Here is a 288358-nt window from a genome sequence, read left to right on the forward strand (position 1 = left end):
GACGCTGGTGGTCAGACCGGACGCTGGTGGTCAGACCGGAACACCGGGGTCAGACCGGGACACTGGTGGTCAGACCGGACACAGGAGTCAGACCGGGACACTGGTGGTCAGACCGGACACCGGGGTCAGACCGGCGGCCGCTGCTTCACCACAATCATCGCCACAATTCATTTGCTATGATGAGACGGAGACTGAACAGAAACCTCCGGAGAAAGTGAACTTTCTGGACAGAAACGTCTTGTATAGGAGGATGGGAGGAGTCGTGGTGGCGGTGCATGGTTGGGGGAAGGTTTTCTTGGTGCACCCTGGCTCCTATGGAATGATGATGACCCTTCCTGTCAGGCTGCTGGAGGTTCAGTGATGTGGGGGGAAGGTTTTGTTGGCGCACTGTGGTCCCTTTGATACCTGTGGATGGATGAGCCCTTCCTGTCAGGTTAGTGGAGGTGCACTAACCATGGGGAGGTTTTCTTGGTGCACCCTGGCTTTTCTGAAACTGTGGCTAGATGGCTCCTACCTGTCAGACTGATGATTGAGTAGTAATCAGGGAAGGTTTTCTTTGTGCACCGTGGCTCCTGTGGATGCATGACACTTCCTGTCAGGCTGGTGGAGGTGCATTACTGGTGGGGGAATGTTTTGTTAGTGCACCGTGGCTCTTCTGACCCCTGTGGATGGACATTGGGGCAGGGTCATCCTGTCCTGGCAGCTGTCTGTCGTATGACAGATGGACCATGCCCCATGGCACAGGGTTGGCAGAGTGATGGATTGCTTAATCCTGTAGAGAATCTCTGGGACGAGGAAAAGCAGGCCTTTCCCATCATGTCAGCGCCTCCATCTAGTCATGCTGTCGGCACAGGCCGATATTCATCACCTCCATGATTGTCATCACCTCCCTGATTGTCATCACCTCCATGATTCTCATCACCTCCCTGATTGTCATCACCTCCATGATTGTCATCACCTCCCTGATTGTCATCACCTCCATGATTCTCATCACCTCCCTGATTGTCATCACCTCCATGATTGTCATCACCTCCATGATTGTCATCACCTCCCTGATTGTCATCACCTCCATGATTGTCATCACCTCCATGATTGTCATCACCTCCATGATTGTCATCACCTCCATGATTGTCATCACCTCCATGATTGTCATGCCTTTGTAATATTGAATTGTAGCCTGTTGATAACATTGAATCACTGTGTTGTGATAACTTATCCACCAGAGCCATCTGCTGACAATGTTCTCATTACAGCTTTACTTTCTGCTTCATTGCAGTTAATCTTTGCTCATCGAGGCTTCCGTAGTTTCCCATCAGCCTCTGCATTAGCCCTGCCCCTTCTCCTCCAGCAGCCATCTTGGCCTCATGGATGCTGATCATCTCTCCCTGATTTTCAGCCCACCTGGTTGTTTGCCTCCACATAGCAGTCGGTGAGTTATTATGTCCCCTTGTCAGAGCTCACCATATTGTCTGATGTAGCTGCTCTGTTCTATATTTTCTTCTGCCATGTGGTGTCGTTACGCTGTGTCCTGTACCATACATAATGCTATGTACTTTAGATGCGTTGTGTGCCTTGTACTGAGTACTTTTAGTTTTCTTGTAGTTTTACACTGAACCTATCAATAAAAGATGTAAAGGACCCCCTGCGTCTACCTCAGTGCATCGATAGGAAAAGGTTTGGCTGTCCGTCAACTCGCTTTTCTTAAGCACAAAGTTGAGGGTACCCGAACAATGATGTCATCACCTCTGAAGGACAGAGAGGGTCCAATGTGCAGCGCCAGGAACCCCGATACCTGACCATTCGGTGTACGCTGTTCCTCTACTGGGGTCCTTCCCTTCTAAGTCGCGCAGCACCTAGTGCAGTCACTTCTCATCCCCACATGGCAGCTTCAGGTGTTTTCTCTTTGATGTCCCGACCCACAAGAAAACAAGCAGCTCATGCCATCATCCGCCTAAGCTTGGCATTTACTGTATATAAAGCCTGTCATCAAACTGCGACCGACTACCTGTACAGCGGTCGTGGCCCTGGAATATGGGGCAAGGAGAACGTGAGTTTGCTTTATAAAAATACATACACTGAGGAACAGCAAGGGGTTAACTGTCTATAGGAGCAGCGGGGCCATCAATGGTCTACAACAGTGGAGAGGCTGAGGGCCTGAATGTGAGAATGGAGCCCCTGTAATGGGGCATCAGACGAGGGCCCCAGCACTGACCCACCGGGAAGTTATAGGACCATATCTGGAGGTGTTTTCCAGGCTGAGAAAAACCAATGCATTATAAGCAGACTGGCCGCCCCCCACGCATCCCTTTAACCCAAGGATCAGCAAGATCACAAGTCTCTGCGCTTCGCCAGAATCGATAGTCTTCGGACCGGTGGATGATGGTGTCGTGAAGGTTTCGTTCTGTCGTGGGAATGATGGAGGGGAGATGAGCGTCTACTTGAGCTCTGCGTCCTGGTGTCAGCAATACGTTTACTTATGGAAACCCTAAGTGTTCTGTACTGGGAAGGGTGAGAAGCCAATGGTGGGGGCTGTGTGCGTGTCATGGCGGCTAGTGAGGTCTTCTCTACACCCCTAATCTCTCTGTTGGTTGTGTTACAGTCCTCCTTCCAGGAGGCAGTGGGACAGCGCTCCACGGTACCAGGCTCTGGAGTGGGAGAGCGAGAGAGCAAAGCCCATAACAGGGTCTGAAATAGAAGAAATTTGAAGATTAAATGATCGAAAACCCAACAACCAAACACAAGGCATCACGACCTGGATCAATGCTCCAGCCACATCCAGAGCTGCGCTTATAATTCTGCTGCGTCAGAGCTGAGCAGGCGGCAATGCAATGTAGATACGACTATGCTGCACATAAAATAAAACAAGAACGCAGAAACCACAGAAGAAGGAACGTGTCTTCAGTGACGTCAGATGCTCTGAAACGCGTTTCCTCACAATGTGCTCGTCTGTCCTTAGAGGAAAAACTTGTGTAATTCTGATTCATTTGTTGTGAAATGAATCGAGGTCTCCGGCTGGAAGAAACTGTCCGGATCATGATGTTCCTGGGTGACTGCAGGCGTATTGCAAGAGAGCGGCGCCCGCACGTGAACAGGTGACGGCACGTTGTGTTTGTCAGGACAGGATATTTGAGTAAGATTAAAAGGGTCAAGAGGCCACTGTTCACACAAGCCACCTTCCCAGCAATCACAACAGCAACACACAAAGATCATAGTGAGAAGAGAACGTCATCCATGGCCGACAACCCTGACCACATCCACACGTTATGTAAATGAGAGGTTGTCAGCCCCGCGCCCTGGCAATGACATTACTGATATGATATGATCAGACATGAGACCACTCACCTTATACCACAGCATCAGCTCCTCATCTGTCACTGCTGACAACCCACCTGTCTACATGTGAGAGGTTGTCAGCCCTGCCCCTCTCACATCTGTTATTTTCTGTTTTAAGTGGAGATCCCTTTAAAGGGGTTGTATAATCTGTTTTACAAACGCGATGTAATCTTACCCACTTGATATGATGAGACAACCCCATTAAAGGCATCGAGCGCTTTCTGTTACTGTGGAGATTTCCATGGACAACGGACCCTGAGGAATGCTGGATATTGGCACAGGATCTTCTGTGTTCTCACCTCGTTAGAACAGGCCACAGTCCTTCAGGTTTTCTTTGATGATGATGTCTGTGACGGCGTCAAACACAAACTTGACGTTCTCTGTGTCCGTGGCGCAGGTCATGTGGCTGTAAATTTCCTTTACGTCTCTTCGCATATTCAGCTCCAGGAACTGAGTCTTGATGTAGTTCCCAGCATCTTCATATGTGTTAGGACCTGGGTAATGACAAAGGCAAAGACATGAAGTCTTCACCACTCCACCGAAACCGCACTAACCAAAATTTCTAACGCGTTACTGCCAAAGCTGACAGACAATTCTCTATTCTCCTCCTTGTAGTCCTGTCCTCTTCCTTCAACACAATCAACCGCTCCCTCCTGCTACAAATCTTCTCTTCCCTCGGTATCACAGATCTTTCCCTCTCCTGGATCTCCTTATACGTTTCTAACCACACATTTAGCATCTCCCACTCCGATAACCACCTTCTCATCCCGTTTTCTTCACGTTGTGTCCCTCAAGGCTTTGTCCTGGGACCCCTTCTCTTGTCACTTTACCTTTGGCCTGGGTCAACTCAAAGTCTCATGGCTTCGGGTACCATCTACATGCTGATGACACTCAGATCTACCTTTCTGGCCAAGACGTCACTTCTCTGCTGTCCAAAATCCCAGAGTGTCCATCAGCCATATCCTCCTTCTCTTCTCATTTCCTAAAACTCAATCAGACCAAACCTGAACTCATTGCCTTTCCTCCATCTCACCTAAACTGAAAGTGAGAAAATACAGATTAGGTATTATAAAAAAAATTTTGACAGCAAGGCAGTGGGGCTGATCACTGAGTGGAACAGGCTGCCACGAGAGGTGGTGAGTTCTCATTCAATGGAAGTCTTCACACAGAGGCTAGACAGACATCTGTATGAGATGGTTTAGTGACTCCTGCAATGAGAAGGGGGTTGGACATGAGGACCCTGGAGATCCCGATGACCCTGGGGTTCCCAATGACCCTGGAGGTCCCTTCCAACTCTAACATTCAAAATTTAAACTTGCCTACCTGATCTATCATAATAAATTCCATCACACTTTTCCTTTACTAGAAATCCACTGCCTTGGAATAACCCTCAACTCTGTCCTTCACACCGCACAGCCAAGCTCTCGCCACCTCCAACTCAAAAAGATTTCCAGAATCTCAACCCTCAATCTACAAAATGTTAATGCAACATCCTCCTCTGTGGCCTACCTTCTAACACTCTCGCTTCTTTCTAGTCCGTCCTTAACTCCGCTGCCCGACTAATTTACCTCGCTCCTCTCTTCAAATCCCTTCGCTGGCTCCTAATTCCCCAACGTATCTAGTGCAAACTGTTAACATTGACCTACAAAGCTGTCCAAAATCTGTCTCCTCCAAATATCTCTGAACCAGTCTACCGCTATCTTACAATATGTAATCTCCTTTTCTCACAAAACCTCCTGCTATCCTCCATACTTATACGTTCCTCACTCAACTGCCTCCAAGACTTCTCCCTAATTTCCCCCATCCTCTGGAATTCTGTGCCTCAACATGTCCAATTGTCCACCACATTCGGAACTTTCAGATGGAACTTGAAAACCCATCTCTTAAAAAAAGATACAGCCTGCAATGACCCCACTGCCACCTCAACACCACCGGATCAGCCACTTCACCACCACCAGAGCTGCCACCTCACCACCATCGAAGCTGACACTTCACCACCACCAGAGCTGCCACCTCACCACCACTGAAGCAACCACTTCACCACCACCAGAGCTGCCACCTCACCACTATCGGAGATGCCACTTCATCACCACCAGAGTTGCCACCTCACCACCACCAGAGTTGCTACCTCAACACCAGTAAAGCAGCCACCTCAACACCACCGGAGCAACCACTTCACAGCCACCAGAACTGCCACTTCAACACCAACGGAGCTGCCACTTCAACACCACCAGAGCTGCCACTTCAATACCACCAGAGCTGCCACCTCACCACCACTGAAGCAACCACTAACCACCACCAGAGCTGCCACTTCACCACCACCACCAGAGTTACTATCTCACCACCACCACTAGAGCTGCCACCTCAGCACCACCAGAGCTGGTACCGCACCAACACCAGAGATGCTGCAATCTCTCTAATCTTCTGCCTTTCCCCATTACTCTGCAGACTGTAAGCCCATAAGGGCAGGGTCCTCTCCGCTATGTACCTGTCTATCTTTGTTAGTTTGTCCTCTGTAATTTATATTTCTATTTTGTATGTTACCCCTTCTCATTTACAGCAGCGGGAATCAATGGTGCTATAGAAATAAATAATAATAATAATAATAATAATAATAATAATAATAATAATAATAATAAAGTAGTCAGGTTGTGATTGGGGTGAAATGTGCTGAGCCCTCCATGCACTCCCCTCACCATCATAGTCTGGGAAGCAGATGCTCAGATGGGCCTTCTTGATCTTTTCTGTGAAGACATCTTTCTTGTTCAGGAAAAGTACAATGGAAGTTGTGGCGAAGTAACGGTGGTTACAGATACTGTTGAAGAGGTGTAGGCTTTCATGCATTCGGTTCTGCAAGAGAAGAAAGGAAGAAGCATCCTGAAGACACTGCAGATGTTCCACAAGTATCTAGAAACTAAAGGGAAATACCACGTGGCCAATCTTTCTCTCCACAATGTCATCTGTGCCATACCCTGTAAATGGCTGGCCAGTCTTGCCAAAGACCAAGGGTCTGGATGACATCTAATGTGTATGAGGCCATTACTCTTTGCTGATGTTTTATGAGGCATTGGATTTCTTACTTAAAGGGGTTTTGTCTCTTGTAGTATGGCCGTTTGCAGAAATCTGAAGTTGTGAGAACAAATGTGATCATGAAATGATGATGGATGGCATTTTAGGAGGCCATTCAGTAGACACTACTATTTCCCTGGTATCTCTATTAGGCCTGTTTCACACTTCCGTTTTTTCAAATCCGTCAAAATCCGTTGTTTTCCGTAAAAAAACGGATCCGCCATTTTTTGCAGGATCCGTTTTTTTGTCCCATAGACTTCCATTACGGTTACCGCGGATCCGTCAAAAAAACGGATCCGTTTTTAAAAAAACGGATCCGTTTGCATCAGTTTCCGTCAAAAAAACGGAAACGGATCCGTTTGGCGGACACAAAAACGGAAGTGTGAAACAGGCCTTACACTATAAATATAAGTGGATTTGACACATGGACAGGTTCACAGTAACATTGACCGGTCATTTACCACTTCGTCGTCTTCCACCAGGACCATATCGTACGCACTGAGAGCAGCAATAAATATTATGCAGGTGACACCTTCAAAGCAGTGGATCCACTTCTTGCGCTCGGATCGCTGACCTCCCACATCAAACATCCTGCAACAAAGAGGCACATGTAAGGCGGTCCAAGTGTGGGGAAGGTGACTTGACGGACAGGCGTGACTGGTAGAAGGAGGGGACGGTTTGTGCACTAGTGACAGAGATTGACAGGTTAGAAAGGTAACAGCAGGGAAAGACAGAAAAGGGAGTGCAGTACCGCAAAATGACCACAAGATGGCAGGGGAGAGTAGTACAGGACTTAACATTAGCTTAGGGCTTAGGAATCCGCTTAGTCATGTGGGGTGGGGAGATAGGAGCCCGGGTGGGAAATTCCCCTGTGAGAGAGGGGATAAATAGAAGAAGGCGGGGCTCCAGGAGAGGTTTAGTCCGGGAGAAGCTCAGAAGAAGACGGAGAAAGTGAGAAGAGCTCGGCCAGGAGGACGGACAAAGGAGAGACAGTCAGGGGGGGGTGGCCCTGACCCGACGGACTGCAGGACAGCAAGGAGAAGAGGCAGCCAGGGGGGAGACCCTGACTCGACGTACCGCAAGACAGACGAGGCCCCGGGGGTACCGATCGGAAGACGACCTCAGGCAGGTGACGCGCTGGGGGTAGATTGGTCTAGGACTGCCCCCAGTGAAAGATCCGCGAGGTGCGTTACTGCGACTGGAGCTGAAGAATAGGTACCCGGGCCTGGCGATACAGTGGTGTAAAGAAGCTGCGGTGCGTGTTTGGTGGTCGTCAGGAGGACGACAAATAAATCCGGAACTGTTACAAGTGGAAGCTGTCTCCGTCTCATCTTTGCCTCGTCTGGTAAGCAGTGGCCCACCCCCCTAGCCCGGCCCCCTACCACATTTGACGTAGTCGGCAGGATCGCCGCCGCTAATACGACACCTTCCGCGGCAGGCCTGCGTTTGAGGAACCTAGAAGGACTTGGACTGTTCCTCTGTGGATTACAAGTGCCTGTGGATTACAAACACCTGTGGATTACAAATCGCTGATCTGTGGATTAAAATTTGGAAACTGTGTTCCGGATCCTTGCTTGTCATCGGAGGATCTGGGGTGGTACGAAAGCCAGACAACGGGCGGAGAGGAGGAGCGACTGCGGGACCGCGGGAGCGGCCGCTGAAGACATCGCCAGGGAGCCTCCCCGCGGGATCCCCCATCCTGGAGGCTAGCCCCGCCTGACGGCAGGGTGAAGAACGGAGGCTGCGGGAAGAGCCGTGGGATGACGTGTTGGAGGCCGCAGTGCTGGGGAAGGTGAGCGTTCCCCCGGCTCTGCCGGCAGCTCCGCATGCGGCCCCCACCACCCGGCCGCACCGCGCGGCCTCCTGTACTCCTGGAGGCTCGGCCGCAGAGGACTCGGTGGCCTCCGCCAGGCTGATCGATGCCCCTGCTCCCGTCCCAGAGCCACCCTGCCCGGCGGCGCCATGTCCGGTGTCGCCGGTGCGGAACTGCCACGTCCCCGAACCACCCCGCCCGGCGGCGCCACGTCCGATGTCGCCGGTGCGGATCCAGTCCGCGGCCGACGCTGCTGCGTTCCCCCTTTCAGCAGTGGCCCCGTCCATGAAGCCGGCCGCTACTCCGGCCCCATCTGCAACTCTGGTTGCGGACTGCTCCGCAGCCGCCCCTGGTTCAATCGCAGCACTGGCCGCGGCCTACCCGGTGGCACCCCCCACGGCCGCCTCTGCCTTGCTCATGGTTCCAGCTGCGGCCTGCTCACCAATGTCCGCGGCCGCCTCTGCTGCACACCATACCGCGGCTGCGTCCTGCCCATCAAGGTCCCCGGCTGCTCCGGATTGCGGCTTCAGCCGGGTCATCCGGCTCCGCCGCCTCTGCGGAGCCGTCTGCTAACCACGCTAGCAGGCCCCAGCTTCGCCGCTCCGCTTCTCATTGGTCCACGACCCCGGTCCCTCACCTGCGGTTGGAGCTGCAGGAGCTGGGGGCCGGACGGAGCGAAGCCACCACATCGAAAGAGATGAGTGCGTCCGCGCCGCCACCAGTGGTGGACTGCTGGTTCCCAGGTAGAGAACTGGCACGGAACGCGCGCCGTGGAACCACTTTCGGCCCCTTCTATCCCTTTTGACTCATCTCTCAGGAGGGAGATGGCCCCTGAGCCCTGGGCAAAAAAAAAAAAGCACTCAGGGCTCGGGAACAGTCGAGACATCCCGGGAACCTCACGACTGTGGGGTTCCCCTGCTGGACTGGCGCAACATCTGCCGTCAGGAGATGGCCCGGACTGTTGGGATTTCGTTGCACCGTTGTGCAGGCCTAAAGAGGACAGTTATGCGTCCAAAGTTGAGGAAAAGGTTTATTGTTTTCTCCTGATACAGCGGGGATGTGGGAAAAAGTGCTAATGTTAAAGGGAGGGGGAGTAGTTCCATTTTATGTTTGAAAATAATGTGTTTAACGAAGGAGTTAGGGAAAAAAGAGAGAAAGGAAGAGAAAGAAAAGGGGGTTGCTCCGGTTGAGTAACTCCTATTGTTAATAGAATAGTGGTAATCATATATATGGTATGTTAAAGTTGATTTAATAAGTAGTGTGTTTAACAAAAAATGTATGTAACAGGTTCCGGGTACGAGGTAGTTGTGACGAAGACGCCGACCATGACTCTTTTAATGAAGGATGAGGAGATGAGAGATATCGAACCAGACAGTGGTCCCAAGTCAGATCCCCGACACCACGGACACCCCAAAAAGGAAGAAATGGTTGAAGGTAGTGGAAGGGGAGAGCAGTGGGAGGTACACGCCGTAGAGTAGTCTGGGTGGACCTCGCCAACCCAAAAGAAGTTGTCACGTGGCGTGCGCGCTGGCGGGTAGCAGTAGGCTGCTCGGAGCATGGTGCTCCTAGTTTAGTTCGGTCCCCGTGGTGGGTGTGGCCCAACGACCGTTCCAACAACAGACTGTGGATAAGATTCAGAACGACATAGGTAGAACGTACGATTGTCGGGACGACAATGGACAAAGGGTGGAGGAGTGTGGGGAAGGTGACTTGACGGACAGACGTGACTGACACAGATTGACAGGTTAGAAAGGTAACAGCAGGGAAAGACAAAAGGGAGTGCAGTACCGTGAAATGACCACAAGATGGCAGGGGAGAGTAGTACAGGACTTAACATCAGCTTAGGGCTTAGGAATCCGCTTAGTCATGGGGGGCGGGGAGATAGGAGCCCGGGTGGGAAATTCCCCTGTGAGAGGGGATAAATAGAAGAAGGCGGGGCTCCATGAGAGGTTTAGTCCCGGGAGGAGCTCAGAAGAAGACGGAGAAAGTGAGAAGAGCTCGGCCAGGGGGACGGACAAAGGAGAGACAGTCGGGGGTGGCCCTGACCCGACGGACTGCAGGACAGGCAAGGAGAAGAGGCAGCCAGGGGGGAGACCCTGACTCGACGTACCGCAAGACAGACGAGGCCCCGGGGGTACCGATCGGAAGACGACCTCGGGCAGGTGACGCGCTGGGGGTAGATTGGTCTAGGACAGCCCCCAGTGAAAGATCCGCGAGGTGCGTTACTGCGACTGGAGCTGAAGAATAGGTACCCGGGCCTGGCGATACAGTGGTGTAAAGAAGCTGTGGTGCGTGTTTGGTGGTCGTCAGGAGGACGACAAATAAATCCGGAACTGTTACAAGTGGAAGCTGTCTCCGTCTCATCTTTGCCTCGTCTGGTAAGCAGTGGCCCACCCCCCTAGCCCGGCCCCCTACCACACAAGCAGAGGTGACAGGGTCCTACCCTGATAACAACCCAGTGTTACCTGTCCATCATCATCACCATATGGCCAACATACCTAAAGTTCAGATCTTTAAAACCAAATTGTGTTTCAATGATACCAGTGGTCTTCACTCGGGACCTGAGGACATCTTGTTCAGTGGGGACATACCCTGGGGTCACCAGTCTTTCCAGGTCATTCAGATAACTGAAAAAGAATTAGGATACTCTTTATATATGTCTACGTGTAATACCCGACAGTGAGCAGACCAAGTCACTGGAATGTCAACCACTTTGAGTGAAATCTGCCTGGTCAACCAGCAATCAAGAACTATGGAGAACTTAACTGCCAATCTACTAAAATACTTACTATCCTGCTGAATCATTGAGCTGATATTCAGATGCACGATCGAAGCACGCCTGGATACCCGTATCTTTCCAAAGGCGTCCGATGATGTCCGACATCTCTTTCGGCATGGCGCCTTCATCGATGGTGTCTGCCAAGTGCATGAGTTTTCGGGAATCATCCTGGAAACAAGAAGCACTGATAATCCTTCGTCTTACAGCTTTGTGATGGTTTGGAGGGAGCTGAGCACCGTCTCTACTGTCTGGGGACAGTGGTATAGCCTAAGCCCTTGTACACTGAGGACTCTTAGTGGCCACTTTATGGCTATGGATGATTTGTCGTGTAATGTTCTGTGCTTTCAGCAACGTTCAAGCTCTCTGCTGATGCCTCACCTGTCGCGCAGGGTCACCATATTGGATGTTCAGTGTGTTCATAGCTCTGACGATGGCCAGCATCGACTGAAGCGTGTTACCATAAATAATGGAGATAAACTCCAGGCATTCTTCCAGGGAGTAACCATCCTGATGAATAATTCTGAAGGAAAAAGAACAACACATATAAAAGTGTAATAAAACAGAGGAACTGAAGGAACAAGCCTGTCACCGAGTCTAGGAAGAAGGTGGATGTGTAGAGATAGACAGATATTAGATGGACAGGAGATGGCTTGAGGCTCTCGTCTGCTGCACCTACTCCATCATCTCTCACTACCATCCTACCTGAGTTTTCCATTCTTCCACTGACTTCTTGGTGCCCAAATACATTAGACTGTAGTTGATGGAAATGGACAATTTCAACCATATTGAACATTTAATTTAACAGTGAATAATTATTTTTGCAGACTAATCCCGGACCACCACTGTTCTGAAATGAAATCAGCAGTTTCCATTTTTCGTCTGATTGTCCATTGAAACCATTTTCATTGAATGAAAGATCTTACATCCATTAACAATCTTACTTCGATAGAATATTTCCAGGCTGATCGTTGGTCCATCGCCCATTGTCACAGAAAGTGTATGGGAAGTTTGACCAAATTTAAAAGCCAGCATGGATTTAAATGTGTGAAGACCACCAAGCATATTATTGTCGGCCGAACCTGCCAATATTGATGGGTACAAACAATATTGTGATATTGGTATCCCCCACAACAGATGTCAGGAGAGATGACGATCAGACATGTCTGATGTCGGACCGCCAATAACTTTGTTCTCTTAACACGTAAGTCACTGACAGAGATGTCTGGTAGCAACTCTGATAGAGAATGCAGGAGCTCAGCAGAGCGAGTGCTCCCATGTATGGAGAAGTTAAGAAGTTGGATGAGATCGCTGCGCCCCACCCCCCAACCATCATTCACCAGAAGTTATCTATAATTTATGGGGGGGCTAAAGGCTCAATCTGCATCAGACCCTTTACCAGAAGATTGTTTGATCAACGACTGCCATCGATCAACTTGTATGGATATGGATATCTTAAGCCTAAAGCTGGCCACACACATTAGAAGCATTGTTCAGCAGACAGCCATCTTCACCTTCTTTCCCATAGAGAGGAGCACTTGTTTGGCCAAACTCTCCTGCGTTCTCTGTGAGAAAGCCAGCGACTTACACAATGGCCAGCAGCTCATCTCCGGGTGAACAATGCGATCAGTAGACCAAAATTGGACTTGCACGATCAACATCCTTTCTGACCATCAGTCAGCTGGCGACCCATACACATTAGACCCTTGGCTAAACCATTTGTGTATGGGGGCCATAACATCCTCCATAATGTGATTCTTCCACTTCTGTCCGCAACTCTCCTCTCAACTTACACCAGTTTTCTGAGATGCACTACCACAGACAGTCAGATTATTTACCGACATCCCCAGTGCACCCTAAAGCCACAATATGCGCCAGGACTATACTAACGCCACCACTACTGAGTGTATAACTGTAATGGCTGGTTGTCTGTACACCTGACCTCTGATATGTACAGCGCTGCGGAATATGTTGCTGCTATATATGAGACAGATCACTGTGCATCGTACTCACTTCATCTGTTTTACAATGGTGCTTTTCCCAGATTCTCCAGCTCCTATAATATGAAGAATAAAAACATGTCAAGCACAGTTTGCTTCTCTTTTTCATAATCATAGATGGTGGGTGAGATCCCACCTGATCCTTGGGTGTGGTGAGATCCCACCTGATCCCTGGGTGTGGTGAGATCCCACCTGATCCTTGGGTGTGGTGAGATCCCACCTGATCCTTGGGTGTGGTGAGATCCCACCTGATCCCTGGGTGTGGTGAGATCCCACCTGATCCTTGGGTGTGGTGAGATCCCACCTGATCCCTGGGTGTGGTGAGATCCCACCTGATCCCTGGGTGTGGTGAGATCCCACCTGATCCCTGGGTGTGTTGAGATCCCACCTGATCCCTGGGTGTGGTGAGATCCCACCTGATCCCTGGGTGTGTTGAGATCCCACCTGATCCCTGGGTGTGGTGAGATCCCACCTGATCCCTGGGTGTGGTGAGATCCCACCTGATCCCTGGGTGTGGTGAGATCCCACCTGATCCTTGGGTGTGGTGAGATCCCACCTGATCCCTGGGTGTGGTGAGATCCCACCTGATCCCTGGGTGTGGCGAGATCCCACCTGATCCCTGGGTGTGTTGAGATCCCACCTGATCCTTGAGTGTGGTGAGATCCCACCCGATCCCTGGATTTGGTTACTGTATGGATTTCTTGCAGATTTCTGCACCACAGTCTCGTGCATGATGGGATTTTCCCTGTGTAACCATTTGTTTGCGCCTGTGATTAGCGGCGTCAGAATCTGAGAGCTTCATGCTAAGAACATGGCGGCTTAAGCCCCCCTCATACTCTTTAGATGTCTGTTGGCTGAATGACGTATCGGTCGATCGTTCGGAAGCAGCCATCTCGTTTGGCCGAGTGCTCGTGTTCTCAAGGAGATAAGCACCGGTGGACATCTCTGCCGGCAGCTTATCTCGGTGTGAACCAAATGATCAGCAAAACCAGCCATGCTATGTCGCCATGTTCCCTGGGATCACTTGCCGGTGCCCTCGTACACCGTCTAATGTGTGGGGTCTGGAGGAGCGCACATTAGTGTGGGTGTCGGGGTGACAGCGGCCTCATGTCTGCAGGTTGTTTGTGGCTCTGAGTGTACAATGTTCTGTAGCTTCAGGACATATGGAACGGACATGCAACCTCAGCAGCTGCACCGGGGCCACCGCCACGCCTCTACTACATTGTAAGGGGCCGAGATGACGGAGCGGCTCACAATTATGGGGGATTGTTACTCAGATGTAGGGGCTTGTGGCGAGCGAGGGTCTGTACACTGTTCTGCCATGCCAGCATGTCTCTGATGATGACTAAGGGCCACATAGGGCTTACCGATGGCACGTATCTGCGATTACTGCACCGACCTTCTACTTAATCTTAAGATTTTGTGTCTAAGGTCGGAGCAGGTTTAATGGGATAGAAGACTTGTATCCAGGATCAGCCACCGGGTATCCCCCCCCTCCACCCGATTATATGGTGAGACGACAGGGCTCAGAGCCGACACGAGACGGCTGGAGCGGTAATTATAATGCCCCCTAATGTAATGGAGGAAGCACCTAAACATCTGCTATTGTGCAGACTTAATCCCATGCAGGGTCGGACGGGACGGCACAAGCCCAGCAGGTTCATTGACTCTGGGCCTCTGGTCAGATAGATACTAATATTCTCTCCGCTGCTTCCATGTAATAACTTTGTAGTTTGTTGATTGAGAAGCTGCAGCCCCAGGGGTCCTCCGGGGGATTGTCCTGGGGGCCAGTCCGAGCCTGACCCCATGTATAAACTGCCTGCCTTTATAGATGAGCAAACCTGAATTTAACATTAGGGGTCCATACCGGTCACTCAGAGTCTGGTGTAAAACTCCGAAGAATGTTTGGAGGTCCGGGGGAGTACGGAGAGAGATTCTCTCGAAGTTCAGGTCTCCATTGTTATCAATGGGGTTCTGGTTCAAGTTCAGGAACAATTCTGGTACCCGAACCAAACTTTAGACTAAAGTTTGGGTTGGGTACCAGAACCCGAACTTCCACGGGTCCACTCATCCCTACCCTCCTTGTATCCTCTTCAGTCTGGGATTTCTCACCAATTTTCCCATTTTCTGTTTCTTCATCACAATCTCAGGCTCTTTAGCTCAGCTCTCACTTTGAGCCTCAATCATCATGAAACTGGGAGTATCATAGCCAAAACATCGAGCCCTGGCTTCCGATGACAACTGTGGATCCACACTGCACCATGGCTTCCGTTACAGACAGACAATGCGGTGCTAGTTTGAATAGAGCCCTAGGGTCAGTGTCAGTCCGGCCCATAGTTATTGAGCCCTCCATCATTGTCAGCATTTCCATAGGAGGAGGATTCAGAAGACATGGCTGCCCCAACCCTGGATTGTGTGTTCCCTAAGGTCTACCATATTATGCTTCTCACTAGATGACCTGCGTCGCGCTGCGCTGCTATCTCTCAGGAAGTCGTGGTCGGAGGCGCCATGTTTGACTGTTGGGGTAAGCACTGGCGGACTCGCTGATCCTTGCTTTCCCATCCGCTGATACGGGGGGTCAGTGCTGTGGGTGTCACTCATCTGTGTTGGCAGCTCCTGGCCACAGTGGGCATCTGCTGACACTCGTCCAGTGGGTAAGGCCATGTTATATGACTGTGGGCCTGGAATGGCCCTGGTTGCGGCCTCTGCACTATTATATGAATGCACATAGTAATATAAGGACAGTGTAACAACCCTGCTGGCATCACTGCATGACCTCCCAGCCCCCGCACACCAACTCACTTTCTCCTTCAAACCATGCTGTGAAATCTGTCTGTTGCCAGCCCTGAGCTCCAGGTGCTATGCCTCTTGTTTTCCTGCTTGCTCTCCATGTTTCCTGTGTGTATAGGGGGCGGCGCCTGAACTCTCTGGTGCTTATGCAGTCTGGGTGCACCTGGCTAATGGGTCCCTGACCAATCACCTAGAGCCCTGGACTATTTAGCTCCGCCACAACCTCTGAAACATTGCCTGTGCAATGTCTAAACTCAGTTAGCTCCTTGCTGCTGAGCCAGCCAGGCCCTGTCCTATGTCTTGCCTTCTCTGAAGGCTCTTACTGCGTACTCTTGTGTCTTGGTACCTTGCCCAGCATTTCTCTGTCCGCCTGCCAGGAGGCAGAATATCCTGGCCCTTGAGTCTTGTTCCCAGTGCCTTGTCTGTTCTCTGTCCACCTGCCAGGAGGCAGAATATCCTGGTCCTTGTGTCTTTGTCCGTGTCTCTGTCTGAACTCAGTCTTACCTCTGTCTGTCAGTCTCCTTGTTTGTGGTTCCTTCTCTGCCGTGTCTTTCCTTGTGTCCTCCCTGTCTGTGCATCTGCACCCTCGCAGCTTTATCTGTGCATCTGCACCCTCGCAGCTTTATCTGTGCATCTGCACCCTCGCAGCTCTGTCTGCACAGCTCCCTAGCCGCTCTGCCTGCTCCGCACTCCTGCGGCTCTGCCTACCTGCACCTCCTGTGTGAACAGGTCCAAACCTGTTCCTTCATATACCACTCCTTCCTGCCTATATCCATACCTGCACCTCCTGTGTGAACAGGTCCAGATCCTGTTCCAGCATACACCACTCCCTCCTGCATACACCTGCTGTGTGAACAGGTCCCTACCTGCTCCTTCTCATACCACGCCAATCTGTCCTGTGTCTCCAAGCCGTGCCCGCCTGTCCTGTGTCTCCAAGCCGTGCCCGCCTGTCCTGTGTCTCCAAGCCGTGCCCGCCTGTCCTGTGTCTCCAAGCCGTGCCCGCCTGTCCTGTGTCTCCAAGCCGTGCCCGCCTGTCCTCTGTCTCCAAGCCGTGCCCGCCTGCCCTGTGTCTCAGCCGTGCCTGTCGTGTCTACCTGCCTGCCTGTTAGTCACACCTGTCAAAGTGACTTGTCCCCGAGTGGGACCAGCAGCCACAGCCAGACACCACCCTGGAGTGGCACCCGACAGCTATCTGCCGCACAAGCCTGACCTCACCATCAGAGGCTCCAGTGAAGACCGAGGTAGCTGCCGTAGTCACGCCCCTTCCAGGGTGGTCTGGTTTGTGGCACAGTGGGACCACAACCCCCCCGGCTCGCGCCATTCAGCCAAGGCGCAAGCGTGACAGACGGGATTTATATAAAATAAATATCAAAATCCACCAGCAGCAAAGCAAGAATGGGAAATGTTTGATCCCAGCGATATCGGGGCCAATAATGCAACAAGGTGTCGTCAGCAAAGCAGCGTCTCCCTGGCTGCAGTCAGACATCTAACAGCCCTGCACATATGTGTATCACCCCCAGACACACTTGTACCACCCCTACATATACATGTCCCACTCCTAGACATGCGTGTGCCACCCCCAGAAACATGTACCACCCCTACACGTACATGTCCCACCCTGCACATGTGTGCCACCCCTGGACATGTGTGTGCCACCCCTGTACATACGTGTACCACACCAACACATACGTGTCCCACCAGGAAATGCATGTGCCACCCCTACACATACGTGTGCCACCCCCCAGACAAACGTATACCACACCTACTCATAGGTATCCCACCCTGCACATGCGTGTGCCACCCCCAATCACACTTGTACCACCCCTACATATACATATCCCACTTCTGGACCTGCGTGTGCCACCTCTGCACATACGTGTGCCACCCCTAGACACACGTGTCCCACCCTGAAAATACGTGTACCACCCCTGGACATACATCTACCACTCCTGCAGATACGTGTGCCATCCCAGGACATACGTGTATTTCCACTGCACATATGTGTACCACCCCTGCACCGGCATGTATAATTTCTGCAGCTAATGCTGTGGCATCGATGATTGTAATGCGATCAGATTACTGTCCTCAAGGTGCCACATCCACAACATTGGGCTCTTCTGTCCTTAATCTGTTTGTAAACCGAACGCTAAGCAGAGGATTAATTTCCTCACCCAAATCCCAGAGCCGAACACCTGCGAGCAACAGCGGGGGCACAACCCGCAGCCCCAGAAATGGCTCCTACCGGCCCATCAGCCAGAGGACAGATAGATGAGCAATAGATAACAGATTAATAGATAATGGATTATTAGATAATAGATAAATAATAGATAGATAATGGATTGATAAAGAGATAATAGATGATACGTAATAATACGTAGATATCTTATAGATAAATAGATTATTAGATAGTAGGTAGATAAATAGACAATAGATAGATAATGGATAGATAATAGATTATTAGATAATAGACAGATAATAGGTAATTGATAGATAGATTCTTAGATATTAGAGAGATGATACAACAGTCAGACAGGTGACAGTGCTGGATACTGGCAGGACGGGTATCACACGGGGAGAGACACTGGTCGATGCTCTGGTCCGTCCTGCGGAGCGGCCACTTTCTCCTGCAGACAGGACATGGCTCCATGCACAGATGGATTGGTCGGATAGGATGGATATGAGATCACAGATGGATTGGTCGGATAGGATGGATATGAGATCACAGATGGATTGGTCGGATAGGATGGATATGAGATCACAGTTGGATTGGTCAGATAGGATGGATATGAGCTCACAGATGGATTGGTCGGAGAGGATGGATATGAGATCACAGATGGATTAGCCGGATAGGATGGATATGAGATCACAGTTGGATTGGTCAGATAGGATGGATATGAGCTCACAGATGGATTGGTCGGATAGGATGGATATGAGATCACAGATGGATTGGTCGGATAGGATGGATATGAGATCACAGTTGGATTGGTCAGATAGGATGGATATGAGATCACAGATGGATTGGTCGGATAGGATGGATATGAGATCACAGATGGGTTGGTCGGATAGGATGGATATGAGATCACAGATGGATTGGTCAGATAGGATGGATATGAGATCACAGATGGATTGGTCGGATAGGATGGATATGAGATCACAGATGGGTTGGTCGGATAGGATGGATATGAGATCACAGATGGATTGGTCGGATAGGATGGATATGAGATCACAGATGGATTGGTCAGATAGGATGGATATGAGATCACAGATGGATTGGTCGGATAGGATGGATATGAGATCACAGATGGATTGGTCGGATAGGATGGATATGAGATCACAGATGGGTTGGTCGGATAGGATGGATATGAGATCACAGATGGATTGGTCGGATAGGATGGATATGAGATGGAGTTTATTCTTGGTTTTGTTGCCCGGTCGCTGCCTCCTGCGCTTCTCCAGCGCTCTGGTCTATGATGGTGCCATGTGCAATATATGATTATTTGCGTTGGTGTCACTCACCCAGTAGGAGCAGTTTCACCGTCCTGGCGTCCTTCTCTGCGTCTTCCCTGAGTTTCTTCTCCAGTTCTCGGGAATGCTTCTCCTCGGCACTGGCTCCGGCTCCCATTATTCACGTGGCCCAATTCAAACCCTAGTGGAGAATATTCCTCCTTCCTCTGACGATCCTCCTTATGGGCCCGAGATTGGCAATCTGGCTGCGTGACCACCACTAGGACTGGCGAGGAATGAGTCCGGTCCCGCTGCCCTCCCTCCAAATCTCATCTGCTCTAATTCGCAATAGGATTTTACAGCCAGTGTGACTGTCGGGGGCCTATAGCGGCCAAGGACAGGTAACGCAGTGAGACAGGTGTATGTGTTGCTGAGCTCAGCTGAAGCCCATAGCTCCGAACAGAAGTGTCCTTATCCAGGGAAGAGGTTTATCTTAAATCTCTGTATACGCTGAGTCCAGGGAGGAAAGACTTACCCTGATCCTCCTGCACCAGCAGGTCCACAAATAGCACACACCTACGCCTTCTGTCTGCTGGCCAGCCATACACCCACTATATATCCATACATCCCATGTATATACATGCATCTAGTCTATATCAAGACACGTTGAATGTCTATACATTAAATATTAATCTCATATATGTCCATACATCCCAAATATTCCTATATATTCCATAACTGTCCAAACTTCCCACATCTATACATCTTATATAATGTATGCCCATACTATTCATACACAGTTGTGCTCAAAAGTTTACACACCCCGGCAGAATTTTTGTTTTCTTTGCCTTTTTTTCAGAGAATATGAATGATAACACCAAAACTTTTTCTCCACTCATGGTTAGTGGCTGTCACGCCGTGCTCACCTGGGGGCGGGACCTCGGTCCCGACGTCATCTCTTCCGGAGCTGCGGTCACTCCGGGGGTCCCGTAGGGTGCGCACGCGCAGCTCTCGTCCCCGGGTCTCCTCATACATGTCACATTTGCGCTTGCACGCTCCTGTCAGTGCTGTATAGGGCTCGGTCCTCTCTATGGTAATGGAGGACCTGACCCGGAACCTGTAGTGGTCATGTGCTTTCTGGCTAGGTCCTGACCCGGAACCAGTAGTAGTCATGTGCTATATCAGACGACCTCCCCCTAGGGGAGGTGCCTGATTATTGTTGTGCTTCCTGGCTTGGTCTGCCGTGTCCCTGCCTGGCTGTGCGCTGTACTCAGGTCCTCTGCCTTGCACTCTGTTGTGCCTCTTGGCACACGCTCTGAATCTGCACTCTGCTTTGTACTTGGCTGTGCCTCCTGGCACACGCTCTGACCCGGTGTTCTGTCTCGTACTCGGTTGTGCCTCCTGGCACATGCTCTGACTCTGTACTCTGTCTCATACTCGGTTGTGCCTCCTGGCACACGCTCTTACCCTGTACTCCGTCTTATACTCAGTCGTGCCTCCGGGCACACACTCTGATCCTGTACTCAGTCTCTTACTCTGTTACACCTCCTGGCACACCTGCTGCCTGACTCAGTGCTCTGACGTGCTCCTTGCACGCTTCCTGCTTCACTCACACCCGGACGAACGAAGTCTCTGTATACCACGTGTTCCCGTGTCCACACTTTACACGTTCCTGCAGACACTCTCACCCACTCGTGTCTCCTGTGAGCCGGCCGCCTGGTGCCAGCAGTCGTGGTGCCTCACCCCCTGGGGCTTGCCCCTGACGCTCCCTGTATAGGGGGTGGTCTTCACTAGGTCAGCTCGCCCTGGGAGGGTTGGTGTCACGACCCAGAGGGTCCACTCCAGGAGTCGTCACAGTATAATCAGGCCATGGACCCCGCTGGTGCCACCACCTCCATCCAAAAGGAACTGGTGTTCCTACGGGAGAGTCAGACCAGGATTATGGTCTTTTTGAAATCCATGGAGTCTCGTTTGTCGGCCATACAATCCGTTTCTGCCCAGTCCTCGGCCCCGCACCCGATGCCGCGCCTCGGCAAGCCACCCCGATATAGCGGGGACCCTAAGTTTTGTCGAGGATTTCTGAACCAATGCCGGTTACATTTTGAGCTTTTGCCGCAGCACTATCCCACTGAGCGCGCCCAAATTGCCTTTATTGTTTCACACTTAGAGGGGGAGGCATTAGCATGGGTGAACCCCCTCTGGGAGAGCAATGACCCACTCGTCTCTCGGCTTTCCACCTTTTTGGACACCTTCCGCAAGGTCTTCGACGAGCCGGGTCGGCTGGCCTCTATCACCGAGTCCCTCTTTAACCTCCATCAGGGTACGCTACCGGTAGGACAGTATGCCATCCGTTTTCGTACCTTGGCCTCCGAACTCGGTTGGAACAACGAGGCTCTCGTAGGGATCTTTTGGCGTGGCCTGTCCAGTCGGATCAAAGACGTACTGGCAGGTCGGGATACTCCCACCTCTTTAGAGGATCTGATCTCACTGGCGACACGCATCGACCTGCGGTTTCAGGAACGTGCCCGTGAATTAGCCAGAGAGAGGAGTTCCTCTCACCTCCTCCGTTCCTGCTCCAAGAAGCCGGGAAACTTCTCCGCCTAGGGTTAATAGGAGAGGCCTCCCTAGGTGTACGTGATTCCTCTCCTCCCCTGCTCGTGTCCGTATTATTGAATCTCGGTGCCAAGCGTTATTCTGAGGAGGCTTTCCTGGATTCTGGCGCGGAGGGGAATTTTATCACACTCGAGGCGGTTAAAAAATACCGGATTCCTGTCAGATCCCTGGAGACTCCTCGGTCGATTGTTTCGGTCAATGGTACGTCCGTGCTGGAGTCCGTTACCCAGGCCACCGAAGAGATCGAGCTACAGATCGGAGCCCTGCACCTGGAGAAGATCTCCTTCCTCGTCTTGTCCACCATGTCTCACGCACTTCTTCTAGGCCTCCCTTGGCTACGGACTCATGAGCCAACCCTGGACTGGCGGTCGGGCGAGATACTCCGGTGGGGACCGTTCTGTCAGGAGAAGTGCCTGTTGCCCGTCCGTCTGATGAACTCTGCCGGTCCATCCCCGGCACCTACAGGTCTGCCGTCGGCTTACTGGTCCTTTGCAGATGTCTTCGACAAGAAGGAGGCCGAGACTCTGCCCCCCCATCGGCCATATGACTGTCCGATTGACCTCATTCCTGGTTCCACGCCACCCAGGGGTAGGATATACCCGCTATCCCCTGCTGAGACCCAAGCTATGTCTGACTATATCCAGGAGAACCTTGCTAGAGGTTTCATCCGTAAGTCCTCCTCGCCCGCGGGAGCGGGATTTTTCTTTGTAAAAAAGAAGGACGGCTCCCTCCGTCCTTGCATAGACTACCGAGGCCTGAACAATATCACGGTCAAGAACAAGTACCCATTGCCATTGATCCCGGAGCTCTTTGACCGACTTAGAGGAGCTTGAATTTTCACCAAACTGGATCTTCGTGGGGCCTACAACTTGATCCGCATTCGTTCCGGGGATGAGTGGAAGACCGCCTTTAACACCAGAGACGGTCACTACGAGTACTTGGTCATGCCCTTCGGCCTCTGCAATGCCCCAGCGGTTTTCCAGGAGTTTGTGAATGACGTCTTCCGGGATATGCTGTACTCCTGCGTGGTAGTCTATCTGGATGACATCCTCGTTTTTTCTCCAGACCTCTCCGCCCACAGAAAGAACGTGCGTCAAGTCCTCCAGCGCCTGAGGGAGAACCGCCTTTATGCCAAGCTCGAGAAATGTGCCTTCGAGCAAACGTCCCTGCCATTCTTGGGGTACATTATCTCAGAATCAGGTCTATGCATGGATCCGGCAAAAGTGTCCGCCGTCCTCGATTGGCCACAGCCCCATGGGGTGAAGGCAATCCAACGCTTCCTTGGTTTTGCGAACTACTACCGACAGTTCGTTCCTCATTTTTCCTCGTTGGTTCGCCCCATCTCGTCCCTTATCTGCAAGGGAGCTAACCCAAAGGCTTGGCCCTCTGAGGCTGAAGAGGCCTTCCAGTCGTTGAAACAAGCCTTCGCCGCTGCTCCGGCGCTTCACCGACCTGAGGTTAGTAGACCTTTCACTCTCGAGGTAGACGCATCCTCTACTGGGGCTGGCGCAGTCCTTCTGCAGAAATCCTCTTCTGGACGTTTTGTCACCTGTGGCTTCTTTTCTAAAGTATTTTCCTCCACTGAGCAGAACTACTCCATCGGCGACAAAGAGCTATTGGCCATTAAGTTGGCCTTGGAGGAGTGGAGGTACTTACTGGAGGGTGCCATACATCCATTCAAGATCTTCACAGACCATAAGAACCTGGCGTACATCCAGTCCGCACAGAGGCTCAATCCTCGGCAAGCCAGGTGGTCCCTATTCTTCGCCCGCTTTGACTTTGAGCTACATTTTCGGCCCGGCGATAAGAACGTTAGAGCGGATGCGTTGTCAAGATCATTCCTGTCGTCTGATGCAGAGGAAGAACCCTCTCATATCATTGATTTATCCAAAGTAATTACTGTGGCTCCTGTCAAGTTAACCACGTTACCTCCGGGAAGAACCTTTGTGGCTGAGAATAACCGAAAACGAGTGCTAAATTGGGGACATTCGTCCAAGATTGCCGGCCACGTTGGTGTCAAAAAGACTTTGGACTTAATCTCTCACCATTATTGGTGGCCTTCACTCTCCCAGGATGTTAAAGACTTTGTAGCATCTTGCCCGTCCTGTGCCCAGAACAAGATACCCAGACAACCACCCTCCGGTCTTCTGTTCCCGCTTCCCATTCCGTCGGCTCCATGGCAGCACATAGCCATGGATTTCATTACTGATCTGCCTTGTTCTTCCGGTTGTACTGTGGTCTTGGTGGTTGTAGACCGATTTTCAAAGATGGCTCACTTCATTCCTCTTCCCGGACTACCCTCTGCTCCTGACTTGGCGAAGATCTTCATTTCCCATATCTTCAGGATTCACGGCTTCCCCCAGCACATCGTGTCGGATAGAGGGGTCCAATTCACCTCCCGGTTCTGGAGAGCTCTATGCGGACTCATGAAAGTGTCATTGGATTTCTCCTCCGCCTATCACCCCCAAACCAATGGGCAGGTGGAACGTACCAACCAGATCCTTACATCCTATCTCCGGCATTTTTCTAATGCTCATCAGAATGACTGGGTCGGGTCTACTTCCTTGGGCTGAGTTCGCCTACAATAATCACTCCAGTGAATCGTCTACCAAGTCTCCTTTTTTCATCATCTTTGGACAGCATCTCAATGTGCCTCTACCGGTACTTCCTGTCTCGGGGGTACCTGCTGCCAATTCTCAGTCTGTGGAGTTCTCCAGGGTATGGCAGGAGACCAAAACTGCTCTCGAGAAAGCACGGGACAGAATGAAATTACACGCTGACAAGAGGCGCCTGGACGTTCCTCCATTTCTCCCTGGTGACAAGGTGTGGCTCTCCACCAAATACGTCCGCCTTAAGGTACCATCTTACAAACTGGGTCCCCGTTACATTGGTCCTTTTGAGGTCCTCAGGCGGATTAATGATGTTGCTTACAAATTGAAGCTGCCTCCTTCACTCCGTATTCCCAATTCCTTCCATGTGTCTCTCCTAAAACCTGTGGTTCTTAACCGATTTCATCCTTCTCCAGGCCACACACCCCAGCCTGTTGGCTTGGGGGATGAGTTTGAGGTGAATGACATTTTGGCCATGAAGAAGGTAAGAGGGAGAACCATGTTCCTGGTCGATTGGAAGGGTTTTGGCCCCGAGGAGAGGTCATGGGAACCCAGGGAGAATATCCACGCACCCCAGATTTTGTCTAAGTTCCTCTCCAGTTTTAGAAAGAGGGGGCGTAAAGGGGGGGGTACTGTCACGCCGTGCTCACCTGGGGGCGGGACCTCGGTCCCGACGTCATCTCTTCCGGAGCTGCGGTCACTCCGGGGGTCCCGTAGGGTGCGCACGCGCAGCTCTCGTCCCCGGGTCTCCTCCTACATGTCACGTTTGCGCTTGCGCGCTCCTGTCAGTGCTGTATAGGGCTCGGTCCTCTCTATGGTAATGGAGGACCTGACCCGGAACCTGTAGTGGTCATGTGCTTTCTGGCTAGGTCCTGACCCGGAACCAGTAGTAGTCATGTGCTATATCAGACGACCTCCCCCTAGGGGAGGTGCCTGATTATTGTTGTGCTTCCTGGCTTGGTCTGCCGTGTCCCTGCCTGGCTGTGCGCTGTACTCAGGTCCTCTGCCTTGCACTCTGTTGTGCCTCTTGGCACACGCTCTGAATCTGCACTCTGCTTTGTACTTGGCTGTGCCTCCTGGCACACGCTCTGACCCGGTGTTCTGTCTCGTACTCGGTTGTGCCTCCTGGCACATGCTCTGACTCTGTACTCTGTCTCATACTCGGTTGTGCCTCCTGGCACACGCTCTTACCCTGTACTCCGTCTTATACTCAGTCGTGCCTCCGGGCACACACTCTGATCCTGTACTCAGTCTCTTACTCTGTTACACCTCCTGGCACACCTGCTGCCTGACTCAGTGCTCTGACGTGCTCCTTGCACGCTTCCTGCTTCACTCACACCCGGACGAACGAAGTCTCTGTATACCACGTGTTCCCGTGTCCACACTTTATACGTTCCTGCAGACACTCTCACCCACTCGTGTCTCCTGTGAGCCGGCCGCCTGGTGCCAGCAGTCGTGGTGCCTCACCCCCTGGGGCTTGCCCCTGACGCTCCCTGTATAGGGGGTGGTCTTCACTAGGTCAGCTCGCCCTGGGAGGGTTGGTGTCACGACCCAGAGGGTCCACTCCAGGAGTCGTCACAGTGGCTAGGTGAAGCCATTTATTGTCAGACTACTGTGTTTCTTCTTTTTAAAACATAATGACAACCCAAAACATCCAAATGAACCTGATCAAAAGTTCACATACCCTGGTGATTTTGGCCAGATAACATGCACAGAAGTTGACACAAACGGGTTTGAGAGGCTACTAAAGGTAACATCCTCACCTGTGACCTGTTTGCTTGTAATCAGTGTGTGCATAAAAGCTGAGTGAGTTTCTGTGATCCAGACAGACTCTTGCATCATTCATCCAGCCACTGATGTTTCTGAATTGTGAGTCATGGGGAAAGCAAAACAATTGTCAGTGGATCTACGGGAAAAGGTAGTTGAATTGTATAAAATAGGAAAGGGACACAAAAAGATTTCCAAGGAAATGATAATGCCAGTCAGCAGCATTCAAACTGTGATTAACAAATGAAAAATCAGGGGCTGTGTAAAAACAAAACCACGGTCAGGTCAACAAAAATTTCATGCACAACTGCCAGGAAAATTGTTTGGGATGCAAAGGAAAACCCACAAATAACATCAGCTGAAATACTGGACTCTCTGAAAACTAGCGGTGTGGCTGTTTCAAGATGCACAATAAGGAGTCACTTGAAGAAAAGTGGGCTGCATGATCGAGTCGCCAGAAGAAAGCCATTACTGTGCAAATGCCACAAAGTATCTTGCCTACAATACACAAAACAGCACAGAGACAAGCCTCAAAACTTCTGGAACAAGGTAATTTGGAGTGATGAGAACAAAATTTAACTTTTTGGCCACAACCATAACGTTACATTTGGAGAGAGGTCAACAAGACCTATGATGAAAGGAACACCATTCCTACTGTAAAGCACGGAGGTGAATCACTAATGTTTTGGGGATGTGTGAGCTACAAAGGCACAGGAAACTTGGTCAAAGTTGAAAGAAAGATGAATGGAGCATGTTATAGGCAAATACTGGAGTCAAATTTGCAATCATCAGCCCAGAAGCTGCGCATGGGACGTACTTAGATGCTCCAACATGACAACGATCCAAAACACAAGGCCAAGTCAACCTGTCATTGGCTACAGCAGAACAAAGTGAAGGTTCTGGAGTGGCCATCCCAGTATCCTGACCTCAATATCACATACCTTTTTGGCAAGGCACATCAGCTCTATGTTCACAGATGGAAAAATGAAGCATCTCAAGAAAAGAACACATTGTCCCTACTGTGAAACATGGAGGAGGCTCTGTTATGTTCTGGGGCTGCTTTGCTCCATCTGGCACAGGGTGTCTAGAATCTGTGCAGGGTACAATGAAATCTCAAGACTATCAAGGAATTCTAGAGAGAAATGTGCTGCCCAGTGTCAGAAAGCTTGGTCTCAGTCGCAGGTCATGGGTCTTGCAACAGGATAATGACCCAAAACACACAGCTAAAAACACCCAAGAATGGCTAAGAGGAAAACATTGGACTATTCTGAAGTGGCCTTCTATGAGCCCTGACCTAAATCCTATTGAGTATCTTTGGAAAGAGCTGAAACATGCCATCTGGAAAAGGCGACCTTCACACACGAGACAACTGGAGCAGTTTACTCTGGAGGAGTGGGCAAAATACCTGTCGAGAGGTGCAGAGGTCTCATTGACAGTTACAGGAATCGTCTGATTGCAGTGATTGCCTCAAAAGGTTGTGCAAGAAAATATTAAGTTACCGGCACCCTCATTTCTGTCCAGGCCGATTTCATCAGTTTTATTTCTTTTAAATTCTGTGGACGCATGGCTGAAAAGCGATGTCTGACTTTCATTTGTTCATTTTCATATATTTTTGATTTATTACTACTTTTGTCAGATTCAAGTTATTTCTGTGACCATTGTGGGTTTTTCTGTCATTAGACGAGGGTACCAACAATTTTGACCACGTGTGTATGTGAGTGTCCTACAAGAGGAGTTACTCTGTACACTCCAGTACTATGGGTATGAAAAGGACGACATAGTGTTCCAGCAGGACAAGAACACAAAGCATACAGCGAGATTGGCGCAGAAACAAGTAGAGGTGCTGGATTGTCCCCAGACCTCAACCCAATCCAACACTTGTGGGTAGAGGTGAAGAAACAGCTGTATACAGAGCCAAGTGAGGCGACCAGTGTGTACCAACATGGGGAACGTTGAGAAGAGACCTGAGATCAGATTTTGGTGGAGACATGTTTTAGTTTGATCGAGAGCAGCTCAGAACATTCAGGCAATGATGAAAGCCAAAGGTGGATTTACAAAATACTGACAAAATAGTAAAAATTATAATTTAGATCTTTAGAAGCAAATCAGTAACAATGCAGCGACATAACAAGAATCTGCATAAGTAATTGTATGCTAATTAGATGCAAGTCACATTTATGTGTGAGATAGCCGAGAGAATTGTCTATAAGATGATGGCGGTCTCACGTGAGAAGCAGTAGGGGACGGTGAGATATGGAGCCTGAGAGTCAGAACATTGTTACCCTCCTGCTCACCAGTGAATGTCCGTGCATCCTACATTAACACTCTGCCTATTGTAAGGCAGCGGCTCTCACATCAGGTCAGTAATGAGGCAGTGACCTGGGATTGTTCAACTTAAATTTCTTTATTTGCCAATTTACAAAAATAAAGACAAAACGTTATCATCTAGTTCACAGTTGGAATATCTGTATCAGTCCATTGCCGGGGGGACTGCTCCATCGTTTAACTCTTAGATGCGGTAACGGCTTTGCTCTCTCTGGCTAAAGGGGGTTTTACACTAATAGATATCGCTATGTGTGATAGTTACCAACGACCCGCTCCCCCGCTGTCCATCGCTGATCGCGCGAGATTGGGCGGCTCCATTTCTCGTCGTCAGCTTCCTGCTGTGACGACGAGCGAAGAGTGGACGCGGGCGGGAGGACGTCAGGATCGCTGTGTGTGAAAGGTGAGTATCGTGCGCTGCGTCGCTGCTGCATCGCTGTGAGATCTGCCTGTGTGGCAGCTCACTAGCGATCATTTAGCGATGCACCGGCGATCCTGACCGGGTCATATCGCTGGTCGTATCGCTGGTGCATCGCTAAATGTAAAAGGGCCTTAAGGCCCATATCAGCCTCACACAGACCTGCCATACTCCCGACACACCCAACCCTTATCTACAGGATTAAGTGTGAATGGTGGACATGGACCACTATCAAGACCTGGAGTGAAGGGAGAGATCCGTCCCACTGCTTTCCGACAGATCTCTCCAAAAATAAAAGCCCATGTCAGGTTTTCCTAAATCTGACTTGGTCGAATAGCTTGACCCAGTCCACACTTTTATTTTTCACTGTTACCACAGGCATGGCTGTAATCACAACGCTCTGCAGAGGGTTCAGTATGTGACTCCCATCACTGCCTCACACCATACATCCCACATACATCCTACAGTGTGTACAGAAAGTATTCAGACCCCTTTACATTTTTCACTCTTTGTCAGTCATTTGTTAAATTCTAAAAAGTTCATTTTTCTCAGTAATATACCTCATCTTCACTGAAAAGAAACAGAAACGTAGAAATTTTTGCAAATTTAATAAAGAAAAACTGAAGTATCCCATGGTCATAAGTATTCAGCCCCTTTGCTCAGACACGCATATGTAAGTCACATGCTGTCCATTTCCTTGTGATCCTCCTTGAGATGGTTCTACTCCTTCATTGAAGTCCAGTTGTGTTTAATTAAACTGATAGGACTTGATTTGTAAAGCCGCACACCTGTGTATATAAGACCTCACAGCTCACAGTGCATGTCACACCAAATGAGAATCATGAGGCCAAAGGAACGGGCCAAGGAGCTCAGAGACAGAGTTGTGGCAAGGCACAGATCTGGCCAAGGTTACAAAAAAATGTCTGCAGTACTCAAGGTTCCTAAGAGCACAGTGGCCTCGATAATCCTTAAATGGAAGAAGTTTGGGACTACCAGAAGTCTTCCTACACCTGGCCGTCCAGCCAAACTGAGCAATCATGGGAGAAGAACCTTGGTGAGAGAGGTAAAGAAGAACCCCAAGATCACCGTGGCTGAGCTCCACAGATGCAGTAGGGAGATGGGAGAAAGTTCCACAAAGTCAACTATCACTGCAGCCCTCCACCAGTCGGGCCTTTATGGCAGAGAGGCCTGATGGAAGCCTCTCCTCAGTGCCAGACATATGAAAGCCCACATAGAGTTTGCTAAAAAACACATGAAGGACTCCCAGACTATGAGAAATAAGATTCTCTGGACTGATGAGACGAAGATAGAACTTTTTGATGATAATTCTAAGGCCTGTTTCACACATCCGTTTGTGTCCATCAGTCAAAATCCGCCGTTTTGCAAAAAAAAACGGATCCGCCATTTTTCTTGGCGGATCCGTTTTTTCCCATTGAGTTGCATTACTGGCGGATCTTGACGGATGGCCATCCGTTGGATCCGTTTTTTTTGCGGATCCGCCAAAATTTTGACGTCCGCCGACACGCCCGAACGAACCATGCAACGTTTTTTTGGCCGGCAGGATCCGCACTGCGCATGCCCGAAAGACTTCACTCAGCCGCAAATTTAACCCTAAACTGTGTTCTGGCAGCTGAAAATCTCTCTCTCACACTCTCTCTCTCCTCATCACCTGCCCAATACAATCCCAACAGTGAAACGTGGTGGCAGCATCATGCTATGGGGGTGTTTTTCAGCTGCAGGGACAGGACGACTGGTTGCAATTGAAGGAAACATGAATGCGGCCAAGTACTGAGATATCCTGGATGAAAACCTCTTCCAGAGTGCTCTGGACCTCAGACTTGGCCGAAGGTTCACCTTCCAACAAGACAATGACCCTAAGCACACAGCTACAATAACAAAGGAGTGGCTTCAGAACAACTCTGTGACAATTCTTGACTGACCCAGCCGGAGCCCTGACCTAAATCTAATTGAGCATCTCTGGAGAGACCTGATATCAAGAACCCTTCTGCAGACGTAAGGTACTGTCACACTTAGCGATGTACCAGCGATCCCGACCAGCGATATGACGCGGTCAGGATCGCTGGTACATCGCTAAGTGGTCGCTAGTGAGCTGCCACATAGGCAGATCTCACCAGCGACATCGCTGGGGACGGGGGTCGCTACTTACCTGTCACACCAGGCGATCCTGCGTCCTCCCGCCCGGCTCCACGCGTCGCTCGTCCTCACAGCAGGAAGCGCCGCAGGAAGCTGACGACGAGAAACAGTCCTGAACGTTCTTGCGCGATCAGCGATAACCAGCGGGGGAGCCGGTCGTAGGTAAGTATCAGACACAGAGATATCGCTAGCAATATCGCTATAACGTCACTAGTTATAGCGATATTGCTAGCGATATCTCTTAGTGTGACATGCCCTTTACAGTTTCACTAGTAGGATTTTTTATGGATTAAAACGTGCGCTGCCAGACCATCACTCCTCACAAATTGTGTGCTTAATATATTTATTTCCCAACGCGTTTCGAGGTCATAAAACCTCTTCCTCAGGGGATGACATGTACAGGCAGGTAAAGACATTGCCAGTTTTATACATACACAGTTCAAATATTGGCGCCAAGAGTCACATGTTGGGAAAGGGATAAAGGTCAGAGGTCATCAGTGTAAATGACCTCTGACCTTTATCCCTTTCCCAACATGTGACTCTTGGCGCCAATATTTGAACTGTGTATGTATAAAACCGGCAATGTCTTTACCTGCCTGTACATGTCATCCCCTGAGGAAGAGGTTTTATGACCTCGAAACGCGTTGGGAAATAAATATATTAAGCACACAATTTGTGAGGAGTGATGGTCTGGCAGCGAACGTTTTAATCCATAAAAAATCCTACTAGTGAATCTGAAGATTTATGGCCACAGCGTGGTCATTTGGATGTGCAGCAAGCTGACCGCGTTTCTTTATGCCTGTTACTCTCCTATATACGTTGAGTATAAATTATTGTTTGATATCTTGGTTTTCTCAGATAAGACCCTATTGCGCTTTTTTCCTTGCAGTTTCAATTATGCCCTTTACAGTAGGAGTCTGTGCACGAGATACAGAAGGACATGGTGAGAGGGGAGCGCTGCGGTGAGCTTACCTGCCAGAGCTCAGGGCCTGAAACACGTGACCACTGGGGAGTGGCTGGAGGCGGAACCAGATGCCGAGTAGCGGCGGTGACCGGAGAAATCGGAGAGTAGTATGATCGTGCCAAAGTCAAGCCAGGAGGTCGATGAAGTGCCAAAGAGTGAAACGCTGAGAGTGGTCAGGACTTAGCAGAAGGTCAGGTAGCTGAAGATAGCGGTGCAGCACAAACGGGGCAGAGAGGAGATTAGTAAGAGTACCAAGCCGAAAGTCAGAGCCAGAAACAGACATTAAGCACAGAATCACAAAGCAATGCACAGAACGAGAAAACGGACCGGATCATACAAGGCAAACAGACAACACAGTATGTAAGCACACCAGGGGGATAAACACAGCCATAACAGATGTATCACTGACAAGGATCCCCAGACAAAGGCGGGTAAATATAGCCCTCCCCAAACCAAAAGGAAGCCATACAAAATTAACACTGAGAGGCAGTGGCGTAACTACAAAGTTATGGGCCCCGGTGCGAACTTTCAAATGGGCCCCCCATGCCAAAATATACGCACATCTCCGCTCTGTACATCTCGTTCACGCGCAGCTCAGCTCCGTACATCTCGTTCACACGTAGCTCCGCTTCGTACATCTCGTTCACACGTAGCTCCGCTTCGTACACGCACATCTCCGCTCTCTACACCTCGTACACACGCGACTCCGCTTCGTACACGGCTGCGCTCCATACACTTCGTACACACACGGCTCCTCTCCGTCCACCTCGTACACACGCGGCTCCGCTCCTTACAGTTCGTACACGCGGCTCCGCTCCATCCACCTCATACACACGCAGCTCCGCTCCGTACACCTCATACACACGCGGCTCCATACACACGCGGCTCCGCTCTGTACACCTCGTACACATGCATGTAATGAACAGGTCACAGAGGAGGATGGCAGGAATAGGCTAGGCCACCAGGAAACCAGAAAGGTTAGTCACTTAGCGAATTGCAGACCCATAATCCTAACAACACAACTAACAGTAGTCGTGGAGCGTACCTACGATGCCCTAGATGCCTCGACACATCTCGTACATCTCGCTCATGCGCGGCTCCGCTCGGCACACCTCGTACACACGTGGCTCCGCTCTGCACACCTCGTACACGCACATCTCCGCTCTGTACACCTCGTACACATGCGGCTCCGCTTTGTACACACACGGCTCCGCTCCGTCCACCTCGTACACACGCGGCTCCGCTCCGTCCACCTCGTACACACACGGCTCCGCTCCGTCCACCTCGTACACACGCGGCTCCGCTCTGTCCACCTTGTATACACGCGGCTCCGCTCCGTACACCTCATACACACGCTGCTCCGCTCCGTACACCTCATACACACGCTGCTCCGCTACGTACAGTTCGTACACACGCGGCTCCGCTCCGTCCACCTCATACACACGCGGCTCCGCACACCTCGTACACGCACATCTCCGCTCTGTACACCTCATACACACGCGGCTGCACTCCATACACTTCGTACACACACGGCTCCTCTCCGTCCACCTCGTACACAAGCGGCTCCGCTTCGTACACCTCATACACGCGCAGCTCCGCTCCGTACACAGGCGGCTCCTCTCCGTACACCTTGTACACACGCGACTCCTCTCCGTCCACCTCATACACACGGCTCCTCTCCATCCACCTCATACACATATGGCTCTGTACACACGTGGCTCCTCTCCGTCCACCTCATACACACGCGGCTCCGCTCCGTACACCTCGTGCACACGCATGTAATGAACAGGTCACCGAGGAGGATGGCAGGAATAGGCTATGCCACCAGGAAACCAGAAAGGTTGGTCACTTAGCGAATTGCAGACCCCTAATCCTAACAAAACAACTAACAGTAGCCGTGGAGCGTACCTTCGATGCCCTAGACGCCTCGACACATCTCGTACATCTCGTTCATGCGCGGCTCCGCACACCTCGTACACGCACATCTCCGCTCTGCACACCTCGCACACACGTGGCTCCGCTTCATACACACACGGCTGCGCTCCATACACTTCGTACACACACGGCTCCTCTCCGTCCACCTCGTACACACGCGGCTCCGCTCCGTACACCTCATACACACGCGGCTCCGCTCTGTACACCTCATACACATGCGGCTCCGCTCCGTACAGTTCGTACACACGCGGCTCCGCTCCGTACACTTCATACACAGGCGGCTTCTCTCCATACACCTTATACACACGCGGCTCCGCTTCGTACAGACATGGCACCGCTCACCCCGTACACACATGGCTCCGCTCCGTACACACACGGCTCTTCTCCGTCCACCTCATACACACACACGGCTCCTCTCCGTCCACCTCATACACACACGCGGCTCCTTTCCGTCCACCTCATACACACGCGGCTCCGCTCCGTCCACCTCATACACACGCGGCTCCGTACACCTCGTACACACGTGGCTCCGCTCCGTACACCTCGTACACACGCATGTAATAAACAGGTCACCGAGGAGGATGGCAGGAATAGGCTAGGCCACCAGGAAACCAGAAAGGTTTGTCACTTAGTGAATTGCAGACCCCTAATCCTAACAACACAACTAACAGTAGCCGTGGAGCGTACCTACGATGCCCTAGACGCCTCAACACAGCCGGAGAACTAATTAGGCCTAAAAGCAAGAAAGGTGAAATCTAAACTGCCCCGGAGTAGAACCCCAAAGAAATAGATAGCCCCCAAACATATATTGTCGGTGAGACCAGATGAGGGACAAACACAGGCAGAAAATAGAGTAAGCAAATGATGGGGCACAAACTGTCTAAATAGGATAGGAAAGGAAAGACACTGTCTGCAATTACGCAAAAACCCTAAAAAATCCAACACGTCTGATGTACAAAAAAACCCACTGAGGTCTCACGACCTCTCCCCCACTATATCAGCATTCTGGTGTAAACTGGCAGTAAAGCAAAAGAGACTAATATAACAGGGGACTGAACAAACTGACACAAGCTGTAACATATGGAGCGGGGTTCAGCACGCTGAACCCGCACAGCAAAGCAGAAAGAGGCAAAACCAGATCAGATGCAAAGGATTTGCAAATAGACAACATAACTGAAAAATGCAGGATCAGGCAGGAGACAGCAGGCCTCAAGTTGCACAGGAAGAACTAATCACCAGCAACAATTGAGGGAAGCCTGCTCACTTAAATACTCTCAATCAGTAACCCCAGATTTCCAATCATCATTGTCAGGTGGCAGACCTCTGTCAATCCGGCCAGCTCCACTACCCACAGTAACCACCAGAGGGAGCCCAGACTCAGAAGTAAGAGAATTCTTACACGGCTCCACTTTGTACACACGTGGCTTCTCTCTGTACACGCGTGGCTCCGCTCCGTACACCTCGTACACACGCGGCTCCGCTTTGTAAATACACAGCTGCGCTCCATACACTTCGTACACATATGGCTCTGTTCCGTACACCTTGCACACACATGGCTCTGCTATATCCACCCTGTAAACCCCTCACATAAACCTACCCTCATCCAGCACCATGACAACCAGCACAGCAGAGTCCTGCATACACTCAGGCCCCTGATCATGTGACTCGATTCCTCCCCTCCTGTGACCTCATCATAGGTCCTGTGCGCACAGAACAGCCATCGCGTCAGGCCAATTGCAGCCTGGCAGCTAATGAAAGCACAGCGCTGCACAGCCAATGAGCGGCTGCAGCTCCGCCATCGGGCCCCTAAGCACTCCAGGCATCGTTGCAGCTGCGACCTCTGAGACAGTGGTAGATATGCCCCTGCTGAGAGGACAGGGAAGGAACCCTGTCCACAACCATGACACCTGACGGAACTGGAGAGGATCTGCAAGGAAGAATGGCCGAGGATCCCCAAATCCAGGGGTGGAAAAACTTGTGGCATCATTCCCAAGAAGACTCACGGCTGTACTAGCGCAAAAGGTGCGTCTACTCAATACTGAGCACAGGGGCTGAATACTTATGACCATGTGAGATTTCAGTTTTTCTTTTTTTAATAAATTTGCAAAAATTTCTACATTTGTTTTTTTTTATTCAGGATGGGGGGCAGAGTGCACATTAATGAGAAAAAAATGAACTTTATAGAATTTACCAAATGGCTGCAATGAAACAGAGTGAAAAATGTAAAGGGGTGTGAATACTTTCCGTACCCACTGTATATATGTCCATACACCTTATATAGATATATATATATAGATACCTCTGATTTGTAGGACCCGTCCCGTCTGAACGGGGATGTTCCTGATGATGGGAGAGTGGCCATAGGAAGGGAAGTAGAGAAGAAGCCAGTAACTATTGGACACTTGGCAAAATTTCTAAAAATGTTATAAGTGAGCGCAGTTCGAGAGACCTCACCTAGAAAAAGAGATACAAGATGAGGTACAAATGGTGGCAGGGGAGACGTACGTAACTGTAATGGCGGCCCCGGACCCCAGGTGCATGTGACAAGTGCCCTCCAGGACACTTTGCCTTCTGCGGGCTCCTCCTCGTCATCTTCTGCGGGCTCCTCCTCATCATCTTCTGCGGGCTCCTCCTCGTCATCTTCTGCGGGCTCCTCCTCATCATCTTCTGCGGGCTCCTCCTCATCATCTTCTGCGGGCTCCTCCTCATCATCTTCTGCGGGCTCCTCCTCATCATCTTCTGCGGGCTCCTCCTCATCATCTTCTGCGGGCTCCTCCTCGTCATCTTCTGCGGGCTCCTCCTCGTTATCTTCTGCGGGCTCCTCCTCATCATCTTCTGCGGGCTCCTCCTCGTCATCTTCTGCGGGCTCCTCCTCGTCATCTTCTGCGGGCTCCTCCTCGTTATCTTCTGCGGGCTCCTCATCATCATCTTCTGCGGGCTCCTCCTCGTCATCTTCTGCGGGCTCCTCCTCATCATCTTCTGCGGGCTCCTCCTCGTCATCTTCATCATCTTTGTGATTGCTTCCATCGTGTCTCTGCTCTTCTTAGCAATGTTTTCTCCAGGGGTTTGTACTTCTCATGAGACACCACCATAAGACGGCAGCATCATCCATCTCATGCTCTCGTATTTTGTTTTCAGGATTCTTCAACATCAAAGCTGAACAGAGACCAAACTTTTGCTGCCATGAATCTCCTGGGCTTCCACAGAGGCCACAGATGGAACAATGGTGTCCTGGCATCTACATGGATGTGGCACGTAATGTTCGGGAGGAGACAGAGCAATCCAAACCCCGGATAACAGGATGGACTGATGTCTGGTCCAGAGGATGAAGCCCATGAGTCACCAGGGAGGATGTTGGGTTGGGAAGAGTCTTCCTCATTTCTACAGTCCTGATGGACCAGATAGATCCATTAACCCTGAACATGCAGATTTATCATCTAGTCGTGGAGCTGTAGTTCCTCGGATCAGCACCAGGAGGCAGCAGAATCTTTCGTGATTTCTCAGCATAAGGTTTGATTATAACTTAACAATGAGAAAAAGAGAACTGACAACAGACGGAGATACAGAGCAGGAAGAATCTGTGGACTTGTTCGCGCCGCTGATTATTGAAGACGACAATTTTAGAAGGTTACATAAACCTGCGGTTTTATTTGATGCCTTCCTCAGTATAATACACGTCTTACTTGGTAAAATACCCAGGTCTATTAACCTTCTGAAATTGGCGTCTTCAATAATCAGCAGCGCGAACAAGTCCACAGATTTTTCCTGCTCTGTATTGCAATTGAGATCAAGTAAAAAAGAACCTTAATATCACAGGCGATAATATAAATCAAAATTGTTGCCCCGATAAGCCCTACATCAAGGGGAACAGGGGAGACCACTCAGAAAAATTCTCTTTAGAATAATGTATTTTATTAACAAAATTATTTTTAAAATGAAACATATAATTCAGTAAAGTCGCAGGTGCTGGTTAAGGTATATGGCAGACTGATACATGATATTGTCATTATAAGTACATTTTTGCATTGCCTGTGGATGGTAAGATGGAGTGACCGTGATGCAAACTGCAGCAAGGTCTATTCGTGCCTCCCTCTGCCCCGCCGCGCGTTTCGTGAACACTTCCTCAGGGAAGTGTCAGGGTGGGGATGCCAGACATTAGAAATGCTTCCCTATCCAATAAGTGTTGGAGTAGCGTATCAAGATTAATCGTGGACTGCCCAGGTTCAGGAAAGTATACAGCAGTGCACAACATCATGTGTGTCCCAGTTCTTTCACTGAGGCCCATATACTGTTCTTGCACTGAGGCTTATATACCGTTCTTGCACAGGGGCCCATATACTGTTTTTGCACAGGGACTCATTTACAGTTCTTGCACAGGGGCCCATATACCGTTCTTGCACAGGGGCCCATATACTGTTCTTGCACAGGGACTCATTTACAGTTCTTGCACAGGGGCCCATATACTGTTCTTGCACAGGGGCCCATATACTGTTCTTGCACAGGGACCCATTTACAGTTCTTGTACAGGGGCCCATATACCGTTCTTGCACAGGGGCCCATACACTGTTCTTGCACAGGGGCCCATATACTGTTCTTGCACAGGGACCCATTTACAGTTCTTGCACAGGGGCCCATATACTGTTCTCGCACTGAGGCTTATATACCGTTCTTGCACAGGGGCCCATATACTGTTTTTGCACAGGGACTCATTTACAGTTCTTGCACAGGGGCCCATATACTGTTCTTGCACAGGGGCCCATATACAGTTCTTGCACAGGGACCCATTTACAGTTCTTGCACAGGGGCCCATATACTGTTCTTGCACAGGGGCCCATATACTGTTCTTGCACAGGAGCCCATTTACTGTTCTTGCACAGGGGCCCATATACTGTTCTTGCACAGGGGCCCATATACTGTTCTTGCACAGGGGCCCATATACTGTTCTTGCACAGGGACCCATTTACAGTTCTTGTACAGGGGCCCATATACCGTTCTTGCACAGGGGCCCATATACTGTTCTTGCACAGGGACCCATATACTGTTCTTGCACAGGGACCCATTTACAGTTCTTGCACAGGGGCCCATATACTGTTCTCGCACTGAGGCTTATATACCGTTCTTGCACAGGGGCCCATATACTGTTTTTGCACAGGGACTCATTTACAGTTCTTGCACAGGGGCCCATATACTGTTCTTGCACAGGGGCCCATATACAGTTCTTGCACAGGGACCCATTTACAGTTCTTGCACAGGGGCCCATATACTGTTCTTGCACAGGGGCCCATATACTGTTCTTGCACAGGAGCCCATTTACTGCTCTTGCACAGGGGCCCATATACTGTTCTTGCACAGGGGCCTATATACAGTACTGTTCTTGCACTGAGGCCCATTTACTGTTCTTGCACAGGGGCCATATACTGTTCTTGTACAGGAGCCCATTTAGAGTTCTTGCACAGGGGCCCATTTACAGTTCTTGCACAGGGGCCCATATACTGTTCTTGCACAGGGGCCCATATACTGTTCTTGCACAGGGGCCCATATACTGTTCTTGCACAGGAGCCCATTTACTGTTCTTGCACAGGGGCCCATATACTGTTCTTGCACAGGGGCCATATACTGTTCTTGCACAGGGGCCCATTTACAGTTCTTGCACAGGGGCCAATTTACAGTTCTTGCACAGGGGCCCATTTACAGTTCTTGCACAGGGGCCCATTTACAGTTCTTGCACAGGGGCCCATTTACAGTTCTTGCACAGGGGCCCATATACTGTTCTTGCACAGGGGCCCATTTACAGTTCTTGCACAGGGGCCATATACTGTATCTGTAACCGATTACTTATTTCTAAGCTTTATTGTTAAATTCTGCGAAAATAAGTAAAAATGAAGACCAAAAATATGACCCCTGAAAGAGGTGCGGAGAAGCAGTAAGGACTGGGCGACTGTATCATTACTTGTTCGCCATGTTGCGCGCCCTTGTGCGGTCACTTGTTGTTTCTGCACAGTATGGGGTCCGTCATGGGCTGGCGGTGGATGGACTTCCCTCTGTCAGCCGGCAGGAGCAGGTGTTGGGCACCGGTGCAGGCCCACGTGGAGCACAGTGTCAGGGGTGCTGAGCGTCGCCCCAGTACATTGGGCAGAGAGAGCAGAAAAGTGAGAAATGGAGTGAGTGTAATGAGACCACATGGCCGGAAACCAGGCAAGTGCTGAGCAGAGCTGCGGAGCCTCGTAGGGCCGTTGTATGCGGAGACATTATTAACGGAGGAGAATAAAAGTGACTTGTTCAATCACAGAATTCTTCATCTTTTCTGATACAGGAAAGATGTATATCTTTGTACCGTGTTAGCCAGTAGATAGAAAAATATTCAGAATTGAGAGTCCTCAGTGGTTGATACCTTTTAATGGCGAACTGAAAAGATGGTGACACATTGCAGCTTTCCAGACTCCTCAGGTCTCTTCATCGGGCATTGACTAATACAAAATCTGAAGAGTCACATATTTATGCACAATACAACACAGAAAAAATGCAATAGATAAGACAAGTGACGTGAAGCAGAACTATCAATATGGGAGAGGGAGAAACATAAATATTGGACCAGTACATAGATAAGGAGTCCGGATGTTTTATGGTCCTCTGATTGGGGTCTAGTTCTGTGTTGTGATGCCCCCACCAGGTCTTGAAAGCAAATTCCTTAATTGATGTAAAAAGACATAAATCCATGCAACACATTCATTCCAGCACTGAGAGTGTCAAAGGTCGTCATAAATTCGTACTCCCAAACTCGTCTCTCTCTCTGACATGTGAAGTTATCTTTCAATACCAGTAATTTCATATCCACGCTGCTGTGATCAGGGATACAGAAATGTTTGGCCACAGGTAGATCCATTCTTTTTTCTCTTATTGTGTGATGATGAGCATTCATCCTTGTTCTAAGCTTTTGCCCTGTCTCCCCCACATAGAGACCCCCAGTTGGACATTTAGTACAAATAATTAAGTACACCCCATTAGATGTGATGCAGCTGAGAGTACCTGGGATCTTGTAGTCCTGATGAGTTGGGGATCTTTATCTTGTCCGTGGTCATTATAAATGGACAGGTTTTACATTTTTTCTGGTTGCAGGGAAAGGTTCCTGCAGCTGTTGGTGAGGACAGGGGGCTTCTGACAATGATGCTTCTTAGATTTGGGGGCTGCCTAAAGCACAGCAGTGGGGGGTCTGGAAATATGGATTGTAATCGGGCATCTTTTTGTAGTAAAGGTTGTAATTTCCGTGCAGCTCCCCTTAGCACCTCCAGATTTGGGTTGTAGGTGACCACTAGAGGCACTCGGTTATTTTCTTCTTTAGCTTTGTAATGTAGCAGGTGATTCCTTGACATTCTGGTGGCTCTTGTAATTTGGTTTTCAATTGTTCTTGGATGGTAACCCTGATTCATAAGGTCTTTTTGAGGCGACCAAGGTGTTTGTCTCTATCCATGGGGTTGGAACATATACGATTGTATCTGATGGCTTGGCTATAGATAATAGAGTTCTTTATGTGTTACCATCTTTTCAGTTAGCCAATAAAAGGTATCAACCACTGAGGACTCTCAATTCTGAATATTTTTCTCATCTTTTCTGAGCGATTTTTACAAATCTGTTCATTGTGAAGTAATTCTGCTTTCTTGCCACTAGGGGGCACCATCCACCGGATGAAACCGCAGTCAGGATCGATCATCTGGTGCAGCAGAATTAGGTGCGGCTCCAAGGCAAACAGTCTAGAGCTTGTTTTACTTACGTCACAGAAACTTCTGGTTTTTCAGCAAATGTGGTTTCAGGTGACGTCCGATCGTCCGCCACATCTGTAATCGTCTCTGCTCTTCGTCCGCCACATCTGTAATCGTCTCTGCTCTTCGTCCGCCACATCTGTAATCGTCTCTGCTCTTCGTTTAGTCTCCTCTAGATCGTCCCGAGGTGATGAGAATCTCCTGAATATATGAGAACAATGATGAGCGGAATATCTTATGTGCATATCACAGAAGAAAATTCCTTCTTATTGAAAAGTTCAGCTACTATAATAATTATTTCTATAGCGCCAACATATTCGGCAGCGCTTTACAATGCAGCAGACCATACACAACAGTCATAAGTCACAACGTCAAAGATAATACAATAATTAACCCTTCTGGTGAGAGCCACAATCTACAGTGAGGTGGGGGACACTGAGTGCAGGGGCTTCTTTACAGTGGTGGTCCGGCCATCATGAGGGAGTGGGGGGCAGATAAAGGCTGCACGGGGCGCTCACCAGCCAGTATGTGTGGTGCTGTTGGGTGCCGTGGAGTGTGATGGAGGACTATGATCAGAGACGTAGAGAGAGGACTATATATAAAAGGACTTTGATTAGGGAACGTGAGAGGCCGCCCTGAACAGATGTGTCTTTAGGGAGCCCCTAAACCTGTATAAGTTGTGGTCAGTCCTGATTTCTTGGGGTAGAGGATTCCACTATCTCATAGTTTTATGTGTCAATGTTTCTGCTCATTGTCAGTGAATGGAAACATGGTTATGGAGGGAATTCTGTGCAGGATTCGGCCTCCTTTCCTCAGTAGAGTCCGTTTCTCTCCTCAGTTGTGTGTTATTCCTTGGAGGTCGTTGGTTCCATTCTTGTTCTGTCGCTCATTAAAAGTCCCTGTGTTCCTGCACTGAAGGTCCCTCCGTGTCGTGGAAGGTGACCTGGTTGTGGTTTTCTGCCATCTGGACTTGACCAGTCACTTTCCATCCTCGGTTTACCTGGTGTCCACCAGTCACTCTCCACCCACAGATTATCTGGTGTCCATCAGTCACTTTCCACCCACGGTTTATCTGGTGTCCACCAGTCACTCTCCACCCACAGATTATCTGGTGTCCACCAGTCACTTTCCACCCACGGTTTATCTGGTGTCCACCAGTCACTCTCCACCCACAGATTATCTGGTGTCCACCAGTCACTTTCCACCCACAGATTATCTGGTGTCCACCAGTCACTTTCCATCCTCGGTTTACCTGGTGTCCACCAGTCACTCTCCACCCACAGATTATCTGGTGTCCACCAGTCACTCTCCATCCACAGATTATCTGGTGTCCACCAGTCACTTTCCACCCTCGGTTTACCTGGTGTCCACCAGTCACTCTCCATCCACAGATTATCTGGTGTCCACCAGTCACTCTCCATCCACAGATTATCTGGTGTCCACCAGTCACTTTCCACCCACGGTTTATCTGGTGTCCACCAGTCACTTTCCACCCTCGGTTTATCTGGTGTCCACCAGTCACTTTCCATCCACAGTTTATCTTGTGTCCACCAGTCACTTTCCACCCACGGTTTATCTGGTCTCCACCAGTCACTTTCCATCCACGGTTTATCTGGTGTCCACCAGTCACTTTCCACCCTCGGTTTATCTGGTGTCCACCAGTCACTTTCCATCCACGGTTTATCTGGTGTCCACCAGTCACTTTCCACCCACGGTTTATCTGGTGTCCACCAGTCACTTTCCACCCACGGTTTATCTGGTGTCCACCAGTCACTTTCCACCCTCGGTTTATCTGGTGTCCACCAGTCACTTTCCATCCACAGTTTATCTTGTGTCCACCAGTCACTTTCCACCCTCAGTTTATCTGGTGTCCACCAGTCACTTTCCACCCACGGTTTATCTGGTGTCCACCAGTCACTTTCCACCCACGGTTTATCTGGTCTCCACCAGTCACTTTCCATCCCCAGATTATCTGGTGTCCACCAGTCACTCTCCACCCACAGATTATCTGGTGTCCACCAGTCACTTTCCATCCACAGTTTATCTTGTGTCCACCAGTCACTTTCCACCCTCAGTTTATCTGGTGTCCACCAGTCACTCTTGACCCACAGATTATCTGGTGTCCACCAGTCACTTTCCATCCACAGATTATTTGGTGTCCACCAGTCACTTTCCATCCACAGATTATCTGGTGTCCAGCAGTCACTTTCCATCCACAGATTATCTGGTCTCCACCAGTCACTTTCCACCCACCGTTTATCTGGTGTCCACCAGTCACTTTCCATCCACAGATTATCTGGTGTCCACCAGTCACTTTCCATCCACAGATTATCTGGTATCCACCAGTCGCCGTGCTCCCAGTTTATCTGGTTCTTCTCTGGACTATTCGGTGTGTCCTTCATCTTGTTTGCCATCTGCAGCGGGCCGGGAGGTCGAGTTGTACAGACCTGGCTCTGATATTATGAAGTTGCTGCATTCACATGAGGTTTGTTTTTGCCCATAGTCTCTGGTCTGTGGTGACTTCGTCTTCAATCAATGTCGCGTCTTATCCACTGATTCTGCACATTAATCCCATTCTCATCCTCCCGTCCAATCATCGGCTGACTACAGTATAGAAGGACAAGAAGAGTCTGTGTCTCAGGTAGGACAATCTAGCCCCTTTCATCCCTACGTCCCCGGCCTGAGCCTGCAGTCGTAGTGAGGTCCACTCTAGTGGGGGGAGAAGTTAGCTACTGTCAGGCAGAGCAGAGGGGGGTCCTAATTCACAAGTAATAGAGAAATCGCCCCTATGAGACCGATGGATGATAGAAATTGTCAGCAGTCACATCTAGTGACGCCTCCGGGCCTTGTATTCAGTGCCGTCCCTGGGTGGCGCAGCGGTTCCTTGGCCTCTGATCACATTGGACCTTAGAGGGCAGGTGAAGGATCTGTGCAGACGTTGTGACATCCGCCGCTGGCTGCGAGCACAAACCATCACATTTATTTTCCTTCCTTATTTATAGACTTCTGATCATTACGTCCAAGAACAATAATCAGAATTCCCAGTATGAAGTCTCTCCGTACAATCATCAGCAGCGGCTCACAGCCAGCGTCCACCTCCCGGCCACCGCATGGGAACGTCAGGGGCCGACACAAAGTAACAAAAGACAGACAAACCTCAGGTGCAAAAACCAACGCGGCACAAGTAGATCTACCCTTGTAGGGTCCGTGGGCACAGAGGGGCATCTAATCCTATCATAGGTGGTACCATCTGCTGAGCTGCTGTATCTAAGCCTATCATAGGTGGTACCATCTGCAGAGCTGCTGTATCTAAGCCTATCATAGGTGGTACCATCTGCTGAGCTGCTGTATCTCAGCCTTTCATAGGTGTTACCATCTGTTGAGCTGCTGTATCTAAGTCTATTGTGGCTGGTACCATTTGCTGAGCTGCTGTATCTAAGCCTATAATGGGTGGTACCATCTGCTGAGCTACTGTATCTAAGCTTATTGTGTGTGGTACCATATGCTGAGCTGCTGTATCTAAGCCTATAATGGGTGATACCATCTGCTGAGCTGCTGTATCTAAGCCTATCATAGGTGGTACCATCTGCAGAGCTGCTGTATCTAAGCCCATCATAGGTGGTACCATCTGCTGAGCTGCTGTATGTAAGCCTATCATAGGTGGTACCGTCTGCTGAGCTGCTGTATCAAAGCCTATCGTGGGTGGTACTGTCTGCAGCGCTGCTGTATCTAAACCTATCATAGGTGGTACCATCTGCTGAGCTGCTGTATCTAAGCCTATCATGGGTGGTACCATCGGCTGAGCTGCTGTATCTAAGCCTATCATGGGTGGTACCATCGGCTGAGCTGCTGTATCTAAGCCTATCATGGGTGGTACCATCTGCTGAGCTGCTGTATCTAAGCCTATCATAGTTGGTACCATCTACTGAGCTGCTGTACCTAACCCTATCATGGGTGGTACCATGTGTAAAGCCTCCATATCTAAGCCTATTGTGGGTGTTACTGCCTGCTGAGCTGCTGTATCTAAGCCTATCATAGGTGGTACCATCTGCAGAGCTGCTGTATCTAAGCCCATCATAGGTGGTACCATCTGCTGAGCTGCTGTATGTAAGCCTATCATAGGTGGTACCGTCTGCTGAGCTGCTGTATCAAAGCCTATTGTGGGTGGTACCATCTGCTGAGCTGCTGTATCTAAGCCTATAATAGGTGTTACCATCTGCTGAGCTGCTGTATTTAAGCCTATCGTGGCTGGTACCATCTGCTAAGCTGCTGTATCTAAGCCTATCGTGGCTGGTACCATCTGCTGAGCTGCTGTATCTAAGCCTATCATACAGTTGTGGCCAAAAGTATTGACCCCCCTGCAATTCTGTCAGATAATACTCAGTTTCTTCCTGAAAATGATTGCAAACACAAATTCTTTGTTATTATTATCTTCATTTAATTTGTCTTAAATGAAAAAACACAAAAAGAATTGTCCTAAAGCCAAATTGGATATAATTCCACACCAAACATAACAAAGAGGGTGGACAAAAGTATTGGCACTGTTGGAAAAATCATGTGATGCTTCTCTAATTTGTGTAATTAACAGCACCTGTAACTTACCTGTGACACCTAACAGGTGTTGGCAATAACTAAATCACACTTGCAGCCAGTTGACATGGATTAAAGTTGACTCAACCTCTGTCCTGTGTCCTTGTGTGTACCACATTGAGCATGGAGAAAAGAAAGAAGACCAAAGAACTGTCTGAGGACTTGAGAAACCAAATTGTGAGGAAGCATGAGCAATCTCAAGGCTACAAGTCCATCTCCAAAGACCTGAATGTTCCTGTGTCTACCGTGCGCAGTGTCATCAAGAAGTGTAAAGCCCATGGCACTGTGGCTAACCTCCCTAGATGTGGACGGAAAAGAAACATTGACAAGAGATTTCAACGCAAGATTGTGCGGATGTTGGATAAAGAACCTCCACTAACATCCAAACAAGTTCAAGCTGCCCTGCAGTCCAAGGGGACAACAGTGTCAACCCGTACTATCCGTCGGCGTCTGAATGAAAAGGGACTGTATGGTAGGAGACCCAGGAAGGCCCCACTTCTTACCCCGAGACATAAAAAAGCCAGGCTGGAGTTTGCCAAAACTTACCTGAAAAAGCCTAAAACGTTTTGGAAGAATGTTCTCTGGTCAGATGAGACAAAAGTAGAGCTTTTTGGGCAAAGGCATCAACATAGAGTTTACAGGAGAAAAAAAGAGGCATTCAAAGAAAAGAACACGGTCCCTACAGTCAAACATGGCGGAGGTTCCCTGATGTTTTGGGGTGGCTTTGCTGCCTCTGGCACTGGACTGCTTGACCGTGTGCATGGCATTATGAAGTCTGAAGACTACCAACAAATTTTGCAGCATAATGTAGGGCCCAGTGTGAGAAAGCTGGGTCTCCCTCAGAGGTCATGGGTCTTCCAGCAGGACAATGGTTTGAGAGAAAGCACTGGCGACTTCTAAGGTAGCCAGCAATGAGTCCAGACCTGAATCCCATAGAACACCTGCGGAGAGATCTAAAAATGGCAGTTTGGAGAAGGCACCCTTCAAATATCAGGGACCTGGAGCAGTTTGCCAAAGAAGAATGGTCTAAAATTCCAGCAGAGCATTGTAAGAAACTCATTGATGGTTACCGGAAGCGGTTGGTCGCAGTTATTTTGACTAAAGGTTGTGCAACCAAGTATTAGGCTGAGGGTGCCAATACTTTTGTCTGGCCCATTTTTGGCGTTTTGTGTGAAATGATCAATGTTTTGCTTTTTGCTTCATTCTCTTTTGTGTTTTTTCATTGAAGAAAAATTAAATGAAGATAATAATAACAAAGAATTTGTGTTTGCAATCATTTTCAGGAAGAAACTGAGTATTATCTGACAGAATTGCAGGGGTGTCAATACTTTTGGCCACAACTGTAGGTGGTACCATCTGCTGAGCTACTGTATGTAAGCCTATCATAGGTGGTACAGTCTGCTGTATCTAAGCTTCCTCTGCAGTCATTATTGGGGATTCGTCACCTGCTTTCCACGCACAGAGGATCATCTGCGCTGACACACGTGACGCATCCTCAGCTGTGAGCAGCACATGGTCAGACAGGTTACATTAAGGAAGCGCAGATCCTGGGATCTCTGAATAGCTGCATTACCCCAGATGGCCACTACACGGCGCATGGAGCTCGACTCTGACAACTGCGGGACTTGCAGGCAGCGGGTGGTGCCGGTTGTCAGAGCCCTGTCTGTCCTTGTGCTCTCTGTGCTGCACAATGCTGGGATCGATGGCTCCGACCACAGAGCGGCGCTGGGACAGCAACCTCCACGTACGAGACGACAGACATAGCCGCATCCGTGAGTGTGAATCCCGGGAGCCGCGGACACGAGGAGGAATCCACATCCGACCTCCGGGGGGCTCCACGGGATGGGACCGAATCCAACCCTCGGCCCGGCTCTAACCTCCGACATCTCAGGGCAAACACCGTGAATGAAGCCGTCCTCCTGGCCACTCAAGTCTGTATGAACCAGGAGGCTCAGGATGAACGTTCCTATTAGCCTCTACAGAATATGTGGAGGGTTAGAGTAGTAAGGGTCTCTGCCAGTGTCGGACTGGGGTGCCAGGGGCCCACCAGTAACATTAACTTTGGGGGCGCACACTTTTCACCTGCATACAAACATTACACTCCCCTCGTTCACAAGTTTACCTCTATATAATCATACACTGGGTGGTCAATGAAGGATGAGATGTTACTTTTTCTGTACAGATCTGCACTGATGTCACTGTCTGGTATCCTTTACACCTTCCTCCAGTGGGTGAGCGTCCATGTCAGTGGGGCAACACACACCGTGACAGCAGCTCATGATCACGTCAGGTCCCTGCCAGAGAGTCCGTGTGAAAACAGAGATGTCTGCTGCCCGGTGAGACACCGCAAATCATCGCCACTACTGCCGCTGATAGATCAGTATAATATATCCGTGTCGAGGACTCCATATAAAGGAGAACGCACAGCGGCCAGAGAACCGTATGTCCGCGCCGAAAAGATCTCATCAGCAATATGGGGCACAAAGACAGCACAGTCACAAGTCTACAGGCGCCCTAACCCGTCACTTCTGATCCTGTATAATCCTCCAGAGCTGTACTCCCTATTCTGCTGGTGCAGTCACTGTGTACATACATTACATTACTGATCCTGAGTTACATCCTGTATTATCCTCCAGAGCCGCACTCACTATTCTGCTGGTGCAGTCACTGTGTACATACATTACTGATCCTGAGTTACCTCCTGTATTATACTCCAGAGCTGCACTCACTATTCTGCTGGTGCAGTCACTGTGTACACACATTACTGATCCTGAGTTACATTCTGTATTATACTCCAGAGCTGCACTCACTATTCTGCTGGTGCAGTCACTGTGTATATACATTACATTACTGATCCTGAGTTACCTCCTGTATCTCTTTTATTATAAAAATATCAAAACACAATACATAATACATAAGACAGACAAAAACAACATTCCAGAAATCAAAAACCACGATACATGAACTAAAATAAACCACACCGACATACAAAAACTTGTGCAGATATGCTAGCTTACGACAGTCCGTCTCTGAAGAACATAGTGCAGTGTCTCCAGGCTTTGCAGCCTGAGGGACCCCCAGCAGGAACCTCCTAAAAAAAAAAGAAAAAAAAGAAAACAAACAAAAATCCATTCCTTCACATTCAACCCCATTCACACCTTCACTCATGCTCCCGTTCATTCCTATATACAGGATTTAAAGCAGGAAAGTAAACACTTTTTCTGGCCCACTGCCTTAAACAAAAAAACAGCCATCTTGGCAGACCCTCAACTACTTCCCCTCAACACAGCAAGAAACCCCCCCCCCTTTTTTTTTAATTTTTTTATTTTTTATTTATTTATTTTTTTTTCCCTCCCTTTCCACCACCCACACCACAGGTCCACAAGTTCGTAGCCTTTTCCACACCTAGGGCCATGAAAGTTTATGGCCTCAGAAAAAAAAATACAGCACTTCAGGGTCCAAGAAAGTTTATGGCCCGTCTCTACGTTTCCTATATTTCACATGGTCCTTGGTGTAGTTCCCAGGCCATCTTCCTTTTCATCTTCGGCCCTTGATTTCTCAGGGTCCTTTCCAGGGTCCAAACTTCCCCCCTCCCCCCCGCAAGAAACCCCCACCCAACCTGACTGTACCCCTTCCCCCTTTCCTAACTATAATATATACATTTTAAAAGCACCATCCTAACAACATACATACAATACTACATATGCACATACACAAAAAGAACATACTACACTTGTAATGCACCTAAGATACGACCTGCTATAACCAGCGATAATATTACCCAAACAATAAGTATTAACCACATTTCCAAAAACCTTGCCACAGGCCCAAGTTTGGTGCCTGCAAGCCCAATATCCATTAAATTTCACGCTTCCAAAACAAAAAGCTAAAGTGACATGCACCAGCCCAACACCAGGAAAGGAGTTCTGGAGGCCCCATCCCTCACTAACACATTCACCCTGTCCCTCAACAACTAAGACTGTCCCTACTTCTGTCCCTAAAGAAACTGTCCCTATCTGTCCCTACCTGCCCCTACTCTACCTAACTTATCATAACTAACTCTATCTGTCCCTCAGTGCCTGTCCCTCCCTGTCCCTATCTGCCCCTACTTCTGTCCCTAACACACCCAGTGAAACTTATGCTATCCCTACTCTCATTCACACGGAGCTAGCTCTCCCTTGAGTGCGTTTTTAAAAGGAGAGGCCTCTCCAAAGCCAAGAGGCCTTCCTCACACCCAACCTTTCGAACTCCAAAGAACGGACCTTCACCAGGTCACCCAAGATGTTTCCTACCACCTCATCCCTTGGGAGGGTTTTTTTCCACGTCAAAACTAGGCACCGTGCATTCCAAGTGTAGAACCTAACCACTACACTGACTAGGAATAAAGTGCACGGGTCCCGGCCACCCAGGGATCTGAACGCTCCATAGGCTCACTCAGCGTAGGAGAGGGACACCAGCCGCGGCCAACGTATGGAAGCACCCACCCTGTTGTAAACCTCTGCATTAAAGGGACAATGAAGCAGGAAGTGCTCCATGCTTTCCAGCACGTCGCCACACTCCTCACAGGGACAACCTCGATCATCGGATTTCCTGCACTTCAAGTTATCCTTTACATACAGCCTCCCGTGGAAGCAACGCCAGGTCAAGTCCCAAAACTTCATGGGGATCCGCTTAGAATTTAAAAGCCCCAGCCCGACCTCCGGATCCTGGCCTGGGCAATCCTTAAGGGCCAGGGGCTTCTGGAAATGGGTCAACAGGACCCTCCTGTCAAGGCATTGCCTCGACATGGTCCTGATTTCCCACATTCCCAGACCCCACCGGCGGATCACCTTCAGAACCGGGGTAGCGTAAGCCGAGAGATGCCCATGAGGTGTGCGTAGGTCCTTCACCTGCCCTCCTGTCTCCCATTCCTGGAAGAAGGGCTGAAGCCAACTCTTGCAGGAGACTACCCACAGAGGAGCCCTCTCTAGCCAGAGGTTGGAGATGTTAGTCTTAAGAAAGGTGTTTACTAGAAACACCACCGGGTTGACCATACCCAACCCGCCTAGTCTCCTCGTACGGTATGTAACCTCCCTCTTGATTAGGTTAAGCCTATTCCCCCATAACAATTGGAAGAACAGGCTATAGACCTGTGTGCAGAGAGGTTCCGGCAAGATGCACACACTGCCCAGGTATATCAATAAAGGTAGCAGAAAGCCTTTAGCCAGGGCAACCCTTTCCCTCAAGGTTAAAGACCAACCCTTCCATTGGTCCACCTTTTGGGCGGCGATCTTAAGTCTGCCCTCCCAATTTTGCTGGGGGTAATCCCCGGGGCCAAATTCGATGCCTAGAATTTTGGCGGTGGCCTGGGGCCCTGGAAGGGTGTCCAGGAGATCAAACCTGGGATCTCCCCCTCCCAGCCAGAGACTTTCACACTTATCCTGGTTGATCATGGACCCGGATGCCTCCGAGTAGCGCACTACCTCTTACATGACCCAATCCGCCTCCCCTCTCGAGGACACGAAAAGGGAAACATCATCGGCGTACGCCACCACCCTCAGAGAGGACCCAGAGCCCGCCTGGTCCATCCCGACTCCCGCCAACGGTCCACGATCTACCCTCCTTAGGAAGGGATCGATCGCGAACGCGTATAAAAGCGGGCTCAGCGGACAGCCCTGACGGACCCCAGAACCCACCTCAAAAGGGCGACCTGACCAACCGTTCACCAGCGGAAAAGTCTCAGCCCCTTGGTACAAGATCTCTAACCATTTTACAAACCTCCCAGGCAGACCATACCTCAAAAGGACAGACCAGAGGTACTCGTGGTTGACCCGGTCAAAAGCCTTCGCTTGATCTAATGACAGCAAGTACCCCTTCCAGTGACCTGCCCTACCCTGCTCCACTGCCTCTCGGACACCGAGCACAGCACTAAAAGTACTGCGGCCTGGAACAGAGCAATGCTGGGCCCCTGAAAGGAGCCGGGGTGCAAACTTCACCAGCCGATTAAACAGCACCTTGGCCAGAACCTTCCGGTCCGTATCGAGAAGCGCTATGGGACGCCAATTCTCGATACGGGACGGATCCTTACCCTTTGACAGAATAATGAGGGCTGACTTCCTCATTGAGTCGGGAAGAGTGCCCGAGGAGAGACATTCATTAAATACCCCTGTCAAGAGGGGGACCAAGGAGTCCCTAAAAGTCTTATAGAACTCGGATGTTAAGCCATCCGGACCTGGCGATTTCTTGGGCCGAAGCCCATCAATGGCCAGTCTCACTTCCTCTTCCCTGATTTCTTCTGCCAAAACACCAAGAGAGGGATCACCCCCTGGCTCAGGGACGGTTTCAGCCAGGAAAGCCGACATCCCGTCCCGATCCAGATCTTTCTTCTCCAAGAGGTGTGAGTAGAAGGATCTGACCACCTCCAGGATCCCTGATTTGGATCTGTTCAGGGACCCCGTACTGTCGATCAGTCCTGTTACCATCTTACAATTCACTGACATCTTACAGTTTCTGTAAGGGTCGGGCGAGCGGTACTTCCCGAAGTCCATCTCAAAAACCAAAGATGTGTGCCTATCATACTGACACCTCTTGAGTAAAGATTTCACTCTGGAGATTTCCTCACGGTCACCTCCAGTCGAGACAAGCTGCTCGAGTTTCCTCCCCAGAGCCTGATACAAGCGGTGCCTGTTCAGACTTCTGAGGTTCGAGAGCTGACGGAAGAACCCTGCCACCCGCTTTTTGAAGATCTCCCACCACTCTGACTTACTACTACAGAGATCCAACAGCGGTACCTGGCTCTGAAGAAAATCCTCGAAGGATTGTCTCACCTCCGCTTCTTCCAGCAGGGACGAATTGAGCTTCCACAGCCCTCTTCCCATCCGAGGAGTCTCTGCAACATTCAGAGAAAACAAAATTAAACAGTGGTCGGAGAACTCCACCTCAACGGCGGACACAGCAGAAAAGATGGCGTCCTCCTTCAAAAAAAACCTGTCTATTCTAGACCTACTGCTACCCCTATGGTAGGTGAAACCCCCCATGACCTGGGGTGTGCCGGATGTGGACATCCACCAGGCGAGCTTCACTGGCTATGCTATTCAACGCGACGCTATCATAAGCCAGGCGATCTCCGGGACCCCCCCGGTCACGGGACCTCGTTACGGTGTTGAAGTCCCCACCGAAGACCACCTGCCGGCTCGTAAAAAGAAAGGGCTTGATCCTCAGGAAGAGACATTTGCGGTCCCACTTGGACTGCGGGCCGTAGATGTTGATGAGCCGGAGCTCTTGTCCCCTCATGAAGACATCTAGGATCAGGCACCTCCCCATTTCCAACTCAGTAACCCGTCGGCATTCAACAGCTGCAGTCTTAAAAAGGACTGCCACCCCACTATACGGCTCGGCCGCAAGAGACCAGTATGAGGGCCCGCACCTCCACTCCCTCCGTGCTTTATAGATGGCCCCCATGTCTGTTAGTCTGGTCTCTTGCAAGAATAAAATTTCTGCCTCAATCCGGGAGAAAAAATCAAAGGCCGTGAAGCGAGCTGCATCTGACTTTATGCTGGCAACATTAATAGATGCCAGCGTCAACGGGGCGAGTTCCGCCATCATGGGTGATCAAGTTGGATGGCCAACTTCTTACCACTGCTATCACCTCCACCTGGGGAGGGGTCGGACACCTTCCTTTTCAGGGAAGCTCCCGTTGTGTCCATCCCACCCCCCCGGTGTCCTCGCCCCCGGGTTCCAGGTCTGTCCCCCCCCCAGGAGGAACACTGCCCCCTGAGGGACGGACCCCACCATCCCCCGAAGGACCCTCCGGTGGTACCCCCGGCCCAGCATCCTCGTCTTGCGGCCCATCATCCGAGCCTCCGAGGACGCTGAACCGGTTGGAGAGATCAATGAGAGGGGGGTCAGCGGGCCCTTCCGTGCGCACCCTGGTGGTCGGGGGCGGGGGAGATTTTGAAGGCTTGCCAGCCTTCTTCCCCCCCGATTTGTTACGATTGGCACGTTTGCTTTTGCCACCCGCTGCTGTAGGCTGCTCCTGGACCTCCTCATCAACACTTTCATACTGTGAGGACCCGTCCGAGTCAGCCGCTTTATCCTCCCTCTCCATCCTCCTGATCTCCTCTCTCACCACACTCTCCCTCAGGACCTCAGAGGCTTTTGCCACGGGCCTGGAGGGAGGAGCAGGCATCGACCCGGTTGCCCGAGACTTCACCTGCCCCCCACCCCCATGGCGTTTTTCCTGCCTCCGCACGTACGCGGGGCCCCTCGCCTTGGCATTGCCCTTCCTCACCGGTCCCTCAGCCCCTTCCCCTCCGCCACCACCTGCCACAGCTGCAGGAGCGCCGCCAGAGGTTTCTCCCTCACGGACTCCTCCCGCTGGGCCTGCAGCGGCATTAGAAAAGGAGCGAGGGCAGCGGCTGAGAGGGTGACCTAGGTTACCACACAGGTGACACCGAATGTCCTTACACTAGGCGGCCAGATGACCTACCCCACCACACAAGGCACATTTCTGTACCTTGCAGCTAGCGCTGAAGTGAGTGGGGTCGCCGCACTTGTGGCAGACCTTCGGCTGCCCCTGGTAGAAGACCAGGATCCTGTCCCTTCCCAGGAACGCCGAGGAAGGGATGTGGGTGACCGTGCCGCCGGAAACCTTCAATTTAACCATGAAGGTCCAGCCCCCCGACCAGATGCCGAATTCGTCCCTGTTCTTTTTGGGGACCTCGGTGACTTCCCCGTAACGGGAAAGCCACGTCATAATGTCCACGCCGGCAAGTGACTCGTTACAAGTGACCACGGTCACTCGCTTGACGGAATTTTGGCGAGACACCGCTTGCGCAACGAAGTCTCGCCATCCGGGCTCTTCCCGCACCAGCTCATAGTTAGACCAGAAGAGCTCAAGCCCCTCTGGCCGCACAAAGCTGACGTCGAAGAAGCGAGACACCGAAGGATGTATCAGGGCAAAGATGTCATTCGCCCCAAAGCCCATCTTAAGGAGGAGCTCCACCACCTTGCTCCTAGGTGGACAAGCTTCACTGCCCCCCCACCTAAGACGGACCACATTCCTCCTTTGCGGCCCCTGCCCGGCTGTGGGGAGAGACCAAACAGTCCCTCCCTCCCTTTGGTTTTGGAAGGCAGCAAGGCCGTGTCTCTCTATCCAGAAAGACAAGTCCACTGTCCTCCCCTCTACCACTATCGACCTTTCTCCTTTTTTGAGGGCCTCCAGGAAACGGTGGTGCAAAGCGCCGTCCCTGGAGCCCGGAGGCGAGGAGACCCCCCCAGGACCACCTCGACCCCCAGCTGCGGCCCCCGCATAACTATGTCGGGGTCTTGCGGCCAGGGGGGCAGACGGGCCAGCCCTCCCACCACTACCACCACTTGTGCCAGCACCCTCATTCGTCCTCCCACTCACTCTCCCATTCACTCTTTTATTATTTGCATTCACCCCAGCATTCACTCCAGCACACTCACCCACATTCACAGTAGCACTCACTCTCTCATCCATGTCACTCATATCACCATTCACTTCAGCAAACATCTCCTCAAATATGTCCACTCCACTTTCGTACTCACTCTCACTCGCACAATTGGTGTACATAGCAACATTATTTACATTACTTACATTTCCTGAACCTGTGCAGTTCCTCTCTTTGCCTGCTGGGGGCCCTGAGCTCTCTTGCTGGGAGCTACTCCAGCTCCTGTCCAGGAGCGCCGCTGCCCCTTTAAATGCCTCAGTGCTGATGACATCATGCACTCCCTGGCTGGGCCTAGGAGCAACAGCAGCTCCTGGTTTCAGCTCCATTTTTTTTTCTTTTGCCGAGTTTTCCTTGCTCTGGGCAGGGACGGCCACTGGCACCGCTCCCTGCCCTGCACTTTTCTTAACCCCCGCTGCCGGCCTGCCAGGGAGCGCCAGAGTCCCCGCACCCTCAGATGAAGGTAGGTGGGCCGGGGACCCCGACAACTCCCCGCCAGCTTTTGGGGGCAGCACAGCATTACTTGGAAGGGTGGGTGGGACAGAGGGCAGTGGGCCCGCCGTGGCCACGCCCCCCCCGCCGGTCGCAGCCACCCCAGGCAGAGCCGCGGCCCCCTGTGAGGCCACGGCCCCCCCGGGTGATGCGAGCACAGCGGGCGGAGCCGTGACCGCTGAGGCCACGCCCCCCGCCAGTCACAGCCACCACGGGCAGAGCGGCGACCCCTTGCGAGGCCACGCCCCCCCGGGTGACGCAGACGCAGCGGGTGGGACGACGGCCGAGGAGGACATGCCCCCTCCGCACGCCGCAGCCTTTGCAGGCCGGGCAACACTCGGGGAGGCCACGCCCCCCTCACGGACCACCGCCGCCACCCCATGCCCACCACTTGAGACGGGCAAGGCCGGCCACTCCCCCTCATCGCCCAGCGGCGGCGGAGCCCCCTGCACGGACCCCTTTTTGGGTCGACGTGCCGGAGACCCCGCTCTCACCACAGGCGCCGACATGGGAGCGACCAGCACTTTGCACCGCCTCAGCTGCTGCTTGATGTTCTGTTCGCCCTTCCTAGGCTTCTGGACCCCCACTAGCGATCCAGACTTAGCGGATCCGTACGTGGGGGGTCCAGAAGCCCCAGCACTCCCCGCCGGAGGTGCGGCCCTGGCTGTACCAACTTTACCTGGTGCCAAGCCAGCCCCCCCTGCCACTGAGGGCTGAGCCTGGACACCACCACCACAACCAGCACCGACCTCCATGTCGCTGCGCTGGTCTGAACTGTCACCAGATGCGACAGTCAGGTCACAACAGTCATCTCTCTCCCCGCTCCCTCGCTGCGGACCCACCACAGGGCCCGAGCCGGGGTGGGTAGCAGGTTCCACACAGCGGGACAGAGGGGCCCCGGGAAGAGGAGCAAAAACCAGTTGTTCCTCCACGCCTTCAGAGGCCTTACGCCTGCGCCTCCTGTTTCTCCTCTTCCCGGTTGCCTCATCCTCCGGGCAGACTTCATACCCAAACAACAGCGTGCCAAACCGTGCTGGGGATTCCGTCTGCCGTACTTGTTTAAGGATGAGGCAGCCCCCCTCAGAACTACTCCCGCTCCCTCCATCCTCCCCCTCGCTCCCGCTTTCCTCCGCGTTACTGGAGTCCAGCGGGAGGGCCACCTGCTCGGGGGCTATCCCGCTGCATGTTACCTGACTCACGCTGGTGTCCGCCAGGTCTTCAGGTGGAGGTGGCCCGGATGTGGTGTGGGCGCCATCTTGCTCTTCCTCCTCCTCGCTTTCCTCCACCTGGATGGGGACTCCTGACCCCCCAGGAGACCCACCGGCCATGGCCCTGAACCGGTCCTCGTTCTGCAGCTTCTCCTGGAAGGGGCCGCTGCCGGCCATGATGGTACTTCGCCGGTCCTCCAGGGCCCGAATCTCCCCTTTCAGCCGCTTGACCGTGGCGGTGACCTCCGCTCTCTTTGAGGCAGGGAGCCTGTTTTTACTGATGACCCGGGCTCCCTCCAACTCCCCCCGGAGTCTCCTGAGCTGCTTGCCGGCCTCCTCGTACTCGGAGAGGTGGGCATGAAAGCGGGAGGCGTAGGTGGTAGCTGGCTCTCCCGCAACCTTGGAGCCCCAGATGTTAAGAGGGGCCCCGCCTCACCTCTGCCGGCTGCTGCACCTCCGGGGAAAGGGCCCGCCACAGCCTTCACTTCAGGGGTCCCGGACCCTGGAGCCTTGCGGCCCCCTGGGGTCCGCTTTTTCCCCATCCCTGGGACTGTCTGGCTGTGCCTTGGGCCTCCTGGTGGTGGATGAGGCCCCCCACCCCCAGCTGGCTTGCCGGAGGGTGGGAGCCAGGGGCACAGCCCCGGCGCTCAGTCCCAGGGAGAGTCCTCTTTCCTGGGAAGGGGGCAGATGGAAAGTCCTTGCAGGAAAAAAAAACCTCCCTTCCCAGGAGCTTAGCAAAACCCCAGCCTGCAGACGCTCAGCTGCGACGCTCCTCCTCTTCTGGGGTGTGTCCAGAGCTGCACTCAGTATACTGCTGGTGCAGTCACTGTGCACATACATTACATTAATGATCCTGAGTTACATCCTGTATTATACCCCAGAGCTGCACTCACTATTCTGCTGGTGCAGTCACTGTGTACATACATTACTGATCCTGAGTTACATCCTGTATTATACTCCAGAGCTGCGCTCACTATTCTGCTGGTGCAGTCACTGTGTACATACATTACTGATACTGAGTTACATCCTGTATTATACTCCAGAGCTGCACTCACTATTCTGCTGGTGCAGTCACTGTGTACATACATTACTGATCCTGAGTTAGATCCTGTATTATCCTCCAGAGCTGCACTCACTATTCTGCTGGTGCAGTCACTGCGTACATACATTACTGGTCCTGAGTTACATCCTGTATTATACTCCAGAGCTGCACTCACTATTCTGCTGGTGCAGTCACTGTGTACATACATTACTGATCCTGAGTTACATCCTGTATTATACTCCAGAGCTGCACTCACTATTCTGCTGGTGCAGTCACTGTGTACATACATTACTGATCCTGAGTTACATCCTGTATTATGCTCCAGAGCTGCACTCACTATTCTGCTGGTGCAGTCACTGTGTACATACATTACTGATCCTGAGTTACATCCTGTATTATCCTCCAGAGCTGCACTCACTATTCTGCTGGTGCAGTCACTGCGTACATACATTACATTACTGATCCTGAGTTACATCCTGTATTATACCCCACAGATGCACTCACTATTCTGCTGGTGCAGACACTGTGTACATACATTACATTACTGATCCTGAGTTACATCCTGTATTATACCCCAGAGCTGCACTCACTATTCTGCTGGTGCAGTCACTGTGTGCATACATTACATTACTAATCCTGAGTTACATCCTGTATTATACCCCAGAGCTGCACTCACTACTCTGCTGGTGCAGTCACTGTGTACATACATTACATTCCTGATCCTGAGTTACATCCTGTATTATACCCCAGAGCTGCACTCACTATTCTGCTGGTGCAGTCACTGTGTACATACATTACTGATCCTGAGTTACATCCTGTATTATACCACAGAGCTGCACTCACTATTCTGCTGGTGCAGTCACTGTGTACATACATTATATTACTGATCCTGAGTTACATCCTGTATTATACCCCAGAGCTGCACTCACTATTCTGCTGGTGCAGTCACTGTGTACATACATTACTGATCCTGAGTTACATCATGTATTATACCCCAGAGCTGCACTCACTATTCTGCTGGTGCAGTCACTGTGTACATACATTACATTACTGCTCCTGAGTTACAGCCTGTATTATACTCCAGAGCTGCACTCACTATTCTGCTGCTGCAGTCACTGTGTACACACATTACTGGTCCTGAGTTAGATGCTGGTGTGTGGGGGTCGCAGTCCTGTGTAGGTTATACTGATGCACCGGATCCTCCGTGGCTGAAATGGTAGAGGGGGGCAAAGCTTCGTCACCGCTCATTGGCCGGCTCACTTGTTGCTCGCAGACAGGACCTTCGGCGATGAGCCCGTTATGAGATGTAATTGCCTTCCTCTACTTTTGTAATAATCTGTGACCTGTTTCCCCCCATCTCGGCCTGACTGTGATTCATTACGGGACTGGTGGGAGGGGGGGGCACTGTTTGAGACACGAGGGTCTCCACTGTCTAGGATGGCGGCAATATACGAAGAGGAGGAGGAGGGCGCTTCTGTAAAGCTGGCATGTTCGCCACAGTTCCTGACAACCAGTGTAGCTCCGTGGCTGTTGCTGGAGTCGGCCCGGCACGTGCTTGTATCCAGCACACCTTGCCGTCGGTGATGGCCGCTCCCCGGTGTCGTTACTCCTCAGAGAAGCTTTCAGCACTCGGCAGCTGACAGATTCTCTGTACAAATAAATATTTGCGAGAGACGAACGCAGGAAACGATCCCTCTCCGGGGCGTAAAATAAGTAACAAGAACAGCGGGAAACCACAAACATTTATAAGGGAGCAGAAAATGGGGTCACCCACAGGATGTGAAGCAGCGGCTGGGACCCGCAAGGTCAATGTCCCCTTGAGGTTATTCCTCGGGGCGATGGCGGCACTGAGCGGAGAGCAGGACGAGGTGTCAATCATCTCCCGAGTGACTCCGACCTTCTGTGAGAACCTGATTATACAGAGGGGCAGGAAAGTGTTGGCTGAAGACTCGGCCATGGAGGACACATCTCATGGTGGCGTCTAAGAAGCTCGAGATCTTTGGAGGAGTCTGTGGTGGAGGAGATGGAGAAGGATGCAGAAGATGGAGCCTGGAGGGGGTCCACCCGCTGATACATGTAGCTGAGGCGGACATTGGGGGATCAGAGGTGGAGGGTCCATCGATCACTTTATGCGTGTGCCCGCGACTCCCATAATTGGTGGAGTAAGGTTGAACTTGATGGACCTCGGCCTTTGTTCGGACTGTGTAACAACTCTATGACTCTTATAACTTGACCCCAAAGTGTGTGCGGTCCGCGGCTCCAGACCCCTGACACGTTTCCATCCTGGCTCCTTGTTTTTGGATGGCGGAGGGGGAATCAAGGAAAGGGAATTTCAGAATTTGGCAACTTTGAGTGAAATGAATGGAGACAGATGAGTGGCCGGGGTCGGGGGGTCAGATGTCCTGCGGACCTCCCGCGTCTTGTGCTTTGTTTGGCCTCCGTCTGCAGGACTCGTGCTCTGTTTACAACTTGCGCTGATTTCTGCTCCGGATCGTTTTATTTTATAAATATTGGGAATATTTTGTGACTTCTTCTCCATCTGCTTCCAGCTCGATTAACCCCTTCCTCAGTGGTCTGCCCGGTTTAATGAAACATGATATTATTTTGGGAACTTTCCGGCAGGAGGCGACACGTCTCCTATAAATCTCATAGGACATATGTGATGAGGACGCATGGTCCTGGAGTCCACATGTGGCCGGTCTACGGGGGAGGGGAAGCCTTCGTGTTGTGTAATCTGTGACGTTCATCCACTTCTGTAAATAACTGACTTTTCCCTTTTCTTTCTCCGCTTCTAATAAAGATGGGAATTTACAGATGCAGTAAATGAGATGGAAGGAGGGAGGCCGGGGGTCCGCAATTCTGGGAAACGCTCAGATACCGATAGGCGTATTACCACCCCAGCTCCATATATCTGCGGGCCATTATTTATAGGCTGGGAAACCCATTGTTCACCTTTTAGCAGCCTTCAGGTCAGGTCAACAAACCGCGCCGTGCCATTAAGGATTATTACTATGTTACTCCATGAAGCTCGGCCGTCCCGGCGGCATCGGAGCTCACAATCTGAATTCCTGGTTACAGGCAGCAATATGTGTGCGGACACCATACATACAGGGGATCCTTAAAGGGACAGAATGGGCCCACGTGTCAGACACGGGCCTTCCTATAGGATATTCGTGGATCCCCTTCTACAACTTACGATGTTGTTCCAGAAAAGTCTGACGTGTGCCATGCGATTACAGTGCAACGTTTCTCACCCGTCAGCAGTATGGCGTCAGTATACAATGCGTTCTTAACATCAGCTCCTACCTCCAGCAATTCTGTCATTTCAGGATAGTTTAGCAACTAATAAAACTGCCTTAGATACAGATCTAGATACATGGATGAGATCTATAATCAGGGCAGCTTACTGTACATGTATTTAGCTCATAATTAAATACGTAAAAGAAAAAAATGGCGTGTGGTTCCCCAAATTTTTAATAACCAGCTGAGGGAAAGCCGACAGCAGGGGGCTGATGTTTACAGCCTGGGAAGGGGGTGATAAACATGGAGCTTCCCAGGATATTAATATCCCACTATAATTAATAACCATCAAAGGCTAGGCAGACAGCTACAGGCTGATATTAATATTCTCCCCATCCACTGAAAATCAGCCCTCAGCCGTCCCAGAAATGGTGCACGAACTTTGGCGCTTAGCCTCGCTCTTGCCCTGGTGCGGTAGTATTGCACCACTTGTCCTGGTGCGGTGGCAAGTGGGGTGATAGTCTTGTCTTCCAGCTGCACACAGGATGCAGGACGCGGCTGATGTTCTGACATTTCTGTATTTCTCACGCTTCTGTGATATGAGGAAGAATAAGAAAGGAGTGAAGGATGGAGCAGGGACATCGCCGCTCTGCATTTTCTGTGTTCAGTCTTTATTTGCTCATAGATGGAGATCATGAGCGGTGATGGGCCCGAGATCAGAGGCCCTGGTAAACACTGGGGTCAGCACCGGACCCTCTCTGTCCTAGTGATTCAGCACGTGTAGGCTTCCTGTTTATCAGCCGCTTCCTCCTCGTTACTTATGTGGAGATGTTTATTCCATACATTGTCGCAGTGTTTACACAGCAGCAGATTCTCGCCATGTGCTGCGTCCGTGTAATCCCCACGGGAGAAAGTGATACCCTGTAACGGATCAGGAGTGGGCAAAGAGCGTGGATACAAGTAACTGCAGTGATGTCACCAGGATGTGGTCACCAGGACGATGTGATGATGTCACCAGGACGACGTGATGATGTCACCAGGAGGACGTGATGATGACATCACGGGACATGTCTTAAGTATCTCATTCGTAGGTGGCTCATCATAAAAATACAATTAATAATGCTCCAAATATAGAAATGCAGGCTGAAGCCCCCACCATGAGTGGCTGCGGCCCCCCTCCACCCTGACTGATTGTATGGCGTCCCCCACAACTGCAGACTGTGTGGCCAGAGGCAGAGCTGCAGCATCGAGGTCAATGTTCTGCCCTCATCTGGTGTCTTGGTACCTTGGCCCAGTGGCTTGTTGGTGCCCCCCAGCCTCCTGGGAGACGGGCTCGAGGCCTGACTGCACCTATAATATATTGGCAGAGCATGTAAACTTGGGGAGTCCCAGGGCCAGTTGAGTGAGATCAAACTTTTTCCCATTTTTTTGATACCTGGGTCAAGTTATTGGTGTCTTAGGTTGGTTTCCTACTAGCGTTGAGGGCTGCGGATGGCGGCCCACTGCCTCCGTGAAGCTTCGCCTACCGCCGCATGCGTCCAGCGTTTCCCTGCATACCCATCTTTAACACTGGGCATGCAGGGACATGCGTTGTATGCGAATGTGTCCGCATGTGGTGATGTGATGTGTGCGGCGACCGCACAGAAATGCAAAATTTTGAATGATTCTGTGCTGCCCCATGTAGCACAAGGATAAATATGGTCCGATAGCGCGTCCTATGGTGGAGCCGGGGATCGCTGTATGCTGCAGGTGACGTACTGGGATGGCACTCACACAGCTGATGTCCCCTGCAGTGTGGACAGGGGGTCACACACCACGCGCCTGCCCCTACCAGTGCCGGAGCACTTTACGCCATAAGATCTGAAGAATGAGCGGTCGGAATTATCATTAGGATCTGCAGTAAGTACATGGCCAATAACTGGCTCTAAACTAAGAGGCATCAGCTAGTTTCCATCAATGGAAAGAGAACGAGGTCTCCAAGTTTACGTCCTTGGGTAATTGAACTGTGTCTTCGTAATCTATTGTGTGCTGCACACAGCGACCAGGACATGTTTAGTTAGTGCACCCCGCTGTCGGCCGGCTCGGGGCGCTTGTCTGGAAACACTTGGTCTTTGTAACATTGACATTTTCGCTGGGTTTATATACTTAATTACAGATAAGTTTTCATGTCCCCATTTCGCTATAGCGGATCTTTACGATATGGGTGAGATATAATTCCCTGCGTTACATTGGTGCCCCCCACCCTCTACAGATGCCCCCTCACTGGAGGCCATGGGCGAGTCTGGAGGCGACCAACACTGACCCCACTGCTACCTCGCCCCATCCTTGGCCTCATGAGGAGTCCTTAAGTTATTTGGGGTACAGTCTGCGGGAGATTAGATCTGACCTGCTCCTCCCCAGACCCCCAGGGCCGATCACTGCTGGCAGCTTTATTGGCTCTTAGGGCTGCTCAGGGATCATCTATCAGGACATTAAGGGGCCGCCAGACTTAAACCCTTCAGGGGATCCTTACGTGCCACATTAGGAGCGTGTTGCTACCAGGTCACAGGGACGGCACATAGAATTTACCTGCACTGATACATTGTAGCAAAGTATGAGAACAGGACAGGGGATGATCCACACCAGTGGACTCCAACTACAAGTCCCAGAATGCTCCAATAGCCACAGTGAGAGTCGTGGAGGCGGCAGGAGGCTGAACCTTAGCCATGTCCTCATTCACGACGTCCGGTGAAGGATATGGAGCTTTTCCCTATATGACCCCCGTCTGCTCCGCACCTTTAATTATGGCCTCATAATCAGGTTTATATCGGGGTCTGGCTCACAGGTTTGGGGTTTCTTCTCCGTGGTCCTTTATGTTGTGATCCTGCAGGAAGAGTCTCCGCCGCCTGAGGATGGTGGTACGGGGGGCACTGGTGACCACGGGGTCCCCTCACCTGGTATTTATGAGACCCTCGTCTTTGTGTCTCATTAATGTCACAATTCCCCACATTCTGCGATCTCTGCCCTCATGTGGTGCCCGGGACAAACGAGGGCCATCTGGGCCGGCGTCATATGGGGGACTCATGCTGTGGGGGCTTCTGCTGGGATCACTGGAGGAGGCAGCGGCAGTCTGTGCAGACCCTCAATGTAACACCCCATCCCTGCCACAACACTCCAAGATCATTACTCATGTTCTTCAAACTTCAAGACATTTTTAGCTAAACTACGCACATCAGCTGCTGCAGAACCTCTTTTGAACGTTATATTGCCATTTGCATAGAAGGAAATTGTTGGATAGCGCTTGTAAAAACAAACATTTCTGCATTTTATGGCTTATAACAATTTGCAGCCGTTCTTAAGATATTGACACTTTTGTTACTGCTCGTTGCCTTGGAGACCGACCACCAGTCTGGCATGTAACTGCTGCGCATGTTCTGATGTCTAGCAGTGGTGGTCGGTCTCCAAGGTAACAAGCTGGACATTTTAATAAACGGTAAATTGCAGAAGTGTTTATATTTACCAAGATGAACGTAACCCCTGGAAGCACCATCAGCCGACAACAGCCTTTAAGTGCATGCTGGGAGTTGTAGTCTTACAGCTGGAGCCCAGTTTTATGCAGAAATCACCGTCCTTTATGGAGCTGCAGTTTGGGGTCAGACGGGTAAAATCAGCAAAACTGAGCACAGGCTGGGATGGGGCACGGAGGGACGATGGGGGAAGTAGTCGGACGGTCGCATCCATACCTTGCGTCGTGTCCAGGAGCTTCTCATTTCCTCTCAGTATCTTCTCCGTGTGCTGTGGATATCACATTGGCCTCAGGTTATGTGGCTCTCTGTGGAACTGATGTGGATCTGTTGTGGCTCTCCGTGGATCTGTTGTGGCTCTCCGTGGATCTGCTGTTTCCACATCGTCTCTGCCAATTTACTTTTATTTCTACTTTGATGATGGTAGATGGGAATCAGGTGAAGAGCGGCGTCCTGTGAAGATAGTGGCCGTCAACGGTGCTCTGAACTTCTCAGATGTTCGCTGGGTCCAAACATGGTGAAGGGAAGGGCCACAGCAACGATTGAGGACCACAGTGCCCCCACAATTGGGCATCGGCTGCAGAACCCCCACAACAACAACTGAGGGTCACAGCGCCCCCACAAGAACTGATAGTCACAGCTCCCCCACAACTGAAAACAGCACCCCCACAACAACGGAGGGTCACAAAGCCCCCACAACAACTAAAGATCATAGTGCCCCCACAACAGAGGACAACAGCAACAAATGAGGGTCACAGCTCCCCCACAACAGCAACTGAGGACCAAAGTGCGCTCACGACTGAAAATCAAGTGACGCCACAATGACAGTCGGAGAGCCCCCACAAAAATGTTGGAGAATTACAGCACCACTTAAAAATGACAGAAAGCACAACAAGAACGATGGCTAAGGGCTGCACCCCCACAATGACCTAGCGCTGCAGTGCCCCCACAACGAGTGGGGGGCAGATGGAAGATCAGGATTGTGCTGGACATGAATCTTCTCGCTTTGATGGTAGACTTAATTGAGCTGCGTGCGGCAATGGAAGGGGCCAGACATCAAAGAAGAATGCAGGAAGTTTACAGTTGGGGGGGCTGTATACAGGGGGCCAACATTGTCCTCGCATGCACAGCTGCATACCGCATGTTCTGGGCACAGGGTATATTATATACAGATGGATCCGCAACATTTACATTGGAGAACGACGCTCATTAGTGGGAGACAGTGGATTGTGAGCTCCTGGGGATGATGAGAGTCCCCGATACATGGCCGGAGGTCCGCACCTCCCTATAGGAGCATTGTAAGACCCCGGCTGCCAGAGAGTCCATCCAAGATGGGGCCTCCTCCCACCGACTGCTCCTCACACCACCATTCTGGAGTTTTTTATTTGGTGAATTGTTACACAAATGAGCAACTTTTTAATGGACTTGTAACTTGGCACTAAAAAGTTTGAAAAACCGATTGGAAACAATAAAGAGTATTTTTTATTTGGTGCCAACTTCATGAAGTGCCTGCGACATTTTGAAGAATTTGATGCAAAAACATCAGTGAATACAAGACAAAAAAAGAAAAATGTCTTCAATAAATCAGAAACAATAAATTGAAGCCAAAGTGTTTAAAAGAAAAAAATACTAATGTTTGGAGGGTGGACAAGCCCCGAACCGTAGGACTATGCTCACATGTCACGGTCTGTGTTGCAAAAAACGCAGCAGTTTACTGCCCCAGCAAAGTGAATGGGATTCCTGACGCCCGTGCACATGCTGCAAATTGTTTCCTTGCAGATTTGAAGACGTTTCTTATCAGCAGCGTAAATTCTTTCAGTGTTTTTCATTGAATGGGAAAAAACACATAAAAAAATCACAGTCAAATAAGCGTCAAAAAAGTGTTTTTCGTGTAGAGTTTTTCCAGCCAAGAGACACATTTTTCATCCATAAATGTCTGGATAAAATACTTAGTGTGCACAAGGCCCTAAAATCAACATGACGGTGTGGAATTTTATCAAGAAATGAATAAAGGGCATCTAGTGCACTATACGACCTACAATGGTGGAAGCAAAAAATACAATCTGTCCTGGAAAAAAAAAGGGGCGGAAATGAAACAGAACACCCGGGGGTCTTTACCAGGGGTCTCATTGGAGGCGGCAGCTCTGCTGCTCGGACACATCTCTAAGGTCACCGCATCTCCATTACTGGCAATGGCCGATCAATGAGCGGCTGCACATGAGCTCCGGCCCAGAAATCCATCACCGCTGTATTGAGAGCAATCGGCACCTTTGTCAGCGAGCAGATTGTTGGCGGCACGTGGCCTTGTCCGTACGAGCGCCGCCATATGTTCACTGCGCACAGAAAATATGTTTCCTCATCTGTAAAAGACGCGGATCCCGATCTCCAGGGGAAATCGAGAAGATTCCTGAAAGATGAAGGAATCTAGAAGTTAGAGGCTCGGAAACTTTCTCATTAACTTTGGATTTAGGTTCCTCACTGGTTTCATGATCTCTGCTTGCGGTCAGTGAATGTGAACACCTAGAGCATAAAATCCCATCCTGATGTAGTCTTGCTTGTGTATGACTGACTGCTACAATGTATCAGCAAATACAATAGTTTACCCACTAACCAGCAGATGCACAATTCTCTCTCCTACAATACCGCACCATTACATGGATACCGCCCCTTTAAGTTGTGCTCGCCCGCTGCAGACTTTTCAATTTTTGGTCGTCGTTCTCATGGGTCTCTTTAGTGAATTTATTGAACAGACGGTCATCCCAGTGTCACTGTCCACAGAGACCTCAATTTCTACGAGTATCAGTGGCCTCCGTTCCACGCCGAGAGTAAATCACTGGAGTCATAATTGTAAATAATTGACATCCGGCCTCCAGGTCAGGGCTGTAGCCACCCTGCTGGCGTCACTGCATGGCCTCCCATTCCCCGCACATCAACTTACTCACTGCTCCGGGTCATGCTGTGAATTCTGTCTATTGCCAGCCCTGTGCCTCTGCTCTCCTGCATGGTTCCTGGCTGTGTGTGTGTAAAGGGAGGCGGCGCCAGAACTCTCTGGTTCTTATGCAGTCAGGGTGCACCTGTCTAATCTGTCCCTGACCAATCACCTGGAGCCCTTGACTATTTAGTTCCGCCACTCCCACTGAAACATTGCCTGTGCAATGGCTATACTCAGTTAGTATCTTGCTGCTGAGGAAGCCAGGCCCTGTTCTGTGTATCTCCTTCTCTGTAGGAATACTCTTAGCCTTGCTTTGTACCTTGTCTGCCTGCCAGGAGGCTGAATATCCTGGCCCTTGAGTCTTGGTCCCAGTACCTTGTCTGTACTCTGTCTTACCTTAGTCTCCCTTTCTCCTTGTCTGTGGCTTCCATCCATGCTGTGTCTTTCCTTGTGTCCTCCCTGTCTGTGCATCTGCACCCTAGCCGCTCTGCCTGCCCAGCTCCCTTGCAGCCCAGCCTACTCCGCACTCCTGCGGCTCAGTTCCTAACCTGTTCCAACATATTCCACTCCTTCCTGCCTGTATCCATACCTGCACCTCCTGTGTGAACAGGTCCAAACCTGTTCCTTCATATTTCACTCCTTCCTGCCTGTATCCATACCTGCACCTCCTGTGTGAACAGGTCCAAACCTGTTGCTTCATATTTCACTCCTTCCTGCCTGTATCCATACCTGCACCTCCTGTGTGAACAGGTCCCAACCTGTTCCTTCATACAGCGTGCCTGCTTGCCCTGTGTCTCCAAGCCGTGCCTGCTTGCCGAGTGTCTCAGCCTGCCTGTCAGTCACACCTGTCCAAGTGACATGTCCCCGAGTGGGATCAGCAGCCACAGCCAGACACCACCCTGGAGTGGCACCCGACAGCTACCTGCCGCACAAGCCTGACCTCACCATCAGAGGCTCCAGTGAAGACCGAGGTAGCTGTCGCAGTCACGCCCCTTCCAGGGTAGTCTGGTTTGTGGCACAGTGGGGCCACAACCCCCCCGGCTCGCGCCATTCAGCCAAGGCGCGAGCGTGACAAGGGCTCTGGAGTCGGTAACCCAGACCTCCCACTCCACTCCAATCCACCGGTCACTGCCAAGCATGGACATAATGTGCAGCACAGATTCATCTCCACTAAAAGTCAAGATCCCCAGATCAAGAGCATAACACTCCATGTCCTATCACTGCTCCAGGTGACTAACTGCTTCACTCATGTCCGATCCCTGCTCCAGGTGACGACCTTCTCTTCTCATGTCCCATTCCTGCTAAAAGTGACAAGCAGTTCAACTCATGTCCCATCACTGCTCCAGGTGATGAGCTTCTCCTCTCATGTCCCATTCCTGCTCCAGGTGACGAGCTGCTCCACTCATGTCACATCCCTGTTCCAGATGACTAGCTGCTCCACTTGTGTCCCATCACCTCTCAGTTTCCATCCCTGCTGCAGGTGATTAGCTGCTCCACTCATGTCCCATCCCTGCTCCAGGTGACAAGCAGCTCAACTCATGTCCTATCACCTCTCCACTCATATCACATTCCTACTCCAGGAGACGAGCTTCTCCTCTCATGTCCCTTCCCTGCTCCAGGTGACAAGCAGCTCAACTCATGTCCCATCCCTGCTGCAGGTGACGAGCTGCTCCACTCATGTTCCATCCATGCTGCAGGTGACGAGCTTCTCCCATCACCTCTCCACTCATGTCCCATCCCTGCTGCAGGTGACGAGCTGCTCCCATCACCTCTCCACTCATGTCCCATCCCTGCTGCAGGTGACGAGCTGCTCCACTCATGTCCCATCCCTGCTGCAGGTGACTAGCTGCTCCACTCATGTCCCATCCCTGCTGCAGGTGACGAGCTGCTCCACTCATGTCCCATCCCTGCTGCAGGTGACGAGCTGCTCCACTCATGTCCCATCCCTGCTGCAGGTGACGAGCTGCTCCACTCATGTTCCATCCCTGCTGCAGGTGACGAGCTGCTCCACTCATGTTCCATCCCTGCTCCAAGTGACGAGCTGCTCCACTCATGTTCCATCCCTGCTGCAGGTGACGAGCTGCTCCACTCATGTCCCATCCCTGCTGCAGGTGACGAGCTGCTCCCATCACCTCTCCACTCATGTCCCATCCCTGCTGCAGGTGACGAGCTGCTCCCATCACCTCTCCACTCATGTCCCATCCCTGCTGCAGGTGACGAGCTGCTCCCATCACCTCTCCACTCATGTTCCATCCCTGCTGCAGGTGACGAGCTGCTCCACTCATGTTCCATCCCTGCTGCAGGTGACGAGCTGCTCCACTCATGTTCCATCCCTGCTGCAGGTGACGAGCTGCTCCACTCATGTTCCATCCCTGCTGCAGGTGACGAGCTGCTCCACTCATGTTCCATCCCTGCTGCAGGTGACGAGCTGCTCCACTCATGTTCCATCCCTGCTGCAGGTGACGAGCTGCTCCACTCATGTCCCATCCCTGCTCCAGGTGACGAGCTGCTCCACTCATGTTCCATCCCTGCTGCAGGTGACGAGCTGCTCCACTCATGTTCCATCCCTGCTGCAGGTGACGAGCTGCTCCACTCATGTTCCATCCCTGCTGCAGGTGACGAGCTGCTCCACTCATGTTCCATCCCTGCTGCAGGTGACGAGCTGCTCCACTCATGTTCCATCCCTGCTCCAAGTGACGAGCTGCTCCACTCATGTTCCATCCCTGCTGCAGGTGACGAGCTGCTCCACTCATGTCCCATCCCTGCTCCAGGTGACGAGCTGCTCCACTCATGTTCCATCCCTGCTGCAGGTGACGAGCTGCTCCACTCATGTTCCATCCCTGCTCCAAGTGACGAGCTGCTCCACTCATGTTCCATCCCTGCTGCAGGTGACGAGCTGCTCCACTCATGTCCCATCCCTGCTCCAGGTGACAAGCATCTGAATTCATGTTCCCATCGCCGCTCCACCCTGTGTTCTGGCAGCTGTTATCATAGGGACGCTGACCCCTATACACGGTCTGAACAGAATGGCCCCAGCGTGACGATCGCACACTGCACTGCAGGAGAACATGGACCACAGGGTGAGGACCACACTGTCGGACTGAAGGAGCCTGGAGGTCGATGGTCAGTGCATAAGGCCATGAGCACACATTGCGGATTCTGCTGCAGATCCGTAGTGTTTTTGTCTCTGCGGACCCGCTGCAGATTTAGCTGCATTGTACAGTACCATTATTTTCAATGGTAAAATGAAAAACGCAGTGCACATGCTGTGGATTTTTCCACGCGGATTTGCTGCGGGTTCAAATCCGCAGCATGTCAATTCTTTGTGCGGAATCCGCAGCGGTTTCACACCTTCTCCATTGTAGAGGTGTGAAACCGCAGGTCTTTTGACCTGCGGATTTACCTGTGGATTTTTCCAAATCTGCAGCACCTAAAACTACGTGTGCACATAGCCTTATGGTGCATGGGTCTACCATATACCAGCTGCAGGCAAAAGATCCGCATTTTCCAATGCTGGGGTCCCAGCGCAGCTCGTGTAAGAGGAGCCATTTACCGCAGGATTCCCGAACCTTCCCTGTTTGTTGCCACTCGGCCCCATCAGACTGACACAAAATCTTTCAGCAGATAAAAACAAATCATATCTGCTAATGCTGAGGTTCCTGCTGGGCGGGCGCAGCCCCAGCAGACATCGACCTTCAGCCGTCACGTCATCTGGAGCTCAATGACGAGGATGATACCCAGGACTGAGCCGTAGCTGGTGCACAACTCCCAACATTCCCTAGTGCCAGCTAGAGAACAGAAGTTCGCCGCACTCCAGAATCACTTCCCAATCATCAGCTATGGGGTTTTCTTCTGGTGAATTACAGCATGTATTCAGCAACCTGAGCCCTCAGAGCAGCACTCCTCTTACAGTAAAATTCCTTTTCTCCAGAATAATCTGCCACAAACCTGCAGGATAATGTGGAATCTGCTCGGACCAGAAGCGGAAACGAGACAAGACAATCCCCAAACCTGGGGTCACAGGTGTCATGCAGATTCACAAATAATGGGGCCAGTCTGATAAATGGCGCAGGTGCAGCTGCCAGAAGCAGGAGCTGCTGATAAACACAAATGTGAGGATTCTGCCCAATGTCGTGAAATCAAAGGACAGACGGACCCTCAATGTGGAAACCTATCCCTGTGACTGGTGCAAGATTGGAGACAATTGATGGAGCTGATACCAGCGCTGGTGTGAGCAGTCACTACATGAAAAAAGGGTTTGCTTCAGCGATATCCAGAAAGAAATGTTACCATGATGAACAGACCCAAATACATCATCTGATATAATGCATGTTATGTGTACAAGACTATACAGACATACATGACATCCTGTCTGCAGCTACCATTAGGGGGAGCTCCCTGCATACAGATACATAAGATCCTGTCTGTGGCCACCACTAGGGGGAGCTCCCTGCATACAGATACATAAGATCCTGTCTGTGGCCACCACAGCTCCCAAGGGGGAGCTCCCTGTATACAGAGATACATGATAAGATCCTGTCTGCAGTCACCACTAGGGGGAGCTCCCTGTATACAGAGATACATGATAACATCCTGTCTGCAGCCACCACTAGGGGGAGCTCCCTGTATACAGAGATACATGATAACATCGTGTCTGCAGCCACCACTAGGGGGAGCTCACTGCATACAGATTCTTACAGTTCTATGTAAATAGATTATAAACATAATGACATTTTCGTAGGCTTTTGATTTTGGGGTCATTTTGAGGTCTGCTTCCCAGAGTGAATGGAAGCACTTTACATCCAAATTACAAGCCCACGCCTGACATAGTCGGAGATTGTGACATTGTGTGGTCCTGGTCTCCAGACCGTTCCTCACCTGAATCCAGAGTGATTTGTGGCTTCTGCTCACAAACATTTGTTTACTCGGACAAATCTCACAAGTTTTTATTGTCAGTGAATGTAAACAATGAAGGTTCATATTCACTGACAAGCAGCAATCTTAAAAAATCCAAGAAAGGAAGGTCAGAGATTATCCGGACGGCTCATTCCTCAGCGTTGGACTGGATGAGGGATAAGTTTGTGGTTCTCCAGTCATGTTCCGGGGGATCCAGGCCTACCATGATTTCTGGCAGCACCCATCCCCCATCACAACCCCAGTCACATTGTATAAAACAGGCCAGTGTTTATTGTATTGTGTCATCCACAGGAGATAATTCACCGCACGTCTCATTTACATCTATTTACAGACAATCAATATCTGGCGCAGCAGCGAGGAGGGCAGCACCAGCAACAGAGGTCCTCGCCGTGTCCGTCCCCTGCGAGATACTAGAGCAGCACATCGCGGGCGTAGGAGGCTCGGGGTGCACCAGACGGCCCAGCACAGGTGCATTATATTATCCACCCAAACAGACAAGCCCCTCAGACGCGTGGGTTCCCGGGCCTAGACTGAATCTGTGCAGGTGGCATCGGGGCACATCTTTCTGCTGCGGATGGCCAAATACAGATGTTAGTACACAGGGGTCTATCAAATGCTATGAAGCCCTTCACCCTCCAGTGATTGCACACAGTCCTATAGGGTGACGTTTACATGTTATCACAGTGTAGATCACCATGGACCTTTTCCACTCCACTTGGTTCATAGATTCCAGGTAATCTTACCGACAATAACAAAAAGGAAGACTTAAAGGAAGCTGAGACCCCGCACCCTCAATCATAGCGTGCTCACACCAAGGTCGATCCTGGAGGCAGAGACCCCGCACCCCCCGACCATAGGACATTCACCCCAAGGCTGATCCTGGAGGATGAAACCCCACATGCCCCCTCCCAGAGCACATTCACATCAAGCACAATCCTGGAGGCCGAGACCTCACGTCTCTAACCATAGGGCATTCACACCAAAGCCGATTCTGGAGGCTGAGACCGAGCACCCCCCGACCATAGCATGTTCACACCAAGGCCGATCCTGGAGGCTGAGACCGAGCACCCCCCGACCATAGCATGTTCACACCAAGGCCTATCCTGAAGGCTGCAGTCACTGATCCGACTGTGCGCAAACCAAAATCATGGAGGCTTAAAAGACACCAGTCTGTGTGGCCACCAACGTCGTGTGGTGGGCTGTGCCATGCAAAGGCCGCTAAATATATGTACATCAAGAAGGAGCGGCGGCAGAGTATGTCACAAGCAGTTCACTGTGCAATGGTCTGCAGATCGGTTGGACCTCGCAGGTCAGAAGAGGAATGCTCTGCGTGCCGTGCAGTGGTCATAGGATGAAGCAGAAATGTCATTCTGTGGTCTGATCATGGAAGGTGCAATATGCTGCAGTGCACCAAGGCTGCAGCGCTCGGCAGAAGCCCAACACATTCCATATAATGAAGTTGTTCACATGCTGAATTGTCAGTAACAAAGCGAGCCTCCAAACTGGGAATCTCTGCGGCCCCCAATAAATAAATTCTGAGAGACCATGAAAGGCGACTCCTCCAACGTCCATATATTTATAGGTATTTATATATTTATAGTTTTTACTTATTAAGAAAAAGTTTTGGGTAAAAATAAAATAAGGGCAAGTCTGTGGGGAAAGCAACATTTGTGGTCAGGAGGCTGGAAGAAAGTCCTGCAGCAGCTCACGTCCCCTTCATGTCTGCAGCTCCTCTGTAGCCGGGTGGTTCCGTCGATTCCTCGCTCGTTTCTGGTCTTGGAGGTCTTTTGCATCACTGTGAGAGGAGCCCGATGGGCGCCAGTATCCTTGGCAGTATTGGTTGATGAGTCCCATCTCAGGCTGGGAGAGCAGCTGCACTAAATCATCGTAGGCCCCAGGGGGGCCAGCCTGGTGCGAGGACAAAGGAGCTGGAGCATCGGGGTGAAGCAGAGCGGCAGTGACGGCCTCGGCGCTCAGGACGTGGAGTCGGACACGCATTACTGTGTGCTTGAAGTTGTTCTCGGTGGCGGTGCAGTGGTAGATGCCGGTGTCGGACAGCTGGAGAGACCGGATGAGAAGACCCTGCTCCGTCTTCAAGAAGCGTCCTTCTGAGCGCAGCTGTGGAAGAAGATCACAGTTACACTAATATTTAAGGGGGCGTCCAGGACTGCAATAATGAACAATGAAAAGTTCTCTGCTTGCTGTTACTGAATAAAAGGTCTGTGGAAACCGAGCACAGGCACCCAGTGCAACCGCGGGGCGGAGAGACACCACTACATGTTCACCACCCTCCATGCACTCATCTCTTGCTCTATAAAGACAGAGCTGTCAATCGTGGGCGGAGGCCGGTGGAGATCGGTGTGTACATTGGATCCTCTTCTCCGCAGCGCGCAGGACGGACTGTGTACAGGTAGAGCTGAGCAAAGCATTCACAGAACCAGAGCCCCCCAACCGCCTCCTATCTGCCGGCATGATGTCGTGTGGGCCTAATAAGAAATGGTGCTGGCAGATACAAGTCGTTTGGGGGGGCTCTGGTCCAATGGCCTTAGACTTCTGACATGGCCTCTGACCTCCAACTCAACTCCAATAGTGAGGAATTGTTGCACTGGTTATGGAAAAAAGCAACCATCAAGCACAACCACCATCATGTATGGAAAACTGGGAACTTCTTCTGAGGAAGGGTCATTAGTATCATCACCGGGGACCCTCTTACCTCTTTCTTGCGCTCCGAGTTGTCTTTCTGTAAAATCCATTTGATAGAGGCCTGCGGTGAACGAGCCTGGCATTCCAGGAAGGCAGAACTTCCCTCCACCCCGTACTGCGTGGCGTCCATCCCATTCTTATTGGCTGCAGAAGACATTTAATGTTGTATGGAAAGGAAAATGGGTTCATACTCCAGAGTTGCACTCACTATTCTGCTGGTGCAGTCAACTGTGTACATACATTACATTACTGATCCTGAGTTACATCCTGTATTATACTCCAGAGCTGCACTCACTATTCTGCTGGTGCAGTCACTGTGTACATACATTACTGATCCTGAGTTACATCCTGTATTATACTCCAGAGCTGCACTCACTATTCTGCTGGTGCACTCACTGTGTACATACATTACTGATCCTGAGTTACCTCCTGTATTACACCCCAGAGCTGCACTCACTATTCTGCTGGTACAGTCACTGTGTACATACATTACTGATCCTGAGTTACATCCTGTATTATACTCCAGAGCTGCACTCACTATTCTGCTGGTGCACTCACTGTGTACATACATTACATTACTGATCCTGAGTTACATCCTGTATTATACCCCAGAGCTGCACTCACTATTCTGCTGGTACAGTCACTGTGTACATACATTACTGATCCTGAGTTACATCCTGTATTATACTCCAGAGCTGCACTCACTATTCTGCTGGTGTAGTCACTGTGTACATACATTACATTACTGATCCTGAGTTACATCCTGTATTATACCCCAGAGCTGCACTCACTATTCTGCTGGTGCAGTCACTGTGTACATACATTACATTACTGATCCTGAGTTACATCCTGTATTATACCCCAGAGCTGCACTCACTATTCTGCTGGTGCAGTCACTGTGTACATACATTACATGAACATATTGGCAATCTGCAGTGTAGCTTTTTTTTACGTCTCTGTGTCAGCAGTCGGGTCCTCCGGGGTCTCCTACCATAGAGTTTCATTGCATTCACATGTGAACGGATAGCTTACTCTGACACTAATACACCCTGCTGTAGGACAGCTTGGATTTCTTTGGACCTTGATTGGAACTGCTTATCCACCATCCGGACTATGCTGCGTTGCAACCTTCCATCAATTTTTCTCTGTCATCCAGGGAGGATTAGCTACAGCGCCATGGGTTGTAAACTTCTTGATTATGTTGCGCACTGAGGACAAAGGAACATCAAGATCTCTGGGGATGGACTTGTAAAACTGAGATTGTTGATATTGTTCAGAAATTTTGGTTCTCAACTCCTCAGACAGTTCTCTTCTTCTCCTTCTGTTCTTCATGTTTAGTGTGGCACACAGATACACAATGCAAAGATTGAGGCAACTTCTCCCCTTTTTATCTTGTTTCAGGTGTGATTTCCATGTTGCCCACACCTGTTACTTGCCACAGGAGAGTGTGAACGAGCACCACATGCGAGAAACAAATTTGTTTACCCACAATTTTGTCCAGGCCCATTCTTGGGATTTTGTTTGAAATTATGTCCAATTTGCCTTTTTTCCCCTCAGTTTTTTTTGTGTTGTTCCAATACATGAAGGAAATAAACCTGTGTATAACAAAACACGTATAATGGCGATAATTCATGAACTTCATGTTCTGGAACAATTTCAAGGGTGCCAACACTTTCAGCCATGACTGTATGGGGGGGAATCTTCTACCCAGCTGTTACTTTGGTTGATCCGCTGATCGGATGCTCGGGTTCGGCTCTTACCGTTGGAGTTGTACCCGCGGCACTGCCTCATAGGGTTCCCATGTCTGACATCCTGTCGCCGGCTTCGCCTGTGAACAACAGCAGAGAGAAATGGAGAGAAGAGGAGACGGCGGGGAAAGGTGTTAGATGGATGTGGCTGTGACGTGGGTTGGCTGTATATGAGAAGGTTTCTCTAGAATTAAACCCGGGCCTCACCCCTCTGCGTACCGCTTGGAGGACGCTGAATAGCGTGAACACGTTTTCCCATCCCACGCGCAGTAAGGGTCTCTGGCCAGGCAGCAGTCGGCACACGCCTCTCCGTACACATCACAACGATGGAGGGCGAGATGCGTCACCCCGGACATCGACGACACGTAGAGCTGTTGCTGTGATGAGAAACGATGAGTTATTGATCTGGATACAACAGATTACACGAAGCGACCTTCTGGGACCACCGTCATGGCAGAATCCCCCCGAGAAGTGAATTACCCTGTGGTGTGGACAGATGGAAACAGATTCTGCTGATTATCGGGGGGTGACAGATGACAGAGACCCCTGCAGTGGCAGCCTATGTGGATACCCAATGCCCGAAGCATCAACATCATCAATATTAACAGGTGACTGATAAATCCTGACTGAGGCCTCACACGTCCAATGGCCATGGTCTGAGTAGTGATGTACGGACTGGATCTGAAAGGGTCACACTCGTACACCACCAGTCTCATATGCCGCCAGTCTCTACTCAGCCCAGAATATGGGAAGCGTGACACTGGCCTCATCTTACTTGCAGTCCTTGTTAGGAGGATGGTCGGGAGCTGCCGATACCAGACACTTACTCGTTTTGATGAAATTTTCATGGATTTGATAGGTGCTGGGATCTAAGAGAAAACACAGAGTCAGGAGGAGATGCAGTATATGGATGCAGCGCTGCGATGAGTCCGGTATGTGGCACCCAAATGGGGCGTCAAATTAAATAAGTCACTGTCATGATTTGTAGTCTTGCCCTGTCCTGTATTTTGTATAATATGTCATTTAACTTTTCTCTGGTTCATTTGCTGTAAATTAACCATGTCTCCTTCCCCAATACTTTGCAATGTCTTGTGATGTACCTGGACCATAATCTAATTTAGGCTTGTGTCAACAGCTAGTGGAACTTTGGCTATTGATTTCCTAAGCAGAAGATAACCTACAATACACACCCTGTAGACTCAGTGGAGCCCTTACATTTCTAGAATCTTCTGATGGACCAAACCATTGAATAGTAGGTGTGACCCCTACCCCCCTTCAGATGGGCTGATCCCAGGAGCCCTGACAATACATTCTTGTTTTAAGATCAGATGTGAGTTGGATGCTAAAAGAGAAGGACGAGGCTGTCTGAGGAAGCTTCGGCCTCTGTGTGATCGTGGTGGATTTCTGGGACTCTTAAAGGACTATGGTTTTGTGATCTGGCACAAGGATTGTCGGGAGGTGCCCCCGAATCAGTTTCCTGTGGACTTATTTTGGGACTCTGCAAATTACCTTCGTGTTGTTCCTGTTTTCTGGTCAATAAATCTGTTGGATCGTTCCCAGGCCTGTTGTCCCTCCTTGCTCTGGAGAATACTCCCGTCACAAACTGGTTGGCAGCGGTGGGATCGGAGCAGAATGAATGGAGGAGAACGGCCCATCAACATCGGGAATCAGCACCGCAGAGTACAAGAACTGGACTGCGGTGAACCTACAAACAAAGGCCCGTGAACTGGGAGTCAGCTACAAGGGACTCTCCAAGGAGCAGCTGATTGAGACTTTTGAAGCAGTTCGCCTGCAAGATGATGCTGAGGAAGGATCCTCGAGGCAAAGAGAGGAAAGACGGCAGCCGGAGGTAAATACCCAAAAAAGTCAGTGGGTTGTGTGGTACGAGGAGGAGATGGCCTTGCTGGGAGAAGAGGTCTCCATAGAATATAAGATGGAGGTCATGCGCAGAGCCGAGGAGAGGCAGCGCAGGATGGAGGAGAGGGCATTGCTGGAGGAGCAGAGGGCAATGCTGGAGAGGGAGATCGCTTTGGAGGCAGCGAGAAGCTCCAGACAGACTGTACCCACAGCATCCCCCATGAGGGAACTCCCCAGAGTGTCCCGCAAAGACTTCAAGCCGTTTAATGAGGCTTCCGGTGACATTGAGGGCTTCTTCCAGGACTTTGAGCATCAGTGTCGATTAATGGAAGTCCCGGAAAGGGAGCGCGTCCGACATCTTGTGGGGCTCTTAGAGGGTGGAGCTGCCGCAGCCTATAGAGCTATGGACCCTCGGTTGAACTGTGAGTATGCGGAGATTAAACAGACTATTCTAGAACATTATGCTGTGACCCCAGACACTTACAGGACTCAGTTCCGTACTTTAGCCTGTGATGAGGAAGTGTCCTTCAAGATGTATGCTCACAAACTCAAACATATATGTCATCGCTGGCTGTAGGCAGAGAAGGCCATAACCTGGGAAACGTTCCTGCAGGTCATCCTAAAAGAGCAGTTTTATTTTAAGTGCCCCGCTGAGATACGGGAATGGGTGCGTGAAAGGAGACCAGCAACAGTGAAGGAAGCTGCAGCTCTAGCTGATGAGGCTCTCACCATCAAGCCTCAGTGGAAAAAATTACTACTCAGGGAGAAAAACACTACCAGCCCCCCAACGCTGGCGGCCCCTGGTCCTTCTGCCTACAATATTCACCATCCCACAAGACCATCAACTCATGGTGACTGTGACATCGGCGGTTATGCCCGCCGATGCCCCTTCTGCTGCGACGGCCGCTGCAGCATCCCCTCACCTGCGCGCTCCCGCCCGGTCACGCGCCCGCCGTCAATTCCTCCTTATGTCGGCTCCTGGTTCCCGCCCCCTGGTTCGCGCTCGCCGCCTTCCGCTCTCTCTCTCCTGCGATGGGCGGCGCTGAGGGGCGGGCTTGGGTCTCCCCTGCGATGGGCGGCGCCGAGGGGCGGGCTTGGGTGACGCACATCCGGGGGTTGCTGTACTTCAGGCGTCCTCGCAGTTAGGAGGACGCCTGATGATTGTGTAGTTTTCCTGCACCCTCTGGCCTCTACAGTTCTCCTGTAGCTTAACCGCTTTCCGCCTGACTCTCCCTGTCGCTCCCTGTCTCCTGCTCCCTTCCCTCCCAGCCTGCCTGGGCGCTGTCTTCCATCCCCGGTGCCGTCCTCCGTCTTCAGTCCGCCCAGGTCTTTCCACGTGCCTGTCTTCCGTATTGGTTCTGTCCTGCTCCTCTGGTCCCTGCTCGTTCTTCGTACCATTGCCTTCCCTGTCCTTCTGTCCGTGGAGCCGTCCCTCTTGGTTCCGGCTGTCGCGCCTCCGTCCTCTGTGGTCCTGCCCCAAACGATCCCTGTATAGGGGTCGGTCTTCACCTGGTGTGCTCGACCCTGGGGCTCCGGATCCGCGATCCAGAGGGTCCACTCTCTAACTTAGGTTCCCTCTAGCATTACAGTATCATCAGGCCATGGACCCCGCCGGTGCCGCGGCTGCCACTCAAAAGGAACTGCTCTTCCTTAGAGAAAATCAGACCCGTATCATGTCATTCATGAAGTCCATGGACACCCGGCTCTCCGCTCTTCAGACCGCAGACCCAGCACACGCACCTCTCTTAGTCAGTCTCCAGCAGGAGCTCGCACAACAGCGCGATGCTCAGTCTCACATTTTGGGGTATATGGCGTCCGTGGATGATCGGCTGCTTTCTTTGCAGTCCTCTGCGGCCGCTTCCACCCTAGCCCGGGACACCGTCTCTTCTCCCCCCCCCCCCGTCTCGGTAAACCGCCCAGGTACTGTGGGGACCCAAAATTGTGTAGGGGATTTTTAAATCAGTGCAGGTTGCACTTTGATCTTTCGCCCCAACAGTATCCTACGGACCGTGCTAAAGTGGCCTTTATAATCTCCCACCTAGAGGGGGAGGCGTTGGCTTGGGTGAATCCATTATGGGAGAGGGATGACCCGGTGGTGACCAACATCCAGTGTTTTTTGGAGACATTCCGTAAGGTTTTTGATGAACCTGGACGCCTTGCTTCCTCCACAGAGGCCCTTTTTAACCTCAGCCAGGGGTCCCTTACGGTAGGGCAATACGCCATCCGTTTTCGGACCTTGTCCTCGGAGCTGGGGTGGAATAATGAAGCCCTGGTTGGTGCGTTTTGGAGAGGACTTTCTGGTAAAATCAAAGACGAGTTGGCCGGGCGTGACCTCCCCACCACCCTGGAGGATCTCATCTCCCTGGCTACTCGTATTGACCTGCGTTTTCAGGAGCGCGCCCGAGAGTCAGCTAGGGAGAGGAGGCCCTTTAGGTTATACCAAGCTCCTATTCCGCGCACCGTTGCCCTCCCTAGTAACACCGCCCCTGAGCCCATGCAAGTTGATCGCATCAAGCTGTCTGAACAACGGCGTAGGGAGAGAATGACCAAGGGACTTTGTCTCTATTGTGGAGGGGCCAATCACTTCATACGCACTTGTCCTGAGAGACCGGGAAACGCATCCGCCTAGGCCAGGTAGGAGAGGGCCCCCTAGGTGATTCGACCCCCTCTCTTCCACTTACTGTTTCAGCTCTACTTATTTCAGGTCGGGGGCGTAGCTCTGTGGAGGCGTATGTGGACTCGGGCGCGGCAGGCAACTTCATCCACCAGGAGGAGGTTGACAGACTCCAGATTCCCGTGGTCGTCCTAAGTAATCCTCGAGCAATCACCTCCGTTGACGGCAAACCTCTTCCTGGGCTCATCACCACGGTAACCACTGAAGTAAACCTGCAAGTTGGCGCACTTCACTCTGAAAAGATTGCCTTTTATGTCCTGCCTCAGTTATCCCACGCCATTCTTTTGGGGCTACCTTGGCTTAGGCGGCATGAGCCTGTTATCGACTGGCGCTCCGGAGAGATCCTGCGCTGGGGGCACGCCTGCCATGTAAGCTGTTTACGTACCCTGGTCCGTCCCCATCCTCAGCGCAAGCCTACAGACCTCCCTGGCCTTCCTGTGCCATATCACGCCTATGCTGATGTTTTCTGCAAGAAAGAGGCGGATTCCCTGCCTCCGCACCGGCCTTATGACTGCCCCATCGACCTGATTCCTGGAGCGGTTCCTCCCAGAGGTAGAACATACCCTCTCTCTCCAGCCGAGACCGCTGCCATGACGGAATATATCCACGAAAATCTGTCCAAGGGGTTTATCCGAAAGTCCTCCTCTCCTGCAGGCGCGGGTTTTTTCTTCGTCCGGAAGAAAGATGGATCACTGCGGCCTTGCATTGATTACCGGGGCCTGAACAAAATCACCATCAAGAATCGTTACCCTCTTCCGTTGATTCCGGAGCTTTTTGACCGGCTGAGAGGAGCCCGGATCTTCACGAAGTTAGACCTGCGGGGAGCCTACAATTTGGTCCGAATCCGTGCTGGGGACGAGTGGAAGACGGCCTTCAATACCCGTGACGGGCATTATGAATACCTAGTCATGCCATTCGGCCTTTGCAATGCCCCCGCTGTGTTCCAAGAATTTATCAATGAGGTATTCCGGGATCTACTCTATTCTTGTGTTGTCATCTACCTGGACGACATCCTCGTTTTCTCCCCCGATCTGCCCTCTCATCGCAAGAGTGTACGCTTGGTCTTGCACCGTCTTCGAGAGAACCAACTCTACGCCAAGATCGAGAAATGCCTTTTTGAGCAGTCGTCACTACCCTTCTTGGGATATGTCGTCACCGACTCCGGTCTAAGCATGGATCCCGAAAAACTCGGTGCGGTACTCAAGTGGCCTCGTCCAGTGGGGATTAAGGCCATCCAGCGGTTTCTTGGGTTCGCAAACTATTACCGTCAGTTTGTGCCTCACTTTTCTACGGTTACCAAACCCATCACGGATCTGACCCGTAAAGGAACGAAGCCCAACAGCTGGTCCCCTGAAGCGGAAAACGCTTTCCAAACTCTGAAACGTTCTTTTGCCTCAGCACCCATTTTGCATCGGCCTGTGACCAGCAGACCCTTTGTCCTGGAAGTGGATGCCTCCTCCACTGGAGCTGGGGCGGTCCTGTCCCAGCAGGCTTCGTCCGGACGGCTGGTTCCATGCGGCTTCTTCTCTAAAGTCTTTTCACCGGCGGAGTGCAACTACTCCATTGGAGACCGTGAATTACTGGCCATTAAGATGGCCTTGACTGAATGGCGGTATTTACTCGAAGGAGCTGTACATCCCTTTACCATCCTCACAGACCACAAAAACCTGGCCTATCTGCAATCCGCCCAAAGGCTCAATGCCCGGCAAGCCAGGTGGGCCCTGTTTTTTTCCCGCTTTGACTTCCAACTTCACTTCCGACCGGGTAATAGGAACATCAAGGCCGATGCCCTTTCCAGGTCGTTGCAGTCTTCAGAGAGGGAGGAAGTCCCATCCTGTATCATCGAGCCTTCTAGGATGATCACCGTGGCTCCTGTGAATTTTGCTACCCCTCCGCCCGGTAAGACCTTCGTCCCTCCAGGCAAACGTATAGAGGTGTTGTACTGGGGACATTCCTCCAAAATTGCTGGACACGTTGGGACCAAGAAGACTCTCTTACTGCTTTCCCGGTATTATTGGTGGCCCACGCTTCGCCAGGATGTGATGGACTACGTGGCCTCTTGCACAATCTGTGCCCAGAATAAGGTGGCTAGGACTTTGCCCGCCGGTCTTCTTCACCCTTTGCCAGTTCCTGAGGCCCCCTGGCAACAGATCGCCATGGACTTTGTGACTGACTTGCCCCGCTCGGCCGGATGTACCACCATCTTAGTCGTGGCAGATCGCTTTTCCAAGATGGCCCATTTCATTCCCTTATCGGGACTACCGTCCGCCCCGAAGTTAGCTGAGATCTTCATCCACCAGGTCTTCAGGCTGCATGGTCTTCCTCAGCGGATTCTGTCGGATCGGGGGGTCCAGTTCACCTCCCGCTTCTGGAGGGCACTCTGCCGGCTTATGGGTACATCTCTCGACTTTTCCTCCGCATATCATCCTCTGACCAACGGGCAAGTGGAGCGAATTAATCAGGGGTTAACCACCTTCCTACGTCACTTCACCAACGCTCATCAAGACGACTGGGTTGCGCTCTTACCTTGGGCTGAATTCTCGCACAATAATCATCCCAGTGAATCTACCACCAGGTCACCTTTTTTTGTGGTAACCGGTCAAAACCCAGGTATTCCGTTGCCTTTTTCCACCTCTACTGAGGTACCCGCAGCCGATTCTCTTGCTAAAGAATTCTCGCAGATTTGGAGAGAGACCAGGGATGCGCTCAAAAGTGCCAACGACCGAATCAAGAAGCATGCAGACAAAAGACGGAAGGACGTACCCCCGTACCATCCAGGTGACAAGGTCTGGCTTTCAACTCGACATATCCGTCTGAGAGTTCCCTCTTACAAGCTGAGTCCTCGGTACATTGGACCGTTTGAAGTGATTGGACGTATTAATGCCGTGGCTTACAAACTGAGGTTGCCTGCTTCGCTCCGGGTGCCCAACGCTTTCCATGTCTCGCTCCTGAAACCCGTAGTCCTGAATCGGTTCCAACCAGTTTCCATCGTCCCTCCTTCTCCTGCCATCTCGGATAACGTCTTCGAGGTCAAGGACATCTTGGCTATGAAAAAAGCTCGGGGTAAGACCCTTTTTCTTATCGATTGGGTGGGTTTTGGTCCCGAGGAGAGGTCCTGGGAGCCTCGGGAAAATATCAACGCCCCTCGCATTCTAAAAAAGTTTTTGGCCAATCTCGGTAAGGGACGCCGTAAGGGGAGGGGTACTGTGACATCGGCGGTTATGCCCGCCGATGCCCCTTCTGCTGCGGCGGCCGCTGCAGCATCCCCTCACCTGCGCGCTCCCGCCGTCAATTCCTCCTTACGTTGGCTCCTGGTTCCCGCCCCCTGGTTCGCGCTCGCCGCCTTCCGCTCTCTCTCTCCTGCGATGGGCGGCGCTGAGGGGCGGGCTTGGGTCTCCCCTGCGATGGGCGGCGCCGAGGGGCGGGCTTGGGTGACGCACATCCGGGGGTTGCTGTACTTCAGGCGTCCTCGCAGTTAGGAGGACGCCTGATGATTGTGTAGTTTTCCTGCACCCTCTGGCCTCTACAGTTCTCCTGTAGCTTAACCGCTTTCCGCCTGACTCTCCCTGTCGCTCCCTGTCTCCTGCTCCCTTCCCTCCCAGCCTGCCTGGGCGCTGTCTTCCATCCCCGGTGCCGTCCTCCGTCTTCAGTCCGCCCAGGTCTTTCCACGTGCCTGTCTTCCGTATTGGTTCTGTCCTGCTCCTCTGGTCCCTGCTCGTTCTTCGTACCATTGCCTTCCCTGTCCTTCTGTCCGTGGAGCCGTCCCTCTTGGTTCCGGCTGTCGCGCCTCCGTCCTCTGTGGTCCTGCCCCAAACGATCCCTGTATAGGGGTCGGTCTTCACCTGGTGTGCTCGACCCTGGGGCTCCGGATCCGCGATCCAGAGGGTCCACTCTCTAACTTAGGTTCCCTCTAGCATTACAGTGACCTTCGTGTGACTGTGCCTCGCATTACTCCTGCTCCACCTTTGGGACTACGACGTGGAGGAAGAATCCCAGAGCGCAGATGCTATGGATGTGGGCAGCCCGGGCATATGCAATTCCAATGTCCAGGTGTACGGAGGCAGAACACCTACAGACCGCCTTTGCCTGTTCATTATCTACAGACCCCCTCACCTGGAGAAGAGATGGATTCAGTGCCTGATGACTTGCCAAGTGACTCTGATATCCTGGCTTCCCTACCAGGAGTCTATGGGGTGCGAGCCCAGGCACCTGTTCTTCTGATCTTCAGCACAAACATCTACAGGAGGTCGTGCTGGATGGTCAAAAAGTTGTTGGCTTCCGTGACACTGGGGCTTTTCTCACCATAGCCGATCCCCGAGTAATTCAACCAGAAGCAATTCAAAAGGGACCAGGAATTGCCATTGAATTGGCTGGAGGTACCCAGAGATATATTCCAAGAGCGAGTGTGACCTTGGATTATGGCTTTGGGGCCAAACAATGCATGGTCGGTGTGATGAGCGGCCTCCCTGCAGACGTTCTTCTAGGAAATGATGTGGAGAATCTTCATTGCCACTTTGTTGGTGCGGTAACCCGAAGTCAAGCCAAGAGAGCAGCAAATGTGGACGTGTACAACCCATCCATGGAAATGAGGCCACCAGAACCGCCGTCACAGCCGGTGAGTGATTCTTCTTGTGGGGATAATATGAATGTTACCTGGGATAAAGTTCAGTTTAGACAAGAAGTGGAGACTGACCCCACCCTAGCTAGTTTTAGAGCTCGAGCTGAAATAGGGCAGCTAGGGGAGAATGGAGAAAGAATTATCAGAGAAAATGGACTTCTGTATCGGGTTACCAATGCCGACTCCCTAGATAAGCCCTGGACTTATAGCAAACAGCTGATTGTTCCTCAGAAATACAGAATTCCCCTATTACACCTTGCTCATGATATTCCTACTGCTGGCCATCAAGGCAAAACCCGCACCGAGAGGCGATTGACTCAATCTTTCTATTGGCCTGGGATTTCCCAAGCAGTGGCGCATTTCTGCCGAACTTGCGACATATGTCAGCGTAGAGGGCGACCCGGAGATCACCCAAAGGCACCCCTGCAACCGCTCCCTATAATAGAAGAACCCTTTCAAAGAGTAGCTGTTGATATCATTGGACCTCTGGCTAAACCAAGTAAATCTAGAAAGCAGTACATCCTCACTGTTGTGGACTATGCCACCCGATATCCAGAAGCGGTGGCCTTGTCAAGTATTTCTGCAGCCAAGGTGGCCGAGGCCCTGATTACCATTTTCACCAGAGTAGGATTTCCCAGTGAGATCTTGTCGGACCAAGGCTCCCAGTTCATGTCAGAGCTGGTCCAGTGTCTGTGGCGCACCTGTGGAGTACGAGCGATCCGCACGACCCCGTATCATCCCCAAACAAATGGACTTTGTGAACGATTCAATGGCACTCTGAAGAATATGCTGAGGGCCTTCACTGACAGAGATTCAAACTGGGAGAAGTACCTACCCCATCTCTTGTTTGCCTATCGGGAAGTTCCCCAGGAGTCCACTGGGTTCTCCCCCTTTGAACTACTCTATGGAAGAAAGGTCCGAGGACCCTTAACCCTGCTCAAGGAATACTGGGAGGGGCAAGTTGAAGATACAGGGGCCCCTGTTGTCCCTTATGTCCTAAAGCTGCGAGAAACCCTGGCCCAACTTGCTAGTTTTGCCCAGAGTCATGTGCGGATGGCTCAAACCAGACAGAAGACATGGTCTGACCGTAAAGCACGCTACCGGGAGTTTGTAGAAGGACAACAGGTCTTAATGATTGTTCCCCATCGGCAGAATAAACTGCAGACAACATGGGAGGGTCCCTTCCGGGTTCTCAGAAAACTGAATGACACCAATTACCTTCTTGCTTTAGATGATCAGGGGCTAAGACAAAAGACTGTCCATGTGAATATGATTAAGGAGTACCATGACCGGACCCTTCCAATGATAGCAAGCTGTCGGCTAGCTTCAGAGGACGGTCAAGAGGATGAGGACTCCCTACCTGATCTCGTGGAAGCAGCGAGAGCCCCATCCACTGTGGAACAGGTTCCTCTGGGAGATCACCTGGATTCCTTACAGAAAAAACAGATGTTGGGAGTGCTTCAATAGAGACGTGCTGCTTTCTCATCCCAACCAGGTCGAACCACCGTCACCCAACATCATGTGGACACTCAGGGCATCCGTCCCATACAACAGGCTCCTTACCGGGTACCTGAATCAGTTCGAAACACCATGCAGCACGAACTGGAGGAGATGTTACAGCTTGGGTTAATCCAGGCCTCCCATAGCCCTTGGGCCTCTCTTGTGGTGTTAGTACCCAAGAAGGATGGGAGTACTCGATTTTGTGTGGACTATCGACGACTAAACGACCATACCGTCAGTGATCCTTACCCAATGCCTCGTATTGACGAACTTCTAGACCGACTGGCTGGATCCCGATATGTCACTATCTTTGATCTCAGTAAGGGATACTGGCAAATCCCTCTGACGGAGGAGGGGAGAGAACGGTCCGCTTTTATAACCCCCTTTGGTCTGTATGAATTCCTAAATATGCCCTTTGGAATGAAGAATGCCCCGGCCACCTTCCAGAGAATGGTGGACCAGATCCTCCGGGGATGTGGTGACTTTGCTTGTGCCTACTTGGATGATATCGCCATCTTCAGCCAGACGTGGGAGGAACATCTGAACCAAGTAGCCATTATTCTTGACCTGATTCTTGCAGCAGGCCTAACCATTCGACCAGATAAATGCCAATTGGGGATGGGTGAAGTCCAGTACCTAGGGCATAGAGTAGGAGGAGGGAAGCTCCGTCCCGAACCTGCCAAAATCCAGGCTATTAGAGACTGGCCTATACCCCAAACTAAGAAACAAGTTATGGCTTTTTTGGGCACTGCCAGTTATTACCGAAAATTTGTTTCTCATTTCAGCACTGTGGCCAAGCCTCTTACCGACCTGACCAAGAAAGCAATGCCCCGGCTGGTGATCTGGACTCCAGCCTGTGATGAGGCTTTTAACCAGCTGAAGGACGCTCTGGTCTGTGACCCTGTTCTGGCTGCTCCAGACTACAAGAGGAGATTCATTGTGCAGACGGACGCCTCTGCTTATGGACTGGGAGCTGTACTCAGCCAGGTGAATGCAGCTGGGGACGAGCACCCCATTGCCTACCTCAGCCGGAAACTGCTGGACCGAGAAGTGGCCTATGCAACTGTTGAAAAAGAATGTCTGGCTGTAGTGTGGGCCCTTAGGAAACTAAGGCCGTATCTGTATGGACGAGAATTCACTGTGGTTACTGATCACAATCCCCTCACCTGGCTGAACAGAGTCTCTGGGGACAATGGACGCTTACTACGATGGAGCCTGGCACTGCAGCCCTATAACTTTACCATACAGTATAGAAGAGGCAGCCAACACCAAAATGCAGATGGACTGTCCAGGCAAGAGGAGCCCTGAGTCCTGTCAGCCATGCCTGTGTGTACTTAACCAGTGACCTGTAGAGGTCCCTAGTACGTACACAAATTGGGAGGGGAAGGGATTGTCATGATTTGTAGTCTTGCCCTGTCCTGTATTTTGTATAATATGTAATTTAACTTTTCTCTGGTTCATTTGCTGTAAATTAACCATGTCTCCTTCCCCAATACTTTGCAATGTCTTGTGATGTACCTGGACCATAATCTAATTTAGGCTTGTGTCAACAGCTAGTGGAACTTTAGCTATTGATTTCCTAAGCAGAAGATAACCTACAATACACACCCTGTAGACTCAGTGGAGCCCTTACATTTCTAGAATCTTCTGATTGACCAAACCATTGAATAGTAGGTGTGACCCCTACCCCCCTTCAGATGGGCTGATCCCAGGAGCCCTGACAATACATTCTTGTTTTAAGATCATATGTTGTGTTGGTTGCTAAAAGAGAAGGACGAGGCTGTCTGAGGAAGTTTCGGCCTCTGTGTGATCGTGGTGGATTTCTGGGACTCTTAAAGGACTATGGTTTTGTGATCTGGCACAAGGACTGTCGGGAGGTGCCCCCGAATCAGTTTCCTGTGGACTTATTTTGGGACTCTGCAAATTACCTTCGTGTTGTTCCTGTTTTCTGGTCAATAAATCTGTCGGATCGTTCCCAGGCCTGTTGTCCCTCCTTGCTCTGGAGAATACTCCCGTCACAGTCACCCACCCCTTGTAAAGTGTTTCCTGATAAATACGTCCCTTGGGCTGTGATACAGTGTGAATCCACAGAAATACAGCTCAATGACAGATTCAGCTCTGCTACATCTGTACTTGCAGCCCCTGAAATCCCACCTTGAACACCTCCACCTCCTCCAGGATCAGCTCCTCCGTCTCCAAGTCGTCTTTTGGAAGGACGATCACTTTCTGCACGGTGCCCTGATCTGGGAAAAAAAAAAAAAAAAACACAGGAAGAATTATGGGAGCAAGAAGTGGAATGACGACCGTTTAATTGTTCTTCTATGATGCGCAGAACGCGTTAACATTTCATGAAGTGGTGTGGAGAATTTGTGATTGATGGCACGCGGTGTGCGAGATGCTCCTTCTCGCCCACGTTGTTTGTCCTGTAATATTCTGGATAATCAGCCGGACACAATCAGGAGTTGCCGCTGATTCCTGTCCTCATATTACCCAGCACTCCATCATAATTGATGGCTCATTACCTGTGCCCAAGAAGAGAACCTCATATCTTCCATCAGACGCGTCCACTTGGTCCACAGCGATGCTGGTGAATCTGTAGTGGACATTGGTGCGGACGAGCAGGGGTTGGCGGTGCACAGGGTACACGGTGTTGTACATGACCGGGTGTGTCCTCATGAAATTTATTACTTCATCTGGGTAATCCTTAGTGGACTTCATGGATGGCGTGAAGGTGCCTCCCGGACACTGCACAAGCACAAGGTGGCCGTTATACATCTGTGTGCCATTTATATATATTCCTATATACCCACACACTGACCACGGGGGGGCGCTCTTACCGTTCCAGGGCGGGGATACGGGATCTTTCCTGTGTACGGCATCCACTGGTAGTTGGGTCCCTCCTTGTGAGCAAATGGTCCATTGAAGACCATGCGTATGTCGGCCATGGAGTAGACGCACACGGCCGATCCTTTAAACACGGAGCTACACAAGAAGGAGGGAGATGATAGTGGTAGTGATGGACCGACACTGCACCATCATCAGGGATGAGATGTGAGACTTACCCGGAGGCGGAGAAGACGGCGTAGATAACGGGGTTCTTATTATCCTGCGTCTGCTGAATGAAGACGTCCTCTATAAGAACACATGATATACTAATGATTTCCTGATCCTGCAGTGTGCCCAGGTGAGACGCAGTATCGACCCCCAATCCAGATACATACGCAATTCATCAAAATGAGTCTCGATCCCGTCTGCCCCCGGCACAGAGCATATGAGCCGCGCTTTCAGGAACGTGCTCCATTTATTCACCAGGCAGCAGTGACCTCCATCATCGTTCTAGGACAAGCACATGGCACAAGAGGTCAGTACATTAGCTCCTCTGCTTGCTAGCAGTGAATGGAAACATTTTATATCTAGAGGCTGAGAACCTGTTCTGGTCACAGCACAGGGTTTGCTACAATGTATCCAGTCATCTACGACCCACAGATCCTAGATGTCAGTCTCATACCCCTGACAAGTCGCGGCATCAAGGGTCCGCTCAACTGTGGTGTGCGGCTGGTGACCATGCGAGGTTCACAGTGGGTACGATTACAACGCGTCTTACCAGGCAGACCCTTCCGATGCGGGAGTATATTGTCGGGCTGTGGGGGGAATCTGTGGACTTTTCCCGGAAGAAGAAATAAAGTTTATCGTCATTTCGCTCCAAGCTGTCGGGAATCAGCTGTACGTGGACGAACGCAGGGTCTGCGGAGAGAGCGGCCATTATCCGAGTGTAGAGATGAAGAAGGATCATCTACCCATCATCCGCTCACGCTGCACAGTGTATGACTGGAGTCTTACCATTCAACCAACGGGAATTGTACTGGTCCGTCCTCATGGCAGCTTGTTTGCCCATCGCTCTGAAAATGGCAGCATCGGTGCCCATGAAATCTATGTAGACCCCAGAGTAGAGCTCCTCGTCTGTAAAAATCAAAACAAGCGGGTGAAGATAGAACTTAGAGAAAACACCTGTGACGCCATTCGAGGGGGTCGGAGTGGAGCGACTGTGCAGCCAGAGCGGCGGTGCACAGAGATGTGGATTTGGAGCGACTGTGCAGCCGGAGCGGCGGTGCACACAGATGTGGACGCGGAGCGACTATGCGGCCACAGCGGCGGTGCACAGAGATGTTGACGCGGAGCGGCAGTGCGGCCGGAGCAGCGGTGCACACAGATGTGGACGCGGAGCGACTGTGCGGCCGGAGCAGCGGTGCACACAGATGTGGACGAGGAGCGACTGTGCGGCCAGAGCGGCGGTGCACAGAGATGTGGACGCGGAGCGGCTGTGTGGCCGGAACAGCGGTGCACACAGATGTGGACGCGGAGCGACTGTGCGGCCGGAGCAGCGGTGCACACAGATGTGGACGCGGAGCGACTGTGCGGCCAGAGCGGCGGTGCACAGAGATGTGGACGCGGAGCGACTGTGCGGCCGGATCAGTGGTGCACACATGTGGACACGGAGCGACGTTTATCTCGTTGGCTTCCAGCCCAGCAGCTGCTCCTGATTAATTAAGAAAGTCTCGACCTCAGATTGCAAGGAAAGTCCCTCAGGTGGAGGCCGATTGGAGGGGGTCACATGGCGCTGCTTCTCGGGGGGGCAAACGGATTAGCGGGAAGGAGATCTGGCAGTCTTTTCTTATTCACCCCAGATGGACCTGATCTCTGGACCCAGCAGCTGCTCACAAATACTGTCTGTATTTTAATCTCGAGCTCATGGCGCCTGAGGGGACGACTGTGTCAGGGTGTACTGGACTGGTCACACACGGGGGCTTCACTTACTGATGAGGGCAGACACGCTGTCCAGTTTGGGGTCATAAGCGCATTTTCCTTTCCCCGACTCCACGCGGTCCGGGTCCAGGTAGAAAACATAATCCTGAAAAGGGAGAAGAGGCAGGAGGTGAGAACGAGACCCCCGCAGTCGGCGGCACACTCGGATAATCGGCAGCGTACACCACTAGTACTGGGACCATAGTACAGGGGATGCCTGACCCATGAAGACAAAGAAAGCTCCTCGGAGGAGGTGGAGCGGACACAATATGGAGGCGGAGTACTGGAGTTAGGACAATGGGACGGTGGACAAGCTCCTCCAGCACACACAGCGATGAGAGGCCTGAAGGCTGCATCCTCCACACCACGTGCACAGCCTCAGCATGGTGGCCTCAGCATGGCGGCCTCACCATTTACAAAATCTCTGCTTGCTGCTGGTGAATGGAAACAGTCCCTGGCTTCTCTCTGCTGGGCTGGACTGCAGGCCCATAGTACTTACCAGCCATGACATACTGTAACAAACCCTCAGCAGTGTGACAGGACTACCTCACAACTGTTCTCAAGCCTCTAGGGTGTTCCCAGGGCCTGACAACAAGCAGAGATCTTAGAAATGGTGGGCAAGTTACAGAAACTACTCATTGCTGATCAGACTGGGCCCTGGCACTCTCGATATCAGGGGTCCTGGACTGCAGACTATGGCGGGACCACAACCCCTCTTGAGAAGCGCAGACGTGTCTGGAGCGACGCACAAGACATGCTCTACATAACTGTGCATCGGACAATGAGTGTGTTAAGAGCGGCCATGATGTACGAGGAGCCATGATCTTTAATGTCATGCGACAATCCTCGCCAGGCACAACACGGCAGGAGATACCGGGGCCCGGAAGTCACAAATCCCGCCTCATGTTAGCAGAGACCCCGTACACACGACCATGCAATGTCTCGTGTGTGGGCCGCTCATTAGTGTAGGGGATCTGGGGTCTCCCATCACAGAATGAGGCGCTTCTCCTGTGTGGGGGTGTCATGGACTTCGGCTGAGGGGGCCGGTGTCTGCACAACACTAACCTGTGAGGAGAAACATACAATTGTCTTATGTCACACAGTAACAAGGGCTGTAGATGTCACGGCCCCAGTATCAGGATGGGGAGGGGGCTCTGCGGCCCCTGGGACTGGCCCCACCTTGTGCTCTGCTGGTGCTGGGCTGGGTGGATAATCTGCTGCTCTGCTCCCTCTTCCTCCTGGGGGCGCTGTGTGATCTGAGGCCTGAAGAGAGGAGCAGGGCAATAAGAGTTAGAGCTGAAGGCGGCTCAGGTGAAAGGCAGAACGGGGGACACCGCCAGGACGGGTTGCGAGACACGACACGGATGGTGAACACACAGGACACAGATGGAGGCCACCCCTAGACCTACTGTTAGTTCTGGATGCAACTCTGCAGACAGAAGACGTGGAGCACACGGAGACATGGGACAGGGCGCAAGGAGGAATGCATGCACGGCTACGCTGCGGCACACACGTGTTACTGGCATGCAGGTGGCATGTATGAAATGTTAGAGCACATGGACACTGGAGACTCAGTCACGTGATGGATCATGGACAACACAGAACAGAAAAATCACATCCAAAATCAGTGATGACCGTCACTCACCTCCAGGGGAACAGTGCTGACACACTGACGCCACGAGCACCCTAGCAAATCCCCCACGTCTCATATCATGTGTAATTAGATTACTCCGATCACCTGACGCCCCTATATACAGCTGTATACTAATGTACCAGGAGATATAAGAGTTACCCCAACCTACACGGTTCTGCACCTTCACCACATACACCAGCTGTATGTACCGGCAGAGCGTCACCATGGTAGGTTAAGGAAAACTGCACCCAAGACATTTTCAAGGTCTCTTCACAAAGGATCCATGAGAAGAGCGGATGATGGGAGGAGGTTGTTCTCTACGCCCATCATCTCCAGCAGAGCCCGGGTTTTGGTTTGGGCGACTTCCATTGTGTCCTCGCCCCTTTCATTGCGGAGGTGACCTCCTGGTATAGTTTCCTATACTGTCCTGAATGTGTAGTGTATATTATTATTATTATTATTATACATGGCACAGGGCATGTGCAGAGCACGTCTCCTGCTCACTTACTATTTTGCAGGCATCATTTTCTCAGTACAAAGGAGAAGGGCCCTGAAGCTCGCCGCTCCATCACTCCCAAGAAATGTCATTTTTGCTTCAGTGGCTTCTGAATGTGACAAATGACCACTTGAACCCGCGGCTGCCATACAGAGGAGCCATCATATCGGGTGACCAGAGGACGGGCCGATATCACTCTGACCACAGCGGCTTCATGCACTTCTACATACAGTTGACTCCTCATTATTACTTGCACTCCTCCAGGACTCGCTGTGTGCACAGCAGCCTCCATCACTGCCACCCCCATCGTGTACATGAATGATTGAGGATGGTTATGTGGATAACACCCTGCCCGGACTGTAATAACTGCACCGAGCCTGATGGAGAACACGTCCTGGTGGCACCGGTGAGCAGAGCGGCTCACGTATATGACTGGTGGCTAGTAACTTGCTGGGCCGTTTTGCCTTCTCTACGCCCATGGAAGCTCGCGTTCACCCCAGCACTATCACCTGTAATGTAACGCTCTGCAGTGGAGCAGGGTTCCTGATTTTTATGTCTCCCAGCAAGAGCAGTAAGGGGAACGCAGCCTGCAGAGCATCGCCCCTCACACTGCATACAGAAATGCAGAGCATTGCAGGTCGTATCCCCCTGTCATTACACATTACTTGGCTGCTTGCACACTACCGCACCTCCTCCGCGTTGCAGATCATTGCTCTCAGTACCTGAGCTTTGCGTCCACGGTTGATGTATGTGCACACAGGATTATACGCTCCTGTCCCGCACGCGTACAAGTGCGTCCTGTTCCAGGGTTGGATGAGACGAATAAAATTACCGCATTCTCCCTGTGAATAACAAAAGGTTGGAATAGAGAGAAGAGAAAGGCAAAGCGATGGAAATCCACGAGATCAGAAGGGAGAAGAGGGAAAATACAGAACACAGAGTTAATGACATGAAATCCGAGCAACCTGCCCTCCTCCTCACTGGATATTGCACAGCAGCAGCAGCCGGGGCGCAGACATAAGTAATCACCTGTATAACAGCCTAGACAAGCGCTGCTCCGGGACTTACAGCCACTGAGGAGAGCAGCTTTACAGGGGTCATCACTTGATGATCATTGGGGGTCTGACCACTGACTTTGGCACCAATCGGCAGAAAAGGCACCTTTATCCCTGCAATGATGGAGCGGCAGCACACGCTCGACCGCCAAGCCATTCATGGTCTGTGTGGCAGCCAAGCGCTTTCCTGGCCCATAGAGAATGAATGCAGCACGATCGGGCGATCGATTAATGGGACACCCACTGATCGGCAAGTCCTCCCCTATCCTGCAGGCTAGCAATGACCGGCTGACCCTGGACAATCCCTTTATGCTGTAGGTTGTACTTGCCCTAAGAGCTGACAGCTCATTGACGTCCTCTGGTCATACTCACATTGATATCTTTACCGGATAAGACACATTCATCGATTCGCTGTTGCTTTGCTGGCCAGTGAATCTGCAGAGAATAAAGCGGATTAATGGCGAAACTGCTGTAAAAATGTGAGAACACACACAACATGACCCCCACCCCCTTAATCCAAACAGGGTATTTTGTATGTCGCCTCTGTCCTGGATAATATACGGTGCACGCGCCTCTCTATACATTAGGAATGTCGGCGCCTGCGGCTGTCCTGTTCTCACTGGGATTGTGCTGCATGTTCAGGACCCCGGAGCAGTACAGGACCCCGGAGCGCAGCACGTGCAGGACCCCGGAGCGCTTCATTACTGACAGTCCTTACGCTGCAGTGCTGTGCGATCATCTGCTGCGTACAGGAGCCTGCACCCGGGTGAGAGGAGCTTATCGCTCATTACTGGATGTTGTAGGTGTGTGCCGAGTACCAGACAAGCAGTAACATTTTAAAGCGCAGTCATGAGACATCAGGAGAGATGTTACCAGCCACCTTCCGTAGTCTCACATGCCCTGCAGCAAATATCACACAGGAAACGAGTGTCCATAGACAAGCTGTATTGGGGATTGGAGTTATGGATGATTATCTGCCCTTATAAAAGGGTCCGCAAGGAGCAAAATGGTCTTATAAAGTGGTAACTACAGTGTAAGCAACTGACATCCGGCAGCTGTTGCTCCTGGGTGGGATTCATACCGAGGACCCTCATGATGTGGTCACTATATGGCACAGCCGCCATCACCCGCGTGCTCTTACTATGAGAGGCTCCCGGTTGATGTCCTGCAGGTCCAGGGACAGGATGTAATCCTTGCTGCCCACGTACATCCGGTCGTGATCTTCATCCTTCAGCAGAATCCGATAGTCCGTGGTGTTCAGCAGGAAGTGCAGGAAATGTGCGGTGCTGGAGGCCTTCAGTTCTGCAAGGAGATACAGCAATTATTAAAGACACAAACACCAGCATAGTTCTCCTGGGCTGTGGGAGAACTACAAATCTCAGCACGTTGTGCCAGGAGCTGCATCATGATACAGGAGACAGAAAATACTTAATCCAAAGAGCAGACAACGTCCGAGGAAAGAAAGCAGCTTCCTGAATGACGACACAATGAAACCTCCCGATATGTCAAGACATCGGGATCACGGATGATACAAGAGACAGCACAGGGTTAAACGAGACTGACGCGAGCCGTCTACAGGTGCACCAGAGGCTTATGGGTTAATTAAGTTTAAAGCCCTAAAGAGCGACCCCGAGGCCGGGACACGACTAATGACATCAGCTACCGGACTGAAGAGCATTACTAATAAGTCACAGAACAGCAGCCAAACCTCAGACATCACAAGGAGACAACGACCCGAAAACCATACCCACATTACAGGACGCATCTAGAATCAGCCTCTATATACAGTGCAGTCACAGGGTACATACACTACTTATCACAGCGACTGCACCAGCAGAATAGTGAGCGCAGCTCTGGAGTATAATACAGGATGTAACTCAGGATCAGTAATGTATGTACACAGTGATTGCACCAGCAGAACAGTGAGTGCAGCTCTGGGGTATAATACAGTATGTAACTCAGGATCAGTAATGTGATGTATGTACACAGTGACTGCACCAGCAGAATAGTGAGTGCAGCTCTGGAGTATAATACAGGATGTAACTCAGGATCAGTAATGTAATGTATGTACACAGTGACTGCAACAGCAGAATAGTGAGTGCAGCTCTGGGGTATAATACAGGATGTAACTTAGGATCAGTAATGTAATGTATGTACACAGTGACTGCACCAGCAGAATAGTGAGTGCAGCTCTGGAGTATAATACAGGATGTAACTCAGGATCAGTAATGTATGTACACAGTGATTGCACCAGCAGAATAGTGAGTGCAGCTCTGGAGTATAATACAGGATGTAACTCAGGATCAGTAATGTAATGTATGTACACAGTGACTGCACCAGCAAAATAGTGAGTGCAGCTCTGGAGTATAATACAGGCTGTAACTCAGGATCAGTAATGTATGTACACAGTGACTGCACCAGCAGAATAGTGAGTGCAGCTCTGGAGTATAATACAGGATGTAACTCAGGATCAGTAATGTAATGTATGTACACAGTGACTGCACCAGCAGAATAGTGAGTGCAGCTCTGGAGTATAATACAGGATGTAAATCAGGATCAGTAATGTAATGTATGTACACAGTGACTGCACCAGCAGAATAGTGAGTGCAGCTCTGCAGTATAATACAGGAGGTAACTCAGGATCAGTAATGTATGTACACAGTGACTGCACCAGCAGAATAGTGAGTGCAGCTCTGGAGTATAATACAGGATGTAACTCAGGATCAGTAATGTAATGTATGTACACAATGACTGCTGTCTTACACCACAAGCCCATATACTAGGAGGCGCCTGTCTGTATCCTGTTCATTGAGACATTGTTCACATGTTCAGGTTTTAAATACATTAGATAGGGACTGCTTCATGAAGGGTTACCGTGACGTGGTGAAGCAGCTTGGCATACATTTTTTGCAAAAAACGTATCGTATCGTACAGTGATTCCTAAATTAGATGCATCTGGACTAGTGATGAAGCGAGTATACTTGTTGCTCGGGTGTTCTCCGAGTATTCTGGCGTGCTTGGAGATTTAGTTTGTGTTGACGCAGCTGCATGATTTGCGGCTGCTAGACAGCTTGAATACATGTGTGGAATGCCTGTTTGTTAGGGAATCCCCACATGTATTCAGCCTGTCTAGCAGCCACAAATCATGCAGCTGCGTCAACACAAACTAAATCTCCAAGCACGCCAGAATACTTGGAGAACACCCGAGCAACAAGTATACTCGCTCATCGCTGATCAGGACCAGTAACTAAGGATTTCTAGGTGTCGGTCTCAGAGGTCTATGTATTTTCAGAATTCTGGGAGATGTAGTTCCATGATCGCTGAGCACCACCAGTATTAGAGCCGCTCAGATAAACAGACGTGTGTATTATAGATGCTGATCTGTCCAGACCCCAGCAGCCCATGAACCCTTCACTGATGAGACCTTTATATGAAGGATATAGGGGAATTGTGGAGCTTCTCGCCTCCAGGATCGGCTGCAGAACCCCACTGGTAAATGTAACCTCAGTCGTCTCTGGGGGACGCGAGACATCCCAAACATCTTCATTAGATGTGTGAAGGGGCCGAAAGCCCACGACAGCTGTGTTGGGTGATGTCATGCAAACATGGCGGCAATGATACCGCCAAACCCGGACTTATGGTCTAATTATTTTACAGTGTAGCGTTACATTACAGGTGGTGCTTGGCGGTGGAGCGCGCTCACACTGGGGTGTAACACGCGGGATAGATCAGCCAGGGCTTGTAACGCTCGGCTCAGTGACGGGATGTGCAGTGTGTGCTCGGCCCCATCATGACATGCAGTACACAGCCGGCGCTCGGCCCCATCATTATACACAGTACACGGCCGGCGCTCAGCCCCATCATTATACACAGTACACAGCCGGCGCTCAGCCCCATCATTATACACAGTACACAGCCGGCGCTCAGCCCCATCATTATACACAGTACACAGCCGGCGCTCAGCCCCATCATTATACACAGTACACAGCCGGCGCTCGGCCCCATCATTATACACAGTACACAGCCGGCGCTCAGCCCCATCATTATACACAGTACACGGCCGGCGCTCAGCCCCATCATTATACACAGTACACGGCCGGCGCTCGGCCCCATCATTATACACAGTACACGGCCGGCGCTCGGCCCCATCATTATACGCAGTACACGGCCGGCGCTCGGCCCCATCATTGCATGCAGTACATGGTCCGTGCTCGGCCTCATCATTGCATGAAGCACACGGTCAGCGCTCGGCCCCATCATTGCACGCAGCACACGGCCCCATCACTGCAGGCAGTACACGGACCATGCTCAGCCCTATTGCGACACGCAGCACACTGCCCTCGCTCGGCCACATCATTATATGCAGCACACGGCCCGCACGCGGCCCCATCGCGACACAGTACACGGCCGGTGCTCGGCCCCATCATTATACGCAGTACATGGGCGGCGCTCGGCCCTATCATTATAAGCAGTACACAGCCGGCGCTCGGCCTCATCATTGCACGCAGTACACGGCCCGCGCTCGGCCCCATCATTGTACGCAGTACACGGGCCCACGCTCGGCCCCATCATTGTACGCAGTACACGGCACGCGCTCGGCCCCATCATTGCACGCAGTACACGGCCCGCGCTCGGCCCCATCATTGTACGCAGTACACGGGCCCACGCTCAGCCCCATCATTGTACGCAGCACACGGCCTGCACTCGGCCCCATCATTGCACGCAGCACACGGCCCGCGCTTGGCCCCATCATTGTACGCAGTACACGGCACGCGCTCGGCCCCATCATTGCACGCAGCACACGGCCTGCACTCGGCCCCATCATTGCACGCAGCACACGGCCCGCGCTCGGCCCCATCATTGCACGCAGCACACGGCCTGCACTCGGCCCCATCATTGCACGCAGTACACGGCCCGCAGCTCGGCCCCATCATTGCACGCAGTACATGGCGACATGCAGCACACTGCCCTCGCTCGGCCCCATCATTATATGCAGCACACGGCCCGCACTCGGCCCCATCGCGACACAGTACACGGCCGGTGCTCGGCCCCATCATTGCACACAGTACATGGGACCGCACTCGGCCCCATCATTGTACGCAGTACACGGGCCTGCGCTCGGCCCCATCATTGCACGCAGTACACGGCCCGCAGCTCGGCCCCATCATTGCACGCAGTACATGGCGACATGCAGCACACTGCCCTCGCTCGGCCCCATCATTATATGCAGCACACGGCCCGCACTCGGCCCCATCGCGACACAGTACACGGCCTGTGCTCGGCCCCATCATTGCACACAGTACATGGGACCGCGCTCGGCCCCATCATTGTACGCAGTACACGGGCCTGCGCTCGGCCCCATCAATGTACGCAGTACATGGCCCCATCATGACAGTCTCTGTTTTCCAGTGATGGCTGCTATGTGCACTCCCAGTACACGTCTTATTTTCCAGTATGTGGAGCTGGTTTACATAAAGGATTTCACAATCAGGGCGCAAGAAGTCCGGCTCCGTGGATCTGGGATCATTTTGCTGTTGACGAGAAACAATAGTTGGTAAAGATGGAGCAGATGAGGGGCATCCGCCCACTGCGAAGCTTTCATGTCTGCTTTGATGTGGACGCAGAGTTACATCCCGGGTGCAGTAGCAATAGCTGATGATTGACAACAGATCACGTATGTAGCGGAGCACAGGAAGGATCAGACATGCAAGGCGCAGGACGCTCACTGCACACAAACAGCCACACTATGCAGGGGAGCTGACAGATACGATACACAGGACAGTTACACAAGAGCCAGAAACGAGCACATCCTCACAACCTCAATCTCATCATCATCACAGGCAGGAGGACACCGACATACAGACAATGCATGGTCACAGCTTACCTCCTCCATGCACAATCACCTATACAGAGATCACACAGCATGGCCACCATCTTCTCCCATACAAGTCGATAGAGAACAGTGGTAGCAGAGGCCTCCACTGATTTCTATGTTTCCTATTCTGGACAGGACAGTATATGAAAGCAAATCAGTAAGAGTGCCGCAGAACAGGACACTCAGGCTCTTCCTAAAAGTGGATGGGGGGTGAAGGACTTACAGGCTCTCTCTAAAACGGGGAAGGGGATGGCCTCACAGGCTCTCTCTATTGGAGGGGGAAGCAAGACTCACAGGCTCTCTCTATAGGACTCACATGCTCGCTCTATAACAGGGTGGAGATGCAGGACTCACAGGCTCGCTCTATAAGAGGGCAGAGATGCAGGACACACATGCTCGCTCTATAAGAGGGAGGAGATGCAGTACACGCATGCTCGCTCAATAACAAGGCGGAGATGCAGGACTCACAGGCTCGCTGTATAAGAGGGCAGAGATGCAGGACACACATGCTCGCTCTATAAGAGGGCGGAGATGCAGGACACGCATGCTCGCTCCATAAGAGGGCAGAGATGCAGTACACGCATGCTCGCTCAATAACAGGGCGGAGATGCAGGACTCACAGGCTCGCTCTATAAGAGGGCAGAGATGCAGGACACACATGCTCGCTCTATAAGAGGGCGGAGATGCAGTACACGCATGCTCGCTCAATAACAGGGCGGAGATGCAGGACTCACAGGCTCGCTCTATAAGAGGGCGGAGATGCAGGACACGCATGCTCGTTCCATAAGAGGGCAGAGATGCAGTACACGCATGCTCGCTCAATAACAGGGCGGAGATGCAGGACTCACAGGCTCGCTCTATAAGAGGGCGGAGATGCAGGACACGCATGCTCGCTCCATAAGAGGGCAGAGATGCAGTACACGCATGCTCGCTCAATAACAGGGCGGAGATGCAGGACTCACAGGCTCGCTCTATAAGAGGGCAGAGATGCAGGACACGCATGCTCGCTCCATAAGAGGGCAGAGATGCAGTACACCCATGCTCACTCAATAACAGGGCGGAGATGCAGGACTCACAGGCTCTCTCTTAGAAGTGTTTACACCGATTTTTTAACTTGAATGCATAGAGATCATGAAATAGATCACGGAGCTCGGCGTCTTTTCTATTTTATGCTGCCTTTAAATAAGGGAACTTGGAAGACCTCCTGGATCAGCTTTAGAGTTGAACTCTCACCGCATTGCTTACTTGTTCAGTGCCTGCACATCGCTTGCTAAGTGATTTGCATCCTGGGTGGTGTCTTTACATCAGAGTGCCCTACATGTCACAGACCCATGCAGCTCCTCGGAACTGTGGTGTTTGGTAATTGTGCCATTTCCAGGGAAGGATCGCTGCAGAACAGTAAATGTGTCGGCGCGCCACAAGTTCTTTTCCAGGATTTTTGAAGTGCAGATAGGTTCCCTGGTATGAGAAATAAGCCTCGCCGCAGTCTGAGCCATCACCAGAAAAACTACCAGGATGCCGGTCCATGCTACATGGAATAGAGGATACAGTGTGAACGTAATGTCACAGGATAATGCTGGGCAGAACCTCCAGAGCTGTAATCCTACACACGGGACAAAATAACCCTTACAGATGAGGCGCCATGTCCAGCGTGGTGACATGACCGCATATAGGAGCCCCCCTCCGGCAGCATGGACTTCTCACAGTCTCGCCTCCAGTCTCATATTATTCCTCATTTCACCCCTGGAGTTAAAGAAACACTTCCAGAATTTCAGGCATTTTGGGAGTAGAGACGATAAGGTCTCCAGAAACGAACCAGAGGTTATTAACCCCTGCATAACTGATAGCGGCCTGGCTGGGACCAGACTATGGGTTAATGGCTACAAAGCAGGTCAAATTCCAGGAGGAGACAAGAGTCTAAAACCGAAGGAAGTACGGGGGAGACGTCCGAGATACAAAGACGGCAAAACCACCACGATACCAGAAGATGGAGAAACGTGCGCTGCTAGGACGACTGCGGGACGTGCGAGGGAGCGGAAAAAGCAGCACAGAGGGGAGGAAAGACGAGCGCCATTGTTGTCCCTGATCTGATACATATAATGGAGTAATGAACAAAAAAGCGCAAGAAAACGGACAAATATCTGATGGCTGCCCCAACATGTACAGTCAAACACTGGCCACACCGGGCTCTCCATAAGGCAGCGAGTAGCATCTCGTCAGTGGTCCCATTCACATTATGCCATGTGCGCACTTAATACATCACGTACTGCACACAGTATACGGGCGCTAATGGAGGATCAAGCCTGTGCCGGAGTCACCAAACCTGAGAATGCCGCTGCTCTCCTGAAAATGGAGAAAGGTTTAGAGAAAGAGAAAATGATATCGGCCCCATCTCTTCTACAGCGGCCATGAGGCGGAGGCTGGATGGGCCCTATCCGCTGGTGCGGAGCAAACAATCTCAGCATTGTTGTGGTGTCCCACAGCACCAAGAATGGGTGCCCGACGACCGTTCCGGCACCGGGGGATGGGTGTCCCCCGACTGTCCCCGCACCGGGGAATGGGTGGTCTGACGATTGCCATTGTATCGGGTGATGGGTGACCGCTGACTGCTCCGGGGAAGGGTGCCCCCGACCACCACGGCACCAGGAGATGAGTGACCGCCCCGAGGGATGGGTGCCCCCGACCGCCCCGGCATCGGGGGGAGGGATGAGTAACCTCTGACGGCCAACCACAACGGCACTGTTGGATGGGTGACTACCAACCACCCCAGGGATGGATGCCTGCACAGGTGACGACGCATCTCTCCTGTAACAGCTGGCGGCCCTGTCCTTTTGCAGCACATTTGCCGATGACCGCGCCACTGAAGTCCCCACATTGGTGAAATGACATTAATTAGTGTGAGGACGTCAGGAGACACGTCCTGTGTGCAGCGGCGGCTCTTTGAGGAAATTTCTGGCCGCTGACCCCCAGTTGTAATTACAAAGCTCAGACCGTCCGCCACTAATTAGGAAGCAGAAAAGAAATTCCAGGCCTGGGAGGAAGATGAGCAACTGCTGCACAAGAACTTGGCGCCATCACAGACCGCAGGTGCCGCCTCCTGCCCAGAAAGTGCTCACTGCAGCCAAGCTCCAAAACGTGTCCCCCTCCATGTGTATGTACAGCCCAATAATGTGTCCCCCTCCATGTGTACGGCTCAAAATTGTGTCCCCCCCTCCACGTGTACGGCCTAACAATGTGTCCCCCCTCCATGTGTACGTGCACACAGAACAATAATCATTCAATACACCCACCAGGCTCATATTCCTCGCCAGTCGTTATATAGCGATGCCTCTACCTTGTGCCAGTCATTACACTGGCTACCCATCCACTCCAGAATTCAGTATAAACTCATTACCCTCACCCACAAAGCTCTCCATGGCTCAGCACCACCCTACATCTCCTCCCTTGTTTCAGTATACCACCCTACCCGCGCCCTCCGTTCTGCTGATGACCTGAGGTTAGCATCCTCAATCAGAACCTCCCACTCCCATCTCCAAGACTATACACGTGCTGCGCCAATTCTTTGGAATGCACTTCCCAGGTCAATACGATTAGTCCCCAATCCCCACAATTTTAAGCGTGCCCTGAAAACACATTTATTCAGACTGGCCTATCGCCTCAACACATTAACCTAATCTATCCCTGTGTGGCACAGCCAAAAGTTTTACCATAACCAGGTTCCCCGCATCATGTTCCCACATGCTTTATGCATCTATTAGCCCTCTGTGTCTGTACTGTTACACACTTAACATTATGGCTGGTCCATACAATCAGGGCAACTGTTACCACCCACCTTTCGTGTCTCCCTCTTTCCTCATAGACTGTAAGCTTGCGAGCAGGGCCCTCATTCCTCTTGGTATCTGTTATGATCTATGTGATTATTGTTATGCTGTAATCTCTATTGTCTGTACAAGTCCCCTCTGAAATGTAAAGTGCTGCGGAATATGTCAGCGCTATAGAAATAAAATGTATTATTATTATGTGTACGGCTCATATTATGTGTGTGTCCCCCCCTCAATGTGTACGACCTGACAATGTGTCCCCCCCCCATGTATACGTGCACACAGAACAATAATCATCCAATACACCCACCAAGTACTACAGGCCTCTCCACCCACCTGAGAGTCCTCCAAGCCCTAGAGCATCATGTCACAAGGCCTGCCAAGCACTAGAGCTCCCACCATAATTCAGGCCTGCCAAGCACTAGAGCCCCCACATATACTCTGAGAAGCACTATTAGTCTAGCGGAGCACTACTGGACCCAAGTGCGCAGGTTGAGCACTCAAGGCTGCAGACGGCTCCACTCTATCAGGCTGGATTCATAGACATGGCAGCGCTGGCTCTCCGCACATGTATACGGACTGATCACTTCAGGGCATTACGGGGGTCCGTGCACCTGACGCTTCTCCTAATCTCTGGTCCCTTGGCCTGGTATATATAAGGGTCAGTGTGACCCATGTACGGCTGGACACATGGCCCGGATTACAGTGAGCGGCTGGGCACACCTGGACATGGGCGCACTCCAAGTTGCTGCCTAACCAAAGCCATCATTGTGCACCGGAGACCACACACACGCAGCAAGAGTGTTTCCTTAACCTCCCCAGGGGGTCACACAGCGCACACACAAGCCTCATTCATAGCAGCCGGGCCTGGTACAAATCATACACACACATCCTAACCGCAGACCTGGAGAGGGGAAACGTCGCTTCTCAGCCGCCCCCAGCTGCACGCCGCAGCCATAATGGTTACCCAACTAACCCTGCAGAACGGCAGGCAGTCAAGACTGCGCAAGAACTGCGCCACCGGCTGCTAGTCTCCTCCTCACAGCGTCTGATCAGAAGCGTGCACTCAATGATCACTGAAGCCGTCAGGAGAAATGGTGCAATCTGCAGGAAACACCATGCCGCGCACCACGACGGAGCAGGGGGATCGGGCACAATATGGAGGGGGGGATCACTTCTGGGAAGATGCCAGCGCTCAGACGGAAGGAACAATAAATGGGCTGATTCAGAGGAAGAGTTTATTTTTTAATAAGGAGCAGAAGGAAACGAGGCTCAAAAAAGTCACAGCGGCACGGTACTTACGTCAGCGCAGCCAAGAATAACACGGGCATCCCAGTAGTATTGTGCGCTGGCAGGGACGTTATGTGGGGGATGGGGCAGATGGAGGGGCTGCCGAGCGTCAGACCCGATCATGTATCTGACCGAGCAGCTACACACCGTGCGCCCAGACACGGACATCCTGCACTACCAAGCAGGAAAAGAAGCGCAGCAAGGGTGGAGAGACCAGAAGCCAAGAGCTCCAGGGCACGTCCATCACATCCGCTAATGGATCAGATGGCTAGTAGACCTCTATTCACTCAGGCCGATAATCGGGAATGAGCGCGCCTAGGAACGGGCAGTTTAACAGGCGGAAATCACCCAACAAGCGAGCAAAACGCTTGTCTGGCCAATGAGAGGAGTTTTAAGTTTGATTGACAATCATTCTCGGCAGCACATTTCTTACTGTTAACAGGAGATGTGCTGCCGAGAAACATCTAATTACCAATCCTTATGTGTGCATGGTTAAACCATATGACCGCTTGCAAAAAGCCATTCATCGGTCGCTTACCTGCGATTGTGTGAATGCACTGAAGGGTCCATTCACTTCGGACACTGTATGTGTCAAACACGCAGGGGCCATATGCACCACTCCGGTATCTGTCAGCCTACCTTCTTTAATGGGGCAGTCAGGAAATACACCCCATCTCTGACCCCAGGAGCTCACAATCCAGCCTCCATCAGCGGTCGGGTTCACACCAACATAGGAAGGGTTAATGCAGAACATGGACTGGGATTTACTGGCCCTGACAGCCCTTTTGTTTTAGCGGAGGCCTCGTCACAATGTATCAGACGAGTCCGTCCTCTCGGCCGATCGCTCTTACAATATCTGTGGATGTGAACGGTTAATAACCCAGATCGGGCAATCTGACCTCCGCACAAGAGATGTGCAGAGCAATGGCACCTGCCTCCTGTGTGATTGGAGCACGGGAAAACAAAGGATCCGTCCTTGTCATCAGCTTTTCCAGCTGCTTTTTTATTTGTTCTGCCATCAATTGTGGAGAAAACAAAACTAAGAAAACGCAGCAAGGATCATGGCGGCACCGGGGACGTGAAACAATACTGCAGAAATTATCTGTACAAGAAAAGCACTCACCTGCTGCGCTGCACGTGACAGGACGAGCCGCAGTGCCGCACTCTGACCATGGACACGAGGGGCGCCGTTTCTAGCTCTGCTCCATGACCAGCTCCTCAATATTGCTCCAATCCATGACTAATGTCAGGACGTTTGCTGGCTGTCATTGAACAGTGCTGGGTTTGTTACAGTGTCTCGGTGCAGGCATCAGTCTGTGTAGCTCACAGATGGCACCCAGCGTCTGTCCGCTGTATTAGCAGGACCAGTCAGACTTTACGCCTCTGGATTCCCGCAGATTTCCAATTACACAAAGGAAACCGAGGCAAACAAACAAGAAGTGGCCGGCCGTCCACCCGCAGCGGTGACGCCTTGTCTCACATGCCGCACTTTATTGTCAGTGCGGTATATCCTGCGCCAGTTTGTCATTTTTTTTAAAGTCACTTTTCTTTTTTTGAGGTATTTGTTGTCAATTTTTTGCACAAAATTCATCAAAACTGCAAACGTCGTTCATTAACTTTGTGCAATCTAAAAAAATGCTCTGGAATTTTGTATTTAATATTTTTTACAACATTTTTAGTGCAAAAAGTCAGAAGTTTCAGAAAAAATATTGCACAATTTGTGCACAAATTCCACACATACAAAGGATGACTGTGGGTGGACTCATTTGTGACTTATCTATTTTTTTTTTCTATAACTTGCAATTGATGGATCAACTGAAAACACCCGGAAAACAGAAACGTCGCAACAACGACAGACAGGCGAACACATAAAGACAATTCAAAAAGGTGAAAATGAAACAGGTGGAGAAAAAAAATAAAAAGAGAAAAAGGTTGCAGTGCAATAATAAATGGGCCCTGAGTCTTCCGGTGTACACTCCCTGACAGAAGTTCTGTCGCTTATCCATATTATGTAAATAAACGCTTACAACCTGACGTTAAATTCATCCATTGGTTGTATCAATTATTCTTTTGAAAGCTGAAACCCTCCGAAATGTGGTTTAGGTTAAGATAATAAATTGGCATCAATGCAGAAATATTGATCATTTAATGGACACAGAATGGTCAGATTTTGGCAAGACAAAAGTTTTGTCGCCTGGTCATATAATGCACCCAATCCTAGTTTACATCCTCACCTGTGCTCAGGAAATGATCGGTTAATTAGTGGGTGTGTATAAAAAGAAACCCAGCACCCCAGACCTTCACTTGAGCTGCAACTTGAGCTCTGACAACATGCCTAAAATTCACTCTGCGACCAAAGCATGGATTATCAAGAGGCTGAAGACCAGATCCACTGCAGAGGTGGCTGGCACCTTTAATGTGGCTCAGCGACAAGAACAAAGAAGTAAAAAAGATTCGAAGAGACTTGGAGATGTGTTTGACAAGCCCAGGTCCGGCAGACCCCGCAAGACAACTGCTCAGGGGGAACGTTTGTTGGTTAGAAAATCCAAAGCAAGCCCCTCTTCCACTGCAGCAGAGCTCCAACAGGCCTGGTCACCTCAAGTCCCTGTGTCAACTAGAACAGTTTGTAGGATTCTGTCTGGAGATGGCCTCCATGGTCGAATCAGTGCCCAGAAGCCAGCACTAAACAAAAGGCAAACAAAAGTCCCACAGCCTGCTAAACAAATGAACGCTGGAAGAAGGTGGATTTCTCTGATGAATCTTCAGTAGAATTACACCACAGCCGCCGCAAATGCTGCAGGAAACCTACTGGAGCCTGTATGGATCCAAAATAGACCCAGAAAACAGTTAAATTTGGTGGTGGAAAGATCATGGCCTGGGGTTACATTCAGTATGGGGGTGTGCAAAACATTTGCAAGGTGTAAGGCAATATCAATAGCCTAAAATATCAAGAAGTATTAGCTAGCTCTTATATTCCAAATCATAAAAGGGGTCAAATTCTGCAGCGGGATGGTGCTCCATCTCATCCATCCATCTCTACAACAAAGTTCCTCCAGGCAAAAAAGATCAAGGTGCTCAAGGACTGGCCAGCCCAGTCACCAGACATGAACATCATTGAGCATGTTTGGGGTAGGATGAAAGAGGAAGCTTGGAAGACAAAACCAAAGAATCTAGATGACCTCTGGGAGGCAGGTGAGACTGCATTCTCTGCTATTCCTGATGACTTCATTAATAAATTGTATGAATCATTGCTGAACCGCATGGATGCCGTCCTTCAAGCTCATGGAAGTCACACAAAATATTAAATATGACTCTAATAGCACCACAAGGTCATTCACCAATGTTATGCAACATATATTTGTATTTTAAGTTATTTCTTTGAATATCACATTACTTTCTGTGGTCGACAAAATTTTCGTCCTGCCAAAATTTGACCAATCTGTGTCCATTAAATCATCAATATTTGTGCATTGATGCCAATTTATTATCTTAACCTAAACCACATTTCGGAGGGTTTCAGCTTTCAAAAGAATAATTGATACAACCAATGGATGAATTAAACGTCAGGTTATGAGCTTTTATTTACATAACATGGATAAGCGACAGAACTTCGGTCAGGGAGTGTAGGACACCAGTGACATCACGGCTCTCCTGGACTGATGAAGTGAGCGGTGATGTCAGCAGTGAACAGCAAAGCTTTATGTGATCGACGCTCTGAGAGAACATGCGATCCATGGGTGTCACACGGGTCAGTGATCAGGAATATACCGCAGCATGGAGTGAGGGAAGCCACATAGTGTGGGGCCACCGCGTGTAACTACCGGAGACGAGTGGAGGGAAGGCGAAAGACGCGCAAGTGACAAATGCTGGATAACCAGACGATTCCTCACCATAGATCTCCAGCCAGCGTTCTCCGGGATCAGCGCTCACATTACATTATTCCTGCTCCATAGGAGCTTACGCTCCAGCTCTGGGTCACACACTACTGTATGTCCTTTAGTCCAGGGATTTGATCTCCGCAGTTACACAGCAGCGGAGAGGGAACGACTCCTAGACTGTGCGACCCCGAGATTCCTCACATGCAAAAACTGGCAACATTTCCTGCAAATTGTATTTGATGGAAAGCGGAAGGAGCTGGACACCTGGTACAGCCCCGAGTGCGACACTTCAGCCACATCCCGTGTCCCGGACTCCATACCCAGGATTAGATACACAGCACGGCTCAGCCGAGTATCACACACCGAGGATTAGATACACCGCACGGCTCAGCCGAGTATCACACACCGAGGATTAGATACACTGCACGGCTCAGCCGAATATCACACACCGAGGATTAGGTACACTGCACGGCTCAGCCGAGTATCACATACCGCACGGCTCAGCCGAGTATCACACACCGAGGATTAGATACACCGCACGGCTCAGCCGAGTATCACACACCGAGGATCAGATACACTGCACGGCTCAGCCGAGTATCACACACCGAGGATTAGATACACCGCACAGCTCAACCAACTATTACTGGTCTCGGGTGTATAAGACATAGCTGAACTGGAGCGGGTGCAGAGAAGAGTGACGAAGGTTATTAGGGAACTGGGGGATCTACAATACAAAGACAGGTGATTACACTTGGGGTTATTTAGTTTGGAAAATCGAAGGCTTAGGGGTGATCTGATTACAATGTATAAATATATGCGGGGACAGTACAAAGACCTTTCTAATGATCTTTTTACTCTTAGACCTGTGACGGGGACAAGGGGGTATCCTCTACGTCTGGAGGAAAGAAGGTTTAATCATAATCACAACTCTCTGCCGTGGGTAAAACACATGTGGAATTCGCATACGTTTTCCCACAAAACACTAACGCTTTGCAAGCGTTTTTAGGTTGCAGAACGCTAGCGCTTTCCAAGTGATTTGAAGCATCGCTTGGAAAAGTGATTGACAGGTTGGTCACACACAAGCATAGTGCTTGACAAGTGTGACCAACTTTTTACTATTGATGCTGCCTATGCGGCATCAAGAGTAAAAGATAGATTGTTAAAAATTATTAAAAAAAATTAAAAATATGGTTTTTCTAACCTTGTGACGGCCCACGATGTCCTCAGCGGCGCTCCCGGTACGTTCCGTTCCCAGGCGTGCTTTGCGCGAAGGACCTTTGTGATGTCACGGTCACGCGACCACAACGTCATCTCAGGTGATTCGCGCAATGCATCCCTGGGAACGGAACGTACCGGGAGCGCCGCTGAAGAGATCGGGGGCCATCAGAAAGTGAGAATAACCATATTTTTTATTTTAGTTCTGTTTTTACATGAATATGGTACCCAGTGCCTGGAGGAGAGTCTCCTCTTCGCACATGAAGTGCTCACTTTACGCATGGTGGGCATAGTCACATGTGTAAAGTGAGCGTTTCAATGCAATCCTATGATGGCGGAATCACCACAATTCCACAGATTTAATGGACATGCTACGGATTTTACCACGATGCAATTCCGCAGTGGTAAAATCCGCAGCATGGGCACAGCAATTGCAGAATCCCATAGGATTGTATGGGAATGCGTTTAAGCATTTCCGCTGCAGCAAAAATGCTTATAAAACGCAACGTGGGCACACAGCCTAAGAGCAGTGAGACTATGGAACTCTCTGCCACATGATGTTGTAATGAGCGATTCCCTACTAATGTTTAAGAAGGGCCTGGATGCCTTTCTTGAAAAGTATAATATTACAGGGTATATACACTAGTTTCCTTAATATTGCGTTGATCCCAGGAGCTAGTCTGATTGCCGTATGTGGAGTCGGGAAGGAATTTTTTTCCCCAATGTGAAGCTTAGGCTGTGTGCACACGCTGCGGATCCGCAGCGGTTTTGCTCTTGCAGATCCGCAGCAGTTTTTGCTGCGGTGTACAGTACCATTAAAATTAATGCAAAATGAAAACTGCTGTGCAGACAGTGCGGATTTGCTGCGTTTTCAAAATTGTAGCATGTCAATTCTTTGTGCGGATTCCGCTGCGGTTTGGCCCCCGCTCCATGGCAGGTGTCAAACCGCAGGGGAAGCCCGCAGGCTAAACCGCAGAAAAACTGCAGATAAACCGCAGGTCTTTTGACCTGCGGATTTACCTGCGGTTCTTGACAAATCCACGCGGATAAATCTGCAGCGTGTGCACACAGCCTAAGGGTGTGTTCACACGTTGCGGTTCTTGCTGCAGCTTTTTCAGCAGAGAAACCGCTGGGTGAAATATTCCTGCGGATTCATAGTTTATGTTCAGCGGATTTTATGCAGGTTCTCGTGCATTTTGGCAGTGCGGGTTGGAGAGAGGGGAGAGATATATTTTATATATATATCTCCATATCCCGGAATGCTGCTGCGGTTCTGCAAAAAAGAAGTAACATGCTGCGGAAAAAAAAACCGCAGCGAATCTGCGCGGAATTTTCCGCAGCGTGTGCACAGCGGATTTGGTTTTCCATAGGTTTACATGGTGCTGTAAGCCGCATGGAAACTGCTGCGGATGCGCAGGACCAAATCCACTGCGGATCCGCAGTAAAACCCGCAACGTGTGCACACACCCTTACGGTTTGCCACATGGGTTTTTTTTTGCCTTCCTCTGGATCAACATGTTAGGGCCGGTCAGGATAGGATATGGGGTGAACTAGATGGACGCAAAGTCTTCCTTCAATCTTAACTATGTTACACAGTTTCCCGTAGCAGACATGATCACACTTAAGGGCATGTCACACTAAGAGATATCGCTAGCAATATCGCTATAACTAGTGACGTTATAGCGATATCTCTGTGTCTGATACTTACCTACAAACCGCTCCCCCGCTGGTTATCGCTGATCGCGCGAGAACGTCCTGGACCGTTTCTCGTCGTCAGCTTCCTGTGGAGAGACTAGCGACGCGTGTAGCCGGGCGGGAGGACGCAGGATCGCCTGGTGTGACAGGTAAGTAACGACCGCCGACCACTGCGATGTCGCTGGTGAGATCTGCCTATGTGGCAGCTCACTAGCGACCACTTAGCGATGTACCAGCGATCCTGACCGCGTCATATCGCTGGTCGGGATCGCTGGTACATCGCTAAGTGTGACAGTACCTTAACACTGACGAGCAAAATGTATGTTCTGACTCTCAGGCTCCATATCTCACCGTCCCCTACTGCTTCTCACGTGAGACCGCCATCATCTTATAGACAATTCTCTCGGCTATCTCACACATAAATGTGACTTGCATCTAATTAGCATACAATTACTTATGCAGATTCTTGTTATGTCGCTGCATTGTTACTGATTTGCTTCTAAAGATCTAAATTATAATTTTTACTATTTTGTCAGTATTTTGTAAATCCACCTTTGGCTTTCATCATTGCCTGAATGTTCTGAGCTGCTCTCGATCAAACTAAAACATGTCTCCACCAAAATCTGATCTCAGGTCTCTTCTCAACGTTCCCCATGTTGGTGCACACTGGTCGCCTCACTTGGCTCTGTATACAGCTGTTTCTTCACCTCTACCCACAAGTGTTGGATTGTGTTGAGGTCTGGGGACTGTGGGGACAATCCAGCACCTCTACTTGTTTCTGCGCCAATCTCGCTGTATGCTTTGTGTTCTTGTCCTGCTGGAACACTATGTCGTCCTTTTCATACCCATAGTACTGGAGTGTACTCTCCACTGAGACCACCATCGATCTTGGTCAAGTAACCAACCTCTGGCTGTGTACCATATCATCAGGCTTCCTCCACCAAACTTCACAGTTCCTTCAGCTTCTCGGTCCGTTAGCTTCTTTCTCCCTTGTGTCTTTCAGACCCATTTGCACCCATCAGAGCAGTCTATTGACTTTCATGTCAACACTCCAAATCCCCCCCCCCCCCGTTTCCAATCTTCTCCTGTCCACTTTTTGTACTTGTTTGCAGACGTGAACCGACGCTTCTTATGACGATATTGAAGTTAAGGCTTCACCTTTTTTCGGGCCATAATTCCAGACTTGTGTAACATGCATAGAACGGTGCTTACATAGATGTCTTTCAGCTCACTATTACAAAGCTTACGAGCCTCCTCCACTGCCGTGTTTGTCGTGCCAGGACTCAGACCGTGTGATGATCCAACTTGCTGACTCCGATATTTTGCATGGACGTTCACCTCTTGGCTTCTGAATGGATGGATGGACTTTATTTAGTACTAGCTGAAGAGCCCGGCGTTGCCCGAGCATAGTAACTAACTGTGGCTAGTTATAACAGATTATAGTGATTATATTGCACATATAAACATTTCTCATCTACAGATTTGCAACACAAATTAACTAAACGATTACCCAAGTATTGATAATATTTTATTTTCAACTCATTCAAGAGCCTTTCGAGAAACAAAATTTTTGGCTTTTCCTTCCGATGCAAAGATGAACAGATTTTTGGCAGCTCCAACTCTTGAACAGGCCATGTAAAGTTGACCAAGAGAAAGGCATGGAGATTGCAAATCGATCCCTGCTACTGTCAAGGACTGTCCCTGAGCCTTGTTAATGGACATTACAAATGCCAGTTGAAGTGGAAACTGGAGGCTTTTAAAATCAAAAGGCAAATCAGATGGAATGAGTGGAATTCTTGGAATGAAAAATGTTCTCTCCTTTGGCACATCCTATTTCTGAACCATGTATCTAATGCTATACTATGTGATACCGTCAGCTGAGCTGTGTATCTAATTCTGTCCTGTGTGATACTGTTTGCTGAGCTGTGTATCTAATCCTCTCCTGTGTGATACTGACTGCTGAGCTGTGTATCAAATCCTCTCCTGCTGAGCCGTGTATCTAATCCTCTCCTGTGTGATACTGACTGCTGAGCCGTGTATCTAATCCTATCCTGTGTGATATTGTCTGCTGAGCCGTGTATCTAATCCTATCCTGTGTGATACTGACTGCTGAGTTGTGTATCTAATCCTATCCTGTGTGATACTGTCTACTGAGCCGTGTCTAGTCCTATCCTGTGTGATACTGTCTGCTGAGCTGTGTATCTAATCCTCTCCCGCTGAGCCATGTATCTAATCCTCTCCTGTGTGATACTGTCTGCTGAGCCGTGTATCTAATCCTATCCTGTATGATACTGACTGCTGAGCCGTGTATCTAATCCTATCCTGTGTGATACTGTCTGCTGAGCTGTGTACCTAATTCTGTCCTGTGTGATACTGTCTGCTGAGCTGTGTATCTAATCCTATCCTGTGTGATTCTGGGCTCCCCCTGCAGTCTGTGTCAGAGGGTGGTCTGTGTCGGCACAATAATAAATTGGGTTATTTCCAGCTTTACAGAAGGACGATAACACCATAGAAATAATAATAGGCAACTGTATTACAGGGAGAACTGTTGCTTATAGCAACCAATAACAGCTCAGCTTCTTTTAAACAACTCTGGTGAAATGAAAGATGCTTAGTGATTGGTCACTATGTGGAGTGGGCGTGGCTGATATATATATATATATATATATTTATTATATAGATGGATAGATTCTTCCAGCTGTCATGATGATCACATGATGCAGTTTTCTTGGCTGAGAGCCAGCCATCAATGATGAGTTGGATGATGCGGTTTCTCTTTACTTTGGAAATCTTCATGGCGGCTCCTCGATTCGCACCAGTGACCTTTCACTTGGGAATCATCCTAATAACACACTGAGCTAATAGGGAACGTGAGAACAGGCTGTGATATGTAACATTCAGGAAGAGAAAGATTATTCCACCACCAGGAGCAAAACAGCAACAATGCAGCGACATGACAAGAAACTGCACAACTGATCATATGCTAAACAGCTGCAAGTCACATTTATGCATGAGATAGCGGAGATGATTGTCTATAAGAGGATAGCGGTCTCACGATCAAAGCTGTAGAGGAAGGTGAGATATGGAGCCTGAAAGTCAGGTCAGAGCATTGCTACCCTTTTGTTTTTCACTGTAGACACACACACTTTCCTGTGGCAGGCCTGCACCCGATCACACACTTTCCTGTGGCACAGTGGTCCCCAACCTTTTTGACCTCGAGAGCCACATTCAGCACCAACAGAGGGTCGCGAGCCACATCCAGCTCCACTCACAGTAGTGTCAATCAAACCCACATTACAGGTATAATGATAACCAAAGCAGTACACGGAGACCCAGGGGTTCCCACAATCCCTCCAATCAGTATTCTCCCATCAAGGACTCCCAACACATTGTCACATCCAGCTTTGAGCACCTCCTCTAACAGGTAGTATCATCCTGTCTCTAGTGTACCAGGCCATCTCTACACCACTAAGACCAGTAAATGTGCATCCAGATCTGCTCTTCTGTGCAGGGCTACTCACACAATTCACCATTTTGAGATGTGCTCCTCATACCTGTTTGCTAGATCTGCAGCTAATGCACCAAGCTGGCAGACAGCCGCGAGCCGCAATTCATGGGACCGCGAGCCACAAGTGGCTCCTGAGCTACAGGTTGGGTACCTCTGCTATGGCAGGCCTGGACCCGATCACACACACACTTTCCTGAGCCAGCCCTGGGCCTGATCACATACTCACGCTTCCTTGCACACACAAACACGATCCCTCCTGGCAGGTAATTATCTTTTCAGGCCAAACTCCTAGATAATCAGCACACGCTGAGGAGACGGGGAATGTGCAGCACAAGAAGAGCAGCTCTGGAAGCCGCACGTCAACCAGAGATGGCAGAATGGTGGCGCCATCACATCTGTTCAGTGTTGTGGGGTGTAAAGTTTGTGTCCCCAAGGAGTAAAAGCCTTCCTGGAGTTTTGAACCCCAAGTCTTCTTTCACATGGAGCCTTCTCTCTTTAGTCACTTCTAGATCATCCACCGTGTGTGGCAGCCAGTAGTGGCCATCACTAGGATACAATCACAGGTGTGAACGTGTACCAACAGTCAGTCCTGACGCTCAAAACAGATGTCCGCAGTCCATTTGTAGTGTAGGGCGCCCCCTCTGCCGTTCTGGTAGTCAGTGTAATCTGTGAAGTTCTCGGCACTTTTTAGATTAGACTTTCCTCCCTCCTTCACACAGAACTTCTAAAACGTACCTGGTTCATGTATCCATCAGAATTACGAAGGCTTAAAAAATCGGCCCGACGGCAGGATCTGATGTCTATAAGAAATGATTACTCAGCCCCATGTAACCCATCCTGCCACGCTCACCCCCTGACCCCGCAGTAATGTGACCTTACACAGCGGGACAGGGAGCCGGGGCCTAGACAACGATGCTGGATAAACACCATTACTTATCCACCGCGGAGCAGTCAGAGCCGGGACCAGCTGACACCCCTCTTACTGATCAGTATCTGGCAGAGCCATGAATGCGGGGGCACCAGAATGTGGTCATCACGGTATGCCCCCTTTAACCAGCGCTGTACAGTCCACACAGGGCAACCATTACACCTGTGGGGCCACCTCCGCACCCGGATAACTATTACACCTCTGGGGTCACCTCCGCACCCGGGAAACTATTATACCTGTGGGGTCACCTCCGCACCCGGGAAACTATTAGGCTTGGTCCGCACGTTGTGGATTGGCTTGTGGAAATTTCTTCCTCTCTTGGCAGAAAACGCAGTTGAAATTGCACGCGTATTTGTTGCAGATTTTCATGCATTGTTGTAAGCTAAATAAAGATATATTATGAAAATAAAATAAAAAGAATTGAGATGGCATTTCCTTGTTCAACCTCTTCTTTTTCATTCACCATTGAAGACCAAGATACCATTACATACCGTGTGTGTGTGTGTGTGTGTGTGTGTGTGTGTGTGTATATATATATATATATATATATACACATGCACACACACAAAGCTCAAAAAATAAAAGGAACACTTAAGCAACAGAATATAACTCCAAGTATCATATATACACGCGTATAAGTCGAGATTTTCATCCCATTTTTTTTGGGCTGAAAGTCCCCCTCTCGGCTTATACGAGAGTCATATACCAGGGGGTCGGTGGGGGAGCGAGGGTGTCAATTCATACATACCCCCCGGCACGGTCTGAGCAGCCCCCCTGCTTCACCCACGGTCTTATCTCCTTCCTTCAGAGGTCATGTGGTACCGTTCATTAAAGTCATGAATATGCACATATTTATGACTTTAATGAGCGGTACCGCATGAACGCTGAAGGAAGGAGCCTGAGACTGGGAGAAGCGGGGCTGCCGAGACCACGCCAGGGGGGTAAGTATATGCTATATTCACCTGTCCCCGCTCCATCGCTGCTCTGTCCTCTCCTCCGTCTGTGATGTTCAAGTCAGAGGGCGCGGTGACGTAGTGTGCGCCGCGCCCTTTGCCTGAACGTGACTAACAGAGGGACCTGGCAGACAGAGCGATGCGCAGCCATGGAGTGGGGATCAGTAAATATCGCCAGTACCGGGGTCCTGAGCCAGCGGTGACACCGGCAGCTGGCCCCGCCTGCTCAGGACACCGGCACCGAGCCCCCAGCGACGAGAGGCGATTATGTCTTTTTTTTTTAGTTGCAGCAGCAGCAGCATATTGGGGCAAAAATCTATGGAGCATCTTAAGGGGCATAATCTATGGAGCAGCATATGGGGGCATAACCTATGGAGCATCTTATGGGGGCATAATCTATGGAGCATCTTATGGGGGCATAACCTTTATGGCAATAACCCAGCAGCAGGACTGCTACCTCAGCCTTTGTGCAAGGAGGAGCACTGCCATAGCCGTGCAAAATGACCTCCAGCAGGCCACAAACGTGCATGCGTCTGCACAAACAGTTAGAAACCGACTCCATGAGGATGGTCCGAGAGCCCGACGTCCACAGATGGGGTTTGTGCTCACAGTCCAACACCGTGCGGGACGCTTGGCATTTGCCACAGAAAACCAGGATTGGCAAATTTGCCACTGGCGCCCTGTGCTCTTCACAGATGAAAGCAGGTTCACACTGAGCACATGTGACAGACATGACAGAGTCTGGAGACGCCAAGGAGAGCAATCTGCTGCCTGCAACATCCTTCAGCATGACCGGTTTGGCATTGGGTTAGTAATGGTGTGGGGTGGCATTTCTTTTGAGGTCCGCACAGCCCTCCATGTGCTCGCCAGAGGTAGCCTGACTGCCATTAGGTACCGAGATGAGATCCTCAGACTCCTTGTGAGACTATATGCTGGTGCGGTTGGCCTTGGGTCCCTCCTAATGCAGGACAATGCCAGACCTCATGTGGCTGGAGCGTGTCAACAGTTCCTGCAAGATGAAGGCATTGAAGCTATGGACTGGCCCACCCGTCCCCAGACCTGAATCCGATAGAGCACATCTGGGACATCATGTCTTGCTCCATCCACCAACGTCACGTTGCACCACAGACTGTCCAGGAGTTGGCGGGTGCTTTAGTCCAGGTCTGGGAGGAGATCCCTCAGGAGACCATCTGCCGCCTCATCAGGAGCAAGCCCAGGCGTTGTAGGGAAGTCATACAGGCACGTGGAGGCCACACACACAACTGAGCATCTTTTCCTTGTCATGAGGCATTTCCACTGAAGCTGGATCAGCTTGTAATTTGATTTTCCATTTTGAGTATCATTCCAAATCCAGACCTCCATGGGATATTCATCTGCTCAGTTTGTGACTATCCACCATTTTCTTGTAGTGTTCTGGCTGCTGGTCTTTTTCCCCTGGTGCTGGGTTTGCCTTTGGTCAGGTGATTGTATCACCCTTTATTACCCTACACCTGTCTCCCATTCCTTGCTGGACAACAGTTTTAATCTGCTTGTAGTCTGGCTTGGAGCCTTGCCTTGCTTTCTGTGTATTTAATTGATGCAGTTCTGGCACCTCTGGTTCTGCTAGTCTCGGTTTCTGTTTTCAGTTTGCTTCTGCAGCCTTCTTTGTGTTTTCTGTTAGGAGGTGACCCGTTTTTGTACTCAGCCCTTATATCTTTCAGGGTCCCCCTTCCCCCTATCTATAGGTCTTCGCTTGAGATTAGCCTAGGATCGTCGGTGGGTCTATTCACAAGGAATGGGTCGCCCACTCCATCGTAGGGCATCAGCCTAGCCACAGTGCAGGGTCAGTTTTCCTCCTCCTACCCCAGTCCTGTGCTGCAGAACTGTAAGAATATTTCATTCAGAGATATCTAGGATGTGGTATTTTAGTGTTCTCTTTATTTTTTTTGCGCACACAGCTCTGGCAAAAATTAAGAGACCACTGCAAAATTTTCAGTTTGTCTGATTTTTCTCTTTATAGGTATCATTTTGAGTAAAATGTAAACTGCTCTTTTATTCTATATACTGACATGTCTCCGAATTTCCAAGCAATAAATTTTGTATTTATTTTCAGAAAATGAGAAATGGTCAAAAGAACAAAAAAATGCAGCGCTTGCAGACCTCAAATAATGCTAAGAAAACAAGTTCATAATCATTTAGAAACAACATACTAATGTTTTAACTCGGGAAGAGTTCAGAAATCAATATTTTATGGAATAACCATGATTGTTAATCCCAGCTTTCATGTGTCTTGGCTGCTTTCCACCAGTCTCTCACACGGCTTTTGGGTGACCTTATTCCACTCTTGGTACACACATGTAAGCAGTTTTTTTTTATGGCTTTTGACTATCCATCTTCCTCTTTATTACATTACAGAAGTTTTCAATGGGGTTCAGGTCTGGACATTGGGCTGGCCATGGCAGGGATTTGATGTGGTGGTCCTTCATCCACACGTTGATTGACCTAGCTATGCGGCTTGATTCACACGTCCTTCGCAAAGAATAAACTGCCCAATTACAGCCTTGCTGAAGCATCCCCAGATCATCACCGATCCTCCTCCAAATTTCACAGTGCGTGCAAGACACTGTGGTTTGTTCACCTCTCCAAGTCTCCATCTAACCATTAGACGACCAAAGGCAAAGCTGAAAATTAGACTCATCACAGAAGATTACCTTACTCCAGTCCGCTATGGGCCAATCCTTATGGTCTTCGGCAAACTTCAGCCTGGCTCTCCTTTGCTTCTCATTGATGAAAGGCTTTTTTTCTAGCTTTACATGACATGAGTCCTGCCTCTAGGAGCCGGTTACGAACTGTTCTTGCCGTGCACTTCACCTCAGCTGCCATTTGCCATTCCTTTTGTAGGTCACTTGATGTCATCCTGCGGTTGCTGAGTGACATTCCAGTAATATGACGGTCATCCCGGTCAGTGGAGAGGCGTTTTCGCCCTCTGTCGGTCTGTAGCTTTGTTGTCCCCAATGTCTGCTGCTTGACCTTGTTGCCGTCTTAGAAATTTTAAAGGATGGAGGCAACATGGCGCTCACTGTATCGCTCTGCTAGTAAAGCCAGAATTGAGCCCTTCTTTTCCTCACTCAAGACTTTTCTTTTTAACTCCTTTGGCATGGTTATTTTTTTCATTCCTAATACTTTTGGGATATTACTAGCACTTGTTTTGCCATACAGCTTGTCCACACCACAGCAGGGTTTTTTTTTTTATACTTTCCTTCGTTAAATAAGATTTGGTTCAGGTGATCACCTAATCAGACGCACATTAAGTAGAATGAGGTGTATTCTGGTTGGAATTCAACTGACATTGGAATGGAATGGCTGTCAGACATATAGAGAAGCTGATTTTTATAAAACTGTGCAGTGGCCTCTTAATTGTTGCCAGAGCTGTATGTAATATTATAAATAATAATAAATAATATATTCAGCCAGATACCCTCATTAATAAAACAGTACATAAAGCGTTGGAGAGACACACAATCTGCGTGAACTGCAAAATGTGTGGGCTTCCACATAATTTTCATAACCAGCAGAGGGGAAGCCGACGGCTGATGTTAAAATTCTGGGAAGTACCCAATAGCCATAAAGGCTCCCAGGCTATTAATATCAGCTCACAGATGTTTGCTTGGCCTTTACTGGCTAGTTTACGGGGGAACCCCAGAAAACAATTGACATGGGGTCCCCCTATAAAATCAAACCAGCAAAGGCTAGGCAGACAGCTTCAGGTTAATATTAAAAGCCTGGGAAGGGGCCATGGATATTGGCACCCCCCCAGTCTAAAAAAACATCAGCTCTCAGCTGCCCCAGAAATGGCGTATCTTACAGGTGCACCAATTCTGGCACTTAGCCTCGCTCTTCCCATTTGTCCTGTAGTGGTGGCAGGGGGGGGGGGGGGGGGAGATTCCGGTTCATATTTGTGGGGTTGATGTCACCTTTGTATTGTCAGGTGGCCTCAAGCCCACAGGTTAGTAATGGATGGAGAGGCTTCTATAAAAGACACTTATCCATTGCTAATCCTATAGTTATATGGTAAATAAAGACACAGCCAGAATAAAGTCCTTTATTTGAAATAATCACACAGACTCCTTTACTGAATCTTACAATTACCATACTTACTGAACACCTAATCCCAGACTCCCTTGTCTCTTGCAACAAAAATAAAATAAACCAACATATAATACTCCCTGTCTGACGTAGTCCATTTGCCAGGTGTCCCACAGTGATCTCACGTGTATAACAGTCACATCGACTGCTCTACCCGGCCTCTGACGATACACTGACAGGAGGTGATCGCACCCACAGTATATCACTGCACTGCCTGAGAGTTCACCAGCTCCGATGCACTCACTTACGGCACTACTGCTTATGGCACTACTGCTATGTGAGAACTTTCCCACGCAGCGGTGCCATAAGTGAGAGAACCAGAGCTGATCAGCTGATGTACTCTGGTGAATTCTCACGGCAGCTCAGTGATACACGGACAGGAGGTGATCTGTCATGATCTCATTTTCTGCTCCACCAGTTGAGTTCCCCTTCCGTTCTCCCTTTGGTGGTGACAGGAGGTAGTGCGGTTGGTTTGAGTGGTAGTGATCTGCCACCTGATGAGGAAGATAACAATTGGATCTCTGGAGTATCAGACAGGATATAAGACAGCCGACGCCCTATCCGGGTGCTGGTGATTCAGTCTGCGTCTCAAGTCCTGTACTTCAGCTCTCTTCCAGTGTTCTCAAGTTAAGTTTGTTTTTTGCTAATGTTCACACTTGCGCTTGTTGGTCAATTCAGTTTTTTGTGTAATCAGCCTGCCCCTGCTGTGGCTATGCTGAAATTCCACTCCTATTAATCAGTATTTGCCACTCTGCTTTTTGTCCCTTATTAGATTGGCCTCTTTTTTGCTCTGTCTCAGAATATTTCAGAGTGCTGATATAGGTTTAGAAGTCTAGTGACTTCAGGGTTAATTTTGCTATCAGACGTGTTGGACAATATTTTTGTAGTTTTTTTTGGGCAGATTGCAGACAGTGTCTATCCTTTTCTGTCCTTTTTAGTTAGCTGGTCCCCATCGTTTGCTCAGCCTATTTTCCTGCCTTTGTTTGTATTTTAATCTTGTTTCACCGTCAATACATGCGGGGGGGGGCTGTCTTTCCTTTGGGGTCTGCTCTGGGGCAGTTAGTTTTCCTCTTTTCCTGCTTTAGGCTTATGTAGTTCTCCGGTTGTGACGAGGCGTCTAGGACCAACGTAGGAACACTCCACAACTACTGCTAGTTGTGCTGGTAAGTTCAGGGATCTGCATAGTTACCAACTTCTCTGGTTTTCTAAGACTTAGCTTGTTGTCTTTTTTCCTCCTCGGGTTCCATTCATAACAGTGATCGCAGTGTATCACTGGAGGCCGGGTAGAGCAGTCGGGAGATGTGACTGTTCTATAAGTGAGATCACCGTGGGACACTTGGATTTTCTGGACTACGGCAGACAGGGAGTATATGTTGATTTAACACAATCCAACATATTTGGAAACATCAAAACACACTCAATCTGTGAAAGATGCCAAATTACACCTGGAAAACAGGACAACTCCCATCATAAATGAATCCTATAGAGAATTAACGGAGTATAATGCCAATATAATGCCAAAATGCCATTATGAAATAATTCCTTTATAGACTTTATTTAAATCAGTACCAAAAACATGAAAGGATTCAGTAATATTGCTCATTATATAGTGAAGACACAAAAGACACAGACAGCATGTGACGAGCGTCAGCTTACACCGAGTCTTTTCATTTTTAGAGTGGACCCTCTGGGCCGTGGCACCCACCCACCTAGGGCGAGCTGACCTAGTGAGAACTCACCCCCTATAGAGGGAGTGTCAGGGGCAAGACCAAGGGGGTGAGCCACCACAGCAGATAAACCAGACAGCCGTCTCAGGGAGACACTATTGAGTGTCTGGCAACAGGATGGACATGATAAAAAACATAAAGCGAAGTCACAGGGTTTCTTCAGCAAACGTGGTTACACACTTTACTCAGGCGCAAGGCATAAACAGGGAATCAGGTGCAGGGCACAAACGGTGAAACATGGCAAGGTGTGTACAGGGGTACGCCAAATGTTCTAGACATAACATGTGCAGAAAACATACCAGGGTCCCGGGCAGGGTACGTGTTAGGGTTCACACCAGAGTTCCTAGGAAGGATGCGTGCCAGGACACGCTAGAGTCCAAGACAAGGTGCGTGCTAGGAGACACGCCAGAGTCCAAGGCAGAGTGCGTGCAAGGAGACACGCCAAGGTCTAAGACATGGCACGTGCAAGATGGTAGGCAAAGGCACGCTGGCATCGGACTCCGGACATCTGGCAACGATCGACATGATCAGGGCATCAGGCTGCGGACATCAGCTCCGGACATCAGGCCGCAGTTATCAGGCTTACGATCTCTGGCAGCGATCGGCAGGTTCCGGGCATCCGGCAGACAAACCAGGGTTCCATGCAAGGAGACAAGACAAGTTAGCAACACGATGCGTGTTAAGGAACACGCCAGGGTCAGATTCAAGAATAGAGGCCTGCGCGTGCAGAGGGACACGCCAGGGTCAGGCGAGGCAGAGTCCTGCGCCTGCAGAGAGGCACGCCAGGGTCAGGCTTCAAGGACAGGGTTAGGACCTGTGCGTGCAAGAGGGCACGACAGGGTACATGCCAAGACCTGTGCATACTTTTACAGAAGCACGGGGAGGTATGCCAGGGAGCAGGAGAGGGCTTGCACGTGCTTTAGAGAGCACGTAAAGCGCAGTGCAGAAACAGCGTGAGGTGCAAGGGAGCACGGCTGGGGCACTGGCTAGCTGATTGGGCTGCGGCACTGACAGATGGGCAAGACTCCAGCGAACCTGGCTGAGGCATGGCAGGCGGCACAGCTGTCACTGACCGACGAGCACAGCTGAGGCACAAGCAGGCGGGCACAGCTAGGGTGGGCATGACTGAGGCACAAACAGGAGGCTAGGAAGGCCAGGCGCATGCAAAGGGCACACGGAGCAACAAGGCAAAGCAAGGCACGAAACTAGGCAGAGCTTAGGCAGAGTACGGAACCAGGAACGGAAGTATAGGCTGAAACACGGAATCAGGTCAGAGCAAGAACAGAGCTAGCAGCGGAGCTTAGGCCGAAGCCCAGAGCCAGGCCAAGGCAGAGCCTTGGGACTAGACATAGAAATGTGCAAGAGAGCACCAAAAGGCAGAGACAAGAGACATGAGAAGTACTACAAGGCTCAAAATAGCAAAGACCAGACATGGCAAAACAGGCTAAGGCAGAGAACAGCAGAAGTACTACAAAGCGAAGCAAGGACAAACATGGCACGAGAGACAACACACTAAACAAGGCACGGGACAAGAGACGGAATACAAGCACAGAACATGTGCAGAGACGCACGACAGAGCAAAGTGCAGGGGCACAGAATAGAGGGAGCGACCCAGCAGACCAAGCAGCCATGTAGGGAAGCAACACAATACTCAGGCCCTGAGCATAGGGAGGGGCGGTCTGATATAGGGCAATAGCACCTCCACTTCCGGGTCAGGACCAGGGAAGAACTTCCAGTTTAGATCCTCCAGGATCACAGAGAGCGGTCACATGATCAGGGGTTTCAGACATGCAGAGATGATTGTTGAACCAGACAATGCTGGTACCCAGGAAAAGTCACATGATCAGGGGTTTCAGACATGCAGAGATGATCACAGAAGGCAGAGCAGAAACGCAGGCATCTTGCAGCCCAACAGTCATGAGGTGAGTGTGCACACTGCTCTAGGGAACATTCAGGATAGCAGACATGGCGGACAAAACAGACATGGCGATCATGACACAGCAGTAACATACTATGCTATGTTAGCAAAAAGTAGCCAAACTCCCATAGATACACAGTACATATCGCTATGTCTAATTTTCATATATCAATGCTGTACATAACACCAGCCCAAAAATAACCAAGATTACAGCTAAATTGACAAGGAGTCACTGTAGTAACAAGAATCCCGAATTTAATGGTGCATTAATAACAGTCAGACAGATATGTCCTGAAAAAATAAAGTGCCAAGTGCAATAGGAGAAAGTGCTACAAGCCAACGCTTAACCATGTGGGGCATTAGATACTGCACACCGGGTCCTTAGCCCCAACGCACTGGGCTTCGTCGGGGGCTTGTGTGAGTATATGTTGGTTTATTTTTTGACATTATTTCTAGGAGACGAGGGCGTCAGGCATTTGGTGTGAGGCGAGTATAATGGGTTTTTATTTTTATGTGACTATGTAATTTTACTGTGAGCACAGGCGCTGGCAGATACTATTCTCCCATCAGCGGCATCTGCTATCACTGTTATCAGTGACAGCAGACACAGCCCGATGGGAGCAGTAGTCTCATCGGCCCACGCCTGCTTTTTTACCGCAGGTCACAGTCAGCTGCGGAATCACGCTGACATCTGCCAGCATGATCCCGCAGCGCTGTGACCAACAGTACCGGCAGTAGCGTTACCGCATACAGTCGCACACACATGCAGACACCCGCAGACAGACACCCAAATATTCTCCGCCCACACACTCTTCCTCCTTCTGACATCAGTTCCTTCTCTGCAGCGTTTTTTAGCAGCAAATCCACAAATCTTTTTACACCTGCGGTTTTGCTGCAGATTTGACTGACTCAATGGAAGTCAATAGGTGCAGAAACGCTGCAGATCCACAGAAAGAATTGACCTGCTGCAGAAAATTAAACACTGCAAATAAGGAGGGAAATTGCCTTAGCATGTGCACAACAATTCAGGAATGCCATTGATTAACATTGCTTAAGTAATCACTTGCGTTTTTGGAGCATTTCCGTGTGGAAAAATGCTGCGGAAGCCGGAAACGCAACAAGTGCACATAGCCTTACACCTGTGGGGTCTCCTCTGCACCCGAGTAACAATTATACCTGTGTGGTCACCTCTGCATCCGGGTAGCAATTATACCAGTGGTATAATAGTGACACCACAGGTATAATAGTTACATTATAGTTACATTCGGACCCGACTTCCTGAGGGAGAGCTCGCTGCATTACACCTTATTAATTTGCTGGCTTTGCATTTCCCTTTGTGTCTTCCGCCATCTTTCTCTTTCGCCATTATAGGGGATGTTTGTGTTGCGGCCAGGGGTCACTGAAGCGGCAGATAATACACCAGCGCTGTCCCCTCCAAGCCGGAGTCAGATGCGATTATGTAGCACTTCATCACTTCGGACCCGACAGCCCCCCAGAGGGGGTCATTCACCGAATCCCATCCCACCCACTCTGACTGGCAGGTCTCTGCTGTAAGCCAGGCACACTGTGGGTGACAAGCCTGACAGATGGGTGACACCCACTCGCTCAACCTTTTCTCGCAGATCACCCCTTTGATGTGACACAATGCTGAGGGACGGATGAGCTGCAGGGTGACTGGCAGCAGTCACTCCCATCACTCTCTACAGAGCCACGGTCCTGTGTATGGGGATTACTGAGGATGCTGGACGGCAGATAAAGCCAAATTGTGACCTCTGACCTCTCCCAGGTGCTCATCCGCCGGAGGCACAAAACCAGGCGAGATGTGCAGCGTCCACAAGCAGAAGCCATGAAAAAACTTCAGCGTGTTAGATATCGTGTCCATAAACAGAAAGTCCTCGCCTCTCTAGGAATATAGATCTGTGTATACTGCAGAGGAGCGCCCGTCCCGGACACCGTGTGCACGACTGCTATGTACGGCACCACCAGTTACCCACATATTTTTTGGAACGGGACGGACAACAACAGCACCAAGCGGTGAACATACGAGGGCCTCCACCTCAATGAGAAATATATGGTGCCAGTTGTCAGACTGGATGAGGATCCTTCTATCTGAAAAATGGCTGGTAAATGCACCATGACGAAGCCACTCTCGACGACCTTGGTAGTGAAGGGTTAACAGGTAGTGCAGCTCCTGAATTGAACTGGTTAACAAGCACCGGGGATCAGCACAGTCCTCATTCCACTGGTACCCATAGGAAATCATCGTGCCAGGAAAAGCCATTAGCATCCTTGTCTGTGTCAATTAGCTTCTAATTATGGCGGTGTAATGCTCGGGAGATAATTAACATGTAAATGACATTAGTGTTTATAGTCAATAATCCCTCCCTGGGGCTTCTGCTGGAGGCAGCGGTACCACCGAACGGCAGAGAGGGCCGGCGTCCAGAAAAGACGATGGAAGAGTCTGCCCTGCACCCGCCTCCGGCAGGAGGGAGCGCAGCCGCTGCGACTACTAGAGAGGTAAAAAACCAAAAAATACACCAAAGAAAAATAACAGCGAAATACGGCCGTGTGACAAAACGCAGGGAATCGGCGCACAGGTAGGATTTATGCCGCACCCCGTCACAAGGAAAGGGTTATTGGGGTTTAGGGTACAGAGGGGCTCAATGTACAGAGACAGGTATGTTCCGCGACAGGTATGGCCGAGCGGGACTGAATGGACGGGGCTCCCAGAGGCGGCCCGGCGGGGCATTAGGATATATATATATGGGGTTATTGCCATATGCATCCCATTACTGCCGCACATGTGGAGCCTTATAGCTAAGCCCAGTCCTCCGCCCCACATGCAGAGCCTTACAGCTAAGCCCACTCCTCCGCCCCGCATGCAGAGCCTTACAGCTAAGCCCACTCCTCCGCCCCGCATGCAGAGCACTAGGACAAGTATTCCGGAGTAGTATCCCCAGCATTGTCACGGCACATGTGGAACGTTACTTCTAGGAATATGACAGCATATGTGCATCATTTCCTAAAGGGATATTACAGCATATGCAGCAAATTACCTCTCAGCATCTAGCCATATGCCTGGGATTACCCGCAGGAAGATCACACCCTGCGCCATACACACACACATACGGCGCCATATGTGGGGGCTACCTGGGGACGTGGAGGACTTCACCTGTAGATAGAACATGCCCATGGCAGGAGCAGCCACGGCTCGTTTTATGGGGATGGAAGAATGGGGGTGGGGAATAGGTAGAGCACTGGAAGGAGGAAACCATGGCACGATTCAGGGGGAGAGACTAGAAGAGGGAGATGGGGAGTAAAGGCAGAGGGAAGAAGGCGGCTGTGAAATCACATGGCCCTGCCGAGATGCTGAGTTACCAGGAATCTTGGAAAGGGACCAAGTGAACAGAAACATTACTGGGGTGGAGCACAGTGTGTGAGGTGAACGTGGAAGCCAGCCAGGACACATCTATACAGCGTAGATATGGGGCACATGTATAATGCACCACTGCCACTAACGAGCTGCTGGATCACACAGCGAACCGCGCTCACCGCGGCCGAGAGGAACCAACGTGCACACTCCAGTATTTGCCTCCAACTGAGAGATAAGACGACGCTGGGAGGAATCAGAGCCATTTACCTGGGCCCAACGCTGCAGATGCAAATGTGGGAAAGCTCTGGGAAGAGACGGCGAGGGGAGGGGGCTTCATTTGCCTAATATCAGGTTGGGGAGGCTGGTGAGCCACAAGAAGCTCTTAGAGGAGAGAGAAAGCCCCAAGATTGGCAGATAATTATACCTGCTCGTACCGCGGCTGTCAGGGGACCCCCTACACTCAGTCATTACCGGAGCGGGAGGGATGCGGCGGAGAGGAGCTGGAAGATGAGGAAGCAGGGGGTAAAGAGGATACGGAGAGAGGAGGCGGACAGACAGCAACGGAAGGGACTGAGCAGACAGAGGAAGCGCAACAGAACGGGGGGCGCATCGTGTAACCAGCACTGCTCCAGGGGTCGGTGCCGTGTAACCAGCGCTGCACCAGGGGAGGGGCACACCGTGCAACAGCGCTGCACCAGGGGAGCGCACCGTTTAGCCGTAACTGCACTGGGGGGGCACCGTGTAGCCGGAACTGCACCGGGGGATAGGGGTGTATGTCTTGTGAACGTAAATTAAAGTTATTATGTCATGATGACTGGAGACAGACAATAAACCATAACACGTGTGCTCCATGATCGGACATCAGCGAGTGTCGGACCATGTGGTGAGAGGAGAGTGGAATATCCTGGGCCATACAAGATGGGAGACGGCTGCGATTCCCCACAATGTGGAGGAGGTCAGAGCCTTATTTCCTCCATTCTGCACATTCATGACGCAGCGGGGAGGCAGCTCCAGCTGGGGTGTAGCTAATCCCCCCCCGTTCTGGCGTCACATCAAACTCCAGTACTCGCATAATGGCGGACGGTACAACAGTGACTGGTCATCTCTTACAGACTGTGTGCACACAGGGAGGAACGGCTGCGGCATCTGCAGCATATTACAGCAGTAAAACCTATCCATGAAGAAAATGAAAACGGCAGCGACATTCAAGAGAGCTGCAGATTATAAATGCAATGCAGAGCGCAAGATGTACAGCCGATTTGCAGCCGTTACACAGCAAAATCCACAGTGACTTTTGCGGCTGTGTATTTCCCGCCTTGTGCACATACAGACGCCGCAGGCGATTTTATTCATCTGAACGGGTTCTCAGGATTCATGTGCTTGATACAGATACAAACCCAGTGACTGGAGCAGGATGGACGCAGAAATGTCTAAAATCAGCTGCATGTAACCTCCCCCCCCCCCGCAGCAAGGGCTACTGATCTTAATATAAAGGCTTCACTAAATAACATGGAGGCTCGGTGGCCGGACACAGTTCTGATTTTTGCGCCTCCCTTGTCACAGGGCTGGATCAAGCAGTGAAACATAGCAATGTTTGACCACATGGTCCCAGCTTTGTGCTACGATCACGTTCCACCCGCAGCTCCAGCACAGATTTCCTCATCACTACATTAAAAGTGGGGAAATCTGCATCAGAAGGAGAATGAAGCAAGACGTGAATCACGGTAAAACCTCCTCCATTCATCTTGTGATGTAACATGCTGTGCATTTTACCTGCACAAATCCACAGGTGAAATCTGCATCAAATCTGCCACATGTGAATTCAGGCTTATGAGGACTAAGTCAATACAACAAGTGCATAGTAAAACCAGAGTGATGGTAATCTATGAGCCGGACTTAGATGTGCTCCTACCTGGCAGACAAGGTGTTAACGCCACAGCGCACTCGACATGACAGACAGGGCTCTCCTGATTTCAGTACCTGCATTGATTGCACGGACCCTCCCTCCTATAATCGCCCCTCTCCTCCCGGAAAAACTCCCGCAGAGCGGCTGAGAAATGATCATAACAAATGGAGGATTAACCTCCTCAGAGCTGGAAAAGATCGCGTCTTACCTCGGAAGGAGAGCTGCACGCGGGGGGTCGGAGGGGTGCTGTCCTTCGCCACAGCGTAGTACAAACTCAGCAGGATGCAGGAGAGTAGCCGCGGGTCCAGAGGGGGCATGGCGCAAGGAGGGATCCTGCCAAGAGAAACACAAAAAGGATGAGCCCAGGAAATAACCAAAGACGTGACCGCTGCCCCGTCTCATCGCGCCATTCACTCATCTACGAGAAGATCTATCAGTCCATCCATGCACTCCGCTCACAGAACATGGCCGCCTCTCACCGCACGGCAGATATTTGTGAGGGTGAGACGGTTCCTACACCTGGGACAACTAGGCTCAACCAGAGTCGCATCCAAATCGGCAGGAGGAGCTCAGAAATATGCGACAGGCACCATCGGTTAACAACTGAGAAACGCAAAACATGGCGAGGCGCAGAGGCAGGGCCGCCTTGTGAGACGCAGCGTCACTAAGGCTGGAGTCACACATAGCGACTCACCAGCGATCCCGACAACGATATCAATGTGTCAGGATCGCTGGTGAATCGCTATGTGATCGCTGTTGAGCTGTCAAACAGACAGCTTCACCAGCGATTAGCACAGCGACGCCGAGCGCCCGGCGTCGCTGTGCAAGTCAGTAACCAGCGCGCTGATGCAGGAAGCTGGTAACTAACGTACACATCGGGTATCCAAGGGACGCACGTCCCTTGGATACCCGATGTGTACATTAGTTACCAGCAGATCGCTGGTCTCCCGCCTGTCACACGCAGCGATGCGTGGTGGCCAGCGGGAGACCAGAGACCAAAAAAAAAAAAAAAGTCCTGGCCTTTCCTGCAGCGATCAGCGATACCGGCAGGGGGGCCGGTCGCTGATCGCTGTCACACAGGCTACGTTCACATGCCCAGGAATCAGCCATCAGAAATCAGTGACTCATGCAAACAACTCTTTTTTTCCCACCTGAATCAGTTTTTCTTAGCACTGAAATCTATGGAAAACAGATCCGTTTTCTTCCATTTGAAACTGATCCAGTAAGAAAAACAGATCCTTTTCAAATGAAAGAAAAACAGATTTCGAAGTAACGGATCCATTGTCCATAGACTTCAATGTTACATAAACGGGATCAGCTGAAATCAGTTTTTTTCTGGAGGACAATAACACGTTGTGTCTGCAGAACTCACTGATCGCTGCTGGATCGGTTCTGATGGAGGATTACTGCACATGTGAACACGACCTTAACTCATCACAGCTCATGGTGTCCGCAACCATCACACAAACATACAGGGCAGGAGTGGGGGAAGAGGGGCTGACCACCTCACATAGGACGTACAGGCTGGTTGTCAATAGTGGGGACAGCTTCCTCGGAGATGCTCTGCAGTACAGAGCCCGGCGGGGGCGCTCTAAATTGCAGGCGGTATCACCCTGTCACTAAGACGGCTGTACGCTGGAGGGCTGCTCACCATCTTTATTAATAAAGTGTAGAATGAGATCCTGATGACATTTCCTCCGGGTAAAATGCTTCATAATTGGATAAGTGAACACCTGTCATCTGTTCACATCAACCTTTCCAATCATCGCTCCACGCTCAGTCAGGAACATCGGAGCACAAGGAGCGAGGATTTATGAGGGCAAACACTCAGCTGTGACATGGCCGGGCGTGCCGAAGACAATAGATGGCGGACATTAGCTGAACTCGTCTCAAAAGTAACCAAGTAATTAAAAGCTTAGAAGCAACACAAGAGTCACGAGTGGCCAGGCCTGTAAATGACGGCTGACACGTCGGATCAGCACCCAGGACCTCAAACCGTGTACCTCCAGGGCATCCAGTCAGGGGCACAACCGGGTCCCAGCATGCCTCCGCCAGGCACCTCCAGTCAGGGGCACAGCCGGGTCCAGCATGCCTCCGCCAGGCACCTCCAGTCAGGGGCACAACCGGGTCCCAGCATGCCTCCGCCAGGCACCTCCAGTCGGGGGCACAACCGGGTCCCAGCATGCCTCCGCCAGGCACCTCCAGTCGGGGGCACAACCGGGTCCCAGCATGCCTCCGCCAGGCACCTCCAGTCGGGGGCACAACCGGGTCCCAGCATGCCTCCGCCAGGCACCTCCAGTCGGGGGCACAACCGGGTCCCAGCATGCCTCCGCCAGGCACCTCCAGTCGGGGGCACAACCGGGTCCCAGCATGCCTCCGCCAGGCACCTCCAGTCGGGGGCACAACCGGGTCCCAGCATGCCTCCGCCAGGCACCTCCAGTCGGGGGCACAACCGGGTCCCAGCATGCCTCCGCCAGGCACCTCCAGTCGGGGGCACAACCGGGTCCCAGCATGCCTCCGCCAGGCACCTCCAGTCGGGGGCACAACCGGGTCCCAGCATGCCTCCGCCAGGCACCTCCAGTCGGGGGCACAACCGGGTCCCAGCATGCCTCCGCCAGGCACCTCCAGTCGGGGGCACAACCGGGTCCCAGCATGCCTCCGCCAGGCACCTCCAGTCGGGGGCACAACCGGGTCCCAGCATGCCTCCGCCAGGCACCTCCAGTCGGGGGCACAACCGGGTCCCAGCATGCCTCCGCCAGGCACCTCCAGTCGGGGGCACAACCGGGTCCCAGCATGCCTCCGCCAGGCACCTCCAGTCGGGGGCACAACCGGGTCCCAGCATGCCTCCGCCAGGCACCTCCAGTCAGGGGCACAACCGGGTCCCAGCATGCCTCCGCCAGGCACCTCCAGTCAGGGGCACAACCGGGTCCCAGCATGCCTCCGCCAGGCACCTCCAGTCAGGGGCACAACCGGGTCCCAGCATGCCTCCGCCAGGCACCTCCAGTCAGGGGCATAGCTGGGGCCAGCATGCCTCAGCAAGGCACCTCCAGTCGGGGGCACAGCATGCTTCCACCAGCCACCTCCAGTCAGGGGCACAGCCGGGGCCAGCATGCCTCCGCCAGGCTAGGGAGCCGAACCTTTGTCTGGAATGTAGAAAAACTCAGCTTGGGATTACACTTGCCGACCTGCAGCCATGAAAGCACCTCTGACTGGCTGCACGTGTAACGGCCTGTTCAGACACGCTGACCGCATGAAGTCGTTACGAATACGCTCGCTCTGTGCACATGGAAAATCACTGTTCTCAGTTAGCACCATGCTGCCTACACAGGGCAATGTGATGCTGAGAACAATGACAAACATTTCACTCAATTGTTGGGCAGTGGCATCAGATTTAAGGGCCTGTCACACTAAGCGATATTGCTATGTCTGATACTTACCTCCGACCGCTCCCCCGCAGGTTATCTCTGATCGCACGAGAACGCCCTGGGCCGTTTCTCGTTGTCTGCTTCCTGCTGTGACGACGAGCGACGCGGGCAGGAGGACGTCAGGATCGCCTCGTCTGACAGGTAAGTAACGACCCCCGTCCCCAGCGATGTCGCTGGTGAGATCTGCCTGTGTGGCAGCTCACTAGCAACCACTTAGCAATGTACCAGCGATCCTGACCGCGTCATATCGCTGGTCGGGATCGCTGGTACATCGCTAAGTGTGACAGTACCTTTAGACAGGCCGCTTACCAGGATAGCTCGTTCCTAATGATCAGCCAGTGTAAACGCACCCCAAGTTACGTTTCTGCACTCAGACTGCATCAGTCCTGTGAACCCACATATTCAGGCTTAAGGTACTGTCACACTTAGCGATGTACCAGCGATCCCGACCAGCGATATGACGCGGTCAGGAACGCTGGTACATCGCTAAGTGGTTGCTAGTGAGCTGCCACACAGGCAGATCTCACCAGCGACATCGCTGGGGACGGGGGTCGCTACTTACCTGTCACACTAGGCGATCCTGCGTCCTCCCGCCCGCGTCCACGCTCGTCTCTCCACAGGAAGTGCCGCAGGAAGCTGACGACGAGAAGCGGTCCTGAACGTTCTCGCGCGATCAGCGATAACCAGCGGGGGAGCGGTCGTAGGTAAGTATCAGACACAGCGATATCGCTAGCAATATCACTATAACGTCACTAGTTATAGCGATATCGCTTAGTGTGACAGTACCTTAAGGCAACATTCGATTAGGTTTTTCCCTAAATGCCTGAAGAATCCCTTTAATCACGCTCCTGTAGATCCCACAGGAATCCACAAGATCAGGATGAACACAGTAATGCACAGACAATGAGTAGAGGGGAGGTCACAGAGGTCGCCTGCAATTTTGGTGCCAATTGGAAATGCTTGGATGCCCAGTAACGTGGCAGCAGCTGCGGACGCCGTTCTGGTGGATATTGTACCTGAAGGAACTGTATCTGTAAACTCACACATACAAGTCAGACAATGGCAAGTCCGGGTGATGGAGGGCCGCTCTCCGGCTGACTCGGACCTTTTGTGGTGAGTGACCTCTGTTACTATTGGGGGAAGAGTTCAGGGTCAGTGCCATATTTTTTAGACTTTTATTTTGCTTGTGAGGGGCGACACGCTCAGATTCCGGCCTCATTGTCTCTGGGTAGCTCCTACTCATCACTGCCACACTAAAAGCACTTGCTTCCTGCGCGGCCATTAGTCTTGGTTCACACTTTCCTAAGTTTGTGGGGATTTTTGTTAGTATTAAAGCAAATTGAAAATGGACTTAAACATGTTTATCTGTAGTGACTAGAGTTGAGCGAATGTTTGGAAACGAATCCGAATTTGTCATATTTGTGCCATATTAATAATCTTTATTTTTATATAGTTACTGTAATGCGCTGTGGAATATGTTGGCGCTATTTAAAGATATTATTATAATATAGTGCCAACATATTCCGCAGCGCTCTACAGTTTGCACATATCATCATCACTGTCCTCAGTGGGGCTCACAATCTACATTCCCTATTAGTAGGTCTTTGGAATGTGGGAGGAAACCAGAGTACCCGGAGGAAACCCACGCAAACACAGGGAGAGTATACAAACTCCTTGCAGATGTTGTCCTTGGTGGGGTTTGAACCCAGGACCCCAGCGCTGCAATGCTAACCATTGAGCCACCGTACAGTGCTAACCACTGAGCCACCATGCTGCCCCTATATTGGTAGTTTATTCGTGACGATATTTGCTCATTTCTACTCCCATTGACCCCAATGACGTTCGGTGAATATCGCAAAAACCATATTCGCCGGTGAACGAACTCCGAACCGAAGAATTCCTCACGTCTGGGGCGTCTCCTGCGGTCTCGCCATCCTCCGAGCAGTGCATCTTGCAGATGGTCCGTGTCCGCGTCTTCCTCCCTGTTTGGCTTCGTTAAGAATCGTCGGCGCGCAGACTATAGAGTGACAGAAATACACAGTCGGGCATTCTCCGTGTCCCATCCACCTTCCGCCAGTGACTTCCTCTCACCTTCTGATCTCGAATGCATTGATTCCCTGCTAGGTGTAACTTGCATATAAGCCTCATAGCGGGAACGTTAGCTTAATGCTGCCCGGTAAGCTCACACTGCCGCCAGCTTAACCCTGCGGCTGCCGGAGCGGCGACCCCCTGCTGCTTGTGTGTGTAACAGGCCTGGTATTAGGAAAAAGACTAATGTGTTTTCAAGAAAATAAGAAAAGAAAGTTACATAAAAGATTTTCTTACAACTCAGCGCCGCGCTGGGTTCACAAAAGGAACCAATTTTATTGTAGCCGCCGGTTAATTGATATTTTTAAAGAGGTTCTTTATAAATCTGCAAGAGAGAGAAAGGAGGAGGATGGACGGGAAGCGGCTGAGCAGAAAGAATGAGCGAAGGAGAGCGCCGGCACAGTCTGATGCCGCAGGAACGTGACAGACGGACGACGTGACTTGTGATAGGAAACAGACAAGGTGCAACCAGGTAAAAAAAATCCACACAGAACAGGAGAGGTCACAGCCACTGGATGTGTGGTCCCTGAGGCCCCGCTGTGTCAGCGCTCAGGAGCCACCTCATCAAGCTCCGGACTCTCTACAAGACCAGTAGGTTAGAGACGCCTCACACTGATGGTAAAAATGACAGATCAGGAACAACGTGTGACAACCATAATCCAGCGAACGTCATCACGATAATGACCAAAGGTGTGCAGCCCCACGTGGCTACAAGCATGGTTTTCCAAGGGGTCAGGCACCATGTATGGAGGCTTTCAATCACAGACAGAAAGCAAAAAAATAATGACAATTACATTTCCTGATGGCCCCCTAAAAAGAAAAAAGTCTTTACTATTTGCTGCATTAAAATACGCATAGGCATAAAAAAGGCTTCTGCTGCGTTCTGAGTCTTTCTGACTAAAGCATTACCTGTGATAAAGTGATGCTAACCACACCTGAGAGGTAACACCTCAAAATTAGAAAGCGGTGAAGACCCCAACATGCCCTCCTCATAACGACAAACTGGGCTCATTCTAAAGCGGAAGAAGGACGGGAGGAAACGTGTCCTCCGAGGAGAGGCAGAAGCTGTGGGTTTAAGCTAAAAAACAGACTTACTATACTTTATGGATAAAGATATAAGAAAGGAAAAGTAGGAGAAAACATAACTCAGTCAGAGCTAGTCTATACAGCTATGACGCCATTCACACCTCTGCAATATATATACATTGCAAAACAACAATCATTAGTGATGAGGGGTCAATAAGCGTTTGCCATATACTGTATCTGCTCATCTGAATGAAGTGGTTGTTCCCACCCCTCTTTCTATTTTTTGATTTCTCAAATAAACTTATTTCTTATTGGACATTTTTTCGGGTTCTTTTGTTTCGTTGTTTTATATGAATGACGTGCTAGAGCAGCTTCACCATAAGGAGATTGAACCACGGGAATACACCATTATGCTGCATTTTATGGGTTAAATTGGAACCACCTTTGTCTGATATTTAATGTATTGGCAAAACACTCCCAGAATCCCTACTCAATACCACAGCCTGCCAAGCGGCATGGCGCAACGCATGGCCTGCGAAAGAAAAGCACAACCTGCGAAACAGCAAGGCTAAACACACGGCCTGCCACACAGAAAGGCAGAACACACGGCCTGCGAAACGGAAAGGCAGAACACACGGCCAGTGAACACAGTGGAAAGCAAGGTGTTGAGTTTGGGCAAACTGATACAATTTGTGAAAGAAGTTAATATCCGTCATTACTTGAGGCATCACATTGGGTAGGAAACCATGATGTAGAATTACGATGGTGGGCGTTACGAGTGCACTAAATGCATTTATTCTTTGCCTAATAAACACTAGAAATCTTCTGCACATAAAATCAGGGTGCAGATAATGGATAGGGACGTATTCACACTTACATCTTTCTCCACTTTAGAACTTTAAATGAAAAATCATGCAGAACAGCGGCATTCTGCTCGTTACACTGAAGGGCAGTACACCACCATGACCATTAATATTCACTGTGTGGAGTAATATTGTCACTGGAGTATTAACATTTATGGGAAATCTGTCAGGCGATTCTTGCTGCCAAATCCACGGGAGCAGTCTCATCTCTGCCTACGGTCCCCGGTCAGGTCTGTACCGCTGCAGTGGTTCAGAGAAGACTATGCCCGGCTGTGATCCTGAGGTTCGGGCATGACATGGATGTGTGCAAGGTCTCCCGGGTGCCCTGTTCACATCTTGTGCCTTGTATCTACTCATCATTAATCCTGGTTGATCAGGGTGGACGTCGCCACCATTACGATAGAGAATACATAAAAATCCGTTTAATAGAGGTGCGAGGTTTGTTATATAGGATCATTTACATATAATGCGGCTTTTTAGGATCCATCTTATGACAAAACGTTTATCCCTTTTCCCACGGAATACTTGATTTTTCTTCACAGCTTTCTGACCACTTTGGGGACTTCAGGTGTGACTAACATTTGAGGTCAGCTTGATTGTGAGTGTAGTGTTTTTACACTGGTGGATAGGCCACTTTTTATAGATCTATCATTAGAGTCAGACGCTCAAAACACATCAGAAAATATAATGTCAGACTTTAATGCAGCAGTAAAAGATTGTCCCTTTTTCACCTGGTGCCGGATCAGAATCCTAAGTACCATGGCTTGATGGCTCACATGCTTACTCTGTGCCCGGGAACATGGACTACCTACAGACTGGAACAAACCGACCCAAGGGGTTAGTGGGACCAACTATTTTCTTTGCAAATATAAAAGTAGAGAAAGAATATAAAACCCTAAGAATATTACAAAGTTAATAAGCAGAACACCAAAGTTTTTACCGCTGCACATATCACCATGATCAGCCAAGGTAAAGGGAAGTTATCAGATCTCCATAGAAGAGCAGCAACATTACACGATTCTCCAAAACAGAAAATCCAGCCGTCATCTACACTGAGGGATTCTGAGAACAGGGGTACGCGGCTTAGAGACAGGATGAGTCACTGAAAGGGAGCGGTAAACATGGAGGACTCTGCACCAGCCACTAATTTCCAGCACAATTACTGTAGCGTTTCTTCACACAGACGATACATTCTAATAAAGATGGTGGGGTAGATTTACTAATCTGCATAAAGAAAGCTCTCGCTTCAAGTCCTGCTGCACAAAACATCTATTACGGTAAGTATTTTACAAAGTGTTTTTGAACCTCACTCAGAGGGCATGGATTACGAGGAGCTACACTGCGGCACAGAAGGTTAGCATACTGGACATGGTATAGATGTGCCAAATGTATCATCCGCCGTGAGCCACCGCAAAAGATCCGGTGCATCTAGTTGTAAGCTATAAAAAATGATGACAGTATTAATAATTTATTATTCAAACAGCCTCAAACTCAAGCCATGGCAACTTGATGAACGATCTGCAATAAGATCAATCCTGTAAAAGCCTAGATAGGTCCACCAGGGTCTCCTCCGCCGTTATCTGGATGGTATCCAGCCATCAGGTTGCTGGTCTTCCTCTTCGCCTTGTTCTTTCTATTCTTCCGGCCATGATGTCCTTCTCCAGTGATCGCTCTCTTCATACTATCTGTCCACAGTGGACAAGTCGTAGCTCGGTGATCCTTGCTTCCAGTGACATGTCTGGCTTTGTTTGCTCTTCTTTCCATCCATGGTATTGACAACATCTTTCTCCAGCACATTTCAAAGGCGCTGATTCCTCTGTCTTGTTTCTTTATCGTCCAGGTTTGGCATCCACAGGTCGTGTCTTCATCGCCAGTGAAACGTTCCTCGATTTGAAGACCTTGTCCAGCGACTTAATTGTTGATTCGCCCACAGCTACTCTCACGTTGATTTCCGGTGTCATCGCTACATCTCGAGTGATCATCGATCCGAGTAGGCTGAAGTCCTTTACAACTTTCAGTTCATATTAATAAATCTGCCCCAATACGTCCCTGAGTGCAGGCTTCCTGGCCGGAGGGTGCAGTTCAGCTGGCGCTGGTCTTAAGGGGTGCTAATACCACATGTATTTGCAGTTGTGTGCGGTCATCTAGAAACCACGTCCTAGTGAGACTGACAGGACAAACAAGTCATTAACAAGAGACGTCCTGCAACTCTGCTCCCCAGACAGGTGAACGCCCGCTCCCATCTGTTCCAGCGCCTCATGTTGCGCTGCCGCCATCTTTAGTCAGTTCGATCGTCGGCTGCTCTCCCACCTTCTTCTCACCCCTTCATATTTTGTTTCACATGCTGGATTTTGTAGCTAAAATAAACAACCCTCTGACGAGAGAAAGTGAGGAGCTGGGGGGAGGCGAAGCTGGAAACCATGAGTCAAACGGGAGGAAACTGAAGGTCAAACATTAGGATGGGGTAAGACCTGTAGTGACAAGAAAGATTAGAGGGATACCAGGACATTAGCAGGGGCTGGAGGTTGCATCTGAGCTGCGATGTGCTGCAGACGTCAGTCCGCTGAGTTTGCTGTGTAATATTTTCTCTCCCAGCGTCCTAGGAGGCCTGAGAAAGTGAAAAATAGGAAAATTGGGGATGATGCACGGCAAGAACAATCTGCAACCTTTTATAATGTCACAAATAGACAACGGCCTTCAACCTTTTTCCATGCCGCAGAGCAGCAAACGCCATGATGATTTTATGTGCAATGATGAAATGTGCATCTGAGCACAGCCGCACGTCCACACTCGGCACAGCCGCACGTCCACACTCGGCACAGCCGCACGTCCACACTCGGCACAGCCGCACGTCCACACTCGGCACAGCCGCACGTCCACACTCGGCACAAACAATTTAAAAATCTGCAGCATAAAATAAAAAATAAATGTACTGGTAGCGATATAAAGCAGTGCATTATTAATGAGATGTGGACATGAATTGTGTGGGAACACAAGACACACACAGGTATCCCAGGGCTGAAATTACAACCATTATCTACGGCGGTCTCGCTCCTCGTGAATTATTTAATGTAGAGTTGGGGATCACCTTTCAGTAAGGGGAGTGCAGCTATGAGGAGGCATGGATAAGGTACACATTATATGTGGCACTTAACCCCTTCTTGTACCATACATGTGATTTTCGATACCCACAGATCAGGCCACATGCAGAGCAACATTATCGGCAATAAAATGCAGCACTGCCCCTGCAAAATCAGAGTGGCCCGCTGTATAAGGAGCTGGGATCTACAGAGCACTTCATGGATACAGCATCAATCTCAGACTGACAACTGGATACAAGAAGCATTATCCTGTACTCTAGAAGGACAGACAGGCGTGCCCCCGTAACCTCACCCCATGCTGGGCATGTACCAACCATCCTGCCCCTTGTTCTATCCAACCCCAGACAGGATTATCCAAACTAATTGGATTTTCAGTTCTGCTGAATTTCTGCTTTACAGAGGGGAATATGCGAGGATGAAGATGGTTCAGGTGCACAGAACTCATGAGCAAAATATAAATAAATAAATGCAGATTTAGGCTATGTGCCCACGTAGCGTTTTTCAAGCGTTTTTTTTACTGAGCAGAAACACACGACCTTGCCAGGGAAAACGCATGTGCTTTTTGACACGCGTTTTTGACGCGATTGTCAAGCGTTTTGACATGCGTTTTTGCAATTACAGTGTATGTATGCGGAATCGCACGCGATTCCGCACAATTGATGAACATGCAGCGTTTTCTTCCACTAAGCGTTTCCGCAGTGGAAAAAAGGAACCATTAGCACATGTGCGTTTTCCATTCTATTACATCTGATGCTTTTCTTAAGCGTTTCCGCAGAAGAAACGCTTGTCTAAAAGCGCTGCGGAAACGCTTAAAAAACGCAACATGGGCACAGCCTAAAAACGTCTATAGCATAAGGAAATTGTGCTGTTTGTAGAATAAAAGTTAACCTTCATCTCGGGCAGCATTCCTGCACAGACTTGACGATCGAGACATCCGTAATCTTCCATCATCACCGGCGTTTAAAAGCCTTCTGGCCTAAGCCAATAATTTCCTTCAGTTTGATCATGGCCCGGATGTCACCAGGGATCAATCACTAATTGGAGCTTATCTATACATTATTGCGCTGGAGATTACAGAAAGCAGTGATGATCCACCACAGATTAAAGCCGACGGCGCACATTACTGCGCCATTCACATTGCCCCAAGGTAGTATGGGCCATGGAGACGGCGGCTTTACTGCACAATATTTGGCGCAGTATCCGTCACCGTCGATGCATTGAGCTGCTGCAATCTATACAAGTTTACAAAGCCTACAACTATCCGCAGCTCGTCTGCCGCTGTCTGACAGTAACCGCTGCCAGCACGTGATGGGGAGAGCAACGATCAATGAGCACCATCGGATGCACACGTCAGTCCTTCATCCTCATCTCTATTTCTGGTGTCCCAGTTATAAGAGACTACAAAGCAGAAAATGTATAGATTTATGCAAACGTCGGTCTGGAGGCTCCGAGCAGCAGGGTATAGAACCACATCAAAGATTGGAGAAGATCAGACAAGAATCTAAAGCAGACTCCACAATCACATGAACAACGCGCTCCGCATTGCTGAGTGGATTATGGTCGTCAGCAGGGACATACAGTTGTGGCCAAAAGTATTGACACCCCTGCAATTCTGTCAGATAATACTCAGTTTCTTCCTGAAAATGATTGCAAACACAAATTCTTTGGTATTATTATCTTCATTTAATTTGTCTTAAATGAAAAAACACAAAAAGCCAAATTGGATATAATTCCACACCAAACATAAAAAAGAGGGTGGACAAAAGTATTGGCACTGTTGGAAAAATCATGTGATGCTTCTCTAATTTGTGTAATTAACAGCCCCTGTAACTTACCTGTGGCACCTAACAGGTGTTGGCAATAACTAAATCACACTTGCAGCCAGTTGACATGGAGTAAAGTTGACTCAACCTCTGTCCTGTGTCCTTGTGTGTACCACATTGAGCATGGAGAAAAGAAAGAAGACCAAAGAACTGTCTGAGGACTTGAGAAACCAAATTGTGAGGAAGCATGAGCAATCTCAAGGCTACAAGTCCATCTCCAAAGACCTGAATGTTCCTGTGTCTACCGTGCGCAGTGTCATCAAGAAGCGTAAAGCCCATGGCACTGTGGCTAACCTCCCTAGATGTGGACGGAAAAGAAAAATTGACAAGAGATTCCAACGCAAGATTGTGCGCATGTTGGATAAAGAACCTCGACTAACATCCAAACAAGTTCAAGCTGCCCTGCAGTCTGAGGGAACAACAGTGTCAACGCGTACTATCCGTCGGCGTCTGAATGAAAAGGGACTGTATGGTAGGAGACCCAGGAAGACCCCACTTCTTACCCAGAGACATAAAAAAGCCAGGCTGGAGTTTGCCAAAACTTACCTGAAAAAGCCTAAAACGTTTTGGAAGAATGTTCTCTGGTCAGATGAGACAAAAGTAGAGCTTTTTGGGCAAAGGCATCAACATAGAGTTTACAGGAGAAAAAAAAGAGGCATTCAAAGAAAAAAAACACGGTCCCTACAGTCAAACATGGCGGAGGTTCCCTGATGTTTTGGGGATGCTTTGCTGCCTCTGGCACTGGACTGCTTGACCGTGTGCATGGCATTATGAAGTCTGAAGACTACCAACAAATTTTGCAGCATAATGTATGGCCCAGTGTGAGAAAGCTGGGTCTCCCTCAGAGGTCATGGGTCTTCCAGCAGAACAATGACCCAAAACACACTTCAAAAAGCACTAGAAAATGGTTTTAGAGAAAGCACTGGAGACTTCTAAGGTGGCCAGCAATGAGTCCAGACCTGAATCCCATAGAACACCTGTGGAGAGATCTAAAAATGGCAGTTTGGAGAAGGCACCCTTCAAATATTAGGGATCTGGAGCAGTTTGCCAAAGAAGAATGGTCTAAAATTCCAGCAGAGCATTGTTAGAAACTCATTGATAGCTACCGGAAGTGGTTGGTCGCAGTTATTTTGGCTAAAGGTTGTGCAACCAAGTATTAGGCTGAGGGTGCCAATACTTTAGTCTGGCCCATTTTTGGAGTTTTGTGTGAAATGATCAATGTTTTGCTTCATTCTCTTTTGTGTTTTTTCATTTAAGACAAATTAAATGAAGATAATAATACCAAAGAATGTGTTTGCAATCATTTTCATGAAGATACTGAGTATTATCTGACAAAATTGCAGGGGTGTCAATACTTTTGGCCACAACTGTATGTACCATAGAATAAGCTGGCCAGTGTACACCAGTCACTGCTTAAAGGGCCAGGGGAAGGAACCGGCACCCTGCAAGGAGCATCTTCCACCTGACGGTGCTCACCAGGCAGGGGCCACAGGCAGCAGATGTTTCAGTCAGTAGAAACTACATAGTTAACGCCAGTCGACCGGGGACATTACAGATATTCCCCTAAGCCATCAAAATCGGGCAAAATAAGTGCTTTGCAAAGACAAATATCACTGCCATTTAGTTCCCAGGAAACAGGTGACTAAGAAGAATAGGAATGAGCTCCACTACCACATAAAACCCTATGGTCTGCAACTAAAGAAAGCTTCATCATTACCAAATATCTGCCCCCAAGAGCCACCATTTTGGAGGTTCACTGCATCGCACTTTCACCCCATATCCTATCCTAACTTGCCCTAACATGTTGATCCAGAGGAAGGCAAAAAATAAACCCATGTGGCAAACAGTAAGCTTCACATTGGGGAAAAAAAATTCCTTCCCGACTCCACATACGGCAATCAGACTAGCTCCCTGGATCAACGCAATATTAAGGAGACTAGTGTATATACCCTGTAATATTATACTTTTCAAGAAAGGCGTCCAGTCCCTTCTTAAATTTTAGTAGGGAATCACTCATTACAACATCATATGGCAGAGAGTTCCATAGTCTCACTGCTCTTACAGTAAAGAACCCGCGTCTGTGAGTATGCTTAAACCTTCTTTCCTCCAGACGTAGAGGATGCCCTCTTGTCCCCGTCACAGGTCTAAGAGTGAAAAGATCATTAGAAAGGTCTTTGTACTGTCCCCGCATATATTTATACATTGTAATCAGATCACCCCTAAGCCTTCGATTTTCCAAACTAATAACCCCAAGTGTAATAACCTGTCTTGATATTGCAGACCCCCCAGTTCCCTAATAACCTTGGTCGCTCTTCTCTGCACCAGCTCCAGTTCAGCTATGTCTTTCTTATACACCGGAGACCAGAACTGTACACAGTATTCTAAGTGTGGTCGCACTAGTGACTTATATAGAGGTAAAATTATGTTCTCCTCATGAGCATCTATGCCTCTTTTAATGCATCCCATTATTTTATTGGCCTTTGCAGCAGCTGCCTGACACTGGCCACTAAATGTGAGTTTGTCGTCCACCCATACACCCAGGTCTTTTTCAATGACAGTTTTGCCTAGCGTTTTACAATTAAGCACATAATTATACATCTTGTTCGTTCTACCCAAGTGCATGACCTTACATTTATCCCCATTAAAGCTCATTTGCCATTTATCAGCCCAGTCACATTTTTGTGTGTTCATGTAATACTGGGTCTGCACTCACCTGGGAACAGCAACTGAAACTGTACAGCTCCACACCCAACACCGCCGCTCTACACACAGAGCTGTGGCTATTCATGCAAGCCGGAGAAATAACGCCACAATGGTGCAGCGGCTCCACTGGATCCACATACTACAGCTGTGGGTAAGGCGCCTGCTCTGTGCCTCCATGTATGGCCTCTGCCGCTGGAGTCACGGTAAACACAGCTTCCTTTGATTTGCCTTTTGAACAATGAATAAGTGTCGCGTAATCCACGGTCTGACACCGCGCCATGCAGGAGAGCAGCCGACGAGCAGCTCCTCGCTTAGCGTTTCTACACAGCACACGTGTGAGCATTTACAGCAAGCATGTCATCCAGAAATTAACCTGCAGCGTCATCTGTTATCGTTATCTCCAGCGTCTAAATCCAGAGCCGGAATCCTAAATGTATACTAATTAAAGCCCTATTTTTTCTGATGGCAGAAAGCAGCAGAGCGCTCAGGGTCCACTGAGCGACGTCTCAGTTGATTTAATGTAGTGAACCAAAATGCCCTAATCAAAATGTCTTCTGGAAAAGGATTCACAAATCTCATCCCGGAGCTGGAAATCTGAGAATGAAGGAAAAATTCTTGGGTCCGCACATCCCACAATACACTGGGACAACAGAACTACCCGGAACGAGGATCGAAATCCAAGATACTCGCTCAGAGGAAGGATGGAGTTACACAGATCCTAAATTACATGGAAAATACTGAACCCGAGAGATCGGTGAGGACACACGTATGACGGAGGCCGCGCTGAGGACTGCTGCACATACAAAATGGTGTAGGGTTTAACGACAGCTGAATGACAATTACCTAAAAAGCGGATTGATCGCCTTAATATTCCTTGTGGAAGTATCGGAGCGGCAAGTCAGCTGCAGCTCTATCTACAGACTGCGGTGGGGGCAGGGCCGGGGGCTTCTTGGCTCGGCTCTTGCTTTGCTCCTGTAGCCCTTCTGTGCTGGTTACCATAAAACTTGTGAAATTCAGATGGTCAGCACTTAGAAGCTTTTGTGTTGCGTGAGAGGATTATCACATAAATGAGGTGGCCAGACTAAAGGGTCAATAAGGAGATTATAGGACACAGAGGAAATCCAGCCGTTACATGGGACGCTCCAGGTGGAGGGGGTAACGACATCTTGATGGACTCTAGAGATCTGCTTACAGACACACAAGACAATGAGCGATCAATACAAATATCAGTCATTGGTGGTGAAGACTGATGTAGTCCTGAAATGCCACATGTAACCTGTCATCCTCCGGTTACACAGCTTTCCACATCCACTGCCATCAGATATAGAAAGGAAAGCAACAGCAGCATAAATGTAGCAGAGAAGGGGCAGAATATCAGTGGCAGGAATTTGCCATTCACAGGTGAACAAGCTCGGACTGGCACACGGGGGGACAGAAGAATCCTCTGGTGGGCCCCACAATTCTCTATATGAACAGTACTTGACAATACTTGACTCACTATGTACAGACAAAGCCAGCATCTCATTTAATTATCAATCTACCTAGTTCATTACTTTACAGAAGCATAGGTCTGATTCTTAATGAAGGTAATGCAATCTTTGTGTATAGCAGAAGAGTGGGCCCCAGAGTCACTGTTACTGGTGGGCCCTTAGAACCCCAGTCTGACACTGATGGTGAAGATATAACTCGAGGCCCGGTGTCAGCACCGTATGAGGGAGAGCCGGGTGGCGACAAGTCACTGTCCACAAATGGTGGCAAAGTCTTGGCACAGGAACGCTATTAAACAAGAGCATAAATGGGGAAGGTGAAAAAAAAAAAAAAAATCTAAATATCCGCCTTTTTCCATTTTTTTGCCATCACCATTAGGTCATGGCCACACAAGGTTTTTCAGGTGGAAACAGATTCAACTAACGCTCTTTTCAGAAGAAGATTTCTATTCAATATGCAGTTTAGCAGAGATTTTTTCTTCTTTGCTTTTCCATCTTCAAAGCAGTGACATGCACATTTTTAATACCAACTTGGCATTAAAAACAAAAACAAAAAAAAAAAAAAAAAAACCTCAAGCAAAGTGGATTTTACATAAAAATGAAAAAGTTATCCAAGATTTTGAAGCAGTATTTTATTTGAAGAGGATTTGGAGTGTATATGCTCCCCACAGAATGTAACGTCCTGCTTCTGGGGGTAACTACAGACATCAGGAGATAATTTCACTTTGTTACTTAGAAGCCAGTCGTCCATAAAGGTGCCGTTCACCAGACGAGAGCAGCGACACTCCTGCCACAGCACATCGCCGTGCGACATTACTCAGCTACCTCCTTTCTGTGGTAAGACTGCAATCTCTTGGTCTTCATGATCTACTGAAGATTTTGTTGGCTACAATTTGTGAGAACATTTTGTCACAGATTCTTTTTAGTATTATTTTAGGCAATAGGCCGAGAGATAAAAATATTAATCTGCCCAGAGTGAAAGGTGACGATGCCGGAGAGGGACCGCAGCTTCATCTGCTCAATGGAAACACTAAACAGAATTGGGTTACATTTTGCTTTTATCTGAGGCTTCCTCTAGGTTCACATTGCATTTTTGGCCTCTGTCTAGCATACACACCATGAAAGCCTCCATCATTAATAGAATAGGATTGCAACAGACGTCATGACAAAAAGGTCAGCTCTGCAGGACCCTTTATTACCAGTGCTTCGTGGATGGAATAGCACAGTACTCCTCCACTCCATCCCTTATTTTGTGGCACACATTAGCCCAACAAAGCTCCACACACACGTCTAGGAGGTAAGTCCATGGCATCGTAGACTGGGAAGAATAAAACATGAAATTGTAACCTCTCTTCGCTGCCTTGGACATTATTTCTTCAGCTGGGTGGAAGGTTGAGCCAAGTTTGCAGCGTTCTTCGTGTGGTGCCTCGCACTTTTCTCAAAATACATGTTTGGCGCGGATGACGGAAGCCCGGGCTGTGGATTCGGAGTCAGTTTTGGGTGGAGGAGTCAGAAGAACTACACCTTCAATACCAAAATAATAATACTGCATCAATTAACAAATGCAAAGATTGCTCTACATTATTGCCATTGGAATTAGCTCCTATTACTAGAACACATCCTAAGGCCGATATTCAGCCTCTTACTACACTCAATTCATTAACAACTCTTAAATACGAGTCATATATACAGCGTGGTCAGGATTGTGGTCAGTAACCAGACTCCTAAATGACAAATCTACACGTGACCAAGAAATCATTAGAGGAGACTCCATAAAACTTAAGTACATACCATGCAGCTTAAGGCTATGTTCACATGTTGTGCTTTTTTTCTGCAAGCAAAACCTGCCCTCTTGGCAGTAAAGAAGCAACGTGAAAAAAGCCGGTTTTCAGAGCGTTTGCCTCATTTTTTGTGGTGTATTTGATATGTGGCATGTTTTTGTCAGGGTACATTTGTCTCTTGTACATGAAAGTTTAGTGCATAAAAAAAAACAAAAAACCTGATTGAACGTCATTAGGTTTTAGCACCAAAGACGCAGGAAAACCTGATACCTGCTTTTTTTTCACTATCCATTGCTTTCAATGAGTGAAAAACACTGAAAGAAGTGACATGCTCCATTTTGCAAAAATGCAGCTCTTTGACAAAACAGTCAGGGGAAAAAAAACAAGGTGTGTGCATGAATCAAAACCTCTTACAAAAATGCAGCGTGTGAACATAGCCTTACTATGGATACACGGCCCTTTATGATTTTAGCACCAAACTTCCATTATCTGTGCACATAAATGGCTCTGCTGGCGGCGACTTCTCACTGGGCTTAGAGATGACGATTCCACCGCCGTCAGTACGAGTGCCCATATAAAATACTTGATACAGTGGGGAAAAAAAGTATTTAGTCAGTCAGCAATAGTGCAAGTTCCACCACTTAAAAAGATGAGAGGCGTCTGTAATTTACATCATAGGTAGACCTCAACTATGGGAGACAAACTGAGAAAAAAAAAAATCCAGAAAATCACATTGTCTGTTTTTTTTTCATTTTATTTGCATATTATGGTGGAAAATAAGTATTTGGTCAGAAACAAAATTTCATCTCAATACTTTGTGATATATCCATTGTTGGCAATGACAGAGGTCAAACGTTTTCTGTAAGTCTTCACAAGGTTGCCACACACTGTTGTTGGTATGTTGGCCCATTCCTCCATGCAGATCTCCTCTAGAGCAGTGATGTTTTTGGCTTTTCGCTTGGCAACACGGACTTTCAACTCCCTCCAAAGGTTTTCTATAGGGTTGAGATCTGGAGACTGGCTAGGCCACTCCAGGACCTTGAAATGCTTCTTACGAAGCCACTCCTTCGTTGCCCTGGCGGTGTGCTTTGGATCATTGTCATGTTGAAAGACCCAGCCACGTTTCATCTTCAATGCCCTTGCTGATGGAAGGAGGTTTGCACTCAAAATCTCACGATACATGGCCCCATTCATTCTTTCATGTATCCGGATCAGTCGTCCTGGCCCCTTTGCAGAGAAACAGCCCCAAAGCATGATGTTTCCACCACCATGCTTTACAGTAGGTATGGTGTTTGATGGATGCAACTCCGTATTCTTTTTCCTCCAAACACGACAAGTTGTGTTTCTACCAAACAGTTCCAGTTTGGTTTCATCAGACCATAGGACATTCTCCCAAAACTCCTCTGGATCATCCAAATGCTCTCTAGCAAACTTCAGACGGGCCCAGACATGTACAGGCTTAAGCAGTGGGACACGTCTGGCACTGCAGGATCTGAGTCCATGGTGGCGTAGTGTGTTACTTATGGTAGGCCTTGTTACATTGGTCCCAGCTCTCTGCAGTTCATTCACTAGGTCCCCCCGCGTGGTTCTGGGAGTTTTGCTCACCATTCTTGTGATCATTCTGACCCCACGGGGTGGGATTTTGCGTGGAGCACCAGATCGAGGGAGATTATCAGTGGTCTTGTATGTCTTCCATTTTCTAATTATTGCTCCCACAGTTGATTTCTTCACTCCAAGCTGGTTTGCTATTGCAGATTCAGTCTTCCCAGCCTGGTGCAGGGCTACAATTTTGTTTCTGGTGTCCTTTGACAGCTCTTTGGTCTTCACCATAGTGGAGTTTGGAGTCAGACTGTTTGAGGGTGCGCACAGGTGTCTTTTTTTTACTGATAACAAGTTTAAACAGGTGCCATTACTACAGGTAATGAGTGGAGGAAAGAGGAGACTCTTAAAGAAGTTACAGGTCTGTGAGAGCCAGAAATCTTAATTGCTTGTTTCTGACCAAATACTTATTTTCCACCATAATATGCAAATAAAATGAAAAAAAAAAAAAAACAGACAATGTGATTTTCTGGATTTTTTTTTCTCAGTTTGTCTCCCATAGTTGAGGTCTACCTTTGATGTAAATTACAGACGCCTCTCATCTTTTTAAGTGGTGGAACTTGCACAATTGCTGACTGACTAAATACTTTTTTTCCCCCACTGTAATAGAGATGGTTAGCACTCGACTAAAAAGATGTGAATATACGGTGCTAGTGAAAAGGCAACCGGTGGTCCCGCTAGCATAAGTCTAATATTAGCCATATAAAATACTTGGCTGTCACTTTTTTTCCAATCATTCGCTTTTCGTCTGTAACTGACACCAACTTCATCAATTAATTAACAGAGCTCAGTAATTGCAGAAGGGACAGAAAAAAGAATCCCCAGAGTGCCAACACTTCTAATGGGAAAAACCTACGAGACTGACGGGGGCAGACAAGCAAAGGATTGTCAGACTCCTCATACCAGGTACGGAATGGAGAATGCTGGGGGTTGTAGTTTTGGCCTCTATAAGATGCAGCTGCTGCCTTTCAGGGCTTATCTACAGCACTCTATAATGCTGTAGATAAAAAAAAACAAAAGTTTTATTATATTCACCCAGGGGGGCAGTCCAGTCCGATGGGTGTCACAGGTTCGGAGCCTCCCGTCTTCTTACGACGCCGTCCCCCTGCTTGCTTAATCGCTTCCCGGCATCGCGCTCCTGCACAGGCATACTTATCGGTCCTAGAATCATAGAATTGTAGAGTTGGAAGGGACCTCCTGGGCCATCTGGTCCAACCCCCTGCTCAAAGCAGGATTCGCTAAATCATCCCAGACAGATGTCTGTCCAGCCTCTGTTTGAAGACTTCCATTGAAGGAGAACTCGCCACTTCTCGTGGCAGCCTGTTCCACTCATTGATCACCCTCTCAAAAAGTTTTTTCTAATATCTAATGTGTCTCCTCCCATTCAGTTTCATCCCATTGCTTCTAGTCTTTCCTTGTGCAAATGAGAATAAAGTTGATCCTTCTACAATGTGACAGCCCTTGAGATATTTGTAGACAGCTTTTTGCAGACCGGTCACCATTCTGGTCGCTCTTTTCTGAACTTGCACCAGTTTGTTGATGTCTTTTTTAAAATGTGGCGCCCAAAACTGGACACAGTATTCCAGATGAGGTCTGATCAAAGAGGAGTAGAGGGCAATAAGGACTTCACGTGATCTAGACTGTATGCTTCTGTTAATACATCCCAGAATTGCATTTGCCTTTTTTTGCTGCTGCATCACACTGTTGACTCAGTCTGTGATCTATTAGTATACCCAAGTCTTTTTCACATGTGCTGTTGCTTAGCCCTATTCCTCCCATTCTGTAAAAGCTTTTTTCATTTTTATTGCCCAGATGTAGTACTTTGGTTTTTAACAGGGAGAAATGCATTCTGTTAGTTGCTGCCCACTTCTCCAGTTTATTTATATCTTTTTGAATCCTCTCTCTTCTCTAGTATTAGCTATCCCTCCTAGCTTTGTGTCATCAGCAAATTTAATCAGTTTACCCTCAATTCCTTCATCTAAATCGTTGATAAAGATGTTGAACAATACAGGGCCCAGGACAGAGCCCTGTGGTACCCCACTTGAGACATTCTTCCAACTGGATGTGCAGCCATTTACGACCACTCTTTGGGTCCGATCACTAAGCCAGTTATGATTCCATCTAACAGTTGCCTTGTCCATTCCATACCTAGTCATTTTTTCAATAAGGATTGTGTGAGATACTTTGTCAAATGCTTTGTCAAGATATACTATATCTATAGCATTTCCCTGATCCACCCAATCAGTGATTCCGTCATAGAAGGAAATTAAGTTAGTCTGACATGACTTATTAGTTACAAACCAGGGCTGTGGAGTCGGTAAGCCAAACCTGCGACTCCGACTCCTCAATTTCCCTTACACCGACTCCAACTCCGACTCCACGACTCCGACTCCCACACATATTGCTTATATTTAAGTGAAAAATTTGTTGTAGTACAATGTGAACCTCAGACATTTAATCATTTTTATGATCCCATAATCAAGATATTTAGATAGAACAGAATATATATTGGTGTACTACCCGGTTTTCATTCTTTTTGGTACAGATACGATATGGATAGACAGATATGGATAAATGGATAGATAGAGCAGATTTCTAATCTGCTTTTGCTATTGAAAACATTATCTATGAGCTCAAAAACCTTTCAGGTGATGCGGTTTTTTAAATAGATGATCAGCTTTTGCAGCTGAAAAACGTATCCTCAAAAAACACAGGAAAAACGCTGTGTGTGAATGTAGCCTTAGATCAGGAATAGAACAGCCATTTATAGGACATTTCATAACTTTCCCAAATTCCTATGAAAAAATATTCAGCACATCCTGCATTGAATTACTGTACCCGATTTATTATATATTTTAGGAGTCGGAGTCGGTCCATTTTATACCGACTCCGACTCCACCAAAATGAGCACCGACTCCGACTCCACAGCCCTGTTACAAACCCATGCTGACTCTGTTTAATCACTTCATTCTTATCCAGGTACTGACATACATGTTGTTTAATAATTTGTTCAAAGATCTTTCCTGGTATAGAAGTCAGACTCACCGGCCTATAGTTGCCTGGGTCCACCTTCTTCCCTTTTTTGAAGATAGGAACAACATTTGCTCTTCTCCAGTCTTCTGGGACTTCTGTTCTCTAAGAATTTTCAAAGATTATGGAGAGGTGTTCAAAAATTTCTTCTGCTATCTCCTTCAGAACTCTGGGGTGTAATTCATCTGGACCTGGAGACTTGAATTCATTTAGGTTAGCTAAGTGTTTCTTCACTATCTTTCTGTTTATGGATATCCTGGATTCTTCTATTCCCTTAATAGGACACTGAAGAACAGTTGATGTTACATTTCCTTTGAGAGAAAACAGATGTAAAATAGGAATTTAAAAGTTCGGCCTTCTCAACATCCTGTCTTACCATTTCATCATTTTCATCCTGTAAAAATCCTATAGCATCTTTGACTTTTCTTTTACTTTTGACATATCCCCAAAATCCGTTTTTATTGCTTTTGACGTCTCTTGCAAGCCTCAATTAATTGTCAGCTTTAGATAATCTGATTCGTGCCCTGCAGGTTCTGCAGACAGCATTATATTCTTCTTTAGATATGCCTCCCTCTTTCCATTTTATAAACATTTCTTTCTTCCTTTTTAGCATGTGCTTAAGTTCTGTGTTCATCCATCCTGGTTTCCTTAAATGCTTCCTATTCTTCCCTCTTTTCGGAATTGTTAACAATTGCGCTTTGAGAATTTCATTTTTCAAGATTTCCCATCCTTCCTGGACATTGTTGTCCTTAAGGATATCCAGCCATTGGATCCCTCCAATTCTCTTTCTGAATCCCTTAAAATCTGCCTTTCTGAAATCTAACCTTGACATCCGAGTCTTTACAGGTCTTCCTCCTCTAGTTATCCAAAATTCTAAAATAGCATGGTCGCTACCTCCTAGGGTCCCAGCCACTTTTACCTCCTCAACCATTTCCTCCCTGTTTATGAGGATTAGATCCAAGGTAGCAGTTCCCCTTGTTTTCTCCCCTACCGTTTGGAAGATAAAGTTGTCAGCAAGAGGATAAGAATTTCTTTGACATGATAGTTTTGCCTGAGAGAGATTCACAACAAATGTCTGGATAGTTGAAGTCTCCCATGACAACTATGTCATACTTTTTGGAGAACTTGGCCATTTGATGCATAAAGAGTTCATCCATATCTTCAGCTTGCACAGGTGGCCTGTAGTAAATGCCTACAATGGTGTCCTTTCCATTGTTCTGTCCTTGTATTCTTACCCAAACAGTTTCCACAGAACTCCCAGTCTCTGAAGCTTGGATCTCTGTGCAGATATACGCATTTCTAACATACAGTGTGACACCTCCTCCTCGTTTATCAAGTCTGTTTGTTCCAAATAAGTTGTATCCTTCTAGCCTTGTATTCCAATCATGTGTAGTGTCCCACCAAGTTTCAGTGATTCCAATGACATTTCTTTTCCTGCGTTAGTAGTTCCAGTCCTCCTTGTTTGTTGCCCATGCTTTGTGCATTAGTATAGAAACTATTTAGTTTGTGATTGGTTTCTGTTTCTCCTTCTCCAATATTTTTATTATTTAGATTCTTTTGTCTTTGTTCTTCCTTTCCACTTCTAATAGAGTTCTCAATAGCATTTTTCAGGTGTATGGCTTTTTCTGGCATTTTGCTTCCCTTCCCACATTGTTCTAGTTTAAAGCTCTCCTGATGAGTGTAGCAAGGCGACTTCCAAATACATGTTTTCCAGTCTTCGTAAGGTGCACCCCATCTCTAGCAAGTAGTCCATCGTATAGGTGATTCACTCCGTGATCCAGAAATCCAAATCCTTGCTGACTGCATCATCAACGTAGCCAGTTGTTCACCTGCAGAATCTTATTCCACCTCCTTGTTCCATGGCCACCCACTGGGAGGATGGAAGAGAAGACCACCTGCGCTCCCAGTTCTTTCACTTTCTTACCTAAGTTTTCAAAGTCACTGCAGATGGTTTCCAGGTCGTTTCTTGCTGTGTCATTTGTCCCCACATGTATTAGCAGGAATGGGTAGTCTGTTATGAATGAGTCACCGAGGAGGAAAAAACAAAAAGCAAGCTAAGCCCAGAAAACCAGAGAGGTTGGTAACTAGCGGATTGCAGACCCCTGATCCTATCCACAACAACTAGCAGTAGCCGTGGAGCATACCTACGGTGGTCCTAGACACCTTGTCACGGCCGGAGAACTAAGGTAAGCCTAAAGAAAGGGAAAATCTAAACTGCCCCAGAGCAGACCCCAAAGCAATAGACAGCCCCCAACATGTATTATCGGTGAAACAAGATGAAAACACAGACACAGATAGAAAGATAGGCTGAGCAAACGATGGGGCCCTTGCTAACTAGAAAGGACAGGAAAGAAAAGCTGCTGTCTGCAATCACGCAAAAAACCCTGCCAAAAAAAAAATGTCCAACACGTCTGATAGAAAAAGGCCCTGAAGTCGCTAGACTTCAAGTCACTATATCAGCACTCAGGTATATTCTGAAGACAGAGCAAAGGAGATCAACTGATCAGAGACAAAATGGGGATTCAGCCCAGTCCCAGCCAGGGCTGGCTGAACACAAAACTAAGTAAACCAGACAAAAACTCATATGAGCAATAGCAGAGAAAACTTAGCTTTAGGAAGGCAGGAACCAAACTGAAAACCAGGAGCCACAGTCAGGAAAAATCACCAGCAAGAAACTAGGGAGTCGGCTGCCTTAAATCCAATCAGAAACTCCTGATGTCCAATCGCAGTCCTCTCCCTCAGGTGGCCAGTCTCTGCCATTTAGATCAGCTTCATTACCTCCCTTCACCAACAGAGGGAGTTCAGATAGAGAACTCACTACTCCTCTGTCAGCACAGCCAGCTCCATAACCCTCATCAGGAGCCAGAGGCAAACCCGAAAATGAGCTCACAACAGTAGTCATCTGTAGGTCTGAAGAGTCCTGATGTCCTGTCAGACACATCTTTAATTTTTGCACTTGGAAGACAGCACATTTCTCTTGAGGTTATAACCGGTCTGCAGATAGCAGCCTCTGTTCCTCTTAGCAGGGAATCCCCCATGACCACCACTCTCCGCTTCTTCTTCACAACATTTTTCTTTCTTTCTCCATCCAGGAGGATTCTGAAGGCATACAAGGTTGCTGTTTGTGAGCAAAGTCTTATCCTGATGTATTTCTTCATCGTTCTCCTGTGAAAGAGCCTGGCACTGGTTCCTGAGCAGTATGGGCGCTGACTGCCTCCCGATCCTACTGCTTCTCTGGGTCACATGCCGTGTTGAGGGCAGAGTAAAGTACTGCAGTGCGCAGGCGCTGGGTCTCTCTGACCTTTCCCGACGCCTGCGCAGATAAGTACGCCTGCGCAGAAGCACGATGATGGGAGCAAGGAACTAAGTACGAGGGCGGCCTTACAAGAAGATGGGAGGCGCCGAACCCAGACCTGCGACACCCATCGGACCAGAGACCCCGATGAGTACAATAAAACTAATTTTTCTTATCTTGCAGGTCGGACCGGAGACTTATCTACAGCATTATAGAATGCTGTATATCAGCCCTGAAAGGCAGCGGCCAAAACAGGTTACAAGAGATTGCAACTTTTCCAGCTGCCTAGAACATTACATTCACCAAAAAGTGGGGCATCACCGTGTTATAGGAGGGTTTTGTCAAATTCACCGCATCTCTAAGGCTAAAGGGGGTTTTACACATAGCGATATCGCTAAAGCATCACCGATTTGGTGACGCAGCAGCGATATCGCTACGTGTGATACTTACCTCCGACTCGCTCCCGCGCTGTCTATCGCTGATCGCGCAGCTCCATTTCACGTCGGGCGCTTCCTGCTGGCGCCGACGAGCGACGCGTGGACGCAGACGGGAGGATGTCTTCATCGCCGGGTCTGAAAGGTAAGTAACGACCGCTGTATCGCTGCTGCATCGCTGTGAGTTCTGCCTGTTTGGCAGCTCACTAGCAACCATTTAGCGATGCACCAGCGATCCTGACCGGGTCATATAGTTGTCCGGATCGCTGGTGCATCGCTAAATGTAAAGGGGCCTTAACTTCACAATAGGAGTTTTTGCCTCTTTTTTATGCAAATTTTCAGCTGTTTTACAGTATCAGCAAAGTCTATGAGTTTTCAGAAATCTCATGCACACACCTTGTTTTTTGTCATCAGGATTTTGAGCTTTGCCTTTTTTTTTTTTTTTTTGCACAATAGAGCATGTCACTTTCAGCATTTTTTCACCCATTAAAATGAATAAGTGGTGAAAAAACACTGAAAAAATGCACCAAAAGCGTAGTTATCAGGTTTTGCTGCATTTTTTCAGCCAAAATCTGATTCTATAGAATGGGACTTTTTTTCAACACTACATTAATATTCCTGTACGGATCCCGAGTTACATCCTGTATTACACTCCAGAGCTGCACTCACTATTCTGCTGGTGCAGTCACTGTGTACATACATTATATTACTGATCCTGAGTTACCTCCTGTATTATACTCCAGAGCTGCACTCACTATTCTGCTGGTGCAGTCACTGTGTACATACATTACTGATCCAGAGTTACATCCTGTATTATTCTCCAGAGCTGCACTCACTATTCTGCTGGTGCAGTCACTGTGTACATACTGTACATTACATTACTGATCCTGAGTTACATCCTGTATTATACCCCAGAGCTGCACTCACTATTCTGCTGGTGCAGTCACTGTGTACATACATTACTAATCCTGAGTTACCTCCTGTATTATACTCCAGAGCTGCACTCACTATTCTACTGGTGCAGTCACTGTGTACATACATTACTGATCCTGAGTTACATCCTGTATTATACTCCAGAACTGCACTCACTATTCTGCTGGTGCAGTCACTGTGTACATACATTACTGATCCTGAGTTACATCCTGTATTATACTCCAGAGCTGCACTCACTATTCAGCTGGTGGAGGTGTTGTGCTCCTGTTTCCAAATGCCCCATGAAAGTGAAATCATGTTAGGACAGTCTAACATAGTGAATCAGTAGTCACACCTTGTGCCATGTAACCGCCTCGCTGTTATTCCCGGTCCACATGTGAGAAAAAGGTTGCTGAAAATTAACAATTTTAATTAGAAGGATATGCTTTCCGGTGAAATAATAAAAGTTGATCACAGATTATCTTCGTCATAGTCGTCAGTCCAAGAACCAAAGTTCTCAATAACATTTTTGCCTCTTCCCTCAGTGTCGTTTGTGAGGACGACTCACTGCCTATATGGACTAAATGTGAAGCCGCACGCTGTACCCCAGACACTGACACTTGAAGCTCCACAATCCTCCTAGAATTGAAGTGCATTAAACCTGTAGATATTGGGGGCAGTGTGATTATAGGGGGTACAGTCTGCCACAATAGGGGCAGTGTGATTATAGGAGTAATGGTCTGGAACATTAGGGGGAAAGTGAGATAATAGCGGTACAGTCTGGAACATTGGGGGACAGTGTGATTATAGCGGTACAGTCTGGAACATTGGGGGACAGTGTGATTATAGCGGTACAGTCTGGAACATTGGGGGACAGTGTGATTATAGCGGTACAGTCTGGAACATTGGGGGACAGTGTGATTATAGCGGTACAGTCTGGAACAATTTGGGACAGTGTGATTATAGCGGTACAGTCTGGAACATTGGGGGACAGTGTGATTATAGCGGTACAGTCTGGAACATTGGGGGACAGTGTGATTATAGTGGTACAGTCTGGAACATTGGGGGACAGTGTGATTATAGCAGTGCAGTCTGGCAGATTGCAGGACAGTGTGATTATAGGAGCACATAATGGCACATTGGAGGAAAGTGTGATTATAGTCAGCCACATTTTTAGCAACAGTGTGATTATAGGGGTACAGTCTGTGACATGGGGTGAGGGTGCTGGAGTTTATCTTCCACAGCAGGCTGAAGCTGTACCTTCCGCAGGAGGTGCTTTAGGATCTACCATGTCCACATCTGACCTCTGGGAGCAGCATGTCACCTTCCACGATAACAGAACTCCAGGTGTGAATACCAATCAGCGCCTGGACTCGTGCTGACTGTTGGGGCCGGAAACCTGTATCTACACAGTAACAGGTCTCATGGTCCCTCACCCCTGACCAGATGAATATTGGGCAGGTGCCCGCAGGAGGACTCTCAAGGGTCGGTGCAGCAAACACTGCTCAGTTTCTACAAAATGCTCCAAATCAGCTTCACTACACTTTGGTTCAGACCAACAAGCCAAGAAGTGGGAGACATATCTGACAGGATGATGACTGGCGAGTGTGAGGGCCATGGGGCCCGGGGAGCTGCACAGAAGTGCCGGGTGGTACATACAGTGCGGTGAAACATGGAGGAAATGGAGAGATGGCGGAAAAGGTCTCCAAACCTAGCACACGGGCAACAACGCCAGGCGGTCCACACACTATACACTGGTAGTCTCCACACACACACACTATATATACCAGGGTAGTCTCCACACACACACTATATATACCGGGGTAGTCTCCACACACACACTATATATACCGGGGTAGTCTCCACACACTATATATACACCGGGGTCTTCTCCACACACACTATATATACCGGGGTAGTCTCCACACACACACACACACACTATATATACACCGGGGTCTTCTCCACACACACTCTATATACCGGGGTAGTCTCCACACACACACACACACACACACTATATATACACCGGGGTCTTCTCCACACACACTATATATACCGGGGTAGTCTCCACACACACACACTATATACACCGGTAGTCTCCACACACTATATATACACCGGGGTCTTCTCCACACACACTATATATACCGGGATAGTCTCCACACACACACACACACACACACTATATACACCGGTAGTCTCCACACACACACACTATATATACCGGGGTAGTCCACACACACACACACACTATATATACACCGGGGTCTTCTCCACACATATATATATATATATATATATATATATATATATATATATATATATATATATATATATATATATATATATATACACACACACACTATATATACACCGGGGTCTTCTCCACACAATATATATATATATACACACACACACACCGGGGTCTTCTCCACACACACTATATATACACCGGGGTCTTCTCCACACACACTATATATACCGGGATAGTCTCCACACACACACACACTATATACACCGGTAGTCTCCACACACACACACTATATATACACACCGGGGTCTTCTCCACACAATAATATATATATATATATATATATATATATATATATATATATATATATATATATATATATATATATATATATATATATATATACACACATACATACATACACACACACCGGGGTCTTCTCCACACACACTATATATACACCGGGGTCTTCTCCACACAATATATATACACACACACACACTATATATACACCGGGGGTCTTCTCCACACAATATATATATATATATACACACACACACACACACACACACACACACACACACACACCGGGGTCTTCTCCACACACACTATATATACACCGGGGTCTTCTCCACACAATATATATACACACACACACACACTATATATACACCGGGGTCTTCTCCACACACACACACACACCCCACTCTGGGGTCGTCACACGTCCTCGGCAGCTTCCATCCCCTCCTACCTGTCCCTCTGGGGTCTCCTCTGCCCCTTTCTGCTCCTCAGCTCGCTCCCTTTGTGTATCCCCGGAGCAGCACAGCACCGATCCGCTCCCCGCACACAGGTGCCGGCCCCCACCACACAGGTAGCCCCCACGGCTCATGTCCCCGGCACAAAGGAGGCAGCGACGGAGACAAAGTAACAAGTGCTCCCGACAGAGGAGCCGGTGCAGTGTGACAGCCCGCTCCGGTGCAGTGTGACAGCCCGCTCCGGTGCAGTGTGACAGCCCGCTCCGGTGCAGTGTGACAGCGCAGGGCTCACTCACCTAACACGACCCCGGCGATCCTTCGGTGTCCGGCAGAGACTGGGGCCCGGGGAAAGCCAATATCCACAAGGTCCAGAGCAGCGCACGGAGCACCGGGAGCATCAGCGCGTCCGGTGACAGTAATCCAGGGGAGATCGCGGCAGATCCCGAGCTCCGCAGCCGCCGCTTATACTGTTCTCGCTGGAACTGAGCAGCTTGTGGCGAAGAAAGTCGCAGGAACTTGAGACATTTACATAAACCAACCTCCTCCCCCATGCGCCATCCTCCAACCTCCCGGGGAGCCGCCCCTCACCGGCTCCGCTCACCTGGCCTGCCGGCACCGAGGCCCCCTCCACCTGATCACCCAGAGAGGACACCGAGGCCCCCTCCACCTGATCACCCAGAGAGGACACCGAGGCCCCCTCCACCTGATCACACAGAGAGGACACCGAGGCCCCCTCCACCTGATCACACAGAGAGGACACCGAAGACCCCTCCACCTGATCACACAGAGAGGACACCGAAGACCCCTCCACCTGATCACACAGAGAGGACACCGAAGACCCCTCCACCTGATCACACAGAGAGGACACCGAGGCCCCCCCCACCTGATCACCCAAAGAGGACACCGAGGCCCCCTCCACCTGATCACCCAGAGAGGACACCGAGGCCCCCTCCACCTGATCACCCAGAGAGGACACCGAGGCCCCCTCCACCTGATCACCCAGAGAGGACACCGAGGCCCCCTCCACCTGATCACCCAGAGAGGACACCGAAGACCCCTCCACCTGATCACCCAGAGAGGACACCGAGGCCCCATCCACCTGATCACCCAGAGAGGACACCGAGGCCCCCTCCACCTGATCACACAGAGAGGACACCGAGGCCCCCTCCACCTGATCACAGAGAAAGGACAACGAGGACCGCTCCACCTGATCAGAGAGGGAACCGAGGACCCCTCCACCTGTTCACAGAGAGGGAACCGAGGACCCCTCCACCTGTTCACAGAGAGGGAACCGAGGACCCCTCCACCTGTTCACAGAGAGGGAACCGAGGACCCCTCCACCTGCACAGTGAGGACGCCAAGGACCACTCCACCTACACAGAGAGGAAGCCGAGGATCCCTCCAGGGTCATTCCATTTTAAGTGAACCAATGAATATTACCACTATATATTTAATTCTTTCGAGAATTTGTTTCTTGGTAATACCGTAAAATTCCATCAGTTTTTTTTTGTTTGTTTTTTAATTAATTTTCAAAGTTGTGAAAAGACGTGAAATTCTGTCTTGCATGCCTCTACATTTCTTCTCATAACTCGGACAAGAAACAAGATAGAGAAATGGGAAAAACCCCATTCGACTCAGAACAGTTCAGGATTTCAAGAGATGTGTCACAAAATTATCTTTGTTAATATTTAACCATGTGGAATCAAATTCCAACTTTCAAAACGTATTTCTGGAAAATTAATATGATATTAAAATTGCAAACAATTCATATGTATCTCCTATGCCACATCTGTACCAAAATTGATGATGGGCTCTTAACTGAATCATAATAAAAAAAAAAAAAAAAAAAAAAAAAATAAAAAAAAAAAAAAAAAAAAATCGCAAACAAGAACCTTATATAAAAAGTGTCAAATCAAAAATCTTGAATTCAGATCTGTTCGGTCTGTGATCTAAAAGTGTAAAGTTTATGCTTTCCAAATAAAAAAACAACTTTTTTTTTTAATTTTGAAATTGGGAGGGATGCTTCCACTGGTTGTTCACTCTCCACGAACACCTGACTGAACCGTCAGATGAGCTTTATAAACACTCGGATCGTCCCGCTCAAACTGCTCTCCAGCAATCCAGTGACATCTCCCAGATCTGCGCAGTAAAGGGCCTGTCACACTAAAGCTGGAGTCACACATAGCAACTTACCAGCAATCCCGACAACGATATCAACGTGTCAGGATCGCTGGTAAGTCGCTATGTGATCGCTGGGGAGCTGTCACACAGACAGCTTCACCAGCGATTAGAACAGCGACGCCGCGCGCGCTGCATCGCTGTGTTAGCGCTGATGCCATATTCATGTCAAAAATAGAATTAAAATAAAATATATTGTTATTCTCACCTTCCGACGTCCCGCGCAGCCTTCCCGCCTCTCTCCACGCTCCGCTCCCAGTAATGCTTTGCGAGAATTACCGCGATGACGTCCGTTCTCGTGGGATCGTGAAGTCTCGCGGTCATTCTTGCAAAGGATTACTGGGACCGGGAGCTTGAAGAGAGGCAGGAAGACTGCGCGGAACGCCAGAAGGTGAGAATAACAACAATATTTTTTTTTATTATTTTACAGCTGATCGCTGGTCTCCCGCCTGTCACACGCAGCAATGCGTGCTGGCCAGCGAGAGATCAGCGACGAAAAAAAATGTCCAGAGGTTTCTTGCAGCGATCAGCGATACCGGCAGGGGGGCCGGTCGCCGATCGCTGTCACACACAGCGATCTCGCTGCTGAGATCGCTATGTGTGACGGGGCCCTAAGCGATATCGCTAGCAATATCGCTATAACGTCACTGGTTTTTGTGACCTTATAGCGATATTGCTAGCGATATCACTATGTCTGATACTTACCTCCGACCGCTCCCCCGCAGGTTATCGCTGATCGTGCGAGAACGTCCTGGACTGTTTCTCGTCGTCAGCTTCCTGCTGTGACAACGAGCCACGCGTGCGGGAGGACGCAGGATCGCCTCGTCTGACAGGTAAGTAGCGAGCGCCGACCCCTGCGATGTCACAGGTGAGATCTGCCTGTGTGGCAGCTAACTAGCGACCATATCGCTGGTCGGGATCGCTGGTACATTGCTAAGGCTACTTTCACACATCCGTTTTTTTAAATCCGGCACGATGCGGTGAAAATTGTGAAAAACGGAATTGGATCCGTTTTTTTCACATAGAATGTAATGATTGCCACATCGTGCCGGATGGACATGTGGCGCCTCAGGGTTTCGCTGGATACGGAAAACATGCGCCGTCCGGCGTCTGCAAAAAACGGCTGCAACGTTTTTTTGCAGCGCCGGACCGGCTTTTTCAACAGCGCATGCCCGGGCACTGTGAGTTTTAACCCCACAAGTGCCCGGCGCACATCTCTCTCCATACGCTTCATACCTTTCTTTGGCTGGCTCTCTCGTCCCCCGCTGTCTCTCTGGCTGCTCTCTCGTCCCCCGCTGTCTCTCTGGCTGCTTTCTCGTCCCCCGCTGTCTCTCTGGCTGCTCTCTCGTCCCCCGCTGTCTCTCTGGCTGCTTTCTCGCCTCCCGATCTCTCTCGACCCCTGATGCTGCGGCTCCTTTAAATGTCCTCCAATCCACATCAGGCGCTGCATGTCCATCCGGTGTCACCGCTGCAGGCCGGATCCGGCGGCCCGGCTTTTCGCCGCACGCCGCCGGACCCCTGACACCGGATGTCTGCAAGAGGCCTAAGTGTGACAGTACCTTAACGGAGACAACCCAATTCTGATTCCAGAAAGATAAGTGCCACAAGTACCGCCCAGAAGGCGTGTGGAATATAGCAACAATTAAAATAAAAAAAAATTAAAATCAGTAATAAAATAATTTAAAAAATGTCACCTGTAAGATTATGATAATGAAAACCAGAAATATTAAAAGTAAACAAAAATCAGATATTAAACCAGGTGGAGCCAAACACCAGAACAGCCATATATACTCTGACACAGAAGGTAATGGCCATTGTTAGTAAGAGATTGTGGACAAGATTAGATCTCGCCCAACAGAAGGGACAAATTGATGATAAAAGCTCAGTTTAAAGACTTAAGGCCTCCTCACTCACAGTGATCTCGCTAGAGAGATCGCCGATTTTGTGACGCCACAGCGATCTCGCCAGTGAAATCGCTGTGTGTGACGGGGATCAGCGACCGACAGGTATCGCTGATCGCGCTCCATCGTCCTGGGCCGTTTTTTTGATCGCTCGTCTCTCGCTGGCCAGCATGCATCGCTGCGTGTGGCAGTGAGAGACCAGCGATCAGCGACGCTGGTTTCCAGTTTAAACATCGGGTATCTAAGAGCCGCGCGGCTCTTAGATACCCGCTATTAACATTAGAAACCAGCGTCGCTGGTCCTGATCGCCGGAGGGGCTGTCTATGTGATAGCTCACCAGCGATCAGCCTAGCGATGTCCCAGCAATCCCATCCATGTCGGATCGTTCGTGGGATCGCTGGGACATCGTTATGTGTGACGGGGCCTTTAGGGTCCCGTTTCACATAGCGACGCACCAGCAATCCCGACAACGATACGACATGGATGGGATTGCTGGGACATCGCTAGGCTGATCGCTGGTGAGCTATCACATAGACAGCCCCTCCGGCGATCAGGACCAGCGACGCTGGTTTCTAATGTTAATAGTGGGTATCTAAAATGCACTTACATTGTGCATACACATTAACCTACTTGTCTCAGTTCAGATTTGTTTTTTATTCATTTCATTGTGCATTCAGTGCATATAGGGGTGTGACCGCCCTTTTTCTGAGCTGGGAAAGCCATCCAGTCTGGCCTAAGCTGTTACAAGTGGTTCAGCCGCTCGACCCTTATTCACATTCACGCCACTTGGCAAGTGATAAGGTTTTAAATACTAGAGTAGGGACTGTCCCACAAGGGTTGCCGTGACGTGGCCGGATGGCTTGTACATTATTTTGATCAAAATTATGTTTACTAAATACCCTTATTATTATTATTACCTTTATGCATTATTTGCAGTATATTTTTTACTTTTAGTTCAGGATATTTGTGTTTTTTGCTTTCTGTTGCTACAGAATGCTGTAGATAAGCCCCTGATGGCGGTGGCCACAGCTGATAGGGCTAATATGGAGGGCTAACATGGAGTGATAGACTCCCTTTAAAATATGATTACAAGGAAAGTCCTTGTACAGATGAAACCAAGAACTCAACACATATGGGGGTTTTTTTCTAGAAAGTTTTATAACATTGTTTTTTCAAAATTACACATCAAAATTTTGAGGACCCCCCCACCTGCACGGCGAGGGCGCAGAGGACCCCGCCACCTGCACGGCGAGGGCGCAGAGGGCCCCGCCACCTGCACGGCGAGGGCGCAGAGGGCCCCGCCACCTGCACGGCGAGGGCGCAGAGGGCCCCGCCACCTGCACGCCGAGGGCGCAGAGGGCCCCGCCACCTGCACGGCGAGGGCGCAGAGGGCCCCGCCACCTGCACGGCGAGGGCGCAGAGGGCCCCGCCACCTGCACGGCGAGGGCGCAGAGGACCCCCCCACCTGCACGGCGAGGGCGCAGAGGACCCCGCCACCTGCACGGCGAGGGCGCAGAGGACCCCGCCACCTGCACGGCGAGGGCGCAGAGGGCCCCGCCACCTGCACGCCGAGGGCGCAGAGGGCCCCGCCACCTGCACGCCGAGGGCGCAGAGGGCCCCGCCACCTGCACGCCGAGGGCGCAGAGGGCCCCGCCACCTGCACGCCGAGGGCGCAGAGGGCCCCGCCACCTGCACGCCGAGGGCGCAGAGGGCCCCGCCACCCGCACGCCGAGGGCGCAGAGGGCCCCGCCACCTGCACGCCGAGGGCGCAGAGGGCCCCGCCACCTGCACGCCGAGGGCGCAGAGGGCCCCGCCACCTGCACGCCGAGGGCGCAGAGGGCCCCGCCACCTGCACGCCGAGGGCGATGACACTAAGGTATACTCCACCAGCTTCAGTCGGTTTTGCGCCCACATTCGGTTGTTGCTCCTGATTTTTCTGTCATTCCTCCAGTCACACAAGTGTAAGGATAATTCCACCCCCAGGAGTGACAAGAGAGGGATACAAACACGACACCGCCTCCTCACCTGCGGCTTCTGCCTCACCTCCATCCACGCTTCCTGTCACAGACCTCGGGCAGACTCTCCCACTACCCGAGCGTATCCCTCCGCTGGGGCGTCGGGTCACAGGTATAAAGCGGGGGCAGAGAAAAAGGCGGGAAACCCTGTAGCCAATCAAATCCCATCATTCTTTCTTTTGTAACGCAATTACGTGATCTGATTGGTTGTCAAGCCTAAGCTCTGCACTGGCGGCTCCTGGCCTGTGTCCTTCCACCGCGACGCTGCTTCCCGCCCTTTCCCGGTGCGGTGCGTTCAGTCAGTACCTGCGCGCAGGGCGCGGCGTGGCCGCGGGTAATTTGTCTCCTCCGCTATTGGGAGCCTCTGGCGGACGGGCTCCTCGGACGTTGGCTGTGCGAAGTCTGCTGTTCGGAAGGTTTGTGACAATGTGTTAGTGCTGACGGCTCCTATCCACTGATATGACTGGCGCTGGTGAATTCACATACGGTGGGGAGAGTCTGCCGGACTACAACATAGAATAACACCAGGCCTAATGACCGGCATGATAAGATGACCTGAGGTGTAACCCGCGCCCTGTCCTGAGGTGTAACCCGCGGCCCTGTCCTGAGGTGTAACCCGCGCCCTGTCCTGAGGTGTAACCCGCGGCCCTGTCCTGAGGTGTAACCCGCGCCCTGTCCTGAGGTGTAACCCGCGGCCCTGTCCTGAGGTGTAACCCGCGGCCCTGTCCTGAGGTGTAACCCGCGGCCCTGTCCTGAGGTGTAACCCGCGGCCCTGTCCTGAGGTGTAACCCGCGGCCCTGTCCTGAGGTGTAACCCGCGGCCCTGTCCTGAGGTGTAACCCGCGGCCCTGTCCTGAGGTGTAACCCGCGGCCCTGTCCTGAGGTGTAACCCGCGCCCTGTCCTGAGGTGTAACCCGCGGCCCTGTCCTGAGGTGTAACCCGCGCCCCTGTCCTGAGGTGTAACCCGCGCCCTGTCCTGAGGTGTAACCCGCGCCCTGTCCTGAGGTGTAACCCGCGGCCCTGTCCTGAGGTGTAACCCGCGGCCCTGTCCTGAGGTGTAACCCGCGGCCCTGTCCTGAGGTGTAACCCGCGGCCCTGTCCTGAGGTGTAACCCGCGCCCTGTCCTGAGGTGTAACCCGCGCCCCTGTCCTGAGGTGTAACCCGCGCCCCTGTCCTGAGGTGTAACCCGCGCCCCTGTCCTGAGGTGTAACCCGCGCCCCTGTCCTGAGGTGTAACCCGCGCCCCTGTCCTGAGGTGTAACCCGCGCCCCTGTCCTGAGGTGTAACCCGCGCCCCTGTCCTGAGGTGTAACCCGCGCCCCTGTCCTGAGGTGTAACCCGCGCCCTGCCCTGAGGTGTAACCCGCGGCCCTGCCCTGAGGTGTAACCCGCGGCCCTGCCCTGAGGTGTAACCCGCGGCCCTGTCCTGAGGTGTAACCCGCGGCCCTGTCCTGAGGTGTAACCCGCGGCCCTGTCCTGAGGTGTAACCCGCGGCCCTGTCCTGAGGTGTAACCCGCGGCCCTGTCCTGAGGTGTAACCCGCGGCCCTGTCCTGAGGTGTAACCCGCGGCCCTGTCCTGAGGTGTAACCCGCGGCCCTGTCCTGAGGTGTAACCCGCGGCCCTGTCCTGAGGTGTAACCCGCGGCCCTGTCCTGAGGTGTAACCCGCGGCCCTGTCCTGAGGTGTAACCCGCGGCCCTGTCCTGAGGTGTAACCCGCGGCCCTGTCCTGAGGTGTAACCCGCGGCCCTGTCCTGAGGTGTAACCCGCGCCCCTGTCCTGAGGTGTAACCCGCGGCCCTGTCCTGAGGTGTAACCCGCGGCCCTGTCCTGAGGTGTAACCCGCGCCCTGTCCTGAGGTGTAACCCGCGCCCTGTCCTGAGGTGTAACCCGCGCCCCTGTCCTGAGGTGTAACCCGCGCCCCTGTCCTGAGGTGTAACCCGCGCCCCTGTCCTGAGGTGTAACCCGCGCCCCTGTCCTGAGGTGTAACCCGCGCCCCTGTCCTGAGGTGTAACCCGCGCCCCTGTCCTGAGGTGTAACCCGCGCCCCTGTCCTGAGGTGTAACCCGCGCCCCTGTCCTGAGGTGTAACCCACGCCCCTGCCCTGAGGAGTAACCCGCGCCCTGCCCTGAGGTGTAATGTGAGTTCATTTTCCCCTTCGTCACTGAGGTCTGGTGAACTCCCTAGTCTGGTAAAGAAAGGTAATGAGCCTGATTATCAGGCACCTGAGTCTAATGATGATGACTGGCTGAGTGGAGTCACAGACTGGATATAAGGCTGCCGACGCCCTTCTGCCCTGCGGGTGATTTCTCTGTGGACTTCTAGGAAACCAGTCTGATTCCTGCTCCTCTAAAGCTAAGTTTTCTGCTTTGCCTTTTAGCATTTGTGTTTTGTTTTTGTTTGCCTTGCTTTTCTGGATTCTGCCATTCCCTGCTGGGGTGAGCTGAATCTCCTTTTGCCGGTTGCTCTGTCTTCAGAATATTCCTGAGTACTGACATAGCTTTTTGAAGCCTAGCGTCTTCAGGGCCTTTTTCACTGTCTGTTGGTTCTTATTTTCATAGGGTTTTTCACGGATTGCAGACAGCAGCCTTCCTGTCCTTTCCTATCTAGTTAGCTTGGGCCCCGTCTTTGCTCAGTCTGTCTTTCTGTCTGTGTTGTGTTCTTTCTTCTTGCTTCACCATCATTATATGTGGGGGGCTGCCTTTTGCTTTGGGGTCTGCTCTGGGGCAGTTTAGATTTCCCTTTCTGTCTTTAGGCTATTTAATTCTCCGGCTGTGATCGAGGGGTCTAGGGCATCTAGGAACCCCCCACGGCTACTGCTAGTTGTGTTGATAGGTTCAGGGGTCTGCAATCCGATAGCTGCCAACCTCTCTGGTTTTCTGGACTTAGCTAGCATTTCTGTTTTTGCCTCCTATGGTGACTCAATCATAACAGAATCACCCGCCAGACCGCAGATCCTAGGGTACTCAATAGCAGGAAAGAATTGTGTTTAAAAAAAAAAAAAAGTGTGTATATTCTTTCCTCTATATCTCTGAGGCCGTAGGAGGAATTTTTTTTTCTCTCAATGGAGATAAAGCAATTGTCTGATCGTGTGGAGCAGCTCGCTGCGGAAGTGCTGGGAATTTCCGCCTACCTTGCTCGTTCGCATGCTGTTGAACCAAAGATCCCTACACCTGATGTATTTTTTGGGGATCGATCTAAATTTTTGAGTTTCAAAAATAATTGTAAATTATTTTTTGCCTTGAAGCCTAACTCGTCAGGGAGTTCCGCGCAGCAGGTTAAAATTGTCATCTCTTTGCTGCGTGGCGATCCCCAGGATTGGGCGTTTTCTTTGAAACCAGATGATCCTATTCTGACTAATGTGAACGCATTCTTTCAAGGCTTGGGGTTGTTGTATGACGAACCTAATGCTATTGATCAGGCTGAAAAGACCCTGCTGGCATTGAGCCAGGGTCGTGATTCTGCAGAGTTGTACTGTCAAAAGTTCCGAAAGTGGGCGGTCCTTACTACCTGGAATGATAATGCCCTGGCTGCTCTCTTTCGGAAGGGTTTGTCAGAGGCCGTAAAAGATACTATGGTGGGATTTCCTGTTCCCTCTGGTCTGGACGATTCTATGTCATTAGCCATTCGGCGTTTACGTGAACGCAGGATTGCACGAGAGGTGTTGCCACCGGTAGAACAGACGTCTGAACCTATGCAATGTGATAGAGTTTTGTCTAAAGCGCAACGTCAGGAGTTCAGAAGGCGTAATAAGCTGTGTTTTTTCTGTGGAGATGCCTCGCATATTATTTCTGTTTGTCCTAAACGAGAGAAACGCTTTGCACACACGTTTTCTGTTGGTGGTGTTCAACCTAAGTTTCTTCTGGCAATTACTCTGATCTGCTCCCTGTCCACATTTTCCGCCAAGGCTTTTGTGGATTCAGGAGCAGCGCTAAACCTAATGGACTTGGATTTTGCTAAACGTTGTGGATTTCCGATGACACCTCTGCAGACGCCTATCCCTTTGAGGGGGATTGATGCTACTCCTTTGGCGAAAAATAAACCTCAGTTTTGGACCCAGGTGGTCATGCGGGTCGCCCCAGACCATCAAGAAAATTGCAGACTTTTGGTGTTACATGGTCTGCATGATGCCGTTGTTCTGGGGTTTCCCTGGTTGCAAATTCATAATCCAGTCTTGGATTGGAAATCTGTGTCTGTGGTGAGTTGGGGTTGTCGGTGTGCCTGTAGTGAGGCTCCGTTTTTTTCCACCTCTCCTCAGTCGCATGATGTTCCTGACTATTTGGCGGACTTTTATGATGTATTTAGTGAGAATGAGTCTGTGTCCTTGTCTCCTCATAGGAGTTATGACTGTGCAATTGAACTGAGCCCGGGGTGTAAATTTCCCAAGGGTCGGCTCTTCAATTTATCTGTACCCGAGCACGAGGCTATGCGGTCCTATATTAAGGAGTCGTTGGAGAAGGGTCATATTAGACCATCCTCTTCACCCTTAGGTGCCGGGTTTTTTTGTGTGGCCAAAAAGGATGGTTCATTAAGGCCTTGTATTGATTATCGTGCCCTCAACAAAATTACTATTAAATATCAGTATCCGTTACCCCTGATTTCGGATCTATTCTCTAGAGTTAGAGGTGCTTGCTGGTTTACCAAGCTTGACCTCAGGGGGGCGTATAATCTTATCCTCATTAAGCAGGGGGATGAATGGAAGACGGCGTTTAATACGCCGGAGGGACATTTGGAGTACCTGGTGATGCCTTTTGGGCTCACTAATGCCCCTTCTGTCTTCCAGTGCTTCATGAACGATATTTTCCGAGACTTTGTCGATAAATTTTTGATTATCTATCTGGATGATATTTTGATCTTCTCCAAGGATTGGGACTCTCATGTGGAACATATTCGGACTGTGTTCCAGATCTTGAGGGAGAATTCCCTGTATGTCAAAGGATCGAAATGCCTTTTTGGAGTACAGAGGATTTCATTTTTGGGATTTATTTTGTCTCCATTAACTATTGAAATGGACCCGGCCAAGGTACAGGCCATTTATGACTGGGTTCAGCCCACTTCTTTGAAGGCCCTCCAGAAGTTTTTGGGTTTTGCTAATTTTTATCGGAAATTTATAGCAAAATTTTCTAGTATTGCCAAGCCATTGACTGATCTGACTAAGAAGGGTGCTGATGTGTTGAATTGGTCTCCGGAGGCTGTTGCTTCCTTTCAGGAGCTGAAGCGAAGATTTACCTCCGCTCCGGTTTTGCGGCAACCTGATGTCTCACTCCCGTCCAGGTAGAGGTGGATGCTTCTGAGATTGGTGCAGGAGCTGTTTTGTCCCAAAAGGATCCTGTAACATCTAAAATGAATCCCTGTGCTTTCTTTTCCCAAAAGTTCTCTCCATCTGAACGTAACTATGATGTGGGGAATTGGGAACTGTTGGCCACGAAATGGGCATTTGAGGAGTGGAGACATTGGTTGGAGGGAGCTAAACATCAAGTTGTGGTCCTCACTGACCACAAGAATTTGATTTACCTAGAGTCGGCTAAACGCTTGAATCCTAGACAGGCTAGGTGGGCCTTGTTTTTTTACACGTTTTGATTTTGTGGTCTCTTTTCTTCCTGGAACTAAGAATGTCAAGGCAGACGCCCTCTCTAGGAGCTTCTTTGCTGATTCTCCTGTGGTGACCAAGCCTGCTACCATCTTAGGCGAAGGGGTAGTTCTTTCTGCCATCTCGCCTGATTTGAGACTTGCTCTGCAAGAGTTCCAGGAGGACAAACCTGAGCGTTGTCCCAATGGAAAGTTGTATGTTCCTGACCAGCGGAAGAAGAGAGTGATGTCTGAAGTTCATTGCTCTGCATTGGCTGGTCATCCAGGTATTTTTGGTACTAGAGATCTGGTGAGTCGCTCTTTTTGGTGGCCCACCTTGTCTCATGATGTCAGGAATTTTGTGCAGTCCTGTGGGACTTGCTCCCGGTCTAAATCTTGTTCTCGCTCCAGTGGGTTGTTGATGCCTTTGCCGGTCCCCAGGAGGCCATGGACCCATATTTCAATGGATTTCATCTCTGATATGCCGGTCTCTCAAAGAATGACTGTTATTTGGGTGATTTGTGATAGGTTCTCTAAGATGGTTCATCTTGTACCACTCCCTAAGTTGCCGTCTTCCTCTGAGTTGGTGCCCCTGTTTTTGCAACAGGTGGTTCGCTTGCACGGGATTCCTGAGAACATTGTATCTGACAGAGGAGTTCAGTTTGTGTCTAGATTTTGGAGAACTTTCTGTTCCAAGCTGGGAATTCAGTTGTCCTTCTCCTCTGCTTTTCATCCTCAGACCAATGGGCAGACAGAGAGAACAAACCAGACCTTGGAGTCGTATTTGAGATGTTTTATTTCCGCTGATCAGGATGATTGGGTTTCATTTTTGCCCTTGGCCGAATTTGCTTTAAATAATAGAGCTAGTTCTGCCACTTTGATGTCACCTTTTTTTTGTAACTTTGGGTTTCATCCTCGACTTTCTTCAGGGCAGGTGGAGCCTTCTGCCTGCCCAGGTGCTGACACTGTGGTGGAGAGAATGCACCAAATCTGGGACCAAGTGGTGGATAAGTTATCTCTCTCCCAGGAAAAGGCCCAGCGGTTTTCCAACCGACATAGGACCATTGGTCCCCAGTTTAAGGTTGGTGATATGGTGTGGTTATCATCAAAAAATATTGCTATGAAGGTGGCTTCTCCTAAGTTTAAGCCTAGATTTATTGGACCCTACAAGATTTTGGAGATTATTAATCTGGTCTCTTTTCGTTTGGCTCTCCCTGTCACATTTAAAATCCATAATGTGTTCCATAAGTCCTTGTTGAAGAGGTTTGTTGAACCAGTTGTTCCTGGGGTGGCACCTCCGGACCCTGTATTGGTTGAAGGTAACATGGAATATGAGGTAGAGAAATTACTGGATTCCCGTCTGGCTAGACGGAGACTCCAGTATTTGGTTAAGTGGAAGGGTTATGGTCAGGAGGATAATTCCTGGGTCTCTGCCTCTGATATTCATGCCAAAAGATTGGTGCGTGCCTTTATTCGGGCTCACCCTGATCGCCCTCGTGGCGTGGTTGAGGGTTCGGTGACCCCTCCTCAAGGGGGAGGTACTGTTGTGAGTTCATTTTCCCCTTCGTCACTGAGGTCTGGTGAATTCCCTAGTCTGGTAAAGAAAGGTAATGAGCCTGATTATCAGGCACCTGAGTCTAATGATGATGACTGGCTGAGTGGAGTCACGGACTAGATATAAGGCTGCCAACGCCCTTCTGCCCTGCGGGTGATTTCTCTGTGGACTTCTAGGAAACCAGTCTGATTCCTGCTCCTCTAAGGCTGGTTTCACATTAGCGCATTTTCAGCGCGCGCACGGCCGGGGGTAGCTCCGCCCCCGAGCCGGCTCTCTGCCCGGCGTGCCCGCCCCTTCCTTGTAGCGCCGCCTCCTAGCGGACAGCGGCGCCTGCGATCGGCGCACCCTATCTTTAGCATAGGGTGCGCCGATCGTGCGCAGGCCGTGCGCTAGTTGCGCTTTGACCTGCGCTGCGCACTTTTGACGGTGCGCCGTGCGCGCCAAAATCCGAAAAATGTTTTACCTCTGGAAGAGTTCAGAGATCAGTATTGTGTGGAATCCCCATGATTGTTAACCCCAGCTTTCCTGCATCTTGGCTGCTTTCCACCAGTCTCTCACACAGCTTCTGGGTGACCTTATGCCGCTCCTGGTACACACATGTCAGCAGCTCTTCTTTGTCTGATGGCTTGTGACTCTCCATCTTCCGCTTGATTACATTCCAGAGGTTTTCAATGGGGTTCAGGTCTGGAGATTGGGTGGCCATGACAGGGATTTGATGTGGTGGTCTCTTCATTTTTGCCAGAGCTGTATATAATACCAAGCCTGAGGTTTAGTAATGAACAGGCGTCAGCCTGATACCCTCATTAATAAAACGGTGCATAAAGAGTTAAATACACACACACAAAATCTGCGTGAAACACAATGTTTATTTAAAAAAAAAAAAAATGTTTAAAATTTGTGTGGGCTCCCGCATAATTTTCATAACCAGCAGAGGGAAAGCTGAGGGCTGCCAGAGACAGGGCCCTGGCAGCTTTTCTCTGCTCCTCTTAGGTGTCAGGTCTCTGCATATGTGAACCTGCCACTCAGGGGGAGTGAGGTGGGGACAAGCTGCCAGGGATTGGCCTCCTTGACTAGTCAGCTGAGCTGCTCCCCAGCCACTTTAGGATGTGCATTCCCTACAAGGCTGCAGAGTATGGCATGCCTGGCTGACGAGGCGGAATTTGGCTCATCTTCCAGCTGCCCATGCACTAAAGTCAGACATGTGGATAACCCATGGGGAATATATCAGGCTAATCTAAAAGATGAAAGGGCCTGTACATCAAAATATTTACGCCAGAAAACTGGAGGAAAACACTTTGAAGAGTCACAAAATTTTCCACAACAGGAAGTTGCCTCAAAATTTTGTAACTTTTGATATTTTCACTCCAGTTTTAACCCCTTCACCCCCAAGGGTGGTTTGCACGTTCATGACCGGGCCAATTTTTACAATTCTGACCACTGTACCTTTATGAGGTCATAACTCTGGAACGCTTCCATTGATCCCGGTGATTCTGACATTGTTTTCTCGTGACATATTGTACTTCATGTTAGTGGTAAAATTTCATTCAAATAACTTGCGTTTATTTGTGAAAAAAATGGAAATTTGGCAAAAATTTTGAAAATTTCGCAATTTTCCAACTTTGAATTTTTATGCCCTTAAATCACAGAGATACGGCACACAAAAAACTTGATAACTAACATTTCCCACATGTTTACTTTACATCAGCATAATTTTGGAACCAAAATTTTTTTTTGTTAGGAAGTTATAAGGGTTAAAAGTTGACCAGCGATTTCTCATTTTTACAACACCATTTTATTTTTAGGACCACATCACATTTGAAGCCACTTTGAGGGGTCTATATGATAGAAAATACCCAAAATTGACACCATTCTAAAAACTGAACCCCTTAAGGTGCTCAAAACCACATTCAAGAAGTTTATTAACCCATTAGGTGCGTCACAGGAATTTTTTTGAATATTTAAAAAGAAATGAACATCTAACTTTTTTTCACAAAAAAAATACTTCAGGTTCAATTTTTTTTATTTTACCAAGGGTAACAGGAGAAATTGGACTGCAAAAGTTATTGAGCAATTTGTCCTGAGTACGCTGATACCTGATTTGTGGTGGGGAACGACTGTTTCGGCGCATGGCAGAGCTCAGAATGGAAGGAGCGCCGTTTGACTTTTTCAATGCAAAATTGGCTGGAATTCAGATCGGACGCCATGTCACGTTTGGCGAGTCCCTGATGTACCTAAACAGTGGAAACCCCCTACAAGTGACCCCATTTTGGAAACTAGACCCCCCAAGGAACTTATCTAGATATGTGGTGAGAACTTTGAACCCACAAGGGCTTTACAGAAGTTTATAACGTACAGCGGTACAATTAAAAAATCATATTTTTTCCACAAAAATGATCTTTTCACCCCAATTTTTATTTTCCCAAGGGTAACAGGACCCTAAAAGTTATTGTTCAATTTGTCCTGAGTACGCTGATACCCCACATGTGGGGGTAAACCACTATTTGGGCGCATGGCAGAGCTCGGAAGGGAAGCAGTGCCATTTGACGTTTTTGGCTGGAATTGAGATCGGACACCATGTCGCGTTTGGAAAACCCCTGATGTTCCAAAACAGTGGAAACCCCCACAAATGACACCATTTTGGAAACTAGACCCCCTAAGGAACTTATCTACATGTGTGGTGAGAATTTGAACCCCCATGGGCTTCACAGAAGTTTATAACATAAAGCCATACAATTAAAAAATCATATTTTTTCCACAAAAATGATCTTTTCACCCTCAATTCTTATTTTTCCAAGGGTAACAGGACCCTAAAAGTTATTGTGCAATTTGTCCTGAGTACGCTGATACCCCACATGTGGGGGTAAACCACTATTTGGGCGCATGGCAGAGCTCGGAAGGGAAGCAGCGCCATTTGACGTTTTTGGCTGGAATTGAGATCGGACACCATGTCGCGTTTGGAAAACCCCTGATGTACCAAAACAGTGGAAATCCCCCACAAATGACACCATTTTGGAAACTAGACCCCCTAAGGAACTTATCTAGATGTGTGGTGAGAACTTTGAACCCCCATGGGCTTCACAGAAGTTTATAACATAAAGCCATACAATTAAAAAATCATATTTTTTCCACAAAAATGATCTTTTCACCCTCAATTCTTATTTTTCCAAGGGTAACAGGACCGTAAAAGTTATTGTGCAATTTGTTCTGAGTACGCTGATACCCCACATGTGGGGGTAAACCACTATTTGGGCGCATGGCAGAGCTCGGAAGGGAAGCAGCGCCATTTGACGTTTTTGGCTGGAATTGAGATCGGACACCATGTCGCGTTTGGAAAACCCCTGATGTACCAAAACAGTGGAAACCCCCCACAAATGACACCATTTTGTAAACTAGACCCCCCAAGGAACTTATCTAGATGTGTGGTGAGCACTTTGAACCCCCCAGTGCTTCACAGAAGTTTATAACGCCCGGGCGTGAAAATAAAAAATTCGTATTTTTTCCACAAACATGATCTTTTAGTCACCATTTTTTTATTTTCCCAAGGGTACCAGGAGAAATTGGACCCCAAAAGTTGTTGTCCAATTTGTCCTGAGTATGCTGATACCCCATATGTGGGAGAAAACTACTGTATGGGCACACGTCGGGGCTCGGAAGGGAAGTAGTGACGTTTTGGAATGCAGACTTTGATGGAATGGTCTGCGGGTGTCATGTTGCCTTTGGAGAGCCCCTAATGTACCTAAACAGTGGAAACCCCCCACAAATGATCCCATTTTGAAAACTAGACCCACTAAGGAACTTATCTAGATGTGAGGTGAGCACTTTGAACCCCCAAGGGCTTCACTGAAGTTTATAATGCCAGGGCATGAAAATAAAAAAATCGTATTTTTTCCAGAAACATGATCAATTAGTCCCCAATTTTTTCATTTTCCCAAGGGTAACAGGAGAAATTGGACCCCCAAAAGTTGTTGTCCAATTTGGCCTGAGTACGCTGACACCCCATATGTGGGAGAAAACTACTGTATGGACACACGTCGGGGCTCGGAAGGGAAGCAGTGACGTTTTGGAATGCAGACTTTGATGGAATGGTCTGCTGGTGTCATTTGCGTTTGGAGAGCCCCTGATGTACCTAAACTATTGAAACTCCCCACAAGTGACCCCATTTTGGACACTAGACCCCCCACGGAACTTATCTAGATGTGTGGTGAGCACTTTGAACCCCCAAGTGCTTCACAGAAGTTTATAACACTCGGACGTGAAAATAAAAAAATCATTTTTTTCCACAAAAATGATATTTTTGCCCCCAATTTTTTATTTTCCTAAGGGTAACAGGAGAAATTGGACCCCAAAAATTGTTTTGCAATTTGTCCTGAGTAGGCTGATACCCTACATGTGGGGGTAAAACACTGTTTGGGCGCATGGCAGAGCTTGGAAGGGAAGGAGCACCATTTGACTTTTTCAACTCAGAATTGGCTGGAATTGAGATCAGACGCCATGTTGCATTTGGAGAGCCCCTGATGTGCCCAAACAGTGGAAACCCCCAATTATAACTCCAACCCTAACCCCAACACACCCCTAACCCTAATCTGAGCCCTAACCCTAGCCCTAACCCTAAGGCTGTGTGCACACGCTGCGGATTTTGCTGCGGTTCTGCAGCGGTTTTGGCTGCTGCGGACCCCAGTACCATGATTCCCTATGGGAATCAAAAACCGCAGTGCAGACGGTGTGGAATTTTCCGCGCGGATTATCTGCGGTTTTCAATCCGCAGAAAGAATTGACTTGTCAATTCTTTCTGCGGATTCTCCTGCGGTTTGCCATCTCCTCTATTGAGGAGATGAAAAACCGCAGGACAAAACCGCAGAGCAATCCGCAGGTAAAACCGCAGGTCTTTTGACCTGCGGTTTCACCTGCGGATTTTACAAAATCCGCGCGGATGAATCCGCACCTAATCCGCAGTGTGTGCACACAGCCTTACCCTAACGGGAAAATGGAGATAAATACTTTTTTTTTAGTTTTATTATTTTTCCCTAACTAAGGGGGTGATAACGGGGGGTTTGATTTACTATTTATGGCGGTTTTTATGTTTGGCGGCTGTCACACGCTAAGGCTACTTTCACACATCAGTTTTTTGCCGTCAGGCAGGATCCGGCTTTTTTTTAGAAAAAACGGATCCGGCATAAATTTTGGAGAACTGTAGAAACGGATCCGTTTTTTTGCTGGATCTCTGTTCCTGGGGGCTGGCCAATTGGATCTGAGCATGCGCAGACTTAAAAAAAAACGGATCCGGTGGCTGGATCCGTCTTTTTCTGGATCCGGCGCATTCCGGCGCCCATAGACTTTCATTGTAGCAAAAAGCTGGAAGCGCCGGATCCGGCGCTTCCAGCTTTTTCGCCGGAGACAAAAAACGTTACAGTAGCCGTTTTTTCCAGACGCCGGAATGAGACAAGTTGCCGGATCCGGCAAAAAACGGATGAAACGCAATGCCATCCGGCACGATCCGGCGCTAATGCAAGTCAATGGGGAAAAACTGGATCCGGCATTGCATTTTGCCGGATCCGGTTTTACAAAAAAAAGCCGGATCGCGCCTGAAGGCAAAAAACTGATGTGTGAAAGAGGCCTAAAAGACGCTTTTTATTGTAAAATAGTTTTTGCATCACCACATTTTGAGAGCTATAATTTTTCCGTATTTTGACCCACTGAGTCATGTGAGGTCTTATTTTTTGCGGGACGAGTTGACGTTTTTATTGTTACCATTTTCGGGCACGTGACATTTTTTGATCGCTTTTTATTCCTATTTTTGGGACGCAGAATGAACAAAAACCAGCGTTTCATGAATTTCTTTTGGGGGGGTGCGTTTACACCGTTCCGCGTGCGGTAAAATTGATAAAGCGGTTTTATTCTTCGGGTCAGTACGGTTACAGCGATACCTCATTTAGGTTGTTTTTTTATGTTTTTGTCGGTTTTATGCAATGAAAACTATTTTATATAAAAAATAATTATTTTTGCATCGCTTTATTCTGTGAGCTATAACTTTTTTATTTTTTCTCTGATGATGCTGTGTTGTGGCTCGTTTTTTGCGGGACAAGATGACGTTTTCAGCGGTACCATGGATATTTATATGCGTCTTTTTGATCGCGCGTTATTACACTTTTTGTTTGGCGGTATGATAATAAATCATTATTTTTTGCTTCGTTTTTTATTTTTATTTTTTAAGGGGTTCGCTAAAAGGGTTAACTAATGGGACAGTTTTATAGGGCGGGTCATTACGGACGCGGCGATACCTAATATGTGTACTTTTATTGTTTTTTTTTTATTATTTCCAAAAAATGGATTTATTGAGGGAATATTTTTTTTTTTTTCTAATTTATTTGGCGATTTTTTTAATTTATTTTTACATTTTTTTTTTATTTTTTTTTTTACTTTATTACATAGTCCCAGGTGGGACATCACTGTCCTGTGACAGATCGCTGATCTGTCACATCACAGATCACTGTGACAGATCAGCAATCTGTCACAGGCATTGAAGAAGACTTCCTCTTGCCTGCGCTTTGCAGGCACTGAGGAAGCCAGCTTCCTCAGGTCCCCGAAGGCCCCCGTCGCCATCTTGGATTCGGGGGCCTGGAGGATAGGAGCCCCCCGCAGCAGCGCTGCACATTGCGCTGCCGTGGGGGGCTCAGGGAAGCACGGAGGGAGCCCCCTCCCTGCCGATGCTTCCCTTTAACTCCCGGTACACCGCGATCATGTTTGATCGCGGTGTGCAAGGGGTTAACGTGTCGGGGGCGGTCCGTGACCGCCCCTGACACATAGTGCCGGGTGTCAGCTGTGATAATCAGCTGACACCCGGCCGCGATCAGCGGCGCTCACCACGTGGGCGCCGCTGATCGCGGTAGACGTACTATCCCGTCCACGGTCATACGGGCCCGGGTACCGTGGACGGGATAGTACGTTGGATGTCAGGAAGGGGTTAAGGAGCACTACCACAATGGAAGGAGACGAGATGGGGTATGACCGTGCCCCTCAAATTCTCTAAATGTTTTTTACTCCAAAAATGTTACTCCAGAGCAGGGTGGATTTGATTTAAATCTAACTGATTTAAATCACAATTTAAATCACGATTTAAATCACTAGTCAGTAAGGCTTGATTTAAATCAGTGATTTAAATCAAAGTTTCTACCTAAACTAGTTCTTGCTACTTTAACGTGCAAGTAGATGAAGATTTTTAAAATCACTTTTTATATTACTTTTTTCTCCCCAGTTTAATTGGTTAATCATTCATATTTGGACACCACTGTTCTGTTGTACTTAGGAAGGAGAAAAATAATCCTGACCTTAATAACAATTTAAATAGATTTATTCAACTGAAACAATAACAACATTACAGCATAAGTTATTTGCTTAAACAAACATCCATGTTTGTTAACTAATTTGGCTAAACAAAATATATATATATTTTAAGAAACTTAGACTGTCAGCCCAGCCGACACATGAAAAACTTAAATACTACTGTCCCTGCTGTCCTCTGTAGCTCACTTGTCGTCATCTTCATCATCATCTTCTTCTTTGTTCCTATTCATAATCTGGAAAAGAAAAACAAGCTTTCCTGCTTTATTGGGTCCCAACCGATTTCTCAATTTAGAATGAATGAGTCCAAAGGAAGAGAATATTCTTTCAACGCCTGCAGAAGAAGATACTGCTGTTAAAAGTGAAATCATTACTTGAACAGTCTCTAAATCCAAGCGCTTAAGTGACTTCCACCAGTTTACTGGTGTGACCTTCCTTAAAATATCTTCAGCAAACACATATTTCTTGAATGGTTCCCCCTTAGCTCTGAAGTTTATTATAGTTGGCATTAAAGATGGATGATTGCTGGATACCCATGTCATAGCTAACTCCTCTTCCTCAGCACTTAGGTTTTGACCCTGATATTGGATATTGACAATATTTGCCAAAAAATGAGCTGGAGTCAGTGCTTGTCCCATTCGTTTGTTTACTGCTTGTAATTTAATTCTGTCCATGTGTAGTTCTGTTTTTAAGTGTTCACTCAGTTCCTTCCAAATTTCAACAGCATCCGCAATAAAACAGCTATTTTTCTGTATTTTGTTTAAAGCTTGAGAGATGGGTTTCAGGAAGCTCAGCATATGTTCAACATTTCTCTTAAGCCCAATGTTGAGGATTTTGGCCGTGACAGTGCCATCTATTTTATCTCGATTTTCTTCACAAAGTGTCATCAGAATAGGCCAGTTTTTGATATACTGCTCAAAACAGTCCACCACAGAGTTCCATCTAACACCTTGTGGGAGCGTTAGCTTGGTTCCACCCATCCTTTTCAGAGCTGCTGCAGCAAAATGATTATTATGGAAGTATTTAGCAATTTCAACAACATTAGCCTTTATTTCTGGAACACTTAAGTCTTTGGCTAAGAGGTGCAGCAAATGAGCACTGCAACCATATGTTATTAGCAGCTTTGTATTCCCTCCCTGCTCTTCTAAATCTCTCCTCATCTTGGATACGTTTGCAGCATTGTCAGTGACCAAACTGTGTACTAGACATTTGAATTTTTGTTCACATGTCGTTATAGCTTTTACTGCCACTTCTTGTAAGTATTCTGCTGTGTGTGCATTTCCTGACGTATCAGTTGTTTGTGCAAGGAAGACTTTACCTTCTTCTGTTGTTATACAAGCACATACAATAGGATCATTGTGGACATTACTCCACCCATCAATACTTAGGTTAACAATTTTACCCTCCAGAGCTGTTGCACATTGCTCCATTTCTCTGTCATACACTTGATCCAGCAGTTTCCCTGCAACATCAGCTCTGCTGGGTGGACTGTATCCTGGTCTCAGTGACTGAACCATATTAATGAAATGTGGGTTCTCAGTCAGACGGAAAGAAGAGTTCGTTGCATAAATAAACTGGGCAATTTTTTCATCAATCAACTCTTTTTCTAATCTGCTAGTTCTTATCACAAACCTATCTATGGTGGTTCCAGGAGGTAAAGGTTTTTTCTTCCTTTTGGGTGATGGTGATATGTGGCTGTGGGTGTCTGATGATGATGCTGCTGCTGCTAATGAAGCACTATCCTGGATGGATAACTCTGAAACTGTAGAACAGGATGATGGTGATCTTGGAGGTGGATAGTTTCCAGAATCCATGAATTCCCCTAAACAAAAAAAGTCAATGCTGTTATTTTATTGTTTATACAATTTCTGCTTATTGTACACAACACATCACTGCCCCTGCCCCAAAAGGAATATTTGTTTTTCTTCATAACTGTACCAAATGACAGTAACATGCAGTAATAATAAGAAATATAATTCTTCTCACACATGACAGTTCAGTCTTTAGAAATAGGATTCAATAAAAATGTTTACCAACCTGAAGATCCTGCCTGTTCAGAAGTGTTTCTTTGGTCATCTTCATCACCGCACTTCTCATGATGTTGCCTCATTTGCGCCACCAGGCCTTGCATCTTTGTTGCATCGTTTGCATTTTGCACGCATGCCTGCCTTACCGATAGGCGAAGGAGCTTCATTAAAATATTCCCAAACTGGTTCTCTTTTACGGCCTGCTGCCATTATAAGGAAAGAATGTAATAAACCTCAGATCGTACACACAAACAGATCCAGACTTGTCTGTCTGTGGCTATGCTGCAGTATTGTGCTCAAAGTTTCACTTTCATTTTCTTGTCTGCTTGCCCTTCCTCCTCCTCACACTTAGATTCACATTCTTCTTGTGTTGTGCAGATCTATTCCACTCCAAACAATCAGAAACATATTGTCTAACTTCTTGGACTTGGCACTGAAGGGGTTGATTCTGTATTCATAGGTTTGTAGAACAATAGGATTAAGGTCTTTTTCTCAACTCTGTTCATGTTGTAACATTTTTGCCGTGAAGAAGAGGCTGGGACCTCTGCGGAGTCAAATTCAGTTTTGAGAACTGCGTAAGTAAAGCGAGCGTCTGTGATAATATAGGAGAGAAACTGCCCACTAATCCTACAGAAACCTCTGGAAGAGCATGGCATTGTGAATGTTACACATATACAGCCTTTATTCTACTGAGTTAAACAATTCAGCTTTATCTCATGATGGAAGAACCTTTGGATGGTAAAATATTTTCCTCAAAAAGCAGTTTATTGAAAAAAATCCAATTTAAATAAAAAAAATCCGATTTTTTTGATAAAAAAAAAACATTGATTTTTATCCACCCTGCTCCAGAGCTTGACTTCTGCTTGGAGTGACGTTTCTGCCAAGATGCACATCACTGGTAAAATGGCGTGTGCCTCCTAATGAATTTGGTGCTTCCTATTCTTGGACACCCCTCATTGAGAACCGTGTATGTATTGCCTGTGTTAATGAATTGGGACCCACGGTATATGGAAAAAATGTGCAATTTGTGATAGTGGGACTGATTGGGTGCAAATGGCAGTCGTGCATCTCAAATCTCAGCCGACAACAGGTAAAATTATTCCAACATGATCACGTTATCTGCAGATGGAAGTTGCAATCATTTGTAATAAAGTTTACCTGTCTATGATGACTGATTTACACAGCAGGATCTTCTGCCCTGCAAGCTGTGAATGCTTGGATGGTAGCAGCATGTTGGGACAGTTACCAGTCACCACGCCAAGAATACAGCACATAGGACAGACACTAAGCATCCATGCTGTGTCTGCACCAGCACCTTCACCTCCTGGACCATTGAATATGAGCTACATAGCAAGTGACACCTCTGGACGGTCACAAAAGATCTCAGGTCCAGACTTGTCACCCACTGGCCACACCTGGAAAAATCTTATCAGAAGAATGCAAAAAAATTAGATTAATGTAGCAGACTCTTCATAGAGGAAACTGAGGATTAACTAATATGTTCTATCCAACACTCCCTCCCACAAGATGCGCCAGAGAACAAGCAATCAGCCGGCAGCCATTTTGTTGTAGCCAGCAGCACTATAGTACCTGGTAGAGGACACTGGCTGCGCCGCACAGACTGCAGACACAGACGTTTTCTATCTAATATGTTCTATAGATGTATCCTAGTGCTAGTGCCGGTTTCCAGCAGCCCCCTCCCCATCTTTTCCCCACACTTTTCCATGCTCAGCATGGCCATTCTTCATGAGTTGACTCCAGCTTTTGGATTTACTCCCTGTAAATTAGAGTTTAACCCTCTCAACGCCCCACTGAGGGGATCATAAAACCATTTGTACTGCAGATCATTCAATTGGCCCATCATGTTCTTAGCCCAAGTCATGAAAAGGTTGAAGTCAAACATGTGAGTGACAGGTAGTGGCAGGGTCTGCAAAACATTGCCCCCTACCACCCTGGTACTTGGGACTGTAGTTGATCTCCTGCTTGCTTGGCAGAATATCACACCTGGAAATATACCGTGTTTTCATATTGGTCTCCTGGACATCTTCATAACAGGGATATTGTTACTCTCTTTTTTATTAATGGCATCCAAATATTGTGCAAAGTCCTCTCTGCACCCAATCTAGATACATGTTGATGGCGGTGACAATACAGCAATTACTCAGGCATGCGCCATAATGAACAGATATTTATTTTATTATTAACGGCCTTCTCAATCCACGGTGTCTTTATGGATGAGCGCTTCTTGTGCACCCTAGATAGGTCCACCAGGGTCTCCTCCGCCGTTATCTGGATGGTATCCAGCCATCAGGTTGCTGGTCTTCCTCTTCGCCTTGTTCTTTGTATTCTTCCGGCCATGATGTCCTTCTCCAGTGATCGCTCTCTTCATACTATCTGTCCACATTGGACAAGTCGTAGCTCGGTGATCCTTGCTTCCGCTGACATGTCTGGCTTTGTTTGTTCTTCTTGCCATCTATGGTATTGATCCAGCACCTTTCAAAGGCGTTGATTCTTCTTCTGTCTTGTTCCTTTATCGTCCAGGTTTTGCATCATGTAATAAATGATCCCATGTACTACGATTGGTACAGTACACTGGTTCTCAGCTGTAGCACATAGAAGGAGGTGACAAGACCCCCGTACTGTAACATGCAAAATAATGTATGAAATACCAGTATATGGTGTGGTCTGAGAATCCTCCAGCTCCTGTGCCGTCACTACTGCGCATTCCTCCCATCACATAAGTCAAAAGTAGTGATATGTACAAGATCCACTCGCGAGTCCAGATCTACTCAGTGACAACATGAACTATTTGTTATCCACCTTCACTGGTTTATAGGAAATCAATCTTCTAGATAATACATGTAGAGGTAGAGACCCTCCCTGCTGCTGCACTGCCCCCTGTCACATGTACAGGCCCTAACAGGACAGATATTTGGTTGCCTCTTCAGTGAACAATCCCTTTTAACAGGGCTGTGGAGTCAGTAAGCCAAACCTCCGACTCCTCAATTTCCATGACTCCGACTCCACCAAAATGGGCTTCAACTCCATGACTCCACAGCCCTGCCTTTTAAAAACTATTTCTTGTAGTATTAATATTTCACAATCAGTAATGTGATCTTGGATAACCATTACTACTGATTGACAAAACTGGATTATTTTTTCTTCAGTGCCTCTGATACTTGGTTGTCTCCACTTCTGTGTATGGCTGCAAATCTCCAAAGTGTGAGGTTCCTCCGCGGCCTGTCATGCAGGACAATGGAAGCTATGGGGCTACTGACATCATTAACAATTGAAGGGCACCATATATGCATCTCAAAGAGGAGTGCCATTGTGTGATACCCATAAAGCAGGGCAAATCTCTTCATCATCCCCACCTGAAGTGTAAAGTTTGCCAAGATGCAAGTTTTTCAACAAGTTGTCAAACAATGAGAAAGTTTTATTCGAGTTTGTAAGGAAACATTTTGTTTAAAAACAAAAACCTTTGCATCAAACTATGTATTTTATTTGGTGGTCAGAGGTCATATGGTGAATTGTACGATGCGGCTTCCCCCAGAGGCGATGTTCTGCCGATACCGAGGCCCCTGCAGGGAATCATTAGCTGGATGAACCCAAGACCTTCCTGCAGGCAATAAAATAACTACCTGGCCAAAAGATGTGGAGAACACAAGTATCCGTGTCAACCTGTCAGCATCCATATCCTTCACACAGAGGACTGTATTGCTGCCTGGCAGATGGACTATAGGGATATAATCACTATCCAAATCTCTTATTAACCCTTTATATGCCAGCTGCTTGGAGATAACCACTAAATCTGGTCTTTGTCGTCCTAATCACCCTGGTAACTTGCTGATTATCCAGATAAACTCGTTCCTTCAGAATAGATGATTGGTTTCCAGAATGCGGCCAATAGGTCACAGACCCCCCCCCCCCCCCCCTTAGTGTTAATTAGCTATTAGTCGCCTTGTTTGTCACGGTTTATTACTGGAGATGATCTCAGACGTGTTATTATAAAATTAGGTGTTTAAGGAGGTGGAAAGCGAGGAACGGAGGATCATCGGCACACAAGGACATCTCAGAAGAGGAGGAGACAGGAAAAGATGGAGCGACCTACAAGTCATATACAGGTTGTAGTTATACTGTATCCAGCGCTATCACACGGAACATATGACACAAAACGCCACACAAATCTGATGCAATAAGTGCTGCGCCGCTTCAGACTTGTGTCCTGCAGTGTCCTCTAGGTGTGATGTACGGTCTTGGCCCTGAGACCCAGGTGATAGGAGAACACAGAGCAGGTCATTGGCAGTCTTGTCTGTGGCTGGTGTACGCCATGTATCACACTATGTCTGTCCTCTATAGGGAGCGGAGACGTGAGGAGGTAACGCACCCCTCCACCCTCCTCATTGGCTCATGTAAGGAATGCAATTAGTGACAATTATTCTGTCAATATTTACATCTTTGCCAATGTTTAATCTGGCCTCCGCTGCTCGCGTAACCCCCGCCCTGCCGTTCACGCAGCGCAGGTGACGGAGCAGCGCAGTAGTTAGCCCTGCCCACTATGGAGACACAGTTTAGGAATATTTAGGGAATATTGAAGTCTGCTTGTAAATCTGTGTCTATTGTTGCAGACAGAGCAGTTATGTTTGTGTCTATACAGCTGCTTTATTGTAATAATAATGACTTGATGAGGGATTGTTACAGCCGCTATCACATTTAAGGGGGCTACACATAAATGTCGTGCGGACTCGCCCATCTCAGCTTCACTGGCCAACTAGTCTGAAGAGGGTGACAGAGGAGTCTGGATTGGTGGCAGAAATCCTGGCAGAGGAAAAAGGATTTGTGAACGGAGGGGTTACAGAGGTTTGGAAGTGACAAAGGAGTCCGGAGGTGGCTAAGAGGGACTTGGATGAGGGGGACAGAGGAGTCCAGTGGTGGAGGACAGATGCATCTGCAGGAGGAGGAGGACAGAGAAATGAGGGAAATGGAAAACAGAACCGTTTGCAAAATGGGGACAGGAATATGGAGGAAGGCAAAGAGGTTTAATGGTGGAGGACAGAAGCATGAGGAGGAGAACAGTAGTCCATTGGTGGAGGAAAGAGGCGTCTGCAGGAGGAGGAGAATAAAGTAAAGCACAAAGGGGTTGGAGGAAAAGAATTGAGGTGTCTGGAGGGAGATGGAGAACAGAAGAGTCGGGGACAGAGGAGTCTGTAGGAAGGCAAAGAGGTTTAATGGTGGAGGACAGAAGCAGTAGGAGATCAGAGGAGTCTTGAGGAGGACAAAGTGGTCTGGAGCAAGAGGAGTACAGAAAGGTCAGGGGAGAGAAGTCTGGAAAGGAGCAAGGTGCTGAAGAAGTTTGGCAGGCCAGCTGCATCTCCCTATAGAGAAGGCCTGGATTCCTCGCAGAGCAACATGCATGTGTATAGAGAGGATGGGAGGAATAGCTGTGGCTGATCGAGTGTTGATCAGACTTTATCTCCGTTGTACGGGCTGCTCTACAGTCACTCTCTGTGTCTGCATTTCCACTAAGGCCGGGGTCACACTGCGTTACACCGCGGCGTAACGCAGTCCGTTAACGCTGCCAACAACCCCCATTGTCGGGCGCATCGCGACGCATGCCGTAAAGCGGTATGCATTCACGACGTGCCGTCATTCAGTGACTGAGCCTCGGACGCGGGCTGCAGCGTCTGAGGCTCAGTCACCGCTAGCTCAGATGAATCATCTGCGCTAGCGGGTATAGCATAACGCGATCGTGTTATGCTATAGCGTTTAACCATCCCGTCAACGCTAGGCGTTGAACGCAATGTGAACCTGACCTTAGAATCTGTTCACATCTGTGTTGTGGTTTCTGTTAAAAAACTGGAAATGAGGACTCCGTGTTGGATCCCACAGATCCCTTCACTTACAATGGGGTTCATCATGTTTCATTTGCAGGATCCTTGCTTTGCCTGGAGAATCAGTGTTGCTTTCTCCACTATTTTGTCAACATACAGTTAGGTCCAGTTATATTTGGCCAGTGACGAATCTTTGTGACTTCATCTCTGCAGGCCGCTATTTTGTATGTAAAATGAAACAACTGAGATGCAATGGAAGTGGAGACCTTCAGGCTCGCTTTGTCCTCAGCCTGTGAAATGCGGCTTGGTGGGCTGAGATCTGGTGAGGACTCGTCCTTTTCAGAATATGCCACTTCTTTGCTTTCGCAGGATGTTTTCGGGTCATTGTCCGTCTGTCCTGTGAAGCTTCGTCCATTCAACCCTGCTGCATTTGATGAATCTGAGCAGAAGGTTTCGCCCTGCACACACAGGATTCATCCAGCTGCTTTATTACTCAGTAGTGACTCGGTGCCATTGGAAGCCATGCATGCCCGCGCCATCACACCGCCTCTACCATGTGTTACAGACGATGTGCTGAGGATCAGGAGCCGCTCCAAGCCTTCACCAGATTTCTTCCGTCCCATCATTTTACTACAGGGTGATCTCCGTTTTGCTTTTCCAGAACTGTGCAGCTTATTTAAATATTTTTTTTTGTCAAATTCTAATCTGACCTTTCTATTTTCTGGCTGATTAAGGCTGAGTTCACACGTGGCGTTTTTTTCGCGTTTCCGCGGCGGTTTTAACCGCGCGATTTTGCCGCGAAAATGCGAAAAATAAGCATCCTATGGGATTCCGCAATGCTGTGCTAATGCTACGGTTTTTACCGCGGCGGAATCGCTTCGCGGTAAAAACCGCAGCATGCTCATTAATTTGCGGAATCGCGGCGATCCCGCACCCATAGGCATGCATTGTTCCACTTATTTCCCGCATGTGGCTGTGCACACCATGCGGAAAGTAAGCAGAACAATTGCGGATGGTACCCATGGTCCGGAGGAGAGAAGACTGTCCTCCGGGCTTTGGGTACCATATCCCTGTAAAAAATAGAATTTAAAATAAAAAATATTGTTATTCTCACCCTCCGACGTCCCGCGCAGCCTTCCCGCTTCTCTCCACGCTCCCGGTCCCAGTAGTCCTTTGCGAAAATGCTCGCGATGACGTCCCTTCTCGCGGGATCGCGAAGTCTCGCGGTCATTTGCGCGACGTCATCGCGAATGTCCGCGAGACGTCACGATCCCGCGAGAACTGACGTCATCGCGGGCATTTTCGCAAAGGATTACTGGGAACGGATGCGCGGGACGTCGGAGGGTGAGAATAACAGTATTTTTTATTTTTTTTTTACATTTTATCTTTTACTACTGATGCTGCATAGGCGGCCTCAGTAGTAAAAAGTTGGTCACACTCGTCAAACACTGTGTTTGACGAGTGTGACCAACCTGTCAATCAGTTCTCCAAGCGATGCTACAGATCGCTTGGAAAACGCTAGCATTTTGCAAGCTAATTACGCTTGCAAAATGCTAGTTTTTTCGCGGGAAAATCGCGGGAATTTAAAATGCGATTTTCCCGCGGACTGGAATTCCGGAATTCTCGCGGTAATTTCCGCGAGAGTTCCGGTACGTGTGCACTTAGCCTAAAGGCCCTTTGTTGTGAACCCTCAGTATTTGCTCTCATGATGTCTTTATGGTGGACTTAGATAATGAGACCCCAACTTCCTGGAGAGTGAATGTCACTTGGGTGGATGTTGTGAAGGAGTTTTCTTCACCACTGGAAGGATCCTGCAATCATCCTCCACTGGTGTCTTCTGGCGTAGTTCAGGCCTTTTTCAGATCTCAGCTCACCAGGGTGCACTTTTTTTGCAGAATGTACCAAACTGTTGATTTAGACGCTCTGCATTTCTGGCCTCTGTGATGGATTTCTCCTTTTTTTTACAGTCTAATAATAGGCTTCAGACCTTTTACCTGCTTAAATAATGTTGGATTAATGAGGGAATGGCCCACACAGGCCATTAGAGCTTCTGAGATAATTGTCCATTTACCTTTTGGTCCCTTGAAAAAAAATAAGCAACTTCATATTAAATAGTGGTAATTCCTAAATTAGGATGTGAATCCCGCAAATTTAAGCCGAGAGTCACCACTTTAATCCCTGATTGATGATAGGACTGGATCTGGAATATGTTTTGGTAAAAGGCTAAAATGCCAAAACTTGTGTCACTTTCCAAATATTTCTGGATCTAATTAGAAAGATGGCAGAAGATACGAGGACGTATCCTCAGATCACTGAGTCTCATATCCATTATGTATCATCCTGGGATGTTGACTGTGGGATGTTTTCATGGATGTGGCTGTGAGTCTCTGCTGGTCCCAGATGTTAATGAGTCTTCAGGTTTCTTTATTCTACTTCTGGTGATAGGAATGTAGGAATGTGACCTGTCAGGATCCGCAGCACAACAGGACAAGGTCCACACCCATATTACAGTGTCATACCTGCTCGCTGTAACCAGGCCCTGCCACCACCTTACCTGACGGCACAGCTGGATCAGAGGATGATGAGGAGTTTACTCCACGTGTCCTCAGCCGGCGTGCTCCTCATCTGTATGATGTCAAGGCTGTCTGATCCCAGTAGTCACCAATAATATGGACTAGGCTCGGGTGCGTGGGCTCTGTAGACAGTATCACACATGATAGGATTAGATACAGTGATATTCTTAGACACATGTTTACTACTCTGTCTTATGTATGTTTTTCATAATATTTAGTGCTGAGCTGTCTTCTGACATCATCACGTTGGTTTTTATAGGGCTTCTTCATACAACAGGTTGCATGTGGTGCGTCTAGGCGCACACCTTGAAAAAAACGCATGCGCATGAAAACGCATACGAACGCGTGCAAACGCAAGACCATTCGCACACCATCTTAAACATAGGTGCGCATGGACGCGCACGATGCGCTGCGCAAAAAAACGCTAATGTGAAACCAGCCTTATACCTATGCTGTGGGCAAGGAGGTAACACGTCTTTTGGGGAGTAACCCTGTCTCGTGTGTTTTCCTCCTCCAGAGTGAGATGTCTGTGTCTTTTGGCTGTCACTGGTTTGCTCCATAAAGCACATTGTTCTCAAATTCATCCCTAAAACTGGTGTAAAATGCTTTGATTAATCACAGTTTTTTTTTTTGCAGTGCGAGGTTCTGCACAAATATTGCGACTTTTGGAGTTTTTATGCAAAAATGGATGGAATGGGGGTGAGATGACGTCTACTTTTCCAAGTCATGAGGCGCTGTGGTGTTCCTTTCACCAGTCATGATGAATCGGGGCCATTTTCTTTGGGATTTATCTGCAAATATGTGAATTTTAGAATGTGAATGTGCAGAAACACCCGTCTGTCCGGATGTGGCTCCAGTGGTCAGATCTTAAGGTACTGTCACACTTAGCGATGCACCAGTGATCCCGACAACGATATGGATCGCTGGTGCATTGCTAAGTGGTCGCTAGTGAGCTGCCACACAGGCAGATCTCACCAGCGACATCGCAGCGGTCGGGGGTCGCTACTTACCTGTCAGACGAGGCGATCCTGACGTCCTCCCGCCCGCGTCCTCGTCGCCACAGCAGGAAGCAGACGACGAGAAACGGCCCAGGACGTTCTCGCGCGATCAGCGATAACCAGCGGGGGAGCCGGTCGGAGGTAAGTATCACACATAGCGATATCGCTGCTGCGTCACAAAACCAGTGACGTTATAGCGTTATTGCTAGCGATATCGCTTAGTGTGACGGGGCCTTAAGCTGGGCTCCCATCCTCCATGTATACAGGATGTCTGTGCAGCGATTGGCCTCTGTATATAACGAGAGAGGGTGATGTATCTATAATGTCAGGGTCACAACGTACATGATAATGTCGCGCAACAATGTTTATAGTATTTTGGGCGTGGATTTGGCGATTAATGACCAGTGTAGCTTCTTGGACACGTGACACGAGTTGTGCGCACACACCGTCCCTTTAGGCGCAGTTATTCTTTTATGTAGATAAAAGGCTTTATATAACTGGAAGCACATGAGACTGAACCAACCTGTTCTCTGCTCCCTCCACCCAAACATCAGCAAAAGACAAAAATGCCTTTGATAGATTTTTGGAGACCCCCTGTGTGTCTGGAGCATCTCCGCCCACTACTAATCATCCTGCACCTCCCATCTTACCCCTCAGAGCCTGAAGTCAGGTTGCCCTCTTTGATGTTATTGTCACTTGTGTAAAGCTCAGCATTTGCCCCTCACCCATGGAGGGTTGTGAGCTGTCACCCTGCCTCTGTGCTGGATTAACCCCTTCACCTGCCTTATGATACATTAGAGCAGGGTTCCCCAACTCCAGTCCTCAAGGCCCACCAACAGGTCATGTTTTCAAGATTTCCTTGTATTGTACAGGTGATGCCATTATCACCTGGGCAATACTAAGAAAATCCTGAAAACATGACCTGTTGGTGGGCCTTGAGGACTGGAGTTGGGGAACCCTGCATTAGAGGGCTGGAGGTGAACTCCATCTGACCAGCCTTGCTGTTACTTCTTCCCTGCACAGGAGTCATGCATGATACTGTTTAGCTCACAGAGGATTGTTTGCACTGATACAATGTAACAAGATCTCAGCTGTGTGAGCATTACTAGGTGCCATGTGCTTCTGGCTGCTTTCACTTAATTCCTTGCCGTTATGAGATCAGTGCGGGTGGCAAACGACTGCCGTTACGGCTTTGTGCCCAGGAACAGGCTATAGCAGAATTTTGGACCCAGTGTATTTCCGCTACCTCCAAAACATTGAATGAACCATGCGGATTTCCCTCTTCTAGTGAATGGCTATGGGTGAGATTGGCGTCTGTGCTCCTGATAATTGACATGCTGCGACTCGTAAACCTGCACCACAGGGGAGTTTACACAGCGTCATACAGAAGCCGCACAGTGAGCAGGAGATTTCTATAAATCCATCCACTGTGCTTGTAACCCAAAACGCAGCGTTTTGGACGCAGCACAGGTGAGCTGCAACCAAAACGCTGATATTCCAGATCGTGGATACCCTAAGAGGCACTTCGTTGTTAACGTCATAAGGCCTGTGCTTTTATCTGTAGTTATGTGCAAGGTGCATGGATCTGCATGTCACACGGTTTTTGTCGCAGCGAGGGAACTCCGCTTTCGTCTCTGAATGTAAGCCCACATTTTCCTATTAGGTCACGTTCACACTTTCAGTATTTGTTCAGTAGTTGACATCAGTATTTGTAAGCCAAAGTCAGGAGAAGCAAAATATAATAGAAACGCGTCACCACTTCTGTATTTCACCCTCTCCTGGTTTTGGCTTACAAGTGCTGACGTGAAATATTGACCAGATAAGAGGCCGCAGAAGAGCCGCAGGGAACTTGAGGGGTAATGAAGAAAATCCTAAACTGCAGAACTTCTAACTATACAGTGATAAAACACTAGACATTTTAAAGAGGGGGAACTTTACTAAAAACTTTTTATTGAAATCATTAATTTTTTTTGAGAAACCATGTGACCACTGCCGCTCTTTTGTTTCCTGTTGATGCCCTCTTTATGTTGTCGACTGGGGCCACCCCAAAATGGGGACAGCAATGCTGAAAAATTCCTGGAGATTATATGGTTCTCATGAGAAGATCCATCATCTGGTTCCTAGGGGATAATCGCTCACATAGATCACTAAATTTTACTACATGTCAGGACCTCGCAGAGACCTTCCATTTAACCTCTTGTGCTCCAGGCGGCTTCAGTAATGTAACATCTACTACTAAATTGCATAATGTGTTCCTGTCACAGGTCACTCCTATTTGTGGTGGCTTCTGCTTTGCTTAGGTTCTGACCGTGCTTCCATCTGGCACTAATTGTACAAGTATTGGTGTCAGTGCAAATAACCGAGCCTGACGAAGAGTGTTCCCAGGTGAGGGAACCAAGCAGCGATGAAGGCTGGGGTTAAAGCTACGTTCACACGGGTTTCTAGGGCAGAGGATTTTTTCTTGAATCCTCTTCCCCATCTCTTGCAGGCTGTCATTTTTCTACCATTGAATGTAACTTTCTACAGATCCTGAATTACATAGAAGTCCGCACTGATTATCCACCAACTCTGCACCCTGTCCAGCTCTCACTTTGTAATTGTTTTGCGTGTTCTATGCCAAGTCATATTCTGTATTTTACTCCAGAGCTACACTCGCAATTCTGCTGCATGTTTTTGGAATCAGCAAGCTAGCGCATGGACACCGTCTTGCAGCTTAGCTGACCTTTCGTGCAAAGGAGGAAATCGTTTTCATTCTTCAGAATACTGTATAGAGTCTGATGCAAACACAGCTCTTCTCCAGAGACACTGAATGAGCAGGAGATGTTGGGAGATTTCAGCTCTGAAGCTGCAGAAAAGTAAATAAATATACAGCTTGGGTATCTGCCCAGCATATGTCTTGTTATTAATGTGCTGGTGATTTGAGGAGGATGTGGCCACAGATCTGAAGGATCTCATTGATGAGGATGTCTGTCCTTCCAGTTGACCGCTCTCTAAAGCGCTTTACTGCTGGTGGACTTGCTTTTCAGCCAGAACCCGGCATTTTTTACGGGCCTTTAGTGTAATTGCGAAAAAGTAAGAACATGATTGGGTTTCATGTAGAGCGAATGTCGACCATCACACGACTTCTTTGGTTACATGTTCTACATTTACATTTTGCAGAACACCAACAATGGCCGCCGCCATCAGATTGGAATGGTTACGGCGGGTGACGTCAGGTCCCCACATGCTCCAGTGTATATGGAGATGTTTGTTTTTGCTGCGTGATACGCTCCATTTCCTGAACACTCAGGCGGTAACATTTCCCAGACAATCCTACACAGTTCTCCCACAAAGCAGAAAGCCAGGTGAGAAAGCAGGCAAGGACGCAGTATATAAGTATATGACGTGTATGAGGATGGTTTATATGTACCGTTTATGATTTGTATGAGGTGTCAGGTGAATTCCAACCAGAATACACCTCATTCTACTTAATGTGCTTCTGATTAGGTGATCACCTGAACCGAATCTTATTTAACGAAGGAAAGTATAAAAAAAAACCCTGCGGTGGTGTTCACAATCATCCTGCAATAGGACAAGCTGGATGGCAAAACAAGTGCAAGTAATATCCCAAAAGTAATAGGAATGAAAAAATAACTTTTAACCATTCCAAAAGAGTTGAAAAGAAAAGTCTAGAGAGAGGAAAAGAAGGGCTTCAATTCTGGCTTTACTAGCAGAGGGATACAGTGAGCGTCATATTGCCTCCATCCTTAAAATTTGTAAGACGGCAGTCCATTACAACAAGGTCAAGCAGCATACATTAGGGACAACAAAGCTACATACCGGCAGAGGGCGAAAACTGACTCTCCATCTTAGTCGAATGTCACTCAGCAACCACAGGATGACATCAAGTGACCTACAAAAGGAATGGCAAATGGCAGCTGGGGTGAAGTACACGGCAAGAACAGTTCGTAAAAGGCTCCTAGAGGCAGGGCTCAAGTCATGTAAAGGTAGAAAAAAAGGCTTTCATCAATAAGAAGCAAGGAGAGCCAGGCTTAATTTTGCCAGAGACCATAAGGAGTGGACCATAGAGGACTGGAGTAAGGTAATCTTCTCTGATGGCCGTCTAATGGTTAGACGGAGACCTGGAGAGCCACAGTGTCTTGCACCCACTGTGAAATTTGGTGGAGGATCGGTGATGATCTGGGGATGCTTCAGCAAGGCTGGAATTGGGCAGGTTAATCTTTGTGAAGGACCTATGAATCAATCCGCATACAAGGTTATCCTGGAAAAATAGCTGATTCCTTCTGCTCAGGCAATGTTCCCCAACTTGAGGACAATGCGCCATGCCACACAGCTAGGTCAATCAATGTGTGGATAAAGGACCACCACATCAAATCCCTGTCATCGCCGGCCCAATCTCCAGACCTGAACCCCATTGAAAACCTCTGGAATGTAATCAAGAGGATGAAGGATAGTCACAAGCCATCACACAAAGAAGAACTGCTTACATGTGTGTACCAGGAGTGGCATAAGGTCACCCAAAAGCCGTGTGAGAGACTGGTGGAAAGCAGCCAAGACGCATGAAAGCTGGGATTAACAATCATGGGGATTCCACAGAATATTGATTTCTGAACTCTTCCTGAGGTAAAACATTAGTATTGTTGTTTCTAAATGATTATGACCTTGTTTTCTGCATTTTTTTGTTCTTTTGACCATTTCTCATTTTCTGAAAATAAATACAAAATTTAGTGCTTGGAAATTCGGAGACATGTCGTCAGAAGTTTATAGAATAAAAGAGCAATGTACATTTTACTCAAAAATATAAAGAGAAAAATCAGACAAACTGAACATTAGGAAGTGGTCTCTTAAGTTGTGCTAGAGCTGTATGTATATGGCATGTATGAGGACGGTATATATGACTTGTGTGAGCATGGTATATATGTATATTATTATTATTTATTGTTATAGCGCCATTTATTCCATGGCGCTTTACATGTAAGGAGGGGTATACATAATAAAAACTAGTACAATAATGTTAAACAATACAAGTCATAACTGGTACAGGAGGAGAGAGGACCCTGCCCGCGAAGGCTCACAATCTACAAGGGATGGGTGAGAATACAGTAGGCGGTTTGGTCGATCGGTGGTTACTGCAGGTTATAGGCTTGTTAGGCTTGTCGGAAGAGGTGGGTCTTCAGGCTCTTTTTGAAGGTTTCGATAGTAGGTGAGAGTCTGATATGTTGTGGTAGAGAGTTCCAGAGTAGGGGTGATGCGCGAGAGAAATCTTGTATGCGATTGTGGGAAGAGGAGATATATATGTATATGGCATGTATTTGGATGGTATATATGTATATTACATGATGATGGTATATATGTATATGGCATGGATGAGGACAGTATATATGTATATGGCATGGATGAGGACGGTATATATGTATATGGCATGGATGAGGACGGTATATATGTATATGGCATGGATGAGGACGGTACATATGTATATGGCATGTATTTGGATGGTATATATGTATATTACATGATGATGGTATATATGTATATGGCATGTATGAGGATGGCATATATGTATATTACATGATGATGGTATATATGATTTGTGTGAGCATGGTGTATATGTATATGGCATGTATTTGGATGGTATATTTGTATACTACATGAGGATGGTATACACACGTGGTCAAAATTGTTGATAAAAAATCTATGAAAATGAGCAAATGAAAGTCCGACATTGCTTTTTATCCATTATTCCACAGATTAAAAAAAAAATGAAACTCATGAAATCTGCCTGAACAGAAATGATGGTGCCCTTGAAAATTGACAAAAGGGACATGTTACATCGCGGTGTGTCCACTAATTATCATCATTGGGGTCTACAATCTTGGAATCAGTGAGTGGCCTGTATACAGGGCTACCTATAAAGAGAAAAATCAAACAAACTGAACATTTTGCAGTGGTCTCTTAATTTTTTGTTAGAGCTGTATGTATATTGCATGTATGAGGATGGTATATATGTGTATTACGTGTATGAGGACGGTATATATGTATATGGCATGTATGAGGATGGTATATATGTATATGGCATGTATGAGGATGGTGTGTATATATATATATATATATATATATATGTACATGACATGAGGATGGTATGTATGTATATGAGGATAGTAAATATCTATATGGCATGTATGAGGTTGGTAAATATGTTTGTGACATGTATGAAGATTGTATATATGTACATGACATGAGGAAGGTATATATTACAGTACATACACTCACTGGCCACTTTATTAGGTACACCATGCTAGTAAGGGGTTGGACCCCCTTTTGCCTTCAGAACTGCCTCAATTCTTCGTGGCAGAGATTCAACAAGGTGCTGGAAGCATTCCTCAGAGATTTTGGACCATATTGACATGATGGCATCACACAGTTGGCGCAGATTTGTCGGCTGCACATCCCTGATGCGAATCTCCCGTTCCACCACATCCCAAAGATGCTCTATTGGATTGAGATCTGGTGACTGAGGAGGCCATTTGAGTACAGTAAACTCATTGTCATGTTCAAGAAACCAATCTGAGATGATTCGAGCTTGATGACATGGCGCATTATCCTGCTGAAAGTAGCCATCAGATGTTGGGTACATTGTGGTCATAAAGGGATGGACATGGTCAGCAACAATACTCAGGTAGGCTGTGGCGTTGCAACGATGCTCAATTGGTACCAAGGGGCCCAAAGAGTGCCCAGAAAAAATTCCCCACACCATGACACCACCACCACCAGCCTGAACCGTTGATACAAGGCAGGATGGATCCATGCTTTCATGTTGTTTACGCCAAATTCTGACCCTACCATCCGAATGTCGCAGCAGAAATCGAGACTCATCAGACCAGGCAACGTTTTTCCAATCTTCTACTGTCCAATTTCGATGAGCTTGTGCAAATTGTAGCCTCAGTTTCCTGTTCTTAGCTGAGAGGAGTGGTACCCAGTGTGGTCTTCTGCTGCTGTAGCCCATCTGCCTCAAAGTTCGACGCACTGTGCGTTCAGAGATGCTCTTCTGCCTACCTTGGTTGTAACGGGTGGCAATTTGAGTCACTGTTGCCTTTCTATCAGCTCGAACCAGTCTGCCCATTCTCCTCTGACCTCTGGCATCAACGTGGCATTTCCGGCCACAGAACTGCCGCTCACTGGATTTTTTTTCTTTTTCGGACCATTCTCTGTAAACCCTAGAGATGGTTGTGCGTGAAAATCCCAGTAGATCAGCAGTTTCTGAAATTCTCAGACCAGCCCTTCTGGCACCAACAATCATGCCACGTTCAAAGGCACTCAAATCACCTTTCTTCCCCATACTGATGCTCGGTTTGAACTGCAGGAGATTGTCTTGACCATGTCTACATGCCTAAATGCACTGAGTTGCCGCCATGTGATTGGCTGATTAGAAATTAAGTCTTAACACACAGTTGGACAGGTGTACCTAATAAAGTGGCCAGTGAGTGTATATGAGAAGGGTGTATTTTACATGCATGAGGATGGATAAGTATATGATTCTGTGGTGATGGTATATATGACGTGTATGAGGATAGTATATATGTATGACATGTATGTTGATGGTGTAAATATATGAGGATGGTATATATGTATGTAACAGGAGAAACCGCCCATTATCAGGCTACGACCGTACAGTCAACAAAACTGGCAAAAAGATCCTGAACCTATGTAGAAGTTTAGGACTTCATATTCTTAATGGCCGTACCAAGGGAGACTCTCTAGGAAGATAGACATTAAACTCTTATGTAGGAAGGAGTGTAGTAGACTACGCTATTACAGATATGGACATGGTAAATATCGGCGGCTTCATAATCTCCCCACAAACACACAGATCACAGCCAACTTCTCCTATACATGAAATCTACAAAGAAACCATCGGCACAAAAGCCTCAGAGAGTGGCCTCTTCAACCTGCCCCCATCCTATAAATGGTCCAAGACGTCAGCAATAATATATCAAGAGGCTCCCAGCAGACCCAGAATACAGGAGATGCTCCACCACTTCTACAGCTACGAGTACAAGCCTAACCCAGAAGGAGTGAACCAAGCTACAAGAGACCTCAATGATATATTCTACACCATGACCGAATTGTCCAACCTTAAAAATATCAACCATAAAAGGTCAAAAGAAAAATAGACCAGTGGTTGGTTTGACAGAGAATGTAAAGCCGTACGGTAGACCCTGAGAACAACCTTAAACAGGAAACACAGAGACCCCAACCATCTGGGTCTGAGGGATGCGTATGACACCATACAAAGGCAATACAAAACCATCCACAGGAGGAAGAAGCAGAGTTACATCTCTACCAATCTTAACCAACTCCAAGATGCCCTCTGTTATGATGAGTCACCGAAGGAGGAAAAAACAAAATACCAGCTGAGTCCAGAAAAACCAGAGAGGTTGGCAGCTATCGGATTGCAGACCCCTGAACCTATCCACAACAACTAGCAGTAGCCGTGGGGGGTTCCTACGGTGCCCTAGACCCCTCGATCACAGCCGGAGAACTACATAGCCTAAAGACAGAAAGGGGAAAAACTAAACTGCCCCAGAGCAGACCCCAAAGCAATAGGCAGCCCCAAACATATAATGACGGTGAAGCAAGATGAAAACACTAACACAGATAGAAAGATAGGTTGAGCAAATGATGGGGCCCAAGCTAACTACATAGGACAGGATAGGAAAGCTGCTGTCTGCCATCCGCAAAACCCCTATCATAATGAGCCAACCGACAGATAGGAAAAACAGGCCCTGAAGACGCTAGGCTTCAAAAGACTATATCAGCACTCAGGTATATTCTGAAGACAGAGCAAAAGATCAACAGATCAGAGACAAAAATGGAATTCAGCTCACCCCCGGCCAGGGATGGCAGAACTCCCAAAAAACAAGGCAAAACAAAACTGAAGTGTACAAAGCAGAGCAGAAAAACTTAGCTTTGAGATGCAGGAATCAGACTGGTCTCCAAGAATCCAGCAGGAAAATCACCAGCCAGGAAGAAGGTCGTCGGCAGCCTTATAACCAGTCCTCAATTCCAGCCACCCAGTCATCATCTAGCTGCCCATGTGTTTGGTAATCAGCCTCACTACCTTCCTTCACCAGAAGAGGGAGTTCATCAGACCTCAATGGTGAAGGGAAAAATGAACTCACAACTGTACCTCCCCCTTGAGGAGGGGTCACCGAACCCTCATACATGCCACCAGGGCGATCCGGGTGAGCCCGATGAAAGGCACGCACCAATCTTTCGGCATGAATATCAGAGGCAGAGACCCAGGAATTATCCTCCTGACCATAACCCTTCCACTTAACCAAATACTGGAGTCTCCGTCTAGCCAGACGGGAATCCAGTATCTTCTCTACCTCATATTCCATGTTACCTTCAACCAATATAGGGTCAGGAGGTGCCACCACAGGAACTACTGGTTCAACAAACCTCTTCAATAAGGACTTATGAAACATATTATGAATTTTAAATGTGACAGGAAGAGCCAACCGAAAAGAGACCGGATTAATAATCTCCAAAATCTTGTAAGGTCCAATAAATCTAGGCTTAAACTTAGGAGAAGCCACCTTCATAGCGATATTTTTTGATGACAACCAAACCATATCACCCACCTTTAAACTGGGGACCAACGGTCCTACGCCGGTTGGAAAACCGCTGGGCCTTTTCCTGGGAGAGAGACAACTTATCCACTACTTGGTCCCAGATCTGGTGCATTCTCTCCACCACAGTGTCAACACCTGGGCAGGCAGAAGGCTCCACCTGCCCTGAAGAAAATCGAGGGTGAAAACCAAAGTTACAAAAAAAGGTGACATCAAAGTGGCAGAACTAGCTCTATTATTTAAAGCAAATTCGGCCAAGGGCAAAAATGAAACCCAATCATCCTGAGCGGCAGAAATAAAACATCTCAAATACGACTCCAAAGTCTAGTTTGTTCTCTCCGTCTGCCCATTGGTCTGAGGGTGAAACGCAGAGGAGAAGGACAACTGAATTCCCAGCTTGGAACAGAAAGTCCTCCAAAATCTAGACACAAACTGAACTCCTCTGTCAGGTACAATGTTCTCAGGAATCCCGTGCAAGCGAACCACCTGTTGCAAAAACAAGGGCACCAACTCGGAGGAAGATGGCAACTTAGGGAGTGGTACAAGATGGACCATCTTAGAGAATCTATCACAAATCACCCAAATAAGTCATTCTCTGAGAGACAGGCATATCAGAGATAAAATCCATTGAAATATGGGTCCATGGCCTCCTGGGCACCGGCAAATTCATCAACAAGCCACTAGAGCGAGAACAAGGTTTAGACCGGGAGCAAGTCCCACAGGACTGCACAAAATTCCTGACATCATGAGACAAGGCGGGCCACCAAAAAGACCGACTCACAAGATCTCTAGTACCAAAAATACCTGGATGACCAGCCAAAGCAGAGCAATGAACTTCAGACATCACTCTCTTCCTCCACTGGTCAGGAACATACAACTTTCCACTGGGACAACGCTCAGGTTTGTCCTCCTGAAACTCTTCCAGAGCACATCTCAAATCGGGCGAGATGGCAGAAAGAACTACCCCCTCGCCTAAGATGGTAGCAGGCTTAGTCACAACAGGAGAATCAGCAAGGAAACTCCTAGAGAGGGCGTCTGTCAGGAACACCGCACTGCACTTGCTCACTGTGACAGTGCGGGTGTCCTGAGTACAAAGACAGTACTCACAGATACCTGTGGAGCAGGGCAGCAGCGGTGACGATGCGTGCTTCAGAGTATCAGGACCTGAAGCACGTGACTGCTGGGGGCGTGGCCTAAGCTCCACAGATCTAGGAGCTGCAGGGAAACTCCTAGAAAGGTAACTACGGGGCAATGTTACCAAGGGGCATAGACAGAGACAGAAACCAGACGAAGCCAGGGTCAAAGCACCAGATAGCAATACAGTACCACGGGGTTTAGACAGAAAGGATAGTCAGGACGTAGCAATAGGTCAGAAAACCAGAACGGGCAATAGACGGTACAATAGGGACAAACTGTAACGGAGTAACGATAGCCAAGCCAGGAGGTCAGAACCGGAGAAGACAGTAGTACCAAAGCGAGAGACGGAGTACAGAGTGAGGGAACAGGCCGGGTCATACACGGGAATCAAACAAGCAACACAGAATACACGCACACCAGGGGTCAGACACACCAGAAACAACAGTATAGCTGACAGAGAACCCTGATAAAGAGTGAGTATAAATACCCCTCCCAGATCCAGAAAGAGGCCACGAACACTTAACCCTGTGAGTGCAGGGCAAGAACCCTGTTCAAACCATGACAGTACCCCCCTCTTAATGGGGGGCCACTGGACCCCCAGGCTTGTCTGGGTATCTGGCGTGGAAAGCCCGCACCAGACGATCGGCATGCACCGAACTGGCCGGAACCCATGACCGATCCTCCAGAGAGTACCCCTTCCAGTGTATCAGATACTGGAGTCTCCGGCGCACCCACCGGGAGTCAACAATGCGCCCTACTTCATACTCCAGCTGCCCCTCTACCAGCACTGGCGGAGCATTTGATGAGGGATCCTCTCTCACCGTCCCCACAGGCTTTAACAGGGACCTGTGGAAGACATTAGAAATTTTAAAGGAGGTGGGCAGCTGCAGTCGGTAGGCTACTGGGTTAACAACCTCCACAACTTTGTATGGGCCAATAAACTTGGGGCCCAGCTTTATAGAAGGTATCTTAAGCTTGATATTGCGGGTGGATAGCCACACCTTCTCCCCTACTGCAAATGCTGGACCTGGCCCCCTCCTCCTGTCAGCAAACCGCTTATAGTTTTCCTGGGCCTTGGAAATATTCCTCTGAACCTCCCTCCAAAGAATTCTAAGACGTTGTGTCACATCCTCAGCACCAGGACAACCTGAATCCATACGGGAAAACTCTCCAAAATGTGGGTTAAAGCCATAGTTGACCTGAAAAGGAGACTTCCCAGTAGACTGACTCACACGACCGTTGAATGCAAACTCTGCCATGGGCAATACCTCACACCAGTCCTCCTGCCTGGAAGAGGCCAAGCATCTCAGAATCTGCTCCAACGATTGGTTCGTGCGCTCCGTCTGTCCATTAGACTCTGGGTGGTAGGCAGAGGAGAAGGACAACGAAATCCCCAGCTTTTTGCAAAAAGCCCTCCAGAACCTGGCTACAAACTGTACCCCTCTGTCTGACACCACATTCATAGGCACTCCATGTAACCTAATTATATGCTGCATAAATAAGCGGGCCAGGGTTTCAGCAGATGGTAATGCGGGGAGAGGTACAAAGTGAGCTTGTTTTGAAAACCTATCCACCACCACCCATATCACCGAGTTGCCCCTGGAAGGGGGAAGATTTGTGATAAAATCCATGGACAAATGTGTCCATGGTCTATCCGGAATTGGCAAAGGCACCAATTCGCCGGCCGGCCGGACCTGAGAACTTTTAGAACGAGCGCACACCCCACATGCAGTCACAAACTTTTTAATATCTGTTACCATAGAGGGCCACCAGAAATCCCTCGCAATTGCCCCCCGGGTAGCTGCAATCCCAGGATGAGCACTCAACACAGAATCATGAAATTCCTGCATAAGTCCGAGACGGAAACGTTCCGGTACAAACAATTTACCCGGGGGTTTACCACCAGGAGCCCGAGCCTGGGCCTCCAAAATCCCTCTCTGTAACTCAGATGAGATTTCGGCCACCACTACTCCTGGCTGAAGAATGGAGGAGGGAGGTTCTGGAGGGGACACCGAATCAAAGCTTCGGGATAAGGCATCAGCCTTGATGTTTTTAGATCCCGGGCGGAATGTGATGGTAAACTGAAAACGAGAAAAAAAAAGTGCCCACCGAGCCTGTCTGGGGGTCAATCTCTTGGCAGACTCGATATAGGCCAAATTTTTGTGATCAGTGATGACTGTAATGGGATGAACAGACCCCTCCAGGAAGTGCCTCCATTCTTCAAAAGCCAACTTTACCGCCAACAACTCTCTATTGCCGACATCGTAATTTCTCTCAGCAGAGGAAAATTTTTTAGAGAAGAAGGCGCAAGGCCTCAGGTTAGTAAGGGTAGGAGGGCCCTGAGACAAAACTGCCCCCACCCCCACTTCCGAGGCGTCAACCTCCACGACAAAAGGTCTTGACGGGTCGGGTTGTACCAATACAGGGGCTGAAGAAAAGCACTTTTTTAATGTCATGAAAGAGTTTTTTGCAGCTACAGACCAATTTTTTACATCAGCTCCCTTGAGAGTGAGGTCCGTTAGAGGCTTTACCACCTGCGAAAACCCCTTAATAAATTTCCTATAAAAGTTGGCAAAGCCCAAAAATCGTTGCAACCCTTTCAAGTCATGAGGTTGCACCCACTCCGTAACAGCCTGGACTTTCTTAGGATCCATGCGGAACCCCTCTCCTGACACAATCAACCCCAGAAAGGATACTTCTTGCATGAAAAATGAGCATTTTTCCAGCTTGGCATACAAATGATTCTCCCTCAGTCTCATGAGAACCATCCGCAAATGGTGCAAGTGAGATTGACTGTCCACCGAGTACACCAGAATGTCATCCAAATAGATAACCACAAAACGACCGATTAAATCAGAGAAAATTACATTAATAAAATTCTGAAAAACAGCAGGAGCGTTGGTGAGACCAAAGGGCATAACCAAGTTTTCGAACAGCCCTTCAGTCGTCAGGAATGCTGTTTTCCATTCGTCCCCTTCACGGACTCTTATAAGGTTATATGCCCCACGTAAATCCAGTTTAGAGAACCACTTGGCCCCGGTGAGTTGGTTACATAAACCAGGAATTAGGGGGAGAGGGTATGTATTTTTCACAGTAATTTTGTTTAATTCCCGAAAGTCGAGGCACGGCCGCAAACCACCATCTTTTTTCTTAACAAAAAAGAAGCCCGCTGCCACAGGTGAAACAGAAGGCCTAATATGCCCTTTGCGGAGACTCTCAGTAATGTACTCCTTCATGGCTAGACGTTCGGGCCCGGACAAATTGAACAGGCGAGCCTTGGGTAACTTGGCTCCAGGGACTAGATTAATGGCACAATCAAAGGGTCTATGTGGTGGTAGCGCCTCAGCCTCCCTTTCAGAAAATACGTCTTGAAAATCTTTCAGGCACTCCGGAATACCTTCCAGATCAACAGACGACACTGACACAGATTTTACTGGGGTGACAAGAGTTGTCAAGTTACAACATAGACCATTAGCCATACAACCCCACTGAATGATCTCCCCTGTGACCCAGTCAATAGTAGGATTGTGACGTTGAAGCCAAGGCATACCCAGTATCAGTCCAGCCGGCAGATTATGTATGACAAAACATCTTAATTTTTCCACGTGAGTGGAACCCACTTTCAGAGAAAAGGTATCAGTCATGAAACAAATTCCCTCCTGGGTGATAGGAGAAGAATCAATTGCCACGATTTTAACAGGATCTTTTAACCTGACTGTCCCTATCTTATGAAAAGTCACAACTTTGGCATCGATCAGATTAATAGAAGAACCACAGTCAACAAAGGCGGTAGTCCCAACCGGGCCGCCTGTAAGTTCCAGTTCCACCGGAAGCAGAATTTTAGTAAGCGAGTAAAAGGGTACCTGGGAGTCTGGGCAACCTCCTCGATTGTTACCCAGACTCAGTCGTTTTCCTGACGGCTTCACTGAAGAAGGGCAAGAAGGACAGTTCCTTCTCCAATGTCCAGCGGATCCACAGTAAAAGCACAATTGGTTGTTTCTTCGGTGTCTCCTCTCTTTTTCCTCCAATGACGTGGCACCAACCTCCATGGGCTCAGGACTAGATGCAGAGTCTCTCAGATTGGAGAATAAAGGGGTCTCCTGCAGCATGACCCCTCTTGCCCGCAGCCTACGGTCCATGCGGACAGCCTGGATCATAGCGTCCTCCAAAGAATCCGGTGGAGGATGAAGGGCTAGGGCATCTTTCAAACGTTCGGACAGGCCTCTACAGAACAAACCCCGGAGGGCAGCGTCATCCCAGGAGACCTCCGCTGCCCAGCGTCTGAACTCAGAGCAGAACCATTCAGCAGAGTTCCTTCCCTGTGTCACACTCATCACCATATCCTCTGCCAGACGCACTCTATCAGGCTCATCATAAATGTGCCCCAGAGCCTCAAAGAACAAATTCACAGACATGCGTTCAGGAGCAGAGGAAGAGAGAGAGAAAGCCCATGCCTGTGGAGCCCCCCGAAGTAGGGAAATGACGACCCCCACCCTCTGGAACTCATCCCCGGAAGAGCGGGGCCTCAGAGAAAAAAAAAGCTTGCATCCTTCTCTGAAAGACCTGAACTCCTTTTTATCCCCTGAGAAAAGGTCTGGCAATTTGACCGGAGATTCTGGGAATGCCAATGACACATCTCTATCCCCAGCACAAGAATCCCCTGTAGAGGCAGCCCCCTGTACCGTATCCACCAACTGATGCTGGGTCTGGGCCATCATGCGCTGTTCCACATTAAGTTTGTGGAACATTTGGGTCAGGTGCTTGACTTGATCAGCCAAGGCTTGTATGGGATCCATGAGGATAACACACCTTTTTTTTTTTTCTTTTCTCAGAGGGGGAAAAAAAACCAAACTGAAATGGTCAGCTATAATGTCAGGAACACCGCACTGCACTTGCTCACTGTGACAGTGCGGGTGTCCTGAGTACAAAGACAGTACTCACAGATACCTGTGGAGCAGGGCAGCAGCGGTGACGATGCGTGCTTCAGAGTATCAGGACCTGAAGCACATGACTGCTGGGGGCGTGGCCTAAGCTCCACAGATCTAGGAGCCGCAGGGAAACTCCTAGAAAGGTAACTACGGGGCAATGTTACCAAGGGGCATAGACAGAGACAGAAACCAGACGAAGCCAGGGTCAAAGCACCAGATAGCAATACAGTACCACGGGGTTTAGACAGAAAGGATAGTCAGGACGTAGCAATAGGTCAGAAAACCAGAACGGGCAATAGACGGTACAATAGGGACAAACTAACGGAGTAACGATAGCCAAGCCAGGAGGTCAGAACCGGAGAAGACAGTAGTACCAAAGCAAGAGACGGAGTACAGAGTGAGGGAACAGGCCGGGTCATACACGGGAATCAAACAAGCAACACAGAATACACGCACACCAGGGGTCAGACACACCAGAAACAACAGTATAGCTGACAGAGAACCCTGATAAAGAGTGAGTATAAATACCCCTCCCAGATCCAGAAAGAGGCCACGGACACTTAACCCTGTGAGTGCAGGGCAAGAACCCTGTTCAAACCATGACAGCGTCTGCCTTGACATTCTTAGTGCCCGGAAGAAAAGAGACCACAAAATCAAAACGTGTGAAAAACCAGGCCCACCTAGCCTGTCTAGGATTCAAGCGCTTGGCCGACTCCAGGTAAATCAAATTCTTGTGGTCAGTAAGGACCACGACTTGGTGTTTGGCTCCCTCCAACCAATGTCTCCACTCCTCAAATGCCCATTTCATGGCCAACAGTTCCCGATTCCCCACATCATAGTTACGTTCGGATGGGGAGAACTTTCGGGAAAAGAAAACACAAGGATTCATTTTAGATGTCACAGGATCTTTTTGGGACAACACCGCTCCTGCACCAATCTCAGAAGCGTCCACGTCCACCTAAAACGGGAGTGAGACATCAGGTTGCCGCAAAACCGGAGCAGAAGTGAATCTTCGCTTCAGCTCCTGAAAGGAAGAAACAGCCTCCGGAGACCAATTCAGTACATCAGCACCTTCCTAGTCAAATCCGTCAATGGCTTGGCAATACCAGAAAAATTAGCTATAAATTTCCGATAAAAACTAGCAAAACCCAAAAACTTCTGGAGGGCATTCAAAGGAATGGGCTGAACCCAATCATAAATGGCCTGTACCTTGGCCGGGTCCATTTCAATAGTTGACGGAGACAAAATAAATCCCAAAAATGAAATCCTCTGTACCCCAAAAAGGCATTTCGATCCCTTGACATACAGGGAATTCTCCCTCAAAATCCGGAACACAGTCTGAACATGTTCCACATGAGAGTCCCAATTCTTGGAGAAGATCAAAATATCATCCAGATAGATAATCAAAAATTTATCCACAAAGTCTCGGAATATATCGTTCATGAAGCACTGGAAGACAGAAGGGGCATTAGTGAGCCCAAAAGGCATCACCAGGTACTCAAAATGTCCCTCCGGAGTATTAAACGCCGTCTTCCATTCATCCCCATGCTTAATGCGAATAAGATTATACGACCCCCTGAAGTCAAGCATGGTAAACCAGCAAGCACCTTTAACTCTGGAGAATACATCAGAAATCAGGGGTAACGGATACTGATATTTAACAGTAATTTTGTTGAGGGCACGATAGTCAATACAAGGCCTTAATTAACCATCCTTTTTAGCCACGAAAAAAAACCCAGCACCTAAGGGTGAAGAGGATGGTCTAATATGACCCTTCTCCAATGCCTCCTTAATATAGGATCGCATAGCCTCGTGCTCGGGTACAGATAAATTGAAAAGTCGACCCTTGGGGAATTTACACCCCGGGTTCAGCTCAATTGCACAGTCATAACTCCTATGAGGAGGCAAAGACGCAGACTCATTCTCACTAAATACATCATAAAAGTCAGCCAAATAGTCAGGAACATCATGCGACTGGGGAGAGGTGGAGAAAACAGGAGCATCACTAAGGGCACACCGACAACCCCAACTCACCACAGACAAAGATTTCCAATCCAGAACTGGATTATGAATTTGCAACCAGGGAAACCCCAGAACAATGTTATCATGCAAATTATGCAACACCAAAAATCTGCAATTTTCTTGATGGTCTGGGGCGACCCGCATTACCACCTGGGTCCAAAACTGAGGTTTATTCTTCGCCAAAGGAGTAGCATCAATACCCCTCAAAGGGATAGGCGTCCGCAGAGGTGTCATAGGAAATCCACAACGTTTAGCAAAATCCAAGTCCATCAGGTTAAGAGCTGCTCCTGAATCCACAAAAGCCTTGGCGGAAAATGTGGACAGGGAGCAGATCAGAGTAATTGCCAGAAGAAGCTTGGGTTGAACACCACCCACAGAAAACGTGTGTGCACAACGTTTCTCTCGTTTAGGGCAGACAGAAATAATATGCGAGGCATCTCCACAAAAAATACACAGCTTATTACGCCTTCTGAACTCCTGACGTTGCGCCCTAGACAAAACTCTATCACATTGCATAGGTTCAAACATTTGTTCAACAGGTGGCAACATCTCTCGGGTAGTTTTGCGTTCACGTAAACGCCGATCCACCTGAATGGCTAATGACATAGAATCGTCAAGATCAGAGGGAGCAGGAAATCCCACCATAGTATCTTTTACAGTTTCTGAGAAACCCTTCCGAAAGAGGGCTGCCAAGGCACCATCATTCCAGGTAGTAAGGACCGCCCACTTTCGGAATTTTTGACAGTACAACTCTGCCGAATCCCGACCCTGGCTTAATGCCAACAGGGTCTTTTCAGCCTGATCAATAGCATTAGGTTCCTCATACAACAACCCCAAGGCTTGAAAAAATGCGTTCACATTATTCAGAATAGGATCATCAGGTTTCAAAGAAAACGCCCAATCCTGGGGATCGCCGCGCAGCAAAGAGATGACAATTTTAACCTGCTGCGCGGAGTTCCCCGACGAGTTAGGCTTCAAGGCAAAAAATTATTTACAATTCTTGAAATTCAAGAATTTAGACCGATCCCCCAAAAATACATCAGGAGTATGAATCTTTGGTTCAGCAGCATGTGAATGAGCAAGATAGGCGGAAATTCCCTGCACTTCAGCAGCGAGCTGCTCCACACGATCAGACAATTGCTTCATCTCCATTGAGAGAAAAATTCCCCCTACGGCCTCAGAGATAGAGGAAAAAATATGCACACACAAAAAAAAAATTCTGACACTTTTTTTTCTTTCTTTTTTTCTCTTTCTTTTTTTTCCTTTTACAATTCTCTCCTGCTATTGAGTACCCTAGGATCTGTGGTATGGCTGGTGATTCTGTTATGATGAGTCACCGAAGGAGGAAAAAACAAAATACCAGCTAAGTCCAGAAAATCCAGAGAGGTTGGCAGCTATCAGATTGCAGACCCCTGAACCTATCCACAACAACTAGCAGTAGCCGTGGGGGGTTCCTACGGTGCCCTAGACCCCTCGATCACAGCCGGAGAACTACATAGCCTAAATACAGAAAGGGGAAAAACTAAACTGCCCCAGAGCAGACCCCAAAGCAATAGGCAGCCCCCAACATATAATGACGGTGAAGCAAGATGAAAACACTAACACAGATAGAAAGATAGGTTGAGCAAATGATGGGGCCCAAGCTAACTACATAGGACAGGATAGGAAAGCTGCTGTCTGCCATCCGCAAAACCCCTATCATAATGAGCCAACCGACAGACAGGAAAAACAGGCCCTGAAGACGCTAGGCTTCAAAAGACTATATCAGCACTCAGGTATATTCTGAAGACAGAGCAAAAGATCAACAGATCAGAGACAAAAATGGAATTCAGCTCACCCCCGGCCAGGGATGGCAGAACTCCCAAAAAACAAGGCAAAACAAAACTGAAGTGTACAAAGCAGAGCAGAAAAACTTAGCTTTGAGATGCAGGAATCAGACTGGTCTCCAAGAATCCAGCAGGAAAATCACCAGCCAGGAAGAAGGGCGTCGGCAGCCTTATATCCAGTCCTCAATTCCAGCCACCCAGTCATCATCTAGCTGCCCATGAGTTTGGTAATCAGCCTCACTACCTTCCTTCACCAGAGGAGGGAGTTCATCAGACCTCAATGGTGAAGGGAAAAGTGAACTCACAACAGCCCTCCAAGACAACTCCTCCTGGGAACTATGGAACCACATGGGCACAAAAAGCAAGAAAAACAACATCCATATCCAAAATGGCAATATCTGGCTTCAGTACTTCAGAGGCCTCTACAAAGACATCCCAAAGGAAGAACTAAACCAAGAACAGAAAAACATAACGGAAAAACTAAAAGCAATGGAGAAAAAAGTCAAACATTTCCAAAACCCACTGGATACACAAATCACACAATAGGAAGTTACAGAGAGAATCTCTTCCATAAGGTCTAGAAAAGCCAGTGACCTGGATGGAATCCCACTAGAAATGCTGAAATACAGCCCACCTGAAAAACAGGCAGCAATGGTTATGTAACGAATGGAAGCGGAGGCACAGATGGTTAAGTGCACATTCGTTTATTGCTATTTTGGTGGAACCACTGGACTACTGTCCGGGGGATGCTCCGAAGGGGGCGTGACTATGTGAACCCCAGACACCCGTAGTAAGACCCCTCAAACAGGATCAGAGTGGAATGTCTGAGGGACACAGATGCTACCTCCAGTTAGACCCCGGACACGTGGAAGCTGGCCCAGCGAAACGGGTGCACAGACAGGGATAACAGGTAGTGTAGAACTTGACGGGCGGGATGCGGCTGGACGGGACGGAGCTGGCAGGCAGTACTGACGTCGTCGTAGGTAACAGAGAGACGGACTTCCGAGCCGGATGGAACTTGCACAGGCAGCGCTGGTGTCGTCCTGAGGAGGGATTAGCAAGCCGCAAGTAGTCTCAGAAGACACGCAGTATTAGCTGGGTACTGGCAGGACACAGGCAAAGCACAACATATCACAGGAACGTCAGATCACAGAACCGGAAACTAGAAACAGGAGACACTTATTGCTCCGGCGCCCTCTCTATGGCAAAGGGGCCAGAAGTAGTGCACACAATGCTATCATTGGTTAATCACATTTTGAAAAATGCACGCTGTCTCTTTAAGAGACCACGCGCGCGCCCTTAGTCTCATACCCGGGGATGTGCTTGCCACGTGCCAGGAAGCAGGGGCAGGAGCAGAGCGTCAGGAAGCGGACTGAGAGCGGGGGCCCCGCGGAAGTACGGGCACCACAGTAGAAGGACTTGGACGGGTGTTACAGGTTAATCTGTTCAATGTAGTGCTGAGTGCTGGCTACTTCCCTCGTACCTGGAATCAAGGCCTCATCTCACCCATTCACAAGAGTGGGGACATATACGATCCTGCCAACTACAAAGGAATATGTCAGTAGTAACTTGGGGAAACTGTTCAACAGCATCCTGAACAAAAGGATCCTCAGTTTCCTCACCGAGCACAACGTCCTTAGCAAAAGCCAAGCAGGGTTCTTGCAGAACCACCGCACCACTGACCACATCTACACCCTGCGCAGCCTCATTCAGAGCCACGTCTACAACACAAAGCACGGGAAGATATACGCTTACTTTGTGGATTTTAGTAAGGCTTATGACTCAGTGTGGCACCCGGGCCTGTTACTGAAACTGCTGGAGAGCGGAATAGGAGGAAAGACCTATGATGTCATCAAAAGCTCCAACACCGAGAACCGCTGCAGCGTGAGTGTGAACGGTAGAAGAGCGGCCTATTTCCAGCAGAGTCACGGAGTAAGACAAGGCTGCAGCCTAAGCCCAACGCGCTTCAATATTTACATCAATGAGTTGGCTACCGCTCTGGAATCTTCCACGGCACCAGGTCTCACCCTCCACAACGTCTAAGTGAAATTTTTGCTGTATGCAAGCGACCTTATTGCTGCTGTCACCAACTGAGAAAGGTCTCCAAGAAAACCTGAACATCTTGGAAAAATTCAGCTCCACATGGGCACTACCGATCAATGCAAAGAAAACCAACATCATGGTGTTCCAGAGGAGAAAGCCAAGATCGAACCGGCACCTTCCTTTTGTGCTAAACAACTGTGTTCTTACAGAAACGGACAAATATACCTACCTGGGCCTGGAAATTCACCAGTCAGGGGGCTTCAAACAAGCCATAGAGACCCTAAAGGACAAGGCCTGCAAAACCTTCTGTGCCATCCAAAGGAAACTCTACTATCTGAAGCCGCCAGTGAGGGTCTGGCAAAAATCTTCGATGCCATAATCACCCCAATCCTCCTGTACAGCAGTGAAGTCTGGGGCCCTCACACCTACCCAGACTGGTCAAAGTGGGATTCCAGTCCAACAGAAATATTCCTCCTGGAATTCTATAAACACCTTCTCCAGGTCCATCGGAGCACCACAAACAGTGCCTGCCAGGCTGAGCTGGGCAGATTCCCACTTCACCTACCAGTCCTGAAGAGGGCGCTGTCCTTCCAGGCTCATCTACAGAGTAGCGACTCAAGCTCCCATCACCATAAAGCCATGCTACATATAGGTGGTCTCCACAAACCAGGACCCCTGGAACAGCTCACCCAAACCCAACCTGACCGAACCCTCAACTATAGGAACCTGACAAAATCCAGAATTAGGAAGATGGTAGACGAGGGGCAGGAGAGGTATGTCAGTGACTGGAAGAACGAGATCAGCAGCTCTCAGAAACTGACCATGTACCGGAGTCTATAGAGGGACTACAGACTGGCCCCATATGTGGAGAAACTCCCGGACCCCAAAGACCGACAGATCCTGAGCCGGTATAGACTCAGTGCCCACAGTCTGGCCATCGAGGTCGGCCGGCACAGACAGAGCTACAAGCCCAGGGAGGAAAGACTGTGCCAACACTGTGACCTGGAGGATGAGACCCACTTCCTGCTACACTGCTCCAAATACTCAGCAGTGAGGGACACTCACTTCAGGAGACTCACATCTCTTCCCGGATTTCATCACCATGAAGGAGGAGGAGAAAACATATATCCTGCTGGGGGAAGAAGTGAGGGCAGTGGAGATAGCAGCGCAATATGTGAGCGAATGCCATAGGCTGCGAGAAAGACAACCATGATATGCCATGGACTTCCTTACCCCCATCCTGTACCCCATCTATCGTTCCTACAGTCCCCATCCATTATCCCCACAGTCCCTACTCCCTATTCCCTACTGGACACTTGCTTTGGCAAAACTAATGTTTATTTGGTCCTGCCAATAAAGCTTCTTTGAATTGAATATATGTATATGACATGTATGAGGATGGTATGTATATGACATGTATGAGGATGGTATACATGACATGTATGAGGATGGTATATATGTATAGGACATGTATGAGGTTGGTATGTATAGGACATGTATGAGGATGGTATATATGTATAGGACATGTATAGGACATGTATGAGGATGGTATACAGGACATGTATGAGGATGGTATCTATGTATAGGACATGTATGAGGATGGTATATATGTATAGGACTTGTATAGGACATGTATGAGGATGGTATACAGGACATGTATGAGGATGGTATCTATGTATAGGACATGTATGAGGATGGTATGTATATGACATGTATGAGGATGGTATCTATAGGACATGTATGAGGATGGTATACATGACATGTATGAGGATGGTATATATGTATAGGACATGTATGAGGATGGTATACATGACATGTATGAGGATGGTATATATGTATATGACATGTATGAGGATGGTATACATGACATGTGTGAGGATGGTATGTACATGACATGCATGAGGATGGTATACATGACATGTGTGAGGATGGAATGTACATGACATGCATGAGGATGGTATATATGTATATGACATGTATGAGGATGGTATATATGTATATGACATGTATGAGGATGGTATACATGACATGTGTGAGGATGGTATGTACATGACATGCATGAGGATGGTATACATGACGTGTGAGGATGGAATGTACATGACATGCATGAGGATGGTATATATGTATATGACATGTATGAGGATGGTATATATTTACATGATATGTATGAGAATGGTATATTTGTACATGACATGTATGAGGATGGTATATACAGTATGTATATGACATGTATGAGGATGGTATACATGACATGTGTGAGGATGGTATGTATATGACATGTGAGGATGGTATATATATTATATGACATGTATGAGGATGGTATACAGGACATGTATGAGGATGGTATCTATGTATAGGACATGTATGAGGATGGTATGTATATGACATGTATGAGGATGGTATCTATAGGACATGTATGAGGATGGTATACATGACATGTATGAGGATGGTATATATGTATAGGACATGTATGAGGATGGTATCTATAGGACATGTATGAGGATGGTATACATGACATGTATGAGGATGGTATATATGTATAGGACATGTATGAGGATGGTATCTATAGGACATGTATGAGGATGGTATACATGACATGTATGAGGATGGTATATATGTATAGGACATGTATGAGGATGGTATACATGACATGTATGAGGATGGTATATATGTATATGACATGTATGAGGATGGTATACATGACATGTATGAGGATGGTATATATGTATATGACATGTATGAGGATGGTATACATGACATGTGTGAGGATGGTATGTACATGACATGCATGAGGATGGTATACATGACATGTGTGAGGATGGAATGTACATGACATGCATGAGGATGGTATATATGTATATGACATGTATGAGGATGGTATATATGTACATGACATGTATGAGAATGGTATATTTGTACATGACATGTATGAGGATGGTATATACAGTATGTATATGACATGTATGAGGATGGTATACATGACATGTGTGAGGATGGTATGTATATGACATGTGAGGATGGTATATATATTATATGACATGTATGAGGATGGTATACAGGACATGTATGAGGATGGTATCTATGTATAGGACATGTATGAGGATGGTATGTATATGACATGTATGAGGATGGTATCTATAGGACATGTATGAGGATGGTATACATGACATGTATGAGGATGGTATATATGTATAGGACATGTATGAGGATGGTATACATGACATGTATGAGGATGGTATATATGTATATGACATGTATGAGGATGGTATACATGACATGTGTGAGGATGGTATGTACATGACATGCATGAGGATGGTATATATGTATATGACATGTATGAGGATGGTATACATGACGTGAGGATGGTGTATATGACATGTATGAGGATGGTATACATGACGTGAGGATGGTATATATGTTCAGTATATGACATCTATGAGGATGGTATGTACATGACATGTATGAGGACGGTATATATGTCTATGGCATGTATGAGGATGGTATATATGTACATGACATGTATGAGGATGGTATATATGTACATGACATGTATGAGAATGGTATATTTGTACATGACATGTATGAGAATGGTATATTTGTACATGACATGTATGAGGATGGTATATACAGTATGTATATGACATGTATGAGGATGGTATACATGACATGTGAGGATGGTATGTATATGACATGTGAGGATGGTATATTATATGACATGTATGAGGATGGTATGCATGACATGTATGAGGCTGATATGCATGACGTGTGAGGATGGTATATATGTATATGACGTGTGAGGATGGTATATATGTATATGACATGTGTGAGGATGTATATATGTATATGACATGTGTGAGGATGGTATACATGACATGTATGAGGATGGTATTCATGTCGTGTGAGGATGGTATATATGTACATGACGTGTGAGGATGGTATATATGTATATGACATGTGTGAGGATGGTATACATGACGTGTGAGGATGGTATATATGTATATGGCATGGATGAGGATGGTATATATGTATAGGACATGTGTGAGGATGGTATATATGTATATGACATGTATGAGGCTGGTATACATGACGTGTGAGGATGGTATATATGTATATGGCATGGATGAGGATGGTATATATGTATATGACATGTGTGAGGATGGTATATATGTATATGACATGTATGAGGATGGTATACATGACGTGTGAGGATGGTATATATGTATATGGCATGGATGAGGATGGTATATATGTATATGACGTGTGAGGATGGTATACATGACATGTATGAGGATGGTATACATGACGTGTGAGGATGGTATATATGTATATGGCATGGATTGATTATGGTATATATGTATATGACATGTGTGAGGATGGTATACATGACGTGTGAGGATGGTATATATGTATATGGCATGGATGAGGATGGTATATATGTATAGGACATGTGTGAGGATGGTATACATGACATGTATGAGGATGGTATTCATGTCGTGTGAGGATGGTTTATATGTATAGGACATGTGTGAGGATGGTATATATGTATATGACATGTATGAGGATAGTATATATGTATATGACATGTATGAGGATGGTATATGTACATGACATGTATGAGGATGGTATATATGTATATGACGTGTGAGGATGGTATATATGTATATGGCATGGATGAGGATGGTGTATATGACATGTGTGAGGATGGTATATATGTATATGACATGTATGAGGATGGTATACATGACGTGTGAGGATGGTATATATGTATATGGCATGGATGAGGATGGTATATATGTATATGACATGTGTGAGGATGGTATACATGACGTGTGAGGATGGTATATATGTATATGGCATGGATGAGGATGGTATATATGTATATGACATGTGTGAGGATGGTATACATGACGTGTGAGGATGGTATATATGTATATGGCATGGATGAGGATGTATATGTACATGCATTGTATGAGGATGGTATATATGTATATGACATGTGTGAGGATGGTATATATGTATATGGCATGGATGAGGATGGTATATATGTATATGACATGTGTGAGGATGGTATATATGTATATGACATGTATGAGGATGGTATACATGACGTGTGAGGATGGTATATATGTATATGGCATGGATGAGGATGGTATATATGTATATGACGTGTGAGGATGGTATACATGACATGTATGAGGATGGTATACATAACGTGTGAGGATGGTATATATGTATATGGCATGGATGAGGATGGTATATATGTATATGACATGTGTGAGGATGGTATACATGACGTGTGAGGATGGTATATATGTATATGGCATGGATGAGGATGGTATATATGTATAGGACATGTGTGAGGATGGTATACATGACATGTATGAGGATGGTATTCATGTCGTGTGAGGATGATTTATATGTATAGGACATGTGTGAGGATGGTATATATGTATATGACATGTATGAGGATGGTATATACAGTGGGGAAAAAAAGTATTTAGTCAGTCAGCAATAGTGCAAGTTCCACCACTTAAAAAGATGAGAGGCGTCTGTAATTTACATCATAGGTAGACCTCAACTATGGGAGACAAACTGAGAAAAAAAAATCCAGAAAATCACATTGTCTGTTTTTTTTTTCATTTTATTTGCATATTATGGTGGAAAATAAGTATTTGGTCAGAAACAAAATTTCATCTCAATACTTTGTGATATATCCTTTGTTGGCAATGACAGAGGTCAAACGTTTTCTGTAAGTCTTCACAAGGTTGCCACACACTGTTGTTGGTATGTTGGCCCATTCCTCCATGCAGATCTCCTCTAGAGCAGTGATGTTTTTGGCTTTTCGCTTGGCAACACGGACTTTCAACTCCCTCCAAAGGTTTTCTATAGGGTTGAGATCTGGAGACTGGCTAGGCCACTCCAGGACCTTGAAATGCTTCTTACGAAGCCACTCCTTCGTTGCCCTGGCGGTGTGCTTTGGATCATTGTCATGTTGAAAGACCCAGCCACGTTTCATCTTCAATGCCCTTGCTGATGGAAGGAGGTTTGCACTCAAAATCTCACGATACATGGCCCCATTCATTCTTTCATGTACCCGGATCAGTCGTCCTGGCCCCTTTGCAGAGAAACAGCCCCAAAGCATGATGTTTCCACCACCATGCTTTACAGTAAGTATGGTGTTTGATGGATGCAACTCAGTATTCTTTTTCCTCCAAACACGACAAGTTGTGTTTCTACCAAACAGTTCCAGTTTGGTTTCATCAGACCATAGGACATTCTCCCAAAACTCCTCTGGATCATCCAAATGCTCTCTAGCAAACTTCAGACGGGCCCGGACATGTACAGGCTTAAGCAGTGGGACACGTCTGGCACTGCAGGATCTGAGTCCATGGTGGCGTAGTGTGTTACTTATGGTAGGCCTTGTTACATTGGTCCCAGCTCTCTGCAGTTCATTCACTAGGTCCCCCCGCGTGGTTCTGGGATTTTTGCTCACCGTTCTTGTGATCATTCTGACCCCACGGGGTGGGATTTTGCATGGAGCACCAGATCGAGGGAGATTATCAGTGGTCTTGTATGTCTTCCATTTTCTAATTATTGCTCCCACAGTTGATTTCTTCACTCCAAGCTGGTTGGCTATTGCAGATTCAGTCTTCCCAGCCTGGTGCAGGGCTACAATTTTGTTTCTGGTGTCCTTTGACAGCTCTTTGGTCTTCACCATAGTGGAGTTTGGAGTCAGACTGTTTGAGGGTGTGCACAGGTGTCTTTTTATACTGATAACAAGTTTAAACAGGTGCCATTACTACAGGTAATGAGTGGAGGAAAGAGGAGACTCTTAAAGAAGAAGTTACAGGTCTGTGAGAGCCAGAAATCTTGATTGCTTGTTTCTGACCAAATACTTATTTTCCACCATAATATGCAAATAAAATGAAAAAAAAACAGACAATGTGATTTTCTGGATTTTTTTTTCTCAGTTTGTCTCCCATAGTTGAGGTCTACCTTTGATGTAAATTACAGACGCCTCTCATCTTTTTAAGTGGTGGAACTTGCACTATTGCTGACTGACTAAATACTTTTTTTCCCCACTGCATGTATATGACATGTATGAGGATGGTATATGTACATGACATGTATGAGGATGGTATATATGTATATGACATGTGTGAGGATGGTATATATGTATATTACATGTATGAGGATGGTATATGTACATGACATGTATGAGGATGGTATATATGTACATGACATGTGTGAGGATGGTATATATCTATATTACATGTATGAGGATGGTATATGTACATGACATGTATGAGGATGGTATATATGTATATGACATGTGTGAGGATGGTATACATGACGTGTGAGAATGGTATATATGTACATGACATGTATGAGGTTTGTATACAATGCAGTGCAGTATGGCGGTGGGCTGAGGATGCCGTCTGTCTCTGCTCAGCATTCACACAACTCCCTGAACAGCTCATTAAATCCTTTAAAACAACTATTTGATTATTTTCTCTTTTTGTTCCAGTGAGTTGATTCCCTGCGGAGCCCTTGAGGGAAAATGCAGCGATTCCACCTAAGAAAGATGATTAGATGTAAGAAGGGAAGAGAGACACCGAGCAAGAAGCCGCCGGGAAGTGAAGACCTGCAGGAAGGTAGAAAGCTTTACTTTAGAAGTCCCATGTGGTGCACACAGGGGGCGCAATATCTGCATGGGGGTCTCATGTGCACATATCCGGCTCTGCTTCACCAGATCTGAGTCACTTATTAGCCACAGTCATATCAAATGAAGACAATGGGATGTCCCATATTAACCTGTGATCCATAAGCCACCAGAACCATGGAGGGAGATCAGACTGATCCCCCCCCCCGAAGCATCAAATCTGGAAGTGTCAGAGCGGCTTCTCATTCAAATTCAAAGAAGCTTTTTTGGCAGGACTAAATACACATTAGTTTTGCCAAAGCAAGTGTACAATAGGGATAGGGACTGTAGGGATGTTGGGTAGGGGCTGTAGGAAAGGTGGATGGGGGCAGATCCAGGGTGGGGCTATAGAAGTCCATGGCATAGGGAGGGGGGATGGGGGCAGATCCAGGATGGGGGCTATAGAAGTCCATGGCATAGGGAAGGGGGATGGGGGCAGATCCAGGATTGGGGCTATAGAAGTCCATGACATAGGGAAGGTGAATGGGGGGCATGGTGCAGATCTAGGGTGGGGCTATAGAAGTCCATGACATAGGGAAGGTGGATGGGGGGATGGGGCAGATCCAGGATTGGGGCTATAGAAGTCCATGACATAGGGAAGGTGGATGGGGGCAGATCCAGGGTGGGGCTATAGAAGTCCATGGCATAGGGAAGGTGGATGGGGGGATGGGGGCAGATCCAGGATTGGGGCTATAGAAGTCCATGACATAGGGAAGGTGGATGGGGCAGATCCAGGATAGGGCTATAGAAGTCCATGGCATAGGGAAGGTGGATGGGGGGATGGGGGCAGATCCAGGATTGGGGCTATAGAAGTCCATGACATAGGGAAGGTGGATGGGGGCAGATCCAGGATAGGGCTATAGAAGTCCATGGCATAGGGAAGGTGGATGGGGGGATTGGGCACATCCAGGATTGGGGCTATAGAAGTCCATGACATAGGGAAGGTGGATGGGGGGATTGGGCAGATCCAGGATTGGGGCTATAGAAGTCCATGACATAGGGAAGGTGGATGGGGGGATGGGGGAAGATCCAGGGTGGGGGCTATAGATGTCCATGGCATAGGGAAGGTGGATGGGGGCAGATCCAGGGTGGGGCTATAGATGTCCATGGCATAGAGAAGGTGGATGGGGGGCATGGGGCATATCCAGAATGGGGGCTATAGAAAATCATAATTAGTTACACAGGTGTACAACAAAAAAAAATGTTCTTCTCAGGTGCCAAGGTTTTTTGAATGGATTTAGGGTATTTGGTGAATTCAATAATCTCATTACATTTGCTATATTGGTTCTAGTTTTTGAGATAATTCAGCCATGAAAATAATGCATTCCCCCAATGTGACCGGTATGATCACAGATACAATTGCTTTTAGTCCTTTGACTCTTTAGTGTCTTAGGCAATGAGATATCTCATAGAATTATTTAGTATTTCAATTTGTAGCTTATGATGCTAGAAAAGCCAGAATTCTACTGTAATTAATTTACTATTAAATATCTCAGAAACTAAAGCTGATTTGTCAAAACCGAAGTCGTATTCTTAATCGGCTCCAAAACCTTAATATCAAACCGCTGAGACATCGTTGGCACCAAAATCCTTGTATACCAGCGAGGGGCCGACGTCTTGGGAGCGGCTTCACTGAAGCTGGAGGAATATTTCATACTTTAGTGTTGCTCGTTACACAGCAATTTACCTCATTAACTGCAAGCGTTTATAATGAGGAGTTCCTGGGGGCCTGTCATGGATCAGGATGTCTAGGACTTTTGCTGCCCCCTGTACTCTCCAAGTTCTTTAAGGCAAAGACACTTCAGAAAAACGCTTGTGGTGTTTTTCCTGAAGCTTTATGCCTGGCGTCTTTTTAGCTTTTTTGCAGCAACTTTTTAAATAATGTAAGCCATTAACCCCTTTCCTACATTACTTAGTAACATAGTTATTAAGGTTGAAGGGAGACTTTAAGTCCATCTAGTTCAACCCATATCCTATCCTAACTTGCCCTAACATGTTGATACAGAGGAAGGCAAAAAAAACCCAGGTGGCAACAGTAAGCTTCACATTGGGGAAAAAAATTCCTTTCCGACTCCACATACGGCAATCAGACTTGCTCCCTGGATCAACGCAATATTAAGGAGACTAGTGTATATACCCTGTAATATTATACTTTTCAAGAAAGGCGTCCAGTCCTTTCTTAAATTTTAGTAGGGAATCACTCATTACAACATCATATGGCAGAGAGTTCCATAGTCTCACTGTTCTTACTGTAAAGAATCCGCGTCTGTGAGTATGCTTAAACCTTCTTTCCTCCGGACGTAGATGATGCCCCCTAGTCCCCGTCACAGGTCTAAGAGTAAAAAGATCATTAGAAAGGTCTTTGTACTGTCCCCGCATATATTTATACATTGTAATAAGATCACCCCTAAGCCTTCGATTCTCCAAACTAAATAACCCCAAGTGTAATAACCTGTCTTGGTATTGTAGACCCCCCAGTTCCCTAATAACCTTGGTCGCTCTTCTCTGCACCCGCTCCAGTTCAGCTATGTCTTTCTTATACACCGGAGACCAGAACTGTACACAGTATTCTAAGTGTGGTCGCACTAGTGACTTATATAGAGGTAAAATTATGTTCTCCTCATGAGCATCTATGCCTCTTTTAATGCATCCCATTATTTTATTGGCCTTTGCAGCAGCTGCCTGACACTGGCCACTAAATGTGAGTTTGTCGTCCACCCATACACCCAGGTCCTTTTCAGTGACAGTTTTGCCTATTGTTTTACAATTAAGCACATAATCATACATCTTATTCGTTCTACCCAAGTGCATGACCTTACATTTATCCCCATTAAAGCTCATTTGCCATTTATCAGCCCAAGCTTCTAGTTTACATAAATCCTCCTGTAATATAAAATTGTCCTCCTCTATATTGATTACCGTGCAGAGTTTAGTGTCATCTGCAAATATTGAAATTCTACTCTCTATGCCCCCTACAAGGTCATTAATAAATATGTTAAAAAGAAGCGGGCCCAAAACTGACCCCTGTGGTACCCCACTGCTAACCGTGACCCAGTCCGAGTGTGCTCCATTATTAACCACCCTTTGTTTCCTATCCCTGAGCCAGCTCTTAACCCACCTACACATATTTTCCCCTATCCCCATTGTTCTCATTTTATGTATCAACCTTTTGTGTGGCACCGTATCAAAAGCTTTTGAAAAGTCCATGTACACCACGTCTACTGCATTCCCTTGGTCCAGTCCGGAACATACCTCTTCATAAAAGCTTATCAGATTAGTCTGACAGGAACGGTCCCTTGTAAAACCATGTTGATATTGGGTCATGAGGTTATTCTTCTCCAGATACTCCAGTATAGTATCTCTTAGAAAACCCTCCAGGATTTTACCCACAGTTGAGGTTAAACTTACTGGCCTATAATTTCCAAGTTCAGTTTTTGTCCCCTTTTTGAATATTGGCACCACATTTGCTATACGCCAGTCCTGTGGTACAGACCCTGTTATTATGGAATCCTTAAAAATTAAAAATAATGGTCTATCTATGACTGTGCTTAATTCCTGCAGTACTCGGGGGTGTATCCCATCCGGGCCCGGGGATTTGTCAATTTTAGTGATTTTTAGACGCCGCCGTACTTCCTGCTGGGTTAAGCAGGTGACATTTAATGGAGAATTTTTATCCCTGATCATGTTATCCGTCATGGGATTTTCTTGTGTAAATACTGTTGAAAAAAAGTCATTTAGCATATTGGCTTTTTCCTCATCCTCATGCACCATTTCACCAAGACTATTGCTAAGGGGGCCAACACTATCATTTTTTAGTTACTCACTATTTATGTAGTTAAAGAATATTTTGGGATTATTTTTACTTTCTCTGGCAATGAGTCTCTATCTCAATCTTTGCTGTCTTGATTTGCTTTTTACAGAATTTATTTAATCTTCTGTAGTTAGTTAATGCCTCATCACTACCTACTTGCTGTAATTCTCTGCTTTCTTTTTGGCCCTTATTGCGCCCCTTACAGCTCTATTTAGCCATAGTGGTCTCCTCCTATTTCTTGCATGTTTATTCCCATACGGTATATATTGTGCACAGCTCCTATTCAGGATGCTAATAAACGTCTCCCATTGTCTTTGTGTATTTTTATGTCTCAGGATATCGTCCCAGTTAATTGCACCAAGATCATCTCTCATCCGTTGGAAATTTGCTTTCCTGAAGTTTAGTGTCCTTGTAACCCCTCTACTACACATCATATTAAAGGACACATGAAAACTTATTAATTTGTGATCACTATTACCCAAGTGACCCCCAACCCTTACATCTGATCTGCGGTCCGGCCTGTTGGTTAATATTAGGTCTAGCAGTGCTCCCCCTCTTGTTGGGTCCTGAACCAGTGGTGAAAGGTTATTGTCTCTCATCGTTGTCAGACACCTATCACCTTTGCTGAACTGCAGGTTTCGGTTCCCCAATGTATTTCGGGGTAGTTGAAGTCCCCCATAATAATGACTTCTCCTTGAGTCGCAGCTTCATCTATTTGCTTTATGAGGATATTCTCTGTTGCTTCCATTATTTTTGGAGACTTATAACAAACCCCTATCAGTAATGTATTATTTTTCCCCCCTCCCCTTATCTCCCCCCACAGGGACTCTACATTTTCATTAGACTCATATATATTATCACGCAGGATGGGTTTTAAGGATGATTTTACATATAAGCACACGCCTCCCCCTCGTTTATTTGTACGGTCATTTCTGAACAGACTATAGCCCTGTATATTATCCGCCCGGTCACGGCTCTCATCCAGCCATGTCTCAGATATCCCCACCATGTCATAATTATGTTCCAACAACATTAGCTCCAATTCCTCCATTTTGTTGGCGAGGCTTCTGGCATTAGTATACATGCACTTTATGTATCTCTCTGTACCTCTATTCTTTCTTATTAACTGTTCTAACCCCACCCCCCATGCCACCCCCACCCCCAATCTCATTATTTGTCCCCAGGTCTCTGTCTGCACTGTCTTCCCTCCTATAAAAGGAATACCCTTCCCCCCACCCCCCCCCGTCCCTAGTTTAAACACTCCTCCAACCTTATAGCCATTTTCTCCCCAAGCACAGCTGCACCCTCCCCATTGAGGTGCAGCCCGTCCCTAGCGTAGAACCTGTAGCCAACTGAGAAGTCGGCCCAGTTCTGCAGGAACCCAAACCCCTCCTTCCTACACCAATTCCTGAGCCACTTATTAACCTCCCTAATCTCCCGTTGCCTCTCTGGCGTGGCACGTGGTACAGGAAGTATTTCCGAAAATACCACCTTGGAGGTCCTTGCTTTAAGCTTACAGCCTAATTCCCTGAAATCATCTTTAAGGACCTTCCACCTACCTCTAACTTTGTCATTTGTGCCAATGTGCACCATGACCGCTGGGTCCTCACCAGCCCCTCCCAGTAATCTGTCAGCCCGATCAGCAATGTGTCGGACTCGAGCGCTAGGTAGGCAGCACACCGTCCGACGATCCCTGTCTTTGTGACAGATTTCCCTATCTGTTCCCCTAATAATTGAGTCCCCCCACTACCAGCACCTGTCTGGCCTGCCCTGCACTCCTATTTCCCCCCTTACTGGAGCATACACTCCTCCGGCTTTCAGAGGACATGCCTTGCTGCAGCAGTGCTACTCCTGTACTAACACTCCCCTCATCTGCCAACTTAGCAAACTTATTGGAGTGTGCCAGATCAGGACTAGCCTCCCTGGTGCTCTTCCCTCTACCCCGCCTTCTAACTGTCACCCAGCTAGCTGCCTCATTGTCCTGCAGCTCCAACCTAGCATCCCCCCCCCCTCATCTATCCCATTGAGCGTCTGCTCAGTGAGCAGAAGACTCCTTTCCATATTGTCTATGGATCTCAGTGTTGCCAGCTGCACATTTAGATCCAGTATCTGGGCTTCCAAATGCACAACGTGCTCACATCTCGCACAGCAGTATGCACCCTCGACCGGCTGTTCAAGGATTTCATACATGCGGCAAGACGTGCACTGGATGGCATTGGCAATAGTGGAGCACATCCTAATGGGGATTGCACCAGACAATAAGATAAGCAAAAATAAATAAAAAGTATTAATAAAATGTAACAGCAATTCAGTAATACCTCCCTTGGAAACTCCCTGAATCCAAAGTCACTGAATCTCAAGTCACACACCACAGTTCGCACTTACACTCAGGTCACACTCATTAGACGTACTATTCCGTCCATGTGACCTGGGACCTAAGTCCCAAGGACTGAATAGTACGTCTAGCGCGATTAGCGGCGTTCACAAGGGGAGCGCCGCTGATCGCGGCCGGGTGTCAGCTGATTATCACAACTGACACCCGGCACTATGTGTCAGGGGCAGTCACGGACCGCCCCGACACATTAACCCCCAGCTCACTGCGATCAAACATGATCGCAGTGTACCGGCGGCATAGGAGAGAAGCGTGCAGGGAGGGGGCTCCCTCCGTGCTTCCCTGAGACCCCCGGAGCAGCGCGAAGTGCTTCGCTTCTCTGGGGGCCTCCTTCCCTACAGGTCCCCGGATCCAATATGGCAGTGGGGACCTGCAGGGAGCCGGCTTCCTCACTGCCTGCAGAGCGCAGACATGAGGAAGCCTTCTGCACTGCCTGTGTCAGATCGCAGATCTGTCACAGAGAACTGTGATGTGTCAGATCAGCGATCTCACACATGACCGTGATGTCCCCCCTGGGACAGTGTAATACAGTTAAAAAAAAAAAAAAAGTGTGTAAAAATTAATGTATAAACAATCGGTAAATAAATTAAAAAAAAAAAAAAACCCTACTAAATTCATTTTATGAAAATAAAAAACAAACAAACAATAAAAGTACACATATTTGGTATCGCCGCGTCCGTAATGCCCCGCCCTATAACCATGGTACCGCTGAAAACGTCATCTTGTCCCACAAAAAACGTGCCGCCATACAGCATCATCAGCGAAAAAATAAAAAAGTTATAGCTCGCAGAATAAAGCGATGCAAAATTAATTTTTTTTTATATAAAATAGTTTTCATTACAGAATAGCGCCAAAACATAAAAAAACGACATAAATGAGGTATCGCTGTAACCGTACTGACCCGAAGAATAAAACCGCTTTATCAATTTTACTACACGCGGAACGGTGTAAACGCCCCCCCCCCTAAAAGAACTTCATGAAACGCTGGTTTTTGTTCATTCTGCGTCACAAAAATCAGAATAAAAAACGATCAAAAAATGTCACATGCCCGAAAATAGTACCAATAAAAACGTCAACTCGTCCCGCAAAAAATAAGACCTCACATGACTCGGTGGGTCAAAATACGGAAAAATTATAGCTCTCAATATGTGGTGATGCAAAAACTATTTTTACAATAAAAAAGCGTCTTTTAGCGTGTGACAGCTGCCAAACATAAAAACCGCCATAAATAGTAAATCAAACCCCCCGTTATCACCCCCTTAGTTAGGGAAAAATAATAAAATAAAAAAAATGTATTTATTTCCATTTTCCCATTAGGGTTAGGGGTGTGTTGGGGTTAGTGTTGGAGTTAGAATTGGGGGGTTTCCACTGTTTTGGTACATCAGGGGCTTTGCAAACGCGACATGGTGTCCGATCTCAATTCCAGCCAAAAAAGTCAAATGGCGCTGCTTCCCTTCCGAGCTCTGCCATGCGCCCAAATAGTGGTTTACACCCACATATGGGGTATCAGCGTACTCAGGACAAATTGCACAATAACTTTTAGGGTCCTGTTACCCTTGGGAAAATAAAAATTGGGGGTGAAAAGATAATTTTTGTGGAAAAAATATGATTTTTTAATTGTACGGCTGTACGTTATAAACTTCTGTGAAGCCCTTGGGGATTCAAAGTGCTCATCACATATCTAGATAAGTTCCTTGGGGGGTCTAGTTTCCAAAATGGGGTCACTTGTGGGGGGTTTCCACTGTTTAGGCACATCAGGGGCTCTCCAAACTTGACATGGCGTCCGATCTGAATTCCAGCCAATTTTGCAGTGAAAAAGTCAAACGGCGCTCCTTCCCTTCCGAGCTCAGCCATGCGCACAAACAGTGGTTCCCTCCACATATCAGGTATCGGCTTACTAGGAACAAATTGCACAACAAGTTTTGCAGTCCAATTTCTCCTGTTACCCTTGGTAAAATAAAAAAATTGAACCTGAAGTAATTTTTTTTTGTGAATTAAAGTTAAACGTTCATTTTTTTTTTTAACATTCAAAAAATTCCTGTGAAGCATCTGAAGGGTTATTAAACTTCTTTAATGTGGTTTTGAGCACCTTAAGGGGTGCAGTTTTTAGAATGGTGTCACTTTTGGGTATTTTCTATCATATAGACCCCTCAAAGTGACTTCATATGTGATGTGGTCCCTAAAAATAAAATGGTGTTGCAAAAATGAGAAATCGCTGGTCAACTTTTAACCCTTATAACTTCCTAAGGCTAGTTTCACACTAGCGTTTATGAGCGCTGCGACGGCCTGCGCACGGCCGCAGCTAAGCCCCACCCCCTGCTGCCCCCCCCCCGCCGGTAGCTCCGCCCACTGGCGCATGACGCTGCATGCGCCCTGCGTCCCCTATCTTTATCACAGGGGGCGCAGGCCGTGCGCAGTATGCGTTTGGCGGCGCATGCACCTTTTTGACGGTGCGCCGACGCAACCAAACTGCAGCAGGTTGCGTTTGGCGCAGGTCGGCGCACCGTCAAAAAGGCGCATGCGCCGCCAAACGCATACTGCGCACGGCCTGCGCCCCCTGTGATAAAGATAGGGGACGCAGGGCGCATGCAGCGTCATGCGCCGGTGGGCGGAGCTACCGGCGGGGAGCGGCAGGGGGCGGGGCTTAGCGGCGGCCGTGCGCTCATAAACGCTAGTGTGAAACTAGCCTTACAAAAAAAAATTTGGTTCCCAAATTGTGCTGATGTAAAGTAAACATGTGGAAAATGTTACTTATTAAGTTTTTTTGCGTGACATATGTCTGTGATTTAAGAACATAAAAATTCAAAGTTGGAAAATTTCGTAATTTTCAAAATTTTCGCCAAATTTCCGTTTTTTTTTCTCAAAAATAAACGCAAGTTATATGAATGAAATTTTACCACTAACATGAAGTACAATATGTCACGAGAAAACAATGTCAGAATCACCAGGATCCATGGAAGCTCCAGCGTTATTACCTCATAAATGGACAGTGGTCAGAATTGTAAAAATTGGCCCGGGCATTAACATGCAAACCACCCTTGGGAGTAAAGGGGTTAAAGGGGTTGTTTGGTCCAAATCAGTAAGTCTGCAGATTTATGAATTCCCCAAATGAATGTACTGCGGGGATTCGCCAGTTTCTGACTCGAGACCAGAGGGTTGTATGAGTTATATACACTTGTGGTCACGGCCTCGCTTGATACACTTGTACAGAATGAGGCCGTACCCTGTGTAGTGACGTGGCCATCCAGTTCCGTGGTCATTCGGTCTCAGGTCAGAAACCGGTGAATTCCTGTAATTCACAGTGCATAGAGTGACTGCAGACTTATCGATTTGGACCGGGCAACCCCTTTAATAGTGAGTGGCTTCCAAATAGAAGAAGCCTCTGGAGAGTGAAGAGGTCATTTAGCCGCTTAACATCTTTGGAAGCTTGAAGCAGTTAAAATATTCTCAAAAAGACTGAATTTATTCACACCAAGTGGTTTTTACATTGCTGTGCATTATGTTCATTCTTTTCAGCATTTTTAGCACTTTTTCAGGTGGGTTCTGGGCAGAAAAAGCTGTTGTGTGCACATACACTTGTAGTGACATGTAAGTTCCTGGACTCCTTCTTCTGTAGGATTTATGATCTACACTGTGTGCGGAATTATTAGAGTACTCGTAACGCTAATGATAATTTTATTATTGATCATTTCCAGTGCTGTCCTCAGACCAGAAGGTGAATAATCCTGAAACCTGAATATGTACGAGACTAGAAGCGAGTACAAATTTCTGACATTTCTACAAACCTGTGTAAATATATCTCCTTCCTTCTCCTCAGTGTGATATAGTAATATATATAGTAATATGGCCGCCCTTCTCCTCAGTGTGATATAGTAATATATATAGTAATATGGCCGCCCTTCTCCTCAGTGTGATATAGTAATATATATAGTAATATGGCCGCCCTTCTCCTCAGTGTGATATAGTAATATATATAGTAATATGGCCGCCCTTCTCCTCAGTGTGATATAGTAATATATATAGTAATATGGCCGCCCTTCTCCTCAGTGTGATATAGTAATATATATAGTAATATGGCCCCCTTCTCCTCAGTGTGATATAGTAATATTTATAGTAATATGGCCGCTCTTCTCCTCAGTGTGATATAGTAATATATATAGTAATATGGCCGCCCTTCTCCTCAGTGTGATATAGTAATATATATAGTAATATGGCCGCCCTTCTCCTCAGTGTGATATAGTAATATATATAGTAATATGGCCGCTCTTCTCCTCAGTGTGATATAGTAATATATATAGTAATATGGCCGCTCTTCTCCTCAGTGTGATATAGTAATATATATAGTAATATGGCCGCTCTTCTCCTCAGTGTGATATAGTAATATATATAGTAATATGGCCGCTCTTCTCCTCAGTGTGATATAGTAATATATATAGTAATATGGCCGCTCTTCTCCTCAGTGTGATATAGTAATATATATAGTAATATTGCCGCCCTTCTCCTCAGTGTGATATAGTAATATATATAGTAATATGGCCGCTCTTCTCCTCAGTGTGATATAGTAATATATATAGTAATATGGCCGCCCTTCTCCTCAGTGTAATATAGTAATATATATAGTAATATGGCCGCCCTTCTCCTCAGTGTGATATAGTAATATATATAGTAATATGTCCGCCCTTCTCCTCAGTGTGATATAGTAATATATATATAGTAATATGGCCGCTCTTCTCCTCAGTGTGATATAGTAATATATATAGTAATATGGCCGCCCTTCTCCTCAGTGAGATATAGTAATATATATAGTAATATGGCCGCCCTTCTCCTCAGTGTGATAGAGTAATATATATAGTAATATGGCTGCCCTTCTCCTCAGTGTGATATAGTAATATATATAGTAATATGGCCGCTCTTCTCCTCAGTGTGATATAGTAATATATAGAGTAATATGGCCGCTTTTCTCCTCAGTGTGATATAGTAATATATATAGTAATATGGCCGCCCTTCTCCTCAGTGTGATATAGTAATATATATAGTAATATGGCCGCCCTTCTCCTCAGTGTGATATAGTAATATATACAGTAATATGGCCGCCCTTCTCCTCAGTGTGATATAGTAATATATATTGTAATATGGCCGCCCTTCTCCTCAGTGTGATATAGTAATATATATAGTAATATGGCCGCTCTTCTCCTCAGTGTGATATAGTAATATATATAGTAATATGGCCGCCCTTCTCCTCAGTGTGATATAGTAATATATATAGTAATATGGCCGCCCTTCTCCTCAGTGTGATATAGTAATATATATAGTAATATGGCCGCCCTTCTCCTCAGTGTGATATAGTAATATATATAGTAATATGTCCGCCCTTCTCGGTGTGATATAGTAATATGAGATATAGTAATATATATAGTAATATGGCCGCCCTTCTCCTCAGTGTGATAGAGTAATATATATAGTAATATGGCTGCCCTTCTCCTCAGTGAGATATAGTAATATATATAGTAATATGGCCGCTCTTCTCCTCAGTGTGATATAGTAACATATATAGTAATATGGCCGCCCTTCTCCTCAGTGTGATATAGTAATATATATAGTAATATGGCCGCCCTTCTCCTCAGTGTGAGAGAGTAATATATATAGTAATATGGCTGTCCTTCTCCTCAGTGTGATATAGTAATATATGTAGTAATATGGCCGCCCTTCTCCTCAGTGTGATATAGTAATATGGCCGCCCTTCTCAGTGTGATATAGTAATATATATAGTAATATGGCCGCCCTTCTCCTCAGTGTGATATAGCAATATGGCCGCCCTTCTCAGTGTGATATAGTAATATGGCCGCCCTTCTCCTCAGTGTGATATAGTAATATGGCCGCCCTTCTCCTCAGTGTGATATAGTAATATATAGTAATATGGCCGCCCTTCTCCTCAGTGTAATATAGTAATATATATAGTAATATGGCCGCTCTTCTCCTCAGTGTGATATAGTAATATATAGTAATATGGCCGCCCTTCTCAGTGTGATATAGTAATATTATAGTAATATGGCTGCCCTTCTCAGTGTGATATAGTAATATGGCTGCCCTTCTCCTCAGTGTGATATAGTAATATATATAGTAATATGGCTGCCCTTCTCAGTGTGATATAGTAATATATATAGTAATATGGCCGCCCTTCTCCTCAGTGTGATATAGTAATATATATAGTAATATGGCTGCCCTTCTCAGTGTGATATAGTAATATATATAGTAATATGGCTGCCCTTCTCCTCAGTGTGATATAGTAATATATATAGTAATATGGCCGCCCTTCTCAGTGTGATATAGTAATATATATAGTAATATGGCTGCCCTTCTCCTCAGTGTGATATAGTAATATATATATAGTAATATGGCTGCCCTTCTCCTCAGTGTGATATAGTAATATATATAGTAATATGGCTGCCCTTCTCAGTGTGATATAGTAATATATATAGTAATATGGCTGCCCTTCTCCTCAGTGTGATATAGTAATATATATAGTAATATGGCCGCCCTTCTCCTCAGTGTGATATAGTAATATGGCCGCCCTTCTCCTCAGTGTGATATAGTAATATATATAGTAATATGGCCGCCCTTCTCCTCAGTGTGATATAGTAATATGACCGCCCTTCTCCTCAGTGTGATATAGTAATATATATAGTAATATGGCCGCCCTTCTCCTCAATGTGATATAGTAATATATATAGTAATATGGCCGCCCTTCTCCTCAGTGTAATATAGTAATATATATAGTAATATGGCCGCCCTTCTCCTCAGTGTGATATAGTAATATATATAGTAATATGGCTGCCCTTCTCCTCAGTGTGATATAGTAATATATATAGTAATATGGCCGCCCTTCTCCTCAGTGTGATATAGTAATATATATATAGTAATATGGCTGCCCTTCTCCTCAGTGTGATATAGTAATATATATAGTAATATGGCCGCTCTTCTCCTCAGTGTGATATAGTAATAAATATAGTAATATGACCGCCCTTCTCCTCAGTGTGATATAGTAATATATATAGTAATATGGCCGCCCTTCTCCTCAGTGTGATATAGTAATATATATAGTAATATGGCCGCCCTTCTCCTCAGTGTGATATAGTAATATATATAGTAATATGGCCGCCCTTCTCAGTGTGATATAGTAATATATAGTAATATGGCTGCCCTTCTCCTCAGTGTGATATAGTAATATATATAGTAATATGGCCGCCCTTCTCAGTGTGATATAGTAATATATAGTAATATGGCCGCCCTTCTCCTCAGTGTGATATAGTAATATATATAGTAATATGGCCGCCCTTCTCCTCAGTGTGATATAGTAATATATATAGTAATATGGCTGCCCTTCTCCTCAGTGTGATATAGTAATATATATAGTAATATGACCGCCCTTCTCCTCAGTGTGATATAGTAATATATATAGTAATATGGCCGCCCTTCTCAGTGTGATATAGTAATATATATAGTAATATGGCCGCTCTTCTCCTCAGTGTGATATAGTAATATGGCCGCTCTTCTCCTCAGTGTGATATAGTAATATATATAGCAATATGGCCGCTTTTTTCCTCAGTGTGATATAGTAATATATATAGTAATATGGCCGCCCTTCTCCTCAGTGTGATATAGTAATATATATAGCAATATGGTCGCTCTTTTCCTCAGTGTGATATAGTAATATGGCCGCTCTTCTCCTCAGTGTGATATAGTAATATATATAGCAATATGGCCGCTCTTTTCCTCGGTGTGATATAGTAATATGGCCGCCCTTCTCCTCAGTGTGATATAGTAATATATATAGTAATATGGCCGCCCTTCTCCTCAGTGTGATATAGTAATATATATAGTAATATGGCTGCCCTTCTCCTCAGTGTGATATAGTAATATGGCCGCCCTTCTCAGTGTGATATAATAAAATATAGTAATATGGCCGCCCTTCTCCTCAGTGATATAATAAAATATAGTAATATGGCCGCCCTTCTCCTCAGTGTGATATAGTAATATATATAGTAATATGGCCGCTCTTCTCCTCAGTGTGATATAGTAATATATATAGCAATATGGCCGCTCTTTTCCTCAGTGTGATATAGTAATATATATAGTAATATGGCCGCCCTTCTCCTCAGTGTGATATAGTAATATATATAGTAATATGGCCGCCCTTCTCCTCAGTGTGATATAGTAATATATATAGCAATATGGCCGCTCTTTTCCTCAGTGTGATATAGTAATATGGCCGCTCTTCTCCTCAGTGTGATATAATAATATATATAGTAATATGGCCGCTCTTCTCCTCAGTGTGATATAGTAATATATATAGCAATATGGCCGTCCTTCTCCTCAGTGTGATATAGTAATATATATAGCAATATGGCCGCCCTTCTCAGTGTGATATAGTAATATATATAGCAATATGGCCGCCCTTCTCAGTGGGATATAGTAATATATATAGTAATATGGCCGCTCTTCTCCTCAGTGTGATATAGTAATATATATATAGTAATATGACCTCCCTTCTCCTCAGTGTGATATAGTAATATATATAGTAATATGGCCGCCCTTCTCCTCAGTGTGATATAGTAATATATATAGCAATATGGCCGCCCTTCTCCTCAGTGTAATATAGTAATATATATAGTAATATGACCTCCCTTCTCCTCAGTGTGATATAGTAATATATATAGTAATATGGCCGCTCTTCTCCTCAGTGTGATATAGTAATATATATAGCAATATGGCCGCCCTTCTCCTCAGTGTAATATAGTAATATATATAGTAATATGGCCGCCCTTCTCCTCAGTGTGATATAGTAATATATATAGTAATATGGCTGCCCTTCTCCTCAGTGTGATATAGTAATATATATAGTAATATGGCCGCCCTTCTCCTCAGTGTGATATGGCCGCCCTTCTCCTCAGTGTGATATAGTAATATATATAGCAATATGGCCGCCCTTCTCCTCAGTGTGATATAGTAATATATATAGCAATATGGCCGCCCTTCTCAGTGGGATATAGTAATATATATAGTAATATGACCGCTCTTCTCCTCAGTGTGATATAGTAATATATATAGCAATATGACTGCCCTTCTCCTCAGTGTGATATAGTAATATGGCCGCCCTTCTCCTCAGTGTGATATAGTAATATATATAGTAATATGGCCGCCCTTCTCCTCACTGTGATATAGTAATATATATAGCAATATGACTGCCCTTCTCAGTGTGATATAGTAATATATATAGTAATATGGCCGCCCTTCTCCTCAGTGTGATATAGTAATATATATAGTAATATGGCCGCCCTTCTCAGTGGGATATAGTAATATATATAGTAATATGGCCGCCCTTCTCCTCAGTGTGATATAGTAATATATATAGCAATATGACTGCCCTTCTCCTCAGTGTGATATAGTAATATATATAGTAATATGTCCGCCCTTCTTCTCAGTGTGATATAGTAATATATATAGTAATATGGCCGCCCTTCTCAGTGGGATATAGTAATATATATAGTAATATGACCGCTCTTCTCCTCAGTGTGATATAGTAATATATATAGCAATATGACTGCCCTTCTCCTCAGTGTGATATAGTAATATGGCCGCCCTTCTCCTCAGTGTGATATAGTAATATATATAGTAATATGGCCGCCCTTCTCAGTGGGATATAGTAATATATATAGTAATATGACCGCTCTTCTCCTCAGTGTGATATAGTAATATATATAGCAATATGACTGCCCTTCTCCTCAGTGTGATATAGTAATATGGCCGCCCTTCTCCTCAGTGTGATATAGTAATATATATATAGTAATATGGCCGCCCTTCTCCTCAGTGTAATATAGTAATATATATAGTAATATGACCTCCCTTCTCCTCAGTGTGATATAGTAATATATATAGTAATATGGCCGCTCTTCTCCTCAGTGTGATATAGTAATATATATAGCAATATGGCCGCCCTTCTCCTCAGTGTAATATAGTAATATATATAGTAATATGACCTCCCTTCTCCTCAGTGTGATATAGTAATATATATAGTAATATGGCCGCTCTTCTCAGTGTGATATAGTAATATATATAGCAATATGGCCGCCCTTCTCCTCAGTGTAATATAGTAATATATATAGTAATATGGCCGCCCTTCTCCTCAGTGTGATATAGTAATATATATAGTAATATGGCCGCTCTTCTCCTCAGTGTGATATAGTAATATATATAGTAATATGGCCGCTCTTCTCCTCAGTGTGATATAGTAATATATATAGTAATATGGCCGCCCTTCTCCTCAGTGTGATATGGCCGCCCTTCTCCTCAGTGTGATATAGTAATATATATAGCAATATGGCCGCCCTTCTCCTCAGTGTGATATAGTAATATATATAGCAATATGGCCGCCCTTCTCAGTGGGATATAGTAATATATATAGTAATATGACCGCTCTTCTCCTCAGTGTGATATAGTAATATATATAGCAATATGACTGCCCTTCTCCTCAGTGTGATATAGTAATATGGCCGCCCTTCTCCTCAGTGTGATATAATAATATATATAGTAATATGGCCGCCCTTCTCAGTGGGATATAGTAATATATATAGTAATATGACCGCTCTTCTCCTCAGTGTGATATAGTAATATATATAGCAATATGACTGCCCTTCTCCTCAGTGTGATATAGTAATATGGCCGCCCTTCTCCTCAGTGTGATATAGTAATATATATAGTAATATGGCCGCCCTTCTCCTCAGTGTGATATAGTAATATATATAGCAATATGACTGCCCTTCTCCTCAGTGTGATATAGTAATATATATAGTAATATGGCCGCCCTTCTCCTCAGTGTGATATAGTAATATATATAGTAATATGGCCGCCCTTCTCAGTGGGATATAGTAATATATATAGTAATATGGCCGCCCTTCTCCTCAGTGTGATATAGTAATATATATAGTAATATGGCCGCCCTTCTCCTCAGTGTGATATAGTAATATATATAGCAATATGACTGCCCTTCTCCTCAGTGTGATATAGTAATATGGCCCCCCTTCTCCTCAGTGTGATATAGTAATATATATAGTAATATGGCCGCTCTTCTCCTCAGTGTGATATAGTAATATATAGTAATATGGCCGCCCTTCTCCTCAGTGAGATATAGTAATATGGCCATATATATATATGTATGTGTGTGTGTGTGTGTGTATATATATATTATATAATCATCTGTGTGGGATGATTTAGTGAATCCTGCCTTGAGCAGGGGGTTGGACCAGATGACCCAGGAGGTCCCTTCCAACTCTATCATTCTGTGATTCTATGGTCAGTGTTACACCCGGTCCCCGTCCTGGTGCTGTGCCCAGGTCTGCCACTGTTACACCTGGCCCCGTCCTGGCGCTGCGTCCAGGCCTGCCGCTGCTCTCCGTTCTGGGCACTCACCTCGAGCCTCTCATGCTGCTTCTCAGCATTCTGTCCTGCCTCCTCCTCCTCCTCCTCCTCCTCCTCCTCCTCCTCCTCCTCCTCCTCCTCCTCCTCCTCCTCCTCCTCCTCCTCCTCCTCCTCCTCCTCCTCCTCCTCCTCCTCCTCCCGTCCTGTGAGGAGATCTGTAACTAAGGCTATTAGGGCCCGCCCGCCCACTCTCTTGCCTTCTTATATAGGCGGCGTGCATTATTCAAAAAAATGCAATCAACCAATGGCAGCGCACTGGCTGCTATTTCTGGCCTCTCCTCCATAGGGAGAGCGCTGGAGCAACGAGTATCTATCATTGCTACAGCCGGTTCTCATGCTAACCTGTCTGCACTGCATCTGCAGTCTCTGTGCTGTTTTCCAAGAGTTCGTCAATGACATTTTCAGGGATCTGCTTTACACCTGTGTTGTTGTCTACCTAGACGACATTCTGATTTTTTTCTACTGACTTGGTGCGCCTGGTCTTACAGAGGCTCAGGGAGAACAGACTGTACGCCAAGTTTGAAAAGTGCTCTTTGAACAATCCTCTTTGCCTTTGCCTTTCCTCAGTTACATTGTTTCCTCCACAGGATTAAAAATGGATCCAGAGAAGTTATCGGCTGTATTCAAGTGGCCTCGTCCGTCTGGGTTGAAGGCCATACAGCGATTCCTGGGCTTCCCCAACTACTACATGCAATTCATTCCTAACTCCTCCACCCGAGTGCTGCTCATCGTTGGTCGCGCGAGAACTCCCTGGACCATTCCTCGTCGGCCGCTTCCTGTGGCGCCGACGAGCGAGGCGTGGAGACGGGCGGGAGGATGTCAGGATCGCCGCGTCTGACAGGTAAGTAGCGACCGCCGACCGCTGCTATGTTGCTGGTGAGATCTGCCTGTGTGGCAGCTCACTAGCGACCACTTAGCGATGCACCAGCGATCCATATCGTTGTTGGGATCGCTGGTGCATCGCTAAGTGTAGCGGTACCCTAAGACCTGCCATAATCTCCACTTCTCTCCTAGTTACTGGGTTTTCTCTAGTATTTGTTGATGGAGTCGTCATCAGACATTTTCCCATTAGGGAGACGGAGGAGGCACATGGGCTCCACCGACACGTGATGACGTTTGAAAGATGCCAAATTTAAGCCTCTAATGATAAGATTGGATTTCGTTTCTGACTGATGGCAAGTAATACAACCTGGAGGATGAATATCTGGTGCACAGTCGGTGCTAACAGCACATCCATGGGGTTAAATCAGAGAGCAGTGACGTTCCAGAAGCCCCAAATGCAAACACTCCTGAATTGACATTTTTTTTTATAATTTTCCTCTTCCCCATTTCTACATTAAGTAGACTATTAATTCAAAATATGATCCAATAGTAGTTTGTGCTATATATACAACTAAGAAACCCCCATCTGCCACTCAATTCTGTACATCAAGAGTAAAGTGATCAGAAAAACACGAGCAAAAAAATGTTAAAAAATATAATATGCAGTTTTTATTAAATATACATTATATAACAAGTATCACTCAATAAAAATGAAAGAATTGCGTCTACTGTGAGGAGCGCCAATGACTAAGGATATCATTATACACACATAATATAAATTATTACGTAGATTACTTTATATAGATTTTATCTTCCTAATATATGGGGTCATTGTACTGGGAGCGAGCTCATTTAGTCTGTGATTCAATCTCTCCTGTTCATGGTTGTGTTGATTGATGTTCGGGCTTCTCCGTGAGTTTTGGGGTGTAGTACGGCTGTACCCTATGGAAGTGTTCTGGCAGTCTGACCCCTCAGGTCTTGGCATGTTATAAAATTTGGTGAACACATACCAAAGTATGAATGGACCTTTTCTTTCGCTCAGCCGCGTGTCATCCAGCTTCCTCATCCTCCGCTGTCACATAAAGGCTGAGGTTTGGGGTCTGGAATGCCTTGTGTTTTTAGTAGGGCGCGGGATGGAGGTGATTTGTATGTCTTTCCCATGACTGCTGTGTTTGCTGAAATCAAGACAAAAAAAAAGTTGAAAACTTTTGGAAAGTGAAGGCGAGAGCATGAAGAGCGAGGGGGAGGGAACAGGTGCACTAGGACAATGCAAGATGAAGATTGATGGCTGCGAGGATGATGAGGCACAAACATTCACTATCTCTCAGCCTGGCCCTGAACCGTGCAACCCTACAGGAGGACAGCTGTTAGTGCAGCGCAGCCGGGGGGCTTCTGTGTCCCTGCGGGGTTCCTGATATTCCAGCTCCTAGCTTGTCTTTCTCCGAGGACACCCATCTGACTGATGTTCCTACGTATGATATTTTGGTGCCCCTCTACCTGCGACCCCAGGTGCCTGCCTGATAACGCCAGTCGTAGGGGCTCCTTCTGCCTCATCACTATGGGGGGTACTGGTTGTCGTTAATAATGAGATCCATCCTCATAACATTATCTCCCATCATATTACTTCTAGGGTGCCCTTCTGCCTCCTCACCTGCACTGGTTTCACTGGTTTGGTCCGTCACATATAGGTAGTACTAGGATTACAGTTGTAGGTTCCCATAGTCAGCTGAGACGCTTTTCGGGGGTCCCTGTCCCTTCTTCTTATGACTTTTGTTATTCTTTTAGTTGGAAATAAATCCCTTACATTTGTTACAGTCCCTGATGGAGCTGGGGGAGGTCAGGGGTCAGAGCACAGGAGCGCAAAACTAACAGAAACTTTATAGGAGGGAAAGTGAGAAGCAGAATTTACATGATGTGAGAGAGAGAGACCGTTCTGTGCAGGAAGAGACAGCAGGAGACCCCAAATGCTGGAAACAGGCAAAATATACACAAGGGTCATAGGGGAGCCACAATGGCAGGGTCACCTCCCTCCATTATTGACAATCTGCTTATAACGGCACCGTTATGTCTCACCTACTAACTACATAATCCAAACCCAGTCCAACAGTGCTCCAATAACTACAGAGACACAGATATAGAATGATATACACAGAATGATTCATACAGAGACTTGAGCAGATCTACTGAGACGTGCACAGAGACATTTACACACAGATAGAGATTCATACAGATACCTATCGATATAAACAGCTACAGAGAGATGAACACACAGACACAGGCATATACACAGAGCTGGAGTATACACATTATCCAGAAGGTCATGTGACCTTGGTAACATGGCGGCTCAGGTTTAGTGGTATAGTCTTGCCCCTGACAGGGGCAGTATTGACATGGGGATTGATGCTCGTCTTGCCTGTGCACATGTTAGATATTGGAATATTAGATTGTAAGCCTCTGTGCTGATGTGCGTGTCCACTTCCTCCATACGGTGTGGTATTAGCACTGAGTTGATGATGGGATCTCTCTGCTCCAGTTATAGTGCTCTGTTGTACTTGTTAAAATCCTTATAATTAAGAGTGTGGAGGACAAGAGGATAAACAGGAATGAAGCTGCAGTGCAGTGTGTGACAGGTCAATAACAGGATGGTAGCGGGAAGTCCCAGCCAAGGCCACGGTCTGCATCTGGTACAGGCTGTGTGTAATCTGGGGCTCAGCCTCCCCTGTGATATACGGGCGGTCACATCACGCCTGCCCCATCTCCACAGTCATATAACGCTCATGGACTGCTCTGCGAGTCATGTCTTATACCCCACCTGCCCACATCTGCACATACAACTCTGCTTGCTGTCACTCCAGAAGCCACTGGAGGAGATTTTCTAGTGGTCAGCTTAACAATTGTATATTCTGACCTCAGCATGATCTTTCCCTTTTAGCTCCATGTTTCTTAGTCCAAGCATGGACAACGATGTACAGACTAGCCGCAGGTCTCGTAACCTGAACTTCACAGTCTCATGTATGCAGTTGATTTGGGGTCTAGGGACCCAGGACTGGTCCCTACATCTAGGTCTGTGATTGAACCTTCAGAAGCCCCATTCTTCCATGCTTTACGCTGCAGCTCAATTTGCATTTAAACACAAGTTAAAGCCCCCGTTACACACTGCTATATCGCTAGCAATATCGCTGTAAAGTCACCGATTTTGTGACATAGCAGCGATATCGCTACATGTGATACCTCCGACCGACTCCCCCGCTGATTATCGCTGGTCGCGCGAGAAGGTCCTGGATCATTTCTCGTCGGGCGCTTCCAGCTGGGCTTCCTGTGGCGCCGACGAGCGACGCGTGGACGCGGGCGGGAGGACGTCAGGATCGCCGCATCTGACAGGTAAGTAGCGACCCCCGACCCCTGCGATGTCGCTGGTGAGATCTGCCTGTGTGGCAGCTCACTAGCGACCACTTAGCGATGCACCAGCGATCCATATCGTTGTCGGGATCGCTGGTGCATCGCTAAGTGTAACGGTACCCTAAGAGTGAGGTCAGTACATGAAAGCTGATGATGATGCACAAGGAATTGAGCCTCCAGTAATGATAAAAGATGATCACTTTACTGCCACACGAAGACCCAGGGGAGGCATACATACGGCCGATTTATTGCAGCCTCTGCATGTGACTAAAGGCTACAATATACCATATGATAAAACAAGGATTGACCATGTTCCTCCACCTATGCCTGAGGACGATGAGTGGTGAAGCAGCAAGTTTCCTTCCTTCTCGCCCGTCACCTTTGGTTTTGTGTGTGATGGACACCAGTGATGTGGAGTAAGTAAGGCAAACCACTGACTGACCCCAACTCCTCAATTTCCCTGACTTCTGACTCCACAGCGCCAGTCACTACTGAGCATGGACACAACATGCAACACAGATTCATCTCCACTAAAAGCCGAGATCAGGAACAGAACAGACGTTTATAGGACATTTCACAATTTTCCCAAATTATTATGGAAACCTTTACAGCACATCCTGCACTGGACTACTGCACCCAATGTGTAATAGATGATAGAAGTTGGAGTCGCTCCATTTTATACCAACTCCCCCAAAATGAACTCCCGACTCCATCTCCACAGCCCTGGTGGACACTGACTCGCTCTCTGAGCTTCCTGGGTTGACCATGACCATACTTTAGCTAGCGTCATTATCTCACTGTGTGCAGGACTGGACCTGGGCTCCAAATTCAGCTGGTTTCTACTGCTGGCCTGAACATTCATCCTGAATGACTCCTGCATGGCAGATCTGTGAATATTCAGCTATTGCATCCATGTTTGCTCAGTACTCACCAGTGAGCTGAACCCAGTGGTCAAATAACCCAGGAATTCCATGAGAGCAAAGCGTCCGCCCCACAGATGAGCGGCATCGTCCCTGCACGTCTGAGCGGAGCAGCTTCACTCCGCTGCTGCACATTTCCAAGATTTGTCGTTATTTTCCTGATTGTCCATCAAGCGACAAGTAGCGTTAAGACTGTCTTCAGACAAACTTATTTTAGGTCTGTGTGAAATCTGGACTGCACATTGAGAAATGGTATTGAAGGTGCACATCAGCGTAGGGAGAATGGAGACGAGCCACACAAAGACCCCGTCACATCAGCAGTTTGTCGCCCAATTGCTTCAAGCGCTGTCTGAACACAGCCGTACACATAAAATAATAAAAATGGCTTGGAATTATGAGCCGCAATAAAGTAACAGCTGCTGGGTGTGCGTCAGGAATGGCTGTCAGTGCTCTGCCCATAGATGTCATCACCCCACGGCCTGCGGAAGGTCCAGTAATACCGTTATGTCTCACACCTCCCAGAAGAGAAACAGTAGGGGGATCGTCTGCGATGAAGGTTCAGAAGAATGGTCCAAGATACAACGTAGACTTGATGCGTTTTTATCATCTACGTGTTTCCAAGTTTTCCGACTTCTTCCTCAGGATATAGTCACAGCTGACCAATTTAAGCTTGATCTTTGTGTGATCCACAACTTTACCAGGTGAGCAGTTCCCAGCACTTTACTGTCCTTACAACAGATAAAGATCCTATTGCGCTTCTTGCTCCTCTGCTTTTTCCTAATGTTTCACATCTGGTGAATCATCTCACCTATTTCTGAAACAGGCAGTTCAGGATGAGCATTCCCACCTGGCGTGGGGAGCACCACAGGGCACGGACTGAGCAAAGCTGCATCTACAGCCGCAACCGAGGACATTAAGGCTGGGTGCACATGTTGCAGATTTGGTGTGGGGGTTTTTTTTTTTTGCATTTTTCTGTGCAAATTTGTGCCAAAACCTGAAGCAATCCTGATGTCAGCAAAGTGAATGAGAATGCTGTTGTGTCATGCACACGGAGTATTTGGTGCAGAAAATAATCTGCAGCATCAATTATCTGTGTGTTTTTACCTTGTTTTTCACCATTGACTTCACCCAAATCAATCAAAACCGCTCGTTTTTGCAGCTGCGTTTTTCTTGCCAAGAGATGCAGAAATTTTACTCATCGTGTTCACATCCCCTAATACAGAAGAATGCCAGAAACTCTTATTACCGTTTTAATAAAGAAGAACATAAAACATTGCTGGTTTCCTAATTGTCTGTAATATCTGAGCGGCGGGGGATGATGGTGTGATTAGCCGTGTAATCTGCGATCAGGGGTCTCTCGCCGCCGTCCTTTCCTGCATACAATGCTTTATCAAGGATTAGAGTAAAATCCGCCGGTGGCTACTCGTGGCTTCCCGAGAACATCCTATTATAGCGCAGGCCTCCATGAACATTGTGAGGCCGTGAAAATGTCGCACTTCGGGGAACAATTCCAGAAATGTTATTCTATGTTTTCTGCAAATTGTGAAGTGAGCTAAGTGTCCCCCTGCAGTGCCGAAATTTGCAAAGCCTCCATGTTATTGTAGAGAACACAGCCTGACACCGACATGAGGCTTTATTCCAGTGTCGGGGATAGTAAGTGACGCCTGGTTCAAGCTGACAACCAGCCTTTCTAACAAAGTAATGACAAGTTGTCACCGCCTCGCCCTCTGTCTTACATTGAATACTGGAGATTCATTTTTGAAACCCATGGGAAATGACAACTTCAAAAGATGAGTAATACGGCTATTTCCTTTGATGTATATCGGCTTTAGATTCTGGGTACTAATGTGAAGTAGCTTACATCTTTATAGCCTTATCTCTATTACTCCCATGTGGTTACACTTATGTATCAGTTGACTTATGATTGATAGTTTGACACTATTATTTATTAATTGTGACTACACAGAACTAGCAAGTTTATCATATTTGATCAACATACTGGGATACTACGTATCCCTCTTTCTAGCTGGATTTTCTTGTCCCGTTGCATATATTGTTGTATTATTATCTTGCATACATTCATTAGGTGTACTGTTATGATTCGGTCACCGAGGAGGATTACCAGGGAATTAGCTAAGCAACCAGGAAACCAGAGAGGTTGGTAACTGAGCGGATTGCAGACCCCTAAACCTAACAACACAACTAGCATTAGCCGTGGGACGTGCTTACGATGCCCTAGACGCCTCGGCACAGCCAAAGAGTTAACTAAGCCTAAAGCAAGAAAGGGGAAAGCTAAACTTCACCGGAGTAGAACCCGAAAGGAATAGACAGCCCCCAAACTTATATTGTCGGTGAGACAAGATGATGCACAAACGCAGGTTGAAAATAGAGTGAGCAAATGATGGGGCCCAAACTGTCTAGATAGGACAGAAAAGATACTGTCTGCAATCACGCAAAAACGCTAAAAAATCTAACACGTCTGATATACAAAAACACTGAGGCCATACGACCTCTCCCCCACTCGATCAGCATTCTGGTGAGAACTGGAAGCAAAGCAAAAGATACTAATACAACAGGGAATTAGCAATACTGAACAGAATGACATAAGCTGTGACATATGAGCGGGGTCCAGCACAAATCCCAGCAGGGAATAATGCTGAACCCACTCGGCAAAGCAGAAAGCAGAGAAAGGCAAAAACTATATCAAATGCAAAAGATTCCAGCAAACAAATAACTTATCTGAATAATGCAAGACGAAGGAGGGGAAAAAGCAGACTTCACAATGCACAGGAAGAGAAACCAAATCACCAGTAGCAACTGAAGGAAGCTTGCTCACTTAAATCCTCCCAGTCTGTAACCCCTGACTTCCAATCATCGTCTTCAGGTAATAGACTTCCATCAACACGACCAGCTCCACTACCCGCAGCAACCACCAGAGGGCGCCCCGACTTAGAAGTCAGTTCAAGAGAGTTCACAACAGTGTACTGGTACACTGGTAACTGCCTTCTGTCCGTCTGCTGCTAAGGGATTTATAGGGCATCTCGGGGGCAGACGATGCACGAGGTGGGGCGCCGTTTCCTGTCATTACTTGTAGGATGGCAACCTCCGCAAGTAGGAAAGTGTGCATTAGGTACAGCTATCGGAAAGAGCACCCCTTCCAACACCCGTACACCACTGAGCCCCGTCCTATAGGCTATACGTTATTCAGACACTGTGTCTCTATACTAGAGGTCCGTGCGTCACCTGTGCTGTACCCCCTTTTTTACTGTGAATCCTAAACTTGTGAATTTTGTGGAGTGCATGAATTCATAGGGATGGCTGCCACGTTTGCTTAGGACAGAGGAGTGTATTATTGTATTCATCAGTTCGCTGGTCTATGTGCATTCTCTCATTTATCCTTTCCTGCACTTATCTTGTCCTATAGGGGTGTGTGAACATTTTTAGGGATAGGCCATGTAGTCCCCAGAGCGCTACCTCTTATCCTTTCAAGGGATGACCTCCTGTAGCTATGAGGGGCTCATCTTATATAAGGCTATAGGAGGGTAGCACCCTTTGGAGATTTTCTTTTTTCTTTGATTTCTCGCACTATAGGTGCACTTTTTTCTCATTCTATAGGGATCGTGACATTATACTTTTAGGCCATGTGCACACGCTGCGGTTTTGCTGCGGTTTTGGCCCTGCAGAACTGCAGCATTTCCGCAGATGTGGTACTTCACCATGTTAGCCTATGGGTTTTCAAAACCGCAGTGCTCACGCTGCGGTTTTTTACCTGCGGAAAAGCTGCGTTTTTTTTTCCGCAGCATGTCAATTGTTTCTGCGGATTCTGCTGCGGTTTCACACCTTTAACATAGTAGAGGTGTGAAACCGCAGGGCAAAACCGCAGGTCACTTTACCTGCGGTTTTACCTGCGGTTCCGCAGGAAAAAACCCGCAGGTGAATCTGCAGTGTGTTCACATACCCTAAAACATAACTAATAAAGGTCATATTTTAATAGCGTGGTTCCTTCTGTAACTGGCTTCAATACCCTAGATTTGCCTGTCGGTTGGTGCAGAGTGTGCATTGGGGCCAGGGCAGACATTGCTGTGCAGCGCAGCTCTGGGGGTCACCGGTTTGGAGGACTTCTGCAGAATCCTCACCTACTTTCTAATTCGCTATTCATTGTGTGATTTCTATAGCATTCGGCTTTTCCAGCCTCGGGAGAACAGAACGCTCAGTCTTAAGTCTTATCATTAGGAGAGAACGTATGGCGAGGGAGATACGTTTCTTTCTGAAATAAAACAATGAGACGACTTATCAGAGAACGGCGCTGTCTGAATAGAGGCGAACAGTTGACTGCTCCTAGCAAATTAGGAAAGTGCGAGAAGTGATAATGTCTGCAGAAAGGAGACTTGTATGAGAGGAGATTATAGGAGAGAGTCAGAAACTTTATTCCAAGACTCCTGAGGCGTGAAGAGAACCGGCTACAACAAAGAAATGACATGGCAGATATCAGAGAAAGATTTCCTTATGAGAAATGACAGTGGAGCTGCAGTCCCCTCTTGGCCGGTGTTGTGGACCTTCTGTCGTGGACCTTGATAGGTGTCTGCAGAGCATCGCAGCTGTGATACAAAGGTGTCTGCAGAGCATCGCAGCTATGATACAAAGGTGTCTGCAGAGCATCACAGCTGTGATACAAAGGTGTCTGTAGAGCATCGCAGCTGTGATACAAAGGTGTCTGCAAAGCATCGCAGCTGTGATAGGTTTCTGCAGAGCATCGCAGCTGTGATAGGTGTCTGCAGAACATCGCAGCTGTGATACAAAGGTGTCTGCAGAGCATCGCAGCTGTGATAGGTGTCTGCAGAGCATCGCAGCTGTGATACAAAGGTGTCTGCTGAGCATCGCAGCTATGATACAAAGGTGTCTGCAGAGCATCGCAGCTATGATACAAAAGTGTCTGCAAAGCATCACAGCTGTGATAGATGTCTGCAGAGCATCGCTGCTGTGATAGGTGTCTGCAGAGCATCGCAGCTGTGATAGGTGTCTGCAGAGCCTCGCAGCTGTGATAGGTGTCTGCAAAGCATCGCAGCTATGATACAAAGGTGTCTGCAGAGCATCGCAGCTGTGATACAAAGGTGTCTGCAGAGCATCGCAGCTGTGATAGGTGTCTGCAGAGCATCGCAGCTGTGATAGGTGTCTGCAGAGCATCGCAGCTATGATACAAGGTGTCTGCAGAGCATCGCAGCTATGATACAAGGTGTCTGCAGAGCATCGCAGCTATGATACAAAGGTGTCTGCAGAGCATCGCAGCTGTGATAGAAAGGTGACACTCAGAACATCGCAGCTCTGATACAAAACTGTCAGAACATCTCAGCTTGCTGTGTTTTGGACTGTGATGCCACAAACTGGACAGTGCGAGTGCTGAGTTTCTCCACCATCAGAGTGTATACAATGGGCTTCTGGATAGAGGAGCGATGGAAGAAGGAGCCAACTAAGAGGCATGTTTTCCTTCATGTGGACTACAGGATATGTGAGCTTCACTTGTCTTCTTCCCAGAAAACATACTGTATGATCTCATCAGAAGACGAGCTGGCATAGACAGTGTGATTCGGCATTGTTCTGCACATATATTGGTCCTAGTCATGTGGATGTAACACACTATACCGTGCCCCGTTCACGGCAACAGTGGGATGATGGTCAGACAGGAACACTTTGAGGGTTGAGGTGATGAGTTCTCTCCAAATTCCCAGATCTAAATCTGATCAATCATCTGCACTATGAGAAAAAAAAATCCTAAACTAAACATTTTAATCCTCGCTGCTCTTATGCCACCGGTCTCATGATTGATTACCTTAGCTGTAAACCTGGCATGTTTGGTGGCCACTAAGACCACTGTGATCATCATACATACAGTGGGGAAAAAAGTCTTTAGTCAGCCACCAATTGTGCAAGTTCTCCCCCTTATAAAGATGAGAGCGGCCTGTAACTGTCATCATAGGTAGACCACAACTATGAGAGTCACAATGAGAAAACAAATCCAGAAAATGTCTCTCATCTTTTTTAGTGGGAAAACTTGCACAATTGGTGGCTGACTAAATGCTTTTTTTCCCCCACTGTACAAGCTGGTATTGATTGGCCTCATTAAGGTGTGATTCACACAGGACATTGCTGACGCTCCTCTCCCTGCAGTAATTCGGTTTGCAGTCTTCAAGCCCTCTATAAGTAACTCCACATCTTGGTGCCACATTCCCATTTTCCATTTTGCACAGCAGCCTTGCTCTAATTGTCTTCTGCTTTCTTGGTCCTCTGCTCTCCTGGTCTTCTTTTCCGGTCTTCTGCTCTCTGGGTCTTCTGCTCTCTTGGTCTTCTGCTCTGCTGGTCTCCGGGCTCATCACCTTCACTGCTCATTTCTTTCTTTAACTGTTACTTACAGTAGTTACGTCTCTGTATTGAAAGTAACATTGACTTATCAGTAGTTAGTTAAATAATGAATGAATGAAAGACAAGCTCACAGTTACTCGGCTTTCGCTTTTCCCAATGTAAAGCTACCTTGGTTTTAATGTATTATGGGGGTGTAGCACACCAATTCCAAACCTCTTCACCATGGGGAGATTTTTGGAGATGTGTCTGCTCCAGCAGATGCTGCTTTCCTGTAACCAGGGAAGTGTGGTTGGAAGACTGGAAAGCATGAAACAACTATAAAAATAATGATGCATCTACGGCATCAACTCTCAGCACCAGCAGTTCTGGATACAAGGGCATTAAGTAAGACTTGGCACATCTTTACCTAACACCCATGAAAGACTCTGACCTGCGTTGTTTGTGCACATGTAATATGATCAAGATGTGCATGTAATGTTTTAGGAGTGACATGCCGTGCAGCACTGCGACTGTGGAGGTAAAAGTTGCATTTTGAATCAATCTAATTTCAGTTTTGGTAGCTATGATTGGTAAAATTAGATATAATCTGCTCTGGTAGATGATGATTTGCACTGAAGAAATCGTAATAAAAATTTGGACAGCCGACCGTGGGCTTCCTCGTGGAAAATATTGGAAAACATGTATTTATTACAACTGGCTGATAAAGATGCACAAATGTCCTCAGTCCAAGTTAGAGGAGTCCGGACCCTGCCCAGAATCAGATCGATGCATCTGCTAGTACTGGAGGATGACGCTGCCACCTGCCCGGGGGTCTCTCCATCAATGTTGTGTGATGTCAACAAGGCCTTGTAAGTTAATACTGGACTTACATTGGGAAAGGAGGGAGAATTCCTGCAGATAAAGGACTTCTAGCCAGAGACAATGAATGGAAAGATAACAAGAACAATGGAAGGAGATCTGAAGGAGGATGTGCTTAAAAGCTGCAAATCCTGGCAATCAAAGAAACAGAGAAAGTCAAAATACTGCAAGATGTACGTGTCACCCTTGAGCTGCAGGGAAAAGCCTGACTCCACTTCACTTATCCGGGAGAATCTATTATTTTTAGAGATTTTTCACTTAAATGCCAACAATTTCTGCCACTTAGTTGATAAAATAGTAAATCGGACATTAACCTTAGATGTCTGCTTCTGCGACATCAAAATAACGACCGTTCTATCTTTCAAGGGGGCTTCACTAATGATCCCCAAAATTCACAATACCACATACATGTATTTGAGCAATGGGATGGACATTAGGTTGTATCTTCACATTAAAGAAGGCAGCTTCATGTTTGGGAAGCTGTGGGGGGCTGCGTTGTCGGCCATTGATTGATTTGCAGCTTTCTTGGATAGCAGGTAATTATTAGGTGTCCTCCTTGGCTAGGGTGATAATAGGGCCTCACTATTTTGCTCTCATGCAATAAACCATGTCAGTGGCATCGAGGTGACCACATTACATCCCGCTCTGTGGACGGCTCTTCCACCCTCGGGCTATATCTGCGCAGCACCTGCTCTTTATAAAGGTGTCTAGTTGTTTGCCATTTCCTCCTCTCACATCTGGGAGCCTCCTGGGGTTTACAAAATAAAATTCCTAATAGAAAAAGACTGGAATGAAACAATAGGACAAACATAACGATTGCATCTCTAAGGTGGCCCAAAAATTCCTCTGTAGTGGGGATACAAAGCCCATTGGCAAATATCTCTTCCCGTCAATGCCTGTTTGACTTGATGCATTAAAGTCTGAATTTCCAGATGTGCTCCATGTATGGGATACACTCATTCCGATCCTCATTATGGTGGACTGAGGGTGGGTGCCAGCTCTGCAGAATAAATGTTCCCCCAAAGAAATGAGGAGGTGGTTGGGGAGGACCAGCTGGACAGAAACCCACAGCTGTCCGATTTGTACTGGGAAATGAGCAGCGCAGTGTCCAGGGGATTACAGGCTCAGCGCAGCGAAAGGGTCCTAGACGTGGGGCGCCGCGATCATAGTCTGGGCTGAGACCACGTTCACACGGTCAGTATTTGTTAGCGAAATCCAGGAGGGTAACAATCAGAGCAAAAGTGTAATAGAAACGCGTCACCACTTCTGTATTTATCACCCACTGCACCCCATGTGTAGGACACTTTCACCTTATACTGAGAGGTGTCTCTGATCCCGTCAGCATGCAATCAGAAGATATGGGTCGTAGATTTTTCTTTAATGGTTGCTCTTTTTACATGAAAAGTCATCTCCAACCCAGAGGATCATTGATACCTACGTGATGAGGTTAGAAGAGGCACATAAACATTCACACACCGATGATTGACCGGGGCCATCCTTGTGGCCATCCTGGCCATAGTCCAGCTCTTTAGAAATGTCTTCGTATAAATGAAATAATAATTTACCTAAGAGACACATATGATCAAAGCAAGTGCTTGGTATTGTATTCCCAATATTGTCGGTGCGTCTTCATTTTTGGGGGCATTAGGAGGAATTGAGAAAGAGAATTCAAAACTCTCTGTATGTAGAGCCGACATGACTGCTGAGAAGTGGATTGTAATATTACAGGAAAACTGTGTTTCCACTGTACTCGCATGTAATACAGACAAAGAGGGAAAGCATATCGGAGCAATGGGGAGGACGGAGAGCGAGAATGATTCACTATTACCGAACCACAGGGAGGCAGGCAGAGAGGCACAAAGGCCGAGCAACACAGAGCCACGGGGAGGCAGAGAGCCCGAATATTAATTATAGCTGAACATAGGGACATGACAGAAAACTGGAATACGCGACAGACACAGGGAAGAGGAGGACAAGGGGAAACGGCTGCGCCAACCACTGCGCCACATAGCCCCAGCTGTGCCAAGGTGGCAAGTGCCCAAATACACACGTGGACACGTTCAGAGAGGGGGCTCTGGTCTGACGTGCAGAGGTGCATGAAGTGGTGGATGGACCAGTATATGGGGCTGCATCGGACATAAATGCTTTACAGCCACTGACACTACCATATCAATAATGGCCTCCACCTGTTTACTCTGCCACTGGGCACCTGTTCTGATGCTACCGGGAAGCTTGACAGCCCTTAGCATGAGGATACGATCATTAATCTGTACTTTTCCCAGCTGTTATATCAGAACTGAAGAGCAATAAGTGTCGTCATGTGGGTATCAGCTCATGTTCCCTGTGTGACTCCACAACCTTCTGCTGGGCCTTCAGGTCTCTCGGCAGCTCCAGATTCCTCTGATTTGCACTTTCCTTCTTGTTGTCAGTCTTCCTTTTCATTGTTCAGTCCAATGAGCAGAGTTTTCCCACAATTTACCTAGAGCAAGATAAATCCTCCTTCTGCTCTTTGGTGCTTCTAGTCAAAGGTTCGGCGTGACTTGCTGAAGCATTCATGCATTGCCAGCGATGAGATACAAGCTGCCATATGCCTCAGTATCAGGATATCCACCATTATGGCGATAAAGATGAATGTAACGTTTTCCATTCCTCAATGAATTCACATCACTAGACGATATAGAGACGACTGCTTGAATTATCTCTCCACAAGCCTTGGGGACAATCACAGAGGTGTCCTCCTCAAAGAAGATCGTCGCTTTTTCTTGGAGGTGACACTACAGGGAAATCTCACATCTACCTGTCAAGCTGTAGGGATGCAATTACCTTCATTTACTCTGCCAGCTTTATGTAGGTTTCTTGCATTTTTCCAAGAAGTGAGTGCAATCTTCTGACATGCTTGGCTGTATCTTATCCGTAACATAGTAACATAGTTTTGAAGGCTGAAGGAAGACCTTATGTCCATCTAGTTCAGCCTATTTTTAGTGCAGCTGTTCTGCATTGTTGATCCTGGGGAAGGCAAAAAACCCACAGAGTAGAAGCCAATTTTCTCCATAGGGAAAAAAATTCCTTCCCCTAAGCTGGGTCAGCCATCTACCTTATAATATTCTGTTATTCGCAACCTCCTATACTGTTACAAGAAAATCCTCCATTCCTTTCTTACATTCATTCAGTGAGTTGGCCATCACCACTTCCTCAGGAAGAGAATTCCAGAGCCTCACTGCTCTTACCGTGAAGAACCCTCTTCTGTGCTGGTGCAGAAATTGTCTTTCCTCCAAACGAAGAGAATGCCCCCTTGTTCTTGTCACAGTCCTTGGTACAAACAGTTCATTGGAGAGATCTCTGTATTGCCCTCTGATATACTTGTACATATATATTAAGTCTCCCCTAAGTCTTCTCTTTTCTAGAGTAAATAGACCTAATTTTGATAACCTTTCTGGGTATTGTAGTGAACCAACTCCATTTATCATTTTAGTAGCCCGTCTTTGAACCCTTTCAAGTTCAGTAATGTCTTTCTTGAGCACCGGCGTCCAAAATTGCACACAATCCTCCAAGTGTGGTCTGACGAGTGATTTGTACAGAGGGAGAATTATGTTTTCATCTCGTGTCCCCAGACCTCTTCTAATGCATCCCATGACCCTATTTGCTTTGGTGGCAGCTGACTGACACTGGGCACTCCAATTTAGCTTCTTATTGACTAAGATGCCTAAGTCTTTTTCCATGTCTGATTTCCCCAGCGGTTTCCCATTTAGTAAGTAATTGTAGCATCTGTTTCTCCTTCCCATGTGCATAACCTTACACTTATCTGTGTTAAACCTCATTTGCCATTTTTCAGCCCAATTCTCCAATTTACTCAAATCTGTCTGTAGTTGCAAACTGTCCTCCTTCGTGTTAACTACCTTACATAGTTTTGTATCATCTGCAAATACTGATATTTTACTGTGTAAGCCATCCACTAGATCATTAATAAATATATTAAACAGTAGGGGGCCCAATACAGAGCCCTGTGGTCCCCCACTAGTAACCCTGGCCCAATCTGAGTATGCCCCATTAATAACCACTCTTTGTTTTCTATCACTTAGCCAGCTCCCTACCCATCTACACACATTTTCCCCTAGCCCGAGCTTTCTCCTCTTACTGACCAATCTTTTATGTGGGACAGTGTCACATGCTTTAGAGAAGTCGAGATAAATGACATCCAATGATTCTCCTGGGTCCATTTGAGAGCTTACATCCTCATAGAAGCTGATCAGGTTAGTCTGACAGGAGAGATCCTTCATAAATCCTTGTTGATATGGAGTTAAACATTTATTAACATTGAGATATTCCATAATGGTATCCCTTAGAAACCCTTCAAAAATTAGGAGAATGAGAAAACACCATAGATATAATTCATGAGAGAAGATCAGGACAACCATGAAGATGTTCCACCAGCCAGATACATTACATGACGGTTGTCCATATAAAGCCATTTTCAATGAACGTCTGGTGATATTTTGGCTGATGTTAGTCTAAACAGAGAAGCCTGTACTTCAGAGGAAATTGGAATATAATGATCAATACCCACTGACCGATAGAGGGACGGAAGCTCAAAGAACATGAAATAAGCGCTGGAGTGCTGGGCTGCACAGTAAGCGAGATGGTGGGAGTGATTGTAGGATTTTTTTGGCATTACTAATTATTCATGCGGAAACTAATCTGTAACTTTACCCGGATGATGGTGGCCATGATAATTTTTATTATTATTTAACAGCCTTCAGTGCCACCTCGAGCCATGGCGACTTGATAGATGTACGCTCTGTAGGAAGATGGATCTTGTGCACCCTAGATAGGTACACTAGGGTCTTCTCCGTCGTTATCGTGATCATATCCAGCCATCAGGTTGCTCCAACCATGATGTCCTTCTCCAGTGATCGATCTTTTCTTATGATGTGCCCACAGTGGACAAGTCGTAGCTCGGTGATCCTTGCTTCCAGTGACATGCCTGGCTTGGTTTGTTCTTCTTGCCATCCATGGTATTGATAACATCCTTCTCCAGGAACACATTTCAAAGGCGTCGCTCCTTCTTCTGTCTTGTTTCTTTATCGACTAAAGGAAAAACCTTCTGCACAAACATGATATCTTGCAGACATTGTGCGTTTATTACTACACAGGGCTCTGTTTTTCCCATATGTGAAAGTACTGCGGAATATGTCGGCGCTATATAAATAAAATTATTATTATATGTGATTGTAATAAACACACGATTTCTGCAAGATATCAAGTTTGTGTCGAAGATTTTTCCTTTAGTCGATTTGACGCCTTTCCTGACTGCACTACCACTTAGGACTGCTGCTCCTCTTATCTATAATGTTTCTTTATCGTTCAGGTTTTGCCTCCATTTGTTATCACAGAAAAGACCAGACTATGTACAAGCCGTGTCTTCTTCGCCAGTGAAATGTTCCTCCATTTGATAAAAATCCTCACAATAAAAACTATTTTAACATCTAACAGGAGAAGACATAATAAACCTATATAATGAGCAATACAAATTAACATTAATAAAGTAAATTGTCATCCCAAGTATCTAACAAGCAATGGGAAAACCAGGAAAAAAGTCAGGATTAAAGAGGGAGATAAAAAGGGGAGAGAGATAAAAGGAAATGGTAAAGGAGGGAGGAATAAAAATAAACTGGAAAAGAGGAAGGTGGAAAAGAAAAACGACAAAGGAGTAAAAGATTAATCTGAAAAAAAAAACAGTAGAAAACATACCTCTTATAGAAAGTTTGGAATATGTATTCCTAAAAAAAAAGTAATACTGGCTAACAATCAAGCTTTATCAAGAACATGGTAATCCGCATTTGAAGGTAAAGAAAGGTTCCATGAAGACCATCTGACCTCATATTTGGAAAGAGTTACTTCTAACCCCTTTGCGACCTATGACATATCGATATATCATAGGTCACCTTCCGCTGTTTGATGCAGGCTCGGGCGCTGAGCCCGCATCTTTTCTGGCATATGACAAGTGATCTGATCAGCTGTATTGTGGCCCTAACAGCCACGGGTGGAATCACAATCCACTCCAGGTTGTTAACATGTTAATTCCTGATGTCAATCTCTGACAGCAGCATTTAACATGCCCTCGCCGGAAACGTGTCACTAGCGCTGCCCATCGGCGCCCATGTCACATGACCACTGGTTACCGATGGGTTGGCTTGACAAACCAGGGTCTGCACGAGACCCCTGTGACTGTCATTGCCGATCTGCTATGACCACAGCCCAGTGGCCGGCGTTCATAGCAGATGAGCATTTCTGCTACACATCTAAGGGCTGACGCCCTGCTGTATATAGCGCAAGCCATCAGAAGATCGCAGCTTCAAGTCTCCAAAGGAGACTATTGAAGCAGGTAAAAAAGTTGTTAAAAATACTAAAATAAAAAAATGTTCATCTCATCCCCCATTTGCTCGCTTCAAAACAATAAAAAAAAGCACGTGATATCGCCACGTTCAGAAAATATAAAAAGAATTAATCTGATTGGTAAATGGCATAATCACAAAAAAAAATCAAAATTCCAGAGTAAGATGAGAGACACCAGACCCAACAATGCAGACGAGCTGAAGGCTGCGATCAAAGCAACCTGGGCTTCCATAACCCCTCAGCAGTGCCACAGGCTGATCGCCTCCATGCCACGCCGCATTGATGCAGTAATTGATGCAGAAGGAGCCCCGGCCAAGTACTGAGGGCATTTACTGATCAGACATTTCAGGAGGACGACATCTCAGATTTTACAATCATTTTTTCAGGCTGGTGTTATATTCTAATTTACTGAGATAATGACTTTTGGGTTCTCATTGGCTGTAAGCCATAATCATCCACATTACCAGAAATAAACCCGTGACATAGATCACTCTGTGTGTAATAACTCTATAGAATAGAGGAGAGTCACTGTTTGTATTGAAGAACTGATATAAATTCACGTTTTGATGATAGTCTAATTTTGTGAGAAGCGCCTCTACATCACTTTTATCAATTGCAATAATGAAGGAGTCCCAATAGTTCATTTTTTTTCTTTCCTTCCATAGATCTAAAATAATAGCTTGTCTGAGGGAAATGCACTCATGGGGTAAAAAGGTATTGGTCAGCCACAGTGTCTCAGATCTTTGTGTTACAGGAGCAATAAACCCAACAATAAGGCTAAGTGCACACAGACTTTTTTGCCCTGCGGATTTTTCCACGCAGAATGGAAGAAATCCGTAGGTCAAATGATCTGCATTTTTCCTGCGGATTTCTTCCTTTTTTCTTGCGGTTTTCTTGCGGTTTTTGTGCGGTTTTCCCCTGCGGATTTGGAGAATGGAGCAGGTGGAAAACCGCACAAAAGAAGTGACATGCTGCATATTTTGAACCACAAGAAAACCGCGCGGAAAAATCTGCAGCGTCTGCACAGCTGTTTTTTTTTTCTATTGATTAACATGCTACTGTACATCACAATGCGGATATGCAGCGTTTCTGCGCGGTAAAATCCGCTACGGATCCGCTGGATATCTGCATCGTGTGCACATGGCCTAAGTGCTAAAAGTAACCTTTAAGTCTCGTGGCCCTCACGGTTTGTTAGGCAGCGGCATTTTCTGCAGGATCAGACGGCAGATCTAGTAATCCTGCAGAGAATACTGGGGTTAATCTACTGATCTGTTCCACTTTTGGATAGTTGCAGATCTTCACAATCATTTGTTCTGCAGGAGGGGGGAGGCTCCTGCTGCAGCCACACACAGGACTGTATGGAGGTGAGCAAGCACATGGCTGAACTGTCATAAGGAAAGAGAAGGATAAGAGCGGAGCTCCTGGGATACTTTTTATGGGCTTAGTGTTCCCTCAGTGTAATATTATAATTTCTGCCTAATCTGGTGGATTGTCCTCCCTTCTTCTGTCTAGTTATGGGTTTCCCAACAGATAAGCGGTGTCAGTGGGGTGTGGGATCTGCTTCTCCTGCTCTGCCATATAACATGTGGAGCATTCGGCTGCAGAGTTTGGGGGTCTTGCTGGTGGCAGCTGTTGCTCATCCATGGGTATCTACACTGACAACTGCCTAAGACCGAAAACAAGCCAAAGGGGCAGCTCCTGAGACAAGAGACAAATGGTGCAAGATGTCTCGACCTTGAAGTCCTCGTCTGCCAGTGGAGGATCGCTCCTAGTTGTTGCATGGCTTGGAGAAAGCCTGGCATCTCTCTGGTAATCTGGAGGCCAGCTGCTCCTACCCCATCAGGTTAAGTAAAGCTTCCAAGAGACAGTAAAATGTCTGGGGTCCGGCGCTTTGTAGTGCGTCCGTGCTCACATGTTAGTTATACCGGCTCCTCATGCTAAAACTCTGTGATCTTATCTTCTGAGAAAAAGAATCTTAATATAATCCGGAGGTGACGGCAACATCTGTGGAGCGTTTCATCTCACAAGGAAAAGATCATGGAAAGAAAATCTGTGTTTATTACAGGTCCGTCTGCCAAATGAGGGCAGCCCATTGCGCTGGGGACTTATCGACCATTAGTAGGGTGCAGACAACGAGGGTTTTACCTCTGAGACTCCCGGTAACCCCAAGAATCTCTAGATGTCTTGGTCTTGGGCACCACTCGCACCCAGTTGGCTTCACAGTTCTTATCTCACAACTTTTAGCACCCTCTGCTGTCTCAGGGTCTTTACAGGAACATGCCCTACTTTAGGCGAAGGTCAGGTGTACACTAATGACAGTAGCACATGCATTATCGAAATAGTGCAGACCCCAGAAGTGTGACGCACCCGCACACAATGGATAGAGATCTCTCCCGGGTCCTCCTTACTCAGGATTGCCCAACCAAACTTTCACCAGGAGGAGAAAAGGATCAGCGTCATAAATCCTTCTGTGCTATCTGTGGAGGCAGAACCCCATACACAGACCGCTGACCGATCCCGAACTTATTTAGTGGGTATGGGGGCCCTAAGTCAGCAGCCCAAACCACTGAGCCATCGTGCACAGATAATGCCGTACTTTGATAGATTTCCACCTCCTCCATCGTTTTATCATTCACAGTCCACTCGCCAGGGAATTACACAACTCAGATTGACTTTTGTATATAGGATATGTGATTGTTAAAGGGGTTGTTCACTCTCCAGGATAGGCCATCAAGATTGGCGAGGATGCGACACCCAGCACCTCCGCTGATCAGCTGTTTATGAAGTCAGTAAGTGAGCTGCACGTCACAGCGCCATCACCTGTATAGTGGCCGCAGCCGGGCCTGCACATCCGCCACCATACAGTGGATTCAGCTGAGCCGTCTTGTTCTGCCGATGATTATATCTGGCTGACATCAGCAGATGATCAGTGGGGGTGCCGAGTGTTGCACTAGGGATGACCTATCCAGAGGGTGCCGATTAAGACCCAATGATCTTGTTTGTTGTGGGATTTACGTCTGATTTCTTCTGGTGCATTCCGATGAAGGGATCAGTATGAAGTATCACATGGTGGACATTTTACACATGATGAAGCTGTGAAACTTGACGTTGGACCTGTAGGGGTCTTGTATCCAGCAGCGGACACCCATGATACACAGTGGTGCCTGCATCTTGTCTGTACAGTGAGGGGAAGCAGCGCAGCTCTCGGTGTGACTGGAGCATGACGTTACTCTGCATTGCATACAGGTTTACTAGTAAAATAAACCTTACGGTGGGGGGGCATCCGTGTAGTATAGCCAGTGGACCTGGGGAGTATTCCTGCCAGAGGCAGACAGAGCAGGGCCCACGTGAAGGGCCAGGTTTGGGCCCCTTTGTGTGTCTGTGATAGGACCTGTTTGATGGTAGATTTGGCCCCTTTTCCTCCTGGGCCCCTGTGTGGCTGCACACGTTGCACCAATGATATGTCCGCCCCTGATTTCTTTCTTTAAAAGTATTTTACCTCGTATGTATAGGTAAAAGCGTCCCATGACCCCGTGGGTGGACGCTCCGTCACCATCGCCTACATCACACCGTACAATACATGGTGTGAGCGACGACGTCCTCACAATGCAGATCAGCAGAGGAACGTCCAGGAGTCACGTTTGTGATCCAGAGCATGCTGGTGAGGAGATGCTGGAATTCGCCTTGCACAATCTCACATGCTGGAGGCTAATGAATCCCATGAAGCCGCTTCTCATCAGGATCTGCTCCGTCCGAGTCTGGGCAATCCGGTGATCAAAGGCCTGTAGGAAACATTTCAGTCTGTGCATAATGAGGAGCGAAGGATGGGAGGATCTGCTTCATTACTAAGATTCACCAGTGCCCTATAGAATGGCTGTGAGGATACAGCGGAAGCAGCAGGGTTCTCAGCAGCACAGAGCATTTCAGGAACAGTATATTGAAGGTTTAGACCCCTATTCACATTAGATCAAAAGTCAGCCCCGTATGTACGGGGTCTCCCACCTGTCTGAGATATGGATCGGGCAGATAAAAACCCGAACCTTTAAGGTAAGTTCACACTAGATGTTTTTTTCTTTTCTGCAGCAAAACCTGATCTCATCAGGAAAGAAGCTGCAGAAAAAAAAGCAAGTTTTCCTTGTTTTTTCTTGTAGTTTTTGCTGTGGTTTTGGCATGCTACATTTGTCACTTGTGCATGCTGATAAAGTTTAGTGTTGGAAAAAAAAAGTCCTATTTTGTAGAGTCTGGTTTTGGCACAACAAACGCAGCAAAACCTGATACCTGCGTTTTTTCGCCACCCGTTCATTTCAATGGGTGAAAAATGCTGAAAGAAGTGACATGATTCGTTGTGCAAAAAAACAAGGAGTGTGAACTTAGCCTTAGTGTCCGGGGGATATAGACAACATTCAGGGGTTTCTGTGGACAGGTCATATGAGGAGCTGGAGAGACGGCCATAGTCCATGCCATCCATCTCTGAGATAGGACAAGAAGCCCCATGTCAGGCGTCTAAGCAATGGCTGCAATGTACAGCTACACCAGGAACAGTGTTCTGGGAACAACGCCAACATGCATTGTATCATGTGTTTGGTTACATAATTAGGTAAAGTTACTTTGGTATCAGCCCAGAATTGATCCGAATGGTAAATGGAAACTTTATTTCTGGGAAAAATTCCAGGAGGGAAGTGTTTTTGTTTTGTCCTTGTCTTTTGTGTGGTGACAGGGATACAGTGTGCATTGGCCGAATGACTGCCAGTCCCTGGGAGGCTGTCTATATTCCGCCAGTCCCTGGGAGGCTGTCTATATCCCACCAGTCGCTGGGACCCTGTCTATATCCCGCCAGTCCCTGGGACGCTGTCTATATCCCGCCAGTCACGCTGTCTATATCCTACCAGTCGCTGGGACCCTGTCTATAACCCTCCAGTCACTGGGACGCTGTCTATATCCCGCCAGTCACTGGGACGCTGTCTATATCCCGCCAGTCCCTGGGACGCTGTCTATATCCCGCCAGTCACTGGGACGCTGTCTATATCCTACCAGTCGCTGGGACCCTGTCTATATCCCGCCAGTCACTGGGACCCTGTCTATATCCCGCCAGTCCCTGGGACGCTGTCTATATCCCACCAGTCACTGGGACGCTGTCTATATCCCGCCAGTCCCTGGGACGCTGTCTATATCCCGCCAGTCACTGGGACGCTGTCTATATCCCGCCAGTCCCTGGGAGGCTGTCTATATCCCGCCAGTCCCTGGGAGGCTGTCTATATCTCGCCAGTCCCTCGGAGGCTGTTTATATCTCACCAGTCCCTGGGAGGATGTCTATATCCCGCCAGTCCCTGGGAGGCTGTCTATATCCCGCCAGTCTCTGGGACGCTGTCTATATCTCGCCAGTCGCTGGGAGGCTGTCTATATCCCGCCAGTCCCTGGGACGCTGTCTATATCCCGCCAGTCTCTGGGAGGCTGTCTATATCCCGCCAGTCCCTGGGACGCTGTCTATATCCCGCCAGCCCCTGGGACGCTGTCTATATCCCGCCAGTCCCTGGGACGCTGTCTATATCCCGCCAGCCCCTGGGATGCTGTCTATATCCCGCCAGTCCCAGGGAGGCTGTCTATATCCCGCCAGTCCCAGGGAGGCTGTCTATATCCCGCCAGTCCCTGGGAGGCTGTCTATATCTCGCCAGTCCCTGGGAGGCTGTCTATATCCCGCCAGTCCCTGGGACGCTGTCTATATCCCGCCAGTCTCTGGGAGGCTGTCTATATCCCGCCAGTCCCTGGGACGCTGTCTATATCCCGCCAGCCCCTGGGACGCTGTCTATATCCCACCAGTCCCAGGGAGGCTGTCTATATCCCGCCAGTCCCTGGGACGCTGTCTATATCCCGCCAGCCCCTGGGACGCTATCTATATCCCGCCAGTCCCAGGGAGGCTGTCTATATCCCGCCAGTCCCAGGGAGGCTGTCTATATCCCGCCAGTCCCTGGGAGGCTGTCTATATCTCGCCAGTCCCTGGGAGGCTGTCTATATCCCGCCAGCCCCTGGGACGCTGTCTATATCCCGCCAGTCCCAGGGAGGCTGTCTATATCCCGCCAGTCCCAGGGAGGCTGTCTATATCCCGCCAGTCCCTGGGAGGCTGTCTATATCTCGCCAGTCCCTGGGAGGCTGTCTATATCTCGCCAGTCCCTCTGAGGCTGTTTATATCTCGCCAGTCCCAGGGAGGCTGTCTATATCCCGCCAGTCCCTGGGAGGCTGTCTATATCCCGCCAGTCCCTGGGAGGCTTTCTATATCTCGCCAGTCCCTGGGACGCTGTCTATATCCCGCCAGCCACTGGGACACTGTCTATATCCCGCCAGTCACTGGCATGCTGTCTATATCCCGCCAGTCATTGGCATGCTGTCTATATCCTGCCAGTCCCTGGGACGCTGTCTATATCCTGCCAGTCAATAGGACGCTGTCTATATCCCGCCAGTTACTGGCATGCTGTCTATATCCCGCCAGTCACTGGCATGCTGTCTATATCCCGCCAGTTACTGGCATGCTGTCTATATCCCGCCAGTCACTGGCATGCTGTCTATATCCCGCCAGTCACTGGCATGCTGTCTGCCAGTCACTGGGACGCTGTATATATCCCGCCAGTCACTGGCATGCTGTCTATATCCCGCCAGTCACTGGCATGCTGTCTATATCCTGCCAGTCCCTGGGACGCTGTCTATATCCCGCCAGTCCCTGGGACGCTGTCTATATCCCACCAGTCACTGGCATGCTGTCTATATCCCGCCAGTCACTGGGACGCTGTCTATATCCCGCCAGTCACAGGCATGCTGTCTATATCCTGCCAGTCCCTGGGACGCTGTCTATATCCCGCCAGTCCCTGGGACGCTGTCTATATCCCGCCAGTCCCTGGGAGGCTGTCTATATCCCACCAGTCCCTGGGACGCTGTCTATATCCCACCAGTCCCTGGGATGCTGTCTATATCCCGCCAGTCACTGGCATGCTGTCTATATCCCGCCAGTCACTGGCATGCTGTCTATATCCCGCCAGTCCCTGGGACGCTGTCTATATCCCGCCAGTCCCTGGGACGCTGTCTATATCCCGCCAGTCACTGGGACGCTGTCTATATCCCGCCAGTCACTGGCATGCTGTCTATATCCCGCCAGTCACTGGCATGCTGTCTATATCCCGCCAGTCATTGGCATGCTGTCTATATCCTGCCAGTCCCTGGGACGCTGTCTATATCCCGCCAGTCACTGGGACGCTGTCTATATCCCGCCAGTCACTGGCATGCTGTCTATATCCCGCCAGTCATTGGCATGCTGTCTATATCCTGCCAGTCCCTGGGACGCTGTCTATATCCTGCCAGTCACTGGGACGCTGTCTATATCCCGTCTGTTACTGGCATGCTGTCTACTGTATATCCCGCCAGTCACTGGCATGCTGTCTATATCCTGCCAGTCCCTGGGACGCTGTCTATATCCCGCCAGTCCCTGGGACGCTGTCTATATCCCGCCAGTCACTGGCATGCTGTCTATATCCCGCCAGTCATTGGCATGCTGTCTATATCCTGCCAGTCCCTGGGATGTTGTCTATATCCTGCCAGTCACTGGGACGCTGTATATATCCCGCCAGTCACTGGGACGCTGTATATATCCCGCCAGTCACTGGGACGCTGTATATATCCCGCCAGTCACTGGCATGCTGTCTATATCCCGCCAGTCCCTGGGACGCTGTCTATATCCCGCCAGTCACTGGCATGCTGTCTATATCCCGCCAGTCATTGGCATGCTGTCTATACCCTGCCAGTCCCTGGGATGTTGTCTATATCCTGCCAGTCACTGGGACACTGTATATATCCCGCCAGTCACTGGGACGCTGTATATATCCCGCCAGTCACTGGCATGCTGTCTATATCCCGCCAGTCACTGGCATGCTGTCTATATCCCGCCAGTCACTGGCATGCTGTCTATATCCCGCCAGTCCCTGGGACGCTGTCTATATCCTGCCAGTCCCTGGGATGTTGTCTATATCCCGCCAGTCACTGGCATGCTGTCTATATCCCGCCAGTCCCTGGGACGCTGTCTATATCCTGCCAGTCACTGGGACGCTGTCTATATCCCGCCAGTCCCTGGGACGCTGTCTATATCCTGCCAGTCACTGGCATGCTGTCTATATCCCGCCAGTCACTGGCATGCTGTCTATATCCCGCCAGTCACTGGCATGCTGTCTATATCCCGCCAGTCCCTGGGACGCTGTCTATATCCTGCCAGTCCCTGGGACGTTGTCTATATCCTGCCAGTCACTGGGACGCTGTATATATCCCGCCAGTCACTGGCATGCTGTCTATATCCCGCCAGTCACTGGCATGCTGTCTATATCCTGCCAGTCCCTGGGATGTTGTCTATATCCTGACAGTCACTGGGACGCTGTCTATATCCCGCCAGTCCCTGGGACGCTGTCTATATCCCGCCAGTCCCTGGGACGCTGTCTATATCCCGCCAGTCACTGGGACGCTGTCTATATCCCGCCAGTCACTGGGACGCTGTCTATATCCCGCCAGTCCCTGGGACGCTGTCTATATCCCGACAGTCCCTGGAACGCTGTCTATATCCTGCCAGTCCCTGGGACGCTGTCTATATCCTGCCAGTCCCTGGGATGCTGTCTATATCCCGCCAGTCACTGGGACGCTGTCTATATCCCGCCAGTCACTGGGACGCTGTCTATATCCCGCCAGTCACTGGGACGCTGTATATATCCCGCCAGTCCCTGGGACGCTGTCTATATCCCGCCAGTCCCTGGGACGCTGTCTATATCCCGCCAGTCCCTGGGACGCTGTCTATATCCCGCCAGTCACTGGGACGCTGTCTATATCCCGCCAGTCACTGGGACGCTGTCTATATCCCGCCAGTCACTGGGACGCTGTCTATATCCTGCCAGTCCCTGGGACGCTGTCTATATCCCGCCAGTCCCTGGGACGCTGTCTATATCCCGCCAGTCCCTGGGATGCTGTCTATATCCTGCCAGTCCCTGGGACGCTGTCTATATCCCGCCAGTCCTTGGGACGCTGTCTATATCCCGCCAGTCCTTGGGACGCTGTCTATAGCCCGCCAGTCCCTGGGACGCTGTCTATATCCCGCCAGTCCTTGGGACGCTGTCTATAGCCCGCCAGTCCTTGGGACGCTGCACTTTGGTGTTGGACATGTGTGATATCTGCACCAATATTATATCCACCACTGAACCTATTTATGTGGCTCCACCCTCAGGAGGTTACACATGAAGGCACAAGTAGTATACGAAAGAGGAGATCACTGTGTCCAGAAACGGATTTCGCATATTGATGTTTGCCTCTTATTCTCACTGTAATGGATGGAAAAAAACAAGTGATGGAAAATTCACATTTGTCCCGTATAATAATTCTACACGCAGATATTCTGCTGAGACAAAACCGCACTGACTTCTTATATATTCAGGTTTACTAACCTTCTGGAATGAATACACTGGAGATGATCAGAACTAACATTATCATCAGTAATTGCCTAATAATTCTGCACACCGTGTCTATCATATCATCTATCAATCTATTATATATCATCTATGTATCTACCTAATATCTATCTATTATATCATCTATCAATCTAGGAACCTATAGGAGTTCATATATGTAAACGGGAGTATGAACTAACAATGATACCCACAAAATTACTCCCACGGACAACAAGTCATTATAAAACACAAATTTTATTGAAACAGTTGACAATTACATAAAAAATAGTGAAAAAGCAGAGGTCATACTGAGAAAAGATCGTGGGGAAAATATATCTATAATTAGTCCCAAACTAATCAGAAAATCAGTATAAAGTTTGTATGAGCAGCGACATGACATCTCATATGCCCATGTGGAAAAAAGAGCTAATATTAATAAATGGATCCCAGTGACTGCCTTCTGGACATCTGTCAGGTCAGCAGTCTTCCCCATGATTGTGGAGCTACTGAAACAGAGTAAGGGACCTTTATAAACACTTAGGAAGACTTTGCAGGATTTTTTTTATTAATTATTCTAATTTCCTGAGATAATGACTTTTGGGTTCTCATTGGCTGTAAGCCACAATCATCAACATTACCAGAAATAAACCCGTGGCATAGATCACTCTGTGTGTAATGATTCTATAGAATAGAGGAGATTCACCCTTTGTATTGAAGAACTGAAATAAATTCACGTTTTGATGATAGTCTAATTTAGTGAGCAGCTCCTGTATGTGTCATCTATGTATAAATAGAGAAGCAGGAGCAGTACCAAGGCGGGTAAGGTAAGGTGGGTGCAGAGTCTCCCTGGCAAACACCAAACCATCCAGATAAGAAGTAATGGATGGCGGCAGCACCAAACAAAAAAAAACGTGCTTTATAAGCCCATAGTGGCAATGTTTCCGTTGTGAGGTGTGACTCTCTCTCCAGCACTGATTGGATACAAATGCAGTATACTTAAAGGCAAAGTGATTAGGAAGGTATTTATACAATGCTATAAAAATGCATATACAAGGGGAATGTACAATATACACCCATATGACCAGGTGCATATACATTAAAAATGCCTGTAAGTGAAGGTATTAGGCTATGTGCACACGTTGCGGATCTGCCGCGGAAATTTTGGCGGGAAATACGCGAGAATTCCGCATGTGTATTTCCCGCATTGTAACTAGCATTTTTCAAGCGTAATCAGCTTGCAGAATACTAGTGTTTTCCAGGCGATCTGGAGCATCGCTTGGAAAACTGATTGACAGGTTGGTCACACTCGTCAAACATAGTGTTTGACAAGTGTGACCAACGTTTTACTATTGAGGCCGCCTATGCAGCAACAGTAGTAAAAAGATATAATGTTAAAAATGATTTAAAAAAATGGTGTTTTTCTCACCTTCCGGCATCCTGCGCAGCGTCCCCGATCCTCGCGATGCTCCCGGCAAGTTCCGTTCCAGCGATGCCTTGCGACAGTGACCTTTGATGACGTAGCGGCCTCGCAAGACCCCAACTTCATCAAAGGTCATTGTCACAAGGCATCGCAAGGTCATTGTCACAAGGCATCGCAAGGTCATTGTCACAAGGCATCGCTGGAACGGGACGTGCCGGGAGCATCACTAAGGCCTGGGGACTCTGCGTGGGACGCCGAAAGGTGAGAATAACACCATTTTTTATTATAATACTATTTTTTACAGGGATATGGTACTCAGGGCATGGAGGAGAATCTTCTCTGCTCCGGACCCTGGGTACCATCCGCACATTTTCCGCTTACTTTGCACATGGTGGACATAGCCACATGCGGAAAGTAAGCGGAACAATGCATTCCTATGTGCGGAATTCCTGCGATTCCGCACAAAAAATGGGCATGCTGCGCATTTCTCCGCGATGCGATTTTGCCGCGGAAAAATACGCAGCATTAGCACAGCATGTGCAGAATGCCATTGAATACAATGGCTTGCTTATTTTATGCGTTTTTTGCAGCGTTTTCGCGGCGAAAAAAACGCAGCAAAAACACATAAAATCCTCGGGAATTCCGGATGTGTGCACACAGCCTTACAGTATCGCAGCGCACAGAAAAAGTGCAATACTGCTGAATTATGCAGGTAAATACCAGGTGGAAAAATCACAATAATTAAAGAGCTGACATGACGCCCCCTACAGGTCACAGGGACATCTGTATAACAAAACCACCGTATTCACGTCCTAATAATTAGCACCCTGCACATGTCAGGACACAAGGCAGATGTGCGATGTGATGATGGAAGTCACCGGCGCCATGAAGGTAAAGTTCAGGGAGGCATGCGCAAACGTCCACACTCATCTCGTAGTATGAAAGCGAGGGGAAATGACATTGCTGTGATTTATCATTTAGGGATTTTTTTCACCTGGTATTTACCTGCATAATTCAGCAGTATTGCACTTTTTCTGTGCTCTGCCTTACTGTAATACCTTCACTTACAGGTATTATGTACATGCACCTGATCATATGTCTGTATATTGTACATTCACCTTTGTATATGTATTTTTTATAACATTGTATAATCACCTTCTCTCTAAATATATGGCAATTGTTTCCTGTCACTGCTGGAGAAAGGTTCATACTTCACACCCGAACCATTACCACCGCCACTATGCGTTAATATACCACCGTTTTTTTGCCATATTGATTGGTGTGCTGCCTCCATTCATTACATTGCATCTATCTACCTAATAATCCTGCACACTGTATTATTAGATTATTAGTGATTCTTAATTTAACAAACCTAGAAAATCCAAGTGCAGCAATTAATCATCGTTCTCCAGTGTGCAGATGGTCCTGCTGGGACCCGGCCGATACATGGACGTCTCCGGCCGACGCTCCTGGGTCTTCCCCTTGTTACAGTGGGACGTGGTTCCTGCTTCGCTGACACCTGGGATCAGTAATCTGCAGAATTAGGAGCATTCCCATGATGAGCTTTTGGTGAGTTTTTGATGTTGCAGATTTTCTCCACCTCTTATATAAAGTAGGATAGTTGTATTTTTTCAGAAATACGCAGTGTAAAAAAATTCCTCAAAAACTCATTGTGGGAATGTGGTCTTAGGAAGCTCCGGACATGCCTGCGGTAGCTCGGGCTCATGCTTTTGTCTTGCAGCTGAATGGAGGCGGTATATTGTGCTGGGCTATCAGTATAGAGCATTAATCTCCATGGGGAGTGGGGTACAAGAGCCACTTAACAAGTCACACGTCCTCCTCCTTGTGTCTTCACCTCGTTAACCGGTTAATGATCCCTCTGCTGACAGAGCCGGCTCCCTTCTCTCCAGCTTAGCCTCGGCTGCTCTCCGCCTTAACCAGGTTTTTATTTTTTCTGTTAAAAAAACAATGAACATAATGGCTTTAAATTGGAAACAATAAATGTGCAGAACCTACTCAACTCTGGAATATAAGCTGTCACCCAGGGCTCCAGGCCATCCATCTGCAACAGAGGAGAATGGACTTTTTGCCTCTTATTTTGCGTGTTGAATTGTTTTACCATAAATATAGAGGTGATGGGCGATTCTCACAGACTTCTGAATTATAGATTCTGTTACTTATAAATAAATATTGTCATTAATTAATCAGTTCTGATACTTTATTTAGTAAATGCTTTGCACCCCTCCATCCCCTAGTGGTCCGCTGTATTGTTATCTGTGACATCTCATTGCTGGGGAAATAGATGAGGAGTAGAATAAACCATCTGTGGAGGATGCAGAAGTCCACACACAGGTGAATATCACCATTCTCCATAACCCCCCCCCCACACACACACACAGGTGAATATCACCATTCTCCATAACCCCCCCCACACACACACACACACAGGTGAATATCACCATTCTCCATAACCCCCCCCCCACACACACACAGGTGAATATCACCATTCTCCATAACCCCCCCCCCCACACACACACAGGTGAATATCACCATTCTCCATAACCCCCCCCCACACACACACACACAGGTGAATATCACCATTCTCCATAACCCCCACACACACACACACAGGTGAATATCACCATTCTCCATAACCCCACCCACACACAGGTGAATATCACCATTCTCCATAACCCCCCCCCCCCCCCACACACACACAGGTGAATATCACCATTCTCCATAACCCCCCACACACACACACAGGTGAATATCACCATTCTCCATAACCCCACCCACACACAGGTGAATATCACCACTCTCCATAACCCCCCCCCCCACACACACACACACACAGGTGAATATCACCATTCTCCATAACCCCCCCCCCACACACACACACAGGTGAATATCACCATTCTCCATAACCCCACACACACACACACACACAGGTGAATATCACCATTCTCCATAACCCCCACACACACACACATAGGTGAATATCACCATTCTCCATAACCCCCCCCCACACACACACCCACACACAGGTGAATATCACCATTCTCCATAACCCCCCCACACACACACACACACACACACACACACAGAGGTGAATATCACCATTTTCCATAACCCCACACACACACACAGGTGAATATCACCATTCTCCATACCCCCCCTACACACACACACACACAGGTGAATATCACCATTCTCCATAACCCCCCCCCCACACACACACACAGGTGAATATCACCATTCTCCATAACCCCCCACACACACACACACAGGTGAATATCACCATTTTCCATAACCCCACACACACACACAGGTGAATATCACCATTTTCCATAACCCCACACACACACACAGGTGAATATCACCATTCTCCATAACCCCCCCCACACACACACACAGGTGAATATCACCATTCTCCATACCCCCCCACACACACACACACAGGTGAATATCACCATTCTCCATAACCCCCACACACATACACACAGGTGAATATCACCATTCTCCATAACCCCCCCGCCACACATACACACAGGTGAATATCACCATTCTCCATAACCCCCCCCACACACACAAACACAAGGAGAATATCACCATTCTCCATAACCCCCCCACACACACACATACACACAGGTGAATATCACTATTCTCCATAACCCCCCCCACATACACACACACAAAGGTGAATATCATCATTCTCCATACCCCCCACACACACACAGGTGAATATCACCATTCTCCATAACCCCCCCCACACACACACACAGGTGAATATCACCATTCTCCATAACCCCCCCCCACATACACACACACAAAGGTGAATATCACCATTCTCCATACCCCCCCCCACACACACACACACAGGTGAATATCACCATTCTCCATAACCCCCCCACACACACACAGGTGAATATCATCATTCTCCATAACCCCCCCCACACACACACAGGTGAATATCACCATTCTCCATACCCCCCCACACACACACACAGGTGAATATCATCATTCTCCATAACACCCCCACATACACACACACAGGTGAATATCACCATTCTCCATACCCCCCCCCCACACACACACACACACAGGTGAATATCACCATTCTCCATAACCCCCCCCCACATACACACACACAAAGGTGAATATCACCATTCTCCATACCCCCCCACACACACACACAGGTGAATATCACCATTCTCCATACCCCCCCACACACACAGGTGAATATCACCATTCTCCATACCCCCCCACACACACACACACAGGTGAATATCATCATTCTCCATAACCCCCCCACATACACACACACACAAAGGTGAATATCATCATTCTCCATACCCCCCACACACAGGTGAATATCACCATTCTCCATACCCCCCCCACACACACACACACAGGTGAATATCATCATTCTCCATAACCCCCCCACACACATACACACACACAGGTGAATATCACCATTCTCCATAACCCCCCCACATACACACACACAAAGGTGAATATCATCATTCTCCATACCCCCACACACACACACAGGTGAATATCACCATTCTCCATAACCCCCCCACACACACACACAGGTGACTATCACCATTCTCCATAACCCCCCCCACACACAGGTGAATATCACCACTCTCCATACCCCCCCACCCCCACACAGGTGAATATCACAATTCTCCATACTCCCCCCACACACACACACACAGGTGAATATCACCATTCTCCATACCCCCCCCACAGACAGGTGAATATCACCATTATCCATAACCCCCCCCACATACACACAAAGGTGAATATCACCATTCTCCATAACCCCCCCCCACACACACACAGGTGAATATCACCATTCTCCATAACCCCCCCCCACACACACACAGGTGAATATCACCATTCTCCATAACCCCCCCACACACACACACACACAGGTGAATATCACCATTCTCCATAACCCCCACACACACACAGGTGAATATCACCATTCTCCATAACCCCACCCACACACAGGTGAATATCACCATTCTCCATAACCCCCCCCACACACACACACACACACACAGGTGAATATCACCATTCTCCATAACCCCCACACACACACACACAGGTGAATATCACCATTCTCCATAACCCCACCCACACACAGGTGAATATCACCACTCTCCATAACCCCCCCCCCCCCACACACACACACACAGGTGAATATCACCATTCTCCATAACCCCCCCCCCACACACACACACAGGTGAATATCACCATTCTCCATAACCCCACACACACACACACAGGTGAATATCACCATTCTCCATAACCCCCCCCCCACACACACACACATAGGTGAATATCACCATTCTCCATAACCCCCCCCCACACACACACCCACACACAGGTGAATATCACCATTCTCCATAACCCCCCCACACACACACACACACACACACACACAGAGGTGAATATCACCATTTTCCATAACCCCACACACACACAGGTGAATATCACCATTCTCCATACCCCCCCTACACACACACACACAGGTGAATATCACCATTCTCCATAACCCCCCCCCCACACACACACAGGTGAATATCACCATTCTCCATAACCCCCCACACACACACACACAGGTGAATATCACCATTTTCCATAACCCCACACACACAGGTGAATATCACCATTTTCCATAACCCCACACACACACACAGGTGAATATCACCATTCTCCATAACCCCCCCCACACACACACACAGGTGAATATCACCATTCTCCATACCCCCCCACACACACACACACAGGTGAATATCACCATTCTCCATAACCCCCACACACATACACACAGGTGAATATCACCATTCTCCATAACCCCCCCGCCACACATACACACAGGTGAATATCACCATTCTCCATAACCCCCCCACACACACAAACACAAGGAGAATATCACCATTCTCCATAACCCCCCCACACACACATACACACAGGTGAATATCACTATTCTCCATAACCCCCCCCACATACACACACACAAAGGTGAATATCATCATTCTCCATACCCCCCACACACACACAGGTGAATATCACCATTCTCCATAACCCCCCCCACACACACACAGGTGAATATCACCATTCTCCATACCCCCCCCCACACACACACACAGGTGAATATCACCATTCTCCATAACCCCCCCACATACACACACACAAAGGTGAATATCACCATTCTCCATACCCCCCCCCCACACACACACACAGGTGAATATCACCATTCTCCATAACCCCCCCACACACACACAGGTGAATATCATCATTCTCCATAACCCCCCCACACACACACAGGTGAATATCACCATTCTCCATACCCCCCCACACACACACACAGGTGAATATCATCATTCTCCATAACACCCCCACATACACACACACAGGTGAATATCACCATTCTCCATACCCCCCCCCCACACACACACACACACAGGTGAATATCACCATTCTCCATAACCCCCCCCCACATACACACACACAAAGGTGAATATCACCATTCTCCATACCCCCCCACACACACACACAGGTGAATATCACCATTCTCCATACCCCCCCACACACACACAGGTGAATATCACCATTCTCCATACCCCCCCACACACACACACACAGGTGAATATCATCATTCTCCATAACCCCCCCACATACACACACACACAAAGGTGAATATCATCATTCTCCATACCCCCCACACACAGGTGAATATCACCATTCTCCATACCCCCCCCACACACACACACACAGGTGAATATCATCATTCTCCATAACCCCCCCACACACATACACACACACAGGTGAATATCACCATTCTCCATAACCCCCCCACATACACACACACAAAGGTGAATATCATCATTCTCCATACCCCCACACACACACACAGGTGAATATCACCATTCTCCATAACCCCCCCACACACACACACAGGTGACTATCACCATTCTCCATAACCCCCCCCACACACAGGTGAATATCACCACTCTCCATACCCCCCCACCCCCACACAGGTGAATATCACAATTCTCCATACTCCCCCCCCACACACACACACAGGTGAATATCACCATTCTCCATACCCCCCCCACAGACAGGTGAATATCACCATTATCCATAACCCCCCCCACATACACACAAAGGTGAATATCACCATTCTCCATACCCCCCCACACACACACACAGGTGAATATCACCATTCTCCATAACCCCCACACACATACACACACAGGTGAATATCACCATTCTCCATAACCCCCCCACACACACACACACAGGTGAATATCACCATTCTCCATAACCCCCCCACACACACAGGTGAATATCATCATTCTCCATAACCCCCCCCCACACACACACAGGTGAATATCACCATTCTCCATAACCCCCACACACACACACACACAGGTGAATATCATCATTCTCCATAACCCCCCCACATACACACACACAGGTGAATATCACCATTCTCCATACCCCCCACACACACACAGGTGAATATCACCATTCTCCATACCCCCCCACACACACACACACACAGGTGAATATCATCATTCTCCATAACCCCCCCACATAAACACACACACAAAGGTGAATATCATCATTCTCCATACCCCCCCCCACACACACACAGGTGAATATCACCATTCTCCATAACCCCCCCCCCCCCCCACACACACACACACAGGTGAATATCACCATTCTCCATACCCCCCACACGCACACACACACAGGTGAGTATCATCATTCTCCATAACCCCCCCACATACACACACACAAAGGTGAATATCATCATTCTCCATACCCCCCACACACACACACACACACACACACAGGTGAATATCACCATTCTCCATAACCCCCCCACACACACACACACAGGTGAATATCATCATTCTCCATAACCCCCCCACACACACACACACAGGTGAATATCACCATTCTCCATACCCCCCCCCCCCCCCCCCCACACACACAGGTGAATATCACCATTCTCCATACCCCCCCCCCCCACACACACACACACAGGTGAATATCATCATTCTCCATAACCCCCCCACACACATACACACACACAAAGGTGAATATCATCATTCTCCATACCCCCCACACACAGGTGAATATCACCATTCTCCATACCCCCCCCACACACACACACACAGGTGAATATCACCATTCTCCATAACCCCCCCCCACACACACAGGTGAATATCACCATTCTCCATAACCCCCCCCCACACACACAGGTGAATATCACCATTCTCCATAACCCCCCCACATACACACACATAAAGGTGAATATCATCATTCTCCATAACCCCCACACACACACACAGGTGAATATCACCATTCTCCATAACCCCCCCACACACACACAGGTGACTATCACCATTCTCCATAACCCCCCACACACACAGGTGAATATCACCACTCTCCATACCCCCCCACCCCCACACAGGTGAATATCACAATTCTCCATACTCCCCCCCCACACACACACACAGGTGAATATCACCATTCTCCATACCCCCCCCACACACAAGTGAATATCACCATTCTCCATACCCCCCCCCCCCACACACAGGTGAATATCCCCTATCTCCATACCCCCCACATATAGGTGAATATCACCACTCTCCATACCCCCCCACACAAAGGTGAATATCACCGTTCTGCGTACCTCCACATATAGACCGCGTTCTTCTTGTGGCCTCTTGGCTCAGAGAAGCTGTCAAATAACCTGAGATGTGACTTTTTCCTTTCATTTACATCAGTTCAGCAAAACTTTATCTTCCGCTTCGTACGTTTTGTCCACCATCTGAAAGTCCATATCTCCTCCTGATTTGACTTGAAGAATATGGAGAGAGAAAAGGACTAAGCAGAGGGGACCGTGGAGTCGGTGGGTGGATGGTGGAGCAGTGGGCCGCGTTCAGATTCTGCAGTACATTCTTTTTCCACGTTATAACCACAATAATTTTGCTAAGATTTTCAAAAATCTCAGAAAGTAGTGCTTGTTTTTTGGTGCAATTGCAGCAAATAAGAAAAACACCCCAACTGCACCGTGTGACTACAACTGCACAGATCAGACAGTAATTTTTCCAGTACTGGACTGGTTTCATCACAATCTGGACGAGCGCCAGATCTCAGAGACTCAGGAATGTAGACTTCCCCGGGAACGTTCTTCAGATCGGAGCAGTAATGTGCAAACTTCCGAGAATAACTGATCGCAAACAACTCGACATACCCTGACCGGCGTTGTGCAACCTCCGCAGCTCCTAACCTTTGTCTGCCAGCAGCAGCCTCTCCGGCTCCTCACCGTTGTCTGCCAGCAATGGCCACCCCGGCTCCTCACCGCTGTCTGGCAGCAGTGGCTTCCCTGGCTCCTCACCGTTGTCTGCCAGCAATGTCCACCCCGGCTCCTCACCGTTGTCTGGCAGTAGTGGCTTTCCTGGCTCCTCACCGTTGTCTGCCAGCAATGTCCACCCCGGCTCCTCACCGTTGTCTGGCAGCAGTGGCTTTCCTGGCTCCTCACCGTTGTCTGCCAGCAATGTCCACCCCGGCTCCTCACCGTTGTCTGGCAGTAGTGGCTTTCCTGGCTCCTCACCGTTGTCTGCCAGCAATGTCCACCCCGGCTCCTCACCGTTGTCTGGCAGCAGTGGCTTCCCTGGCTCCTCACCTTTGCCAGCAATGTCCACCCTGGCTCCTCACCGTTGTCTGCCAGCAGCAGCCTCCGCGGCTCCTCACCATTGTCTGCCAGCATCGGCCTCCCAGCTTCTCACTGTTGTCTTCCAGCAATGTCCTCCCTGCCTCCTCACCGTTTTTTGCCAGCAGCGGCCTCCCCGCCTCCTCATCGTTGTCTGCCAGCAGCGGCCTCCCCGGCTCCTCATCATTGTCTGCCACCAGCGGCCTCCCGACTCCTCACCATTGTCTGCCAGCAGCGGCCCGCCGCATCACACATCACTAGCATAGGCATTTAATTTACTTTGAAACTTTAAAGTTTTTACAGTTTCTATGGCGACTTGATGCACCTTTCTGTTTCCATAGCAACTGCTTGAGAATTTTGTGAGATGCTGAGGTGCGTTTCTTAGTTGCTATGTGGTGATGTCCCCTTGGGAGATGGATGTAACAAGCGCAGGAGTGTGATGGGAATACAGGCGGCCCATAACTCCAAGCGTCACCCACATGGGACAAGAGACCGCACTGTCTAATCCACAGAGGAAAAGACCGCACTGTCTAATCCACAGAGGAAAAGACGGCACTGTCTAACCCACAGAGGAAGAGACCGCACTGTCTATCCCACAGAGAAAGAGACCGCAATGTCTAAGCCACAGAGAAAGAGACCGCACTGTCTAAGCCACAGAGGAAGAGACCGCGGTGTCTAATACACAGAGGAAGAGACTGCGGTGTCTAATACACAGAGGAAGAGGCCACACTAATATTCAGAAGATACTGCACTGTTTAATACATAGAGGAAGAGACCCCACTGTTTAATGCAGAGAAGAGACCACACTGTCTACAATCTAATTACAAAACAGTTTGGTCACTGTGTAAAATGTGCCGAAAACAGGACTGTGATGATCTGGAAATCTCTTATATGTACTCTAAGAAGGTGAATGTTGGACATTTCTCCATTTCATTTGAAGTGACACAGTGCAAAAAGTTGTGCTCAGACTGTGCCACCATTGTGCTGTGATGGATGCATGATGTGGTTTACCCTTGTCCTGCTGAAATATACAAGGTCTTTCCTGAACTAGACATCTGCATGGAGCAGATGTTTTTGCCTTCACCTCTATATAATGCTCAGCATTGGTGAAACCTCTCACGTGTGCTCTGCCTTTACCATAGGCACCAATGCCCCCCCATACATCAGAGATGTGATATGTGCACTGTTAACAAGCTGGATGGCCCTTCTACCCTATAACAATCTGGAAGGTCCCTTTCCTCGATGACTACCTGGATGGTACCTCTCCTCTATAACAAGCTAGATAGACCATCCCCTCTATAACTAGTTGGAAGTTGGATAGCCCATCTGCTCAATAACAAGTTGCATGGTACCTCTCGGTGACAATCAGGATGGTCCTTTCCTCAATGACTAGCTGGATGGTCCCTCTCCTCCATAACAATCTGGATGGTCCCTGTCCTATATAACAAGCTGGATGGTCCCTCTCCTATATGACAAGCTGGAAGGTCCCTCTCCTTTATAACAAGCTGGATGGTCGCTCTCCTATATAACAAGCTGGATGGTCCCTCCTATATAACAAGCTGGATGGTCGCTCTCCTATATAACAAGCTGGATGGTCCCTCTCCTATATAACAAGCTGGATGGTCGCTCTCCTATATAACAAGCTGGATGGTCCCTCTCCTATATAACAAGCTGGATGGTCCCTCTCCTATATGACAAGCTGGATGGTCCCTCTCCTTTATGACAAGCTGGATGGTCCCTCTCCTTTATAACAAGCTGGATGGTCGCTCTCCTTTATAACAAGCTGGATGGTCGCTCTCCTATATAACAAGCTGAATGGTCCCTCTCCTATATAACAAGCTGGATGGTCCCTCTCCTCTATAACAAGCTGGATGGTCCCTCTCCTCTATAACAAGCTGGATGGTCCCTGTCCTATATTACAAGCTGGATGGTCCCTCTCCTATATAACAAGCTGGATGGTCCCTCTCCTTTATAACAAGCTGGATGGTCGCTCTCCTATATAACAAGCTGGATGATCCCTCTCCTATATAACATGCTGGATGGTCCCTCTCCTATATAACAAGCTGGATGGTCCCTCTCCTATATAACAAGCTGGATGGTCCCTCTCCTTTATAACAAGCTGGATGGTCGCTCTCCTATATAACAAGCTGGATGGTCCCTCTCCTATATAACAAGCTGGATGGTCCCTCTCCTTTATAACAAGCTGGATGGTCGCTTTCATATATAACAAGCTGGATGGTCCCTCTCCTATATAACAAGCTGGATGGTCCCTCTCCTTTATAACAAGCTGGATGGTCACTCTCCTATATAACAAGCTGGATGGTCCCTCTCCTATATAACATGCTGGATGGTCTCCCCTTTATAACAAGCTGAATCATCATTCTCCTTCATAACAATCTCAATATAATAATAATAAATGTTATTTCTATAGCGCCGACATATTCCGCAGCACTTTACATTTCAGAGGGGATTTGTACAGACAATAGACATTACAGCATAACAATAATCACATAGATCATAACAGATACCAAGAGGAATGAGGGCCCTGCTCGCAAGCTTACAATCTATGAGGAAAAAAGGAGAGACACGAAAGGTGGGTGGTAACAATTGCCCTGATTATTTGGACCACCCATAATGTTAAGTGTGTAACAGTACAGACACAGGGCCAATAGATGCATAAAGCATGTGGCAACATGATGCGGGGAACCTGGTTATGGTAAAACTTTTGACTGTGCCACACAGGGATAGTTAGGTTAATGTGTTGAGGCGGTAGGCCAGTGTGAATAAATGCATTTTCAGGGCACGCTTAAAATTGTGGGATTGGGGACTAATATTGACCTGGGGAGTGCATTCCAAAGAATTGGCGCAGCACGTGTATAGTTTTGGAGACGGGAGTGGGAGGTTCTGATTATTAAGGATGCTAACCTCAGGTCATCAGCAGAACGGAGGGCGCAGGTAGGGTGGTAGACTGAGACGAGGGAGGAGATGTAGGGTGGTGCTGAGCCATGGAGAGCTTTGTGGGTGAGGGTAATAAGTTTATACTGAATTCTGTAGTGGATGGGTAGCCAGTGTAAGGACTGACACAAGGTAGAGGCATCGGTGTAACGATTGGCGAGGAATATGATCCTGGCTGCAGTATTCAAGACAGATTGGAGGGGGGAGAGTATGGTAAGAGGGAGACCGATTAGAAGAGAGTTACAATAGTCCAGACGAGAATGAATAAGAGAAACAGTAAGAGTTTTTGCGGAATCAAAAGTTAGAAAAGGTCGAATTCTAGAAATGTTTTTGAGGTGCAAATAACAAGAGCGAGCCAGTGATCGGATGTGGGGGGCAAAGGAAAGCTCAGAGTCAAGTATGACCCCAAGACAGCGGGCATGTTGCTGGGGAGTAATAGTGGAACCACACACAGAAATGGCAATGTCGGGTATAGGTACATTAGTAGAGGGAGGAAACACAAGGAGTTCAGTCTTTGACAGGTTCAGTTTCAGATATAGTGAGGACATGATGTTAGACACAGCGTTTAGACAATCGCTGGTGTTATCTAAAAAGGCTGGCGTGATGTCAGGAGAAGCCTATAATTGGGTGTCATCAGCATAGAGATGGTACTGGAAACCAAATCTACTGATTGTTTGACCAATAGGGGCAGTGTACAAGGAGAAGAGGAGGGGGCCTAGAACCGATCCTTGAGGAACTCCAACAGTAAGGGGAAGGTGAGAGGAGGAGGAACCAGCAAAAGATACAGTAAAGGAGCGGTCAGAGAGATAGGAGGAGAACCAGGAGAGAACGGTGTCCTTGATGCCGATGGAGCGGAACATAGTGAGGAGGAGCTGATGATCCACAGTGTCGAATGCTGCACGAGTTATCAGAGAGATAGCGGATCAGACGGGAATGGACCAGGCGTTCCAGGAGTTTAGAGATGAAGGGAAGATTAGAGACAGGTCTATAGTTAGCGGCACAGTTTTGGTCGAGGGATGTTTTTTTAAGTAGTGGATGTATGATGGCATGCATAAATGAGGAGGGAAAGATACCAGAAGAGAGTGAGAGGTTAAATATTTTAGTTAGGTGAGTGGTGACAGCAGGGGAAAGGGACTGGAGGAGATGTGACGGAAATGGGTCACTGCTGCAAGTGGTTGCATGAGAAGATGCAAGGAGCCTGCTTACATCTTCTGTGACTGGTTCAAAGTCAGAGAGTGAGCTAGATGCAGTGGGGGAGGGAAGACAGTGCATGGTATGAGGTGATTGGGAGATAATTTCCTGTCGGATATGGTCAATTTTTTCTTTGAAGTAATTGGCCAGATCGTCGGCTCGAATCTCCGTGGTTGGGGCCTGTACTCTTGGGTTGAGCAGGGAATGAAAAGTGTCAGAGAGACGTTTCGGGTTATTGGACAGTGAGGTGATGAGGGCGTTGAAATAGGTTTGTTTGGAGAGGTGAAGGGCAGTGTTGTATGTTCTAAGCATAAACTTATAATGGATGAAATCTTTGTGTAGATTGGATTTTCTCCACAGACGTTCGGCGCACCTGGAGCACCGCTGCAGGAAACGTGGTTGCAGGGTGTGCCAGGGTTGTCGCCGTCTGTGTCGTGTTGTTCTATGTGAAGGAGGTGCAAATGCATCCAGGGCAATTTGAAGTGTTTCATTGTAATGCTTCAGTGCAGAATCCGGACATAAGAGGGAGGAGATAGGGGCCAATGAAGACTGCAAGTTCTTCATAAATTTCTGGGTGTTAATGGCCTGTATGTTTCTATAAGTATGGACAGTGGGGGTGACCTGAGCAGCCTGGCAGTTCTTGATAGAGAATGAAAGAAGATTGTGGTCAGAGAGCGGGAGAGGGGAGTTTGCGAAATCATCCACTGCACAAAGCCGAGAGAAGACCAAGTCGAGGGAGTTTCTGTCTTCATGCGTTGGAGAATTGCTCCCTTTCCTCCATATCAAGCTGGATTCTTCATTTCTCCTCGAGGGCGAGATGGATAGTCCCTCTCCTCGATGACAAGCTGGATGCTCCCTTTCCTCCATATCAAGCTAGATGCTTCATCTCCTCGATTACAAGCTGGATAGTCCCTCTCCTCTATAACAAGCTGGATGGTCCCTCTCCAAAGATAAGCTGGAGTGGCCCTTCTCCTCGAAGACAAGCTGGATGGTCCCTCTCCTCCTGAGTCTACAGGACAGACACGGCATCTGGGCTTTTCATAAAGAATTTCACATTTTGATTCAACTGACCACAGAACAGTTTTCCGTTTTGCCCCAGCACAGTCCAGTTAGCGTTTCTGGATTGTGCTGATATACATGATGAAGCTTTCTCTTACATTTGTGGATTGTCCTGTGACCTGTGATCACAATGATTTCTGGAGTGTTTCCTGAGCCCATGCAGTGAGTTGCATGAACAGATCATGTCTGGATTTAGTATAGTGCAGCCTTTTTTCAGATGAAATGGAGAAATGTCCAGTGCTCCAATTTTGAGGTGTTCTGTGTGGATTAAATACGGCGATCAGAGATTTCTAGATCATTGCATTCTTGTTTTCTGTACACTGCGGCCAGAATTTTTTTGAATTCGGGCTGCAATGCGCAGGTGAGAAACACACTGAAATGTTTACTATCCTCCTCCCAGACAGAAGAAATGCCGCAGTCAGGACAGGAAACGCACCGCAACCACCAGTGAGAGTATCACCGAAACCCAGGAATGAGTCTGGCCTCAGACCTAGCATTTCAGAACTTTGCTTGGTTTTCCAGTGTCTTGTTATATTTTATACTTGTGACCACGTCATTACGGCGCCAGTTGTGGCTCCTCAGTCTGCCCAGAGCCGGGAATGGTGCATCTGTGTCAGGACCTTTCCCCTTGGTCCTGGCTGCACAGAGTGAGGTTCAGAAAGTGAATCTGGTACATGGGGCCCATGGAGGATACAAGTAACACACCAAAACTGCCTTCAGTGAACAAAGCCTATTGGATGAATTTTAGGCTTTGTTTGTAATGATGGGACTTGTCATTTTGCCACCGGGTCCTCTCCAGTCATCAATTCTGTATTTCTAATAAGGGCACAGAAATCTTTCCAGAGCTGAATTCGTTATCTCTGCCAATGCCATGACCCAGATGCAGCCAATCTATAGTGCCAAACTACAGCCTTACTGACTCCCTCATCCCATTCCTGACCCAGAAAACTAGGTGCTGAGACCCCCCACATTGTGTCCGCACAGACATGGTGTGTGTAAATGAAAGAATGGCATGTCATCACCCTGCAGACAATGAAGGCTAATGGTCCATAGTGTGGCCCCTATTTCTCTGCTGTAGACGGGGTCCAGGGTCCTTATCTGATGCATGCAGAAGTCCGGGAGACGAGGGTCTTCCTGTTCCTGAGAGTCCTCCTCGCTCCTGGCCATAACTACGCCATTCCTGGACTTCCCTTGGAGCAGATTCCTCATAGGGTTCCTGATGAGCTTGTTTAGAGAAACGAGTCCTGTGAATGAGGCTTTGTCAGGGACGGCAGAGGGCGGACGGGGACTTGTTTTCGGTCTGTCAAGTGAAACATGGAATTCCTCAATCAATCAGCTGGCAAATCTGCTTTAATTAATCATTGTGTCTGAGGCCTGCGGAAGGCGATGAAAGGAGAAGTGGGAAATTTTATATAAACGCCCCCCAGGGAGCAGAAATGTGCTGTTAGCCCCTCTGATTCCCCTGAGCCACACACTCGGTGGGTATATATGTGCGGACTACATGCAGACAGAGCAGTTCTCCAAAAAATGGTGGCCGCCTATTTAAGTTGTAAAGTTTCTAATTACTTGATAGTTTCATTATTTCTGCTCCACCGTGGATGGATCAGCGTTTCCAGACTATAGATAACAATCTTCCGCCCTCTAGAAGAAGATATTTCCTTTCCTAATTATAGAACGTAGAGGCAGGAGATGACATATCATCAGTGAAGGCGCACAGGGGCCCGGGAGGTCCGGGGGCTACGACCAGCTCCAAGACAGGTGGAATTGTTCTTGCACAGGGTCCTCTTCTTTCTTTGTTCGCCGGTGACAATGCTGTGACC

At 48.2% G+C, this 288358-nt stretch overlaps 2 protein-coding genes and 1 long non-coding RNA gene across 11 annotated transcripts; 1 reads left to right on the forward strand and 2 right to left on the reverse strand.

The window, feature by feature from the left end:
- Positions 1-1946: 1946 nt before the first annotated feature.
- On the reverse strand, positions 1947-70094 carry GNAT1 (G protein subunit alpha transducin 1). Of its 2 annotated transcripts, XM_073562573.1 has the most exons (9): positions 19298-19688; positions 13005-13047; positions 11373-11514; positions 11005-11162; positions 10714-10842; positions 6864-6993; positions 6030-6183; positions 3633-3827; positions 1947-2685 (listed from the first exon to the last, which is right to left on the reverse strand). In XM_073562573.1, exons 1-8 carry the CDS (start codon positions 19401-19403, stop codon positions 3637-3639), a joined length of 1053 nt encoding a protein of 350 aa, XP_073418674.1. In that variant the 5' UTR covers positions 19404-19688; the 3' UTR covers positions 1947-2685; positions 3633-3636. The 2 variants fall into 2 exon arrangements, with proteins under 2 accessions (XP_073418674.1, XP_073418675.1); XM_073562574.1 differs by lacking the exons at positions 13005-13047; positions 19298-19688 and adding an exon at positions 68227-70094.
- Positions 70095-73384: 3290 nt separating this feature from the next.
- On the reverse strand, positions 73385-169247 carry SEMA3F (semaphorin 3F). Of its 8 annotated transcripts, none has more exons than XM_073562567.1 (19): positions 169135-169247; positions 132645-132769; positions 97366-97526; positions 96597-96659; positions 95892-96011; positions 94220-94303; positions 93053-93146; positions 92078-92197; positions 91842-91981; positions 91459-91573; positions 91300-91369; positions 91075-91219; positions 90760-90982; positions 90392-90480; positions 78416-78457; positions 77796-77965; positions 77601-77668; positions 75851-75984; positions 73385-75255 (listed from the first exon to the last, which is right to left on the reverse strand). In XM_073562567.1, exons 2-19 carry the CDS (start codon positions 132751-132753, stop codon positions 74854-74856), a joined length of 2349 nt encoding a protein of 782 aa, XP_073418668.1. In that variant the 5' UTR covers positions 132754-132769; positions 169135-169247; the 3' UTR covers positions 73385-74853. The 8 variants fall into 8 exon arrangements, with proteins under 8 accessions (XP_073418668.1, XP_073418671.1, XP_073418666.1 ...); XM_073562570.1 differs by having other exon boundaries at positions 77808-77965; positions 169117-169247; XM_073562565.1 differs by having other exon boundaries at positions 169117-169247.
- Positions 169248-234173: 64926 nt separating this feature from the next.
- LOC141075487 (uncharacterized) lies at positions 234174-243814 on the forward strand. The gene is made up of 3 exons (XR_012227285.1): positions 234174-234269; positions 242543-242796; positions 243028-243814. It is a non-coding gene; the product is annotated as an uncharacterized lncRNA (long non-coding RNA).
- The last annotated feature ends 44544 nt before the right edge of the window (positions 243815-288358 follow it).

The sequence above is a fragment of the Dendrobates tinctorius genome, unplaced genomic scaffold (genome assembly GCF_039654945.1).
Source record: "Dendrobates tinctorius isolate UK_male_01 unplaced genomic scaffold, ASM3965494v1 ptg000357l, whole genome shotgun sequence".
Classification (NCBI taxonomy): domain Eukaryota; kingdom Metazoa; phylum Chordata; class Amphibia; order Anura; family Dendrobatidae; genus Dendrobates; species Dendrobates tinctorius.

Coding starts and splice junctions, on each gene's coding strand:
- GNAT1 (XM_073562573.1), bottom strand. CDS start 19,403: ATGGGAGCCGGAGCCAGTGCCGAGGAGAAGCATTCCCGAGAACTGGAG. Junction 6,994..10,713: donor TTTAAAGATCTGAACTTTAG/GTATGTTGGCCA, acceptor TCTTTGTTGCAG/GATGTTTGATGTGGGAGGTC. Junction 3,828..6,029: donor CTGCTTCCCAGACTATGATG/GTGAGGGGAGTG, acceptor GTCATTACCCAG/GTCCTAACACATATGAAGAT.
- SEMA3F (XM_073562567.1), bottom strand. CDS start 132,753: ATGCCCCCTCTGGACCCGCGGCTACTCTCCTGCATCCTGCTGAGTTTG. Junction 96,012..96,596: donor TATCCGGTAAAGATATCAAT/GTGAGTATGACC, acceptor TGTTATTCACAG/GGAGAATGCGGTAATTTTAT. Junction 91,982..92,077: donor CAATTCCCGTTGGTTGAATG/GTAAGACTCCAG, acceptor CTCTCTCCGCAG/ACCCTGCGTTCGTCCACGTA.